The 288,358-nt window shown below is 39.4% G+C and overlaps 3 protein-coding genes and 4 pseudogenes across 3 annotated transcripts; 3 read left to right on the top strand and 4 right to left on the bottom strand.

The window, feature by feature from the left end:
* Positions 1-31,021: 31,021 nt before the first annotated feature.
* LOC132651068 (single-stranded DNA-binding protein, mitochondrial-like) lies at positions 31,022-31,453 on the bottom strand (annotated as a pseudogene).
* Positions 31,454-33,509: 2,056 nt separating this feature from the next.
* On the top strand, positions 33,510-34,268 carry LOC132651043 (zinc finger protein 180-like; the record flags this gene model as incomplete). The annotated part of the gene is made up of 1 exon (XM_060376355.1): positions 33,510-34,268. A coding segment is annotated over one exon (759 nt), but the record flags the coding sequence as incomplete, so codon positions are not given.
* A 33,060-nt stretch (positions 34,269-67,328) lies between these two features.
* LOC132651056 (zinc finger protein OZF-like) lies at positions 67,329-70,353 on the bottom strand (the record flags this gene model as incomplete). Its single annotated transcript, XM_060376366.1, has 3 exons — positions 67,329-68,607; positions 69,961-70,021; positions 70,233-70,353. Coding segments are annotated over 3 exons (1,461 nt in total), but the record flags the coding sequence as incomplete, so codon positions are not given.
* A 220-nt stretch (positions 70,354-70,573) lies between these two features.
* LOC132651058 (single-stranded DNA-binding protein, mitochondrial-like) lies at positions 70,574-71,006 on the top strand (annotated as a pseudogene).
* An 18,821-nt stretch (positions 71,007-89,827) lies between these two features.
* On the bottom strand, positions 89,828-220,591 carry LOC132651042 (zinc finger protein OZF-like; the record flags this gene model as incomplete). The annotated part of the gene is given in 7 exon segments (XM_060376354.1): positions 89,828-89,837; positions 96,898-97,028; positions 97,030-97,793; positions 164,850-164,858; positions 188,859-189,044; positions 189,204-189,636; positions 220,436-220,591. Coding segments are annotated over 7 exon segments (1,689 nt in total), but the record flags the coding sequence as incomplete, so codon positions are not given.
* On the top strand, positions 174,461-175,299 carry LOC132651057 (zinc finger protein 436-like; annotated as a pseudogene).
* Positions 220,592-232,775: 12,184 nt separating the features above from the next.
* On the bottom strand, positions 232,776-236,041 carry LOC132651065 (zinc finger protein 431-like; annotated as a pseudogene).
* Positions 236,042-288,358: the final 52,317 nt, after the last annotated feature.

Below are 288,358 nucleotides of genomic sequence, written 5' to 3'. Positions count from 1 at the left end.
TATGAGGCATATTCGTGACCACAGATAGCCTTTACTCCAGATGATAACGTGATTCCTGGTATACAACATAAATATAGGTATGCGGGTTTATAATTTCCATGAACCCAAAATATAATGGGGCTACCATGAAATGTCTAAATTAAAAATAAATATTAAGGTCTTTAAATACAAACTATATTGTTGTAATTCCTCATACCTTGTCAAGTAATGACAAAATATATTGTCATTTTAAATTAATTTTGTTTGTTAGAATGACAGACAGAGAAAGTTATTGTTCTGAATTCACTGTAAAATAGAGATGGCTGAAAATGTGTAGCCAGGTCAGTCCTAATTGAAAAGACATATTCTTGTAACTTTTAGACCTTTTTCACCCTTTGTCATTCTGAGCTCACTATGAATGCATGTAATGGATACATAGATAAGAAATGTTTAGTTTTAACATATATAACCTGTTGTATTTAGAATTCATCTGTTTTTGTAATTAAATGCCCTTTTACTATGAGGTAATTTATTTGTCTCTGAAGTATAATACGATAACCAGACAATAAATGAGGGTTGAAGCCTGGTGGTAGAAAACCACCGTGTAGAAGCCTGTTAGGGTGGAGCCTGATAGAATTTGATTCATCCTTGAGAATCATATATGTAAATAAGTCCATCTGCCTGTATCTTGTACGTGTTTTACATGAGGGTATGTCACTTGTATGTAAGGAGCCCCATTTATATCATCTATGTGATGTGTTTAGGAATATGAACATGTCTATATGTCTGATTGTTTGTCTATGTGTGTGCACAGGTAGATACCTGGGAACCAGCACCCTGAACTTGCTGCAGTTTCTACAGAGGAGATGCTAGTTAAAAGCAACATCATTATTGTATGTAAACTTGTGAAAATTTGTCAAAATTGAACTTTAAGGTTTTAATTTTATTCACCATTTCCATTAAGCACTTATGTATGGATGCTGTTTTGTTAATTTCCTCTTTCCTTTTCTTATCAATTCACAAATACGTGAGTAGATTTGGGATCTAACTTGGAGGTCTCTGCAGAAGCCTGCTCCTTCAGAGGAACTAATCTCAGATCAGGTTTGCCTAGAAGATGCTTTACAATTTTTGTCAGAGTAAAAAAAATATATGTAGTCAGCTTTAGTTTTCCTCATTAGCAAAAGTGTAGCTGGTCCCTAATCCTAGAAAATAAATCTTGGCCTTCTCACCCTTCCCCACTTCTTTTTCCTTTCAGTCATCCTTCCTGGTAAGTTGCATGGTGACCCAAGTGATAAAGCACACAGGGAATCTTCATCCTGTCCCAGATCCTAACCTGAAACATGCCAAAGCAGATAGAGAGAGGGAGAGAAAGAGATTAACATGTGAACTTTAACAATGTATTATACTTAAAATAGTAGAAACACAAAAAATAGTATTAAATTTGAATTGAGAAAGATCAAATAACTTACAAAAGTGCAAGCCTATTAAAATAATACCAAACTGAAATAAACTTTAGCATCAGAAGAAAATAAAAAGATATACTTTTACTCCTGAGACTTCATAACTGTTAGCCAAGATGTTCTAGTCAGCAAAGGTATGAATCAAAATTGATGGAGGAATAATCTTTTGTGAGTTTATATGTACAAAGACAGCTGTACAGACAAAATTAGCAAAGCAATAGGATAACTAAAGGAGCTTAATGGGATATAAACTGGAAAGTAAGAAGTCAAACTATTGCTAATCACAGATGACGTGATGGTATACATAAGTGACCCCCCAAATTCTACCAGAAAATTCCTACAGCTAATGAACACCTTCAGCAAAGTGGTTGATACAAAATTAAATTAAAAAACAAATCAGTAGTCTTCCTGTATACAAAAAAATAACAGGCCAAGAAAGGAATTATGGAAACAGTGTCCTTCATAAAAGACACAAATAAAATAAAATATCTTGCTGTAACTCTAGCCAAGCAAGTGAAAGAAATGTTTGACAAGAATTTTAAGTCTATGAAGAAAAAAATGGAAGTGGGAACATTTCCCATGCTCATGGATCAATCCTTAGGATTAACATAGTAAAACTGACCATCTTACCAAAAGCAATCTACAGATTCAATGAAATTGCTATCAAAATCCCAACACAATTCTTTATAGACCTTGAAAGAGCACTTCTCAACTCCATGTGGAAAAATTAAAAATTCACATTAGCTAAAATAATCCTATACAATAAAAGAAATTCTGGAGGTATCAACATCCCTCATTCCAAACTGTACTACAGAGCATTAGTAATAAAAACTGCATGATACTGGCATAAAAACAGAGAGGTTGATCAATTGAATTAAACTGAAGACCCCCAAAATAAACCCACACACCTACAGACACTTGATATTTGACAAAGAAAACAAAGCTATACAGTGGTGGTAGTGGTGGGGGAACTTCAACAAATGGTGTGGAGCTAACTGGTTGTCTGCATGTGGAAGAATGCAAATATTTATGTTGAATAAAACTCAAATGTAAGCAGATAAAAAACTTCAACAAACAACGAGATACACTAAATCTAGCAGAAGAGAAAGTAGAAATATTCTTGAACACATCAGTGCAAGAGACAAGCTTCTGAAGAGAACACTAACATCTCAGGCTCTAAAATAAGCAATTAATAAATGGGTGCTCATGCAATGGAAAAGCTGCATGTCAAAGGACACTGTCAAGAAGACAAAATGGCATCAGATAGAATTGGAAAAGATATTCACCAACTCTACTTCTGACAAAGAGCTAATAACCAAAATATATAAAGAACTCAAGAAATTAAACACCATCAAACCAAATAATCCAATTAAAAATTGGGTACAGAACAAAACACAAAATATTCATCAGGGATCTCTAATGGCTGAGAAGCAGTGATATTCCATCTTACACCTGTCAGAACCTACGATCAGGAACTCAAGAGACAGTGCATGCTGGCAAAGATGTGAAAGAAGGGAAACACTCCTGTTGCTGGTGGGGATGCACACTTGTACAACTACTGTGGAAATCAGTCTGGTGGTTTCTCAGCAAACTTAAATAGTCTTACCACAAGACCCAACAATCCCATTCCAAAAGACTCTTGTTCAACTATGTCTATAACAGCTTTACTTATAAAGCTGTTATTATATATCTGGAAACAACCTAAATGTCCCTCAAAAACAGAATGAATACATAAAATGTGGTACTTTTACACTCAGGTATTAAAACTACTCAGGTATTAAAAACAAAACACCAGACAAGATTGGACATGTTCAGGGTGGTATGCGGAAGGCTCCTGGATGTCTATGGGTGACCCTAGCTGAGACTCTTAGCATGAGGGATATGCAGTCTGAAGTGGCTACCTCTATAGCCAGCTATGAATTCCAGTGGAGGGATAGGGACAACAACATACACACAGATGATAGAGATTATAGAAATGGGCATGTATGTATGCCAGAAATACCTTAGGTCAAAAAGTAATGCTGCTCAAAAAAATGATGGAAATGGGACATATCAAAAACACACAGAAGGATCTGGAGAGATGGCTTAGGGGTTAAGAGCACTGGCTGCTCTTCCAAAGGTTCTGTGTTCATTTCCCAGCAACCATGTGGTGGCTCATAACCATGTAAAATGAGATCTATTACCCTCTTCTAGCTTGCAGGCATACATGCAGGCAGAAGAACATTGTATAAATAATAAAAATTCTTATAAAAAAACACAGAGGCCAGATATATAAGCTCTTGTTGGTCAAATAACAAAACAATTTAAACATCAAAATAATTTGAATATCTATGTCCTCCCAAAATTCCTATGTTGAAGTCCTAAGACCCAAAGTAACAGAACTGCATGAGATCTTTGGGAGGTATTCAGGTCTTGGAGGTGAAGTATTTATAAATAGGTTCATAACCTTATTGAAGAGATCCTATAACATATTGTGGCCCTTTAGGCCACTGAGATTAAAGTGAGAACAGGACTGTAGACAAGCATGTCCCCATCTAGACCTCATATTTTAACTTTAGACTTCCCGGAGGTTCCAACTGTGAAAAGTAGGGCTTTTTTTTTTTTTTTTTTTTTTTATAAATCATTTGTCAGAGCAGCCCCAGAAGAGTAAAACAAACAATAACAGTACAGTCCACTACAGAAGACACATAAATCATGAATCCATATTGATGTAAGTGAATGGCAAATGCATTAACATTCTGATAAATACCAAGACACCGAGTTCCAAGGTACTCATGGGGTGCAGGGTATTAACTCTCTAATAGAAAAGCCTGGCAGACACTGAAAATGAAAGTGTGTACCACCTAACAAGACATAGGGTGCACCACTGTTGTAATACCCTTGCCCAAGTATACATATCAATCCATGAGAGCACAGAGAGCTAAGAGACAGTCTACAAAAATAACTAACCTGGGATATTAGCCATATAGTACAGGATAAGCATGGTAGAACTGACAGACCCAAATCAACTAAGTGACTCAGAACGATCAAGAGAGAATACTTGAATTGACTAAGAAGGGGAAATAAAATAGACATCACAAACATGGGAAGTGGAGGGAGAGAGGAAATGGATGGGAGAGTGGAGTGAAGAGAGGAAAAGCAGGAGGGATCAGCTGTGGGGAATGTATAGCGGTGAAAGGGCTAGGAGAAAGGGGAAATTGGTGTTGGAGCATTTCTGAGACAAGACAAAGAACTAGAATTTTGAAGGGAACTGGGAAGATATGGGGGTGACCCTGGCTGAGACTCCTAGCAGCAGGGATATTGAGACTGAAGTGGACACATCCTGTAGCTAGTGAAGGGAAGGGGACACCAATCAACTCACAAAACCCTCGACCCAAATTTGTATGCCTACAAGATATGCAGGGATAAAAGATGGAACAGAGATGGAGGAAATGGCCAACCAATGACTGGCACAACTTGAGACCCAACCCATGAAGATACCCAACTTCTGACACTATCAGTAATACTCTGCTATGCTTGTAGTGAAGAAACTAACATAACGGTCATCTGAGAGGCTTCATCCAGCAGCTAATGGAAACAGTTGCAGAGACTTACACCCAAACATACATTAGGCAGAACTTGGGGAGTCTTGTGGAAGAGTTAGAGGAAGGATTGAGAGAGCTGGAGGGGTAGGACACCACAATAAGACCTACATAGCCAGCTAATCTGGGACCATGGGGCCTCATAGAGACTGAACTTTATGTAGGACAAGGTTCTTGATTGTATAAAACTGACAGTAAACCATTCAGAGTGGCAGGGCATAAGATCAGCAACTTGCTCTCAAAATGTCCAAAGTAAAACAGTAATTAACTGTGTACCATACTTGGTACTTTTTCAAGTTTTTATTGTTTCAAAATTGTTATGGGGAAACTCGGAATGGTCTTTAACTTCAGCGCTTGGGAGGCAGAGGAAGGCAGATCTCTGTATGTTCAAGGCCAGCCTCGTCTACATAGGGAATTCCAGGACATCCAGGGCTCTGCAGAGAGAATTTGTCTAAATAAATAAGTAAATACATACATAAATAAATAAAATTGTTGTAGGGGGAAGAACAATGTTACTAAAAACTTAACAGCATTAAAAACAAAATTGATTCTCCACACTGGCAGTGTGATAAGACTATGTCTGTAAGAGACAGACAATTGAAATGACATGTCATTATGGAGCAAGAAGATTCTCAAAATACAGCCCAATGTCTTCTTTTTTTAGTGTGTGTTTGTGTGTGTGTTTGTGTTCATGATGCGGGTAAAGCATGCATACACATACACATAGGAAGTTCAGAACACAACTGTATGCAATCACTTCTTGCCTTCTACCTTCTCATGCATTCAGGGATGGAACTTAGGTCTCCAGGCTTGCCCAGCAAGAGCCTTTATCTGCTGATCCATCTCACCGGCCTGCAAGCTATTCCCTTAAGTGACCTCAATTAGGCAGTGGTGAGAAAAAATGTGAACGATCCCTTCTCTTAAACAAATTCTTAGGGGTGAAAAAATAATAAAAAGTGATGAGAAGAACATTAGTACCCTAGTACTACCAATGACTAACAATCATCCAAACACAACCTAAGCACCTCCTGAGACAAAGAGCTGTAGGGCTGGTAGATAAAATTCCTTGCAAGCGTAGAACTGGAATTACCCTGAAATAAAAGAGCTTTCCCAGCTCTACAGTAAACTTGTAATTACATCCTGGTTATCTATACTTAGCAACACAAAGAGATACCAATAGGAAAATAAGCCTGCTTAAACCCTGTATACTCCTGGTTGTGCAAGTCCATCAAAGTATAAACAGCAATGTATCTGCCAAACTGTTCCTTATGAAGAATTCTCTGACGAATAAAGGGAACAATAAAATCACGTGAAAGCTAAGTGAGAGAGAGCACCTGCAGTGGCTGTCTTTAAGAGACATTTCATTCTGGAATGCCTGCACATAGGTCCTGAAAAAATATTCCTAGAAATGTGCATGGATCCTGTGGCCTTTCCAAGTACATTTGTTCGACCAGGATGCTCAAGCTCCCCCACCTTACCCGCCTGAGGGCAAGCAGGAGGCAGCACTGGACTCTCTTCAATTCCTTTCCGGGAGGACTGGCCCCAGCATCACTCTTCCTCAGGATGCAAGGCAAAAGTGTACCCCTAGAACTCCACACACTATGCTCCTGCCCTCCCAACCCCGGAGGCCAGAGGGCGCGGTCCCGGGCACCAGCAGCCTCCACAGAAGCTCTTGGCAGAACCTGGGCAGGCTCTCCCGACCCGCCCATCCCGCCAGTCCCTGGCTGCAACATTGCAGGCTCTCCCCAAGACCGCTGTCCAGCGGGTCCCTCACACATGCCCACAGCCATCCAGGCTCGGCAGCTCTGCGATGGCCAGAGTTGCCAACACCCGTGGATCCGCCGCTCCTCCACCTCGGGAGGCAACCCTCTCTCCTCCCCGCCTCCCAGCCGCGATGCCAGGTCCAGCACCACCTACCCACTGGATTGGCTGCTGGGGCAGAGGCGGAGCCCAGAGGCACAGGCGGGGGAGGAGTCCGCAGGCGGAGGCGGAGCTCGGGGGTGGAGGCGGAGCCTGGGTGGGCAGAGGCGGAGCCCAGGGACGGAGGTGGAACGTGGGGAGGGGCGGGGGCAGAGCCCTGGGTGGAGGGAGGAGCCCAGGGCGGGGAGTGGACCCCGAGGCATAGGCGGAGCCCGGGGAAGAGACGGGGGAGGAGCCCGGGGGAGCAGAGGTGGAGCCTGGGCTGGAGGCGGAGCCCGGGGCGGAGGTAGAGCCCAGGCGGAGCCCGACACACACCCTTACCCGGCTTCTCTTGGTCTCAGCCTACCACACTGAAGCTGTGACACGACCGCCGCCACCGCGCCCAGGAAGTGGGTTCCCGTCGCCGCCCTCGACGCTGCTGCCCACCAGTCCCGGGACGAGCTCAGCGTCTGTAGCCATAGCAATGGCGCTTAAGTCACGCTTGACAATGGAGGCACGCACTGCCCCTGCGCCACGCCTCGCGCAAGCCCCTCCACCACCCCACCCAAGTAGGTTCTGCCTTCTGGGTTGGGTGCTGTGAGGCCTGAAATTTCTGAAATCTTGTTATTAATTTTACAGGACAAAAGGATCTTTGAGATAAGTGTACATCAAAGCATTTCTCTCAAACCTCTTGTCTTAGCTACTTTTCTATCACTGTGCTAAGATATCATGACCACGGCTGATTATAGAAAAAACAGTTGTTTGGGTACCTAGAGTTTCAGAAGGTAAGTCCATGACCATGATGGTAAAGGACCATAGTGGCAGACAGGAATGGCAGGCAGAGAACCAGACAGAACAGTGGCTGAGAGCTTACATCCTGATCTACAAGTATGAGGCAAAGAGCTGAGAATGGTGTGGGATTTAAAAAAAAAACCCAAAGCCCACCCACAGGAACACACCTCTTCAACAAGATCACACTTCCTAATTTTTCTAAAACAGTTCCACCAACTGGGGACCAGATTTTCAAATATATGAGATTGTAGGGGTCATTTTCATTTAAACAACTACACTCCTCAATAGCTCCCTATGTAGCCAAGAATTCAGATAAAAAATTTGAATATCCCAAAGCATCTCGGGCACTCAGATTCTTGTGAGGTTTTGCTGTTGTTGCTGCTGTTTTGTTTCTGAGACAGTTTCATATAGTCCAGGTTGACCTTCATTCCTGACCTTCCTGATGCTCCATTTACGGGCATGTGTCAACACACTTGATTTATGATCTTGTTTGTTTTGTTCTGCTGTTCAAGACAGAGTTTCCCTGTGTAGCTTTGGCTCTGTAGACCAGGATGGCCTTGAACTCACATCTGATGTGTTTGACCTCTTCTTTTTTTTTGGGGGGGGGGCTAGGGGGAGGTATTTTTATCTTTTGCGTAGATGAGAGATAAGAGTACTTTACTTGCATATATATAAGCTTACTACATGAGTGCGTTATATTCCAGGAGGTCATATGGCATCAAATTCCCTAAAACAGGAGCTACAGAAGATGGTCAGCCACCATGGACATGCTAGAAACGCTGTAAAAAAGCAGGGAATGATTTGTTTTGTTTTAAGATTTATTTTTATTACATATACAATGTTCCATCTGTACATATACCTGAATGCCAAAAGAGGGCACCAGATTTCATTATAGATGTTTGTGAGCCACCATGTGGTTGCTGGGAATTGAACTCATGACCTATGGAAGAGCAGCTGAGTCATCTCTCCAGCCCAACAGGAGGTAATACTCATCACTGAGTCATCTCTTCAGCCCCTCTGGCTTCCTCTTTAATCTTTATTATTGTTGTTATTATTATTATAATTCCTTTCTCCTTCCCTAGTATATTCCAAACAAATTCACCTTCTTTCATTTCACCTACTGAACTAAAAGGTTCTCAACTCTCAGCCTTTGAATACGTATGTTCTCTATATCTTCTGGCGTGTTACGTCCCTCTTGCTTTTCTTGAGGTTTCATAGTGGAATTTATAGTGATGTATACATTTCTATGCATGGTCTATGGGTTTGTTTATGGTGGATTACCCCAGAAGACTGTAAGCTTATAGAGATAGAATAGTGTTTGCATGAATCATTTTTGTGTGTACAGGAATTAGCACAGTATTGGGTACCTAATTCACAAACAGTAACTATCTGGGGAAGGGCAAATAACCTTTTAAAGAGTAAATGCCTTTAACAAAGTCTTCATAATCTGACAGTAATACAGCATTCCCACCTAGAAGATGGGAGCATGTAGCATTTTATTTGTTAATGCCAGCCATTGTACCAACTGTAATAAACTTCTCCTGAAGTATTTTTTATCTTTGTTCTGTTTTTGCTGTTAGTAGGACAGTCTCTATGTCTGTTGCCTTCTCTGTGTTCTCTTTCATTTCTCCCATAACAAGTTACTTTCTGTAAGCTTTAACATCTGGCTTTATCATATGCAAAGACAATCTGTATCTATCTGTTTTGTACAGAAGCTAGGAATATATCTCAGAGGTAGAACATTTCCTTCACCAATATAAGGTAAAGAAAGAGGAGAAAGAGGAGGAGGAAGAAAAGGAACAAGAGAAGCAAAGCATTGCTTTTCATTATGCAGATGCTCTGCTTTAAATACAGGGGTTAACAGTCTTCCTGTTTCTGCCTTCCAGGTAAGATAGAAATTACAGGTACAGCAACAGTGTTACTTATTTGGTGTTAGTTTTATCCTGGTCCTTCTCCTGACATTTGCTGTATACATGTTTTATACATAGTTGGTTTTATGTACATGTTCATTTTCTGAGAAGAATCTATATTTTCATTAGGTTTTATGAGAGGTCAGATCCTCAGAAAATGTTCTGGGCTTTGCATCTTGCCATATTTATCCCTAGGAGACCATATCCGCAAAGCTGATTGTGTCCTCTCTGTACATCATTAGATGTTATGACTTCAGGATGAATCTTGAACCTTGTTTTCAAGAGCATGCTGTAAACAAGCCCTAAGATTAACAGACATTTTATTCCTCATGAAAAAAAGATTTCATCATAAAATGACCTGTTTGAAAAGATCATCTGAGATCATTGTACAATGCACTCAGTTACTTTCATTTTATTCACCAACATTATTAGTACTATTTATTGTTTTTCATTACTTTTCTAGAGACCCAAGTATGATGACCCTGGTGTAATGGACTGTGGACACACTATTAACTAAGAAAATAAAACAACACATTCAAAACAAGCAAAACCTACAATATTGATAAAAATTAGGTTTAGATTTAGGGCCCCAAAATAATTCAGTTGAAATTTAAGGATGACATTGAAACACCATTATTCAGCCAGCTTTTCCATCATATATGTAAATATGATGAAAGGATGTACACATAAACACAACTTAAGGATTCTTGGACACACAAAAGTGGAAATTCATTAAGCAGGATTTTTTTTCCTTTTTGTTTTCTTTCCAGGAAGATTTTGAACATGTTCCTTCCCGCTCCCTCCATTCCCCTACTCTCTCCTCCCCTTCACTTTCCTCCCATTCCTTTCCTTCATTGCTCAGTGTGAATTTACAAACATTGCAAGTGAATGAATGCAATTCTGCAAAAGCATTGCCAAAAGGACCCCTCCAGCCTCACTTTTAGACCTTGAACTAATACATTCTAGCTATTTTTTCTTGCACTAGTGATTAAGTAAATTAACTTATTTTCTGGGGGGAGGGGTAGATACCCAGACATGGTGAATTCCTCATCTATCCATCTCCCCACCCTCTACTGCACCCTCCACTTAAGTCCTTTTGCTCTTTGAAGAGCACATTGACAGAAGTTCCCTGAGGAGTTTAAGTTAGCATGTGTGACTCCATTTTGAAATAAGGCACCATCTTGACCAGGAGCTGAACTCAGGTACCAGGAAATATCATAGAATGTGCACCTGACAGAATACAAAGTTAGCTCTCCAAGCAACGGCCTCCAGGAAATATGACAGAATAAATGTTTAGTAAAAAATTGAGACAATCTCCTGGGGAATTGTGATCATGTAAACGGTCACCTCTCCCTTATGGCTTCTACCCAATTCTGTAACATCAAGGCATGAACCTTCCTGCTTTCTCTCATGGAAACATGTATCCTCCTGCTTGCTGTTATGGAAACCCACCTGCTTAGAGTCTTTCCCTTCAAAAACCCTGCTCACTCATGGCTCAAGGTCCTAGTTCTCTACTGCTGTGTCAGTGAGACTTGGGCCCCAAGTTCAGTCACTCTTGTAAAAAAGCTCTCTTGCTCTTGCATCAATTAATCTCCTGGTGGTCTCTGAGGGTTTTGTGTTCCTGGTATTACATCCCCACCTAAGGAAACCACAATCATACATGTGCTTTCTAAGATTTTCTAACAAAATTCTTGTAGTTGCCAGTCTGAGACCTCACCTAAAAAAGAATTGGCTGGGTTGGAGAGATAGCTCAGAGGTTAAAAAGCAATGACTGCTTTTCCAAAGGTCTTGAGTTCAATTCCCAGCAACCACATGGTGGCTCATGACCATCTATAATGAAATCTGGTGCCCTCTTCTGGCCTGCTATTACACATGCAGGCAGCACACTGTATAAAAAAATATATATAAAAATAAAAAGGAAAAGAATTGGCTTAGTTCTGAGGTGACAATTTCATAAGTGCAGTCAGGCTAATAAACCTTGTGCCAAGGTGTGCAGGTGGGCATTCTTGGCACAGACCCAGGAGCTCAATGAAACCAAGCCTTCTCCTTTTGGGTTTGGTCCATTTCCTTGTGGAAGCCACCTGTGGTTCAATACAAGAAGCTTGAGGAATTGGGGGGTAGCTCAGTTGTTAAGAGGTGGAGAAGAAGGATCATAAATTCAAGGTCATCTTATAGCTGTTTAATTTCAGGCCAGGCTGGGCTACAGGGAACCCTGACCAAATAATAACAATAGTAATAACCACAATACATTTTGGCTGTGAGCATATTTGGCAAATCATTATTCCAAGCCAGAGCTAACCTCAGGTCACCAACTTTCCTCAGAGAGGAAGCAAGGAGGCAAAGAGGTCCAGCCCAGCAAGATTTTCTGCACACAGACCCCTCTGCAACTGAGCCTTCCCAGCCAACCATGTAGAAATGTGTGCTTCTACTAGTGACCAGAGGTGCCCCTACTTGTAGTGCTGGAAACATGGGGCAGGCAAAGTCACCAAGAAACACAGCTGTTTGGTCACTGGTCTACTGAGACCATCAAAAACAAGCAAAACCACAAAAGAACAACACAAGAAAAGAATGTACCAGGTACAATGTGCACAAAGAGAATGGAAGAAGAAAATACCAAGACTCAGAACAGTGGCCTGTCACTCTACTGGCCATCTATCCTGTTCCATTAGTGGTGGTCTACCACCAAATCAGGCTCCACCCAAGTACACCAGAGTTTGGATTGGTGACCGCATTCAGACAGACCATAGAATAGAGCAGCAACATATCTTTTGATCTCTACCAGATCAGAGGCCAAAGCAGCAGCCAATCTCTACCAAACCAGAGACCATAGCAGCAGCCAAGCTCTGCCAGACCAGAGGCCAGAGAACATTTGCAAAGGTGCCAAGATTGGGGCTCCGTATACCTTATCCGTCCCATGGTGTCTCCTTGCCACTGTCACTGGAGCCTGTGGAGCATGGCTCAAGCCTCCTGAAATGGGAAAGAATCAAGTAAAGGGGGATAGAAGGATTCTGTTACATATCCTCAGTCAGTCCCAATTAAAAAAAAAGGCAGCTGGCAGCAACAGACAATACAGTCAAACAAAAAGACACAAACAGCCACAACCCACTGCTTGTGCAACAGAAAACACAGGGCCAGACAACAAATCCCACTACTCATGCAGCAGAAAAACTGAAAGTAGGACATCAGTGAATCAGTGCTGCAGGAGCTACCTGTCTTGTCCTTATCCAAAGATTCAGAGATCACAGAAAACTGGGTTCCCTCCCACCCTTTACAGATAGGGGCACATTCATCATCTCTCCTGGTGACCTTGGGGTAGAGTCAGTAGTCTGGTGACCTTTGGGTGACTTTTTTTAGGCCTAGTTCCTGGTGACCTTTAGGGGTGTCAGGTCTGGTTCTCTCAGTTCTAAAAAATCCATTTGGACTTTGTGGGGATTGTAAATTGTATGTCATGTGTCAGAGAGCACTCCAATATTAAACTGTGATATAGAAGAGTAGAACTGATGATATAAAAGATTTCCTATTGCTGAGAAACTAGTGGCACCAATTAGAATTTAGCTGAGGGAAGCCTGCCTGTAAAACACTCCACAGATAAGTAGTATGCTAACCAGGCCTGTTAGAGATTAGGATCTGGGGATACATGTTTGCTCACCAGGATTATCTAGGAATGTGGCAGGATGAGGTTTTTTAATTTGAAGTTTTCCAATGTGTATTTATTTATTCATGAATGAGAATGAAAACAGACCAGATTGGTGGGTGTACAGTTTGGGTCAGGTAGCTTGATCCAGTGAATATTGAATTTTGATTTAAGGGACTGTCCTATGCCCATATGTACAATCCTCATTAACACAGTTCTGTCAGTTCAACTTTGAGACACAGGCTATTGGTTAAAGCTGTGTCTGTCAGATTACAGGTCTCATCAGCTAATATGGTACACAGGGACAACCTTAAACAGTATCTTATTAATGGCTTTCCCTGTACAAGAGAATGGCCTGTGTTTTTCAAAGTCAGTATACCTATGTGTATTTTTCAACTAAGAGATTAAGAGCACTGGCTGGACTTTCAGAGGTCACAAATTCAAATCCCAACAACCACATGGTGGCTCACAACCATCTATAATGGGATCTGGTGCTCTCTTCTGGTGTGCAAGTGTACATGCATGCAGAACACTGTATACATACTAAATAAAGAAATCTTTAAAAAGTCAGTTGTTGGTATGATTAAATTTTATTTTGTTGATGCATCACTGCTCTAGTCTCTTATTAGTTAATATTCTCTGATAATCCCTAGTCATTAAGAATTTCATTCCTTTTTCTTTAGTGCTTTGATATTTATGTTTAAAGTAATGTCTCCTGTAGATCTACCTTTCACATGTTATGTAACTGAGACTGTCTTTGAACATGGAATGCTGCCCCTACTGCCCACTGCCTAGAACATAGTCCTGCAGTTTTTTTAGGTGGGCCCTGACTTGTGAGTGTGAAGTAAAAGAGACCAGTGAATGAGTGTCCACTGAACACCCTGAATTTTTGGAGGTGAGCAATTACAAATAAAGAGGGAACTGTGTAAGAATTGAGTTCACTGACCTACTTTGAAGAGTGTGTAGTCACAACACAGAAAGGGTGGGGGAGGAGGGAAGATGGCAATGAGTCAGGTAATCAATTTTAGATGGTCAATAAAAGTGAAAACTGTACATTTGGGGGAGTAATACACAAAGGGAATCAAGAATATAGATTAGTTGCTGAATTTGTTTCTGGAAAGCAAATTTCTATAGTTGCACGAGTTCAAACAACACAGAAGTTCTGGATAAACTGCTGTGGTAGTGACTAACATTCATGTTTCCTCCCTCCCCATCTGAAAATGCACAACCTGAGAGAAAAGTTGTGAGTAATACTTGGTGTGCTCTAATACATATTAGAATTCCCTGAAGAATATTGGACTATAAAGTCATTTTCAACCTTTAAAAATAATTTTTGAGATTTTAATGAAATCATTTCAACCTCCTCATTCCTCTTTACTCTTACGTCTCAAATGCTGGGATGAATTCTTAAGGTGGCTACTTAACAATCAAAGCAGACGTGGTTGTCAAGTTCTCTCAGCATCCCTCAGTCCTTACCTGTTACAAGGTATGAGTGTCAAACACAGATCTCTAGCCCAGGAGTTGAGCCGCCCTCCTCCCAGCTGTCCTTCCTCCTGTATTCCAACCATTTTGGTTACCTGGTCTTTTTCATTTATCATTTACCCTCCTGGCCTTTTGTTCTGGCTCTCCACTTTCCTCTCTCCTCTCATCTCACATGGTCATGTCAACTCTAGACTGTCCCAGATGTTCCTGTGTCTGAGTATGTTCTCTCATCTATCTATAATAAACTTTCTACTCCAACATACTTAGGAACTGCCACATCCTTTTTGTTTTATTTATCATTTTCATTTAGCTCCCATTAACTACTCCTTGTTTTCAAATTCATGGCCATTTGTTTCTTTAATGGTTGTTACTGTTTGGCTTTGACTGAAGTTTGGCTGAAGGACTTCCCAACTATGAGGTAGAGATGACTGCACTGGACACTGATTTTGTAATGGGATGTGCAACATAAATGACCTGTATCTTGGAAGATGAACAGGTGCCCTGGGAGAATGGAAGATTGTATTTTAAAACATTTCCAAGATGAGAGTGTTGCAGGATATTTGATCCCAGTGTGATCCCTCAGACTGTGAACTATAAAAGCCTGTGCTTTGTTTGGTGTGGTTGAGCCCTAACACAAACCTTAATTCCAAGAACTTTCTGTTTATCATAAACAGGTGATTATGGTGTAGTTCTGTCAGCCCTAGAATATACCTTTAATTCAAAAGCTCTCTGTGCACAGGATTTAATAATGTTAACCCTAGGTCAAGAAGCAAAGCAAGAAACCAGCTGACATGGATTAAAGAGTAAGAGGAACTTTCAGCTGAAATGTATTTATGACAGAGTGTAAAAGTAGAAGGGGTTTTAGCTTGGTAGCTTTTGGGCTTTTTGAGATTTGAGCTTGAAAGCCTTTGGCCTTGGGTGTTTTTGTTTGTTTTTTGTTTGTTTTGGCCTCTCCCCCCTGAACTGTCATCTGAACTGGTGAGCTTTTGGGGCTTTTCCCTCTTAGCGGTGAGGTGAGTAGGATGGTCAGCTGGGTGCTTTCTCTGCCTTTCTGAACTAGCAAGTTTTCACCCAAGTATATGGCTCCTGGGTTTGTTTTGGTAAAATTGAACAATTGACATTTTTCATTCTTAATTTATAACAACACTAGGGTTCTGTGTGCCCATAGGGGTTGGGGCAAAGCTAGAATGCCTCTGATATCTGCATTATTTAATCTTTGATCCACTGGTAGAAGAGTTATTACTCTCCTGAGACTCAGCTGTATTGTCCAAGCTAATGAGGGAGTCTGCATGGGCCTAGCAGTCAGGAACAACAGTGGGAGGTAGCTTATGAGTTTGTTCTGGGATTGTCCTCTGATGTAGCTGTAGGGAACTGTGAATGAGACCAGAGCCCATGCCATGGTGAGTGAGGAGTCATTGTTCCCAGGCCAGGCAGAGCAGGTCTTTTGAGCTATGACAGCCTGATCTGCTTTGACCAAGATGGGCTGTGGTTCAAATTCTGTTTCTGTTGTTCTCCATGTGGTGACTTCAGCAGAGATCCTTGTCCTCTGACCCTTCTTGAGTGTTGACTGTCCAAGGAGGAGGGGACCCTGTGGATAGGCAGTAGAATGTTGTGGTGCTTATAGTATCACTATCTAGTGTGCACACCCAGGCATTGCTTTTGCTGTGCATTAGATAGATAGATTGGAAAACTGAAAATCTCAATGCCTCATGTTATATTCCACACATGGTTTTGTGTAACAAATTTTACAAATAGTTTTGAAACTGGTAAAAAAAAAAAGTGGTGGTGGTCATCATTAAGCAATAATTGCTTACTTTTTAAAAAAATATTTTTTACCTTTCAACTACCACCGGGCACAGTGGTGTGATTCAAGGAAATTCAATTCCTGGGTTCAAATGGATTTTCTGAGATGCAAAATTTTGTCAGTGTCAGGTGTGCCTGGATTTAGGTAAGTGGGAAGGGAAGATTCCACATCTTGTGACATAATCCAAGCAGCAAGAAACAGATATTAAATTATTCTCCAACATTGTTTTGTGTGTGAGTGTTGGTGAGGGCAGGGCTATGCTTGAACCCACAAGGGAACATGAGGGACTGCAAGCCATAACCCATCTTTATTATCGTCTCCATTTTCCAAGAGACTTCCAGAGAAAAAGGACTCTCTGGAAAGGAGATTAGTAGTAGAAGGAGGGTCATAAATATAGCAGTTTAGGTGTCACTTTGAGTTTGTCTTGTAGGAGTTGTGAAATCTGTGTTTATTTAATTTGTATTAAATTAAAAAAAATCAAAGGTATCTCTGATCCAGTGCACATTTTTTCATGTTAGAGTTTCTTTAGGCCTTTTCATGTAAACTTGGCTATATTTTAGGCTTATGCTTTTGGCTTTTTCTCTTATCCCCTCATTCTTTCACAAATACTGTGCATTCTTGACTGTTGAAGTTTGTGCTAAGTATAGAAGTCACATCATGCCAGAAGATTATGAGATTAGTGGCAATAGAATTGTCACTTATTTTTCTGTTTTCCTCTGTTTCTTACCAGGTGGCTTTTCTGATATGAGATAGAGATTTCGTGTTGTCCTTTAACAAGCATATAACAACAATTTGCACTTATGTCTGTAGAAGGCAGAGGAGACAACATGAAGGTGGGTGATACCACTTGGCCAGTTTACTCCTTTTCTTTGGGCATAATCTTTTGGTGATTTGTCCTTTTTCTTTAGAAGTTCCATGTTTCCAGTGGACTCTATATTCTTTATTTGGATGTTTTTATTCTCCTGAAAAAATTACATCAAAACCCTGCCCCATACCTAATTCTGGGGTGAGGATAGTTCCTTTTCAGGCAGTTATATCTTTTATAGGACAAAATGGTTTTTGGAAATAAAAAAAGTATAATCTCTCCATATAAGTTTAAAAAAATCTTTGAAAGTTTACAAATATACCTTCAACTGTATTTATTTCTAGATAACAAAGGACATTTACTTTGATTTTCAGCCTGTCTTTTACAAGTAGCTTTTAAGTGGAATCAACGTAAATCCTATGTGCCTGCCTCTGCCTCCCAGGTGGTATGTAAAAGGCATGTACCTCCCAAATGCTGGGATTAAGGCTATGAACCACCAACACCCTGTCATTGTAACACCTGAATTTAGAAAACAACTAAGTAATAGATAACTGCTTGTCTCTGCTGGGATTAAAGGCACTGTCTATCACCACACTGCTCAAAAATTTTATATTCACTCCAAATTATTCCAACTCAAACAAGTTTATACCTTTGAATTTACTTAAAACTTTTAAACGTCTTAACTGTTTTTAATATGAAACAAAAAAAGTATCCTTTTTATTTAAAAAGAAAACACTAGTCTTTATAAGTTTGTGTGGACTCAATGACCAAGCTGCCTGAGAAACAGTTACCACTGCTTATTCAGGAGGTCTCTACTATTCAAATTTAATCATTATCAATTTTGATAGGATCCACCATTCTTTTCCTGTGGAAACATTCAGTTTAACCAGTGAAGACACAGTTCAACAGTTTCTCACTATCTACTCCTTTTAGTTATGTTTACTTCTTTTTGTTCTACAGTATTTATGTGTGCTGTTAAGTTGCTACTAAGAGATCTTTCTGATTTTTTTCTGAATGTAAGTGCTATGAATTGTCTTCTGGTCAACACTTCGATTGTGGACTATGAGTTTTGATATGTTATGTATTCATTTCAAAAACTTATTGCAAGTTTCTTATATATTTTGAGACTTCCACTGTTCAAGTATATCAATTTTGGAGAATAGTATATGAGTTGATGAGAAGAGGGAATAATCTTTTCTGCTTGTGTGGATGTTCTGTAAACATCATTTGGGTATATTTATTTTTTTGATGTTAGTTAACTGGAGCATTTCTCTGTTCATTTTGGTGAGAGTCATATATTGAAGCCTTCCCCTATCAGTTTATGAGGGGCAGGATGTGATGCAAGCAACAGAAGGGTTTCTTTTATAAGTTGGGTACTCTTGTGTTTGGGGCATAGATGTTAAGTATTGATATGTTATATTGCTGGATGTTTTATTTTAATATATCATGTCTTTTGCCATATTTTTGTTTAGTTGTTTTTGAAGTCTGTTTGTTAGATATTAAAATTGCTATATGAGCTTGATACTCTAGTCTATTTATTTGGAATATCTTTTCCAACACTTTACCATGAGATAATATCTATCTTGATGTGAAGCTGTGTTTGATGTGTTTAGAAGAAGGTTGGATTCTGTTTTTTCATCCATTTTGTGAGCCCGTGTCTTTTTATTGGTGAATTTGGGTCAATGGTGTTAAGAGATATCAACAAACAGTGATGGTAAATCCTGGTATTTTGGTGGTGGTAGTGGTGGTTGTTTTAGCACCCTGTGTTGGGCTATATTTATACATACATATTGTTTAAATTTGACTTTATCATGAAACATCTTATTTTCTCCATTTGCTGATTGAAAGTTTCTGGGCATGGTTAGTAATTTGTCTTCACTTCTGTACTATTTTAAGAGTCAGAAGCACACTGTCTAAGCCCTTCAACTTCCAGCATCTTTACTGAGAACACAAAATTAATTTCAAAGATCTGCCTTTATTTAATTGTTGGTTGTTTTTTGGTTTTGTTTGTTTGTTTTTTGTTTTTTGTTTTGTTCTGTTTTGTAGTTTGATTGTTTGGTTAGTGTGGTCTGTTTTATTTTTTATTTTTTCTGTTGCAGCTTTTCATATTCTTTCCTTGTGCTATATGTTTAAAGTTTTGATTATTCTGGTAAGAGGACTTTCTTTTCTTGTCTCTTTGGTGTTTTGTATGCTCTTTGTGCCTTGATAGGCATTTTCTTTTTTTTTTTTCTTTTTAGTTACATTTTGTTAACTCTGTGTCCCCGTTGTATCCCGCTCCCTCATTCCCTCCCCAACCCCACACTCCCTCCCTGGTCTCCTTCCTGCCCCTTTCCAAGTCCACTGATAGGGAAGGACCTCCTCCCCTTTCATTTGACCCTGTTTTATCAATTTTTTTGTATGTTTTTGCTGAAAATATCTTCTGGACCTTTGATCTTATCCTTCTTCTGCTAATCAGATCATTAGCATGTTTTGTCTTTTCATAATATCCCAGAGTTCCTGGATGTTTTGTGATAGAGAACTTTTAGATTTAACATTTTCTTTGACACATGTATCTATTTCGTCTTTTTTCTGTTGTTTTATTTTATTTTCAGACAGCTTTGCTTTTTATAGCCTTTGCTGTCACTTTGTAGACCAGGCTGGCCTTGAACTCCCAACAGTCCATTGGTTTCTGCCTCCCTGAGTTCTGGTATTAAAGGAGTGTATACACACACCTGTCTTCCATTTCTTCTATTTGTTTTCAGTGCATATATATTTCTCTTGATCTCTGTTTTGAGTGTGAACCTTGCCTCTGTAGTTCCTTGTTATAGTCTTTAAATTTTTCATTCCCAGGATTCCCTAACTTTCTTTTTTTGTTGTTGTTTGTTTGGTTATTTTTTTAAATAATTTTCTTTTGGTTTTTTGAGGCTGGAATTCTCTGTGTAGCATTGGCTCTCTTGGACTTTGTTTTTAGACCAGGCCCGCCTCAATGTCACAGAGATCTATCTGCCTCTGCCTACACAAGTTCTGGGATCAATGGTGTGCACCACCATGGCCAGCTTGTTTGTGCCTTCTTTATTACTTCTATTTCCATATTTCCAGAACGTGTTTCATTCTGTCATTCTCCATTCGGGAGAGGCCTGGAGATCAGATTCTAGAACGAGAATGGTGGTTCCATTTCTCTCAAGGGCAGCTAGACCACTTTAGGGCAACACCCATGTTCACTAGGCTGGAGTGAGGAAACAATTTTCTATTGACTGTTACAATGAAATCACCAGTGGTAGTGGAAATTCTGGTGTTCCAGAGCCTATGATAATAGCAAAGTCTTACTATTCTCAGTTAGGCTGCTGTGCCTTGCTCTGAAGACTTTCACCTCAGATGTGCAGGTGAAAGTCCATGCTTGGTTGACTTGGTTGACTGGTGAGATCCAGATCCAGTGAGGCCTAGGCCCAGTGGGTCACTGAGCAGGCCCAGAGAGGGATGAATGATGAATCTCAGGGACAATGATGGAAGTCTGCTTGTATCAGGTAGCATACAACCAGCCAGCATGCATGCACCCACAACTTGTTTATTTGAAGTCAGGGACTTATATACCTTGTGCAGAGGGAAGGATTTTGAGGATAAATGTCTGATTTGCTGGGGTCTAGGGTTCAAGGATACTTGACTTACATATAGTGCTACCATGCCTCATTTTCCATGCAGTAGAATAGTTCTATCACAAGAAGGAGAACACAGTACTCAATTATCCTATATGTGGGGAAAAGAAATCTCTGAGTATAGTTGAAAGTCACTGCTGAAGACAAAGATCCTTAGCAGGGTAATCCATTTCTAGGAATTCCCAGATGCTTGTTCAAGCAGTTGTCTTCACAGGAAAGGGTTTGCCTAATAATCTACCCTGAGGGCTATGTGAGGCTCTTTATATGACCCAGGGTCATATAGATCAGGAGGCAGATTTTTAGGCCCTTCACTGAGAAAACAGAGTTCACCATCACAGACTGAATGGAAATAAGTGGCTATCCAGAGATGTCAGACTTCACCCTAATCCTGCAAAGCCTCATATCCCTCAAATGTTTGTTGTTTCATGGCTTTATTTAAGGAAATTATTGGTTTCCTCCAATTTTTTGATTATGTTTTGCCTGGATTTCTATATGGAATTTATTCATACCACATACCACAGCACATATTGAATATACACACATAGCTGAGAGAACAAGAAAAAGATATTAAAACAAACTACATGAACATGATATTGATTGTTAAAGCAATTAGTGCAAAAAAGATGTTTAAGCATATAAAACAAACACAGTTTCTTTAAAATTCTGCTTTCTTCCACTTGCCTTGAGAAGTGTCCATTTTCTTACACTGATGCAGACATATATCCAGTCATAGAAAATAATATGGATTCCAAGTGATTCTAACAGATATCTTTTGCTTTATCATAAGAATATGAGATAATTTTAGTAGGCAAAATCATTTATCTAATATTGAAATATTTGTATGCTTTAATGGAAGCTCTTCAATTGGAATAGCCCTCCACCTCCAATACATATTTTATTGTTGCCAAAGGAAATAACCAGATTGCACAAGTTGAGTAATGTCCAGCGATTTCTTTTATTTTGATTTTGAATATAATCCTATTGTATTTGCTTATAGGACTATGTTATATTTATAGGCCTATCTTTGTGTTTGCTTTTGGCAAGGATGCTAGGTATATTGTGTGATTTAATCAGTTATAATCTAACTATATTGTTTCTCTTGAAAATCATATACCTTTACATATTTTTGCCTTCTGAAAATTTATTATATTAGCTATAATTCCTTAGTTTTTGTTGATTTGGAGACTTGATTTAGAGAAACAGTTTTACTTTTCTCTTCTTGATCTTAAAGGCTTGCCTCTTCTCATTTCTTGGTATATCTGTGTTTTCAAGTTGTTGTAATCATCAATGTCTTGGTTTTTGCTTCTTAAGTGACTGATAAAATTAACACACTGTTTTGGGGTTTTTAAAACTTTCTCCTATATTGTTGTCTCTTTGTCCTTATTAACTTCAGTTGTCAACATTTCAAAGCCTGCAGTTATCTGAGGGAGCCTCAATAAATGGCATGGCCTCATCAGAGAAGTTGTTTGCTATATCTGTGAGAGATTGTGTTGATAGATGATTGATGTAGGAAGGCTCTTTCACTGAGAGATACAATATCCCTAAGCAAGTGGGCCTGAGCCACATTAGACAACTACCTGAGCATGAGACAGAGATGAAACAATAGATCAACACAGGAAACATTTGCCCATTGCTTTTACCTTAGTTTTCTTCAAGCTTGACTTTCTATGCTAAACTCCCAAAATGGTGGACTGTGATCTGACAGTCCCAAACTAAACAAGTAAACCCATTCATGACCTGAGACACTTTTGGTTAGGGGATTTAGTTACAACAACAAAGAAGCAAATTAGAAAGAAAAGTTATATGCAAAGAGTGATTTTACTGCTGGACAGAATCTTGGAATGTTCTCTTTTTAAGGACTGTGGAAAACATCAGGATTTAAGATGGCAAAAGCATTACAATGCTGTACACAGAGCTTCATCAGCTGTTCTGGTAGGACCTAGAAGATCAGAGTATTGAGAGTAATGCAGACAGAGGAAGTCCAGGTCATAAGATTTCGGTGGACAATAGACTCTATGGAAAATTAAGCTAGAGGTCATTTGTGTGATATTTTAGCTGCAAATCATACTTATTCTGCCCATGCCTTGAAATTGAGTAAGGCAGAATTAAAAAATAATGGATGGAATTTCTTAGATGGAATACTGAATCTGTTGAATGGTTATTTTTAGAGAGACATTCAGGACCACAGTGAAAGAAAGAGACAAGTGGAGCAGAAATAAATGTAAAGTCTTTGGTTTGTAGAGAAAAACAGTACTAGGTAGTTTCAGATGGCAGTCACATGATGAAATAGAGGCAGAATTTTTCAAGGAGATTATCGCTATCAAAGAAGAGGTCCTAGCTCTGCATTTGAAACCTAAAATGATATTCATAGAGTAAATGCCTTCCTGCTAATTCTTCTGTTAATGGAAGGAGGGCTCAAAGCGATTCCTAGTGCCAGGAATGAACTTCACATAAAGCCTGCTCCAAATGGTCCTAGTGTGGCACAGTCCATCCCAATTTTGAATCCAAATTGACAGGCTCACCCATGTTGTGCTTTTTCTGGAAACAAGAAAGATGTAAAATTTAACGTAATAGATTATTTGTGGTTTCTATTCAGCACTGTGCCATTCTGTGTTTGGCAGAGTCAGATCACCAGTGAACATGCTATAAAGGTTCATTGCATGAAGCAGAGAGGGTGAAGCCTGAGTTGCATCTTGACAGTACAAGATGTTGAGATACCTAAGTTATGAGACACCTGTCATAGAGTACTGCCTATAGAGAGTGGAAGTAACCAATCTGAGAGATGTATGAGATGTTGCATAGATAGGACACTCTAAGCCTTTTGAAACAGCAACAGGATTTGCTGTTTTCCTTGCTGGTCTTCTTTCCTTGGTGTAGTCTTCCCTCGCTATGTATACATTCCTCTCTACTGGGATGGGAAACATAGATTCTACATAGATTCTGTGTATCTATGTTAGAATGATGTAACTTGCTTCTGATGTGGCAGTCAAGCGATTTTCTTATGTCAGAAGAGACTTTGGGCATTTAGACAGTGTATGAGTTATTGCCAAATTTTAGCATCACTGAGGTTAGACTACATTTTCATCGTGGGATGGCCATAAGCCAATAGTGAATTTGGTCAGAAATTATTTGATTGAATCAAAAAGCTCCCAGAGAATATGATGTTTGTGGTTTTGACATTGAATGAAAAAGTTTCTGTATCCCAGACTGTCCTGAAAGTCAGTATGTACACCAGGCAGGTTTTGCAATTACAGGTCTAACTCCAGTTGAGTGTTGCGATAAAATTTAGGCCAACATGCTTGGCATCAACATCGTCATTAGCTGCTGAGTCTGGAATGTAGGGTTTTGGTTTTTTATTTAGTTTAGTTTTGTTTTGTCTATGTAAGCATAGGTTTTTGTGGCGATCTTCATCCACATCTTACATTTGAAATTTGGCTGAGAGTATTTAATTTTTAGGGGATATGTATTCATGACATTAACACTGTCTGAGCTTTCTGAGTCATTGAATTGCAGGGGTGTTGAGTTTGTTTGTTTTTTTAATTTATTCATTCATTTTATTCACATTTAATTATTTTTTATTTAAATTTGTTATTCTCTGACATGAACTCGGCTCTTTAATCACTCCTCTTGGGGGGTGCAGTCTTGCAAGGCCACAGAGAATGATGATGCAGCCATCCTTGATGAGACTTGATAAGCTAGGGTCAGATAGAAGGGGAGGAGTTACTTCCTTATCAGATTAGGGAAAGGGCATAGGAGAAAAGAAAGAGGGTGGGTGGGACTGGGAATAGATGAGAGAGGGGGCTACAGTGGGTATACAATGTGAATAAATTGTAATAAATAACATTTAAAAATAATTTAACATCTCAATTGTAGCCTCCTCCCTTGTCTCTTCCTCATCTCATCCTCCATTCCTCTTCCCCCTTGTCCCATTTTACCAGATAGGGGGAGCCCTCCTCTCCTACCAGCTGACCCAAAGTTATCAAATCTCACTAGCACTGTCTATACCCTCTTCCTTTGTGGTGTACCAATGCCTCCTCCACCATGGGGAAGTGATAAAAGAGCAGGCAACAGAGTCCAGGTCAGAGCCAGCCCCTGCTTCCCTTACTATGGATCCCACATGGAGTCTGAGCTGCCTATCAGCTACATCTGAGCAGGGGTATGGGTCCTCTTCCTGAACTCATGAACGGTCTTTGGTGCGTGCCTCAGTCTCTGCATGTCTCCACAGTTCCAGATTTGTTGGCCTTGTTTGTCTTCATATAAAGTTCCTATCAGCTCTGAGTCTTTCTATCCCCCCACTCTTTCCTATGACTCCTTGTGCTCTGCCCAAAGTTTGGTTGTGAGTCTTATCATCTGCTTTGATCCCCTACTGGGTTAGGACTTTCAGAGCACATGTATGTTAGGCTCTCATCATGATCTCTCTCTTCAGTCACGTCTGGTATCAATTCTATTTGCACTTGTGAATGAGAAATGAGCATCCTCAGTAGGGTCCTCCTTTTTAGTTAGCTTCTTTAGGTCCATGGATTATAGTATGTTTGTCCTGTATTATGGCTATTATCCACTTATAAATGAGTATATGCCGTGCATATCTTTCTGGTTCTGGGATACCTCACTCAGAATAATCTTTTCTAGTTCCATCCATTTTCCTGAAAATTTCATGATTTCCCTGCTTTAAATATGTGAGTAGCATTCCACTGTGTAAATGTACCACAATTTCTGTAACTGTTGTTCCATTGAGAGACATGTAGGTGGTTTTCAGATCCTGGCTATTATGAATATAGATGCTGTGAACATAATTGAGCAAATGTATTTATTGAATGGTGGAGCATCTTGTGTAAATATGCCCAGGAATAATATATCTGACACTTGAAGTAGCACAATTTCCAATTGCCTGAGAAAGCATCATAATGATTTCTAATATGGTCATATAAGTTTGCTCTCTCACCAGCAATGGAGGAGTGTTTCCCTTTCTCCACATCCACATTAGCATGTGCTGTTTCTTTTTGTTTTGATCTTAGCCATTCTGATGGAATATCAAAGTCATTTTGATTTGCATTTCCATGATGACTATTGATATTTAGCATTTAGTTAAATGTTTTGCCACCATTACCTCTGTGGAGAATACTCTGTTTAGTTCTGTACCTCAGTTTTAAAGTGGATTATTTGGTTTGTTGGAGTTTAATTTCTTGAGCTCTTTATATATTTTGTCTATTAGCCTTCTCTGCTGTATGTAGGGTTGGTGAATATCTTTTCTCAGGCTGTTATGATTTGTTCTATTGACAGAGTTCTTTGATTCATAGAAAGTTTTAGTTTCATGAGATTCTATTTATTAGTTGTTGATCTTAGAACCAGTGCTCTTGGTGTTCTTTTCAGGAAGTTATATTCTATGCCAATGTGATCAAGGCATTTTCCCACTTTTTTTTTCAACTTTAAGAGAGATTTATTTTTTTTTCAATGCAGTTTATTCAGGAACATTGAACAATCCTCGGACCCCGGGGAAAGCCAGCCCACAGCTTAAATAGCCTCTGGGTAGCCAACCCAGGCGTGCCACGGGGGCAATGCAGATAGGTCCACATACATGGAAGCAAGCCAGATCCTCGGCCTTAGCCAAATGTGGAGTTGTTCATGACAGAGAGCACTCACCATCGGGAAGGTGGAAGGCGGAAACCAGCTCCATCTTTAAGGCATAGCATTCCGCAGCTCTCTACAGTTCCCCCTTTTTGTTTTAGACGCATCAGGCAAGAGTAGAGGTCTGATCTCTGATATTAGAAATAAATTGGGACTTTGTACAGATGTTCATTTAGGTGTCATCCACCCAAAGAGCATCAGACCCGTCCGATACCTTTTTCTCAGAGGTGGGACCTGGAGCATCAACCCGCATGCAATCAGACATGCTCTCATCTGAAGTAATGGGCGGGCATGGGAGTGTTAGCAGGCCTTCTGGTGTTGGTCTCCTTGGTTTGCCTGTGGTATATATGCAAGATTAGAGTCTCACAACAGTGTGATGCAGCCATGATCACTCAGGCCTTACAGCCATTGAAGCAGGACATTCTCCCCAAGCATGGTTGGATACCATAAAAAGCTAAAATGATACGCTCAGGATGCTAGGCTAGGCACTGCACTCAGGGTCAGCCGCTTTGGACCCAGAGAAGAGCATTTTCCCACTTTTTCTTCTTACTGATTTAGTGTGACTGGTTTTATGTTGGAAGTCTTTGATCAACTTGGACTTTAGTTTAGTGCAGGATGATAAATATGGATTTATTTTCATTTTTCCACATGTAAACTTCCAGTTAGACCAGCACCATTTGTTGAAGATGTTGCCAATTTTCCATTGCATGGTTTTGGCTTCTTTGTGAAAAATCATGTGTCCATAGGTTTGTGGGTTTATCTATGAGCCTTCGCTTCAAATCCATTGATTCACCAGTCTGTTTTTGTAATAGTACCATGCTGTGTTTATTACTGTTGCTTTATAGTATAGTTTGAGATAAGGGATGGAGAAACTTCCTGAAGATTTGTTATTTTACAGGATTGTTTTAGCAATTCTGTTTTTTTTTTTCCACATGAAGCTGAGAATTATTCTTTCAAGGTCTGTAAGGAATTGTGTTGATGTTTTGATGGGGATATCATTGAATCTGTAGATTGTTTTTGGTAATATGACAATTTTTACTATGTTGATCCTACTGATACATGAGCCTGAGAGATCTTTCTATCTTTTGTTATCTTCTTCAATTTCTTTTTTCAGAGGCTTTAAGGTTTTTTTTTTTTTTTTTTTTTTTTTTTTTTATTTCATATAGGTTTTTAACTTGCTTGGTTAGGGTAATACCAAGATACTTTGTGGGTTTTTTTTTTCTGGCTATTGTTTGGGGGTATTGTTTTCCTAATTCTTTCTCAGGCAGTTTGTCTTTTGCATACAGGAGTGCTACTGATTTTTTGTTAACTTTGTATCTAGCCACTTTGCTGAAGTGTTTTTCAATTGTAGGCATTCCCTGGTAGAACTTTTGGGGACACTTATATATACTGTCATTTCATCTGTGACTAATGATACTTTGACTTCTTCCTTTTCAATTTGTACTCCCTTAAACTCCTTTGCTGTCTTATTGCTCTAGATAGGACTTCAGATACTGTATTGAAGAGATTTGGAGAGAGTGGGTAGCCTTTCCATGTCCCTGAGTTCAGTGGAATTGATTTAACTTTCTTTTCATTTAGTTTGATGTTAGCTATAGGATTGTCACGTATTGCCTTCACTGTTTTTAGGTATGTGCCTTCTACCCTTGGACTCTTTGAGACTTTAAATAAGAATAAGTGTTGGATATTGTCAAATGCTTTTGCAGCATCTAAGGAAATGATCATGTGGTTATTTTTTTTTCAATTTATTTATATGATGGATTACATTGATGGATTCCATGTATTTAACTGCTGCATGCGTATGATGGAGCCTACTTGGTCATGGTGGATGATATCTTTAATACGTTCTTGGATTTGGTTTGTGAGTATTTTATTGAGTATTTTTACATCATTGTCCATAAGAGTGACTGGTCTGAAGTTCTCTTTCTTTTTTGGGGTCTTTGAGGATTTATCAAGGTGACTGAAGTCTTACAAAAGGAGTTTGGTCATGTTGCTTCCATTTATAGTTTATCAAATAGTTTGAAGAATATCGGTACTCTCTCTTCTTTGAAACTCTGGTAGAATTCTGCTCTGAAATCATTTGGCCCTTGGTTGGGAGTCTTTTGATGTATGCTTCTATTCACTGATGGGATGTAAGATTATTAAATTTCTTTACCTGATATTGATTCTACTTTGGTAAGTGGAAACAATACAAAAATTGTATATTTCATTTTTATTTTCAAATTTTGTGGCATATAGGCTTTTGACATAACAGCTAATGGTTCTTTGGATTTTCTTAGTGTCTGTTATATCTTTTTATCAGATATGGTTGATTTGGATAGTGTCTCTCTGCCATTTTCTTAGTTTGGCTAAGAATTTGTCTGTTTTTTTTATTTTCTCAAAGAACTAGCTCCTCGTTTTATTGATTATTTGAATTGTTCTCTTTGTTCCTAATTTATTGATTTCAGCCTTGAGTTTGGTTATCTAGTGGTCTACACCTGTTGGGTGTGTCTGATTCTTTTTTCCTAGAGTATTCAGGTGTGCCATTAAGTTGCTTGTATGGGAAGTCTCCAATAGCTTATGAAGGCACTTAGTGCTATTAAATCTCTTCTTAAGACTGCTTTCATTGCATCTCATAAGTTTGGGTATGATGTGCCTTCATTTTCATTGAACTATAGGAAGTTCTTTATTTCTTTCCTGACCCAATTTCATTGAGTAGGGAGTTGTTCAGTTTCCACATATGTGTAGGCTTTTTGCTATTTCTGTTATTGTCAAGATTCACCTTTAGTCCATCATGGTCTGATAGGATGCAAGATATTACTTCAATCTTGTATCTGTTGAGGCCTGGTTTGTGACCTACTGTATGGTAAGTTTTAGAGAAGGGTCCATGAAGTGCTGAAAAGAAGATATATTCTTTTCTGATTAGGTGAACATTTCTCTAGATATCTGGTAGGTCCATTTAATTCATGACATTCATTAGTGTTATTATATCTCATTTTAGGTTCTGTTTCACTGCTCTGTCCTTTGATGATAGTGAGTTCTTGTGGTCTCTCACTATTAATGTGTACAGATTGAAATGTTCTTTAAACTTTATTAATGTTTCTTTTACAAAAATGGGTGCCCTTGAATTTGGGGCATAGTTGCCCAGAATTGAGACACCATCTTTGTACAATTTTCCTTTTATGTGTTTGAAGTATCCTTCCTCATCCCTTTCAATTAATTTTGGTTGAATGTTTGTTTTATTAGATATTAGAATTGCTATTCCTGCTTGTTTCTTGTGTCCATTTGCTTGAAAACCACATTCCAGGAACTTTTTCCAGAGATTAGCTCAGTGGTCTGAGGTTGGAACCAATTTTTCCCTCACCTTTGGGTTTCCCGTCACCTGGGAAACACAGTCAGTGGTGTTTTGTGGCCTACTGTTCCAACTATTGGTCACTGTGCAGTCTCTGCTATCATGCTGAACAGACACAGTGTGCAATCAGCTCTGCCATCTGGGATCTGTTTTTTTTTAATTTTTATTGAATATGTGTATTTTGCTTGTATTCATGACTAGGCACCTCTGTGTCCCTGCTCCTCATAGTCAGAAGATCGCCTCAGACCTCATGAACCTATAACAATGGATAGTAGTGGGTTCCATGTAAACACTGAAAAGTGAGCCCAATTATTTGCAAGAGCAACAAGAGCTTCTCATTGCTGAGCCATCTCTCCTGCCTTATGTTGCTTATTTATGATCATCATTTACATTGCTAATATTTTTCTCTTTCTATTTTTACCTGTTTAAACATGCATTCCCTTTTACTAAGATCTTATTAATGTTGCACTTTAAGCTGTGGCACTGCTGGTTTCTGGAAGATTCATAAAGAATTGGATTGAATGTATAATTCCTTATAGGAGCTTCAGTAAAGATCTCTGAGGTTTTTCTAACTATTATATTTGTTTGATTGACATTTAGGGGAGGCTCTGTCTTACAATATAGGTCTGGATGTCCTGAAACTCTTTGCATAGATCATGCTGGCATCAAACTCAATGAGATTCACCTGCCTCTGCCTCCTGAGTGATGGAATGAGAGGCATAACTGAATACACCCAGCTAGTCCATCATTTTTTGTATTTAATAAATGTTCATAAATTTCTCTGATATGTACTCAGTACTGTTCATCTGTTCATTTCTCTCTGTGTCTCTGTCTCTATCTTTCTCTTTCTATTTCACTCTCTTCTCTCTGTCTTTGTCCACATTAATTGGCATGTCAATTTCAAGGCTATATCTTATTGAAAAAGTTCAGATATGACACAGTTATTCAGTTTTCTTCTAAGAATGACTTATTGATAACATTATCACTTCCATTTTAATATAAAAGCTTTAGTCTTTATTTTTCAACAATAGACTATACATGATTTGGAAAGGAGAATATACAAAACAATTATCAAAAATAATCATGAGTTCTATGCTTTTACTTTTGTCTGGTCACTCACAAAGATGATCTTATCAGCTATGATTGTTGTTGATTGCCACCTAACATTATTTTTATCCATGTATTCACCATAGTCCACATTCCTGTCTACAAATATACAAGCACCCCTTTTCACATACTGATATCATATCCCTGAGGCCTGGTCAAAACACAATATTCAATGCCACATTGTCTTTGGACTGATGCCAGTGTCCCCTGATCACAACATCTCATTTGCTGCTAGACAAAATATCGTGGCTATGTTTTTTTTTTTTCCTTCCACCTCTTTCATCACTGGGTTCTGACCAACTCACCCAAGTAACTGAACCCAATTCATAGGTTGCTCAAGGATCCAACTGCTGGCTACTTGAGATTCATGTTTCACAAACTGATAAAACTTCTATAACATAGGTCTTCAAAGCATGGCTTTGTTTTTTCTTACAATCTAATATTTAGGCTTTTCCTTCTCCCCTCCTTCACCTGATGCACAACACCTAACTGTCTTTCATTAGTACTTCTGTGTCAGAAAATAAATGAAAGAAGTACCAGAAATATGTGAATATATTTCCAATGAGGTATAAATTTATATTGTTGCTACTGTTTCTGTTGTACACATGTATCACATATTTTAGAATTCAGTGACCTTCAATGATGTGCATGTGAAATTCAGCCAAGAAGAGTGGGCTTTGCTGGAACCTTCCCAGAAGCAACTCTACAAAGATGTGATGCTAGAGACCTGTAAAAACCTCACTGCTATAGGTAAGACTGCAAATTTTCTTTCCCTTTTAAAATAAGAAGACAACTCTTACTTTATTATTGATCCTCTTCTATAATTCCAATTGAGAATGAGGTAGAATGAGGTGAATAAATCAGACATGGTTCTAAGAGTCAAAAAGGATAGTGATTTAAGTTTTTCCTTAATAATAATATGATATTTCCAATAATATATATTTTCTGGTACTATATTTTAGGCTACAATATGGAAGATCATAATATTGAAGAACATTTTCAAAGTTCTACAAGTAATAAAAGGTAAATTTATGTGCACAATGAAACAGATATGAATCTTAAGAAATTTTAATGTGTCCTGGTACAGATATGAATCTTAAGAAATTTTAATGTATCCTGGAAGTTTGTTTTTTTGGTTTGTTGTTTGTTTGTTGGCTTCTTTTTATTTTCTGTTTTTTAAAAGTTTTTTTTAGCTGTGGCTTAACTTAGAATTGCTTGTTAGACCAGCCTGACCTCAAAATCACACAGATCTGCCTGATTCTGCCACCACAAGTGCTGGGATTAAGGGCATGTACCAGCATACCTGGCTGTGTCCTGGAAGTTTTAAAGAAAAGCAACAGTGTATAAACAGCACTGCTTTAAGTGTACTGATGATCATTAAAATCTCACATTTTCTTGTACTTCAATGTCAGGTATCTGATTTGTGTTTGCAAGGTACTCCCCTAAGATAGAAGAAAACAAAATAATGTTGTAACAGAAAATACCATTTGAATATTATGAACATTATGGACTACTGAGTTGAACTGGCAATTTGTTTAGTCTCATTCTATCTACTCAGATATTGTAAAAGGCATATACATTGAATAGGTGATCAGTATGTGTCCAAAACCTTTTAATAAGCATATATGTCATAGTACAACCAGTGTTGTTCATATTCATACAGTAATATTGTAAAGTTTACTGAAAGGAGCAGCTTATGAGAATCAAGAATATTGTTGTGGAGAAACCTTAATCCCTATATGACATGTCTATGATGAACAAAAAATAAACTCTGTTAATTCAATGTGGGAAACTTTTATTATTATTATTGTAAATTAAACTGGTATATCATATGTCACAATGTTTGTAAGACACATGAGCATAGGGATATTGAAAGAAGCAGTGTCCCTGTCTTTCTCCAAGAAAAACTGATTTTGTAGTACTCCCCACTTTGAGTAGATTTGCTGAATGTGATAAATGGATACTGTTAATTGGTTTTGTAACTTCACTGAGAATTCATCAGCAAACTCATACTGCTGAAAAAAAAACTATGAATACTAGGAATTTTGATCTTCTTCTGCATGTCCTGCTCACTTTTTAAATGAAGTGTAATTCATACAGTACAAAAATTTGTGAATGGGATTCTTGTGGTAAAGTTCTGAATTCTTACAAAACTCTTCATATATACAAAACAAAAACCTCGTATACAAAAATGATGGTATAAAAGTGAACCACGTAACAAATATTTTTACCATCACAGGGATCTTCAAAAATACCCATAATGAAGAGAAAAACCATGAATGTGAATAAAGTGATAAAACTTTAAAATTTGATTCTCCTTTACCATTAGACCAAAATATGACATTAATTCATATAGATAAATATCTTTATTAGTGTAATGCAATGACTGTTGTAAATCTTTCACATGTGCTAATTATCTTTGCAGGCATGAAAGCAGTCATACTGAAGAGAAACCTTCTAAATGCACTCTATGTGGTAAAGTCTTCCCCTATGCCACTGATCTCATACGGCATAAAAGAACACACACTGGAGAGAAACCTCATAAATGTAACCTATGTGGTAAAGCCTTTGCACAAAACAGTCATCTCATAACCCATAAAAGAACACACACTGGAGAGAAACCTTATGAATGTAACCAGTGTGGTATAGCCTTTGCAAATAACAGTACTCTCTTAAGCCATAAAAGAACACACACTGGAGAGAAACCTTATGAATGTAACCAGTGTGGTAAAGCCTTTGCACAAAACAGTCATCTCATAAGACATAAAAGAACACACACTGGAGAGAAAAAATATGAATGTAACCAGTGTGGTAAAGCCTTTGCAGAAAACAGTCATCTGGTAAGCCATAAAAGAACACACACTGGAGAGAAACCTTATGAATGTAATCAGTGTGGTAAAGCCTTTGCACAAAACAGTCATCTCATAAGACATAAAAAAACACACACTGGAGAGAAACCTTATGAATGTAACCAGTGTGGTAAATCCTTTGCACAAAACAGTACTCTATTAAGCCACAAAAGAACACATACTGGAGAGAAACCTTATGAATGTAACCAGTGTGGTAAAGCCTTTGCACAAAACGGTGCTCTCATAAACCATAAAAGAACACACACTGGAGAGAAACCTTATGAATGTAACCAGTGTGGTAAATCCTTTGCACAAAACAGTACTCTCTTAAGCCATAAAAGAACACATACTGGAGAAAAACCTTATGAATGTAACCAGTGAGGTAAAGCCTTTGCAGAAAATAGTAAACTCATACAGCATAAAAGAACACATACTGGAAAGAAACCTTATACGTGTACTCAACATAATAAAACCCTTGCACAACAAAGTAGTCTCCAAAAACATGAAAAAACACACAGTGGAGAGAAGCCTGGTGAGGGTAATTAGTGTGATAAAACCTTTGCATGTAACAGTTATCTCCTAAGACAACAACACATTTTGGAGGGAAACCATATGAATATAATTATGTGGCACAGCCTTTGCATATAACATCTCTTAATAAATAAAAGAACACATACTGGAAAGAAGCTGTCTGACTGCATCCAATGTGAATAAACTTTTGCACTTTAGAATCATCTTCAAACTCTTGAAAGAAATCCTAATGGACAGAAAGCCTATGAGTGCTTTTAACATGGTGAAATCATTCTATATTTGTACAATCTTCATCATCATGAAAGGATTCATACTTGAGAGAACTTATGAATGTGTTCAAATGGTGAGGCCTTGCACAAATCTAGAGTCGTCATCATCATCATAAAAGTATCCTTACTGGAGAGGAATTCTGTGACTATAAGCAAGGTGGAAAGCCCTTTGTGTACTTTGGTCCACTGAGATGCAACAGAACTGTAAAACTAGCTCAATGGAAATGACCTCCCTTTTCTGAAGGGGAAAAGGAATAGAGGCAATAGGAATGGAGGGTAGTAATGGGGGAGTAAAAGGGGGGAGACTTAGATTGGAATGTAAAGTAAATAAACTCATTTTTTAAAATAATACAATGAATAGTGAATATCAATTACACGCAACAGTATTATATAATAAGGTGTTTATGGAAGACTTATTGATAATCCTGATTCTCAACATTTAATGTTTTCAATTGCCTCACTTTACACAAGAATCTTTTAGTTCAGTGGATGAATATGTAGGAAATGAACTAACACCAGCCAGGAAGTTCTCTGAGAGTATCACAACAGTGGCAGTCTGAAGAAGTTTCTTTATGTACACATACCTATTGTTCCAGGGGTACTATTAAAAAACATCACAACCCACACTGAATTTTGAGATATGAGGGAGGAGGCTTTCTTTTCCATGTATGACTCTGCTTCTGGCCTAGATGGGTAACCATGTCAAGGGTGCGTTTTCTCTGCCTGACTTCATCTGGAGAGTATCTTTAGACATGGACACCACCAATCAATTTTGATAGATGGCCTTTGACACAGATCCCTGATAACTCTCCCCTCCCTTCAAATATAGGATAATTTGGTTCTGTGTTCTTATTATTATTCATATACTAGGAATGTGCTGTTTAATGCAAATTGAGCATCCTTGAATTGCCTAGTATTAAACAATTATCTACACCTATACTTCGAGCATCGCAGGCACTCCCCAAGGGATATAAGCCTCTGTTTTCTGTTTTCTATAATTAAAGTTGAACTTACTTTCTGAGGTGGTTGCCAGATAACAGATAAAGTAAGATAACCACCTTACTTTCTGAGGTGGTTGCCAAGTATAACAGATAAAGCTCTGTTATCCTTGCAGGCTTTCCAAGCTTTATACTACTCATCTTCTACCACTCATGCCTTCCTGGGCTGGTGGAAAACAGCCCTCCAGGCAGCAAGACAATCACATTCTCTGAAATGCCTGTGATAAAATATTTCAGACTTCAGAGCATTTCAAATTTCACATGTTTCTGGATATGAGATGGTAAATAAAACAGTGTATTGGGGTGGGACTCTTTAAAATGAGTTATACCTAGTGTTTATGTCACAGTAAGTTTTCAGGCAAGCTTCATTGTATGAAATCTTCTGAGGTGAGTACAGTGGCCTATGGAAAAGAAATAAGAGTGGAAATTTCCCTGTTTTTAATAGCTGAGAAGTGTTCCACTAAGGTATGGTTGGATTGCAGAGGGCAACTCCCCTTTTGAATGGACTAGGGATGGGGGTTGGGGAAAAGAAAAACAGAATCTTTGTCTTTGCCACCTTTCTTCCTTGTGGGCTCACTTGATAATCATAACCCAATGGAGAACATGATGCTCTTTCTGAAGTTTATGTTACCATAGAAGTAGGATTCAAACCTGGAACTAACGGCAGAGGTTCCTATTCAACATATCAAATCAAAGCTACCTGCCATTTTCTCCCAGCAATCCTTCTGGTCTTCCATGTTATCTGATCCTCCAGGCTGGTATAACCCATGCAATATCCTGAATTCTCCTTCTCAGGCCCTCACCAATATAAAGACACCCATATATAGGCAAACTATTTTGGCTACCTGGTCCTGTCAAGAGTCATGCAGGAGCAACAGCAAAACAGCAGTAGAACTCATTGAATGTGGTTCCCCTGTTAGCATAGTCACAATGAGTTTCTCTTGGAGAAGAATAATCCCAAGAACTGCTTGTCCTGAATACTTTGGGCTCTTATGTAGCATAGCTCTGCTTGTTGCCCTTATGATGCCCATATAACTCATAACATGAGTTGTATGAAAAATCTAAGAAGTCTTTTAGCTTGTCACTGGGCAATATCACTGGCATTTAAAATTAACAATGCTTGATCTCTTTTCACATGTTTACTGGAGCAGATTAATGAATGAACCACTGCCCTTGAAAGGAGCCATAGATGTAGATTGTTAGCAATGAGCATTATACTTAGAAAGAATTTGGTAAAAGAGATTGTTTAACAAGGTCAGGAAGATGTTTTTGCTGATGGCTCTGGTGTAAAAATCTTAGAGAACAATTTAAAGTTAATAAAAGTACACTATTAATAGTAAAGCCAGGGATGTTTTAAGGTTGATGAGCTGAAACAATAGCCAAGGTAGCATTGGCTGTCTGGGCACCCGCAAACTGGGTCTAAAACTGAGACAACAGTTGATTCCCCTATATTTGTTTTTCTCCTCAGCTTCTTGATGTGATTTAATAAAAACGATTAATGAGTAGATGCACACCCCTTCAAGATTTAAAGTACAGGTGCCAGTACCATGCCATTTTTATTACTGTTGCTCTATAGTACTACTTGAGATCTCGGATGAAGATACCTCCAGAAAATATTTATTGTGCAGGCATTTTTTTTTAAATCAATGCTGGTTTTTTTGTTTTTCCATATGAAACTGAAAATTGTTCTTTCAAGGTCTGTAATGAGTTGTGCTGCTATTTTGATTGGAATTGCATTGAGTCTTTAGATTTCTTTTGGTAGAGTGGCCATTTTTACTATGTTAATCCTCCAATCCTGGAGTATGGAAGATCTTCTGATATCTCCCTGAAGTTCTTTTTTTTTCATACAAGTCATTCACTTGCTTGATTAGAGTCACACCAAGGTTCTTTATGTTATTTGTGGCTTTTGTAAAGGGGATTTGTTTCCCTATTTTTTTTCTGAGCCCATTTGTCTTCTGTATACAGGAGGGCTTCAGATTTTTTAAATTTAATTTTGAGTCCAGCCATTTTGTTGAAGGTGTTTATTAGTTGTAGGAGTTATCTGGTTGAATTTTTAAGGTCATTCATGTGTACTATCATATCATCTGCAACACAAGCTGGACTGGATGTGGAGAAAGGGGAACCCTTCTCCATTGCTGGTGGGAAAGTAAACTTGTACAACCACTTTAGAAATCAATCTGGTGCTTTCTCAGAAAGTTGTGAATGGTGCTACTAGAATATTCAGTTAAACCAACCCTGGGCATATATTCAGAAGAGTATCAACCATACAACAAAGACATTTGCTCAACTCTACTCATAACAGCTTTATTGACAACACCCAGAATCTGCAAACAACTTAGATGTCCCCAAACCAAGAAATGGACACAGAAATTGTGGCACATTTATACAATGCAATACTATTCAGCAATTAAAAGCAAGGAAAATAGCAGGAAAATGGATGCAACTAGAAAAGATCACTCTGAGTGAGGTATCCAGAAATAGAAAGACACTCATGGTATATACTCACTTATATGTGGATATTAGCCATATAATTTAAGGTTTAAAAATACTAAAATCTATACTCCTAAAGGATCTAAACAACAGGAAAAAACCTTAAGGAAGATGCTTAATCCTCATTCAGAAGGGCAAATAGGATAGACATTGGTAATGGGGGAAGATAGGGAGCAGGGCAGGAAACTACCACAGAGGGCCTCTGAAAGAACCAACATAGCAGGGTATTGAAGCAGATGGTTAGACTCATAGCTAAATTTTGTGCAGAAAGCATGGATTAATATGGAAGATTCAGAAGCTAAAAAGACCTGGATGTGAGAGGCCCTCCACAAGGAGGCCAATTGAGCCAAAAAATATATACCCAGGGAGTCCTGTTCCAACCAAGGACCATGCATGAAGAACACCTAGAACCCCTTCTCAGATGTAGCTCATAAGTATCTCAGTTTCCTTGTGAGTTCCATATTAAGGGTAACAGGGGCTGTCTCTGACATGAATTCAGTGGAAGGCTCCTTGATCACCTACTCCTGGAAGATGCAGCCTTGCCAGGCTGCAGAGGAAGAGGGTGCAGTCATTCTTGGTAAAACTTGATAAGATAGACTAGGATAAGATAGTAGGGAAGTAGGACTTCCCCTATCAGTGGACTAGGAGAGAGGCACAGGGGTAGAAGAGGGAGGTAGGTTGTAACTGGTGGAAGATAAAGGAAGGGCTTACAGCCAGAAAACAAAGTGAATAAATTGTAATAATCAATAAAAAGAAAAAAAATGAGTTTTTTTTTTTTCCTGAAATGGCTGGACTCAGGCAACTGTCCCTTAAAAACAACTACAAAGAATAGCACTTCATCTCTTCACATTTTCCTTTTTCCTGTAATACTGTATATAATAAATACCCTTGATAAAATTCAGTGGTTTGTTATATATTCCTAGTAATATAATATTGTAAAATATTTTACAAATCAAATTTTGATGTGTTAAGTGTGTAAAAATAGTTTATGAAAAAGTGGCTTCAATTTTCAAAAGAGCAAAGAATGATTGTTCAAAACTCAGGAGGGTGAAAATGGAAGGAAAATTGATGAAAGAATAAATAATATATAAATAAATTAATATTTCTTACACAGTAACTATAACATTTTGGTTATTGAGATTTAAAAAATATACACAGAATATTTCTCAAGTGAACAATGTAATATATTAATAGCTCTTATGCACACACCCTGAAGTATTACTTTATATTATTCCTCTTATCACTGAAATGTGTTATTTGACAAGTCACTCTGATGTTCAGGTTCTAATACTGACTATTCAATTCTTATTTCACAGCACTGACTGCTTTTGGCCCAGTTAGGACTGAAGTCAGACAACATTTCATTTCTGTGTCTAGTTCAGGTCATAACTTTTGATGATACATTTTGAGTTCATCCATAATTTCAAAGTAAAATGATTGCCTTTCTTGAAATGTTAAATGTTCTCTCTCACTCTTGCATACACACACACACACACACACACACACGCATGATACATGTAATAGCTGTTATTGGCAACCCAAGACTTGAAATTGAAAGAGCCAAAAGAGGGATATATGAGAGATTTTGTAGGGAGAACAGAGAAATGAGAAATAATATGATTATATTAAAAATCTCAAAAAACAAAAGTACATGTTTTCCATGAATAAAAAAAAATTGAATAATATTATATTTTGCACTCGTGATTCAGGATAATCATGTCCATTCTATCTTAGCACACAGTAAGCTTTGCTTCAGTAAACATGAGTGTAGATGTGTGCTGGAGCAGCCCAAGTCATCTGTTTCATATGGATAATGGTGGAACTCCTCATTCAGTGTGTACAGTAATACTCTCTTTTAAATTGACTCAAGAATTTTAGTATTTGTTTGTGTGAACTATATAAAATAAAGTTCCCCTAAACTTCTTTTTTGGCCCACCTTCTTCTACGGTCTCCTTTCATCCTTTTACACAGAGATGCTGTCCAACCTGGATGATAAAGAGTGTTCAGTAGATGCAGCAGAAGAATGGACTTGTTGTCTAGTCCATTCTGTTAGTTCCTGTCTTTCTATTGGAGAATTGAACATCCAAGTTGAGAGATTTCAATGAGCAATGTTTATTATTTCCCTTTATTTTGTAGTTATGGTGGGGGTTTTTGCCTTCTGATTTGATGATTGGGATGATTCATTCTTTGTGTTGTCTTGGGTGTGGTTAACACTTTAGATTGGAGTATTTCATCGATTGGCTTCTGTAGTGAAGTTTTACAGAGATACTGCTCATATTTGGTTTTATTATGCAATATATCTTTATTCCTCATTTATTATTGAAAGTTTACTGGATATAGGAATAAGGGTCCCTCAAAGATTATATATAATCTGACTCAGCCATTCTAGGTTTAGAATCTCTCTTGAGAGATCAGGAGTTATTCTAAAGAGCCTGAATTGATATGCAACTTAGGATTTTCAACTTGTAGCTTTTCATATCCCTTCTTTGTTTAATATACTCTTCTTTACATTTAATGTTTTGATTTTATGTGCTGAGCACAATTTCTTTTCGGTACACTTTAATTGTTGCTCTATATATATTTTGTACTTTTATAGGCTACCCCTTCTTCATTAGGTTAAGGATACATTCTTCTATTATTTTGCTGAAAATATTTTCTAGGATTTTGATGTGATGTTTTTCTTCTTTTTCTATTTCTATTATTCATAAATTACTTTTTTTTACATTTTAGATTTTCTGGATCTTTTGTGCATGGCTCTTTAACATTTCTTTTGACAAAATTTTTGTCTTCTTCTTCTTCTTCTTCTTCTTCTTCTTCTTCTTCTTCTTCTTCTTCCTCCAACTCTTCCTTCTTCTTTTTCTTTCTTTTCATCCTCCTCCTTTATTTCTTTTAAAAATAGTCACTTTATTTATATATTCACCTAGATTAAAGTTTTTCCTTTCTCTAATCTCCTCCTGCTTTCCTTCTTTCTCCAATTCTTCCTTCTTTTTTTTCTCTTCATCCTCCTCCTTCTCCTTTTTTTCTTTTAAAAATAGTCACTTTACTTATATATTCATCCGGATTAAAGTTTTCCCTTCCTCTAATCCTGGCAACTCTTTCCCATCTCCCCTTCTATCCTGTCTAAATTTACCTTCATATTAAACAAGGAGGTCCATAATGTAGAATAAGAAAATAAAATAACAAAAAGAAAAAAGCAAACACATCTGAGTAGGAAAAAAGAAAGTAAAAGAGCCCAAGTTGGGAAATGATGCAGACTTGTTCATATATGAATCTCATAAAATATTAAACTTGAAACAATGGTATACACACAGAGGACATGTAGCTTTAAAAATAGAAAAAAAATCTTCAGCAAATTAAAATGAGAACTATGATAAAAAAATTTTTAAATGCATGCCAGAATTCTAGGACATGAGAATCCAAACTTGCCAGTGAGGGAAATTTTTGGCCATCTATCTTTTGGAATGTACTCTTAAAAATAAAATTAAGAGTAGTCCCTTGGATAAAATGAGTGTCCCTTGGAGAAAAGTACATTTTCATTTGGAAGCACTTATCAATTAGAGATAGGGCTAGGGACAGAACACTAAAGGCCTTGTGCATGCTGCCTCAGTCTCTCACAGTTTATCTATTCTTCAGTCCTCTTAATTTGTAGTGCTTTGTTCTTTGATATCCTCTATCTTTTCTAGCTCTTACCCTCTTCTGGCTGAATTACTGAAGAGCCTGAAGAGCATATTCTGAGGTCTCTCACTGACTGTCTATTTTCTCTATGGGCCTCTGAATTTGTCTCCAGCAGATGCAGGATGACACTTTTTTGATGATGGCTGAACAAGATACTGGTCTATGAGTATAGCAGAATGATGGCAAGGGTCATTTTAATACTTTTAGTAGAACATAGTATTTGCTTTTTCCCTAGAACCATGGGCTATGTAATTTCTTTTTCTTGATCAATAAACCAGTGTCAGGTGTGGATTCTATCATGTGAAGTGGGCCTTAAGTCAAACTATAGATTGGTTATCTACTCCTACAACTGTTGCACTAATATTGTCATACAGGTAGGACATGTTATAGTTCACAAGTTTGGTAGCTGGGTTAGCATTTATATTTCTTCTCTTGTAGTTGCAGAGTACTTCCCATACAAAAGTTGCTAGAATGCAGACGTGATGGTTCTATGTAGTCACAAGCTCTATTTATCTATGTTCCATGTAAGTGTAAGTGTTGTCTCCAGCAAGAGGGCACTGCATTCAATTTGTGGAGAGCAGCCTATAGTCTTGGCAAAAGCCTGTATTGTTTTGGCATTACAATCACACCACTTTGGCCAATACCTCAGTTAAATATAACCCATTACCAGTACTGGATGCTTACTTTAGTTACCAGAGATTTCCAGTTGGGACTTTCTTCTTGTGTGGCGATTTCATATTTATTGTCTTCTTATATGTATATATTTTAGAAAGTTTCTATTGCATTAGGTTTCCACTGTACCAAACAAATGAAAAAACAAATTTTCCTGTCTTTCCTCATGTTACCTTTTATTCCCCTCTTCCTTGCCCAATCCCCTTCAATTCTATCTTTTTAGCCCACCTTCCATTTGTACCAAGTATTTTATTTCCTTTTCCTGTGGAGAAATCTCTACCTCCCCTAACCTCCAGTTCTTAATCTGTATGTATCCCCTGTGGTATTATGTTCAGTTGCTTGCATATCATACATCTTGCAACTAATATATATGTAAAAGCAAATACATACCCTATTTGTCTTTTGGGGTCTAGGTTCTCTTACTCTCAGTTACCTGCAAATGTGCATTTACCTTCATGTTTCATGATTTGATTTTTTAAATATCTGAGTAATATTTGATTATGTAAATGCACTAGCACTATAACAAAAATAGAAATACACACTGGAAAGCTAGAAATACACACTGGAAAAACAGATAAAATCTTCATAAATGGTACTGACCAAACTAGATGTATATATGTAGAAACATAGAAATAGGAGCTTATTTTCACATAAAATCACCTCCAAATGGATTAAAACCTCACCAAAGTTCATATACAGTTAAAGCCATGAAATCAGCACAGCTATTTGACAAAGATCCAGCATAGCTGAGCTGCATGTTACAATATGCAGCTCATGCTATCTTTCAGGCTTGGTCTTGATCTCTGCTTGCTACATGCTTAAAGGGCTTTCAGTACTTGTACAGCCTGGGGCCTTTGGAGCAATGGGAAATTTTTTAATGAATCATTTATGTCTTCACTCTGTGGTACTGCTTCTAAGCTTCCCCAGAAAAATTCTGAGCAGACTGCCCCTCTCACTTTTAGAGGAAATATCAATTATCTGGCCTACATGAATGTCTTCCTCGTGGAAGTTGTAACTCACATAAAAATGGCAGAAAACTCCTTATGAGACTTCAGCTCCAAGATAGTCTTGCAAAACCTACCCCTGTGCTTCCTCAAGAAGAAAATAATCAGAACAACATACTCTTAAAAAGGCAAACAAAGTTTCTAGAGCTTGGAGAGTTGATAGTATTTGAGATTAAATACCTTGTACTTCTGTATCCTCTGATGATTACTTGGCATATAAGATTAGGAGCTACATATGGTATGCCCCTCAATGACTTTACAGAACTGTCAATGAATGGCTGGAGACATCTTCACCTACACTAGGGTCTATAATGATGGACAAAGAATGTTTTGTAAAAATTATTTTAAAAGTGAGGTATTAGGACCTCATTTTCCTAGAAATATCAGCTTGCACAGTATCACTATGATGTTGTATGACCAAAATAATTAAAGAATACTTAATTTAGCACATAAATAAATTCTAAAAGATATGAGGTATAGACATTACATTATCCCAGGAACTGAATAATGATTGTTGCTGCTTTGGCCTAAATTATTTCTCTTGAGGCTGTCCATTAAAATTTGATAATATATTTCTTGGGACAAAGCAATATGCCCACGCTGGTTTAAAGATTTTCTATCTATTGCCATTGAATCTGAGAATGCTTCCAACCTGAGAATGGGCTTTCAGGCCGTGGCAAATATGCCTCCAGATTCTCAAAAATGTCAGATTAGGGGTTGATGAGGAAAAATGATAGTAAAAGATACGGTTTATCAATGATAACTAAATTTATGACCAAGAGACAGTTAAAACACCTGTCTGGGGACAAAAAGGGATATAATCTATATTTTATCATAATGTGAATCTATCTTTATTACTAAGTTCTGTCTAAATAAAGAAGTACTCTGACTGCTAGTCAATCAAGACTCTCAGTTTCTTTAGACAACCATGTCTGACTCATATCTGCCCTGCCTTATCCTTCCCTCTTCTCTGGATACTATCAACTGCTGGGGCTGGTCCCCAGTCTTTTGCCACACTCTTTTCTTTCACACTAGCGTGAATACTCACAACTGAAGATCTAGAGCTATATGCTTCAGAGTAGATAAGATATGTGATATCTGTTTTCTGGATTTGAGTTACCTAAATCAATATCGTCATTTATATTTCTATCTACTTATGTGCATACCATTTCACTTATCTATATCAGTTGAAAGATATTTAGGTGTTCCCATTTTGTACCTATTGTGAACAGAATAGCAATTAGTATGGTTGAGAAAATATTTTTGAAGGAGTATGTTGAGTCCATTGTGCATATGTCAAGGAAAGTTATAAGTGGTTCATATGGTAGATTGATTTTCATCATTTTGAGATTTCTGCACACTGATTTCCACTGTGGATGTACAATTTTGCAAGCTCCCTTTGCCAGAGATCAAGGTTTTGCCTGTCCAACAGAAGATGTCAACTGTCAACTTAATTCCTGTTTCCTCCAGAAAAATAAAATACTAAGGGAAAAGTATATAGTACCTGTATTATTTATCACAATTACTGTTATGTAATTAAAATTTGAATACTTATATGTCCACGAATTAAAAAGTAACAGGTATACCTTACTAAAATGTTTTTTTCAGAAGTGGTTTCTATTCTGAAATAGGGTGTATCTATATAACATTGCTTAAATGAAGGTCTCTTTTAGTTATGGTTAGATATACATTTTATATAAACTTACTAAAAGTAGGGGTAAATAATTTTATTTGAAGACACTAAGGTATTTTATTATAGTGTGGTTATTGGACTTAATGATGGGTGAGTCATGGTGCTTGAGAAAGATCCCCAAAACTATAGCTGTGCTGACAGATTAGCACAAAGCCATGCAGGTCATGGCCAACACCAGAAGATCCTCAAAGGACAGGAAGGTCACTGCCATGGGCAGGGACTGGTTTCTCTCAAGGTTTGGGTACTCTTAAATTCAGCAAGGGATACATTCCTGCTGATCTGTGGGGAGAAAGTAAATCAACATCTCAACTCCTACAAGTCACTCCATGTTCATTCCATGAAGAAAGATTTCCAATGATATTGTATGCATCCTATCACATTCTCTTTTACTATAGTGCCAAGAAGGACACTAAACATACAATATTTGTCATTTGAAGTATTGGTTGCCTAAGTTCTTTTTTCTAGCTAGATCTATGATTAAAGATGATGAGTATTTTTTGTGTTTCTCAGCCAATTGTGTTGTATTTTTTATTCCTTCTGTCACCCATGTTCATCATTAATTTTTACAATTTATTTACTTTCTATCCAAATTGTAGCCCCCTCCGTCATCTCTAGGTCCCACCCACTCTCCCTCCCTTGACCCTATCCCTCTTCTCTAGTCCTCTGATAGGCAAAGTCCACCTCCCCCTACTGTCTAACTGAAGCCTATCAGGTCCTATTAGGTCTCCGTGTATCCTATTCCTGTGAGGGCTGGCTAAGTTGTCCCACCAGGGAGAAGTGATCAAAAAGCAGGCAATTAAGTTCATGGTAGAGACTCCCTCTTCTCCCCTTGCTAGGGAACCCATATGTTAATTGAGCTGTCTATGAGCTACCTCTGAGCAGGGTATCTAGGTCCTCTCATGGTCTTTGGTTGATGCATCAGTCCCTGCAGCCCCCCCTGGACCCAGATTTTTTTGGCTTTGTTGGTCTCCTTGTATGGCTTTTCCCCCCTTTGGGTTCTTCTAGTTCCCACTTCTTGCTCTATCCAAAGTTTGTGTGTAGCTCTCTGCATCTATTTTGATTGCCTGCTGAGTGGAGTCAATTAGAATACATTTGTGAAGGCTCCCATCCTGTTATTTCTCTTCTATGGGTTCTGGTGTCTATCCTGTTTCCTTTTCTGAATGAAAATTAAGCATCTTCCCTGGGGTCTTCCTTATAGTTTACCATTTTAAGGTCTGTAGATTTTAGTATGTTTATTCCATATTATATGGATAATATCCACTTATGAGTAAGTATATACCATACCTGTATTTCTGCTTCTGGGATACCTCACTCCACATGCTCTGTTTTAGTTCCATCCATTTGCCTGCAAATTTCATGATTTTCTTGTTTTTAATACCTGAGTAGTATTTCATTGTGTAAATGTACCACAATTTCTGTATCCATTGCTCCATTTTGAAGGACATCTAGGTTGCTTCCAGATTCTGGCTATTATGAATAAAGCTGCTACAAACATGGTTAAGCAAATGTCTTTGTTGCATGGTTGAACATCTTTCTGATAATGTCCTCAGGAGCTATCTAGCTGAGTCTTGGGGTAGCACTGTTCCCAGTTTTCTGAGAAAGCACTAGATCAATTTCCAATGTGGTTGTACAAGTTTACAATCCCACCAACAATTGAGGAGGGTTCCCCTTTCTTGACATCCTCTCGAACATGTGTTGTCACATAAGCATTTGATCTTAGCCATTCTGATGGGTGTAAGGGGACATCTCAGGGTCATTTTGATTTGCATTGCCCTGATGACTAAGGATACTTAACATTTCTTTAAGTGTTTCTCTGTCATTCAATATTCCTCTATTGAGAATTCTCTGTTTAGCTCTATACCCATTGTTTGATTGGATCACTTATTCCAACTCAGAGCTGAAATCAACGAATTAGAAACAAAGAAAACAATTCAAAGAATCAATGTGACCAAGAGCTGGTTCTTTGAGAAAATCAACAAGATAGACAAACCTTTAGTGAAACTAACTAAAAGGCTAATAGAAACTATCCAAATCAGCAAAATCAGAAATGAAAATGGGGGCATAACAACAGTCACTGAGGAAATCCAAACAACCATTAGGTCATCCTACAAAAGCCTATATGCCACAAAATTTGAAAATCTAAATGAAATGGACAATTTTCTTGATAGATTTCATCTACCAAAATTAAATCAAGATTAGGCAGAAAGATTGAATAGTCCTATATCCCCCAAGGAAATAGAAGCAGTCACATAAGTCTCTCTTCCAAAAAAATGCCCAGGACCATATGATTCCAGCACAGAATTCTACCAGACCTTCAAAGAAGTGCTAACTCCAATTCAACCTAAATTATTCCACAAAATAGAAACAGAAGGAACATTACCAAATTCATTCTAGGTAGCCACAGTCACCTTGAAACCTAAAGTACACAAAGACCCAACCAAAAAGGAGAAATTCAAACCTATCTCTCTTATGAGAATTGATGGAAAAATACTAAATAAAATACTGGCAAACCGAATCCAAGAACATATAAAAGATATCATCCACCATTACCAAGTAGGCTTCATATCAGGCATCCAGAGGTGGTTCAATATATGGAAATCCATCATTTAAACAAACTGAAGGAGAAAAATGACATGATCATCTCCCTAGGCATTTGACAAAACCCAACACCCATTCATGTTTAAAGTCTTGGAGAGATCAGGTATACAAGGCACATACCTAAACTTAGTGAAGACAATATATAGCAAGCCTATAGCAAACATCAAACTAAACAGAAAAAAAAAAACTTACATCAATCCCTCTGAAATTAGGGACAAGGGAAGGCTGCCCACTCTTTCCATATCTCTTCAACATAGTACTGGAAGTCTTCGCTAGACCAATAAGAGAACTAAAGGAGATCAAGGGGATACAAATTGGAATGGAAGAAATCAAAGTATCACTATTTGCAGAAGATATGAGAGTCTACATGAATGACACCAAAAATTCATCCAGAGAACACCTTCAGCTGATAAACACCTTCAGCAAAGTGGCTGGTTAAAAAAATCACAAAAAAATCATAAGCCCTCATGTATACCAAAGAAAAAAAGGGCCGATAAAGAAATTCGGGAAACAACACCCTTCACAGTAGCCACTAATAATATAAAATACCTTGGTGTTACTCTAACCAAGCAAGTGAAAGATCTTTTCAAATAAAAGTCTCTGTAGTAAGAAATTGAAGAAAATATTAGAAGATGGAAAAATCTCCCCTGCTCATGGATCAATAATATTAAAATTGTTAAAATGGCCATCCTGTGAAAAGCAATCTACATATTCAATGTAATTCCCATGAAAATACCAACACAATTCTTTACAGAAATTGAAAGAAAATTCTCAACTTTATTTGGAAAAACAAAAAAAGCAGAACTGTCAAAATGATCCTGTGCAACAACAGATCATCTGGAGGAATCTCCATTCCTGATCTCAACCTGTACTACAGAGCAATAGTAATAAAACCCAAATGGTACTTTTATAGAAACAGAATGGTGGATCAATGGAATCGAACAGAAGATCCAGTGATAAACCCACAAACTTATGCATATTTAATTTTTGACAAAGAAGCCAAAACCATACAGTGGAAAAAAGACAGAATCTTCAACAAATGCTGATGGTCTAATTGGATGTTTACATGTAAAAAAATGCAAATAGATCCATATTTCTCACCCTGCACAAATCTAAAGTGCACGTGGATCAAAGAGCTCAACAGAAAATCAGTCACAATAAATCAGTTAGAAGAAAAAGTGGGGAAGAGCCTAGAATTCATTGGTACAGGAGTCAACTTCCTGAACAGAACACCAACAGCACAGGCTCTAAGAGCAACAATCAATAAATGGGATCTCATGAAAATGAAAAGCTTCTGTGAAGCAAAGGACACTGTCATCAGAATAAAATGACAGCCTACCGACTGGGAAAGGATCTTCACTAACCTTATGTCTGACAGAGAGCTGATATCCAGAATATATAAAGAACTAAAGAAGTTAAAAAGCTACAAATCAAGTAATCCAATTAAAAATGGGGTACAGAGCTAAACAGAGAATTCTCCATAGAGAAACATAGAATGCCAGAGAAACACTTAGAGAAATTCTCAGTGTCCTTAGTCATCAGAGAAATGCAAACCAAAATGACCCTAAGATTTCCTTTACACCCATCAGAATAGCTAGGATTAAAAAAAATCAAGTCAAAGTACAAGCTGGAGTGGATGTGGGGAAAGGGGAACCCTCCTCCATTGCTGGTGGGAATGTAGACTTGAAAAACATTTTGGAAATCGATTTGGTGCTTTCTCACACAACTAGGAATAGCACTTCCTGAAGATCCAGCTATAGCACTCCCAGGCATATATCCAAAATATACTCAAGTACACAACAAGGACATTTGTTCAACCATGTTCATAGCAGCTTTATTCACAATACCCAGAACCTGCAAACATCCGAGATGTCCCTAAATTAAAGAATGGATACAGAAATTGTTGTATATTTACACTATGGAATACTACTCAGCAATTAAAAACAAGGAAATCATGGAATTTTCAGGCAAATGGTGGGACATAGAAAAAATCATATTGAGTGAGGTATCCCACAAACAGAAAGACACACATGAAACATACTCATTTATAAGTGGATACTAGACCTATGAGATAGGATAAACCTACAAAAATCAGAACACCTAAAAAAGGTGAGCTAGAAGGAGGACCCTATGTAAGATGATCAATCCTCACTCAGAAAGGCAGACGGGATGGACTTTGGAAGAAGGATAAAAACAGGAAACAGGACAGGAGCCTGTTTCGAAAGAGGGTCTCTGAAAGAGTCTAACCATCATTGTATAAAAGTAGATAATGAGACTCATAAACAAAATTTGGGCAGACTGCAGGGAATCTTAGGAAAGAAGGGGGAGATAACAAGACCTGGAGAAGACAGAAGCTCCACAATGATAGCAGCAGAACAAACTGGGCATAGGGTCTTCTCTGAGACTGATACTCCAACTAAGCCCTATTCATGGATATAACATAGAACTCTTGCTAAGATGTAGCCCATGGAAGCTCAGTATCCAAGTGGATATCATAGTAAGGGGAACATGGACATCTCTGACATGAACTCACTGGCTCGCTCTTTGACTGCCTCCCCTTGATAGGGGAGCAGCCTTGCCAGGCCACAGAGGAGGACAATGAAGTCGGTTTGGATGAGATCAGATAAGCTAGGGTCAGATGAAAGGGGAAGAGGACCTCCCCTATCTCTGGACTTGGAGAGGCACATAGGAGAAGATGAGGAAGAGTAGGTAGGATTGGGAGAGGAGGAAGGAGGGGGCTACAGCTGGGAATCAAAGTGAATAAGCTCTAATTAGTATAAAAAATAAAAATTTAATTTAAAAAACTGAACAGCAAAAAGCTTAAAGAACAAAAGTTGCACTTAGCACCTTTGGAACTGAATACAGCTGGCAGCCTTCAAGAAAGATAGTGGTAAAACCATGGCTCCACCTTCTTTATCCATGAACCAACATGGTAGCTAGCCGTGTGTTGCTGTATGCTGTGGCCGGCAATGTAAAACAGCCATTAGGTGTCATTGATGGCATTACTACAGCCTACAGTATAGCACTGTGGAGCATTTACAGTTCCCCATAACTAAAATTTCTAAAATTGTAATCAAATACGTTTTAGAACCAACTGCATAAAAGAACAGTACTTTAACTATTCTGGCCATACCAAACCTGTCAGCCAAAAAGAAACAGCATTAATCCATGCACTCAGGAGCTGGTAGTAGGTATATAATGGTTAACAATTACCTGAATACAACCCCATATAATCCTATGGTAACATGGAGCTACAGTCTTATTCTCCCATTAAAGAGCATAAGCAGACATTTTGCATTGGAGAATCTCCAGCCTTTTAAGTGAAAACCAACATATTTTACAGTTCTTTCTCAAATCATATTTGCAGGTTTACAAAACCAAATCAAATACAGTTCATATGTCCTCTGGCTTTCTATATATACTCTGACCTTCCATAAAATTCTATATAACTTCAGGTTACTTTGGACAAGCTTTTCTTTTCTTTCTTTTCTTTTTTCTTTTCTTTCTTTTTTTCTTTTCTTTTCTTTATTGTCCTAATCTCTTGCCTTCTCTCTTGCTTTTCAGACAACATAAAAACCTTCATCAAAATCCTTCTCAACATTTCTTTACTAAGCCATGTTTTTTTTTTTTTTTTTTTTTTTACCATCTTGAGATGATATACTGTAGAAACTGCACTTTTCTTAATTGCCTCAAACAATATGGCTTGGTTTCATTTGGTAAAATGAATAAAATAAATACCAAGATCTTTTGACCTCTCCAAAGGGTTGAGAAACTGTTCCATGTTCTTTGTTAGATAGCCCAAGGTCATCATTTTAAATGCCTGATAAACTTTAAAATGTGCCATAGTCTTAAAAATTTAAACATTCTCCAAAACTTGTTTTTGCTATATGAAAATAAATTACCCTTTTTAGGAGTAAAATCACAAAGCATAACCATAATTTTGAAAGTCAGAATCAAAATTTAAAACTAAATTTTACCAATGCAAACAATCCAATCTCTAAATTCAATACCAATTTAGAATGAGTCTTGTTTTCTTAGTCTAAAAGGAAACGGGATAAACAAAATTCATTTTGACTAAGAGGTTCTGTAACCACTCTTTTCCTTTGTTCTACCCCACGTGGCAATTTCAAAATGGTGAAGTCACATCACAATGCATGACAAGCCACATGGTTGCTATTTAAAAACATCTGTGATTCTACAGATCTAATAAACACATATGCACACATTTATGTTCTAAACAAGAGTTTGAATTTAATCTTTAGACATATTCATAACTGTTAAGCTATAAACAAGACATACAGAGCATATTAACCATTTAAGATCAGTCAAAAATATGAAGTGGTGATATATACATTTAAACTGAGAAAACTTCTCTTACTCCATCCAGCTGTAATTGTCCTATCAGTCTGGGCAAGCTCTCACAGCCCACCCTGCTCTTGGGAGTCCTCTATCTGTCCCGCCCTGAGGCATGCCCCCACCAAAGACCAAAGGCTTCCCAGCTTATAGTGCTAGGAGCATGGGGCAAGCAAAGTCACCATAGTGCACAGCTGTTTGGTCACCTGCCTACTGAGACCATCATAAACAAACAAACCCATAAAAGAACACAAGAAAATAATGTACCAATACAATGTGTACAAAAAAAAGGGAGAAGAAGGAAAACCTGAAGGTGTAGTGGTCCATCTCTCAATGGCCCTCTTTCCTGTTCCATTAGGGGGTGGCCTTCCCCCAAATTGCACTCCATACAATTATACTAGCCTGAAATGGCAGCCTGTTATTATACCAGACCAGTTGATCTGAAATCTCAGTTCCCTCAGCCCACTCCTGCCATGGGGCATTGCTGCTGCTGCCCTCGCCATGATGAAAATGCACTCAGCAACCATAGCTTCTAGCTGGGCAGGAGCAGTCCTGACAATTTCATCCCCAGACCCACCCTTGCATTCTCTCCCTCTGGCTGCCAGAGCACCTGATTCTGCCACAGCTGATTCTGCCACAGCAGGACGTGGGGAAGGTGAACAGCATGAGGGTGGAGGGGCTGAAAGGAACAAGGAGGGATTATAGCTATTCTGTCCCATAGCATCCGTCACAGTCCCATACTCCAATACAAACAAACATTCATAAACACAAGGAACAAAATAGACAGATAAATGTATGCATACTTGCTGCTACACTACTGAAAACAAAACCAGAACCAAGTGTTTGGCTTTTGTTCATGGTTGGAAAGGCAAAAGAGGAAACAGGTTCTTCCTCTGGGAAAGGCACATCTGTCCCAAAGAAGTTTCTAAACACAAGGAATAAAATAGGACAGGTGCAGACTGAGTGGCCGTGTAGCCAGATCATAAAGTAAGCATAGATCCATGGAACTTCAGATCACTGCTCTGGTTTCCCTGCCACAAAAGCTCCAGAGCAGTGGGTGATTCTGAATCACCTCCCAACCTCAGAACTCTACCCAAGTGCCCACCAAAAAAAAAAAAGAAAGAAAAGAAAATAAAAACAACAAAAACAAACAAACAAACAAAAAAAACCAATGAAGCCAGGGGTAATCCCCTGACTTTGGCAGCTGTGATTACCCAGAAGTCTTCCTCTGATCACATCCTGCTGCCATCACAAATATGAACACCTGAGGATTTTTCAGAATAGAGGACAGAAAGTAATCACACACATGCACACTTACCAGCCACAATAAGACCATCTAGGTCAGGGTCCTGGAGTCTTGGGGATCCCGATGAGCCCCCCAAATGTTATTCTCAGTTCGTGTGACCCCAAAAGGCCACCAGGAATTGACTCCACTGAAAACATATGAGGGTTTATTTAATACAAGCTCAAGTCCAGGTCACAAACAACCTCCTTGGTGAAGAGGAGGAGTACGGCAGGGTGGTCTAGGGCAACAAGGTTTTTAAAGGGAAAAGCCATAAGCAGTGAGTTACATGCCTTGGAGTTATATGACTGTTTAAGGGAAATTTACTTTTGAAATGATTGGTTTACTTTACATGCTAAGACACTAAATGGTTCTGGCCTGAACATCTGGTCCGGTAACCTAGCAACTATATCTCTACTGGGCAAGAAAAGAATGTGGTAGGGCTAGTTCACCCCTGAAGGTGGCTGAACATGTATACACCTGTCTGGTCTTTCTTCAGGCTTATGCTTTAAACTTTAAACCAAAGCCCCTCCCCAAAAATTAAAAACTAAAGCTTAAATTTTGATTCTTTGGTCTCTCACTATGTACTAATTCCTTTGTCTCAGAAATGTAAAAACTATGAAGCCCACTGGAATTTTCTTCACCCATGTGATGTAAATATGTATATTGATGTGTTTGCATGAACTAGGTCAGTCTGTTTTTTTTGGTATATTTTACATGATTGTATGTCAGTTATCTGGCTATTATGAGTTCCTTTTTCATCGTCCATGGAATATGTGCAAATATGTACAGGTTTATATATCTGATCATTTGTCTATGTGTATGTATGGGAGAACAGGCCATAACAGCTGGTCATGGAAGATGTTTTCCTAAAGGGCAACCTGAACTTGCTACAGTTTCTGCAGAGGACATGCTAGCTGAAATCAGCATCATCATCATATGTAAGCTTGTAGGACTTTGTTAGTAAAATTTCTTGTTTCACTGACTTTTTTCAGTGAGTGTGTGTGCCTGTGACCTCTATCTTTTCTATCCATTTATCTTTAGATCATGGAGGGTTAATGGGACCCTAAAACTCTACCATACCTCTGAGCCTGCCTCAGAGACAGGAAAGATGACTGCCACTGAGCCTATAGTGGCCTGAAGAGTATCTCAGAGTAAACAAGCCTGGAAATCTTTGTCAGTCTAATTAAGACCACCAGTTTTTGTGCAATAAAAACATTAGGGAAAGAGTGACTTTGTTGTCAGAGTGACCAGAAAGCCTTAAGTGGCTCAATTGGTAAAGCACCAGGCTCCAAGTAAGGAGGCTGGGATAAAACTGCTTTTGACTTCATTAAGATGCCCAAATCAAGTTTAGGTATACAGAAAGAGACAAATATCAGTCCCTGACCCTGAATTCACCTGCTTCAGTCTTTCCAAGCTGGGTATTCACTTCTGGATATTAACAATTATCAATTATTTTCAGGCTAAAATTTCATCGTGAAATTTCTTTCTTCTCTTTTCTTTCTCCAGGCCTTCCCACACACTGCCCCATGCTCACCTTCAAATTCATGGCTTCTTTCTTCATTGTTACTTCATATGTTATATATACATGTATTTCGAAATATAAACTGTTTTTTACAATGCTTTCTGTATGTATGTTTTGGGCGCAGAACAACATATTTCTTTTTATAAGAAAACTAAATTACTAAGTGGTTGAAGTTAAGTTATAGTTAAATATAGGAATGAAAGTAACCAATAATAACCAATTAAAAAAACTAAGGAAACACCAAAATCAACAAAATAATGGGAATTTATAAACACCTTTTAGTAAAGCCTCAGTAGTTAGAGACCCAATACTAAAACAAACTGTCAAAAATAGACAAAATTTTCAACTAGAATTTTTTTTTTTAGATTTTATAATTGTCTTATTTACTTTGGGCCAGACAGATATTTCACCTACACTGGCTCAATAACCTTACCATCCATCTCCTAGTCTGCACCCAATGCCATCCACCTTAATCCTCCTCATCTGGTCTAGCTTCCAGACATAATTACAGGGTACTTGCTTGTATTTTTTATCTGGGCCTTTTCACACCATTATTTGAGTCCTTCCTCCAGGCCTATGTGACTCCTCTGTGCTAACCTATCATGGCTTCCTTCTTCCTCTTTTCAGTACCAATTAGAATTTTTGCTGCATTCAAAAAAGTTTAATACATCAATGATAGTGATGTTATTTATTATATTTATTATTTTATTTTTCAATTATAATGCAATTTCAAGCATAATATAGTTTCATCATAACCCCCTCATTCATTTTAAACACTCCATACACTCCTTATTGCTTTTTTGCAAAATCATGGTGTCTTTTTTCATTATTTACACACACACACACACACACACACACACACACACACACACAGTGTTTGATCATAGCAATAGAAACACTAAGAAAGAAAAAAATCTCAGGCTGGAAAATGCTTGCTCAAAAATTATCCCATGCTCAAGAATAACTGCCAGCACACACAATTACTGAATGAAACCTCACAGGCAGCTCTAAGGCCAGAAATTTATACACTGAACCTCTAGAATATATCCTTAGCCCCATTAAGCCATTTAAAATCTCCAGGCCCTGATACTACACTACAGAATCTCCACTTTCTTCCTCAAAAGACTAGCACATTTGTGTTTTGTCTGAGAGAAAAATCCTGCTTCCAGAAACACGTCTTCTCTCTTTTAATTCCATGTCAACTGCATCAATCCTGATCTAACCAACATTAAAACATGTACCAAGGAAAAGAGAGAATCATAGGTTCATATTGTAAGTCTTCATTCAATTAAACATTGAAATGTAAAAAATAAATGGGTAGACATCTACATGTATAAAATTTAACAAGATTTAATCAAGATGAAGTAAATTACTTAAACAGACATATAACAACAAAGAAGATAGAAATGATAATTTAAATCTTTCAATTAAAAGAATAAAAATGAAAGAAACCATGTCTAGGTCTAGAGATTCAGCATGAATTCTACAAGAGTCTCAACGAACTAACTGCAATACTCCTCAAAGTATTCCACAGAAGGGAAAAAAAAGAGATGCTTCTATATTTTGTTAAGACACCACTATTATCTTGGTAACAAAAACTCAACTTGTTATTTCATAATGCAACCTAATATTGTGATGACTTATTAATATCCCCAAAAGAATTTCTATATAGTTACACAGTTATCTGTATAAGAGACATAACTTACCTAATATATTATGACTGGAAGCCATGATTACAGACTATGTCAATATCTATGTCAAATATTACTGATTCCCATAATACTAAATTACATAGTATACTAAGCACTCAGATTTCATCTTTTATTTACCTATCATTGGCTGAATGAAGAGATCCATTGACTTGCTCACCAATCTTCTAGATGATACACTATTTCAAAGTGATCTCCAAGGCTCCTAACTGTAAATGAGTCCTAAGTTTATATCTTGTTGGTTTAAAACCCTCACATGACATTTATCACTAACACGTTGAAATATGGTCCAGGCTTATAAGCACCGCCTGTGTTCTAAAATGTAATATTAGTAGCACAGTTTTCATGTTACCTTCATCTTACCTTATTAATACTAAATAATCTATGAGAGCAATTACTTTTCAGTCACTGTTAATTCTAGGACAGGCTATTACTGTCCACAAAAGGAACTTCTTATTGCATTATGCCATAAATATAGATTGTATTTTAGGTTAAATGGCTGCTTTGGATATGATCCCTTCTCTCTATCTTATAGTGTTGGACATAGTCAATGAAATTTTTTAAAAAATTTGGTTACGGAACTTGCTATATATTTACAATTATATCTAACAGAATTTTCTCTCATATTAAGAAAACATTTGTTGAAGTATATTCAAATTTAATGTCTTTAATCAGTGCTTTCAGTTCCAAAATCATGTAAGATAATAACAGACATATATACATAAAAACGGTGACAGAACACTTTTCCATTTTAACTCATATGTTTAATTCTAAGATAAAAATGTTTTATTGTCTTGACCACAGTAAATTACTTCCAAATGATGTAAGATTGTGAAGCTTCTCTTGCTGATGAATGAGGCTTACCTGCCATGGTAGACTCTTACCCTTGTTTGTGTCTTCTTTTTTTTTTAAATTTTATTTTTTCTTATCAGTTACATTTTATTAACTCTATTTCCCAGCTGTATCCCATTCCCTCATTCCCTCCTAATCCCACCCTCCCTCCCTCATCTCCACCCTGCTCCTTTCCAAGTCCAATGATAGGGGGGACCTCCTCCCCATTCATCTGACCCTGTTTTATCAAATATCTTCAGGACTGGCTGCAAAGTCCTCCTCTGTGGCCTAACAGAACTGCTCCTCCCTTGGGGGGTGGGGAGGTCAAAGAGCCAGCCATTGAGTTTCTGTTAGAAATAGTCCTTGTTCCCCTTACTATGGGAAACCAATTGGTTACTGAGCTACCACGGGCTACATCCAAGCAGAGGTTCTAGGTTATATCCATATATGTGTCTTCTTTATATCCCATTTCACTTTTGCTCAACAGCATTTTCTGGAGGGCATGGGCCACTGCCTACACTACATTTCATATGGAATAGCTGGGCTCAGACTTGGTCATCCCATCATTTTCTTCTGGTTTAATCTGTATTGAAATGTTTGCTGGGTATGGTTTATGATTTCTACATAGCAAAGCAGGTGAGCAATCAAAGTTGTCAATCCAGAATTTATGGAAGAATCTCCTGGGTACTGGGGGATGTAGGTGCCTCAAGAAAATGCTTTAAGCCAGGGATGGTGCTTTTCTTTTAACATGAAAAGATTCCTCTGAAAAAGTTTATAAAATCATTCTTATTTGATAGACTCTAAATATAATGTGTTGCTTGGCCACTTTCCACACTTTCCTTCTGGTTGAAAATATTTTGCCATAAGGAAAACACATCAATTATTTATATCACTATAGACTACCTGTATAGTTGCCTGTGTATTTTGGTTCAAGTTCAGCAAATCAACACCAACTAGTACCCAAGTATCTATTAGCTGGGAATTTTTCCGAAAACAGACACACACATAGATTGATCTTTCTTCCTTCTTTCTTCCTCCTCCACCTCTTCCTTTATTTCTTGGCTCATGTATATATGCCTTCATGTCAGCAGAGGGAGCCTTATGCACAGAGCTTACCACTGAGCACAGAGCACCTTACCTACTAAGCCTTCAGCACACCAAGCATTATTTAGTGTCCAGCCTGCTCACACACCACTGGCCAGCAGAGGGCGCCAGAACACCCTAAACAAGGTCATGCCCAACCTGAACTCAGGCGGGGTGGACCAATCCCCCCCAGGATGCAGGCAGCAGGGTGGGAGTGCAGGATTGTGCATCTCTCTTTAGTCCTCCCCCCGTCTGTGGTTCTGCCCCACGCGCGAAGCGTTAGGGGACTCCAGGCAGACGGACTGACAGATGGTGGTGGACAGGGGAGGGATTGCTTTCAGTCAAATATCTGAGTCCCTCCATGTCTCCCTCATGAATCCTGTCCCTTGTGCTGCCTATAAAGCTCCTGCAGGCTAGTCCCTAAAACACGTGCTGGGGTCCCTCAGCTTTGCTCATGGGTGGCATGGCAAAAAGCCTGGAAGTAGGCTGGGGAAGCCTCTTCACGCTACTGCAGGCCTCAGTGGCACACAGCCAACACAGCCTTTCCCCTGGTCCCTGTGTCGGTAAATCTAAGGTCTTGCCAGACAAGCTTGCAATAGCCTTTAATCCAGGCACATGAGATGCAGACACAAGATGATCCCTGTGATTTCAATGTAGGCCTGGCTGACAAAGACAGTCCAGGACAGTCAGGCCTATACAGAGAAACCCAGTCTTAAAAATCAAATCAGAAAATAAGATTAAAACAGAAAATTTGAGCTGGGTTTGGTGGCACAGGCCTTTATTCCCAGCAGTCTAGCAGGCAGAAGCAGGCCAATCTCAGTGAGATTCAATATCAGCCTGGTCTACAAATTTAGTCCAAGTTAGCTAGGACTAACAGAGAAACTCTGTCTCAAAATACCAAATCATTCATTTATATAAATTCATCCATATAAATTTTAATATATATTTAAATACATCTTTAATATATTTATTAAATATAAAGTTATTGAATGTATTAATATGAGTTAATGTTTGATAAATATATAATGTAGTTAATATATTATATATTTAATATATATCAATACATATTTTGTTTTAATCATATATATAAAATCTGAGCCAGGCATGGTGGCATATGTCTGTAATGCCAGCTCTCTGGGAGGCACAACTATGCTGATCTGCATGAGTTCAATGTCACCCTGGTCTACAAATCAAGTCTAGGACATGCAAGGGAACAGAGTCTAATAAAACAGGGTCCTTCACACCCACATATCTAGAGTTATCTGAAATAACAGAGTGTGACTTAAACTATGTTATAAGAAAGTCTTGCCAGGCATGGTGGCACACATCCTTAGTCTCAGCACTTGAGAGGCTGAAGAAGGTGGGTCTCTGTGAGTTCAAGGTTAAACTGATTTACAGAGAGAGTCCTGGACAGGCAACAATGCACAGAGACACCATGTCTCAAAAAAAGCACATTAAGTTAAATGAAATGAAATTAAAAGAAAATATCAAATCCTGGCATATTGGCACATGCCTTTAATACCAGCACTCTGACTGGCAAAGGGGGTGGATCTATGTGAATTTAAGGCCTGCTTGGTCTAGAAAGCATGTCCAGATCAGTCAAAGCCATACAGAAAAAAACTGTGTCTCAAAAAACAGCTTCCTGAGATGTAAACAAAAACAGTTAATTTCTTTACTCATTTCTGAGGGCTCAGGTTGGAGCTGAGGACAGAGATCTACTTGAGTGGGAAAACGACCTCAGGCATGTTTCTTTCTTTCTTTGTTTCTTTGTGTGTTTTTATTTTTAAATTATTCACATGGCCCAGGGTCATGTCCACTTTGGATTTTCCCAGGTGTCCCTGCTCTGTCTATACTCTTCCTCAGATCTGAAATAACTTACTCCTCCCCCATACCTAGTACCCATCAGGTTCATTTCTTTTATATTTCTTTTTTATTCACTGAACACTTCTAGTCTCTCACTCAAGGGGGAAGAAACTTTTCATTTTCCTGTAGAGACATTGAACCCTCCTAAGCTGACTAGTCTGGAAACCCAGTCCCCAGCAAGCAGCCGGAAAGAAGAAATGTTAATATTTACAAGAAATTGTGAACATCATGATTTATTGTACATAAAAACATTTTCTGGTCCTGGAATTACCATGATTAGATGAATTTTTAATGCTGTGACAGTTCAGGCAGACTGTTGGGTGAACGTTTTGAAAGGCAAATGTTGTTATAAACAAAAATGAAAATTCCAACCATTCTATTTTACCAATAAAGATTCAGGAGCCAGATGCTGCAGAGAAAAGATTCTAGCTCAGAGATGCAGATAAAGCACCCAGCTGGCCTTCCTTCTCAGCTTCAGTCCAAATGGAGAAAAAAAAAAAATGTTCACTAGCTCAACTCATGCCCAGGAGAAAAAAAGCCAAAAATCTTGAGGCCAAAGGCTTCCTAGAAATCCCAGGGTGCTAAGGAGCTGAAGCTTAAGCTAAAGCTAAAGCAAAAGTCTGAGATAAGCCTTTCCACACTGTCTTAAATACCTCTCAACTCAAAGTCCCTCCTGCTCTTTAATGTCTGTAAGCATGTTTCTGGCTTCAATTCTTGACCTAGGGTTAACTTTAGTAAATCTTGTGTCCAGAAAGTTCTTGGATTAAAGGTGTCTGCTAGAGCTGGTTGAACCATACCATAATCACCTGTTTACAATAAACAAAAATTTCTTGGATTGTAGGTGTGTGATAGGGCTCAATCACACTGATCAATAAACAGTGTTTTACCATTCACAATTTTGGGGTTCATAATGGGATCAAATATCCTGCAACATTTCCCCTTTTGGCTAAATGAAAGACTTCTCCCTCTACCATCAATAAACTATCTACTATCAGGTATAAATGACATTCACAATGTCTAGTCTGTATGTAATTAGCAAACTTGAAAAAAGTATTCTACTCTCTATCTTGATGAATCAAAAGTTCTGTACCAATTTTAGTAGGTTTATCCTCTTTTATATGTCTATATGAGTGAGTATATGCAGTGTGCATCTTTCTGCTTCTGAGATAGCTCACTCGGGATGATCCTTTCCAGGTTCCACCATTTACCTGCAAATTTCATGATTTCCTTGTTTTTTTTTTTTTATTGCTGAGTAATATTCCATTGTGTAGATATACCACAATTTGTGCATCCATTCCTCCACTGAGGGGCATCTGGGCTGTTTCCAGCTTCTGGCTATTACAAATAAGGCTGCTACAAACATGGTTGAGTAAATGTCCTTATTGTGTACTTGAGCCCCTTTTGGGTATATGTCTAGGAGTGGTATAGGTGGATCTTGACGAAGTGCTATTCCTAGTTGTGTGAGAAGGTGCCAGATTGCTTTCTAGAGTGGTTGTACAAGTTAAACTCTGTACACCTAAAGAAACTAATCAAGAGGGAGGACTCTTGCTAAAATGCTCAATTCCTATCCAGAAAGGCAAAGAGGCTGGACATCAGAAGAAGGAGAAAAGAGGGATCAATTCAGGAGCCTGACACAGAGGACCTCTGAAAGGCTCTGCCCTGCAGAATATCAATGCAGATCCTGAGACTTATGGGCAACCTTTGGGCAGAGCGCAGGGAATCTTATCAAAGAAACAGGAAACAGTAAGATCTGGAGAGGACAGGAACCCCACAAGGAGAGCAACAGAACCAAAAAATCTGAGCACAGGGGTCTTTCCTGAGATTGTTACTCCAACCAAGGACTCTGCATGGTGATAACCTAAGACCTCTGCACATACGTAGTCCATGGCAGTTCAGTATCCAAGTGGGTTCCATTGTGATAGGAACAGGGACTGTCTCTGACATGAACTGATTGGCCTGCTCTTTAATTACCTCCCTCGGAGGGGGAATTAGCATTTTCAGGCCACAGAAGAGGACAAGGAAGCCACTCCTGATGAGACCTAATTGACTAAGATCAGAAGGAAGGAAAAGAAGTCCTCCCCTATCAGTGGACTTGGGGAAGGGCATGCATGCAGAGGGCTGAGGAAGGGAGGGATTGGGACAGGAGGAGGGAGGGAACCACGGGGGGGATACAAAGTGAGTAAAATGAAATTAATAAAAAATAAAATAAAAATAATGATAATTGAATAATTATAAATAAAATAAATAAATTGTAAATAAATAATTAATTCTAAATTTAAAAAAATAAATAATTATAATTAAAGAAAAATTGTGGTTTTTATTTGTTGAGGTATTTCTGCATTGGGATTTTTACATAATGAATTATTTCATAGGTAACATGGTTTTCAAACCACCTTTGATTTTTTCCCCCCAGAAGTGTTCATAGTGTTCAGAATGGGGCAACTCATAGCAGTCTTAGAAACATTTAAACAGTTTTACTATTTTTATGTGTTTTCGTGTTTTCCCACGTGTATGTCTGTGCATGACATGCATGCCTATTGTCTGCAGGGGCCAGAAATAGGCAATGGATCTTCTGAAATTGTTCTTACACAAAGTAGCGAGATACTATGCCCATGCTGGTAAGAGAATTCAAGACTGTGGAAGTCTTATCAGTGATTTGATTTGATTTTAGTTCTTAATTTTTTTTCACAATTTCTTGTTATATAGCCTGATTGAAACCCCCTTCCTCCAATCCCCCCAGTCCCACCATCCCTCCTTCTTCCTCCTCTCCCCTTTTCCTAGTGCACGTAAAGGGGGAGTGCTTCACCATTACCATCTCACATAGCCTGTTAAGTCCCATCAGGAGTGCATGGATCCTCTTCCTCCATGGCGGCATCCCAAGGGGTGAGTAATTAAAGAGCAGGCAATGGAGAATTTCTTTACCAAAAAAAAATATATATATATATATATATATATATATATCACCCCCAAAAAATTTACTTTAGAAATCATGAAAATAACATAATATCTTCCACAAGCCAAAAACAAACAAACAAACAAAAAACCAGACATTTTACTCTTTGGGCCATTATACTGAAAAAAAAATTTAAAAGCTTGAACATTATCACAGCTTTGAGTTTATTACTTTCATATTTATACCATTGAGAATTTATTTAGTCTTCCTACATGTGTATGAGTGTTTAATTAATGTTTTCTTGTGTGTCCCTGGTTGTATGCCCTTGCACCAACCACAGGCATGCACTGCTTTCGGGAAATTCTGAGCCTCTGACTGAGTGATCAAAATCCTTTACATGAACTGCCAGAGTTCTTAAATGAGGAGCCATCTCTCAAGACACATTATTTATTTATTAATGAAATTCCCTTTTTATTTTCCATATTATTGTCTGTTCACTCAAATGTGATCAACATGTTTGCTTATAATAATTTTATTAGTGAATCTGTTATTTAAGTGAAAGTATATTATTTTTTATTAAAAATATTTCGTTATGAATTTTTAATTTATTTTTATTATTACAATTTATTCACTTTGTATGCTATCTGTAGCCCCATCCCTCATCTCCCCCAAATCCCACCCTCCTTTCCTCATCTTCTCCTATACCCTTCCTCAAGACAACTGATAGGGAGATCCTCCCCTCCTTCCATCTGACCCTAGTCTATCAGGTCTCATCAGGACTGGCTGCCTTGTCTTGCTCTGTGGCCTGCTAGAACTTCACTCTCCTTCAGGGGGAGATAATCAAAGAGTTCATATCAGAGATGGCCCCTGCTCCCCTTACTAGGGTGTTGACTTGGAGGCTGAGCTGCCACGGGCTCCATCTGAGTATGGGGTTTAGGTATCTCCACGAATGGTCCTTGGGTGGAGTATCACTCCTTGAAAGAAACCCTGGGCCCAGAATTTTTGATCTGTCGCTCTCTTTGTGGAGCTCCTGTCCCCTCCAGGTCTTCCCAGCTCCCCCTTCTTTCATAAGATTCCCTGTGCTCTGCCCAAAGTTTGGCTGCGAGTCTCAGCATCTGCTTGGCTACCCTGTTAGACAGAGGCTCTCGGAGGCCCTCTCTGGTAGGTCCCTGTCCTTTCACTTCTTATCCCGCTCCCCCCCCCCACCCGTGTACATCACATTGGCTTTCTGGGTGAGGACTGAGCGGTTTCCCGAAGGTCCTCCTTCTTGTTCTGCAAATTTTCACATGTTCATTCTGCATGATATGACTCAAAGTTCCTTATAAGTGAGTCTCTACCAGGCCTGTCTTTCTGCTTCTGGGATACCTCGCTCGGGATGACATGGGAAGACTAAATAAAATCTCAGATATAGAAATATGAAAGTAATAAATTCAAGGCTGTTAAAGTTTTCAAGCTTTACTTTTCGGAAGGGCCACTCTCTTTCTCTAGTGGCCCAAAAAAAGTAAAATGTATGTTGTTTTGCTTGTGGAAGATATTATGTCATTTTAAAGATGTGTCTAAGGTAGATTATTGGGCTGTCTTTTCTTTTTTTTTAAATAAATTCTCAGTTCCATAGAATTTATTATTTATTTATTTATTATTGAATATTTTATTGATTTTTATTACAGAGTTAATAAAATGTAATTAATAAACAACAACAACAATAATAGTAGTAGTAGTAGTAGTAATAATAAAATAATAAAACACTTCTCAAAAAAATTCTCAGTTGCTTGCTCCTTGATTACTCACCCCCAGTGATGTAGCCTTGCCAGGCCCCAGACAAAGAGGTTCCATGTCCTCCTTATGGACGTTAAGAAGGTAGGGGAAGATGGCAATGGTGGAGAGAACTCCCCCTTTCAGTGGAACAGGGGAAGAAGATGGGGGAAAAGGGAGGGATGGTGCTACTGGAAGGGGAGTTGTGGAATGGGTCTCCATTAGGTAATGATTAAAAAATGAGCTCACAAGGAAGAAAGGTGGCAAAGACAAAGATTCTATTGTTCTTTGCTTTCTTTATATCATCTTTCTTTTCTTTGAGGGAGGGCGGGTACCCAGACTGGACTCAAATTTTTGCTGTCAAGTTTTGTTTTTCTAATTAATTTGTATTTTATTAATCATTTTTATTTTTTCACAATTTATTCATTGTATACCCCTTTTTAAAGGCCACTTCCTCAACTCCTACTGGTCCCACACTCCTTCCCTCTTTCCCCCAAATTCTTTCCCCTAATCCTCTCAAAGGGGGAGTTCCCCTCCTCTCCCATCCATCCACACATTATCAGAACACTACTCAGCTATTAAAATCAGGGAAATAAAATTTCTGCTCTTATTACTTCTGCATAGGCCACTGTGCTCACCTCAGAAGATTTCATACTATGAAGCTTGCCTGAAAGCTTACTGTGAAATAAACACTAGGTATAACTCATTTTGGAGAGTCCCACCCCCAAGACACTGTTTGATTTACCATCTCACATCAAGAAACATGTGAAATTTGAAATGCTATGAAGTGTGAAACATTTTTTTCACAAGCATTTCAGAGAACGTGGTTCTCTTGCTGCCTGGAGGCTGTTTCCCACCAGCCCAGGAAGGAAGGAGCCCCAGAAGATGAGGTATAAAACTTGGAAGCCACCTAAGCATAACAGTGATCAGAACACTCGGGGAACCACCTCAGAAAGTAAGTTCAACTTTAATTCTAGAAAACAGAGGGTATGTACCCCTTGGGGAGTAACTGGGATGCTCTAAGGATAGGTGTAGATAATTGTTTAAAACAGGGCACTTCAAGGATGCTTGATTTGCATTAAACAGCACATTCCTATCATGTGAAAAAGAACATGGAACCTGATTATCCTATATTTGAAGGGAGGGGAGTTATCAGAGATCTGTGTCAAAGACCATGTATGAATTTTGGTTGGTGGCATCTATGTCTAAAGGCACTCTCCAGATGAAGTCAGGTGGAGAAAACTCACCCTTGCCATGGTTATACAACTAGGCCAGCAGCAGGGTCATACATGAAAGAGAAAGCCTCCTCCATCACATCTCAAAATTCAGTCTGGGTTGTGATGGTTTTCAATAGAACCCCTGGAAAAATAGGTATGTATACACAAAGAAACTTCTACAGGCTGCTACTGTTGTGATACTCTCAGAGAACTTCCTGGCTGGTGTCAGTTCACCATTCCCTACATATTCATCCACTGGACTAAAAGTTTCTTGTGTAAACTGAGGCAATTGAAAACAGTAAAGGTTGAGAAACAGGATTATCAATAAGTCTTCCGTAAACACCTTATTATATAGTACTGTTGCATGTAATTGATATTCACCATTCATTGTATTCTTTTTAAAAATAAGTTTATTTACTTTAAATTCCAATTGTAATCCCCCTCCTTTCTCTGCCCCATGACTACTCTCCGTTCCTATTGCCCCCTATTACCTTTCCCCTTCAGAAAAGGGAGGTCATTTCCATTGAGCTAGTTTTACAGTTCTGTTGCATCTCAGTGGACCAAAGTACATAAAGGCCTTTCCACCTTGCTTATACTCACAGAATTCCTCTCCAGTAAGAATACTTTTATGATGATGATGACTCTATATTTGTGCAAGGCATCATCATTTTAACACGTTCATAAGTTTTTCCTCTATTATGAATCCTTTCATGATGATGAAGATTATACAAATGTGGAATGGTTTCACCATGTTAAAAGCGCTCACAGGCTTTCTGTCCATTAGGATTTCTTTCATGAGTGTGGAGATTATTCTGAAGTCCAAAAGTTTTTTCACATTGGTTACAGTCAGACATCTTTCCAGTATGTGTTATTTTATGTATTAAGAGATGTTATGTGCAAAGGCTTTGACACATAGTTATCTTCATATGTGTTGTTATCTTAGGAAATGATTGTTACATGCAAAGGCTTTATAACACTAATTATCCTCACAAGGCTTCTCTCCACTGTGTGTCTTTTCCTGTTTTCGGAGACTACTCTGCTGTGCAAAGGCTTTATCTCGTTGGGTATATTCATAAGGTTTCTTTCTAGTATGTGTTCTTTTATGGCTTATGAGATGACTGTTTTCTGCAAAGGCTTTACCACCCTCATTACATTCATAAGGTTTCTCTCCAGTGTGTGTTCTTTTATGGCTTATGAGATGACTGTTTTCTGCAAAGGCTTTGCCACACTCATTACATTCATAAGGTTTCTCTCCAGTGTGTGTTCTTTTATGGCTTAAGAGAGTACTGTTTTGTGCAAAGGCTTTGCCACACTCATTACATTCATAAGGTTTCTCTCCAGTGTGTGTTCTTTTATGGCTTAAGAGAGTACTGTTTTGTGCAAAGGCTTTGCTACACTCATTACATTCATAAGGTTTCTCTCCAGTGTGTGTTCTTTTATGGCTAATGAGATGACTGTTTTCTGCAAAGGCTTTGCCACACTCATTACATTCATAAGGTTTCTCTCCAGTGTGTGTTCTTTTATGGCTTAAGAGAGTACTTTTTTGTGCAAAGGCTTTGCCACACTCATTACATTCATAAGGTTTCTCTCCAGTGTGTGTTCTTTTATGGCTTATGAGATGACTGTTTTCTGCAAAGGCTTTGCCACACTCATTACATTCATAAGGTTTCTCTCCAGTGTGTGTTCTTTTATGCCGTATGAGCTGACTGTTTTCTGCAAAGGCTTTGCCACACTCATTACATTCATAAGGTTTCTCTCCAGTATGTTTTCTTTTATGGCTTATGAGATGACTGTTTTCTGCAAAGGCTTTGCCACACTCATTACATTCATAAGGTTTCTCTCCAGTGTGTGTTCTTTTATGGCTTAAGAGAGTACTGTTTTGTGCAAAGGCTTTGCCACACTCATTACATTCATATGGTTTCTCTCCAGTGTGTGTTCTTTTATGGCTAATGAGATGACTGTTTTCTGCAAAGGCTTTGCCACACTGGTTACATTCATAAGGTTTCTCTCCAGTGTGTGTTCTTTTATGGCTTATGAGATGACTGTTTTGTGCAAAGACTTTACCACACTGGTTACATTCATAAGGTTTCTCTCCAGTGTGTGTTCTTTTATGCCTTATGAGCTGACTGCTTTTTGCAAAGGCTTTACCACATTGATTACATTTGTAAGGCTTCTCTCCAGTGTGTGTTCTTTTATGCCATATGAGAACAGTGATATAGGGGAAGGCTTTCCCACATAGAATGCATTTAAAGGGTTTCTCTCCAGTATGACTACTTTCATGCCTGCAAAGAAAATTGGCACATGTGAAAGATTTACCACAGTCATTTCATTACACTAATAAATATATTTATCTATATGAATTAATTTCATAATTTGGTCTAATGGTGAAGAAGAATCAAATTTTAAAGTTTTATCACTTTATTTACATTCACGGTATTCCCCTTCATTATGGGTATATTTAAAGATCTTTGTGATGGTAAGAGCATTTGTTATGTAGATCACTTTTATAGCATCATTTTTCTATAAGAGGTTTTCTCCTATATATGAAGAGTATTGTAAGAATTCAGAGTTTTACCACAGCAATCCCATTCACAAATTTTTGTACTGTATGAATGATACTTCATTTACAAAGTGAGCCAAGACAAGCAGAAGTTCCAAATTCCTAGTATTCATAGGTATTTTCAGCAATATGAGTTTGCTGATGAATTCTCAGTGAAGTTGCAAAACCAATTAACAGTAACCATTTATCACATACAGAAAATTTACTCACAGTGGGGACTACTACCAAATCAGTTGTTCTTGGAAAAAGACAGTGACACTGCTTCTTTCAATATCCCTATGCTCATGTGTCTTAGAATCATTTTGACATATGATATACCAGTTTAATTTACAAAAATAATAAAGACTCCAACATTGAATTAACACAGTTTGTTTTCTGTTCATCATAGACATGTCATATAGGGATTAAGGTTTCTCCACAACAATATTCTTGATTCTCATAAGCTGCTCCTTTCACTAAACTTTACAATGTTACTGCACGAAAATGAGTAACACTTGTTCTACTATGAAATTTTTGCTTATTAGAAGGTTTTGAACACATACTGATCACCAATTCAGTGTGTATACCTCTTACAATATCTGAGTAGATAGAATGAGACTAAACAAATAGGCAGTTCAAGTCAGTAGCTGTAATGTCCATATGATTCAAATGGTATTTTTGTTACAATATTATTTTATTTTCTTCTATCTTAGGGGAGTGCCTTATAAACACAAATCAGATACCTGACATTGAAGTACATGGAATTATGAGATTTTAATGATCATCAGTACATGTAAAGCAGTGCTGTTTTTACACTGTTGCTTTTCTTTAAAACTTCCAGGATACAGCCATGTGTGCTGGTACATGCCTTCAATCCCAGCACTTGTGGAGGTAGAAGCAGGCAGATCTGTGTGATTTTGAGGTCAGGCTGGTCTAACAAGCAAGTCTAAGAAATTCACAGATACCCAGAAAAAAAATCTTTTTCAAAAACAGAAAATAAAAAGCAGCCAATAAACAAACAAACAAAAAACACCAAACTTCCAGGACACATTAAAATTTAAGATTTATATCTGTATCAACATGCACATAAAGTTACCTTTTATTACTTGTAGAACTTTGAAAATGTTCTTCAATATTATGGTCATCCCAATTGTAGCCTAAAATATAGTACGAGAAAATATATATTATTGGAAATATCATGTTATTATTAAGGTAAACTTAAATCACTATCTTCTGTGACCCTTAGAACCATGCCTGATTTATTCACCGCATTCCTCCTCATTCTCAATTGGAATTACAGAAGAGGATCAATAACAAAGTAAGATTTGTCTCTTTATTTTAAAAGTGAAAGAAAAATTGCAGTCTTACCTATAGCAGTGAGGTTTTCACAGGTCTCTAGCATCACATCTTTGTAGAGTTGCTTCTGGGAAGGTTCCAGCAAGGCCCACTCTTCTTGGCTGAATTTCACATACACATCATTGAAGGTTACCGAATTCTAAAATATGCCATACATTTGTACAAAAGAAAGAGTGGCAACAATATAAATTTATGCTTCATTGAAAATATAATCATATAATTCTAGTGCTTCTTCTATTTATTTTCTGACACTGAAGTGCTAGTGTTAGACAGTTGGGTGCTGTGCAAAAAGTGAAGGAGGAGAAAAGAAAAAGCCTAAAGGTTAGATTGTAAGGAAAATCAAAGGTGTGCTTTGGAAACCTGTGTTAAAGGATTTTCATTAGTTTATAAGGCATGAATATGTAATAGACATTAGTTGGGTTCTTGAGTGATCTATGAATCATCTTCAGTTACTTGGGCGAGTAGGTCAGGACCCTGTCATGAGACAGGGGGTAGGAAAAAACACATTCATGATATTTTATCTAACAACAAATGAGATGTGGCTATCAGGGTACGGTGAACAGATAGGTGACGTCAGTCAAAAGACAACATGGCACTGAATATCATGCTCTGACCAGTGATCAGAGATGTGGCATATCAGTATATGAAAATGGGGGCTCATATATTCGTGGAAGGGAAAGTGGACTATAGTGAATAGATGGATAAAAATAATGTGAGTGGCAAGCAACAATAATCATACCTGATAACATCATATTTCTGAGTGACCAGACAAAAGAAAAGGCATAGAAGCATGATTATTCTTTGATCATTGTTTTGTATATTCTCCCTTCTAAATCATGTACAGTCTATAGTTTAAAAAAAATAAATAATAAAACTTTTCTATTAAAAAAGAAGTGTTAATGTTATCACTAAGTCACTTTAGAAGAAAACTGAATAACGAGGTTTAACTGTGTCATATCTGAACATTTTGAATAGGATATAGCTTTGGAGTAGACATGCCAATTAATGTGGACAAAGACAAACAGAGAAGAGAGTGAAATAGAAAGAGAGAGACTGAGACACACAGAGAGAAATTAAGAGATGGACAGTACTAAGTACACATCAGAGAAATTTATGAACAGTTACTAACGACAAAAAATGATGGACAAGCTGGGTGTATTCTGTCATGCCTTAAATTCCATCACTCAGGAGGTAGAGGCAGGTGTATCTTATTGAATTGGATGCCAGCATGATCTATGCAAAGAGTTCCAGGACAGCCAGACCTATATAGTAAGTCAGAGACTCCCCTAAAAGTCAATCAAACAAACACAAAAGATTGAAAGAACTGAGAGGTCTTTCCAGAAGCTTCTACAAGGAATTATACATTCACTCCAGTTGTATTCATTTTCCAGAAATCTGCACTGCCCTAGCTTAAACTGCAACTTTAATAAGATCTTGCTAAAAGGGAATGCATGCTTAAACAGCTAAAAATAGAAAAATGAAAATATTAGCAATGTAAATGATGATCATAAGTAAGCAACATAAGGCAGGAGAGATGACTCAGCAGTGAGGAGCTCTTGCTGCTCTTGCAAATAATTGGGCTCAATTGTCAGTGTTTAACTGGGACCCACTACTACCAATTGCTATAAGTTCATGAGTTCTGAACACATCTTCGTACTACTGTGAGGATCAGGCACACAAGAGGTTCATATTCATGCATACAATCAGAATACTCATATTCAGTAAAAATTAAAAACAGATCCCAGATGGCAGGACTGATTGCACACTGTGTCTGATCAGTGGGGTAGCAGAGACTACACAGTGACAAATAGTTGGAACTGTTGGCCCCCAAACACCACTGCCCATGTTTACCAGGTGATAAGAAACACAATTATGAGAAAAAACATTTGGGTTCAACCTCAGAGCGCCCAGGAAATCCTGAAAATTTCCTGGGCTGTTGTGGCAGGAATAAGGATTTCAAGCAAATAGACCCAAGAAGCAAGCAGGAGTAACCATTCTAATATCTAATAAAACAGACTTTCAACAAAAATTAATTGAAAGAGATGAGAAAGGGGGTAATCCAAGATGGTGGTGCTGGGGTGACACTGTCTGAGGAGCAGGGCAGCAATGTTGGTACAGTGACTAAGAGGCTGAACTCTGGACCCTAAAACAACAGCAATTGTGTTTCCCAGGTGAGAGGAAACTCCACGTAGTGGGAATAAGTGGGGTCTATTCTCAGGTCATCCAGCAAGAACCCAGAAGAAACCCCAGGTCACACAGTCACTGGGTCATTAGACCAGAAGCACACTCTTGCATGTCCTGATCACCTTCCCAGGCTGAACTGTGCACCCCAGGGCACAAGAAACTGGAAGTCCCAGTCTTGAGAAAACCCCACAGGGAAGGAAGCAAGTAGGGCTGACCTCAGGTCAACCAGTCTATCCCTGAAAAAGGTCCTACAGATGTGCAGGCACAAAGCAGCCAGCCCTGAGTGGGGCTTCAACCGCCAACTCTACAACTAACTCTCCATCACAGACAGAACTGTGTGCCCCAGGACACTAGAGGCTCGGTTTCCCTTTTGGGAGAAAACCCCACAGGGAGGGAAACAGCAGGTCCAAGCTTAGAGTACTCAGCTGATCCCCCCACCACTAACATCACACATATGAGAATGTTCTCAGAAAAAGTTCTCAGGTTCCTGTCCAGTCACCAGCTTGGAGCCACCACTCGCAAGCAAGTGCCTACTCACTCCACACGCCCCCTCCCCAACAGTACAGACTGGGTCTTTCTGTTGAGAGAAAATCCAAAGGTGGAGGAAATATCTGGCCCTACCTCAGGACACCTAGCTCTAGAAAAGTTCCTGGTTATACACAGGCTCCAGACTCTAGCCTCCTGATCATGAGAGTGGTGCACACCTGCCACACTGATTACCACTTGGGTACTGGGGCACAGAGCTCCAAACTTAGACCTACAGAAGCCTGGGTTCCCTGAGATCAACCCCCAGATACTGCTCCAAGGGAAAACCAGTTATCCCTAACTAAACTGAACAAACCATGGGGCACCCAATTTACAGAAGCAGCCCACTAAATTTACAGCAAGAAACCCAGAAGCAGGGCAGCTGTCTCCAGGAATTCTCTGGGTGAGAGGACAGCCCCCTTTATTAACAAAGACCACAATTACCACTCAGGTCTGTATGCCTGAGGTGAGATGTGGCAATTCCTGAAAAACACCTGCCATTCAGTGACAGTACCCAGAAAGCTGAGGAGGCCTCCTTTGGGAAAAATCATATTCTTACCAAGGGGATTTGACACACTACAGGATTCCAGAAAGTACCAGAAACTAACACCCAACACCTAAGATAGCCCAGTGGGTAGAGGACAGCATAAAAGCTCAACCAACAAAAGACAGAGCAATATGGCAACCCTAGAACCCAGTTATCCAGGAGCAAGCAGCCCTGGATACCCCAGCATAAATTAAATTCAAGAAGATGACCTTCCATCTGTGCTTATGAACAGGAAAATAGAGGAAAAAATAAACTGCGTAAAGACCTAGATGAAGATAAATTCAAACAGATTATTGCCATCTGCAAAAAAATAGAAGAAGACAAAGTCAAACAGATTATGGCCATCCTTAAAGAAATACAGGAAGTTGCAGCCAAACAAATTGTGGCCTTTCTTTAGAGAGGAAATACTTAAATGACTGAAAGAAATTAAAGAAACAGAGGATTTTTCAAACAGCTGAAGGAATTGAAGGAAAATATAGTCAGACAGGTGAAGGAAATCAATAAAATGGTTCAAGATCTGATAATAGAATTGGAAAAATTAAAGAAAACACAAATTGAGGAAATTGTGGAGAGAAAGAACTTAGGGAAGAAAACAGGAACTACACAGGTAAGCATAGCCAATAGAATATGAGAGATGGAAGAAAGAATCTCAGGTGTAGAAGACACAATGGAAGAAATCAATGTATCCATCAAAGAAAATGTTAAATCTACAAAATTCCTGACCATCCAAGAAATCCAAGACAACATGAAAAGGCAAAACCTAAGAATAATAGGAAGAGAGGAAAAAGAGTTTCCTTCCTCCAAGGCCCAGAAAATATTTTCAGCAAAATCATAGAAGAAATTTTACCAATTTAAAAGAGAGGTCTATACGAATACAAGAGGCCTACAGAACACCCAATAAATTGGATCAGAAAGGAAAATTCTCCCACCATATAATAAACAGTAAGTATACAGAACAAAAAAAAAATAGTAAAAGCTGCAAGGGAAAAAGGCCAAGTAACATATAATGGCAAACCCATCAGAATCAACAGAAACTATGAAATCCAGAAGGGCCTGAACAGATGTCATGCAGACCCTAAAAGAACATAGATGTCCACCCAGGCTACTATACCCCCCAAAAGTCTCAGTCATCATAGATGGAGCAAACAAGATATTTAATGACAAAAACAAATTTAAACAATACCTACCCACAAATCCAGAGGTACAAAAGCTCCTAGAAGGAAACCTACAACCCAGGAAAGCTAACTACATTCAGGAAAACACAGGAAAGAAATAATGTCATTACAGCAAAAATAAAAGTAACCAAGCACACAAACACACTACCAAAAGCAACATCAAAATAAAAGGAATTAACAGCCACTGGTCATTAATTTCCCTCAACATCAATGGACTTATCTCTCCAATAAAGACACAGACTAACAGAATGGATACTTAAGACCCAACAATCTGTTGCATACAAGAAACACATCTAAGTCACAAAGATAGACATTACCTGAGAGTAAAAAGCTGGAAGGAGGGTCCAAGCAAATGGACCCACCCAAGAAACATGCTGGAGTAGCCATTCTAATATCTAATAAAATAGCTTTTCAACCAAAATTAATCAAAAGACATGAGGAAGATAATTCCATACTCATCAAAGGAAAATTCCACCAAGAAGAAATCAAAATTCTGAACATCTATGCCCCCAATACAAAGGTACCCACTTTTGTGAAAGAAACATTAATAAACCCTAAACTGTACACAAATCCCCATACATTACTACTGGGAGAATTCATCATCCCACTCTCAACAAAGGACAGCTAAACAACAGAAATTAAACAAAGAAACAATATCTCTAATAGAGGTCATGTATCAAATGGACCTAACAGATATCTAGAGAATCTTACACTCAAAGACAAAAGAATTTACCTTCTTCTCAGCACCTCATGGAACCTTCTCCAAAATAGACCATATCATTGGTCACAAAGTGAGTCTCAACAGATATAAGATTGAAATAATGCCTTGCAACATATCTAATTACCATGGACTAAAGCTGGACCTCAACAACAACAGAAATAGCAAAAAGCCTACACTCACATGGAAACTGAACAACTCACTATGAAATGACAGCTGGGTCAGGGAAGAAATAAAGAAAGAAATTAAAGTCTTCCTAGAATTCAATGGAAATGAAGACACAACAAAACCAAACTTATGGGAGACAATGAAAGCAGTGCTAAGAGGAAAGTTCATAGCACTAAGTGCCTTCAAGAATAAATTTGTAACATCACACACAATCAACTTAATAGCTCATCTAAAGGCCCTAGAAAAAAAGAAGCAGACACACCAAAAAAGAATAGACACCTGGAAATAATCAAACTCAGGACTGTAATCAATAAATTAGAAACAAATAAAAAATTTCAAAGAATCAATGAAACTAAGAGCTGGTTATTTGAGAAAATTAACAAGATAGACAAACCCTTAGCCAAACTAACTAAAAGGCAGAGAGAGATTATCCAAATTAAAAAAAATCAGAAATGAAAATGGGACAAAACAAAAGACATTAAGGAAATCCAAACAATCGTTAGGACTTACTTCAAAAGTCTATATGCCACAAAATTTGAAAATCTAAATGAAATGGACAATTTTCTTAATCAATTACACTTACCAAAGCTGAATCAAGAGCAGGTAAATCAATAAAATAGTCCTTTATCCACTAAGGAAATAGCATTCCTCAAGACTCCAATCCACAAAAAGCTCAGGACCAGATGGTTTCAGTGCAGAATTCTACCACACCTTCAAAGAAGAGGTAACTCCAGCTATCTTCAATTTATTCCACAAAATAGGAACAGAAGGAACACTACGAAACTCATTCATTGAAGCCACAGTCACCTTGTAACCTAAACCTCATAAAGACCCAACAAAGAAAGAGAATTTCAGGCCTATCTCCCTTATGAACATTGATGCAAAAATACTCAACAAAATACTTTGCAAACCCAATAAAAGAACACATCAAATATATCATCAACTATGACCATTTAGGCTTAATGCCAGGTAAGCAGGGGTGGTTCTCTATACAAAAATCCATCAATGTGATCCACAATATTAAAAAACTGAAAGAAATAAAAACACATGATAATCTCCCTAGATGCTGAAAAAGCATTTGAAAAAATCCAGCATCCATTCATGTTTGAACTATTGGAGAGATCAGGGATACAAGGCACATACCTAAACATAGTAAAAGTAATATACAGCAAGCCTGTAGCCAACATCAAGCTAAATGGAGAGAAACTTAAAACAATCCCACTGAATTCAGGGACAAGGCAAGGCTGCCCACTCTCTCCATATCTCTTCAACATAGTTCTTGAAGTCCTTGCTAGAACAAGAAGAAAATTAAAGGAGAGCAAAAGGATACAAATTGGAAAGGAAGAAGACAAAGTATCACTATTTGCAGATGATAGGATAATATACCTGAGTAACTCCAAAACTTCTACCAGGGAACTCCTACAGATGATAAGCACCATCAGCAAAGTGGCTGGATACAAAATTAACTAAAAAAAATCAATAGCCTTCCTGTATTTGAAAGATAATAGGGCTAAGAAAGAAATTAGGGAAACAACACCCTTCATAATAGCCACAAAGGACATAAAGTACCTTGGTGTGACCATATCCAAGCAAGTCAAAGACTTGTATGAAAAAAAAACAAACTTCAAGTCTCTGAAGAAAGAATTAGAAGAAGATATCAGAATATGGATCTATCTCCGATACTCATGGCTTGGCAGCGTTAACATAGTAAAAATGGACATCTTACCAAAAGCAATCTACAGATTCAATGCAATTTCCATCAAAATACCAACAGAATACTTTACAAACCTCGATAGAAGATTTCTCAACTTCATATGGGATGCAATGAAAGCAGTCCAAAGAGGAGTTTGAATAGCAACAAAGGCCATCATAAGCTATTGGAGACATCCCATACAAGCAACTTAATGGTATACCTGAAAGAACTAGAAAAAAAGAAGCAGACACACCCATCAAGACTAGACCCCTAGGAAAAACCAAACTCAGGGCTGATATCAATAAATGAGAAAAAAAGATAATAATTCAAGGAATCAACGAAACCAAGAGCTAGTTCTTTGAGAAAATAAAAAACATAGACAAATTCTTAGCCAAACTAAGTAAATGGCAGAAAGACACTATCCAAATCAACAAAGTCTGAAAGAAAAAGATATAACAGACACTGAGGAAATCCAAAGAACCATTAACTTTTATGTCAAAAGCCTATATGCCCCAAAATTTGAAAATCTAAATGAAATATACAATTCTCTTTAGATTCCACTTACCACAGTTGAATCAACATCAGGTAAAGATATTAAATAATCTTATAGTGCCTAAGGCAATAGAGGCAGCCACCAAAATACTCCCAACCAAAAATAGCCAAGGGCCAGATGATTTCAGAGCAGAATTCTACAAGACCTTCAAAGAAGAGCAAATACTGATATTCTCCAAATTATTTCACAAAATAGAAATGGAAGCAACATGACCAAATTCCTTTTGTGAGACCACAGTCACAATGATAAATCCTCAAATATCCCCAAAAAGAAAGAGAACTTCAGACCAATCTCTTTTATGAACAATGATGTAAAAATACTCAATAAAATACTTGCAAACAAATTCCAAGAACATATTAAAGATATCATCCACCATGACCAAGTAGGCTTCATCACAGGCATGCAGGGGTGGTTAAGTATATGGAATCCACCAATGTAATCCACCATAAAAACAAATTGAAAAAAAAGGACCATTTTCTTAGATGCTGAAAAAGCATTTGACAATATACAACAGTTATTCTTGTTTAAAGTCTTGGAGAGACCAGGGACAAAGGCACATATCTAAAAATAGTGAAGATAGTATACAGAATACATACAGAATATACAAAATATATACATAATAGTATATAGCTAATGCCAAACTAAATGAAAAGAATGTTGAGTCAATTCCACTGGACTTGGGGACAAGACAAGGCTACACACTCTCTCCAAATCTCTTCAATACAGTACTCGAAGTCCTATCTAGGGCAATAAGACAACTAAAGGAGATTAAGGGGATACAAATTGATAAGGAAGAAGTCAAACTACCTTGATTCACAGATGATATGACAGTAAACAAAAATGATCCCCAAAATTCTACTGTAGGGAACTCCTACAGTTGAAAAACACTTCAGCAAAGTGGCTGGATATAAAGTTAACTAAAAAAGAAAAAGAAAACTCAAAAAAATACACTCCTGTATGCAAAAGACAAATGGACTGAAAAAAATTAGGAAAATAACACACTTCACAATAGCCAGTAAAACAAAAAACAAAAAACAAAAAACAAAACATAATGTATTTTGGTGTTATCTTCAACAAGCCAGTAAAAAACCTATATGAACAACAACAACAACAACAAAAAAAACCCAAAAACTTCAAGCCTCTGAAGAAAGAAATTGAAAAAGATACCAGAAATTGAAAAAGCTTCTATGAAGCAAAGAACTCTGTCAACAGAACAAAACAACAGCCTACAGTCTGAGAAAAGATCTTCACCAACCGTACATACAACAGAGAGGGAGAATAAACATAGAAATATCTCTCATGCTCATGGATCAGTAGGATCAACATAGTAAAAATTGCCATCGTAACAAAAACAATCTACAGATTCAATGATAATCCCATCAAAATATCAACACAATTCATTAAAGAACTTGAAAGAACAATCCTCAGCTTCATATGGAAAAATAAAAAAGCCAGAATAGCTAAAACAATCCTGTACAATAGGAGATCTTCAGTAGGTATCACCATTCTTTATCTCAAGCTCTATTATAAATCAATAGTAATAAAAATTGCATAGTACTGTAATAAAAACAATCAGTGGATCAATGGAATTGAAATGAAGACCCATAAATAAACTCACACACCAATGGCCACTTGATTTTTGACAAAGAAGCCAAAACCATGCAATGGAAAAAGGACAGCATCTTCAACAAACAGTGCTGGTCTAACCTGAAGTTTACATGTGGAAAAATGAAAATAGATCCATATTTATCACCCTGCACTAAACTGCAGTCCAAGTTTTTCAAAGACCTCAACATAAAACCAGATACACTAAATCTGTTAGAAAAAAAAAGTGGGAAAGATTCTCGATCTCATTGGCATAGAAGGTAACTTCCTCAACAGAACACCAAGAAAACTTGCTCTAAGATCAAGAATTAATGAATAGGATCTCATGAAACAAAAAGCTTCTATGAAGCAAAGAACTCTGTCAACAGAACAAAACAACAGCCTACAGTCTGAGAAAAGATCTTCACCAACCGTACATACAACAGAGAGGGCTAATAAACAAAATATATAAAGAGCTCAAGAAATTAAACTCCAACAATCCAAATAATCCACTTTATAACTGGGGTACAGAACTAAACAGATAATTCTCCACAGAGGAATATCAAATGATGGAAAAACACTTAAATAAATGCTCAATATCTGTAGTCATCATGGAAATGCAAATCAAAATGATTCTGACTTTCCATCTTAAACCCATCATGGCTAAGATCAAAACTTGAAGTGACAGCACGTGCTAGTGAGAATGTGGAGAAAGAGGAACACTTCTCTATTGCTGGTGGGAGTGCAAACTTATACAACAACTTTAGAAATCAATCTGATGCTTTCTCATACAATTGGAAATAGTGTTACTTCAAGACCCAGCTCTACCATTCCTGGGCATATATCAAAAAGATGCTCCACCATTCAACAAAGATATTTTTTCGACTATGTTCATAACCTCTATATTCATTATATCCAGAATACATGTCTCTCAATAAAACAATGGTTACAGAAATTGTGGTACATTTACACAATGGAATGCTACTCAGGTATTTTTTTTTAAAGGAAACCATGAAATTTTCAGGCAAGTGGATGGAACTAGAAATGATCATGGTAAGTGACGTAACCCAGAAGAAGAAAGACATGCATGGTATATACTCATTTATAAGTAGATAATAGCCATAATACAGGATAAACATACGACAATCCAGACCTAAAGAATCTAAATAAAAAAAGGACCCTATGGATGATGCTCATTTCTCATTTAAAAGGGCAAATAGAATCGACACCAGAAGTGACTGAGGAGCGAGAACAGGATGAGAGCCTAACATACATGTCCTCTGAAAGATTCTACCCAGCAGGGGATTGAAGCAGATGCTCACACTCACAGCCAAACTTTGGGCAGAGCACAGGGAGTCATAGGAAAGAGCGGGGGGGATAGAAAGACCCAAAGATGACAGGAGGTCCATAGAAGACCAACAAGGCAAATGAATCTGGGCCCAGGGGATCTGCAGAGACTGATGCACCAACCAAAGACCATTCATGAAGAGGACCCAGACTCCTGCTCAGATGTAGCTTATAGGCAGCTCAGTCTCCATGTGGGATCATTTGTCTCTCACATGGACTCTGTTGCCTGCTCTTTGATCACTTCCCTATGGTGGAGGGTCATTGCATGCCACAAAGGAAGGGGATACAGGCAGTCCTAGTGAGAATTGATAGGAGGGCTCCTACCATCGGAGAAATAGGAAATGAGATAAGGGGGGAAGAGGAAAGAAGGGTGAGACCAGGAAGAGACAAGGAAGGAGTTGCAACTGGGATGTTAAGTGGATAAATTATTTTTAAATGCTATTTATTTATTTATTATAATTTATTCACTTTGTATCCCTTCTGTAGCTCCCTACCTCATATCCTCCCTGTCCCATCCACCCTCCTTCTCCCCTCCCCATGCCCTTTCCTTAGTCTTCTGATAGGGGAGAAACTCTTCCCCTTCTGTCTGATACTAGCTTATCACATCTCATCAAGGATGGCTGCATCACCTTTCTCTTTGGCCTCACAAGGCTGCACCCTCGGGGAGGAGGTGATCATTAAGCCAAGTACATGTCAGAATAAATTATTAAGAAACAATTTTAAATTAAAAATGAATTAAATGTGAATAAATAAATAAATAAATAAATAAAGTTAAAAAACAGAACAAGTAGGAAAGATGTCATACACCTGACCCTACATTCCAGGATCAGCGGCCAATGATGATGATGTTCATGCCAGGCATGTTGGACTAAATTTAAGCCCAACACTCGACTGAAGTTAGACTTGTAAGTTCAAAACCTGCCTGGTCTACATACCAACTTTCAGGACAGCCACAGCTACATAGAAACTTTTTCTTCAATGTCAAAAACAGAAACATTATCTTCTCTGGGAGCTTGTTTGATTCAATCAAATAAGTTATGACCAAATTCACTATGGGCTTATTGTCATCCCATGATGAAAATGTAGTCTAACTTCAATGATCCTAAAATTCTGCAATAGCTCATATACTGTTCAAATGTGCAAAGTCTCTGTGACACAGAAGAAAATCTCTTCAGTGACACATCTTGTAACATCAGAAACAAGTTACATCATTCCAACATAGATGCACAGAATACCCATTTTCATTCCAGTATGGAGGGATGTGTATATAGTGAGGGGAGACTGGACCAAGGAAAGAAGATCAGTAAGGAAAACATCAAATCCTGTTGCTGATTCAAAAGGCTTAGATGGTCCTATCCCTGCAAAATCTCTTACATCTCCAAGTTTGGTTACTTCCACTCCCAAAAGGCAGCATTCTATGGGAGGTGTCTCATAACTTAGATATCTCAACATCTTGTAGTGTCAAGATGCAACTGAGGATTCACCCTCACAACTTCATGCAATGAACTTTTACAGTATCTTTACTGGGGATCTGACTATGTCAAACACAGATGGCTGGCACAGTGCTGAACTGAAGCTACAAAGAAAGAATATATTACCTTAAATTTTGCATCTTTCTTGTTTCTAGAACCAGCACAACGTGGGTGAGCCTGTCAAGTTGGATACTAAGTTGGGATGGGCAAATAGGGATAGACCATGCCACACTTGGACCACTTTTGGAGCAGGTTTTATAAGAAGTTTCTTCCTGGCACTGGGAAGCACTTTGTCTACTTCCTCCATTAACAGAAGAATTAGCAGTTGGGAGTATTACTGTATGGACACCATCTTAGGCTTCAAATCCAGAGCTAGGACCTTTTCTTTGATGTTGATAATCTTGAAAATTACTGTCTCTGTTACAGCACGTGACTGCCATTTGAAACTACCTAGTGATACTTTTCTCAACAAACCAAAACTTTACATTTATTTCTGCTCCACTTGTCTCTTTCTTTCACTGTGGTCCTGAATGTCTCACTAAAAATCACCATTCAACGGATTTAGTATTCCAAGTAAGAAATCTAACCCATTATTTTTGTATTCTGCCTTACTCAATTTCTCAAGGCATGCACAGAGTAAGTATGATTTGCAGCTAAAATATCACACAAGTGACTTCTAGCTTAATTTTCCATGGAGTCTATTGTTCACTGAGATCCTATGATATGGACTTCCTCTGTCTGCATAATTCTCAACACTCTGATTTTCTAGGTCCTACCAGAATAGCTGATGAAGCTCTGTATACAGCTTCCTAATGCTTTTGACATCTTAAATCATGATGTTTTCCATAAAAAGAGAACATTCCAAGGTTCAGTCCAGCAGTGAAGTCAGTCTTTGCATATATTTTTTTTTGTTCTAATTTGTCACTTTGTTGCTGGGACTAAATCCCCTAAACAAAAGCATGTCAGCTCATGAATTAGTTTTGTACTGTCAGATCATAGTCCATCATTTTGGGAGCTTAGCATAGGCAAAGCCTATAAAAAGCAAACCTGTCTGAAAAGAAAATAAAACAATAGTAAAAAACAAAACAAAACAAAACAAAAAAACAAACAAACAGAAAGAAAGATGAAATAGCTACGTGTGTCAAAGAAAATGTTAAATCTAAAAGTTTCCTACCACAAAACATCCAGGAACTTTGGGACATTATGAAAAGATAAAACATGCTAATGATCAGATTAGCAGAAGAAGGATGAGATCAAAGGTCCACACGATATTTTCAACAAAATCATACAAGAAAAAATTTCTTAACCTAAATGTCTATCAAGGCAAAAGAAGCTTACAAAACACCAAAGAGACTGGACCAGAAAAGATATTCCTCTTACCACAGAAAAATCAAAACTCTATACACACAACACAAGGAAAAAATAGGAAAAGCTTCAACAGAAAATAAAATAAAATAAAACAGACCACACTAACCAACCAATCAAATAGACAAACAAAAAACAACCAAGAAATGAATAAAGGCAGATCTTTAAAATTAATCTTGTATTCTCAGTAAAGATACTAGAAGTTGAAGGGCTTAGACAGTGTGCTTCTGACTCTTAATAAATTACAGAAGCCAACACAAATTATTAAGCATGCCGAGAGACTTTCAACAGCAAATGGAGAAAATAAGATGCTTCATGATAAGGTCAAATTTAAACATGTATCTATAAATGTAGCCCAACACAGGGTGCTAAATCAACTAACACCACTACCAAAATACCAGGATTTACAATCACTGTTTGTTGATATCTCTTAATACCTTTAACCAAAATTCACCAATAAGAAGACACAGGCTCACAAAATGGATAATAAAACAGAATTCATCCTTCTTCTAAATACAACCAAAACAGCTTCACATCAATCATAGACAGTATCTGAAGGTAAAGGGTTGGAAAAAGATATTCCAAATTAATGGACTGAAGTATCAAGCTGGTATAACAATTTTAATATCTAACAAAACAGACTTCAAACAAAAACTAATCAAAAGATGGCAAAGTACAATACATATTCAAAGATATCCAGCAAGATAACATTTCAATACTTAACATCTATGCCCCAAACATACGAGCACCCAATTTATAAAAGAAAAACTTCAGCAGCTTGCATCACATCCTGGCCCTGATAAACGGATAGGGGAAGACTTCAGTACACCACTCACACAAAAGACAAGTCCTCCAGCCCAAACTGAACAGAGAAATATTCCAGCTAACTAACATCAAAAACTAAATATACCCAAATAATGTTTACAGAACATTCCACCCAAACAAAAAGATTATTCCCTCTTCTCAGAAACTCATATACTGTTCTCCAAAATTGATGAAATACTTGAACAGTGGAAGTATCAAAAGATATAAGAAACTAGAAATAACCTCCTGCATCCTATCAGACCACTATGGTTTAAAGCAGCACATCATCGATAATAAAAACAGTAGAAAGCTTACAAACTCATGGGAATTGAACAACTCTCTACTGAATAAAAAAATGGATCAAGACTGATATAAAGAAATTAAAGACTTTCTAGAAGTCAATGAAATGAATACACAACATATCAAAACTCACAGTACAATGGAAGTGTTGACCAAAAGACAGGCCATAGCACTATTTTTTACATTCTGAAAAAAAAAATCAGAGATCTCTTACTAGCAACTTAACACCGCACATAAATACTCTAGAACAAAGAAAGTAAGCATAACCAAAAGGAGTAGACACTGAAAAACTATTGAACGGTGTCTTCACTGGTAAAACTGAATGTTTCCACAGGAAAAAAAAAAAAGGTAGATCCTATCAAAATTGATAATGATTAGATTTGAATAGTAGAGATCTCCTGACTAAGCAGAGGTAACTGTTCATCAGACAGTGTGGTCATTCAGTCCAAACTAACTTAATAAAGACTAAAGTTTTTTTTTTCTTAAATAAAAAAGGATACTTTTGTTGTTTCATATTAAAAACAGGTAAGAGGTTTAAAATGTTTTAAGTAAATTGAAAGGTATAAACTTGTTTGAGTTGGAATAATTTGGAGTGAATATAACATATTTGAGCAGCGTGGTGATAGACCATGCATTTAATCCCAGCAGAGACAAGCAGTTATCTATTAATTGGTAGTTTTCTAAATTCAGGAGTTACAATGACAGGGTGTTGGTGGTTTACAGCCTTAATCCCAGCATTTGGGAGGCACATGCCTTTTACATATGGCCTGGGAGGCAGAGGCAGGTACATAGGATTTACAGTGATTTTATTTAAAAGCTGCTTGTAAAAGGCAGGCTGAAAATCAAAGTGAATGCCCGTTGTTATCTAGAAATAAATACACTTTAAGGTATATTTGCAAACTTTCAAAGATTTTTTTAACTTTAATTGAGATATTATACTTTTTCTATTTCCAAAATAACATTTTGCCATATAAAAGATATAACATCCCTAAAAAGGCACAACCCTCACCCCAGAATTAGGGATGGGGCAGGGTTTTGATTTAATCTTTTCAGGAGAATAAAATCATCCAACTAAAGAATATGGAGAACATTGGACACATGAAATTTCTGAAGAAAATGACAGATCACCCAAAGAATATGTCAAAAGAGAAGGAGTAAACTGGCCAACTGGTATCACTCACCTTCATGTTATCTCTTCTGCCTTCTACAGACATAACTGCAAATTGTCTTTATGTGATTGCTAAAGGACAATCCAAAATCTCTATCTCATATCAGAAAAGCCACCTGGTAAGAAACAGAGGAAAACAGAAAAATAAAGGATGAGTCTATTGTCATGAATCTCATAATTTTCTGGCATGATGTGACTTCTGTTCTTACCACAAACTTCAATAATCAAGAATGTGTACAGTGTTTGTGAAAGAATGAGGGGGTGGGAGAAAAAACCAAAAACATAAGCCTAAAATATATTCAAGTTTACATGAAAAGATGTAAGGAAAATCTAACATGAAAAATGTGCACTGGACCAGAGATACCTTTGATTTTCTAATTAATACAAATTAAATAAACACAGATTTCCCAACTGTTATAAGACAAACACAAAGTGATACCTAAACTCTTATATTTCTGACCCTCCAGCTACTAATAACCTCCTTTACAGAGAGTCCTTTTGCTCTGGAAGTCTTTTGGATAATGAAGGTGATCATAAAGATGGGCTATGGCTTGCAGTCCCTCATGTCCCCTTGTGGGTTCAGGCACAGCCCAGCCCTTTTGGACACTCACACACACAAAAAAAATGTTGGAGAATAATTTAGTATCTGTTTCCTGCTGCATGAATTAGGTCACAAGTGGAATCTGCCCTATCCATTTATTTAAAACCAGGCACACCTGACAAAATTCTGCATCTCAGAAATTCCTTTTGTACCCTCGAATTGAATTTCCCTAAATTACACCATTGTGACTAGTGGTAGTTGAAAGATAAAAAACAACAACAACAACAACAAAACGTAATCAAGTATTGCTGAAAGATGACCACCACCACCTCTTTTCTTCCAGTTTCAAATGATTTGTAAAATTTGTTACACAAAACTGTATGTGGAATACAACGTTCATCATTTCTAGAAATGAGACCTTCAGTTTTCCAATTTGTCCACTGCAATACCAATGCCTGTGTGTGCACACTAGGTAGTCAAATTATAAGCACCACAACTTTCTACTGCTCAGGTCACAAAATCCTTACTTCTCTGGTCAATAAACACTCAGGAAGGGTTGAAGGCCAAGGGTCTCTGCCGAGATCACCACATGGAGACCAACAGAACCACAGCCTGAACCACAGTCTGAACCACAGTCCATCTCTTTCAAAGCAGATCAGGCTGTGAGAGCTCAGCAGCCTTGTCTTCCTGGCCTGGGGACAATGGCCCCACACTCAGCATGACATGGTCTGGTCTCACTCACTGCTCTTTAGAGCTTCATCAGAGGAAAATCCCAGAACAAACCCATAAACTACCTCCCACTATTGCTCCTGACTGCTAGGCCTGCCCAGAGTCACTCATTAGCTTGAACAATACAGCTAAGTCTCAGGATACTAGTAGCTCCTCTACCAGTGGATCAAAGATCAAATGATGCTGATAGCAGAGGCATTCTATCTTTGCCCTAAACCCTATGGGCACACAGAATCCTAGCATTATTATAAAAGAATGAAAATCACAATTATTAGATTTTAAAACTTGCTAGCACAGAGAGGCAGAGAAAGCCCATCGGACCCTGCTACTCACCTCAGCTCCAAGAGGAAAAAGCCCCAAAAGCTCATGAGTTCAGATGACAGCTCAGGGGAGATAGGCCAAGGGAACCTAAGGCCAAAGGCTTTCTAGCTCAAAGCTCAAAAAGCCCAAAAGCTACCAAGCTAAAACTCCTTCCACTTTTACACTCTGTCTTAAATACATTTCAGCTGAAAGTTCGACTTACTCTTTAATCCTTGTCAGCTGGTTTTTGCTTTGCCTCTTGACCTAGGGTTAACATTATTTCATCCTGTGCACCGAGAGCTTTTGAATTAAAGGTATGTTCCGGGAATGACAGAATCATACCATAATCACCTGTTTAGAATAAACAGACAGTCCGTGGAATTAAGGTTTGTGTTAGGGTTCAACCATACCAAACAAAGCACAGGTTTTTACAGTTCACAATCTAAGGGATCATACTGGGATCAAATATCTTGCAACACCCTCATCTTGGAAATGTTTTAAAATTCAATCTTCCACTCTCCCAGGGCATCTGTTCATTTTCCAAGATACAGGTAATTTATGTTACACACTCAGTGTCCAGTGCATTCATCTCTACCTCATAGTTGGGAAGTCCTTCATCCAAACTTCAGTCAAAGCCAAACAGTAACTGAAGAGCTTAAGATAGCCTGAATATAACTCCATTTTGAAATAAAGATCTTGACTGGGAACTGAATTCAGGCACCAGGAAATATCACAGAATGTACACCTGGTAGAAAACAAAGTTAACTCTCCTAGCAACAGCCTCCAGGAAATATAACAGAATAAATGCTTCATAGAAAATAGAGACAAACTCCCTGGCAATAATCAATGGGAATCGGTTGAGAATTGGGTGGGAAAATTCTCCCCAATGTTTCATATATGGTTTAGAAAAATAGCCATTGTGATTATATGCCTTAGCCATTGTGATTGTGTGCCTCAGAAAAGGTCACCCTTCCCTGCTAAACTTCACCCAATTCTGTAACACCAAGGCTTGTGCCCCCCTGCTTGCTGCCATGGAAACCCCTGGCTCACAGACTTTCCCTTTAAAAATTCTGTTCACTCAGAGCTCGGGGTCCCACTTCTCTACTGCTGCGCTAGTGAGACTTGGGTCCCAAGTTCGATCACTCTCGTAATAAAGCTCTCTTGCAATTGCATCGAGTCATCTCCTGGTGATCTCTGAGGGTCCCGTGAACCTGGCATAACAATAAGAAGCAAATATAAATGAAATCACCACACAAGAAGAAAGTCCCAACATGACATCTCTTGTCACTAAATTAAGCATCCAGTACTGGTAATGGTTTATATTTAACTGAGGTATTGGCCAAAGTAGTGTGATTGTATTGCCAAAACAAGACAGGCTTTTGCCAAGACTATAGGCTGCTCTCCATAAGTTGACTGCAATGCTGTATTGCTGGAGACAACAGTTACACTTACCTTGAACATAGATAAATAGAGCTTGTGCCTACATAGAACCTTCACACTTACATTCTAGCAACTTTTATATGGGAATTGCTCTGCAACTACAAGAGATGAAATATAAACACTAACCCAGCTACCAAATTTTTGAACTATAACAATGCTCTACCTGTAAGATATATTAGTGCAAGAGTTGTAGGAGTAAATAACCAATCTATAGTTTGACTTAAGGCCCACTTCACATAATGGAATCCACATCTGTCACTGGTTTATTGATCAAGAAAAAGAAATTACACAGCCCATGGTTCTGGGGGAAAAACAAATACTACATTCTACTAAAAGTAATGAAATGACCATTGACATTCTGCTATACTCATAGACCAGTATCTTGTTCAGCCATCATCAAAAAAAAAAAGTCATCCTGCATCTGATGGAGACAAATGCAGAGACCCATAGAGAAAATAGACAGTCAGTGAGAGACCTCAGAATATGCCCTTCAGGCTCTTAAGTAATTCATCTAGAAGAGTGTAAGAGCCAGAAAGGATAGAGGATATCAAAGAACAAAGCACTATAAATTAAGAGGACTGAAGAATAGATAAACTATGAGAGACTGAGGCAGCATGTACAAGGCCTTTAGTGTTCTGTCCCTAGCCCTATCTCTAATTGATAAGTGCTTGCAAATGAAAATGTAGTTTTCTCCAAGGGACACTCATTTTATCCCAGGCACTACTCTTAATTGTATTTTTACGAGTACATTGAAAAAGGTAGATGGCCAAAAACTTCCCTCACTGGCAAGTTTGGATTCTCATGTCCTAGAATTCTGGCATGCATTTAAAAGTTTTTTTTATCATAGTTCTTATTTTAATTTGCTGAATATTTTTTTCTATTTTTAAAGCTACAGGTTCTCTGTGTGTATACTATTGTTTCAAGTTTAATATTTTATGAAAGTCCTGCATGTATGATCAAGTCTTCATCATTTCCCAACTTGGGCTCTTTTTCTTTTTCTTTTCCTACTCAGATGTGTTTGCTTTTGTCTTTTTGCTCTTTTATTTTCTTATTATACATTATAGCCCTCCTTTTTTAATATGATGGTGAATTTAGACAGGATAGAAGGGGAGATATGAAAGATGCCACGATTAAAGGAAGGGAAAACTTTAATCTGGATGAATATGTAAGTAAAGTGACTATTTTTAAAAGAAAAAAGGAGAAGGAGGAGGATGAAGAGAAATAAAAAAAGAGGAGGAGTTGGAGAAACAAAAGAGAAGCAGGAGGAGGAGAAGGATTAGAAGATGATGATGATGATGAAGAAGAAAAAGAAGACTAACAACAACAATTGTGTCAAAAGAAACATTAAATAGCCATGCACAAAAGATCCAGAAAATCTGAAAATTTCAAAAAAGTAATTTATGAATAATAGAAATAGAAAAAGAAGAAAAAAACTCACATCAAAATCCTAGAAAATATTTTCAGCAAAAAAAAAAAAATAGAAGAATGTATCCTTAACCTAATGAAGAAGGGGTAGCCTGTAAAAGTACAAAAAGTATATAGAACAACAATTAAAGTGTACCAAAAAGAAATTGTGCTCAGCACACAAAATCAAAACATTAAATGTAAAGAAAAGTATATTAAACAAAGAAGGGATATTAAAAGTTATAAGTTGAAAATACTAAGTTGCATATCAATTCAGGCTCTTTAGAATAACTCCTGATCTCTCAAGAGAGATTCTAAACCTAGAATGGCTGAGAAAGATTACATATAATCTTTAAGGGACCCTTATTCCTACATCCAGTAAACTTTCAATAATAAATGATGAATAAAGATATATTGCATAATAAAACCAAATATGAGCAGTATCTCTGTAAAACTTCACTACAGAAGCCAATCAATCGAACACTCCAATCTAAAGTGTTAACCACACCCAAGACAACACAAAGAATGAATAATCCCAAGCATCAAATCAGGAGGCAAAACCCCACACCATTACTACAAAATAAAGGGAAATAATAAACATTGCTCATTGAAATCTTTCAACTTGCATGTTCAATTCTCCAATAGAAAGACAGGAACTAACAGAATGGACTAGACAACAATGTCCATTCTTCTGCTGCACCTACTGAACACTCTTTATCATCCAGGTTGGACAGCATCTCTGTGTAAAAGGATGAAAGGAGACAGTAGAAGAAAGTGGACCAAAAAAGAAGTTTAGTGGAACTTTATTTTATAATGTTTACACAAACAAATACTAAAATTCTTGAGTCAATTTAAAAGAGAGTATATACTGTACACACTGAATGAGGAGTTCCACCATTATCCATATGAAACAGATGACTTGGACTGATCCCGCACACATCTACACTCATGTTTACTGAAGCAAAGCTTACCATGTGCTAAGATAGAATGGACTTGATTGTCCTGAATCACATGAGTGCAAAATATAATATTATTCAAATTTTATTCATGGAAAACATGTACTTTTGTTTTTTGAGATTTTTAATATAATAACATTATTTCTCATTTCTCTGTCCTACCTACAAAATCTCTCATATCTCCCTCTTTTGTCTCTTTCAATTTCAAGTCTTGGGTTGCCAATAACTGCTATTACATGTATCATGCGTGTGCGTGTGTGTGTGTGTGTGTGTGTGTGTGTGTGTATGTATGTGTATGAGAGAGGGAGAGAGAACATTTAACATTTCAAGAAAGGCAATTATTTTACTTTGAAATTGTGGATGAACTCAAAATGTATCATCAAAAGTTATGACCTGAGTTAGACACAGAAATCAAACATTGTCTGACTTCAGTCCTAATTTGGCTAAAAGCAGTCAGTACTCTGAAATAAGAATTGAATAGTCAGTATTAGAGCCTGAACATCACGGTGTAGTGGCATGACATGTCAAAGAACACATTTCAGTGACAAGAGGAATAATATAAAGAAATACTTTGGGGTGCTTGCATAAGAGCTATTAATAATAGCTTACATTGTTTACTTGAGAAATATTCTGTGTATATTTTTTAAATCTCAATAATCAAAATGTTATAATTACTGTGTAAGAGATATTAATTTATTTATATATTATTTATTCTTCCATCAATTTCCTTCCATTTTCACTCTCCTGAGTTTTCAGTAATCATTCTTTGCTCTTTTGAAAATTCAAGCCACTTTTTCATAAACTATTTTTACACACTTAACATATCAAAATTTGATTTGTAAAATATTTTATAATATTATAGTACTAGGAATATATAACAAACCATTGAATTTTATCAAGGGTATTTATTATATATAGTATTACAGGAAAAAGGAAATTGTGAAGCGATGAAGTACTATTCTTTCTAGTTGTTTTTAAGAGACAGTTGCCTGAGTCCAACCATTTCAGGAAAAAAAAAAACACCCTCATTTTTTTTTCTTTTTTATTGATTATTACAATTTATTCACTTTGTTTTCTGGCTGTAAGCCCCTTCCTCATCTTCAACCAGTTACAACCTACCTCCCTCTTCTACCCCTATGCTCTCTCTCCTACTCCACTAATAGGGGAAGTCCTACTTCCCTACTATCTTATGCTAGCCTATCTTATCAAGTCTGACAAAGAATGACTGCACCTTCTTCCTCCTCGGCCTGGCAAGGCTGCACCTTCCAGGAGTAGGTGATCAAGGAGCCTTCCACTGAATTCATGTCAGAGACAGACCCTGTTACCCTTAATAGGGAACTCACATGGAAACTGAGATACTTATGAGCTACATCTGAGCAGGGGTTCTAGGTGTTCTTCATGCATGGTCCTTGGTTGGAAAAGGACCCCCTGGGCCCATATTTTTTGGCTCAATTGGCCTCCTTGTGGAGGGCCTCTGACATCCAGGTCTTTTTACCTTCTGAATCTTCCATATTAATTCATGCTTTCTGCCCAAAATTTGGCTATGAGTCTAATCATCTGCTTCAATACCCTCCTATGTAGATTCTTTCAGAGGCCCTCTGTGGTAGTTTCCTGCCCTGTTCCCTATCTTCCCCCATTACCGATGTCTATCCCATTTGCCCTTCTGAATGAGGATTAAGCATCTTCCTTAGGGTTCTTCCTGTTGTTTAGATCTTTTATGACTCTAGATTTTAGTATTTTTAAACCCTATATTATATGACTAATATCCACATATAAGTTAGTATATACCATGACTGCCTTTCTGCTTCTGGATACCTCACTCAGAGTGATCATTTCTAGTTGCATCCACTTGCCTTCTGATTTCCTTGTTTTTAATTGCTGAATAGTATTGCATTGTATAAATGTGCCACAATTTCTGTGTCCATTCCTCGGTTTGGGGACATCTAAATTGTTTCCAGATTCTGGATACTGTCAATAAATATGTTATGAGCATAGTTGAGCAAATGTCCTTGTTGTATGGTTGACAGTCTTCTGAATATATGCCCAGGGTTGGTATAACTGAATATTCTAGTAGCACTATTCATAATTTTCTGACAAAACACCAGATTGATTTCCAAAGTGGTTGTAGAAGTTTATATTCCCACCAGCAATGGAAGAGGGTTCACTTTTCTCCACATCCAGTCCAGCTTGTGTTGCAAATGATGTGATAGTATCCATGAATATCAACCAGGAAACTCCTACAGCTGATAAACAACTTCATCAAAATGACTGGATACGAAATTAAATTAAAAAAAAGTGAAGCCCTCCTGTATACAGAAGACAAATGGGCTCGGAAGGAAGTTAGAGAAACAAAACCCCTTCACAAAAGCCACAAATAACATAAAGTATCTTGGTGTGACTCTAATCAAGCAAGTGAATGACTTGTATGAAAAAAAGAAGAACTTCAAGGAAGATATCAGAAGATCTCCCATACTCCAGAATTGGTATGCTTAACATAGTAAAAATGGCCACTCTACCAAAAGAAATCTAAAGAGTCAATGCAATTCCAATCAAAATACAAGCACAACTCATTACAGACCTTGAAAGAACAATTCTCAGTTTCATACAGAAAAACAAAAAACCCAGAATTAATTTAAAAAAAAATGCCTGTACAATAAAAGCTTTTCTGGAGGTATCTTCATGTGAGATCTCAAGTAGTACTATAACACAACAGTAATAAAAAATGGCATGGTACTGGCAACTGTACTTTAAATCTTAAAGGGGTGTGCATCTACTCATTAATCATTTTTATTAAATCATATCAAGAAGCCGAGGGGAAAAACAAATATAGGGGAATCAACTGCTGTCTCAGTTTTAGACCCAGTTTGAGGGTGCTCAGACAGCCAATGCTGCCTTGGGCTATTTTTTCTGTTCATCAACCTTAAAGCATCCCTGCTTTTCTATTAAGAGTGTACTTTTCTTAACTTTAAATTGTTCTCCAAGATTTTTTACATTAGCAAAAACATCTTCCCTGAATTTGTTAAACAATCTATTTTTCCAAATTCTTTCTAAGTATAATGGCTATTGCTAACAATCTACATCTATGGCTCCTTTCAAGGGCAGTGGTTAATTCATTAAACTGCTCCAGTAAACATGTGAAAAGAGATCAAGCATTGTTAATTTTAAATGCCAGTGATATTGCCCAGTGATGAGATAGAAGCTTTCTTAGAGTTTTCATAAAACTCATGTTATAAGGAATATGGGCATCATAAGGGCAACAAGCAGAGATATGCTACATAAGAACACAAAGTCCTCTGAAAAATCAGTTCTTGGGATTATGCTTCTCCAAGACAAACTCATCATGATTATGCTAACAGGGGAGCCACATTCCATGAGTTCTACAGCTGTTCTGCTGCTGCTCCTGCATGGCGCTTGACAGAACGAGGTAGCCAAAATAGTTTGCCTATATGTGGATGAGGGGGGGTAAGGTTATCTCAGGCCCTGGGAAGGAGAATTCAGGGTATTGCATGAGCTGTACTAGCCTGGAGGACCAGATAACATGGAAGGACTGAAGGATTTCTGAGAGAAAATGGCAGGTAGGTTTGATTTGATATGTTAACTAGGAAACTCTGCCATTAGTTTCAGGTTTGAATCCTACTTCTATGGTAACATAAACTTCAGAGAGAGAATTATGGTCTCCATTGCATAATGATCTTCAACTGAGCTCACAGGGAAGAAAGGTGACAAAGACAAAGATTCTGTTTTTCTTTTCTTTCTATATATCTCCTTTCTTTTCTTTGAGGGAGGGCAGTTAACCAAACTAGACTCAAATTTTTGCTGTTTTGCTTTGTTTTTCTTACTATATTTTATTTTATTAATTGTTTTTATTTTTCACAATTTATTCACAATTTATTCATTATATATGCTGATTGAAGGTCACTCCCTCAACTCCTACTGCTCCCTCCCTCCACCTTCCCCCATCCCCTTCTCGTAGACTACTCAAAAGGAGAGTTCTTCTCCCCTGCCATTCACCCTTACATTATCAGAACAGTACTCAGCTATTAAAAATAGAAAAATAAAATTTCTGCTTGTACTTATTTTCCATGGGCCATTGTACTCACCTTAGAAGATTTCATACCATGAAGCTTGCCTGCAAACTTACCTTGAACTAAACACTAAGTATAACTCATTTTAATGAGTCCCATCCCAAGATACTGTTTGATTGACCATCTCAAATCCAGAAACATGTGAAAATTGAAATGCTACGCAGTCTGAAATATTTTATCATAGGCATTTCAGAGAATGTGATTCTCTTGCTGCCTGGAGCGCAGTTTCCCACCAGCCCAGGAAGGCATGAGGGGCAGAAGATGAGTAGTATAAAGCTTGGAAAGCTCACGAGCATAACAGTGGTTAGCCACTCTGGGAGCCACCTCAGAAAGTAAGTTCAACTTTAATTCCAGAAAACAGAACACAGTGGCTTATATCCCTTGGGGAGTACCTGGGATGCTCCAAGCATAGGTATAGATAATTGTTTAATACTAGGAAATTCAAGAATGCTAGATTTGCATTAAACAGCACATTCCTATTATATGAATAAGAAGAACAAGAACACAGAACCAAATTATCCTATATTTGAAGGGAGGGGAGAGTTATCAGGGATCTGTGTCAAAGGCTATCTATCAAATTTGATTGGTGGTTTCCATGTCTAAAGATACTCTCCAGATGAAGTCAGGCAGAGAAAACGCACCATTGACATGGTTACCCATCTAGGCCAGAAGCAGAGTCATACATGGAAAAGAAAGCCTCCTCCCTCATATCTCAAAACTCAGTGTGGGTTGTGATTTTTTTTCAATAGTACCCCTGGAACAATAGATATGTGTACACAAAGAAACTTCTACAGGCTACCACTGTTGTGATACTCTCAGAGAACTTCCTGGCTGGTGAAAGTTCATTTCCTACATATTCATCCACTGAACTAAAAGTTTCTTGTGTAAAGTGTGGCAATTGAAAACACTAAATGTTGAGAATCAGGATTATCAATAAGTCTTCCATAAACACCTTATTATATAATACTGTTGCATGTAATTGATATTCATCATTCATTTTATTCTTTTTAAAAATAAGTTTATTTACTTCACATTCCAATCAGAGTGTCCCTCCCTTCTCTCCCCCAGCACTACCCTCCATTCCTATTGCCCCTATTCCCTTTCTCCTTCAGAAAAGAGAGGTCATTTCCATTGAGCTAGTTTTTCAGTTCTGTTGGATCTCAGTGGACCAAAGAACACAAAGGACTTTCCACATTGCTTATAGTCAGAGAATTCCTCTCCAGTAAGGATACTTTTATGAGATGATGACTCTAGATTTGTGCAAGGCCTCACCATTTTAACACATTCATAAGTTCTCTTCAGTATGAATCATTTCATGATGATGAAAATTATAGAAATATGGAATGGTTTCACCATGTTAAAAGCAGTCATAGGCTTTTTGTCCATTAGGATTTCTTTCATGAGTGTGAAGATGACTATGAAGTGCAAAAGTTTATTCACATTGGTTGCAGTCATACAGCTTCTTTCCAGTATGTGTTCTTTTATGTATTAAAAGATATTATATGCAAATGCTTTCCCACATAGTTATATTCATATGGTTTCCCTCCAGAATGTGTTGTTGTCTTAGGAGATGACTGTTACATGTAAAGGCTTTATCACACTAATTACCATCACCAGGCTTCTCTCCACTGTGTGTTTTTTCACGTTTTTGGAGACCACTCTGCTGTGCAAAGGCTTTGCCACATTCGGTATCTTCATAAGGTTTTTTTCTTGTATGTGTTCTTTTATGGCCTATGAGATGACTTTTTTTGTGCAAAGGCTTTACTGCCCTGGTTACATTCATAAGGTTTCTCTCCAGTGTGTGTTCTTTTATGCCGTATGAGAGTACTGTTTTCTGCAAAGGCTTTACCACATTGGTTACATTCATAAGGTTTCTCTCCAGTGTGTGTTCTTCTATGGCTTACGAGATGACTGTTTAATGCAAAGGCTTTACCACACTTGTCACATTCATAAGGTTTCTCTCCAGTGTGTGTTCTTTTATGGTTTAAGAGAGTACTGTTTTCTGCAAAGGCTTTGCCACACTGGTTACATTCATAGGGTTTCTCTCCAGTGTGTGTTCTTTTATGGCTTACGAGAGTACTTTTTTCTGCAAAGGCTTTACCACACTCACTACATTCATAAGGTTTCTCTCCAGTGTGTGTTCTTTTATGGCTTAAGAGAGTACTGTTTTCTGCAAAGGCTTTACCACACTCATTACATTCATAAGGTTTCTCTCCAGTGTGTGTTCTTTTATGCCGTATGAGAGTACTGTTTTCTGCAAAGGCTTTACCACATTGGTTACATTCATAAGGTTTCTGTCCAGTGTGTGTTCTTTTATGTCTTGTGAGATGACTGTTTTGTGCAAAGGCTTTACCACACTGGTTACATTCATAAGGTTTCTCTCCAGTATGTGTTCTTGTATGGCTTTTGAGGTGACTGTTTTGTGCAAAGGGTTTACCACATTGATTACATTTGTAAGGCTTCTCAACAGCGTGTGTTCTTTTATGCCGTACAAGATCAGTGGAATAGGGGAAGGCTTTACCACATAGAGTGCATTTAGAAAGTTTCTCTCCAGTATGACTGCTTTCATGCCTGCAAAGATAATTAGCACATGTGAAAGATTTACCACAGTCATTGCATTACACTGATAAATATATTTATCTATATGAATTAATTTCATAATTTGATCTCTTGGTAAAGAAGAATCAAATTTTAAAGTTTTATCACTTTATTTATATTCATGTTTTTTTCCCTTCATTATGGGTATTTTTGAAGATCCCTGTGATCGTAAGAGCATTTGTTACATGGTTCACTTTTATAACATCATTTTTATAAGAGTTTTTTTGTATATGTGAAGATTATTTTAAGAATTCAGAGCTTTACCTCAGCAATCCCATTCACATTTTTTTGTACTGTATGAATGATACTTCCTTTGCAAAGTGAGCCAGGACAAGCAGAAGAAGTTCCAATTTTCTAGTATTCATAGGTATTTTCAGCTGTATGTGTTTGCTGATCAATTCTCAGTGAAGTTGCAAAACCAATTAACTGTAACCATTTATAGCATTCAGAAAATCTACTCAAAGTGGGGACTACTACAAAATTAATTGTTCTTGGAGAAAGGCAGGTACACTGCTTCTTTCAATACCCCTATATTCATGTGTCTTGGAAACATTGTGACCTATGATATGACAATTTAAATTACAAGAATAATAAAAGATTCTCACATTGAATTAACACTGTTTTTGTTCATCATAGACATGTCATATAGTGATTCAATTTTCTCTACAACAATATTCTTGACTTTCATAAGCTGCTCCTTTCACTAAACTTTACGTTACTGCATGAACATGAGTAACACTGGTTATACTATAAAATATTTCTATATTAGAAGGTTTTGTACACATACTAATCGCATATTCAATGTGTATACCTCTTACAATATGTGAGTAGATAGAATGAGACTAAACAGATTGGCAGTTCAAATTAGTAGCTGTTATGTCCATATGATTCAAATGGTATTTTCTGTTACAATATTATTTTATTTTCTTCCATCTTAGGGGAGTGCCTTGCAAACACAAATTAGATACCTGAGATTGAAGTACATGGAATTGTGAGATTTTAATGATCATCATTACACTTAAAGCAGTGCTGTTTTTACACTGTTGCTTTTCTTTAAAACTTCCAGGACACAACCAGGTGTGCTGGTCCATGCCTTTAATCTCAGCACTTGTGGAGGCAGAAGCAGACAGATCTGTGTGATTTTGAGGTCAGGCTGGTCTAACAAGCAAGTCTATGTGAAGCCACAGCTACACAAAAAAAAACTATTTAAGAAACAGAAAATAAAATGCTGCCAACAAACAAACAAAAAACAAACTTCCAGGACAAATTAAAATTTCATAAGATTCATATCTGTATCAGCATGCAAATAAATTTACCTTTTATTACTTGTAGAACTTTGAAAATATTCTTCAATATTGTGGTCTTCCCAATTGTAGCCTAAAATATAGTAACAGGAAATATATATTGTTGGAAATATCATATTATTATAAAGGCAAAAGTTAAATCACTATCTTCTGTGACCCTTAGAAACATGCCTGATTTATTTACCTCATTCCTCCTCATTCTCAATTGAAATTACAGAAGAGAATCAATAACAAGTAAGAGTTGTCTCCTTATTTTAAAAGAAAATTTGCAGTCTTACCTATAGCAGTAAGGTTTTTACAGGTCTCTAGCATCACATCTTTGTAGAGTTGCTTCTGCGAAGGTTCAAGCAAAGCCCACTCTTCTTGGCTGAATTTCACATGCACATCATCGAAGGTCACTGAATTCTAAAATATGCCATACATTTGTACAAAAGAAAGAGTGGCAACAATATAAATTTATACTTCATTGGCAATATAATCTTATAATTCTAGTGCATTTTCCATTTATTTTCTGACACTGAAGAGCTAGTTTTAGACCTTTGGGTGTTGTGCATCAGGTCAAGGAGGGGACAAGAAAAAATCCTAAAGGTTAGATTGTAAGGGAAACAACAGTCGTGCTTTGAAAACCAGTGTTAAAGGAGTTTCAATAGTTTGTAAGACATGAATATAAAGTAGCCATTAGTTGGGTTCTTGAGTGATCTATGAATCGTCTTCAGTTACTTGGGTGAGTAGGTCAGGACCCTGTCATGAGACAGGTGGGAGGAAAAAACACAGTCATGATATTTTATCTAGCAACAAATGAGATGTGGATATCAGGGTGATGTCAGTCAAAAGACAACATGACACTGAATATCATGTTTTGACCGGAGATCAGAGATGTGGCATATCAGTATATGAAAATGGGGGCTTATATATTTGTGGAAGGGAAAGTGGACTACAGCGAATAGATGGATAAAATAATGTGAGTGGCAAGCAACAATAATCCTAGCTGATAACATCATATTTCTGAGTGACCAGACAAAAGAAAAGGCATAGAACACATGATTATTCTTTGATTATTGTTTTGTATATTCTCCCTTCTAAATCATGTATAGTGTATAGTTTAAAAATAAAGATTAAAACTTTTCTATTAAAAAAGAAGTGTTACTGTTATCACTAAGTCATTTTAGAAGAAAAGTGAATAATGAAGTTTAACTGTGTCATATCTGAACTTATTGAAGAAGATATACCTTTGGAATAGTCATGGTAATTAATGTGGACAAAGTCAGAGAGAAGAGAGTGAAATAGAAAGAGACAGAGACACACAGAGAGAAATTAAGAGATGAGCAGTATTAAGTACACAACAGAGAAATTTATGAACAGTTACTAACAACAAAAAATGATGGACTAGCTGGGTGTATTCTGTCATGCCTTTAATACCATCACTCAGCAGGCAGAGGTACGTGTATCTTATTGAATTGGATGCCAGCATGATCTATGCAAAGAGTTTCAGTACAGCCAGACCTATATAGTAAGACAGAGCCTCCCCTAAAAGTCAATGAAACAAACACAAAAGATTGAAAGAACTGAGAGGTCTTTACTGAAATTTCTACAAGGAATTATACATTCACTCCAGTTGTGTATTCATTTTTCAGAAATCTGCACTGCCCTAGCTTAATCTGTAACTTTAATAAGATCTTACTAAAAGGGAATGCATGTTTAAACAGCTAAAAATAGAAAGATGAAAATATTAGCAATATAAATGATGATCTTAAATAAGCAGCATAACGCAAGAGAGATGGTTCAGTAGTGTGGAGCTCTTGCTGCTTTTGCAAATAATTGGGCTCAATTGTCAGTGTTTTACTGGGACCCACTACTATCAGTTGCTATACGTTCATGAGTTCTGAACACATCTTTGGACTACTGTGAGATCAGGCACACAAGAGGTTCATATTCATGCATACAATCAAAATACTCATATTCAGGAAAAATTAAAAACAGATCCCAGATAACAGAGCTGATCGCACACTGTGTCTGCTCAGCGGGGTAGCAGAGACTACACAGTGACAAATAGTTGGAACTGTTGGCCTCCAAACACCATTAACTGTGTTTACCAGGTGATAAGAAACCCAATGATGAGAAAAAAAATTGGGTTCAACTGCAGAGTACCCAGCTAATCCCTGTAAAATGTCCTGGGCTGTTTTGGCAGGAGTAACATTTTCAAGCAAATAGACCCAAGAATCGTGTCTTGATCATTTTCCAAGGCTGAACTGTGCACCTCAGGGCACCAGAGACTGGAAGTCCCACTCTCAAAAAACCCCACAGGGAAGAATGCAACTGGGACTGACCAAATGTCACCCAGTCTATCCCTAGAAAAGATCCTGCAGACCTGCAGGCACATAGCAGCCAGCCCTGAGTGGGGCTCCAGCCACCAGACCCACACACCCTCACACACCCACACACCTCATCACAGACAGAATTGTGGAAACCCACAGTTCTGGGTTTCCCTGTTGGGAGAAAACTCCACATGGAGGGAAACAGCAGCTCCTAGCTTAGAGCACTCAGCTGACCCTCCACCACTACCACCACCACATATGGGAATGTTCTCGGGAAAAGTTCTCAGGTTCCTGTCCAGTCACCAGCGTGGAGCCACCTCTCGCAAGCAAGTGCCTACTCACTCCACACACACCCTCCCAACAGTACAGACTGGGTCTTTCTGTTGAGAGAAAACCCAAAGGTGGGGGAAATATCTGGCCCTACCTCAGGACACCTAGCTCTAGAAAAGTTTCTGGTTATCCACAGGCTCCAGACTCAAGCCTCCTGATTCACACATGAGAGTGGTGCACACCTTCCACTGATTACCACTTGGGTACTGGGGCACGGAGCTCCAAACTTAGACCTACAGAAGCCTGGGTTCCCTGAGATCAACTCCCAGATACTGCTCCAAGGGAAAACCAGTTATCCCTAACTAAACTGAACAAACCACGGGGCACCCAGTTTACAGCTGCAGCTCACTAAATTTACAGCAAGAAATCGAGCTGCAAGGCAGCTGTCTCCCAGACTTCTCTGGGTTAGAGGAGAGCTCCGTTTACTAACAAAGGCAACAATTACCACTCAGGTCTGTACATCTGAGGTGAGCTGTGGCAGTTATTGAAAAACACCTGCCATTCAGTGACCATACCCAAAAAGCTGAGGAGGCCTCCTTTGGGAAAAATCTACTTCCTACCAAGGGGATTTGACCCACGAGAGGATTCCAGAAAGTAACAGAAACTAACACCTAACACCTAAGATAGCCCAATGGGTAGAGGCCAGCATAAAAGCTCAACCAACAAAAGACAGAGCAATATGGCATCTCCAGAACCCAGTTATCCAGGAGCAAGCAGCCCTGGATACCCCAGTGCAAATGAAATTCAAGAAGATGACCTTATATCCGTGCTTATGAACAGGATAATAGAGGAAACAAATAAACTTTGTAAAGGCCTAGATGAAGATAAAGTCAGACAGAATATTGCCATCTGCAAAGAAATAGAAGAAGATAAAGACAAACAGATTGTGGCCATCCTTAAAGAAATACAGGAAGTTGCAGCCAAATAATTTTTGGCCTTTAGAGAGGAAATACTTAAATCACTGAAAGAAATTAAAGAAACAGAGGATTGTTCAAACAAACAGCTAAAGGGATTGAAGGAAAATAGTCAGAGAGGTGAAGGAAATCAATAAAATAGCTCAAGATCTGATGATAGAATTGGAAAAATTAAAGAAAACACAAATGGAGGAGATTTTAGAGAGAAAGAACTTAGGGAAGAAAACAGGAACTACAGAGCTAAGCATAATGAATAAACTATGAGAGATGCAAGAAAGAATGTCAGGTGTGGAAGACACAATGAAAGAAATCTATGTATCCATCAAAGAAAAGGTTAAATCTAAAAAATTCATAACACAGACTATCCAAGAAATCCAAGACAGCATGAAAAGGCAAAACCTAAGAATAATAGGAAGAGAGGAAAAAGAGATTCCCTCCTCCAAGGCCCAGAAAATATTTCCAGCATAATCATAGGAGAAAATTTCACCAACTTAAAAGAATACAAGAGGGCTACAGAACACCCAATAAATTAGATCAGAAAAAAAATTTCTCCCACCATATAAAAAACAGTAAGTATACAGAACAAAGAAAAAATACTAAAAGCTGCAAGGGAAAAAGTCCAAGTAAGATATAATGGCAAACCCATCAGAATCACACCTGACTTCTCAACAGAGACTATGAAAGCCAGAAGGGCCTGAGCAGATATCATGCAGGCCCTAAGAGAACACAGATGACCTCCCAGGCTATTATACCCAGCAAAAGTCTCACTCATCATAGATAGAACAAACAAGATATTTAATGACAAAAACAAATTTAAACAATACCTACCCACAAATCCAGAGGTACAGAAGCTCCTAGAGGGGAAACTACAACCCAGGAAAGCTAACTACATTCAGGAAAACACAGGGAATAAATAATGTCACTACAGCAAAACTAAAAGTAACCAAGCACACAAACACACTACCACAAGCAACATCAAAATAAAAGGATCTAACAGCCACTGGTCATTAATTTCCCTCAACATCCATGGACTTATCTCTCCAATAAAGACAAATACTAACAGAATGGATATGTAAACAAGACCCAACAATCTGTTGCATACAAGAAACATATCTAAGTCACAAAGATAGACATTGCCTGAGAGTAAAGATCTGGAAGGAGGGTCCAAGAAAATGGACCCAAGAAACATGCAGGAGTAGCCATTCTAATATGTAATAAAATAGACTTTAAGTATATGGAATCCATCAATGTAATCCGCCATATAAACAAATTGAAAAAAAAAAAACAACAATAGAGGATCATTTTCTTAGATGGTGAAAAAACATTTGACAATATCCAACAGTTGTCCTTGTTTAAAGTCTTGGAGAGACTGGGGACAAAGGTACATATCTAAAAATAGTAAAGACAGTGTAAAGAAACCCCATAGCTAACATCAAACTAAATGAAAAGAAAGTTAAATCAATTCCACTGAACTCAGGGACAAGGCAAGGCTAAACACTCTCTCCAAATCTCTTCAATATAGTACTCAAAGTCCTATCTAGGGTAATAAGAAAACTAAAGAAGATCAAGGGGACACAAATTGATTAGGAAGAAATCAAATATCACTATTTACAGATGATATGACAGTATACAAAAATGACCCCAAAAATTCTACTCTAGGAAACTCCTACAGTTGAAAAACACTTCAACAAAGTGGCTGGATATAAAGTTAACTCAAAAAAATCAGTAGCACTCCTGTATACAAAAGACAAATGGACTGAGAAAGAATTAGGAAAATAACACCCTTCACAATAGCGAGGAAAAAAAAACATAATGTATCTTGATGTTATCCTCAACAAGCTAGTGAAAAACCTATATGAAAAAAACAACTTCAAGTCTCTGAAGAAAGAAATTGAAAAAGATACCAGAAGATAGAAATATTTCTCATGCTCATGGATCAGTAGCATCAACATAGGAAAAATTGCCATTTTACCAAAAACAATCTACAGATTGAAAGATATTCCCATCAAAATATCAACACAATTCCTTAAGGAACTTGAAAAAAAACAATTCTCAGCTTCATATGGAAAAATAAAAAAGCCAGAATAACGAAAACAATCCTGTACAATAGCAGATCTTCAGTAGGTATCACCATTCTTCATCTCAAGCTCTATTATAAATCAATAGTAATAAAAACTGCACGGTACTGGAATAAAAACAATCAGGGGATCAATGGAATTGAAGTGAAGACCCATAAATAAAACCACACACCTATGGCCACTTGATTTTTGACAAAGAAGCCAAAACCATGCAATGGAAAAAGGACAGAATCTTCAACAAATGGTGCTGGTCTAACTGGAAGTTTACATGTGGAAAAATGAAAATAGATCCATATTTATCACCCTGCACTAAACTGCAGTCCAAGTTGTTCAAAGACCTCAACATAAAGCCAGATACACTAAATCTGTTAGAAAAAAAAATTGGGAAAGATCCTCAATCTCATTGGCATAGAAGGTAACTTCCTCAATAGAACACCAAGAACACTGGCTCTAAGATCAATAATTAATGAATAGGATCTCATGAAACGAAAAGCTTCTATGAAGCAAAGAACTTTGTCAAAAGAACAAAATGACAGCCTACAGCCTGAGAAAAGATCTTCACCAACCCTACAAACAACAGAGAGGGATAATAAACAAAATATATAAAGAGATCAATAAATTAAAATCCAGCAAACCATATAATCCACTTTAAAACTGGGGTACAGAACTAAACAGAGAATTCTCCACAGAGGAATATCAAATGGTAGAAAAACACTTAAATAAATGCTCAATATCCATAGTCATCATGGAAATGCAAATCAAAATGACTCTGATATTCCATCTGAAAACCATTATGCCTAAGATCAAACCCTGAAGTGACAGCACGTGCTAGTGAGAATGTGAAGAAAGGAACACTCCTCCATTGCTGATGGGATTGCAAACTTATACAACCACTTTAGGTATTAATCTGATGCTTTCTCAGACAATTGGAAATAGTGTTACTTCAAGACCCAGATATACCATTCCTGGGCATATATCAAAAAGATGCTCCACCATTCAACAAAGATATTTGCTCAACTATGTTCATAGCATCTATATTCATAATAGCCATAACAGGGAAACAAACTACATGTCTCTCAATCGAACAACAGTTACAAAAATTGTGGTACATTTATACAATGGAATGCGACTTGGGTATTTTAAAAACAAAAGGCCATGAATCATCTGAAGGAATGGGCGGGCATGGGAGCGTTAGCAGGCCTTCTGGTGTTGGTCTCCTTGGTTTGCCTGTGGTATATATGCAAGATTAGAGTCTCACAACAGTGTGATGCAGCCATGATCATTCAGGCCTTTACAGCCATTGAAGCAGGACATTCGCCCCAAGCATGGTTGGATACCATAAAAAGCTAAAATGTTACGCTCAGGATGCGAGGCTAAGCACTGCACTCAGGGTCAGCCACTTTGGACCCAGAGAAGAGCATGTCTTATTGCATGCGGGTTGATACCCCAGGTCCTGCCTCTGAGAAAAAGGTATCGGACGGGTCTGATGCTCTTTGGGTGGATGACACCTAAATGAACATCAGTACAAAGTCCCAATTTATTTCTAATATCAGAGGTCAGACCTCTACTCTTGCCTGATGCATCTAAAACAAAAAGGGGGAACTGTAGAGAGCTGCGGAATGCTGTGCCTTAAAGATGGAGCTGGTTTCCGCCTTCCACCTTCCAGATGGTGAGTGCTCTCTGTCACGAACAATTCCACATTTGGCTAAGGCTGAGGATCTGGCTTGCTTCCATGTATGTGGACCTATCTGCATTGCCCACGTGGCACGCCTGGGTTGGCTACCCAGAGGCTATTTAAGCTGTGGGCTGGCTTTCCCCAGGGTCAGATGATTGTTCAAGGTTCCTGAATAAACTGCATTGAAAAAAAAAGAAAAAAACAAAACAAAAAAAAAAAAAGGAAACTGTGAAATTTTCAGGCAAGTAGATGGAACTAGAAATGATCATCCTAAGTGAGTTATTCCAAAACCAGAAAGACATGCATGGTATATACTCATTTGTAAATGGATAATGGCCATGATATAGTATAAACATACTACAATCTACAGACCTAAAGGAGCTAAATAAAAAGGAGGACCCTACGGAGGATAGTCAATTCTTATTCAAAAGGGCAAATAGAATCGACACCAGAAGTGACTGAGGAGAGGGAACAGGATGAGAGCTTAACATACATATCCTCTGAAAGACTCTGCCCAGCAGCGGTTCAAAGCAGATGCTAAGATTCACAGCCAAACTTTGGGTAGAGCACAGGGAATCATAGGAAAGAGTAGGGGGATAGAAAGTAGAAAGACCCAGAACTGGCAGGACCTCCATAAGAAAACCAACATGGACAACAAATCAGGGCCCATGGGGACTTGCAGAGATTGATGCACCCACCAAAGACCATTCATGAAGAGGAACCAGACCCCTGCTCAGATGTAGCTGATAGGCATCTCAGTCTCAGGTGGGATCCATATTAAGAAGAGTAGGGGTTGGCTCTGACATAGACTGTGTTGCCTGCTCTTTGATCACTTTTCCCTGGTAGAGGGGGCATTGCCACACCACAAAGGAAGAAAATACAGGTATTCCTAGTGAGCCTTGATAGTCTGGGTTCAGATGGTAGGAGAGGAGGGCTCCCCCTATCTGAGAATTGGAAATGGGATAAGGGTGAAAGAGGAACAGAGGGGTAAAACCAGGAAGAGACAAGGGAGGGGGCTAAAATTGGGATGTTAAATGGATAAATTGTTTTTAAATTTTATTAATTTATTTATCACAATTTATTCACTTTGTATACCCACTGTAGCCCTCTCCATCGTCTCATCCTAGTCCCACCCACTCTCCTTCTCCCCCTATGCCCTTCCCATAGTCTGCTGATAGTTGTCCCTGTCTGTCTGACCCTAGCTTTTCAGGTCTCATCAAGGATGGCTGCACCATATTCCTCTGTGGCCTCACAAGGCTACACCCCCCAGGAGGAGGTGTTCAAAGAGCTGAGTTCATGTCAGAGAATGAATTATAGAAAAACAAATTTACATTAAAGCAAATTAAGTGTGAGTAAAATAAATAAATAAAGTCTAAAAAAACAAATACAGCAGGTAGAAAGAATGTCATATACCTGCAATTCAATAACTCAGAAAGCTTAGACACTGTTAGTGTCATGAATACATGCCATCCTAAAAAATTAAATATACTGTCTTCCAAATTTCAAATGCAGGATATGGATGAAGATCAGCACAACAACCTATGCTTACATGTACAAACAAAACAAAACAAAATTAAAAAAAAAAAACCAAAATGCTACATTCCAGACTCAGCAGATAATGTTGATATTCATGTTGACACCAGGCATGTTGAACTATATTTAAGCACAACACTAGACTGGAATTAGATCTGTAAGTTCAAAACCTTTTTGGCCTACATAACAACTTTCAGGACAGCCAAGGCTACAAAGAAACTTTTTCTTCAGTGTCAAAGATAGAAATATGATCTTCTCTGGGAGCTTTTTTGATTCAATCAAATAAGTTCTGACCAAATTCACTATAGGATTATTGTCATCCCATGATGAAAATGTAGGCTAACTTCAATGATCCTAAAATTCTGCAATAGCTCATACACTGTTCAAATTTTCACAGTCTCTTCTGACACACAAGAGAATTTTTTGGGTGCCACATCTTGTAACATCAGAAGCAAGTTACATCATTCCAACATAGATGCACAGAATACCCCTTTCCCATTCTTGTAGAGAGGAATGTGTACATATTTAGGGAAGAGTAGACCAAGGAAAGAAGATCAGCAAGGAAAACAACAAAGCCCGAGGCTGTTTGAAAAGGCTTAGATGGTCCTATCCCTGAAACATCTCATACATTACCAAGATTGCTTACTTCCACTCCCTATAGGTAGCACTTTCTGGTAGGTATCTCATAACTTAGGCACCTCAACATCTTGTACTGTCAAGACACAACTCAGGCTTTACCCTCACTGCTTCATGCAATGAAAAGTTACAGTATCTTCCCTGGGAAACTGACTCTGCCAAACACAGATGGCTGTCACAGTGTTGAACTGAAGAATCTATTCTCTTAAATTTTGCACTTTTCTTGTTTCCAGAATGTGCATAACATGAGTGAGACTGTCAAGTTGGATTTTAAGTTGGGATGGACAAAATGGGATGGATCGTGCCACGCTTGGAACACATTTGGAGCAGTTTTTATATGAAGTTCTTTCCTGGTATTAGGAATCACTTAGCCTACTTCTTTGATTAATGGAACAAATATCAGGAGGGAGTGTTAATTTAAGGACACCATCTTAGGCTTCAAATCCAGACCTAGGACCTTCTCTTTGATGATGATCTCCTTAAAAATTCCTGTCTCTGTTTCAGACTGCCATCTGAAACTACCTAGTGATGCTTTTTTCTACAAACCAAAGACTACATTTATTTCTGCTCCACTTGACTCTTTCTTTCACTGTGGTCTTGACCGTCTCATTAATAATAACCATTCAACAGATTCAATGTTCTTCCTAAGAAATCCAGCCCATGCTGGGGGTGCATGTGTGCTGGTAGGTTGTATGCCACCTGATACCATCAGCCTTCCATCATGTCCTCTGAGATTCATCATTTATCCCCATCTGGGTTTGCTCACTGGCCCATAGGCCTAGGCCTCACTGGGTCTGTGTCTCACTAAGCCTATGTCTTGGTTGCAAGCCAACCAGGCATGGACATTTACTTGAACCTCTGAGGTTAAAGTCCTTAGAGCAAGGCACAGCAGCTTATCCAAGAATGATAACACTTTGGTATTGCCATAGGCTCTGGAATACCAAACTTTCCACTACCACTGGTGATTTCATTCTAAAGAAATCCCTACCTGTAAGAGTCAATAGAAAATTCTTTCCACACCCCCATCTAGTGAACATGGGTGTTTCCCTAAACTGTTCTAGCTGCCCCTGAGAGAAATGGAGCCACTGTTCTCCATCTGGAAGCTGAGCTCCAGGCCTCTGCTGAATGGAGAATGACAGAATGAAACACATTCTCAAAATATGGAAATATGAACAATAAAGAAAGTAAAAACAAGCTGGCCATGGTGGTGCACACCTGTGAGCCCAGCACTTGGGTAGGTAGAGGCAGAGTGACTTTGAGGTTAGCCTGGTCTACAAAGCAAGGCAAGGACAGCATATGCTACACAGAGAATCCCAGGCTCAAAAAACCAAAAGAAAATTATTTTTTAAATGCAGAAATTTAGGGAATCCTGGAAATGAAAAATTTAAAGACTACAGCAAGGAAATACAGAGGCAAGGTTCACAGAAAAAAAACATAAATCAAGGAGATAAATTTATGCACTGAATACAAAATAGGAGAAATGGAAGACAGGTGTGTTTACACACTCCTTTAATACCAGAACTCAGGGAGGCAAAAACAGTTGGACTATTGTGAGTTTGAGGCTAGCCTGGTCTACAAAGTGATCCCAGGACAGCAAAGCCTATAAAAAGCAATCCTGTCTGAAAATAAACAATAAAAAAAAAACAGAAAAAAAGCTGAACTAGATACATGTGTCAAAGAAAATGTTAAATCCAAAAGTTCCCTATCATAAAACATCCAGGAACTCTGAGACATTATGAAAAGACAAAACATGTTGATAATCAGATTAGCAGAAGATGAGATCAAGGGTCCAGAAGATATTTTTAACAAAATCATACAAGAAAAATTTCTTCACCTAAAGAAGAAGATGTCTATCAAGGCACAAAAAGCATACAAAAATACCGAAGACATTGGACCAGCAAAGAAAGTCATCTTACCAGAGAATAATAAAAATGCTAAATATACAGTACAATGAAAGAATATTAAAAGTTGTAACAAAAAAAAATCAAACAGACCACACTAACCAATCAGACAAACCAAAACAAACAAAAACCAACCAAGAAATAAATAAAGGCAGATCTATTGGAATTAATCCTGTATTCTCAGTAAAGATGCTAGAGGTTGAAGGACATAGACAGTGCGCTTCTGACTCTAAAAAACTACAGGAGCCAAGAAAAATTACTAACTATGCCCAGAACCTTTCAATCAGCAAATGGAGAAAATAAGATGTTGCATGTTAAGGTCAAATTTAAACAATATGTATCTATAAATACAGCCCCACACAAGGTGCTAAAACCACCACCACTTCCACCACCAAAATACCAAGATTAACAATCACTGTTCATTGATATATCTTAATACCATTGACCCAAATTCACCAATAGAAAGACACAGGCTCACAAAGTGGATGATAAAACAGAATCCACCCTTCTTCTAAACACATCAAACACAGATTCACATCAAGATAGGTATTATCTCAAGGTAAATTGTTGGAAAAGATATTCCAAATAAATGGACTAGAGTATCATGCTTGTATAGCAATTTTAATATCTAACAAAACATATTTCAAAAAAAAAACTAATCAAAAGATGGCAAAAAACATGACATTCAAAAATATCCAGCAATATAACATTTCAATAGTTAACATTTATGCCCCCAACTTAAGAGCACCCAAGTTATAAAAGAAACACTTCTGCAGCTTGCATCACATCCTAGCTCTCATAAACTGATAGGGAAAGACTTCAATATATCTCTCTCACCAATGTACAGATCCCCCTGACCAAACTGAACAGAGAAATGCTCCAGCTAACTAACATCAAAAAACTAAATATACCCAAATGATGTTTAAATAACATCCACCCAAACAAAAAAGATTGTTCCCTCTTCTCAGCAACTCCAAATTGTTCTCCAAAATTAATGATATACTTGAACAGTAGAATTCTCAAAATATATAAGTAACTTTCAATAACCTCATGCACCCTATCAGACCACTAAGGTCTAAAGCAGCACATCACCAGTAACAAAAACAATAGAAAGCATACAAACTCATAGAAATCGAACAACTCTCTACTGAATAAAATATGGATCAAAACTGAAGTAAAGAAAGAAATTAAAGAATTTCTAGAAGTCAATGAAATGAATACACAGCATATCAAAACTCATAGTACACAATAGACGTGTTGACCAGAAGACAGTTCATAGCACTAACTACATTCAGAAAATTATTCAGAAAGATCTCTTAGTAGCAACTTAACAGCATACCTAAATACTCTAGAACAAAAAGAAGTAAATATAACTAAAAGTAGTAGACAGTTAGAAACTACTGAACTGTGTCTTCACTGGTAAAACCAAATGTTTCCACAGGAAAAGAAAGGTGGATCCTATCAAAATTGATAATGATTAGATTCAAATTGCAGAGATCTCCTGACTAAGCAGAGGTAACTGTTCATCAGACAGTGTGGTCATTCAGTCCAAACTAACTTAATAAAGACTAACGTTTTCTTCTTAAATATAAAAAGTTACTTTTGTTGTTTTATATTAAAAACAGTTAAGAGGTTTAAAATGTTTGAAGTAAATTCAAAGGTATAAACTTGTTTGATTTGGAATAATTTGGAGTGAATATAACATATTTGAGCAGCATGGTGATAGACCATGCATTTAATCCCAGCAGAGACAAGTAGTTCTCTATTAATTAGTAGTTTTCTAAATTCAGGAGTTACAATGACAGGGTGTTGGTGGTTCACAGCCTTAATCCCAGCATTTGGGAGCCACATGCCTTTTACATATGGCCTGGGAGGCAGAGGCAGGCACATAGGAATTACAGTGATTTTATTTAAAAGCTGCTTTTAAAAGGCAGGCTGAAAATCAAATTGAATGCCTTTTATTATCTAGAAATAAATACACATGAAGGTATATTTGTAAACTTTCAAAGATTTTTTTAAACTTAATTGATATATTATTTTTCTATTTCCAAAAACCATTTTGCTCTATAAAAGATATAATATGCCTAAAAGGTACAACCCTCACCCCTGAATTAGGGATGGGGCAGGGTTTTGATTTAATCTTTTCAGGAGAATAAAATCATCCAACTAAAGAATATGCAGACCACTGGACACATGAAATTTCTGAAGAAAATGACAGATCACCAAAAGAAAATGTCAAAATAGAAGGAATAAACTGGCCAAATGGTATCACTCACCTTCATGTTGTCTCTTCTGCTTTCTACAGACATAAGTGCAAATTGCCTTTATGTGATTGCTAAAGAACAATCCAAAATCTCTATCTCATATCAGAAAAGCCACCTGGTAAGAAACAGAGGAAAACAGAAAAATAAGGGATGATTCTATTGTCATGAATCTCATAATCTTCTAGCATGATGTGACTTCTGTACTTACCACAAATTTCAATAATTAAGAATGTGTACAGTGTTTGTGAAAGAATGAGGGGGTGAGAGAAAAAGCCAAAAACATAAGCCTAAAATATAGCCAAGTTTACATGAAAAGACCTAAGGAAACTTTAACATGAAAAATGTGCACTGGACCAGAGATACCTTTGATTGTTTATTTAATACAAATAAAATAAACACAGATTTCACAAATCACACAAGACAAACTCAAAGTAACACCTAAACTGTTATGTTTCTGACTCTCCATCTACTACTAACCTCCTTTCCAGGGAGCCCTTTTTCTCTGGAAGTGGAAAATGGAGGTGATCATAAAGATAAGCTATGGCTTGCAGTCCCTCATGTCCCCTTGTGGGTTTAGGCACATCCCAGCCTTTGCCAACACTGACACACAAAACAATGTTGGAGAATAATTTAATATGTTTCCTAATGCATGGATTATGTCACAAGATGTGAAATCTGCCCTATCTACTTACCTAAAACCAGGCACACCTGACAAAATTCTTCATCTCAGAAATTCCTTTTGTACCCTGGAATTAAATTTCCCTAAATCATGCCATTAAGACTGGTGGAAGTTCAAAGGTTTAAAAAACATAATGAAGTATTGCTGAAAGATGACCACTACCACCTCTTTTCTTCTAGTTTCAAAATGATTTGTAAAATTTGTTACACAAAGCAGTATGTGGAATACAACATTCACCATTTCTAGAAATGAGACCTTCAGTTTTCCTATCTGTCCACTGCAAAACCAATACCTGTGTGTGCACACTAGATAGTGATATTATAAGCACCACAACTTTCTACTGCCCAGGCCACAAAATCCTCACTTCTCTGGACAATCAATTCTCAGGAAGGGTCAGAGGCCACAGGTCTCTGACAAGATCGCCACATGGAGACAAACAGAACCACAGCCTGAACCACAGTCTGAACCACAGTCCATCTTGGCCAAAGCAGATCAGGCTGTGATAGCTCAGCAGCCTGCTATTCATGGCCTGGGGACAATGGCCCCACACTCAGCATGACATGGCCTCTGGTCTCACTCACAGCTCTTTAGAGCTACATCAGAGGAAAATCCCAGAACAAACCCATAAACTACCTCCCACTATTGCTCCTGACTGCTAGGCCTGCCTAGAGTACATCATTAGCTTGAAAAACAGAGCTAAGTCTCAGGACAGTAGTAGCTCCTCTACCAGTGGATCAAAGATCAAATGATGCAGATAGCAGAGGCATTCTAGCTTTGCACTAACCCTATGAGCACACAGAACCCTAGTGTTGTTATAAAAGAATGAAAATCCCAATTATTCGATTTTAAAACCTTCGAACAAGAGTGGCAGAGAAAGCACCCATCTGACCCTGCTACTCACCTCTACTCCAATAGGAAACATCCCCAAAACTCACCAGTTCAGATGACAGCTCAGGGGAGATAGGCCAAAAGAACTCAAGGCCAAAGCCTTCTAGCTCAAAGTTCAAAAAGCCCAAAATTTACCAAGCTAAAACTCCTTCCACTTTTACACTCTGTCTTAAATACATTTCAGCTGAAAGTTCCTCTTACTCTTTAATCCATGTCAGCTGGTTTCTTGCTTTGCTTCTTGACCTAGGGTTAACATTATTAAATCCTGTGCACAGGGAGCTTTTGAATAAAAGGTATGTTCTAGGGCTGATGGAACACCACCAGAATCACCTGTTTACAATAAACAGAAAGTTCTTGGAATTAAGGTTTGTGTTAGGGCTCAACCACACTAAACAAAGATCAGGTTTTTACTGTTCACAATCTAAGGGATCTCACTGGGATCAAATATCCTGCAACACCCTCATCTTGGAAATGTTTTAAAATACAGTTTTCCACTTTCCCATGGCACCAGCTCATCTTCCAAGATACAGGTCATTTATGCTGCACATTGCATTACAGAATCAGTGTCCAGTGCAGTCATCTCTACCTCATAGTTGTGAAGTCCTTCAGCGAAACTTCAGTCAAAGCCAAACAGTAACAACCATTAAAGAAACAAATGGCCATGACTTTGAAAGCTAGGAATACTTAATAGGGGCTCAATGAAAATGAAAAATAAAACAAAAAGGACGTGGCTGTTCCTTCATATGTTGGAATTGAAAGTTTATTACAGATAGAAGGGAGAACAGAGTCAGATACAGGAACATCTGTGACAGTCTAGATATGACATGACCTTGAGCCATGTGAGAAGAGAGTAGAGAGAAAAGTGGAGGGCCAGAACAAAAGGCCAGGAGGGTAAATGATAAATGAAAAATACCAGGTAACCAAAATGGTTGGAATACATAAGGAAAGACAGCTGGGAGGAGGGCAGCTCAACTCCTGGGCTAGAGATCTGGGTATGACACCCATACCTTGTAACAGGTAAGGACTGAGAGATGCTGGGAGAACCTGACAGTCACATCTTCTTTGATTGTTAAGTAGCCACCTTAACCATTCATCCCAGCATTTGAGACGTAAGAGTAGAGAGGAAAAAGAAGGTTGAAATGATTTCATTATAATCTCAAAAAGAATTTTAAAAGTTGAAGATGAGATTCCCTGCATTCTGCCCAAAGTTTGGCCATAAGTCTCAACATCTGCTTTGATAGTCTGCAGGGCAGAGCCTTTCAGAGGCCCTCTTTGGGAGGCTCCTAACTTGTTTCCTGTTTTCTTCTTCTTCTGGTGTCCATCCTCTTTGCCTTTCAGAGTGGGGATTGAGCATTTTAACCAGAGTCCTCCCTCTTGATTAGTTTCTTCAGGTGTACAGATTTTAGTAGCTTCATCCTGTATTATATGTCTATTTTTGTGAGTATATACCGTGTGTGTTTTTCTTCTTCTGGGATAGCTCACTCAGGATGATCCTTTCCAGATTCCACGATTTTACCTGCAAATTTCATGATTTCTTTATTTTTAATTGCTGAGTAGTATTCCATTGTGTAGATGTACCACAACTTCTGTATCCATTCTTATGAAAGAAGAGCTGTAGAGGACAGGAGGTGCACAAGGAGACCAACAGAACCAAAAAAAAAATTGAGCACAGGGGTCTTTCCTGAGACTCATACGCCAACCAAGTACCATGCATGGAGATAACCTAGAACCCCTGCACAAATGTAGTACATGGCAGTTTATTGTCCAAGTGGGTTCCATAGTAATGGGAACAGGGACTGCTTCTGACATGAACTGATTGGCCTGCTCTTTGATCACCTCCCCCAGAGGGGGGAGCAGCCTTACCAAGCCACAGAGGAAGACAATGCTTCCACTCCTGATGAGACCTAACAGACTGGGATCAGAAGGAAGAAAAAGAAACACTCCCCTACCAGTAGACTTGGGAGGGAAGTGTGTGGAGAAGGTGGAGAAAAGGAGGGATTGGGAGGGGAGGAGAAAGGGAACTAGAGGGGGGATACAAAGTAAATAAAGTATAATTTTAAAAAGTTGAAAATGGCATTATGGTCCAATATTCTTCAGGGACTTCAGGTATGTATTAGTGCACATTAACTATTACTCACACCTTTTCTCCCAGGTTGTTCATTTTCAAGCAGGGGGTTAAAACATTCCTGTTAGGCACTACCACACCAGTTTCTCCAGATCTTCTGTGTTGTTTTAACTAGTTCAACTACAGACATTTGTTTTCCAGAAACAAGCTGAGCTCCTAATCCATATTCTTTATTTCATTGTGTATGAATTCCCCAAATGTCCAGTTTTCACTTTTACTGACTGTCCAAAATTGATTACCTGACTCATGCTCATCTTCCCTTTTCTACCTCCCTTTTTGTGTTGTAACTACACCAGCTTCAAAGTAGGTCAGTGAACTCAATTCTTACACAGGTCCCTCTTTATTTGTAATCACTCACCTCCAAAAAAACAAACAAACAAAAAACAGGGAGGTCAGTGGAAACTCATTCACAGGTCTCTTTTACTTCACATTCACCAGTCAGGGCACACCTGAAAAGAGTTTCAGGATTATGTTCTAAGCACTGAGCAGTAGAGGTAGCATTCAGTGTTCAAATAAAGTATAAACTGCATAACATGTAAAAGGAGACATTGCTTTAAACAGAAACAAATATCAAAGCACTAGAGAAAAAAGAATGAAATTCTTAATGAATGAAAATTATCAGAGAATATTAACTAATAAGAGACTAGAACAATGATGCATCTACAAAATAAAATTTAATAATACCAACAACAGACTTTTTTAAATATTTATTTATTTAGTATGTATACAGTGTTCTACAAGCATGTACACTTGCATGCCAGAAGAGAGCATCAGATCCCATTAAAGATGGTTGTGAGCTACTATGTGGTTGCTGGGAATAGAACTCATGACCTCTGGAAGAGCTGCCAGTGCTCTTAACCTCTTCATTGAAAAAAAAAAAAACACATAAGCATCCTGACTTTGAAAAACACAGGCCATTCTCTTGTAGAGGGAAAGCCATTAATAAGATACTGTTTGATATTGTCCCTGTGTACAATATTAGCTGCTGAGACCTGTAACCTGACAGACACAGCTTTAGCCAATAGCCTGTGACAGAACTGTGTCAATGAGGATTGTACATATGGGCATAGGACAGTCCCTTAATTTGAAATTCAGTATTCACTGAATCAACTTATCTGACCCAAATTGTACACCCACCAATCTGGTCTATTTTCATTGGCATTCATGAATTAATAAACACATGTTAGGAAATTACAAATTAAAAAAAAAACCTCACCCTGCCTCATTTCTAGATAATCTTGGTGAGCAAACATGTATATCTGGGGATCCTAATCTCTAACAGGCCTGGTTAGCATACTACTTATCTGTGGAATGTTTTACAGATAGTCTTCCCTCAGCTAAATTCTAACTCGGACCACTAGTTTCTCAGCAATAGTAAATCCTTTACATCATCAGTTCTACTCTTCTATATCACAGCTTAATATTGGAGTGCTCTCTAACACAGGACATACCATTTACAACCCCTGACAAAATCAAATGGATCTTTTAGAACTGGGAGAACCTACCTGACACCCCCCAAAGGTCACCAGGAACTATGCCTAAAAAGGTCACCTAAAGGTCACCAGATTAGTGACTCTACCATAAGGAAATCAGGAATTGGGCCATGGGTCACCAATTCCAAAAACAAGGTTGTATGATTACCTACTCAATGAACAGCCTGAGGATAACCATAAGGATGGGAAAGTATCTTATCTTAAAGTGGGCATTTGTGCTGAGCAGCCTACCAACCTTGTAGTAGAACATTCAGTGACACAGAAAATACCTAACATTCCTGAGACCTAGAGATAGCTTGCTCAATATTGGTTATTTTAGCTAGCCAATCATTTTGTAAAAAGCTTGCCCATGCTGAATGTCACCCAATTCTGTAACTGATAAACTGGAACATCCTGGTCCTTCCTAAAAACCCAATCAAAACCCTGCCATGCAGCTGCTCAGGGCTCTCCTCTCTGATCCACTGTGTTGGTGATGATGGAGAGACCCAGTTAAAGTTCATATAAAACTCTTTGCTCTTGCATTTGTAATCCAGCTCCTTATGATCTTTGGGGACCCTAAGGTCTAGGCATAACATTTGGGGTCTCATATAGGATCCCCAAGTCTCCCAAGCACCCCTGGCACATGGGGCTGAAAAACAGCCAGTAAGTGAGCACTCTGTCTGGGTCTTTCTCTGTGTTTCTCTAGTTTCCTTTTTAGGGATTTGGGGCAAAATTTGTAATTTGTGTGGTTAGAAATGTTAGAGCTGATGCTTTGGACAACTGTGGGCCAGAGGGGGCCTGCAAGATTTTCCAGAACCCCCCTCAAAGGGGTAAATCTGTAAAGGGTTGAGTACTGAGTTTTCTGTGTTCTCTGGATTTCAGAGAGGATGAATGTGCCCCTATTTGTAAAGGGTGGTAGAGTACCCAGTTTTCTGTGATTTCTGGATCTTTGGACAAGGACAATTCAGGTAGCTCCTGCATCAGAGGTTCGCTGATATCCTACTTTCATTTTTTTCCACTGCAGTTGTGGTAGGATCTGCTGTCTGGCTCTCTGTATTTTTCTGCTGCACAAGCAATGGGATCTAGCTCTTTGTGTCTTGTTTAACTGTTTTGTCTGTCCCTGCCAGGTTTTTTATTTGTTTGTTTGTTTTTTGTCTTTGGGACTGACTGAGGACATCGAACAGAATCCTTCTATCCCTCTAGACTTGATTCTTTCCCATTTCAGGGAAGCTTGATCCATGCTCCACAGGCTCCACAGTGAGAGTGGCAAGGTGGTGCCAAGGTATGGATACAGTATGTGGAGCCCCAGGTTTGGCACCTCTGCCAATGTTCTCTGGTCTCTGGTCTGGCAGAGCTTAGCCACTACTCTGACCTTGGGTCTGGCAGATCTTGGTCACTGCTCTGGACTCTGATCTGGCAGAGATTTGCTGCTGCTGTGGTCTCTGGAGTGGAAGAGTTTGGCTGGTGCTTTGGCCTCTGGTCTGGTAGAGATCAACAGATATGTTACTACTCCATTCTCTGGTCTGGTTGAATGCAGGTCACCATTCCAAACTCGGGTGTAGTTGGGTGGAGCCTGATTTGGGGATAGGTCACCACTAATGGAACAAGATAGAGGGCCCATAGAGAGACAGGCCACTGTTCTGAGTTTTGGTATTTTTTTCTTCCATTCTCTTTGAGCGCATTATACCCAGTACATTTTTTCCTTTGTTGTTCTTTTGTGATTTTGTTTGCTTGTGATGGTCTCAGTGGGCTGGTGATCAAACAGCTGTGCTCCATTGTGACTTTGCCTTCCCCATACTCCCAACACTACAAGCTGGGGCACCTCTGGTCATCAGTGGGAACATATATTTCCACATATTTGGCTAGGAAGGCTCGGTTGGAGAGGGGTCTGTGTGCAGAAAATCTTGCTGGGCTTGACCTTGTTGCCTCCTTGCTATCTCTATGAGGAAGGTCGGTGACCTGAGGTTAGCTCTGGCTTGGAACAATGACTGCCAAATAATGCTCTTAGCTGAAATATATTGTAGTTATTACTATTATTATTATTTGGTTAGGGTCCACTGTAGCCCAGTCTGGCCTTAAACTAAACAGCTATAAGATGACCTTGAATTTCTGATCTTTCTGCTCCACCTCTTATCAACTTAGCTACACTCCCAATCCCACAAACTTCTTTTATTTTAAGCCATAGGTGGCTTCAACAAGGAAGTGAACTGAACTCAAATAGGGAAGGCTTGGCTCCACTGAGCTCCTGGGTTTGAGCCTGTGTACTGGCACTGTACACAGAATACCCACCTGAGCACCTTGATATGTCACTTATTAGCCTGGCTGTACTTAAGAGATTGTCACCTGAGAATGAAGCCAATTCTTTTTTAGTCAAGGTCTCATACTGGTAACTAAAAGAATTTTATTAGAAAATCTTTGAAAGCACATGTATGATTGTGGTTTAAATGGGTGGGGAACCTCTGTCAATGTGCTCCCCAAAGTGCTAAAGGACATAAGCATGGGGAACGGGGAGGGGTAGATGAGGAATTCACCATGTCTGGGTATCTACCCCTACCCCCCAGAAAATGAGTTGCTTTACTTAATCACCAATGCAAGAAAAAAAAATAGCTAGAATGCATTTGAGGTTCAAGGTTTAGAAGTGAGGCTGCAGGGGTCCTTTTTGGCAATGCTTTTGAAGAACTGCATCCATTGAAGTGCAATGTTTATAAATCACACTGAGCAAGGAAGGCAAGGAAGGGAAGGGGAGGGGAGGAGAATAAAAAGGAGGACAGGAAAGAAACATGTTCAAACTTTTCCTGTCAAGAAAACAAAAAGGAAAAAAATCTTAATGAAGTCCGACTTTTTGTATGTGTGCCCAAGAATTTTATTATTATTATTTATTTAATTTTTTGTGTTAAATATTTTTAATTTATTAAACTTTTATTAATTACACTTTATTCACTTTGTATCCCCCCATAAACCCCTCCTTCCTCCCCTCCTAATTCCACCTACCTTTCCCTTTCTTCACACATGCTCCTCCCCAAGTCCACTGATAGGGGAGGTCCCCCTCTCCTTCCTTCTGATCTTTGTTAGGTCTCATCAGGAGTGGCTGCATTGTCTTCCTCTGTGGCCTGAGATCAAACAGCAGGCCAATCAGTTTATTTTAGAGGCAGTCCCTCTTCCCATTACTATGTAACCGACTTGGACACTAACTGTCATGGGCTACATCTGTGCAGGGGTTCTAGGTGATCTCCATGCATGGTACTTGGTTGGAGTATGAGTCTCTGGAAAGTCCCTGGTGTTCAAATTTTCTCATTCTGTTGCTCTCCTTGGGGAGTTTCTGTCCTCTCCAGATCATACTATTTCCCACTTCTTTCATAAGATTCCATGTACTCTGCCCAACAGTTGGCCATAAGTCTCAGCATCTGCTTTGATAGTCTGCAGGGCAGAGCCTTTTAGAGGGCCTCTGTGGAAGGTTCCTAACTTGTTTCCTGTTTTCTTCTTCTGGTGTCCATCCTCTTTGCCTTACAGGACAGAGATTGAGCATTTTAGTCACGATCCTCCCTCTTGATTAGTTTCTTTAGATGTACAGATTTTAGTAGGTTTATCCTATATTATATGTCTATATGAGTGAGTATATACCGTGTGCCAAGAATTTTTAAGTTGTGTTTATGTGTACATTTCCTTTCATCGTATTTACATATATACTCTAAACGTTTGCTGAATAATGGTGTTTCAATGTCTTTCCCACATTTCAACTGAATTATTTTTGGGCACTACATCTAAACATAATTCTTATCAATATTTGGAGGTTTTACTTGTTTTGAATGCGTGGTTTTATTTTCTTAGTTAACAGTGTGTACACAGTCCCTTACACCAGGGCCATCATATTTGGGTCTCTAACAAAGTAATGAAAAACAGTAAATAGTACTAATAATGTTAATGACTAAAATGAAAATAACTGAGTGCATTGTACAATGATCTCAGATGCTCTTTTCAGACAGGACATTTTATGACGATTTTTTTTTTTTCATGAGGCACAAAATGCCTGCTAAGCTTAAGGCTTGTTTACAACATTCTCTTGAAAACAAGGTTCAAGATGCATCCTGAAGTCATAACATCAAATGATGTACAGAGAGGGCATAATCACCTTTGCAGATATGGCCTCCTAGGGATAACTATGGCAGGATTCAAAGCTCAGGACACTTTCTGAGGATATGACTTCTCATAAAACCTAATGAAAATATAGATTCTTCCCAGAAAATAAACATGTACATAAAACCAACTACATATAAAGCAGGTACAGAGTAAATGTCAGGAGAGGGACCAGGTTAAAAACTAACACCAAATAAGTATCACTTTTGCTGTATCTGGAATTTCTACCTTATTTGGAATGCAGAGACAAGAAGACTGTTAACCCCTGTATTTAAGGCAGTGCATCTGCATAAAGAAAGCAATGCTTTGCTTCCCCTGTTTCTTTTTTTTTCTCCTCCCCTTCCTCCTCCTTCCTTATCTCTTATATGTGAAGCAAATATTCTACCTCTGAGCTGTATTCCTAGCTTCTGTACAAAACAGGAAAATACAGATACTCTTTGGATATAATAAAGCCAGTTTCTAAACCTCACTAAAGCTTAAAGGAAGTAACTTTTTATGGGATAAATAAAAGAGAACACAGAGAAGGCAATGAAGGCAACAGGCATAGAGGAGGCTCTCCTAGTAATGGCAGTAACAGAACAAGATAAAAAGACTTCAGGAGAAGTTTATTACAGATAGCACAATGGCTGGCATTACCAAATAAAATGCTACATGCTCCCATCCTCTAGGTGAGAATTCTGTATTACTCTCAGATTATGAAGACTTTGTTAAAGGTATTTACTATTTAAAAGGTTATTTGTCCTTCCGCAGATAGTTACTGTTTGTGAATTAGGTACACAATACTATGCTAAGTCCTGAACACACAAAAATGAATCATGCAAACATCATTTTTTTCTCTATAAGCTTACAGTCTTGTGGGGTAATCTACCAAAAACAAACCTATAGAAATGCGTAGAAATGCGGACATCACTACAAATTACACTATGAAACCTAAAGAAAAGCAAGAGGTACTTAACACCCCAGAAGGGATAAAAATATACATATTCAAATGCCTAGAGGTGAGAGCATTTTAATTCAGTAGGGGAAATGAAAGAAGGTGAATGTGTTTGCCATATACAAGGCAAGAAGAAAATAATAATAATAATAATAATAATAATAATAATAATAATAATAAAAGAGGAAGCCATATGGGCTGAAAAGATGGCTTAGTGATGAAAAACACTTTCTGTGGGGCTGGAGAGATCGCTCAGAGGTTAAGAACACTGGCTGTTCTTCCAGAGGTCATGAGTTCAATTGCCAACAACCACATGGTGTCCCATAACCATCTATAACGAAATCTGGTGCCCTCTTCTGGTGTGTAGGTATATATGCAAACAAAATATTGTATTCGTAACAAATAAGAAATCTTAAAAAATAAAATATTCTCTCTCTCTCTCTCTCTCTCTCTCTCTCTCTCTCTCTTTCCAGACTTCCTAGCATATCCATGGTGGTTGACAATTTTCTGTAGCTCCTGTTTCAGGGAATTTGATGCTATATGACCTCCTGAAATATAAGGCACTCATGTGGCACATTTATATACATTCAAGTAAAATATTCTTATCATTCATCTACGCAAAAGATAAAAATACCTCAGAAGAAGGAGAAGAAGAAGAAGAAGAAGAAGAAGAAGAAGAAGAAGAAGAAGTCAGAGGGTGTGGTGGACACACCGGATCTCTGTGAGTTCGAGGCCATCCTGGTCTACAGAGCCAAAGCTACACAGGGAAACCTTGTCTTGAAAAGCAAAACAAAACAAACAAACAAATAAGATCATAAATCAAGTGTGGTGAAACATGCCTGTAAATGGAGCATCAGGAAGGTCAGGAATGAAGGTCAACCTGGACTATTTGAAACTGTCTCAAAAACCAAACAGCAGCAACAACAACAAAACTGCACAAGAATCTGAGTGCCTGGGATGCTTTGGGACATTGAAATTTTTTTTATCTTAATTCTTGGCTACATAGGAAGCTATTGAGGAGTGTAGCTGTTTGAATGAAAATGACCTTTATAGTCTCATATGTTTGAAAATCTGGTCCTCCGTTGGTGGAACTGTTTTAGAAAAATTAGGAAGTGTGATTTTGTTGAAGAGGTATGTCACTGCTTTGAGGTTTTAAAATCCCACACCATTCTCAGCTCTTTGCCTCATACTTGTAGATCAGGATGTAAGCTCTCAGCCATTGTTCTCTCGGGTGCTCTGCCTGCCATTCCTCTCTGTCACCATGGTCCCTTCCATGATGGTCATGGACTTACCCTCTGAAACTCTAGGTTCCCAACCACATGTTTCTTCTATAAGCAGCCTTGGTCATGATATCTTAGCACAATGATAGAAAAGTAACTAAGACAAGGGGTTTGAAAACAGGAAAGAAATGCTTGGAGGTACACTTATCTCAATGATCCTTTTGTCCTGTAAAATTAATAGTAAAATTCAGGCCTCACAGCACCCTGATCTCGAAGGCAGAACCTACTCGGTTAGGGCGGGGGAGGGGCTTGCGCGAGGCGCAGCGCAGGCGCATGCGCGCCTCCATTGTCAAGGATGATGCAAGCGCCATTGCTATGGCTACAGACGCTGAGCTCATCCCGAGCCTGGTGGGCGACAGCGTCGAGGGCAGCGATGGGAACCCTCTTCCCGGGCGCGGTGGTGGCGGTTGTGGCACAGCTTCATTGTGGTAGGCTGAGACCAGGAGAAGCCAGGTAAGGGTGTGGGGCGGGTGCCGCCTGGGCTCCACCTCCGCCCCCGGGCTCCGCCTTCCTCCTCTCCCGGGCTCCGCCTCCGCTCCCCGGCTGGGCTCCTCCCCCGCCTCTGCCTCTGGGCTCCGCCTCCGCCCCCAGCAGCCATCCAGTGGGCTAGGTGGTGCTGGGGCAGGCATAGTGGCTGGGAGTTGGGGAGGGGAGAGCGTTGGCTCCCAAGGTGGAGGAGCGGCAGGTCCACAGGTGTTGGCCATCGCGGAGCGGTTGTCCCTGGCTGGCTGTGGGCGTGTGTGAGGGACCCGCAGGATGGCAGTCGCGGGGTGAGGCTAGGGCTGTGCAGTTGGAAGCTGGCGGGCTGGGCATGTCGGAGAGCCTGCCCAGGTTCTGCCAAGAGCTTCTGTGGAGGCTGCTGGTACCTGGGACCGCGCCCTCGGGCCACAGGAGTTGGGAGGGCGGGAGCACACTGTGTGGAGTTCCTAGGGCTACACTTGTGCCCTGCATCCTGAGGAAGAGTGATACTGGGGCCAGTCGTCCCAGAAAGGAAATGTAGGGAGTCCAGTGTTGCCTCCTGCCTGGCCTGGGGCGGTGGGGTTGGGGAGCCTGGATATCCCAGTGGAATGAACACTTGCTGCTTGGAAAGGCCACAGGATCCTTGCACCTTGAAACATTTCTAGGACTATTGTTTCAGGACTTATGTGCCGGCATTACAGAATGAAGTGACTCTTCTTAAGTAAAGACAGCCAGCCTACCACTGCAGGTGCTCTCTCTCACTTAGCTTTCAAGGGATTTGATTGTTCTCTTTATTCCATCAGAGAATTCATCTTAAGGCACAGTTTGGTATATACATTGCTGTTTATACTTTGATGGACTTGCACAACCAGGAGTATACAGGATTCATGCGGGCTTATTTTCCTATTTGTATTTCTTTAGGTTGCTATGTATAGATAATCAGCATGTAAGAACAAGGTTACTGTAGAGCTGGGAAAGCTCTTTTATTTCAAGTGTATTCCAGTTTTACACTTGCAAGGAATTTTCGCTACCAGCCCAGCTGCCCCTTGTCTCAGGAGGTGCTTAGGTTGTGTTTCCGTGATTTTTTTTTTAATTTTATTTTATTTTTCTTATCAGTTACATTTTATTAACTCTGTATCCCAGCGGTGTCCCGCTTCCTCTTTCCCTCCCAGTCCCTCCCTCCCTCCCTCATCTCCACCGTGCCCCTTTCCAAGTCCACTGATGGGGGGACCTCCTCCCCATTCATCTGATCCTGTTTTATCAGGTATCTTCAGGACTGGCTGCAAAGCCCTCCTCTGTGGCCTAATAGGACTGCTCCTCCCTTGGGGGGTGGGGATGCCAAAGAGCCAGTCATTGAGTTCCTGTTAGAAATAATCCTTGTTCCCCTCACTTTGGGAAACCAATTAGTTACTGAGCTACCACAGGCTACATCTGAGCTGAAGTTCTAGGTTATATCCATACATGGTCCTTGGTTGAATGTCAGTCTCAGAAAAGACCCTGTGCCCAGATATATTTGATCCTTGTGGAGCTCCTATCCTTCCCCATCAGACTAACTCCCCTTCTGTCTTATGATTCCCTGTACTCTGCCAAGGGTTTGGTCATGAGTCTTTGCTTTGAAAACACTGCTAGTTAGAGTCTTTCAGATGCACTCAGTAGACTACTGTCATACGTCCAATGCACATCCCATCTGTCTTTCTAAACGAGGATTGATCATCTTACCCCATGTCTGCTCAATTGATTATCTTTTTTAGGTGTATAGATTTCATTATGTTTATCATATCTTATAAGTCTATATAAGTGAGTATATCCCATGTTTGTCTTTCTCCTTCTGGGATATTTCACTCAGAATGATCTTTTCTAGATCCCACCATTTGCCTGCAAATTTCATGATTTCCTCCTTTTTGATTGCTGAGTAGTATTCCATTGTGTAAAAATGCCACAATTTCTGTATCCATTCCTCTGTTGATGGACATCTGGGTTGTTTCCAGGTTCTGGCTATTACAAATAAAGCTGCTATAAACATGGTTGAGCAAGTATCCCTTTTGTGTACTTAAGCAAACTTTGGGTATATACCTTGCAGTGGTATAGCTGGGTCTTGAGGAAGCACTATTCCTAATTGTCTTAGAAAGCACCAGACAGATTTCCAGAGTGGTTGTACCAGTTTACATTCCCACCAGCAGTGGAGGAGGGTTCCCCTTTCTCCACAACCTCTCCAGCATGTGTTGTCGCTTGAGTTTTTCATCTTGGCCATTCTGATGGGTGTAAGGTGATATCTCAGGGTTGTTTTGATTTACATTTCCCTGATGACTAATGAGGTTGAGCATGTCTTTAAGTGTTTCTCTGCCATTCGATATTCCTCTGTCGAGAATTCTCTGTTTAGCTCTGCTCCCCATTTTTTAATTGGATTACTTGATTTGCTGCTTTTCAGCTTCTTTAGTTCTTTGTATATACTGGATATTAGTCCTCTATCAGATAAAGGGTTAGTGAAGATTCTTTCCCAATCTGTAGGCAGTTGTTTTGTTTTGATGACGGTGTCCTTTGCTTTACAGAAACTTTTCAGTTTCATGAGGTCCCATTTATTGATTGTTGCTCTTAGAGCCTGTGCTGTTGGTGTTCTGTTCAGGAAGTTGTCTCCTGTGCCAATGAGTTCTAGGCTGTTCCCCACTTTTTTTTCCAATTGATTTAGGGTATCTGGTTTTATGTTGAGGTCCTTGATCCACTTTGACTTTAGTTTTGTGCAGGGTGATAAATATGGATCTATTTTCATTTTTCTGCATGTAGACATCCAGTTGGTCCAGCACCATTTGTTGAAGATGCTGTCTTTTTTCCATTGAATGGAATTGGCTTCTTTGTCGAATATCGAGTATTCATAGGTGTGTGGATTTATTTCTGGGTCTTCTATGCGGTTCCATTGATCCTCCTTTCTGTTTCTATGCCAGTACCATGCAGTTTTTATTACTGTTGCCCTGTAGTACAGCTTGAGATCAGGAATGGAGATATCTCCAGATGATCTGTTGTTGTACAGGATCGTTTTGGAGATTCTGGGTTTTTTGTTTCTCCATATGAAGCTGAGAATCTTTTTTTCAAGGTCTGTAAAGAATTGAGTTGGTATCTTGATGGGAATTGCATTGAATCTGTAGATTGCTTTTGGCAGTATGGCCATTTTCACAATGTTAATCCTACCAATCCATGAGCACGGGAGATCTTTCCATCTTCTGATATCTTCTTCAATTTCTTTCTTCAGAGACTTGAAGTTTTTCTCAAACAGGTCTTTCACTTGCTTGGTTAGGGTCACACCAAGGTACTTTATGTTATTAGTGGCTATTGTGAAGGGTGTTGTTTCCCTAATTTCTTTCTCAGCCTTTTTGTCTTTGGTATATAGGAGGGCTTCTGATTTTTTTGAGTTGATTTTGTATCCTGCCACTTTGCTGAAGGTGTTTATCAGCTGAAGGAGTTCTCTGGTTGAATTTTTGGGGTCGCTCATGTATACTATCATATCATCTGCAAATAGTGACACTTTGACCTCTTCCTTTCCGATTTGTATCCCCTTGATCTCCTTTAGTTGTCTTATTGCTCTGGCTAGGACTTCAAGTACTATGTTGAAGAGATATGGGGACAATGGACAGCCTTGTCTTGTCCCTGATTTCAGTGGGATTGATTTAAGTTTCTCTCCATTGAGTTTGATGTTAGCTATAGGCTTGCTATATATTGCCTTTACTATGTTTAGGTATGTGCCTTGTATCCCTGATCTCTCCAAGACTTTAAACATGAATGGGTGTTGGACTTTGTCAAATGCTTTTTCGGCGTCTAAGGAGATGATCATGTGGTTTTTCTCCTTCAGTTTGTTTATGTAGTGGATTACATTGATGGATTTCCCTATGTTGAACCACCCTTGCATGCCTGGGATGAAGCCTACTTGGTCATGGTGGATGATATCTTTGATGTGTTCTTGGATTCGGTTTGCAAGTATTTTATTGAGTATTTTTGCGTCAATGTTCATAAGAGAGATAGGCCTAAAGTTCTCTTTTTTTGTTGGGTCTTTGTGTGGTTTAGGTATTAAGGTGACTGTGGCTTCATAGAATGAGTTTGGTGGTGTTCCTTCTGTTTCTATTTTGTGGAATAGCTTGAGGAGAATTGGAGTTAGCACTTCTTTGAAGGTCTTGTAGAATTCTGCGCTGAAGCCATCTGGTCCAGGGCTTTTTTTGGCAGGGAGACTGTTAATGACTGCTTCGATTTCCTTGGGAGATATAGGGCTATTCAGTCTTTCTACCTGATCTTGACTTAGTTTTGGTAGAATCTTTCAAGAAAATTATCCATTTCATTTAGATTCTCAAATTTTGTGGCATATAGGCTTTTGTAGTATGACCTAATAATTGTTTGGATTTCCTCAATGTCTGTGGTTATGTCCCCATTTTCGTTTCTGATTTTGCTGATCTGGATAGTTTCTCTCTGCTTTTTAGTTAGTTTGGCTAAGGGTTTGTCTATCTTGTTGATTTTCTCAAAGAACCAGCTTTTTGTTTCATTGATTCTTTGGATAGTTTTATTTGTTTCTAGTTGATTGATTTCAGCCCTTAGTTTGATTATTTCCAGCCGTCTGCTCCTCTTGGGTGTATCTGCTTCTTTTTTTTTCTAGGGTTTTCAGTTGGGCCATTAAGTTGTTTGTATGTGATGTTACGAATTTCTTCTTGCAGGCACTTAGTGCTATAAATTTTCCTCTGAGCACTGTTTTCAGTGTGTCCCATAAATTTGGGTATGTTGTGCCTTCCTTTTCATTGAATTCTAGGAAGTCTTTAATTTCTTTCTTTATTTCTTCCTTAACCCAGCTGTCATTGAGTAGTAAGTTTTTTAGTTTCCATGTGCGTGTTGGCTTTTTGTTGTTTCTGTTGTTGTTAAGGTCGAGCTTTAGTCCATGGTGGTCAGATAGTATACAAGGGATTATTTCAATCCTTTTGTATCTGTTGAGGCTTGCTTTGTGGCCCACTATATGGTCTATTTTGGAAAAGGTTCCATGCGGTGCTGAAAAGAAGGTGTACTCTTTTGAGTTTGGGTGAAATGATCTGTAGACGTCTATTAGGTCCATTTGATTTAGGGATTCTGTGAGTGCTTTTATTTCTCTATTTGGTGTCTGTCTAGTTGATCTGTCCCTTGGTGAGAGTGGAGTGTTGAAGTCTCCCACTATTAAGGTATTAGGATCAATGTATGATTTAAGCTTTAATAATGTTTCATTTACGAATGTCGGTGCTCTTGTATTTGGGGCATAGATATTCAAGATTGTGATGTCCTCTTGGTGGATTTTTCCTTTGATGAGAATATAGTGGCCCTCCTTATCTTTTTTGATTAACTTGGGTTGAAAGTCTATTTTATTAGATATTAGGATGGCTACTCCAGCTTGTTTTCTGGAACCGTTTGCTTGAAAAACAGTTTTCCAGCCCTTTACTCTGAGGTAGTGTTTGTCTTTGTTGCATAGGTGTGTTTCTTGGATGCAACAGAATGTTGGATCCTGTTTCCTTAACCATTCTGTTAGCCTGTGTCTTTTTATTGGTGAGTTGAGTCCATTGATATTGATAGATAATAGTGACCAATGCATGTTAGTTCCTTTTGTAATGGAGTCGATGATCTAACCCTGATTCATTGCTTGTTTTCTTTTCATTTTTGTTGGGACATTATCTGTATGCCCTGTTTTCTTGGGTGAATTTGTTTTCATTGGATTGGAGTTTTCCTTCTAGTATCTTCTGTAGGGATGGTTTGCTGTGTAGATATTGTATAAATTTAGTTTTGTCATGGAATATTTTGTTTTCTCCATCTATGTTGATTGAAAGCTTTGCAGGGTATAGTAGTCTGGGTTGACATTTGTGATCTCTTAGAGTCTCCATGATACTTGCCCAGGCCCTTCTGGCTTTCATAGTTTCTGATGAGAAGTCCGGCGTGATTCTGATAGGTCTACCTTCATATGTTACTTGGCCTTTTTCCCTTGCTGCTTTTAATATCTTTTCTTTGTTCTGTAGATTTAGTGTTTTGACTATGATGTGACGTGATGTGTTTCTTTTCTGGTCTACTCTATTTGGAGTTCTGTAGGCCTCTTGTATATTTATGGACATCTCTTTCTTTAAGTTGGGAAAATTTTCTTCTATGATTTTCTTGAAAATATTTTCTGGACCTTGGAGTCTGGAGTCTTCTTTTTCATGAATTCCTATTATTCTTAGATTTTGTCTTTTCATAGCATCCTTGATTTCTTGGATATTTTGTGATTGGAACTTTTCTGATTTTACTTTTTCTTTGAGAGAAGTATCCATTTCTGCAAGTGTGTCTTCAGCTCCAGAGATTCTCTCTTCCATCTCTTGTAGTCTGTTGGTGATGCTTACTTTTGTGGTTCCTGATCTTTTCTCCAAGTTCTCCAGCTCAAGGGTTTTCTCATTTTGTGTTTTCTTTATTGATTCTAATTCTGTTTTCATGCCTTGCACCATTTCTTTCATGTGTTTGAATTTGGATTCCTGTCTCTCTACGATGGCCTCTATTTCTTTTTTCATTTCCTTCTTATATGCCACTAATTTTTCCTCTACTTATGTATCTATTTGTTTGGCTATGTTTGCCTGTGTTTCTTTAAGGATATTGTCTATTTCTTCTTTCTTTGCCTCCAATTGACTGGCCATCTCTTTGAAAGACTTGTTCATTTCCTCCTTATGAGCCTCAAATAATTGGGCAAGCATGGCTTTAAAATCATTTTCCTGTGCTTCTGCTGAATTGGTGTATCCATCGATTTTGGGGTTTGCTGGTGAAGTCATGATGTCCTGATTTATGTTGGAAGTGTTCTTTCGCCTACCTCTGGCCATTGGCTTATCTGAAACCTTCCCTGTTTGTTTTTGGATTCTGCAGATCAGACTGGTGCTGTCTCTCTCTGGTATCTGGAGAGTTCTTCAGGAAGCTGAGCACTCTCAGCGTGTGCTGAGGACTAGCTGTACCTGTGGGAGGAAAGTACGCAGGCGCAAACGGGGCAAATGCAAGCGTGTGTGTGCGCGCGCACGCGTGTGTGTGTCTGTGTGTGTAAGTGTGCGTGGATGAGTTTCTCGAGGGACAGAGTAATAGGCTCCTTCTTAAGAAATAATAGCATGAGAGGTGCAGCTGGCGGGAGTTTCCCCCTCCCTTCAGTGCCTTGTTCCTAGAGAAGATCATAAATCTTGGGCAGGACATATGGGAGGAGGGTTAACAAAGATGTAGTTAGATTTTGATATAGAGAAGGACTTTGGCAGGCATCTGATTTAGCTCCTGACTTTCCTCTTCATTGGTTAGCAATAATAAAACTATATTTGAGGTTTCTTTTCCTTTGTTTGCTCTGATCAAAAAGTTTCTAGGCCAAGATTATTTGTGGGTCCTGCTTTATGTTTAATTGCATTTTGAGTTAAAATGTAAACTTTGTATTCTTGGTAAAAGTCTGAATGTTCTGGAAAATATGCCAATTTTAAGGTGCCTTTTGTGAAATCATTATAAAAATACTAGCTTGATTTCAGTAAAGTTGCAGCAGAGTCAAAACCATCAAGGTGTCTCTGTCAATTCTTCGCCGAAACCGTGTCTTCCTTTCTAAAGCCTTGTTCTCCCGCGGAAGACGGGAGCCCGACTGGGCCGGTCCGTGGCAGGGAACCAAGAGGGAACTTGACACCTTCTGTGGCCTGCCCCTGAAGGAGAAATTCAGAAATAATTCCAGGAGTCTTTCTTCAGGATAAGTCTACTCTTTGCCCAAATGCTTAGACTTGCAGGGTCCTAACCATATTTAGATTGTTGAAATCATACACCGGGAGAATGGAGCTCAAAGGAACTAAAGGCAGATGGCACACGCAGAGTGCAAGATCTGTTCTAGCCACGTTCCTCCTTGAGCATCAGCCAGAGCTGAATGAATGACCTTGTTAAAGTAGGCAAAGACTGCTCCTGGCTTATGCCTCTTCTCCTTGCCTGATCATCAGAAGCCGTGCCTTAGACTCTCCCCTCAAACTCCTTGTGGGCCAACACAGGTGCGTACTGTGAGCTAAGCAGTGGAATTTGGGTAGAACACAAGGCCAACTGTTTCTGGAAAGGCTGCTTTAGGGTGGGATATGGGAAAATTCGCAAGAGGAAGGAAGGGTTTCACAGTTTGGAAGCAGAAGAGCGTTCCACGGTTTGGCCTGTAATTGGAGGCCTCGAGGGAGTGGGTGGGGCTTCAGGTCGGTATTTAAGGGTGAGCAGCGGACTCCTTTACGCATTTGCCATAGTCTGCACTTTCCTGGGTGTTGTTCTGAGTACACACTGGAGAGGAAGAACTCCTGTCAAAGTGTCTTCAGCAGGATGGAAGATCAGGCAGATGTGGGTGGCTGCAGCACGGCAAAGACATCGCGGCGTCAAAAGACTGTTTCGCAGGCCAAGCAGAAGGAGGTCTTGCTCTCAGTTTTCGCCAAGACACCTTACCTGAGCTTCAGGACCAGGCAGGAACTGGCCAGGGAATTCGGAGTTCCAGAGTCCTCCATCCGCGTGTGGTTTCAAAACCGCAGAAATAGAACTGGCATGTTGAGGAAGACCTCAAAGCAGACCACCGCAGGCTCCAGCCATGAAGCCTCCCAACAGCCTCCTGAAAAGCTTGTCGCCAGGGTACAACAAGCAAGAGGCCCGCCCTCAGAACGGAGAAAGCCTTGAACGCGGCTTAGTCCAGCGCAGATCAGCATGCTAGTGCAAGCTTTTGAGATCTCTCCATCCCCAGACTATGCCACGAGGGTGCAACTGGCACTGAGCACAGGTTTGCCTGAGGACACCGTCCACATATGGTTCCAGAACAGAAAGGCCAGGCAGAAAGGCCGCGCTGGAGGCAGCACAGCTAAAGGTGAGGACCTGCCTGCCTCTCCTGGCCCGGAAAGGGCTCCTGGAGCATCATGTTGCATTGAGCAGGAGGCTTCCCGGAACAGCTTGTTGACATCGGGTTCTGCAGGAGGCCAGTGTGCAGAAGCGTTGATGTCAAGACCCGAACTCACCTTCTTCACAGAGGCCTACCCAGAATCCAGCAACTCCTGCCCTGTCCAGCTCTTCCTGGAGCAACTGGTGAGAACAGTGGAAGAGGAACCTGGACCAGCCACTCTGGACCCAAATGTACCATGGGAGCAGATCGAACCAACACTCGAGGCTCCTCTCACAGAAGAAGAATATCAGGCTCTGTTGGACGATATTTGACCACATTGAGAACGCCCAGAATTGGGACTGTAAAACCCGGTTGCCTGGACCCTAACCTGACCATTGTCTCAGAGACTCCAGCCAGAAATAAGCTTGGAAAGATGCTCAGACTTGCACCTAAGAAAGGTGCAGAGCTCTAGCGATCCTGAGTAAGTGTTGGGGAAAAGATGGAAGGCCCTGGAGGTGCGAGGAACCTCACAAGAAGACCAACAGAAACAGCTGCCCCAGCCCCCAGGGGGCTTGCAGAGACTGAACCATCAAATAAGGAGCATGCTTGGTCTGGACCTAGGGACCCTACATACACATAGCAGGTGGGAGGTGAATCCTTGTACTTAATGTGGGTTGCCCTATGAGGGAGGTGTTGTGGAGTGGCCCAGCGGCGGTGGAGAGTTGTTTCTAACCTGGACTTTGTTGTTTCTAACCTGGACGGTTTTGAAGGACAGTTCTATAATGTTAGCTTCAGTTATTATCAAGATAAATATGTAATTTGTCTGCTGTTGTACTCTGCGTCATTAAATTATTTTTAGGCATTACTATGACCTGTTATTCTTTTCATTTGGAAGTTAATGTAAAGAGGAGATATGATTATCTTTCAAGCTGAAAAGAGGTGTGATCATGACTCTTGGTTTTTAACTTGACTGCATATGGAATTAAGCAAAACACCCAAATTAAGGACACAATTGTAAAGTACTCTTGCTTGTGTGAAATAGTCTTCTCTACTTCTCTTCTGGATCTATAAAGCTGAAAAATATAACTTTAATCCATATCTTCATACTGCAAAACCAACCACTCATCTTTGCCTCATCTTCTACTGGAAACCTATACAAGGACATGGAAGAAGGAATGCTTTACTCTTTGCCTGTTCTTTTTCACTTTGGTAGCAAGTCTATTTCTTCATTGACTATAGAACCTTCTTCTTGAGGAGTTCTGTGTATATGAAGGTGAGTTGAGCCAACCAGCCTCATGGACTAAGCCACTGATAGATTCCTCGATTTTCCATTTTTAGGCATCCACTGTTGAATTAATTGACTCACAGATTGTAAATCATTTTCCTAAATCCTTTCCTATAAAGAGAGAGTTAGAGGGAACATAAACTATGCATATAATTATCTTTCACATAGAACTACCAAATTTTCTGCTTTTAATAATGTTATGTAATTCATTCAGAAATCACTTAAACAACAGTACTTTTCATATGAGGAGTTATAGAAAAATATTCATCATCATGCAAAGGCAAAATGCTACATACATTTTTGAGTATATTGATGGCATAGGAATTAAAATTTTTGATGCATTTATATTCTGAAGTATCATAATTGAATTACAAGTATTTTAATTTTTTGCAGCATTTATATATAGTTTATTTTTACCTCAAATTAGTCCCTTCTTCGTCTTAATTCACTCAACACACGTTATAGTGTGTTCATTTTTTATTTTCTTAGGTTACAGAGATTCTATTTTATATGGGGATGACACCATGAAAATTAACTGTTCTATGCATGACACTGCTAATACCAAAATAGCATTCAAATAATGAGTAGACCTATCCGAATCACACTAGAATTCTCAGCAGAGACTATGAAAGCCAGAAGGGCTTGGATGGATATCATGCAGACACTAAGAGACCACCGATGCCAACCCAGACTACTATACCCAGTATATATGCAGCCATCCAGCCCTACAGAAGATACTAGAAGGAAAACCCCAACCCAATAATGTGAAATACACTCCAGAAAACACATTGAGGCCCACACCATGAGGGGAAGTCCATGCCTGACACTGCCTGGATGACCATGAACCAGAGTCAAGATAACCTAGAGACACACAATATCTGTAAACATGACAGACAAAAAATGACAATGAAAGATACTATGCTATAATCATTGATGAGTGCCTAGCCCAGTTGTCATCAGAGAGACATCACGAGGCATCTCATGGGAACAGATGCAGAGACCCTTATCCAAACACAATGATGTATCCAGGGGAACCCCACAAATGAGGGAATATGTATTGTAGGAACCAGAGATATTAAGGACACAACAAGCACATGGCCCACTGAGTCAACTGAGTTCATAGGGGATCAGAGACTGAAGGACAAAAACATAAACATTCTATGAGTCTTGTGAGCTAGGTTGTTGGCATACACCTTATGATTATTATCCTGATTTCGCTGAGGGACTTCCAACAGTGAGAATGGGGGTGTGTCTGACTCTTTTTCCTGCTTTAGCTACACTTTCTCTCCTCATTTATTGCTTTGACCAACTCTGATGTGAGGGATTTTTCCTAGTCTTATTATAACTTGCCATGCCATCACATTTTTTTTTCATTGAAAATAAAATGAATGGAAAAAAAATACAACCGGATGAAGGAGAGGTGAGCTGGGCAGAGTAGAGGTGGATAGATTGTGGCTGGGAGGAGTGGAGGAAGAGGAAACTGCAGTTCAGATGTAGTGCATGAAACAACAAAAATAAAATGCTAAAACAAAATAAACTGTCAGCAGCTCAGGCTATTGGTGAGCACATACATTCCTAGCACTCAGGAAGTTAAAGGTAGGTGGATCTCTGTGCGTTCAAGCACAGGTTGTTCTATAAAGAGAGCCTGGGACAGCCAAAATTATTCAGAAAAAAATCCTGTTTTCAAAGAAACAAAAAACTGTCAGCATTTTGTGTTTCATCTTTAGGAAATTTGTTATATGTCCCACTTTTTTATTTTTATTTTTTAATATTAGATACAGTTTATTAATTTTGTATCCCAGCTGTATCTCAGTCCCTCATTCCCTCCCTATCCTACCCTCCTTCCCTCATCTCTTCCCTACCCCTTTCTAAGTCCACTGATAGGGGAGGGCCTCCTCCTATTCCAACTGACCCTAGCTTATCAGGTATCATCAGGAGTAGCTGAAATATCCTCCTCTGTGGCCTAGCAGTCTGATTCTCTCTTGGGAGGGGGGAGGTCAAAGAGTGAGCCACTGAATTCATGTCTAAAATAGTCCCTGTTCCACTTAGTATGGTACCCACTTGGACACAGAGCTCACATGGACTACATTTGAGCAGGGGTGGTAGGTTATATGCATACAAGGTCCTTGGTTGGAGAAACAGTCTCATAAAAGACCCCTGTGCTGATATATTTGGTCCTTGTATAGTTCCTGTCCTCTCCAGGTCACACTAACTCTCCCTTCTTTCATATGATTCCCTGTGCTCTGCCCAAGGTTTGGATATGAGTCTCAGCATCTGCTTTGATACACTGCTAGGTAGAGTCTTTCATTGGTCCTCTGGAGCAGGCTTCTGTCCTGTTTCTTGTTTTTGCCTATATCCATCCCATTGGTGTTTCTAAGTGAGGATTGATCATCTTAACCTAGGTCCTCTTTCTTATTTATCTTCTTTAGGTGTACAGATTTTAGTTTGTTTATCCTATCTTATAGGTCTAGCATCCACTTGAAAGTGAGTGTATACCGTGTATGTCTTTCTGCTTCTGGGACACCTCACTGAGGATTATCTTTCTGGATTGTTTTTTTTTTTTTGTTCATGTTTACATTTTATGACTTCTTTGAATGGTCTAGAATTGAACCTGTCTGTTGTATAGCTTGTAAAGAGGTTTCCCATTTTATAAGCTGCTCCACCACCTAAAGAATGGATTGCAAAAGCATTTTAGTTTCATGTTGTAAGACCTGGAGTCTCACTGCTCAAGAGCTCAGGATTGTGCCCTTCCCAGGAACAATTATAGACCACAACTTGAGGCAAAAGCAAGAGTTTTATCTCAATTTCTATAGGGTCCCTCCTCCAAAGACAGGAGACAGCCCTAAATATGCAAAGTACAGGGTTTTATACCTGAAATTGAAACCACTTTTGCTCTATACATTGATTGTTCAGCAAGAATAGCATGAAGATAGTTTACACCTAGTTTTAGGTAGTATACAGCTGGTTGTAGATAGTTTACAGGTGGTTGTAGATAGTTTACAGGTGGTTGTAGATAGTTGTTCTCAGAACAGTTGACCCTTTCCTTCAAGAGTTATCTACACCTGACTTCAATTCAAATAATCACTGTTGTTTTTCTCATTCCCAGGTGGTCTCTCACACCCCCCCCCCCTTTTGCCTCAATTTTAACCCTAAAATTGTGGATCAACCTCATGGAGAGGTTGATACTCTTTCTGGAGCATCAGGACCTGAACTTCACTTATACTTTCCCTGACAAAGGGGAGTTCTGGTCTGAGAGTTTATTGTCCCTGATGAGTTTCAGTTTTAGTGGGTTGCTGTAGGCTTGGACTTTCCAGGTGTTGCAGGTTGATGAAGAGCAGGCTTAACGTGTGACACATGGACCCAAGCTGTGATGCTCTCTACTTTGGCAGTTGGGGTGGTGAGCAGGATGTAATAAGGACCCTTCAACTGAGGTTCCAGATTCTGGCTGCCATGTCACTGCACATATACCAGATCTCCCACCTGGAACTGATGGGGCACCTCCAAGGACCTGGGCGCATATGCACTGTCAACCTTGCTCCATATTTCTTTCTGCATAAGCTGCAGTCCTTTTAGCCTGGACAAGTCAGAGTTACCACTACTTATGTCAAGAGGGTCCCCAAGAAGAGTCAAGGGAGGAGAGCAGGAACCCCATATAGTAATTCAAAGGGAGTTAAGCCTAGTAGGGAGTGAGTATTTCTGACTCTAAAGAGGGCCAAGGGAAGAAGCACCACCCAGTCACCCCCAGTCTCCATTGTCAATTTTGTGAGAGTCTCTTTTAGAGTTCTATTTATTCTCTCTACTTGTCCTGAGATTTGGGGTCTATAAGCATGATGTAACTTCCAATCAAGTCCCAGAAATCTGGCCACCTCCTGGTTTACCTGAGCAAGGAAGGCTGGCCCATTGTCTGACCCAATTAGCTTTGGAATACCTTACTGAGGAAAAATGTCTTCCAGAATCTTTTGGTCACGACCATTGTGGTTTCTTTCTTTGTGGGAAAATCTTCCACCCATCCTGAAAAAGTGTCCACAAAAACCAGGAGATATTTATTGTCATACCTGTCTGGTTTAATTTCAGTGAAATCCACCTCCCAATGCATTCTGGGTCTACTTCCTCTTAGCCGCTTTCCTGGGCTCTGGAAATTCTTACCTATGTTTACTCTCTGGCAAGGTTCACATGTCCTAGTCACTCTCTCAGTTAGGGTGGTGAGGTTTAGTATTCGGTACGGGTATTGGAGGGCAACTTCAGCCAATTTCTTTGCCCCCAAGTAAGTCCACTTACGCATCTGAGTTATCAATCTCTCAGCATCTTCCTGGGGTAGAATGATCTTACCTTTAGAGTCAATCCATGCCCCCACATTGGTGTTAAATATTCCATTTTTGCCATATTAACTTTAAGTCAGTTTCTGAGCAGTTTAGTCATTCTTCTCTGGGCAGATCAGCTGTTAATACCACTGGGGCAGAGTTTCCTCTAGCAGCTACTTTAGCCTCCTGATCGGCCATGTTATTCCCCTTTGGTGCCCTGGAAGTCTCGACCTTCTGCTGTCCTAGGAATTGAATAATGCTTACCTTGTTGGGCAGCAACAGTGCATTGAGCAAAGTCAGAATCTTGTTTTTATTTTTTATCTCTATTTATTTTTTATCTCTTTACCAGCTGATGTTAGCAGGCCTCTCTGATGATAGATGGCCCCGTGCACATGGGCTGTTTATGAGGCGTACTGACTATCAGTGTAGGTGTTTATCTTTTTACCCTTTTCCAGAGTTAAATCCTGGGTTAAAGCAATCAATTCAGCCTGCCGAACAGAAGTGCCCTCTGGCAATGCCTGGGCCCATATTACCTTATGTCCATCTACCACCACTGCCTCTGCCTTTCTCTTCCATTCTCAAAAAAACTGCTCCTATCCATATAGTATGTCACCTCAGCTTTATGAAGAGGGTGATCTTTCAAGTCCTTGCACCATCCCTGTTCCTTTGCTAGAACGTGCAAACAATCATGCTCCAGGGGCTGGATTTCTAGATCCGTAAATAAGGTGGCAGGGTTTAGCTCCATAGCCAGTTCAAAGGTGACTCTATCATTATTCAAGTGCAAAGCCTGGTAAGGTGTCATGTAAGTGTTCCTGAGCCAGCAATCAGGTGGCTGCCTTATGACACTCTCAGGGGCATGAGGAGCATAGATAGTGAGGTCCTGTCATAGAGTCAGTTTGTCTGCATCTTTTACTAGTGCCACTACTACTGCTATTATTCGAAGGCAGGTTGGCCATCTTGCCACTACTGAATCAAGCGTTTTGGATAGATAGGCTACTGGTCTCTTCCAGGGTCCAATTTTCTGTGTTAGCAACTCCTTGGCCATTCCCTGTTTCTCAGCCACATAAAGATGGAAGGGTTTGGTTACATCAGGGAGTCCCAATGCTAGGGCTGACATTAAGGCTTGTTTGATATTATCGAATGTGGCTTGTTCATCCTTTCCCCAGATGAAAGTCTTTGCCCTTTGTAAGGGCATACAGATGGGCTGCCATCTTGGCAAATCCTGCAATCCACAGCTGGCAAAACCCTGCTGTACCTAAAATTTCCCTCAGTTGTTTAGTAGTCCGTGGAGGGGGAATATGAAATACAGTCTCTTTTCTAGCCTCTGATAGCCATTTCTTTTCCTCTCTTAATATATATCCCTGATAACTGACCTGTTTCCTGCAGAGCTGGGCCTTTATTGCTGATGCTCTATATCCAAGGTCACCCAGCTCTTGTAACAGCTAGTTGGTGGCTTTAAGGCAGGTTTCTTTACAATTTGCAGCTAATAGAATGTCATCCACATATTGGGGAAAAGTTACCTGGGGATTGGTGGCCCGGAAGTGTGCCAGGTCCCAGTGTAGGGCTTCATCAAATGTAGTAGAAGAATTTTTAAACCTTGAGGAAGTTGAGTCCATGTAAGCTCACCTGAGTCCCCTGAGTCTGGGTTTTTCCATTCAAAAGCAAAAATGTCTTGCCTGGTAGGGCTGAGTTGGAGACAAAAAAATAAAATGTGTCCTTAAGGTCCAGGACCATATACCAAACCCTGTCAGGGGGAGGGGAACTCAACAGGTTATATGTGTTGGGTGCAGTAGGGTGTAAGTCCATGACCTGTTTGTTAACTTCCCTCAAGTCCTGTAGGGGTCAATAGTCATTGCATCCAGGCTTCTGAATTGGCAGCAATAGAGTATTCCAGGCAGAATAGCACCTTCTGAGAACCCCTAGATCAAGGAACCTCTGTTTGTGAGGGTGGATCCTCACGGGTTATCTTAGACATTGGATATTATTACACCGTGATTGGGGTAGCCTGAGGCTTCAGCTCTATCAGAACTGGAGCTGTTTCTCTGCTTTTCCTAGGCCATCTGTTTCAGCTCATGCCCGGGGAATCTCTGTAGCCACCAGTCAATGTCTTTTTCTGGACTTACCACCTTTTCAGAAAGGCGGCATTCATCTTCCAGTTGAATTGTCAGTACATGAATGGGATCTCCTTTATTGTCTGTCAAATGTGGGCCATCTGGTCTAAAATGGATATGGGCTCCTATCTTAGTTAGAATATCTCGCCCTAACAGCGGGTATGGGCATTCAGGGAGAACTAAGAATGAGTGGTATACCCGGTCCACTCCAAGGTCCACCATTCTTCGGGTAGTCCATGAGTATTGTTTACATCCAGTGGCTCCTTGGACCGATGATTTCTTCTTTTTTAGCTTCAAAATCTTGTAACAGAACAGAATGCTGGAAGCCAGTGTCCACCAAGAAGTGGACTGGCTTCCCGTCCATCTTAAGGGTTACCCTGGGCTCTGGGTGAGGGGTCAAACTCTGTCCCCCCCTAATCACTGTCATCATCCAGGGTTAGGACCTGGGTCTCCAGGGCTTGGGCATTCGGTTTTTCTGGCTTTTTCGTCCTTTTAGGACAATCCTTGATCCAATGTCCTTTCTCCTTGCAATATGCACACTGATCCTTAGACAGAGGGCCTCCTGGAGTCTGGAGGGTCTTAATCTTGACAGCAAGGATCTTGTCAAGGTGAAGGGTGCCCTCGTGTGGCCATTCAACCTGAAAAGTAGGCCACTCTGAGGAACAGAAAGTTTGCCATTTTCCCCTTTTAACTTCAACTGAAATGTTATGTGCCCTATATCTCACCTCTGAGAAATGATCAAGGGTGAGGGATAAGGGTGTAGTCACAGTTTGTCCCATAATAAAGTCGTCTGTCAAGAAAGTCAAAGAGGAAACACAGATAGAGACAAAGAGAACAAGACAGACAATTAGACAAGGACGCCCTTGCGGGTGGTACCACAGAACTCTGATTGAAAGGCTGCCTGGCGGCAGCCATCTCTAACAGGAAATAGATGGGAGGAGGAGCGTCCCAATCCTAGCCTCCCAAACCGGAGCGTCCTCCAGTTCCCAGTCAAGTGATAGTCTGATACGTCTGTCTATCACAATGAATGATCAGATGACTAAAAAAAGGTCTAGATAGGCGCCTAAACAGAAACAGATTGGTAAGACAGAAACAAGCAAAGCAAAACAGAAATTAGACTAACCTGTTTTGAGCTCAACCTCCGAACTCAGTCTGATGAGGGTTGGGGAAGGGGCACGCCCTTTCCCGGTCAAACGCACCAAAAATGTAAGGCCTGGGGTCTCACAGCTCAGGAGTTCAAGATTGCGCCCTTCCCAGAAATCCCCACAGACCACGACTCCATGCAAAAGCAAGAGTTGTTTGTTTGTTTGTTTGTTTGTTTTTTGTTTTTCCAATCGTGATACGGTCACCCCTCCAAAGACAGGAGACGACCCCAAGCATGCAAAGCACAGGATTTTTATACTTAAAAATCTGGCCACTTTTGCTCTATACATTGATTGGTCATCAAGAATAGCATGAAGATAGTTTACAGCTATCTGTTTGCAGTTTTTGGCCGTTTGTGAGTTTTCTCAAAACAATTCACCCTGCCGTTATTTTTTAAAACCTATCTCGGAGCAGTTCATCCTGCCTTTTGAGAGCTACGTGGCTCTGGCTTTAATTCAAAGATGGGAATAGTCACAGCTGTTTTTTATTTTACAGTTGTTTGCATTCTCAGGTGGTCTCTCAGATGGAGATGAAGAGAGAGAGAGAAGGAGACAGCAGGACATGATAGCGGAAGAGAGAGAAGGGGGCACCCCAACAGAGAAGGGGGGGAGCGCAAGAAGGCAATAGCAAGAGGGCGAGAGGTCAAGAGAGAGACAAAGTGGGCAGGCAGATCCTTTTAAGGAGCAAAGTAACTACACCTGCCCTCCCTGGCAGTCAACACGTAATGACATCACAGGTTGCTAGGAAAGCCAGAAACAGGAGCCTAAATACTAAGAGTTGGCATAGGCCTTTAATCCCAGTACTCTGCCAGGCAGAAGCAGGCCAGTCTCTGTGAGTTCAAGGTCAGGCTGGTCTACAGATCTAGTCCAAGATAGCCAAGGCTAAAAGGAGAAACCCTCTCTCAAAATACCAAAATATTCATATGTATAATTAATATATTCTCACTAAATATAGTAATATAAACCAATATATTTAATAAATATGTTATATATTAATATATACATTTTGTTTTAATCATATGTATATGTTTCAATTTATGTTTTAATCATATAGATATTTTATTGAAATAAAAAATCTGAGCCAGGCTTTGTGGCACATATCTCTAATCCTGTCTCTCTAGGAGACACAAGCATGCTGCTGTGTAAGTTCAGTGTCACCCTGGTCTACAAAGCAAGTCCAGGACATGCACGGCTAGAGAGAAACATTGTCTAAAAAAACAGGCTAGATGTGTGGCTAGATATATCTGAAATCACATAGTGTGACAAGGCTATAAGAAAGTCTTACGAGGCATGGTGACACACATCCATAGTCCCAGCACTTGAGAGGCAGATGAAGGTAGGTCTCTGTGAGTTCAAGGTCAGCCTGATTTACAAAGAGAATCCTGGATTGGCAATGATGCACTGAGATACCATGTCGCAAAAATAAAACATTAAATTAAATTAAAAAAATCAAAGCCTGGATTGTTGGCAAATGCCTCTAATACTAGCACTATGACTGGCAGAAGGAAATGGATCTGTGTTAGTTTAAGGCCTGCCTGGTCTAGAAAGTATGACAGATCAGTCAAGGCTATACAGAAAATCTCTTTCTCAAAAAACAATATCCTGGGATGTAAACAAAAAAACCTTCTAGTATCTGAAGGTTGTTTCTTTTTTTTAACTTTTAAAAAATTTATGTTTTTGTAAATTACAGTTTATTCACATTGTATCCATGCTGTGGCTCCATCCTTCATCCCCTCCTTTATTCAACCTCCTAACTTCCTCCTATTTCTGTCCTAAAGTCCACTGATATGGGAGGTCCTCCTCCACTTTCATCTGACCCTAGCCTATGAGATCTCATCAGAACTGGCTGCATTGTCCTCTACTGTGGCCTGCCCCCCCCATCAAGGGGAGGTGACCAAAGAGCCAGACACTGAGTTCATATCAAAGACAGTTCCTGTTCCCATTACTAGGAAACTCACTTGGAGACTGAGCTGCCATGGAATATATCTGGGCAGGAGTTGAAGAGGTTCAAGGTTATCTCCATGCATGGTCTTTGGTTGGAGTATCAGTCCCAATGCTCTCCTTGTGGAACTCCTGCCCCCTCAAAAGTCTTCCTTAGTCATCAGGGAAATACAAATCAAAATGAACCCAGGATATCACATTACACCTATCCGAACAGAAAAGATCGAAAACTCAAGTGACAACACATGCTGGAGAGGATGTGTGAAAAGGGGAACACTCCTCCATGTCTGGTCGTGATGTAAACTTGTACAACCACTTTGCAAATTAATGTGGTAATTTCTCAGAAAATTAGGAATAGTGCTACCTCCAGATCCAGCTATACCACTCCTAGGTATATATCCAAAATTTGATCAAGTGTACAACAAGGACATTTGCTGGACCATGTTTGTAGCTGCTTTATTTGTAATAGCCAGAAGCTGGAAACAACCCAGGTCCCACTCCATTGAGGAATGGGTATAGGAATTGTGGTACTTTTACACATGGGAATACTACTAAGCATTTAAAAATAAGGAAATCATGAAACTGGCAGGCAAATGGTGGGATCTAGAAAAGATCATCCTGAGTGATGTATCCCAAAAGCAGAAAGACACACAGGGTATATACTCACTCATAAGTGGGTATTAGACATATAATACAGGATAAACATACTAAAATCTGTACTCCCTAAGAATCTACTAAAAAAATTTTTTTAATCTGTTTTTCATCATAGCCTTGGAGGAAGTAAATTATTTACCATGTTCACTTATAACGTAATGGAGGAAGTCACCAATTGTGGTTGTGTTCTATATTTTGAAACATTGGAGTAGGTATTGAAGTTTGATGTATGTGTATCAAATCCAATCACAGAAGTTTATTAGGTAAATCTGTTATTCTTTCTGTGGCTGCTGTTGATCTAATGCATTTCCACTTGCTGATAGGTATTTTTCTGCTGAAAAGTATAGAATGGGATTCCCATCATCTATGTGATCCATTGCTTATTTATACCATGTGGTATGTGATCATGCTTTTCAATGAAGGGCCTCTGAGAAAGCATGGTGCTTTTGTTTTTCATTTTCACAAATTCCTTTAAGATGTTTGTTTTCAAGCCTGATTTGGATGTCAGTAATTAGGCAAAGCTGCATTTGAAGTCTTGATTCTCATGTCAGCTTTCTGAGTACACGTCCAAGGGTGGAGGATGTTCCCCCAATGTGTTCTATTTTTACCAACGTTAATGTTAAAATGCTTAATAGTTTATATGTATGTATGTATATATGCATAAATATATATGAATATATATATACACACATATATATGTTATTTGAAGTTCCATTCTTCTTATGTTCCCATTAGTTACTACATGACACATAATGTTGAAGTACTGCCTTCTGAGAGAATTATCTAGAGGTGCTGAATAATGTAACAGCAATGATATTTATTTCAAAAGAGCATGTTGTGTGTGTATGTGTAATCTGACTATGGGTTCTTAGGCCATGACAAATGTATGAAGACTTGGTGACAACTTGGTGGGGTTTATTTTAGTCATTGTTATATGTTCAAAGTCATGTTGCCAGTTTTGCTTACCACAGACATTCCCCACTGAGTTCATTGATACTCAAATAAACTTAATTGAAATATTACATCAGTAAAATATTGTCTTCTATCCAGATTATAAACCTATTGTCCTATAAGGATGGAAGAACATGAAATAATAATAATAATAATAATAATAATAATAATAATAAAAATGCTATGTACAAATTAAAATGATATAATGCTGTCATTTTTTTGAAATGTGTTAGTTCATTCTTAGGAGTAAAGACTTATTCATAAAACTGTCTCAGTTCTACAAGTGAATGTCAGAGAGTTGTCTCAGTGGGAATAGTTGGTTGTTTCTAAGCCTGATGATTTGAGCTCAATTTCTGGGTAGCCAATATTACTCCTATAGAATTTTTCTAATATTTCTATACTTGGGCCTTTGTATGTACAAATTCACACACCAGCACATACATAAATCATTTTTAAACCTAAATAAGGGCCAGTTCTTTCACTGGTCAAAAGACTCTTTGGATTTCATGTTGAAAACTCATATATGGGATGTAAACAGATAGTAAACAGCAATAAGTTGTCCTCTCATGGCACATACATACTCAAACATTTTTCAATGGATGAAATTAAAGCAAAGGAGAAAACCCACTTACTGACAACATCAGAAATGATTTTGCAATTGTAAATAAATGTAGAATTTGAAGACTTATTACTGTTCATTAAAAGAAAAAAAAGTTACCTGTGTACATCTTATTTTATCCATTCATTCCTTGATTCAAGAATAAGTCATTAAAAATATCTTAGCTTTGCTCAGAGATGCATCCCTGTCATCGTAAACCTGGGAGTCCATGGAAACCTAATCTTTCTGAGATTATGGTCAGCTTGGTCCACACAATTAGCTCTCTTTTGTGTTTGTTCGTTCATTTATTTGTTTGTTTTTTAGACAAAATTTCCTTGTGTAGTCTTGGCTGTCCTAGATCTACTTTGTAGACCTGGCTGGCCTCAAATTCAAGTCTCTTCTTCCCTGAGTGCTGGGATTACAGGTGTGTGCCATCATGCCCAGCTCCAAAACTGAGTTCTAAAACAGGCATGGCTATGTAGAAATATCATGTATTTAAATGATCCCCCAAAATGTACTTTGTATCTCAAATTATAGTTTTTTCCCCCTCAGGGATAGTGTCCACAGAGCTGCATCCTGGTACTGTTCCTGGTCCTGGTCCTGGTCCTGGTCCTCAGAGCCTAGCTCTTGGCCCAGCTGTGGCCCCCAAATTCTGCTGTCAAGCACTGGCCATGCTGGGCTTTTTTTTCTGGGGCTCAATCTATCCCAGTAGACCCCCTGCACACCAACTACACACCTGGCAGCATCTTCTATAAATGGATGCACATGCCCAACTCGCAGAAAACTCTCGACAAAAACAGGCTCCATACCCCTTGGCTAAGCCACCCACTGTGGGCCGATGGGGAGGCCCCATCTCTGAATACATCACTTAAGTTGAGTAAGCAACACCTTTTTAATAATAATAGTATGAAACCAACAACAATAACACAAGAGTGAAAAACAGCAATTTAAAAATATATAAAATTAAGGGAATCTTTTCTCTAAGGGGAGCAGGCGCAGGGTGCAGCTCAGCCGGCAATTGTACCAACTATATGTCTACCTCGGGCAACGAGGACAGGGGATTGGGTGCCCCCAAGTGCACTACAGTGGAGAAAACAGTAGCTCATCAGCCAAGTCCACAAGGCCCTGTGCATCCTCTGATACTAAAGCCAGAGGTTTCACTGGACCAGCTTCTGGCAAGACTGGGGATCCTGCAGCCATGGGATCCAAGAGCTCAGCATCCTCTTGGGGCTTAGCATCTGCCCCCAAAGCCAGGCTCCGTTTCTCCTATGCCACCAAGGTGTCTTGCATGGGCAGCTCTGCAGTTGAGGTCCCAAGTAGCCCTGGATCTGAGCAAAAAAAGGGGTGAGCCATCATCTGGGATAAGGGAGCAGCCTGAAGGCATGCAGAATGGGGTGAGCTAACCCAAGATGGCCTCTCCATGCCAGAGAAGGCACAGTCCCCTCTCCTACCCGCAGGACAGTCGATTTGACAGTCTTCCTCCTCTCCTTCCTTGGCCAGAGCTTCAGGACACTTCCCCTGTGGGACACGGGGTTGGAATCAGCTGCTACCTCACTAGGCGCCTCCCTCGGGTCCTCATCCTCCTCCTAATTCTCCTCCTCCTTCTCAGGCTTCAGCTTATCTAGGGCTTATCCATTACCCGGAGGATCTCCCCAGATTGGCAGTCCAACTCTGCAGTGGGCACATGGATCCTGGCATAGTCCAGCAGCCGTCTCACGATGGCAAGGTCCGGGGGCCCCAGAGAAATCCTGGGAGAATTTCTGCAGCCACTGGGACAAGAACGAGAAGATGGCACTGTGGGTGAGAGCAGGGGAAAGGGACACTGTGTCGGGAGCCTGGCTTCTCTTTGGAACTGCGGGGGGGCATTGGTATCCCCCAGGGCCTTTCCTTTTTTGTCTCTCCCTCTGCTGCTCAAAACCTAGGAGCCCAGTGGGAAACCTCTGTCCTCTACCAGCAGGTTAGGTCGTGAGGACAGTCCCTAGGTAGATAACCCCAAAGGTGAGGCTCCTGGCCAAAATTGGCCCTCCACCCTGGCCTTAAACGCCCCTTCCTGCTCACCTCCCCCTCCACCCCAAGCCTACTCATGTCTTTGTCTGCTTTTCCGCCTGAAGGATCTATACCTGTGATAGTCCACGGGGGTGTTACCCCTACTGCCCCGTGTCCCCAAGCCACTCAGACATCTAGAAGGAACTATTAGAATCTTCCCAGGGATGGGTGTGGGGGTGCTAGGGGCTCCATCCATAACAAACACCGCAAATGGGGTCCAGAATCCTTTACACAAACCGGGAAAGGTCGCTCAGGGCATGAGAAAGGGTGGTGTGTGAGATTCCCTGGGGAAGGTGAATGGTACCTGTTAGAGCCCCACCCTGCCACAATCACCCATGTTTGGCCATGTCACTTTAAGGGGTCTGGCCTGGGACTCAGGCTGCTGGGACTCACACGTCCGGTTCTGTGAGGGCACAGGGCACTGGCCCTGGGAAACAGCAGGAGAAGATCTGAGAGCTGGCTAGATCCCCGGTGGAACCACTCTCCTGCCTTTTCAGCATCAGGTCCAGAACCAACCAGATGGTGGCAATCTTTGGATAAAGGGCCAGAAGGTGGGCAAATAGGGAATCATCTGCTTCACATAGTCCATGCGATCATTGCTGAGCATGAGGATGCCATGCAGTAAGGCTCACTACCTTTCGCTATGAGGAAGGACCAGGGCAGGAGGGATGCTTTAAGTGTGCAAACCCCGAGGGGCACCAATGACCACTTTCCCTACACCTAAGCGGGAAACAGGCATGAAAAGCGTTCCTCAGTGTCCCAACAGGAACACTCTTCCAGGCTGCGATCGCGGTGGATGGGGGGTGGGGTGGACCAGAAAGCTTCCCTGCTGCAGGACAGCCCTGGTTACCTTGGTCTCCCAGTGGGGAACAGGCCAGAAATGTGTCATGGAGCGCACCACATGTCTCCAGCAGCGGCACAGGCGACCACCGCTGTCTTCTCTGAGACCTGAGCCCGTGGAGGTCTGGAAGCAGAACAGACTCATCTCTCCAGCTCCTCTGGACCAGCTGGTCTGTCCAGGCTGCTGTTGCTGCTGCTGGCCTCCCGTTACCTGGCAACCAGGGTTCCAAGTTCCATCCGGAACCGGGCTGAGGAAGCATGGTCACTTCCTGGAGTCACCCTGCCAGAGCCTCCCGTTCATGGGTTCTCCCTGGAGGCCATCAGCCCTGCAGGCTCTGCTGATTAAACAAACCATCAACAGTTCCAGAGAGATATGATGGAGAAGTTGCCTCCCGTCACCACTAGAGGGCATAGAGTCACATGAGAGGGTGCAAGGATGAAAAAAACAGCAGCAGCAGAGAGGGATGGCTACCATCCTTCTTTAATCTTTTATTATTATTATTATTATCATCATCATCATCATCATCATCATCATCATCATCATCATTCCATTCTTCTTCCCTAGTATACTGAAAACAAATTCACCTTCTTTCATTTCACCTACTGAACTAAAATGTTCTCATCTCTCAGCCTTTGAATATGTATATTCTTTATCTTTTCTGGGGTGTTAGGTACCTCTTGCTTTCCTTTAGGTTTCATAGTGGAATTCATAGTGATGTATACATTTCTATGCATGGTCTATGGGTTTGTTTATGGTGGATTACCCCACAAGATTGTAAGCTTATAGAGAAAGTGGTGTTTACATCAATCATTTTTGTGTGTTCAGGACTTAGCAGAATATTGGGTACCTAATTCACAATAACTATCTGTGGAAGGACAAACAACCTTTTAAAAAGTAAATTCCTTTAACAAAGTCTTCATAATCTGATAGTAAAACAGAATTCTCACCTAAAGGATGGGAGCATGTAGCATTTTATTTGTTAATGACAGCCATTATGCCATCTGTAAAAAACTTTTCCTGGAGTCTTTTTGTCTTGTTCTGTTACTGCTGTTACTAGGACAGCCTACTCTATGCCTGTTGCCTTCTCTGTGTTCTCTTTAATTTATCCCATAACAAGTTACTTCCTTTAAGCTTTAGTGAGATTGAGCATCTGGCTTCATTATATCTAAAGATTATCTGTTTCTGCCTGTTTTGTACAGAAGGCAGGAATACAACTCAGAGGTAGAACATTTGCTTCACATATAGGAGGTAAGGAAGGAGGAGGAAGGGGAGGAGAAAAAAAAGAACAGGAGAATCGAAACATTGCTTTTCTTTATGCAGATGTACTTCCTTCAATACAGGAGTTAACAGTCTTCTTGTCTCTGCATTCCAAATAAGGTAGAAATTCCAGATACAGCAACAGTGATACTTATTTGGTGTTACTTTTTAACCTGGTCCTTCTCCTGACATTTACCTGCTTTATATGTATTTGGTTTTATGTATATGTTCATTTTCTGGGATGAATCAAGTTTTTCATTAGGTTTTATGAGAAGTCATATTCTCAGAAAGTGTCCTGAGCTTTGAATCCTACCATACTTATCCCTAGGAGCCCATATCTGCAAAGGTGATTATGTCCTCTCTGTACATCATTTGATGTTATGACTTCAGGATTCATCTTGAACCTTGTTTTCAAGAGAATGTTGTAAACAAGCCTTAAGCTTAGCAGGCATTTTGTGCCTCATGAAAAAAAATTTCATCATAAAATGTCCTGTCTGAAAAGAGCATCTGAGATCATTGTACAATGCACTCAGTTATTTTCATTTTAGTCATTAACATTATTAGTACTATTTAATGTTTTTCATTACTTTGTTAGAGACACAAATATGAGACCCTGGTGTAAGGGACTGTGTACACACTGTTAACTAAGAAAATAAAACCACACATTCAAAACAAGTAAAACCTCCAAATATTGATAAGAATTAGGTTTAGATTTAGTGCCCAAAAATAATTCAGTTGAAATGTGGGAATGACATTGAAACACCATTATTCAGCAAACGTTTAGAGTATATATGTAAATATGATGAAAGGAATGTACACATAAACACAACTTAAAAATTCTTGGCACATGGTATATACTCACTCATATAGACATATAATATAGGATAAACCTACTAAAATCTGTACATCTAAAGAAACTAATCAAGAGGGAGGATCCTGACTAAAACGCTCAATCCCTATCCTGTAAGGCAAAGAGGATGGACATCAGAAGAAGAAGAAAACAGGAAACAAGTTCGGAACCTGCCACAGAGGCTCTCTAAAAGGCTCTGCCCTGCAGACTATCAAAGCAGATGCTGAGACTTATGGCCAAGTGTTGGGCAGAGTACCTGGAATCTTATGAAAGAAGTGGGAAATAGTAAGATCTGGAGAGGACAGAAACTCCACAAGGAGAGCAACAGAATGAGAAAATTTGAACACCAGGGTCTTTCCAGAGACTCATACTCCAACCAAGTACCATGCATGGAGATAACCTAGAACCCCTGCATAGATGTAGCCCATGACAGTTAGTGTCCAAGTCGGTTACATAGTAATGGGAAGAGGGACTGCCTGTAACATAAACTGATTGGCCTGCTCTTTGATCTCAGGCCACAGAGGAAGACAATGCAGCCACTCCTCATGAGACCTAACAGACTAAGATCAGAAGGAAGGAAAGGGAGACCTCCCCTATCAGTGGACTTGGGGAGGATCATTCATGAAGAAAGGGAAAAGTAGGTGGGGTTAGGAGGGGAGAAAGGAGGGGCTTATGGGGGGGATACAAAGTGAATAAAGTGTAATTAATAAAAGTTTAAAAAATTAAAAAAATATTTAACACAAATAATTAAATAAATAATGATAAAAAAATTCTTGGGCACACATACAAAAAGTGGGACTTCATTAAGATTTTTTTTTCTTTTCGTTTTCTTGACAGGAAAAGTTTGAACATGTTTCTCCCCTGTCCTCCTTTTTATTCTCCTCCCTCCCCTTCCCTTCCCTGCCTTCCTTGCTCAGTGTGAATTTACAAACATTGCACTTGAATGGATGCAGTTCTTCAAAAGCATTGCCAAAAGGACCCCTGCAGCCTCACTTCTAAACCTTGAACCTCAAATGCATTCTAGCTATTTTTTTTTTCTTGCATTGGTGATTAATTAAAGCAACTCATTTTCTGGGGGGTAGGGGTAGATACCCAGACATGGTGAATTCCTCATCTACTCCTCCCCATTCCCCATGCTTATGACTTTTAGCACTTTGGGGAGCACATTGACAGAGGTTTCCCACCCATTCAAACCACAATCATACATGTGCTTTCTAAGATTTTCTAATAAAATTCTTTTAGTTGCCAGTATGAGACCTTAACTAAAAAAGAATTGTTTTCATTCTCAGGTGACAATCTCATAAGTACAGCCATGATAATAAGTGACATATCAAGATGCTCAGGTGGGTATTCTGTGTACAGTGCCAGTACACAGGCTCAGACCCAGGAACTCAGTGGAGCCAAGCCTTCCCTATTTGAGTTTGGTTCACTTCCTTGTTGAAGCCACATATGGCTAAAAAAAAAGAAGTTTGTGGGATTGGGAGTGTACCTCACTTGATACGAGGTGGAGCAGAAGGATCAGAAATTCAAGGTCATCTTATAGCTGGTTAGTTTAAGGCCGGGCTGGGCTACAGGGGACCCTAACCAAATAATAATAATAGTAATAACTACAATACCTTTCAACTAAGAGCATTATTTGGTGGTCATTGTTCCAAGCTAGAGCTAACCTCAGGTCACCGAACTTCCTCATAGAGATAGCAAGGAGGCAACAAGGTCAAGCCCAGAAAGACTATCTGCACACAGACCCCTCTCCAACCGAGCCTTCCTTGCCAAATATGTGGAAATATGTGTTTCCACTGATGACCAGAGGTGCCCCAGCTTGTAGTGTTGGGAGCATGGGGAAGGCAAAGTCACAATGGAGCACAGCTGTTTGATCACCAGCCCACTGAGACCATCACAAGCAAACAAAATCACAAAAGTACAACAAAGGAAAAAAAATGTACTGGGTATAATGCGCTCGAAGAGAATGGAAGAAAAAATACCAAAAACTCAGAACAGTGGCCTGTCTTTCTATGGGCCCTCTATCCTATTCCATTAGTGGTGACCTACCCCCAAATCAGGCTCCATCCAACTACACCCGAGTTTGGAATGATGACCTGCATTCAGCCAGACCAGAGAATGGAGCAGCAACATATTTGTTGATCTCTGTCTACCAAACCAGAGCCCAAAGCACCAGCCAAACTCTGCCAGACCAGAGACCACAGCAGCAGCAAATTTCTGCCAGATCAGAGGCCAGAGCAGGGGACACACTCTGCCAGACCCGAGGCCAGAGTAGTGGATAAGATCTGCCAGACCAGAAACCAGAGAACATTGGCAGAGGTGCCAATCCTGGGCTCCACATACTGTATCAATCCCTTGCCACATTCTTGCCACTCTCACTGGAGACTGTGAAGCATGGCTCAAGCCTCCTGAAATGGGAAAAAAAATCAGGTCTAGGGGGATAGAAGGATTTTGTCGCATGTCCTCAGTCAGTCCCAGAGACAAAAAATGACAGCGAGAGTCAAAACAGTTAAACAAGACACAGACTAGATCCCATTGCTTGTGCAGCAGAAAAATACACAGAGCCAGACAGCAGATCCCACCACTCCTGCAGTGGAAAAGGAAAGTAGGATATCAGTGAATCTCTGCTGCAGGAGCTACCTGCATTATCCTTGTCCAAAGATCCAGAGATCAAAGAAAACTCGGTGCTCAACTCCCTTTACAGATGTGCCCTTTTGGGGGGGGGGTCTGGAAAGTCTTCCAGAACCCCTGTGGCCCACAGCTGTCCAGAGCATCAGCTCTAACCTTTCTGATGACACATATTACACATTTTGCCTTGAGTCCCAAAAAAACAAACTAGAGAAACACCAAGAAAGACACAGACAGACACAGACAGAGTGCTCATTTACTGGCTGTTGTTCAGCTCCATGTGCCTGGGGTGCTTGGGAGACTTGGGGATCCAATATAAGAACCCATATGTTATGGCCAGATCTTAGGGTGACCAAAGATCATCAGGAGCCAGACCACATATGCAAGAGCAAAGAGTTTTATTTGGGCTTATGCTGGGTCTCTCCATTTTCACAAACACAGTGGATCAGAGAGAGCCCTGAGCAGGTGCATGGCAGGGTTTTGATTGGGGTTTTAGGAAGGACCAGGAAGTTCTGGTTTAATAGTTACATGATTGGGTGACATTCAGCAAGGGCAAGCTTTTTACAAAGTGATTGGCTAGCTAACATAACTAACATTGAGGGAGCTATCTCTAGGCCTCAGGAATGTTGGGTATTTTCTTTGTCACTGAAGGTTCTACTTCAAAGTTGGTAGACTGCTCAGCACAAATGCCCCACTTTGAGATAAGATACCTTCCCATTCTTGTGGTTATCCTCAGGCTGTTCCTTGGGTAAGGAATCTTACGACCTTGTATTTGGAATTGGTGACCCATGGTCCAATTCCTGGTGGCTTTATAATAGAGTCACTATTCTGGTGAAATTTAAGTGCCCTTTTTTAGGCCTAGTTCCTGGTGACCTTTGAAGATGTCTCTCCATTCTAAAAGATCCATTTGGATTTTGTGGGGGTTATAAATTATATGTCCTGTGTCAGAGAGCACTCAAATATTAAGCTGTGATATAGAAGAGTAGAACTGATGACTTAAGTGATTTACTATCGCTGAGAAACTAGTGGTACCAGTTAGAATTTAGCTGAGGGAAGACTGCCTGTAAAACATTCCACAGATAAGCAGTATGCTAACGAGACCTGTTAGAGCTTAGGATCCCGGGATACACATGTTTGCTCACCAGGATTGTGTAGAAATGTGTCAGGGTTATGTCTTTTTAATTTGTAAATTCCCAATGTGTATTTATTAATTCATGAATGCAAATGAAAGCTGACCGATTGGTGGGTGTACAATTTGGGTCAGGTATCTTGTTCCAGTAAATATTGAATTTCAAATTAAGGGACTGTCCTATGCCCATATGTACAATCCTCATTGACACAGTTCTGTCAGTTCAAATTTGAGACACAGGCTATGGGCTTAAGCTGTGTCTGTCAGGTTACAGGTCTCAGCAGCTAATATTGTACACAAGGATAACATCAAACAGTATCTTATTAATGGCTTTCCCTCTACAAGAGAATGGCCTGTGTTTTTCAAAGTCAGTATGCTATGTGTTTTTTTTTTTTTTCAACTCTGAGTTTAAGAGCACTGGCTGCTCTTCCAGAGGTCAGGAGTTTAAGTCCCATCAACCACATGGTGGCTTACAACATCTATAATGAGATCTGGTGCTCTTTTCTGGCATGCAAGTGTAGATGCATGCAGAACACTGTATCAATAATAAATAAATATATGAATAAATAAATAAAAAGTCAGTTGTTGGTATTATTAAATTTTATTTTGTTAATGCATTACTGCTCTAGTCTCTTATTAGTTAATATTCTTTGATAATCCAGTCATTAAGAATTTCATTCCTTTTCCCCTAGTGCTTTGATATTTGTTTTTGTTAAAGCAATGTCTCCTGTAGATCAGCCTTTCACATGCTATGTAGTTTACACTTTATTGGAACACTGAATGCTGCCCCTACTGCCTAGTGCCTAGAACATAGTCCTGCAGCTCTTTTTAGGTGGGCCCTGACTAGTGAGTGTGAAGTAAAATAGAACAGTGAATTAATGTCCCCTGAAGACCCTAAATTTTTAGAGGTGGGCAATTACAAATAAAGAGGGACCTGTGTAAGAATTGAGTTCACTAACCTACTTTGAAGCTGGTGTAGTCACAACACAGAAAGGGAGGGGGAGAAGGGAAGATGGTAATGAGTCATGTAATCAATTTTAGATGGTCAATAAAAGTGAAAACTGTACATTTGGGGGGAGTCATACACAAAGGGAATCAAGAATATGGATTAGTTGCTGAGCTTGTTTCTGGGAAGCAAATTTCTATAGTTGCATGAGTTCAAACAAAACAGAAGTTCTGGATAAACTGCTGTGGTAGTGACTAACAGGTATCTTTCCCCTCCCCACATTTGAAAGTGCACAACCTGAGAAAAAAAGTTGTGAGTAATACTTGGTGTTCTCTAATACATATTCAAAGTCTCTGAAGAATATTGGACCATAAGGCCATTTTCAACTTTTAAAAATAATTTTAAGGTTATAATGAAATCATTTCAACCTTTTCATTCCTCTCTGCTCTTACATCTCAAATGCTGGGATGAATCGTTAAGGAGGCTACTTAACAATCAAAGCAGACCTGGCTGTCAGGTTCTCCCAGCATCCCTCAATCTTTTTCTGTTACAAGGTATAGGTGTCATACACAGATCTCTACCCCAGAAGTTGAGCTGCCCTCCTCCCAGCTCCCATTCCTTATGTATTCCAACCATTTTGGTTACCTGGTCTTTTTCATTTATCATTTACCTTCCCACCCTTTTCATCTGGCTCTCAACTTCCATCTCTCTTCTCCTCTCACATGGCTCAAGTTCATGTCAATCCTAGACTGTCCCAGATGTTCCTGTGTCTGACTATGTTCTCTCATATATCTATAATAAACTTTCTATTCCAACATTCCTAGGTACAGCCATATCCTTTTTGTTTTATTTCTCATTTTCATTGAGCTCCCATTACCTACTCCTTTCTTTCAAATTCATGGCCATTTGTTTCTTTAATGGTTGTTACTATTTGGCTTTGACTAAAGTTTGGCTGAAGGACTTCCCAAATATGAGGTAGAGATGACTGCGTTGGACACTGATCATGTAATGGAATGTGCAACATAAATGACCTGTATCTTGGAAGATGAGCAGGTGCCCTGGGAAAGTAGAAGATTGTATTTTAAAACATTTCCAAGATGAGGATGTTGCAGGATATTTGATCCCAGTGTGATCCCATAGATTGTGAACTGTAAAAACCTGTGCTTTGTTTGGTATGGTTGAGCCCTAACACAAACCTTAATTCCAAGAACTTTCTGTTTATTGTAAACAGGTGATTATGGTATGGTTCCGTCAGCCCTGGAACATACCTTTAATTCAAAATCTCTCTGTGCACAGGATTTAATAATGTTAACCCTAGATCAAGAGGCAAAGCAAGAAGCCAACTGACAGGGATTAAAGAGTAAGTGGAACTTTCAGCTGAAATGTATTTAAGAAAGAGTGTAAAAGTGGAAGGAGTTTTAACATAGTAGATTTTGGGCTTTTTGAGCTTTGAGCTAGAAATCCTTTGGCCTTGGGTTCCTTTGGCCTATCTCCCCTGATCTGTCATCTGAACTGGTGAGCTTTTGGGGCTTTTTACTCTTGGAGTTGAGGTGAGTAGGATGGTCAGATGGGTGCTTTCTCTTCCTCTCTTCACTGGAAGGTTTTAAAATAGAATAATTGGAATTTTCATTCTTTTATAACAACATTAGCATTCTGTGTGCCCATAGGGGTTAGGGCAAAGCTAGAATGCCTCTGCTATCTGCATCATTTGATCTTTGATCCACTGGTAGAGGAGTTACTACTGTCCTGAGACTCAGCTCTATTGTTCAAGCTAATGAGGGACTCTGGGCAGGCCTAGAAGTCAGGAGCAAGAGTGGGAGGTAGTTTATGGGTTTGTTCTGGGATTTTCTTCTGATGTAGCTCTAAAGAGCTGTGAGTGAGACCAGAGGCCATGTCATGCTGAGTGTGGGGCCATTGTCCCCAGGCCTGGAAGAGCAGGCTTCTGAGCTATCACAGCCTGATCTGCTTTGAATGAGATGGATGGTTGTTCAGACTATGGATCAGGCTGTGTTTCTGTTGGTCTCCATGTGGTAATCTCAGCAGAGACCCTTGGCCTCCAACCCTTCCTGAGAGTTGATTGCCCAGAGAAGTGAGGACTTTGCATCCTGGGCAGTAGAAAGTCATGGTGCTTATAATATCACTTATCTAGTGTGCACACACAGGTACTGGTTTTGCAGTGGACAGATTGGAAAACTGAAGGTCTCATTTCTAGAAATGATGAATGTTGTATTTCACATAGAGCTTTGCATAACAAATTTTACAACTCGTTTTGAAACTGGAAGAAAAAAGGGGGTGGTGGTCATCTTTCAGCAATACTTGATTATGTTTTTTTTTTAACCTTTCAACTACCACCAGTCACAATGGCATGATTTAGGGAAATTCAAATCCACGGTACAAAAGGAATTTCTGAGATGCAGAATTTTGTCAGGAGTGCCTGGTTTTAAATAAGTGGATAGGAAAGATACACATATTGTGACATAAATCATGCAGCAGGAAACAGAAACTAAATTATTCTCCATCATTTTTTTGTGTATGATTGTTGGCAAGGGCTGGGCTGTGCCTGAACCCACAAGGGGACATGAGGGATTGCAAGCCATAGCCCAGCTTATGATCACCTCCATTTTCTAAGAGACTTCCAGAGCAAAAGGACTCTCTGTAAAGGAGGTTAGTAGTAGCTGGAGGGTCAGAAATATAAAGATTTAGGTGTCACTTTGTGTTTGTCTTGTAGCAGTTGTGAAATCTGTGTTTATTTAATTTTTATTAATTAGAAAATCAAAGGTATCTCTGGTGCAGTGCACATTTTTCATGTTAGAGTTTCCTTAGGTCTTTTCATGTAAACTTGTCTCTATTTTAGGCTTATGTTTTTGACTTTTTTTCTCACCCCCTCATTCTTTCATAAACACTGTACACATTCTTGATTATTGAAGTTTGTGGTAAGTACAGAAGTCACATCATGCCAGAAGATTATGAGATTCATGACAATAGAATCATCCCTTATTTTTCTGTTTTCCTCTGTTTCTTACCAGGTGGCTTTTCTGATATGAGATAGAGATTTTAGATTGTTCTTTAGCAATCACATAAAGACAATTTGCACTATGTCTGTAGAAGGCAGAAGAGACAACATGAAGGTGAGTGATACCAGTTGGCCAGTTTACTCCTTCGCTTTTGACATTTTCTTTTGGTGATCTGTCATTTTCTTCAGAAGTTTCATGTGTCCAGTGGTCTCCATATTCTTTAGTTGGATGATTTTATTCTCCTGAAAAGATTAAATCAAAACCATACCCCATCCCTAATTTGGGGGTGAGGGTTGTACCTTTTTAGGCATGTTATATCTTTTATAGGGCAAATGATTTTTTGAAAATAGAAAAAGTATAGTATCTCAATTAAAGTTAAAAAAATACCTTTGAAAGTTTACAAATATACCTTAAAGTGTATTTATTTCTAGATAATAAAGGGCATTCACTTTAATTTTCAGCCTGCCTATTACAAGCAGCTTTTAAATAAAATCACTTTAAATCCTATGTGCCTGCCTCTGCCTCACAGGTGGTATGTAAAAGGCATGTGCCTCCCAAATGCTGGGATTAAGGCTATGAACCACCAACACCCTGTCATTGTAACTGCTGAATTTAGAAAGCAACTAATTAATAGATAACTGCTTGTCTCTGCTGGGATTAAATGCATGGTCTATCACCACGCTGCTCAAATATATTATGTTCATTCCAAATTATTCCAACTCAAACAAATTTATACCTTTGAATTTACTTAAAACATTTAAACCTCTTAACTGTTTTTAATATGAAACAACAAAAGTATCCTTTTTTATTTAAGAAGAAAACACTAGTCTTTAAAAGTTTGTTTAGACTTAATGACCAAGCTGTCTGATGAACAGTTACCTCTGCTTATTCAGGGGATCTCTACTATTCATATCTAATCATCAGTTTTGATAGGATCCACCATTCTTTTCATGTGGAAAGATTCAGTTTTACCAGTGAAGAGACAGTTCAACAGTTTCTCATTGTCTACTCCTTTTAGTTATGTTTACTTCTTTTTGTTGTACAGTATTTAGGAGTGCTGTTAAAGTTGCTAGCAAGAGATCTTGCTGATATTTTTTTTCTAAATGTAATTAGTGCTATGAACTGTCTTCTGGTCAACACTTCTATTGTGTACTATGAGTTTTGATATGTTATGTATTCATGTCATGGAATTATTGCAAGTTTCTTATATCTTTTGATACTGTTCAAGTATATCTTCAATTTTGGAGAATAGTATATGAGTTGGTGAGAAGATGGAATAATCTTTTGTGCTTGGGTGGATGTTCTGTAAACATCATTTGGGTATATTTAGTTTTTTGATGTTAGTTAGCTGGAGCATTTCTCTGTTTAGTTTGGTCAGAAGGACCTGTCCATTGGTGAGAGTGATAATACTGAAGTCTTACCCTATCGGTTTATGAGCTTGCGATGCAAGCTGCAGAAGTGTTTTTTTTTTTTTTTTTATAACTTGGGAGCTCTTAGGTTGGGGGCATAGATGTTAAGTATTGAAGTGTTATATTGCTGGATTTTTTTAATACATCATTTCCTTTACATCTTTTGATTAGTTTTTTTGAAAGCTGTTTTGTTAGATATTAAAATCGCTATACAAGCTTCATAGTCCATTTATTTAGAATATCTTTTTCCAACCCTTTACCTTGAGATAATGTCTATCTTGATGTAAAGCTGTGTTTGTTGTATTTAGAAGAAGGGTGGATTCTATTTTATCATCCATTTTGTGAGTCTGTGTTTTTTTATTGGTGAATTTGTGTCGATGATATTAAGAGATATCAATGAATAGAGATTGTTATTTTGGTGGTGGTGGTGGTTTTAGCACCTTGAGTGGGGCTGTATTTGTAGATACATATTATTTAAAATTGACCTTTTTATGGAACATTTTATTTTCCCCAGTTGGTGACTGAAAGTTTCTGGGCATAGTTAGTAATTTGTGTTGCCTTCGTAGTTTTTTAGAGTCAGAAGCACTCTGTCTAAGCCCTTCAACTTCTAGCATTTTTACTGAGAATACAGGATTAATTCCAATAGATCTGCCTTTTTTGTTTTTTGGTTGGTTTGTTTTTTGTTTGTTTTGGTTTGTCTGATTGGTTGGTTAGTTTGGTTTGTTTGCTTTTATTTGCAGCTTTTCATATTCTTTCTTTATTCTGCATGTTTTGTATTTTGATTATTCTGTGCTAAGAGGACTTTGTTTTCTGGTCCAGTCTCTGATATTTTGTATGCTTCTTGTGCCTTGATAGATATCTTCTTCTTTAGATTAAGAAATTTTTCTTGTTTGATTTTGTTGAAAATGTCTTCTGGACCTTTGATCTCATCCTTCTTCATTTAATCTGATTATCAGCATGCTTTATGTTGTCATAATTCTCAGAATTCCTGGATGTTTCCTGAAAGATTGTTTGTAGACCAGGCTGGTTTTGAACTTACAGCTCTAACTCCAGTCGAGTGTTGGGCTTAAATTTAGGCCAACATGCCTGGCATCAACATCACCATCATTGGCTGCTGAGCCTGGAATATATGGATTTAGGTATTTTATTTTGTTTTGTTTTGTTTTCTATATGTAAGCATAGGTTTTTGTGCTGATCTTCATCCACATCTTGCATTTGAAATTTGGCAGGGAGTATATTTAATTTCTTAGGATGGCATTTATTCATGACACTAACACTATCTGAGCTTTCTGAGTCACTGAATTGTAAGTGTGTGACACTCTTCTTACCTGTTGTATTTGTTTTTTTTTAATTTTATTTGTTTGTTTTATTCACATTTAATTTATTTTTAATTTAAAAATTTTTTATAATTTATTCTCTGACATGAACTCGAGTCTTTGATCACCTCCTCCTGTTTGGTGCAGCTTTGCAAGGCCAAAAGCAGAGGAAGATTATGCAGCCATCCTTGATGAGACCTGATAAGTTAGAAGGGGAGGAGTTCCTTCCCAATTAGGAGACTAGATAAAGGGCATAGGGGGAGAAGAAGGAGGGTGGGTGGGACTGGAAGGAGATGAGGGAGGGGGGTTATGGCAAGGATACAAACTGAACACATTGTAATAAAGAAATTAATTAAATTAAAAAATAATTTATCCACTTAACATCCCAATTGTAATCTTCTCCCTTGACTTTTCCTTGTCTCACCCTCCTTTTTTCTTCTCCCCTTACACATTTCCTATATCTCAGATACAGGGAGCCCTCCTCTCCTACCATCTGAACCCAGCCTATCAAGTCTCACTAGGACTTCCCGCATCCTCTTCCTCTGTGGCATAGCAATGCCCCCTCCACCATGGGGAAGTGAGCAAATAGCAGACAGCAGGGTCCATGTCAAAGCCAGCACATTCTCCCCTTAGTATGGATCCCACATGGAGACTGAGCTGCCTATCAGCTACATCTGAGTAGTGGTCTAGGTCCTCTTAATGAATGGTTTGTGGTGGGTGCATCAGTCTCTGCAGGTATGCATGGGCCCAGATTTTTTGGCCTTGCGGATCTTCTTATGGAGCTCCTGTCAGCTATGGGTCTTTCTATCCCCCAACACTTTCTTATGATCCCCTGTGCTCTGCCCAAAGTTTGGCTGCAAGTCTTAGCATCTGCTTCAATCCCCTGCTGGATAGTCTTTCAAAGGACATGTATGTTAAGCTCTCTTTAGTTCTCTCTCTTTAGTCACTTCTGGCATCGATTCTATTTGCCCTTTTGAATGATAATTGAGCATCCTCTATAGGGTCCTCTTTTTTATTTAGCTTCTTTAGGTCTGTGGATTGTACTATGTTTATTCTGTATTCTGGCTATTATCCACTTACAAATGTGTATATACCATGCATGTCTGTCTGCTTCTGGGTTACCTCACTTAGGATGATCATTTGTAGTTCTATCCACTTGCCTGAAAATTTCATGGTTTCCTATTTTTAAATACCTGAGTAGCATTGCATTGTGTAAATATAGCACAATTTCTGTAACCATTGTTCAGTTGAGAGACATGTAGGTTGTTTCCCGATTCTGGCTATTATGAGTATAAATGCTATGAGCATAGTTGGGCAAATATCTTTGTTAAATGGTGGAGCATCTTTTTGTTATATGCCCAGGAATGTTATAGCTGGGTCTTGAAGTAACACTATTTCCAATTGTCTGAGAAAGTATCAGATTGATTCCTAAAGTGGTTGTATAAGTTTGCACTCCCACCAGCAATGGAGGAGTGTTCCTCTTCACATTCTCACTAGCCACGTGCTGTCATTTCAGGTTTTGATCTTAGCCATGATGGGTTTAAGATGGAATGCCAGAGTAGTTTTGATTTGCATTTCCATGATGACTATTGATATTTAGCATTTATTTAAATGTTTTTCCACCATTTGATATTCCTCTGTGGAGAATTCTCTGTTTAGTTCTGTACCCCAGTTTGAAAGTGATTATTGTTGGAGTTTAATTCATAGAGCTCTTTATATATATTTTGTTTGTTATTTATAGAGCTCTTTATAGAGCTCTCTGTTGTTTGTAGGGTTGGAGAAGGTCTTTCTCAGGCTGTAGGCTGTTATTTTGTTCTATTCACAAAATTCTTTGCTTCATAGAATCTTTTCATTTCATGAAATCCTATTTATTAATTGTTGATTTTAGAGCCAGTGCTCTTGGTATTCTGTTTAGGGAGTTATTTTCTATGCCAATGAGATCAAGGCTCTTTCCCACTTTTTCTTCTAACAGATTTAGCATATCTGGTTTTATGTTAAAATTCTTTGATCAACTTGAACTTTAGTTTACTGCAGGGTGATAAATACAGATCTATTTTTATTTTTCCACATGTGGACTTCCAGTTAGACCAGCACCATTTGTTGAACATGCTGTCCTTTTTCCATTGCATGGTTTTGGATTCTTTGACAAAAATCAAATGTCCATAGGTGTGTGGTTTTTTTTATGGGCCTTCACTTTAATTCCATTTATCCACCAGTCTGTTTTTATTTCAGTACCATGCAGTTTTTATTACTATTGATTTAGAGTAGAGCTTGAGAGCAGGGGTGGGGATACCTCCTGAAGATCTGCTATTGTACAGGATTATTTTAGCTATTCTGGAATTTTTATTTTTCCATATAAAGCTGAGAATTGTTTTTCAAGGTCCAGGGGAAATTGTGTTGATATTTTGATGGGAATATCATTGAATCTGTAGATTGTTTTTTGGTAAGATGGCAATTTTTACTATGTTGATCCTACTGATCCATGAGCATGAGAGATATTTCTATCTTCTGGTATCTTTTTCAATTTCTTTCTTCAGAGTCTTGAAGTTGTTGTTTTGTTTTGTTTTTTTCATATAGGTTTTTCACTGGCTTATTGAGGATAACGCCAAGATACATCAGTTTTTTTTTCCTGCCTATTGTGAAGGGTGTTGTTTTCCTAATTCTTTCTCAGTCCATTTGTCTTTTGCATACAGGTGTGCAACTAATTTTTTTTTAGTTAACTTTATATCCAACCACTTTCAACTGTAGGAGCTCCCTACAGTAGAATTTTTGGGGTCACTTTTGTTACCTGTCATATCATCTGTGAAGAGCAATACTTTGACTTATTCCTTATCAAATTGTATCCCCTTGATCTCCTTTAGTTGTCTTATTGCCCTAGATAGGACATTGAGTACTGTATTGAAGAGATTTGGAGAGAGTGTGTGGCCTTGTCTTGTCCCCAAGTTCAGTGGAATTGATTTAACTTTCTTTCCATTTAGTTTGATGTTAGCTATTAGATTGCTGTACATTGTCTTTACTATTTTTAGATCTGTGCCTTTGTCCCCAGTCTCTCTAAGACTTTAAACAAGAATAACTGTTGGATATTATCAAATGCTTTTTTGGCTTATAAGAAAATGATCCTGTGCTTTTTTTTTTAATTTGTTTATATGATGGATTAAGATTCCATATATTGAATGATTCCTGCATGCCTGGGATGAAGCCTACTTGGTCATGTTGGATGATATTTTTGGTATGTTCTTGGATTTGGTTTGTGATTATTTTATTGAGTATTTTTGCATCATTGTTCATAAAAGAGATTAGTCTGAAGATCTCTTTCTATTTTGGGGTCTTTGAGGATTTATCAAGGTGACTGTTGTCTTACAAAAGGAGTTTGGTCATGTTGTGTCCATTTCTATTTTGTGGAATAATTTGAAGAATATCAGTTTTCACTCTTCATTGAAGGTCTTGTAGAATTCTGCTCTGAAATCATCTCGCACTTGGCTTTTTTTTGGTTGGAAGGATTTTGATGGCTGCTTCTATTTTTTTAGGCAATATAAGACTATTTAATATCTTTACCCAATTTTGATTCAACTTTGGTAAGTGGAATCTAACAAAAGAATTTTATATTTCATTTAGATTTTTCAAATTTTGTGGCATATAGGCTTTTGACATAAGAGCTAATAGTTCTTTGGATTTTCTCACTGTCTGTTATCTCTCTCTCTTCCTGTCAGACTTTGTTGATTTGGATAGTGTCTTTCTGCGATTTACTTAGTTTGGCTAAGAGTTCGTCTATGTATTTAATTTTCTCTTGGTTTCGTTGATTCTTTGAATTATTCTCTTTGTTTCTAATTTATTGATTTCAGCCCTGAGTTTGGTTATTCCTAGTGGTCTACTCCTGTTGAGAGTATTTGCTTCTTTTTCTCGGGCTTTCATGTGTTCCATTCAGTTGCTTGTATGGGATGCCTCCAATAGCTTATGAAGGCCTTTAGTGCTATTAAAACTCCTCTTAAGACTGCTTTCATTGCATCCCATGAGTTTGGGTATGATGTACCTTCATTTTCATTGAATTGTAGGAAGTTCTTTCTTTATTTCTTCCCTGACCTAGATTTCATTGTGTAGAGAGTTGTTCAGTTCCCACATGTGTGTAGGCTTTTGTTATTTCTGTTATTGTTGAGGTCCATCGTTAGCCCATCATGGTCTGATAGGATACAAGATATTATTTCAATCTTGTTGTATCTGTTGAGGCCTGGTTTGTGACCTACTGTATGTTCAGTTTTGGAGAAGGGTCCGTGAGGTGCTGAAAGAAGATAGATTCTTTTCTGTTTGGGTTAAAAAATTCTCTAGATATCACTTAGGTTCATTTGATTCATGACATCAATTTGTGTCATTATCTCTCAGTTTAAGTCCTTTTCCATTGCTCTGTCCATTGATGATAGTGACATGTTTACCTCTCCCACTATTAATGTATGGTGATTGATATGTTTTTTAAGTTTTATTAATGTTTCTCTTACAAATGTTGGTGTCCTTGTATTTGGTGCATTGTTGCTCAGAATACAGATGCCATCTTGGTGGAATTTTCCTTTGATGAGTATGAAGTATTCTTCCTCATATTTATTTATTTATTTATTTATTATTTAGGAGCAATAACTGGTATCAGGCAATATTTTCATAGTTTGAAACTATGTGTAACAGCATAGTTTTAAAAAATCTTTCAACATTTTATTGTGTTCTTTTTAAAATTTTATTAATAAGAGTTTATTCACTTTGAATCCCCCCTATACCTCCCTCCTTCCTCCCCTCCCGATCCCACCTTCCATCTTTCCCACCCCTGTCCCTTTCCCAGTCCACTGATAAGGGAGGTCCTCCTCCCCTTCACTCTGATCCTAGTCTATCAGGTCTCATTAGGAGTGGCTGCATTGTCTTCTTCTGTGGCCTGGCAAGGCTGATCCCCCCTCAATGCGAGGTAATCAAAGAGCAGGCCAATAAGTTCCTGTCAGAGACAGTCCCTGTTCCCATTACTATAAAACCCACTTGAATACTGAACTGCCATAGGCTACCTATTGTGCAGGGGTTTCAGGCCATCTCCATGAGTGGTCCTTGGCTGGCGTATCAGTTTCACAAAAGACCCCTGTGCCCAGAATTTTTGGAACTGTTGCTGTCCTTGTGGAGCTCCTGTCATCTCAAGGTTTACTATCTCCCAGTTCTTCCATAAGATTCCCTGCACTCTGCCCAAATTTTGGCTATGAGTCTCAGCATCTGTCTTGACAACCTACAGGGTAGAGCCTTTCAAAGGCCCTCTGTGGTAGGCTCCTCTCCTGTCCCTTTGTTCTCCCTCATCTGATGTCCATCCTCTTTGCCTTTCTGCATGGGGTTTGGGCATCTTAGCCAGCATACTCCTTCCTGATTAACTTCCTTAGGTGTACAGGTTTTAGTATTTTTATCCTATATTTTATATCCTATATGCACTTATGAGTGAGTATATACCCTGTGAGTCTTTCTGCTTCTGGGATACCTCACTCAGGATGACCTTTTCCACTTCCCACCATTTACCTGCAAATTTTATTTTTTTATTTTTTGCTGGGTAATATTCCATCGTATAGATATACCACAGTTTCTGTATCCATTCCTCAACTGAAGGGCATCTGTGTGGTTTCCAGCTTCTGGCTATTACAAATAAAGTTATTACAAACATAGTTGAGCAGATGTTCTTGTTGTATACTTGAGCACCTTTTGGATATATGCTTAGGAATGGTATAGCTGGATCTTGAGGAGGTGCTATTCCTAATTGTCTGAGAAAGTGTCAGGTTGATTTGTAAAGTGGTTGTATAAGTTTACATTCCCACCAGCAATGAAGGAGGGTTCCCCTTTCTCCAAATCCTATCCAGCATGAGTTGTCACTTGAGTTATTTGTCTCAGTCATTTTGATGGGTGTAAGGTGAAATCTCAGGGTGGTTTTGATTTGCATTTCCCTGATGACTAAGAATGTTGAACATTTCTTTAAGTGTTTCTCTGCCATTCTATATTCCTTTATTGAGAATTCTCTGTTTAGCTCTGTACCCCATTTTTTAATTTGGGTTACTTGATTTGTTGGTGTTTAACTTCTTGAAATCTTTATAAATACTGGATATTAACCTTCTGTCAGATATAGGGTTGGTGAAGATCCTTTCCCAATCTGCAGGCAGTGGTTTTGTTTTGACAACAGTTTCCTTTGACTTATAGAGGTTTTTCAGGTTCATGAGGTCCCATTTATTGCTTGTTGCTCTTAGAGCCTGTACCGTTGAAGTTCTGTTCAGGAAGTTGTCTCCTGTTCCAATGAGTTCAAGGCTCTTCCTCACTTTTTCTTCTAACAGAGTTATTATGTCTGGTTTTATACTGAGGTCTTTGATCCACCTGAACTTTAGTTTTGTGCATAGTGATAAATATGGATCTTTTTGCATTTTCCTACATGTAGACTTCCAGTTAGACCAGCACCATTTGTTGTAGATGCTATCTTATTTCCATCGTATGGTTTTGGCATCTTTGTCAAAAATCAGGAGTCCATAGTGTATGGGTGTATTTCTGGGACTTCTATCTGATTCCATTGATCCACTAGTTTGGTGTCTATGCCAGTACCATGCAGTTTTTATTACTGTTGCTCTATAGTACAGCTTGAGATCAGGGATGGAAATACCCCCAGAAGATCTTCTATTATGGAAGATTGTTTTAGCAATTCTGGGTTTCTTGTTATTCCATATGAAGTTGGGAATTTTTATTTCAAGGTCTGTAAAGAATAGTGTTGGTAATTTGATGGGAATTACATTAAATCTGTAGATTGTGTTTGGTAAGAGGACCATTTTTACTATGTTAATCCTGCTAAGCCATGAGCATGAGAGATCTTTCCATCTTCTGATATCTTCTATTTATTTCTTTAGAGACTTGAAATTTTTTCATATAAGTATTTGACTTGCTTGGTTAGGGTTACACCAATGTACTTTATGTCCTTTTTGACTATTGTGAGGGGTGTTGTTTACCTAATTTCTTTCTCAGCACTTTTGTCTTTTGTATATAGGAGGGCTACTTATTTTTTGAGTTGATTTTGTATCCAGCCACATTGCTGAAAGTGTTTGTCAGCTTTAGGGTTTCCCTGGTAGAATTTTGGGGGTCACTCATGTATACTATCATACCATCTGAAAATAGTGATAATTTGACTTCTTCCTTTCCCATTTGTATCCCCTTAATCTTCTTTAATTGTGTTACTGAGCTAGCAAAAACTTGAGAACTATGTTGAAGAGATATGGAGAGAGTGGGCAGCCTTGCCTTGTCCCTGAATTCAGTGGGATTGCTTTAAGTTTCTCTCCATTTATCTTGATGTTGGCTATAGGCTTGCTGCATATTGCCTTTACTATGTTTGGGTATGCGCCATGTATCCCTGATCTCTCCAATACTTTAAACATGAATGTATGCTGGATTTTTTCAAATGCTTTTTCAGCATCTAAGGAGATTATCATGTGTTTATTTTTCTTTCAATTTGTTAATATGGTGGATCATATTGATGGATTTCCATATACTGAACCACCCCTGCATACCTGGCATGAAGCCTACTTGGTTGTATTGGATGATATCTTTGATGTGTTCTTGTATTGGGTTTGCAAAGTATTTTGTTGAGTATTTTTGCATCAATGTTCATAAGGGAGATTGGCCTGAAATTGTTTTTATGCTGGGGTATCCAGTGCTGCTTGCTCCTTAATGACTAGGTTCTGGATATGCCATATTGTTCTGTCTTTTGTTGGTTGAGCTTTTACGCTGGCCTCTATCCATTGGGCTATCTTGGGTGTTGGGTCTTAGTTTCTGGTACTTCCTAGAATCCTATGGTGGGTCGAATCCCCTTGGCAGGAAGATGATTTTTCCCAAAGGAGGCCTCCTCATCTTTTTGGGTATGGTCACTGAATGGCAGGTGTTTTTTAATAATTGCCACAGCTCACCTCAGATGTACAGACCTGAGAAATAATTTTGGCCTTTGTTAGTAAAGGGGGCTATTCTCTCACCCAGAGAAGTTCTGGAGACAGCTGCCCTGCTGCTGGGTTTCTTGCTGTAAATTTAGTGAGCTGCTGCTGTAACCTGAATGCCCCGGGGTTTGGTCAGTTTAGTTAGGGATAACTGGTTGTCCCTTGGGGCAGTATCTGGGGGTTGATCTCAGGGAACCCAGGCTTCTGGAGGTCTGAGTTTGGAGCTCTCTTCCCCTGTACCCAAGTTGTAATCAGTGGCACATGAGCATTACTCTCATGTGTGCAGCAAGAGGCTAGAGTCTAGAGCCTGTGGATAATCAGAAACTTTTCTGGAGCGAGGTGTCCTGAGGTAGGGCCAGATATTTCCCCCATCTTTGGGTTTTCTCCCAACAGGGAGACCCAGTCTGTACTGTTGGGGGGGGCGTGTAGAGTGCATAGGCACTTGCTTTCGAATGGTGGCTCCAAGCTGGTGACTGGACAGGAACCTTGGAACTTTTTCCAAGAATATTCCCATATGTGGTGGTGGTAGTGGTGGTGGTAGTGGTGGTGGTGGGGTCAGCTGAGTGCTCTAAGCTGGGACCTGCTGTTTCCCTCCCTGTGGGGTTTTCTCCCAATAGGGAAACCCAGCCTCTAGTGCCCTGGGGCACACAGTTCTGTCTGTGATGGAGAGTCGTGTGTGTGGGGCTCATGGCTGGAGCCCCACCCAGTGCTGCCTGCCGTGCTCCCACATGTCTGCAGGACCTTTTTCAGGGATAGACTGGGTGACATTCGGTCAGTCCCACTTGTTTCCTTCCCTGTGGGGGTTTTATTGAGACTGGGACTCCCAGTCTCTGGTGCCCTGGGGAGCAAAGTTCAGCCTGGGAAGGTGATCAGGACATGATTCTTGGGTCGGTTTGCTTGAAAAACTTACTCCTGCCACAACAGCCCAGGAAATTTTCCAGGGATTAGTTGGGTGCTCTGAGGTTGAAACCAATTGTTTTTCTCATCATTGGGTTTCTTATCACCTGGTAAACTCAGTCAATGGTGATTGGAGGCCAACAGTTCCAACTATTTGTCACTGTGCAGTCTCTGTTACCCTGCTGATCAGTCACAGTGTGTGATCAGCCCTGCCATTTGGGATCTGTTTTTAAATTTTACTGAATATGAGTATTTTGATTGTATGCATGAATATGAACCTCTTGTGTGCCTGATCCTCACAGTAGTATGATGATGTGTTCAGAACTCATGAACTTATAGCAATTGATAGTAGTGGGTCCCAGTTAAACACTGACAATTGAGCCAAATTATTTGCAAGAGCAGCAAGAGCTCCTCATTGCTGAGCCATCTCTCCTGTCTTATGTTGCTTATTTATGATCATCATTTACATTGCTAATATTTTCATCTTTCTATTTTTAGCTGTTTAAACATGCATTCTCTTTTAGTAAGATCTTATAAAAGTTACAATTTAAGCTAGGGCAGTGCAGATTTCTGGAAAATTAATACACAACTGGAGTGAATGTATAATTCCTTCTAGAAGTTTCAGTAAAGACCTCTGAGTTCTTTCAATCTTTTGTGTTTGTTTGATTGACTTTTAGGGGAGGCTCTGTCTTACTATATAAGTCTGGCTGTCCTATAACTGTTTGCATAGATCATGCTGGCATCCAGTTCAATAAGATACACCTGCCTCTACCTCCTGAGTGATGGAATTAAAGGCATGACAGAATACACCCAGCTTGTCCATCATATTTTTTTTGTCATTAGTAACTGTTCATAAATTTCTCTGATGTGTTACTTAATACTGTTCATCTCTTAATTTCTCTCTCTGTGTCTCTCTGTCTTTCTCTTTCTATTTCACTCTCCTCTCTGTCTTTGTCCACATTAATTGCCATAACTATTTCAAAGCTATATCCTATTCAAAAAGTTCAGATTTGACAAGTTAAACTTTGTTATTCAGTTTTCTAAAATGACTTAGTGATAACATTAACACTTCTTTTTTAATAGAAAAGTTTTAATCTTTATTTTTAATCTATATACTACATTATTTAGTAAGGAGGATGTACAAAACAATGATCAAAGAATAATCATGTGTTCTATTCCTTTTCTTTTGTCTGGTCACTCAGAAATATGGTGCTATTGGCTATGATTGTTGTTGCTTGCCACTCACATTATTTTTATCCATGTATTCACTGTAGTCCACTTTCCCTTCCACAAATATATGAGCCCCCCTCTTCACATACTGATATGCCACATCCCTGAGCCCTGGTCAAAACATAATATTCAGTACCATGTTGTCTTTTGACTGATGTTACCCATCTGTTCAGTGTCCCCTGATCAACACATCTCATTTGTTGCTATATAAAATATCATGACTGTGTTTTGTCCTTCCACCTTTCTCATGACAGGGTCCTGACCTACTCACCCAAGTAACTGAAAATGATTCATAGATTGCTCAAGTACCCAACTAATGGCTACTTTATATTCATGTCTTACAAACTGATGAAACACAGGTTTTTGAAGCACGCCTTTGTTTTTTTGTTTGTTTGTTTGTTTTTGGTTTTTTTTGTCAATCTAACCTTTAGGCTTTTTCATCTCCCCTACTTCACATCACGCACAGCACCCAACTGTATAACATTCGCACTTCTGTGTCAGAAAATAAATGGAAGAAGCATTAGAATTATATGATTATATTGACAATGACATATAAATATATTGTTGCCACTGTTTCTGTTGTACAAATGTATGGCATATTTTAGAATTCAGTGACCTTCAATGATGTGCATGTGAAATTCAGCCAAGAAGAGTGGGCCTTGCTGGAACCTTCCCAGAAGCAACTCTACAAAGATGTGATGCTAGAGACCTGTGAAAACCTCACTGCTATAGGTAAGACTGCAATTTTTCTTTCACTTTTAAAATAAAGAGACAACTCTTACTTTGTTATTGATCCTCTTCTGTAATTCCAATTGAAAATGAGGAGGAATGTGGTAAATAAATCAGGCATGATTCTAAGGGTCACAGAAGATAATGATTTAAGTTTTGCCTTAATAATAACATGTTATTTCCAATAATATATATTTTCTCGTACTATATTTTAGGCTACAATTGGGATGACCATAATATTGAAGAACATTTTCAAAGTTCTACAAGTAATAAAAGGTAACTTTATGTGCACACTGATACAGATATGAATCTTAAATTTTAATGTGTCCTGGAAGTTTGGTGTTTTTTGTTTGTTTGTTTATTGGCTGCTTTTTATTTTCTGTTTTTGAAATAGATTTTTTCTGGGTATCTGTGAATTTCTTAGACTTGCTTGTTAGACCTGCCTGACCTCAAAATAACAAGCAAGATATGCCTGCTTCTGCCTCCACAAGTGCTGGGATTGAAGGCATGTACCAGCACACATGGCTGTGTCCTGGAAGTTTTAAAGAAAAGCAACAGTGTAAAAACAGCACTGCTTTACGTGTACTGATGATCATTAAAATCTCATAATTCCATGTACTTCAATGTCAGGTATCTGATTTGTGTTTACAAGGCACTCCCCTAAGGTAGAAGAAAATAAAATAATATTGTAACAAAAATACCATTTGAATCATATGGACATTACAGCTACTGACTTGAACTGCCAATCTGTTTAGTCTCATTCTATCTACTCAGATATTGTAAGAGGTATACACACTGAATTGGTGATCAGTATGTGTCCAAAACCTTCTAATAAGCAAAAATTTCATAGTAGAACCAGTGTTACTCATTTTCGTGCAGTAACTTTGTAAAGTTTAGTGAAAGAAGCAGCTTATGAGAATCAAGAATATTGTTGTGGAGAAACCTTAATCCCTATATGACATGTCTATGATGAACAAAAAACAAACTGTGTTAATTCAATGTGGGAATCTTTATTATTTTTGTAAATTAAACTGGTATATCATATGTCAAAATGATTCTAAGACACATGAGCATAGGGATATTGAAAGAAGCAGTGTCCCTGTCTTTCTCCAAGAACAATTGATTTGGTAGTAGTCCCCACTGTGAGTAAATTTTCTGTATGTGATAAATGGTTACTGTTAATTGGTTTTGCAACTTCACTGAGAATTTATCAGCAAACTCATATTGCTGAAAATACCTATGAATACAAGGATTTTGGAACTTCTTCTGCTTGTACTAGCTCACTTTGTAAATGAAGTGTCATTCATACAGTACAAAACTTTATTGAATGGGATTGCTGGGGTAAAACTCTGAATCCTTGCAATACACTTTATATATAGGAGAAAACTTCTTATAGAAAAATGATGCTATAAAAGTGAATCACATAACAAATGCTCTTATCATCACAGGGATTTTCAAAAATACCCATAATGAAGGGGAATATCATGAATATAAATAAAGTGATAAAAGTTAAAAATTTGATTCTTCTTTACCATTAGGCCAAATTATAAAATTAATTCATATAGAAAAACATATTTATTAGTGTAATGAAATGACTGTGGTAAATCTTTCACATGTGCTAATTATCTTTGCAGGCATGAAAGCAGTCATACTGGAGAGAAACCCTTTAAATGCACTCTATGTGGTAAAGCCTTCCCCTATACCACTGATCTCATAGGGCATAAAAGAACACACGCAGGAGAGAAGCCTTACAAATGTAATCAATGTGGTAAAGCCTTTGCAAAAAACAGTCACCTCATAAGCCATAGAAGAAAACATACTGGAGAGAAACCTTATGAATGTCACCAGTGTGGTAAAGCCTTTGCACGAAACAGTCATCTCATAAGGCATAAAAGAACACACACTGGAGAGAAATCTTATGAATGTGACGAGTGTGGTAAAGCCTTTGCAGAAAACAGTAATCTCTTAAGCCATAAAAGAATACATACTGGAGAGAAACCTTATGAATGTAACCAGTGTGGTAAAGCCTTTGCACAAAACAGTGCTCTCATAAGCCATAAAAGAACACACACTGGAGAGAAACCTTATGAATGTAACCAGTGTGGTAAAGCCTTTGCACATAACAGTGCTCTCATAAGCCATAAAAGAATACATACTGGAGAAAAACCTTATGAATGTAACCAGTGTGGTAAAGCCTTTGCACAAAACAGTCATCTCATAAGCCATAAAAGAACACACACTGGAGAGAAACCTTATGAATGTAACCAGTGTGGTAAAGCCTTTGCACAAAACAGTGCTCTCATAAGACATAAAAGAACACATACTGGAAAGAAACCTTATGAATGTACCCAATATGATAAAGCCTTTTAACAGCAGAGTAGTCTCCGAAAACAGGAAAAGACACACAGTGGAGAGAAGCTTGGTGAGGGTAATTAGTGTGATAAAGCCTTTGCATGTAACAATCATCTCCTAAGACAACAACACATTCTGGAGGGAAACCATATGAATATAACTATGTGGCAAAGCCTTTGTACATAACATCTCCTAATACATAAAATAACACATACTGGAAAGATGTCTGACTGTAACCAATGTGAAAAAACTTTTGGACTTCAGAATCATCTTCACACTCATGAAAGAAATCCTAGTGGATAGAAAGCCTGTGAGTGTTTTTAACATGGTGAAACCATTCCACATTTGTATAATCTTCATCATCTTGAAAGGATTCATAATGGAGGAAAAACATATGAATGTGTTAAAATGGTGAGGCCTTGCACAAATATAGAGTCATCGTCATCATAAAAGTATCCTTACTGGAGAGGGATTCTGTGAGTATAAGCAATGTGGAAAGGTCTTTGTGTTCTTTGGTCCACTGAGATCTAACAGAACTGGAAAACTAACTCAATTGAAATGACCTCCCTTTTCTGAAGGGGAAAGGGAATAGGGGCAATAGGAATGGAGGGTAGTACAGGGGGAAGAGAAGGGAGGGGGACTAAAATTGGAATGTAAAGTAAATAAACTTATTTTTATATACAATGAATGGTAAATATCAATTACATGCAAAATTATTATATAATAAAGTGTTTTGGAAAGGCTTACTGATAATACTGGTTCTCAACATTTACTGTTTTCAGTTACTTCACTTTACACAAGAAACTTTTAGTCTAGTCGATGAATATATAGGGAATGGTGAACTAACACCAGCCAGGAAGTTCTCTGAGAGTATCACAACAGTGGTAGCCTGTAGAAGTTTCTTTGTTTACACATACCTTTTGTTCCAAGGGGTTCTACTGAAAACCATCACAACCCAGACTGAATTTTGAGATGTGAGAGAGGAGGCTTTTTCTTCCATGTATGACCATGCTGTTGGCCTAGCTGTATAATCATGGCAAGGGTGAGTTTTTCCTGCCTGACTTAATCTGGAGAATGCCTTTAGACATAGATGCCACCAACCAAATTTGATAGATGGCCTTTGACACAGATCCCTAATAACTCTTCCCTCCCTTCAAATATAGGATAATTAAGTTCCATGTTCTTGTTCATATGATAGGAATGTACTGTTTACTGCAAATCAAGCATCCTTGAAGTGCTCAGTTTTAAACAATTATCTACACCTATCCTTACAGCATCCCAGTCACTCCCTAAGGGGTATATACCCTCGGTTTTCTGGAATTAAATTTGAACTTACTTCCTGAGGTGGTTCCCAGAGTGTTCTGATCACTGTTATTCTTGTGGGTATCTTCCAAGCTTTATACCTCATCTTCTGGCCCTCCTTCCTTCCTGGGCTTGTGGGAAACGGCCTCCAGGCAGCAAGAGAACCCCGTTCTCTGAAATGCTTGTGAAAAAAATGTTTCACACTTCATAGCATTTAAAATGCCACATGTTTCTGGATGTGAGATGGTAAATCAAACACTGTCTTGGGAGTGGGACCCTTTAAAATGAGTTATACTTAGTGTTTATTTCACAGTAAGCTTGCAGGCAAGCTTCATAGTATGAAATCTTCTGAGGTGAGCACAGTGGCCTATGCAGAAGTAATAAGAGCAGAAATTTTATTTCCCTGTTTTTAATAGCTGAGTAGTGTTCTGATAATATGTGGATGGATGGCAGAGGAGGGGAACTCCTCTTTTGAGTGGACTATGGAAAAGGGTTTGGGGGAAGAGGGAAGGAGGGTGGGACCAGTAGGAGTTGAGAGAGTGGCCTTATATAGGGGTATACAATGAATAAATTGTGAAAAAATAAAAATAATTAATAAAATAAAAATGAATTAGAAAAACAAAACTTGACAGCAAAAATTTGAGTCCAGTCTGGGTACCCGCCCTCCTTCAAAGCAAAGAAAGAAGATATAAAGAAAGGAAAGAAAATTAGAATCTTTGTCTTTGCCATCTTTCTTCCTGGTGAGCTCATTTTTTAATCATTACCTAATGGAGACCATCCTGCTCTCTCTGAAGTTTATATTTCCATAGATGTAGGATTCATACCTGGAACAAATGGCAGAGGTTCGTATTTAATGTATCAAAACAGACCTAGCTGCCAATTTTCTCCCAACAATCCTTCAGTTCTTCCATGTTATATGGTCCTCAAGGCTTGCATAGCCCACCGAATACCATGAATTCTCCTTCCCAGGGCCTGAGGTAACCTCATTCCTTCCTCCCCCATATATAGGCAAAGTATTTTGGCTACCTGGTCCTGTTGAGAGCCATTCAGGAGCAATAGCAAAACATCTGTAGCACTCATTGAATTTGGCTCCCCTGTTAGCATGGTCATGATGATGAGTTTGTCTTGGAAAAGCATAACCCGAAGAGCTGTTTATACTGAGGACTTTGTGCTGTTTTGGAACATAACTCTGTTTGATGCCATTATGATGTCCATATCCCTCATAACACGAGTTGTATGAAAACTCTAAGAATGCTCCTAGCCCCCTCACTGGGCAGTATCCCTGGCATTTAAAGTTTTAACAATGCTTGATCTCTTTTCTCTTGATCTCTTTTCCCAGATCAAGCTGGAGCAGATCAAGCTGGAGCAGATTAATGAATTAACCACTGCCCTTGAAAGAAACCATAGATGTAGGTTGTATCAATGACCATTATACTTAGAAAGAATTTTTTAAAAGATTGTTTAACAATGTTGGAGAAGATGTTTTTGCTAATGTCTGTGATGTACAAAATCTTGGAGAATAATTTAAGGTTAAGAAAAGTACACTCTTAATAGTAAAGCCAGGGATGTTAAGGTTGATAAGCAGAAACAATAGCCAAGGTAGCATTGGCTGACTGCATACTTTCAAGCTGGGCCTGAAACTGAGACCACATTTGATTCCACTATATTTATTTTGTCCTCAACTTCTTAATATGATTTAATAAAAATTACTAATTGTCCTGACCCGCAGAAGTTCATCGGGGTCCTAAGGAGGGGGGTGAAAAGAATGGTGAGACAGAGAGACCTGAAGGAGGCCAAGTCTTCTTGTCTGATCAAAGCCTCATTTATTAGAAATTTTTACCCAACTTATATAGGGAGAAGGCAGGAAAGGGGGAAGGCTTAATTACCGTTGCAGGAGACAGCAAGAGTGCTTCCATGGCTTGAATATTGCACCTGCAAGATACCGTAAGGATGTTTTCTTAAGATTTCTCATGGATGCTCTAAAACTGACAGACGGATGTCCTCACAAATCTATCACCCATGACTTAGGATCCTAAATAACTCTTTCACTAAATAGCTTTAGGTTGCCACTAAATGACCTTTGCTCATTATTTGGCTTAGGCTTCAGTAAATAGCTTTGGCTCCAGCAACTAATAAGTAAATGCACACCCCTTAAAGATTTAAAGTACTGGTGCCATTACCATGCCGTTTTTATTACTATTGCTCTAAAGTACAGCTTTGAGATCTGGGATGAAGATAACCTCTAGAAAATCTTTTCCTGTACAGGCTTGTTTTGTCAATTCTGCATTTATTGTTTTCCCATATGATATTGAGAATTGCCAAGTTTGCAGAGCCATCTCCCTCCGGGCTCCTTATAACATTTTCCCAATTATCTGTTAACTGATTAAACTTGCTGTTAACTTAATGGTGATGCCTAAATTGTAAACTAGACCACAAACGACTCACTTTTCACCAGACCAAGGATCCAATTCTTCATGCTTTATCACCTTGAGCTCTGGACCAAATGTCTAGGGATATAAATTAAGGACCTTAGATTCCAGACCGAATATCTTGGAAAATTATTTAAGGCCTTGAGGTGAAATATGCTGGATCAGACCAAGCCTCCAACAGAAACTCCCTTGCTAATCCAAAAATATTAAATATCAAAAATAGCTTACTCTTGGGGGAACTAGATGATCCTGAACTAGACAACTCCCTGAGCTCAGAAAATAAGGCTTTGATTTTTAATCTTTTATTCCTGAAGTGAGATTTATTGGTTTCCACCCAGAACCCAATACAGTGAAAATATTCAAATGCCTCTGCTATGGTCATGGCTAGGGCAAGTGATCCCTCCTGTGACTTCATGTAGGTTCCTAACCAGACTCTGGAAGTACCCAATAAAGCAGGTCCTGCTCTTCAGCCTCCTGCTCTATAGGTTGGGGTCAATATCCACACACTCACCATATTGCGACTTTGGAACTCGCCTGAAATATCCTCACAGCACACAGCAAGCAACCTCAAATGGACCAAAGGACACCAGCTTTTAAAAGCTGCTCACCTACAGAGCGTTTGTGCAATATGGCACCAGGAAGAATCCACCTCTTCCTCTGAAGGCATGACCTCACAGTCCTGATTGGCCAGTGAGTATTGAGTGACATGAGCACCTTCTTTATGGTTAGAGTTTACTGAAGGGACAAGGCTTTGTGATTCCTGGCTCATGCTTCCATTTTAGGACCAGACCTTTTCCAGATCTCAGAGATTTTTATTTCAGTATCATTTGTACCTGTCCTCCCCTAGTCTACCTTCTGTCTTCTAGCACTCAGTAGGCACATTCCCTCTTCCTACTGGAATCAAGGTGGATAGATGCACAGCACATTATTCAACCTCCAGGGGAGTGAGCAATCTGTCCCTAAGTGGATGGGTCCCAAGAAATATTACAAATTAAACAGCGATTTCAGAAAATGCAATGAGATTTTTGTTCTGTGATTTAACGCTACTGTCAAATATACTGCAGCTACTTTCCCCCTGAGGCAACCCAGGGGAAAAAAGCAGGAAACACATGATATTTTTGAGCACCACATTAGCAAGCACTTGTATCTCAAAGGGAAAGTGGGGAAAAAAAACAAAGCTATATTAGAAAAGGTTCTCTACATGAAAAAATCTGATAGAATGTATTTGTCTGTGTATGTAGAAAGTTAATTTATAAGAATTGCTCAAAGACTATGCAGAGTTTAAGAATCCAGTAGCTGTTCAGACTGTTTGGCTGGATAACTAAGCTTCATGATCATCAAAATACACCAGAATTCCAAAGAGGTATACTCTAATGGAAGTAAAAAAATGAACTTGCTAGCCAGAGCTAAGGCACATAGAACAAGAGAAAGATTAACCATCTTCAGTTTCCATTATATATTTAGGCTACCATGAGATATGTGGCTTAAGTTAAGGAGGGAGCTCATCACCTCAATAGGTCCAGATCAAAGAAAAGATAAATTAAATATCTTTAGTTTATCTTACTAAATATTTTTAATTTATCTTACTCCAAAAGATAAATTAAAAAGTTCCCTTATAATACCCAACTATTTGGGTTTTATTTACTTGAAATACCGTTATTTTATTTCATTTTTAAATAATTTTTTTTTTTTTTTGTTATTCTATACAGAGTTTCTCTGTGTAGCCTTAGCTGTACTGGACTGGCTTTTTTCGAGCAGGTTGGCCTTGAACTCACTGAGATCCACCTACCTCTGCCTCCCTGAGTGCGGGGATTACCTGTGTGAACCATCTCAGCACAGGGAATAATGACATTACCCCACTCTTCCAAAGTTGACCTCTATTATTATTCTACCGTTGTCTTCTATTATCAACTCTAAAGCCAGAACTACTTGGCTGAATCAGCTGAGTTCTGCTGCTTGCTGGGGCTGGAACTTGGGACCAATGTTCAATGAAATCTACATAAGCTTCCCTTATTCCAATATTTTTCTTCACTGATTAAGCTTGGATCTGCTGGAACTTGCTCCATATATGACTTTGGGCTCAGAAATCTATATTCTGCTCTCTCCTGAGTGCTGATGTTGAGGGTATATACCACCATGCATGGCTCTAAGCTTTACTTTTATATGATGGAAGCTTTGCCACCTGGAGTATTCCCCTGAGGTCACTACTCCCTTTATTCTACTTCAACTATTTTCCTAATCCAAACTTACAAAAATCCACATTCTTCCAAAGAAAAGCATGGAAAGGACTATTACAGCTATACCCCAGCTCCTGCTAGCAACTTCATTCATAGTTAGTTTCCATTGCTTTGAAGAGACACCATGACCATGGCATCTCTTATAAAATAAAACATTAATTTTGGCTCTTTTTTCTGAGGTTTACTGTTTTATTGTCATGGTGGAAAACCTGACAGAGTAAAGGCAGGTCTAGTTCTGGAGAAGCTACGAGGTTTACATCTTGATCTGAAGCAAAAAAGAGACTGTGAAAATGGACTTATTTGAGCACAGAAGACTTCAAAGTCTGCCTCCACAGTGACACACTGCTTCAAGTTAAAATTCCACAGATCCATAGTATTAGGTAAACAAGATGGTAGAAATTGGAGCTCTCTGGGAGGGAGAGAAAGAATAGATGCTGTGGGTATACTGGAGCAGAAAACATCAGGTAATGGAGGGAGAGAAAGGCTACAGGAAGACACAGCTGGAATCAGGAGAATTTTGCTGCTTAGAGTGGAAAAAAAAGTTTTGTGACAACTTCATGGAGTCTATGATTGCATCCCTAGTAAAAAGTCCTAGTAACAAAGGATACAGAGTCTGAACTGACCATCTTTTATTGTCAGACAGGGTTTTCAGTGCTGAATTGTGTTACAATCAATTGATGTCTTGGTTCATTGGCCCTGTAGATATCCCTAAACAAACCAAGCTGATGGTAGTAAAAAAGGTCTCTCTTTCTAAAAACTGAGAAAGGCCCCCATTGCTGATGGCCACTTCCACAGAGCTTTGTTGAATATAGAGAAGATGAGCATGTATAGGCTTGGAGGCTTCCACCCTATATTCCAGCCTCTTGGGGGAAAGAAAATTCTCTACACACAATGGGAAGAGAAACCTCACCACCAACTGAGCCAGAAAAGTTGTCCTGCGACGTGATGGTACAGAATATTTGGGAGTGCCAAGAGAATATCTGCTTTGAATTGAAGCTAAGGGGATGGGGAGGGGACCCATATATTATACTGCCTAGATTTTCAGGAATATCACAGAGACATAATTATCAAACATGGGGTGAAGGAGTCTGGCAATTGGAATTCTGCCTCCTAGCCTTGGCAGATGCAGATCTTAACTAAGTTCCATTTTTCAGAGACAGGCTTGGCAGTCTCTGCAAGCAGGGTGTTCAGAGCCTGAGAAGTAGATAGCAAGCTCCCTACAACCCTGATAACCAGACAGCAAACTTTGTGTAACCTTGAGTGAATTTCTTGGATGCCTTGCCAGGTCGTGCAGATGTGTGGCTACTGTGAAAAAAAATTGCTTGTACCCTTTGCTTTATAAGTGTTGTTTGCACATTCAGTAAACTAAGACTTTGTTCAAAAAGCCTGTTTTGGTCACCATTTGCCTCTCTGTCCTCCCATTTCTACTCCCTCTTTCAGGTAGACCCTGTTTGACTAACCCATCAAATGGGATGGGTCAATGGGGCTCTTCTAAGTCTGTGCCATGTCTTCTGTGCCTGTTATGAATATAACTGCAATGAGCATGAGAACTGTGACACTTCACAATACCAATTTCATGTGCATGGAAATATCTAATGAATCCACAGCAATTCTGTCCTTTTATGAGAACTTTATATAATGTAGTTGCTATGTGACCATGTTAATGTATGCTGTATCACTGAACTCAACAGTAAAGTCGCTTTGTATCATTTTGTACCTTATATCAAATAATCTTCAGTGGCATGTACTTGTGGTTCATGCCAAATTAATGATTATATAATGATATATTTTACCCTTTCAAACAAGTATAAACACCACCATTAAACATATTTTTTTTTTCAAAAGAAAAAGATTTAAAAAATTAACTTTCAATTTGAAGATTGAATTAAAAGCAATCCAAAGAAAATTCCTAATGATTTATTACAAGAAAACTGATTCCAAAACCATGTAGTATGTGAAAAACTCAGAATTCTCAATAGGATTATGAGGAAATTTTAGACACACACTTGTACAATGTGACTTCTGTACTTCCCTGAAACTACAATAATCAAAAGGTATACAATATTAATGAAAGAATAACTGGATGCAGACAAAACCACAAAACCATAATCCCCTAAATATATTCAAGTTTTCATCAAATGACTTAAGGAAACAGAATGGGAATTTGACCACTGTTACTTATGTATGTAGAAATTAAACAAACTCAGATTTCACAACTCACAAAAAAATAAATTCAGCATGACAGCCTAAACTGTTATATTATTGGCTTTCCAGCTACCATTACTTATTTCTCTTCCAAAAAGGAGAGGTCCCATGTTCTATACTTCTCTCTGTAAATGGAAGTGGTCAGAAAGGTGGGCTATTTCTCTGTGGCTCCTCAAGTCTCTTTGTGATTCCAAGAAACTCAGCCACAGCGATGTCCACACACAAAACAATGTTGAAGAATACTTTCATGTCAGCTTCCTGACATATAGGTGATAGCACAAGATGTGAAATCTGCTCTATCTATCTGCATAATGCATGCACACTTGAGAAACCTCTGCTGCTCAGCAATTTCTTTTGTACCTGGAATTGAATTTTCCTGAGTCACACAACTGTGGATGGTAGTAGTGGAAAGGTAAAGAGAATCTAATTAAATACTGCCAAAGGGTTGCTTCTGTCTCCTCTGTTCTACCAGTTTCTAAACAAAATGTAAAAATTATCACAGAAAGCTGTAGTTTGGAGGTAATTTTCAGGCTTTTATAAAACTTTCATTTTTTTTCAAACTGTCCTGTTACTGCATATCAAATGCAATGTCAGGGCATGCACATTTAACAAGGATATCATGAGCACCATCACCTCCTATTGCCAGGGTTGCAGCGCCCCCCCAACCTCTCAAAGGGATCCTCATTAACATCACCCTGTGTAGCAACAGAGCTGTAGTGTGGCTTGTTGTACACTATTCCAGTATCAGCAGATCAGACTGAAAGCTCAGCCAACCTGCTTTGGCTGGTATGGAGAGTGGACTAACTCTCAGCATGGTATGGCTTGAGATCTCCTTCACAGCTACCACAGCTGCATCAGAGAAAAATCCAGAAAAGAAGTCTCAGGCTGCCACTTAATGGTGTTCCTGGTTACTAGGATTTCCTACACTCCATCCTTAGCTAAACCACTGAGTTCTGCCTCAGGTCAAGTAACAGCTCCTCTCCTGGGTAAACATAGATCAAATGACTCAAAAGGCCCAGGCCTATCCACACCTGACCTTCCACTCCAAGGTTAGAAAGGGAGATAGTCTACTAAATTTGGACTTTGGAGAAATTCCTGCCATCTATGAGAGCACTTATTTCTCTTCCAGGGCATAAGGCCCATTGTGTGCATAGTTCATTACACACCAAATGTCCTTGAAATAATTTTCTTTTTTAAAATATAATTTATTTATTACAATTTATTCACTTTGTTTCCCAGCTGAGCCCCCACCCTCATCCCCACAATCCCACCTTCCCTCAATCCCTCATCTCCTCCCATGCCCCCTCCCCAGTCCACTGATAGGGGAGAATCTCCTACCCTTCAATCTGACAGTAGCCTATCAGGTCTCATCAGGACTGTCTTTCCTAGTCTTCCTCTGTGGCCTTGTAAGGCTGCCCCACCTCATTGGAAAGTGATCAAAGAGCCAGCCACTGAGTTCATGTTAAAGACAGCCCCTGTTCCCCTTACTATGAGGCCCATTTGGAGACTGAGCTGCCATGGGTTCCATCTGTACAGGGTTTCTAGGTTATCTCCATGCATGAATCTTGGTTGGAGAATCAGTTTCAGAAAAGTCCCCTGAGTGCAGAATTTTTGCTTCTGTTGTTCTCTTTGTAGAGCTCCAGGCCTTTCTAGGACTTTCAATCTCCCCTTCTTTCATCAGATTCCTTGCAATCTGCCCAAAGTGGCTATGAGCCTCAGCATCTGCGTTAATATCCTTCTGGGTAGAGTCTTTTAGAGGCCCTCTGTGATAGGCTCCTGTCTTGTTCCTTGTTTTCACCTTCTTTCATTGTCTATCCCATTTGCCTTTCTGAATGAGTATTGATCATCTTTCCCTGGGTTCTCTTCCTTGCCTAGCTTCTTTAGGTGTACAGATTTTAGTATGTTTATCCTATATTACATGTCTAATAACTTAAAAGTGAGTATATACCATGTGTATCTTTCTGCTTCTGGGATACCTCATAATTTCTTTGTTTTTAATTGCTGAGTAGTATTCCTTGTGTAAAAGTACCACTTTCACATCCAAAGCTCCCTCATTAATAATTCCTCCACTTTCCATAGGTCTTTATAAACACCTGATTTTTCCAGCCTTATAGTTTGACCCTCAGGTTTCTCTGACCACAACCTCTACAGCATATAGAGTCTCCATCTTGGGCTCCTAACTGAATGTTTTGCAGGCATCAGGGAAGCAGAATGCAATCTGTTTCAGAAAAGTTGGTCTTCATGTCTTCAAGTTGATTTTCTTTCTTTACAGTAGTCACAATCTCAAGCAGGGGTATGTGTCCTGACATGTGTCCTTGTGGGCTCCCATTGCTGCCTATTTAACATATGCAAGATAAACTCAGTCTTGTGGCTTTGGTCAAGTGATCAGGTATTTTTTAATCACTTGGTATTATAAGTTTCTGTCCTGATCATTTTTAGATACTTCCCTATTTTTGTGGTGATTTTGGCTTAGAAACTTCTTTAAGAACCAATTCTAAGTTTCTTAAGCTATCAATCTTCTCCTTCTTCTGGGTCATCGGGGCTGAGTTAAAGATGAACTGAAGATCAACCTTTCTTACCTTACTGCTATTAATGACATGTTTATGGAGCTGAATAGATGGCTCAGTCCCTTGGAACACTGGCTGCTCTTCCACATGGCCTAGATTTGATGCCAGGCATCCAAGACAGAGCTCACAATTGCCAGTAACTCTAATCACATGGAGGAGACACTATCTTCTGCCTCATCTCATACATTGCATGCACTTGGGATACACAGCAGTAAAATTTATGTACCTAAATTACATGAATTTTAATAAAAAGTAACATATACATTAAGAAAACCTCTTTTAAAATATGGAGTCAAATATGCATGTGTGTTTTCACCATTTTCATAGCTGGTGCCCTAGGTGGCCAGAGGAATTCATCAGATACCCTAGACCTGGAAAGATACATTATTCTCAGCCATCTGATGTGGGTGCTAGGAACCAAATTTGGGCATGCAAGAGGAGAACTACTAACATTCTATCTCCCAAACATGTCATTACAATACAGAGGATGAAGATGTTCCATTACTTTTTAGGTCTCCTATCACTTGAAGGTTATGCATCCCTGCTAGATGACTGCTGAAGGGCTCAATGGATTTCTTTCCCTCTGTGACTAGACTTTGGACAGTTTCCTATTTTCATTATTAACACAGGTCTCTTAATGTGAATAAATGTAACAAGAATATTTATCAAAACCAATGTTCAGGAAGATTATATCAGAAACATTTCCATGCTTTGAGATATATTCTTTCATTTTAGGATCTTTTTGAGAGAGGATATCTCTACATAGCCATGGCTGTCTGAAATTCACTATGTAGACCACACTGGTCTAAAACTCAGATTGGGTTGCCAATGTCTCTCAGGTGCTGGGATTACAGGCATGCACCAGTAAGCTAAACTGAGACATATTTTTTAATGACCTGTCTTTGAACTACAAAACGAATGAAAAAAAAATATCCACTCATTTTCCAAATCAAAACCAGGACATTAATTCAAAAAGGAACCATCATTGTTTCAATGAACAGAAATACATCTTGAAATCCAAGAGCAATAATTTAGTCTGTCAAATCCTTTCATATGTTTTCTTGTGTTATTTTTCTTAGCTTTGTGAGTTTCATCCTTTAAAATGTTTGCACTCTGTTAGCATGTAAGTACCTGTGTATGTGGCAGTGAGAGGACAGTGTATTGCTGACTACCATCTACATCTCCAATGTGGGTTCTGGAGATGAAACTCAGGCAATTATTTGGTTCAGGTGACCTCAATGGTCCTGACTTAGATTTACAAAGAATTTCTGTATATGCTGGTGTGAGAGTGTGCATATGTCACAGCTTAAATGTAGAAATAAGTGAAAAATTTGGAATAATATGAATCTCCCAGAGATTGATGTCATGTTATCAGGCTTAGCAGCAACCAACTTTACCCACTGAGACAATTCTTTGACACTCACTTGTAGTTCTCATATATGTTATGAACAAGTGTTTACTCTAAGGAATAAATCAATACATTCCAAAAAACTAGAACTCCAGATCATTTTCATTTACAAATAAAATTAATTCAAATCATTCTGATTTCCTCAATTATTACATGAAAATGTTTACAATGTGAAAAGACATTTTATTTATGTAATATCTCAATTAATCTTATTTGAGCATCATGAAGACAGTTCTGTAGGAAACATTTGTGGTGTCCAAACCTGGCAACTTGACCTCAGTCATCATAAAAAGATAGTAAGAGCTGGAGAGGACAGGGTTTCCACAAAGAGAGCAACAGAACAAGAAAATTTGAACACAGGGAACTTCCCAGAGACTCATACTCCAACCAAGGACTATTCATGGAGATAACCTAGAATTCCTGCACAGATGTAGCCCATGGCAGTTCAGTGTCCAAGTGGGTTACATAGTAATGGGAAGAGGGACTGCCTCTGACATAATCTGACTGGACTGCTCTTTGATCATCTCCCCCTGGGGGGAGCAGCCTTACCAGGCCACAGTAGAGGACAATGCAGCCACTTTTGATGTGAACTGATAGACTAAGATCAGAAAGGAGAGAAGAATCTCCCCTATCAGTGGACTTGGGGAGTGGCATGGATGCAGAAAGGGGAAGGAGGCTGGGATCGAGAGGGGAGGAGGGAGGGGCCTATGGGGGGATATAAAATGAATAATGTATAAAAAAAACCTTTACTCTTTTTATGTTTATAAGTCATGAAATTGCATACAGTATATACAAAAAAAGATAGACAAAGGAGACTGCAAAATGTTGTCTCCCAATTTCTACATATCTGTCATGACATAAAAACCCATAATTATGTTCTGCACACACATCAGAAGTGGTTTTTAAATAAATATTCTTGCTGTTACATTATCTAGAATCTTCATATATTTCCTATACAATGCAGTACTTTAGATAAATCACAAATGGATAATTAAGAGGAACATGCAGAATCATGGAACATCAAATTATATATTCATATCACAGCAAGCTATGTAGTGAGATATACAATTGATTGCTGATTATATCACTTCATTACATCTCTATGGTAGATGAAAATGCAAAACTTTCATTTACCATATTAAATACATTCATAGGGTGTCTCTTCAGTATGATTCATTCACAATAATAAAACCTATAGAAATGTACAAAGGTTTCATCATACTAAATATATTTATAAGGTTTTCTCTCAAGTATGATTTCTTTATGGTTTGAGGGTCAATGCACCATGCAAAGGCTTTAGTACACTGTTTATAGTCTTAGGGTTTCTCTCCAATATGAAAACTTTCATGCCTTCGGAGATCACAGCAACGTGAAAAGGCTTTATCACATGGATTACTTTATAGGCTTTCTCTCCAGTGTGTTCTTTTATGCTTTTGGAGACTATTGGGATGTGAAAAGGCTTTATCACATTGATTACATTTGTAGGGTTTTTCTCCAGTATGAATTATTTCATGCCTTTGGAGGTTACTGCAATGTGCAAATGCTTTTCCACATTGATTACATTCATAGGGTTTCTCTGCACTATGAATTCTTTTATGCCGCTGGAGATCAGAACATCGTGCAAAGGCTTTACCACATTGATTACATATGTAGGCTTTCTCTCCAGTATGAATTCTTTCATGCCTTCGAAGGTCACTGGAATGTGCAATGACTTTACCACATTGACTACATCCATAGGATTTCTTAGCAGCATGAATTCTTTCATGCCTCTTGAGATCACAGCAACGTGCAAAGGCTTTATCACATTGATTACATTCATAGGGCTGCTTTCCAGTATGTGTTCTTTTATGCCTTTGGAGACTACTGGGATGTGAAAAGGCTTTGCCACATTGATTACATTCATAGGGCTTCTCTCCAGTATGAATTCTTTCATGTCTCTGGAGATCACAGAAACGAGAAAATGCTTTATCGCACTGATTACATCCATAGGGTTTCTCTCCAGTATGTGTTCTTTTATGCTTTTGGAGACTACTGAGTTGTGAAAAGGCTTTACCACATCGATGACATTCATAGGGTTTCTCTCCACTATGAGTTCTTTTATGACTCTGGCAGTTACTGCGATCTGCAAAGGCTTTACCACATTGATTACATTCAAAGGGTTTCTCTCCAGTATGTGTCCTTTTATGAGTTTGGAAACTACTGTGTCTTGAAAAGGCTTTTTCACATTGATTACATTTGTAGAGTTTCTTTCCATTCTGAATTCTTTCCTGTCTTTGAAGAGATCTATGACATGCAAAGGCTTTACCACACTGATTACATCCGTAGGGCTTCTCTCCAGTATGAATTCTTTCATGCCTCTGGAGATCACAGCAACGTTTAAACGCTTTACCACACTGATTACATTCATAGGGGATCTCACTAGTATGTGGTTTTTCATGGCTGCAAAGATAATTGGTATATGTGTAAGCTTTTTCACATTCATTACAGTGATTCATTACAGTGAATTAAGTTTACAATTTGAGCTAAATGTAAAAAGGACTTACATCTTAATGTTTTATCACTTTGTTTACATTTATAATTTCCCCCTTGATTGTGGAAATTTTGCATTTTGAAGATACCTTTGAGGTAAGAAACATATTACATGGATTGCTTATAGCATCCTTTTTCTTTCTTTCCTCTTTTAAAGAGCATATTTTTATTAATTACAGTTTATTCACCTTGTATCCCAACTGTAGCTCCCTCCACCTGCCCCTAATAATCTCATCCCCCCTCCCTCTTCTCCACCCATGCTCCTCCGCCAGTCCACTGGTAGGGGGGTACTTTTTCTATAAGTGTTTTTTCACATATTTGAAAAGAACTAGAACTCATCTATACAATAGTGACTGCATTCATAAATTTTCCTATAGTGGGAGTCACACTACATTTGGAAAGTGAACTAGGGTAAACACAACAATTTCCACAGGGCTAGTAATCTCTAATGTGATTTCTGTGGCTATATTCCCAATTAGTTTCAAAAACTAATTAAGTACAGTAGTTTAATTTATTAATTGTCCCCTGCTTTCATTAGACTTTCTGTCATTAATAATGAATTGATACATGAATAATTATAAATTTAGTGTTGTCACTTTCATGGTTTCTGTTGTACATATGTATAGAATAGTTTAGAATGCAATAACCTATGATGGTGTGCATGTTAACTTCACTCAGGAAAAGTGGGCTTCGTTGGATCCATCCCAAAAGAATCTCTTCAAAGAAGTGATGCTGGAGACCTAAAGGAATCTCACTGCTATTGGGTAGATGGGGAATTTTCTTTAACTGTTTAAATAATAATCTGATTATTATTTATGATTATTATTTAATTATATTAGTGATTATTAATAAATTAAATGTAAACTTGCATCACATTCACAAAGTCTATTCCAAGTAAGGAATACTACATATCTTCTGGTAAGTATGATTTTTCTTTTCATATCCTTATGGTCAAATGATTTGAGTAACAAATGGAAGATCCTCATATTCACAGTTTGTATTTTGTCTTCAAAGACATGTGCTATGGGGATCATTTTTCCTCCACAACAATTTTCTTGACTTTTATACTTTCCATCTAACTAAACTTAGCAAGTTTACTTCAAGTATTTGAGTCACATCAGCTTTTCTATGGAATATTTGCTCTTGAGTAGGTTTTGTACATAAAATTATCACCTATTTAATGAGCTTGCTTTTTCCAATATCTGAATTGTATAAGACTTAAGAGATTAGAATTTCTACGGAGCATCTGTAATGTGGATATGAGTAATGATTTTTATAGAGGAATTTGATTTAGAGACTTGTTGCTCTGGCAAAAGATCACATCCGAAGACCCTCTATTTCTATGTGATCTGGCTGGAATATAACAATACATTAATCCAGTATACAGAGGCAAGAAGATCTGCCTTCAGTGCCAGCCTGGTATAGAGCAATGTCCAGTAAAGAAAAGCTTAGTTTCAGGCATGGTGATACATGTGTTTAATCTCAAACAATGGGTGTAAAAATAGTTGGGAGAAGGAAGCACACATGTTTGAAAGCAATATCTAAGTGAGTGGCAGAAAAGGGGACAAATTCAGAAAAATATTTGACAGAATAGGATACTTTCATCTCTCATGAAATAGAGAGGAAATGAAGGTCCTTAAGGGACACAGCATGGAGAGAGGAGGCAGTTTTTCTGGGACAGTAAAAGAAAGACAGGTTGGAGAGAACTAAGGTGAAGATCAAATGATCAGGAAAATAAGAGCCTGAAGATTAGAAAAGACTGCTGGAGTTAGTTTGAGGCCAAACAAAGCAATTCAGAGGATGGGAGAAAAGCCAGATTTAATAAGTTAGCTAGGAAAGGAGTTTGAGCCAGAACAGCTGAACTGAATCAGCCATCTATGCGCTCAGAAAGAAAGGGTGTGCATATTAAGCAGTAATTCACAGAGGCTGAAAATATTCTATGCTTAAGATAGATTGTATGGAACCTAGAAGCAGCCCTGCCCAGGTCTAGGGCAGCAGACAGGGGCAGTAGTCTTCAGATACAGCAATGACTACATGTGAATTAAAGTCCTTTTCACAGCAATATCTGTTAAGCAAGTGTTTCATCATCTTCTTTCTTAGAGAAATGCCTTGAAAACATAAATCAGACACCTGACTGTGAGGAAAATGGGTTTGGGAGAATTTAATATTCCTTAATATACTTAAACTAGTGCTTTTTCTCTATTGTTTTTATTTAAAACTTCTGGGACACATTAAAAAAATTTTTTCACAGGAATATTTACACCAGTTTCCACAAGAAAATTACCTTCCATGTCTTCTAAAATGCTGACAATGTGCTTCAGTATGGTCTTCCCAATTGTAGCCTAAAATATATACCAGAAAGTGTATGACATATTATTCAAAATTAGGCAAAATTTAAGTTACTATTTTCAGTGAATCTTAGAAACATGTGTGATTTATTCTTCCTCATTCCAATTGAAATTTCATAAGAGCATCAATAAGAAAAAACAAAAACAATAACAACAGATGTCCTCTTTTTCTTAATAGTGAAAGAAAATTCACTGTCTTACCTAGAGCTGTAAGGTGTTTGTAGGTCTCCAGCGTGACATCTTTGTAGAGACTCTTCTGGGAAGGATCTAGCAAAGCCCACTCTTCCGGAGTGAAATTAACATCCACTTCTTCATAGGTTATTGATTTCTAAAATATCCCATACGTGAGTATCACAGAAAGCATGGCAATGCATGCTGTATATGTATACTTAATAGACAATGTATTCCTATAATTCCAGTGCTTCTCTTACTTATCTCCTCACATAGACGTTGATGTAATGAATTGATGTAATTACCAAGTCATTTTAGAAGGAAACTAAATGATGAGGTTCACCTTGTCATCTCTGGACCCTTTGACTAAAATATAGCTTTTCAAAGGAAATGCCAATTAAAAGACATAAAGAGAGACAAGCAAAGAGATGAACAGTACAGATGGCACATCACAGAAATGCTATGCTCAATTACTAACTACAAAAAATATGGGCAAGCAGGATGTATTGGCTCATGCCTTTAACGCTAGCACTCAGGCGGAGGTCTGTGTATCTCATTAAGATAGATGCCGGCCTTCCTTTCAAACAAGTTTCATGACTTCCAGAGGTACATTTAAGATCTGAATCCACTGCAAAAATCATTCAAATAAGAAAGATACAAAGAACTCAATGGTTTATATATTCACTATAGTTTTATATCTAACTTCCAGAAACCTGAAGTGTCCCAAGTTAAACTGTAACATTAATGAGAACTTATTAAAAGGGAATGCGTGTTCAAACAGGTACAAATGGACAGATGAAATAAGCAACATAAGGCAGTTGAAGTGGCTCAGCAATGAAAAGCTCTTGTTGTTCCTGCAAATAATTGGGCTCAATTGCCAGTGTTTAAATGGAAGCTCACATCTATCCATTACTCCAAATTCAGGAGTTCTGAGACCATCTGCTGACTATTGGGAGGACCTGGTACAAAAGAGGTGCATATTCATACATACAGGCAAAATACTACCCATATTCGCCCGTTAAAACAAAACAAACACAAGAGGCAAGAAGAATGTCACACACCTACAATCCAATGACTCAGAAATACAGGCAGTGTTAATGTGATGAATACATGACAACCTGAGAAACAAAATATACACTCCGACAAATATCAAAATTCAAGTGTGGATGTGAAGACCAGCAAAATAGAATATGCTTGACATGTACTAGACCCTACGTACCAGGCCCATCAGCCTATATATCGAAACAAAATGTGCATATTGGACTACATTTGATCCCAGCCCTCTGCAGCCAGAGGGAGGTAGACCTCTAAGTGTGAAGCCTGGCTGAATTTCATACCTACATTCAGGACAGCCAACGCTACACAAAGAAACTTGGTCTCCAAAAACAACAAAATTAAACATGTAAAAACCTCAGGATACCAAAATAGCCTAGCACTGAATAGCAATTGCTTTGAGTCTTTCCTATATAATTTTGGGATAGAGTTGATAAAGGTGAAAGCATGAGAACATAACAAGGGGTCAGATGATCAATTTCAATCACAACACAGTAGACACAAACACCAGGAACTGGGTTGAGATCATAGACACTCAAATCCAATCCCCAATCTAGACAGGTTCCTCCTCCAAAAGCTTTCCTAAGTTCCCCCAAAGAAACACACAAAGAAGAAACAAATGTTCAGTGATATTCTCCTACTTGTTTCTGTGGAGCTTTTCCCACTCTCTGTTACAGAAGACCCAATTCTCATGGTTGCCCCTAGCACTACAAAGAACACCAGTGGCAGCTTCCCCTTTCTTGTGTCCTGTAGATTACACACTCCCAATCTCTGTTCTGCTTCTGTAATCTCACCCCCAACTCCTCTGCTCAACCATAGGCCATACTTGCATGGAGACCAAGGTGGAATACCAGAAATCTTCTTCACTATCTTTGTTACCACAAACCCAATTCCAGGATCTTCCCTACTGTTCCAACTGAACACATGTTGCACCTCTCCTCCCATACCATCCCAGCAAACATAACACTGTGAATACATGACAAGCAGGTCATTAAAATATCAACACTCAGCCAACACACTTTCTGGAACTTCAGAGTGCTAGCAGAACCTCAAGCACAAAACTCCCACCCAAAAAACCAGCACTTAGACCTATAATCACCCCAAATCCAGATCTCTAGACAGCAGCATAGGAATAGATTCAAGAACAGTCAGGCAATATGTCACCACCTTAGCTCAGCTATATTACCACAGCAGGACCTAAATCTATCTGAGAATTACAAAACATTCTACAGAAACACAAAAGAATATACCTTCTCGTCATTTCATGACACATCCTCTAAAATTGACTACATATTCACACACAATGTAAATCTTAATAGAAAATTAAAATAACATCTTATATCCTGTCAGATCACCATGGTTTAAAGCTGGATAAAAATAGCATCAGAAAGAATCATAAAAACATTACAAACTCATGGTAAGTGAATAATCTTCTACTGAATGAAAAATGGGTTAAAACAAATGAAAAAAATAAAGACTATAGAATCCAATAAAAATAAATACATACTGTATGCAAACTCATGGAATACAATGAGGAATGAAAGTGGTGCTAAGAGAAAACTTCATAGCACAAAGTGCCTACATAAAGATATTGGAGAGATCTCATACTATCAACTTAAAAACACACCTGAAAAGTCTAGAACAAAAATATGTAAGCACACAAAAAAGGAGTAGACATCAAGAAACTATCAAATTGAGGGCAGAAATCAATAAAATAGAAAGAGAAGATAAAGAACCAATGAAACAAAAAGTTGGTTCTTTGAGAAAAATCAACAAGACAGACAAACCCTTATCTAAATTAAATAAGTACTTATCTAATCTAAGTAAAAGACAGAGAGAAAATAACCAAAGTAATAGAATCAGAAATTGTGTTACAAATGTATGTTCCTTTAAAATCCCACTCATGTTATGTGAATGTGTTTTTCTTTTAACCCCAGGTGTGGAGCACGAGGCTGCTTCAGTTTGTCCACAGCTGTTAATTCTGATTGTCTCGTGCTCTAGCAGGCATGTGTTTTTGCCAACTGCACATAGTTTAATTCTGAGTCTTCTGTAGAGGGTACACATGCGAGAGCCATAAGAGGGCCTGGAGTATTTGAAGAAGAAAGAATGCTGCTCTTCATGATGCTTTTCACCCACACTGCTACTGTGTTTGTCATTGCTGGTTTGTTGGACTGCTGAATATCCTCATAATTAAGAGGTATTGCCCCAAAGAACTTGACCACAATAAACCATAGGAGGCAGCTTTATTAAAGAGACCTATATCTCTTTTCCCTCTAGCCTTCTTTCTCTTTTACCTAGTGTTGGGGTGTTTGAAGGAATAATGGTTGTAAGGGAAGTAGAGGCATAATAACCCAAATAAAATATATTATAAAAAATTGTGCCAAGCTGTTTGCTGTTTGAGTAGACTTCTGGAATCCAGATGGCTGAGACTGGTATTGCCCTAAAGAAGCCAACAACCCTAACCAGCATTAAGTAGCTGGAGAGGTCTGAGTTCCTTGTCTGTACAAACCAGTTTTCTCTCCTAACTAGGGGTAGTGGGTGGAAGGGGGATAGAGGTATTTAAGAATCCTAAATTTATTAGGTTTTTCAAAAAGCAAAGCCTATAATTTTGCTCTCAGCAATGTGAAATATATATCCTCGAGGAAACATATTTAGGTCATCTTTTCTCTTATCTTTCACTTGCTTGGATTGTGGCATTACAGAGGTTCATGCTCATTTCTTTCCAAAACAATACTTTTGCTTCGCAAAAAAAAAAAAGAGAGAAGAAAATAAACAAAAAGCTAAAATGGTACTCATGCCCTTTACCATTCAAAGAAATCCTTTCCAGTGCCTCACCCTTCAGGGCACTGTGCTTGTGCCCTTCCTTCAAAATACATATTCCTGCTTGGCTCCATCTGAAAATCCAGCACCCACTCGTGTTTCCCTGGACATCTCTTGTCATAAGGAAGAGTACTCAGACTCCAGAGATGAACTTCTGGAAGTATCTACATACCTGACTTCAAGATATATTACATACCCAAACTTATGGGACACAATAGTAGCAGTGCTAAGAGGAAAGTCCACAGCACTAAGTGCCTTCAAGAAGAAATTTAAAACATCTCATAAAAGCAACTTAACAGTTCACCTGAAATCCTGTAAAAGTAAAAGTAGACACTTCCAAGAGGAATAGAAGGCTAGAAATAATCAAAATCAGGGCTAAAATTAATAAATTAGAAACAAAACAATTGAAAGAATCAATTACATGAAGAGCTGTGTTTTTTTTTTTTTGAGAAAATCAACAATTATAGACAAACCCTTCACCAGGCTAAGTAAAAGAGAGAGTCACTACCCAAATCAACAAAATAGGAAATGAAAAGGGGGACATAACTGACTTTGAGGAAATCCAAACAATCAGTAGGTCTTACTTCAAAACCTATATGCCACAAAATTTGAAAATAGAAATAAAATGTACAATTTTCTTTATCAATTCCACTTACCAAGGCTGAATCAAGACCAGGTAAATAAATTAAGTAGTCCTATGTCACCTAAGCTGTCATCAAAAGTCTCTCACCCAAAAAATTCCCAGGAACAAATGGTTTCAGTACAGAATTCTACCAGACCTTCAAAGAAGAGCTAACTCTAATTCTCTTCAAACTATTCCACACAATAGAAACAGAGGGAACATTTACAAACTCATTCTATGAAGCCACAGTCACCTTGATAACTAAAACACACAAAGACCCCACAAAGAAAGAGAATTTCTGGCCACTATTAGGAACATTGATGCAAAAATACTCAACAAAATGCTTGCATACCAAATCCAAGAGCACATCAAAGATATCATCCACTATGACCAAGTAGGTTTCATCCCAGGAATGCAGAGGTGGTTCAAGATATAGGACTCTATCAATGTAATCCACCATATAAACAAACTGAAAGAAAAAAAAAAACAACACATGATACTCTCCTTAGATCCTGAAAAAGTATTTGAGGAAATTCAACATACATTTATGTTTAAGGTCCTGGAGTGATCAGGGATACAATGCACATATCTAAACATATAAAGTCAATGTACAGCAAGGCTATAGGCAACATTAAACTAAACACAGAGAAACCTAAATCAACCTCACTGAAATCAGGGACAAGACAAGGCTGCCCACTCTATCCATATCTCATCAACATACTTTTTGAAGTCCATGCTAGAGCAATATGACAATTAAAGGAGATCAAGGGGATTTGGTTTGGAAAGGAAGAAGTCAAAGCATCACTATTTGCAGATGTTATGATAGTGTAGATGAGTGACCACAAAAATTCTACAAGGGAAATCGTACAACTAATAAACACATTCAGCAAAGTGGCTGTATACAAAATAACTCAAATAAAAAATCAGTAGCTGTCTGTACACAAAAGACAAATGGGCTGAGAAAGAAATTAGGGAAACAACACCCTTCACAACAGCCACAAAGGACATAAAGTACCTTTGGTGTAACTCTAACTAAGCAAGTCAAAGACTTGTATGAAAAAAAAACTTAAAGTCTCTAAAGAAAGAAATAGATGAAGATATCAGAAGATGGAAAGATCTCCCATGTTTATGGCTTGACAGAATTAGCATAGTAAAAATGGCCATCTGACCAAAAGCAATCTACAGATTCAATGCAATTCCCAACACAAACCTTGAAAGAAACATTCTCAATTTCATATTGAATAACAAGAAACCCATAATCAGTAAAACAATCCCCTACAATAAAAGATATTCTATGGGTATCTCCATCCCTGATATCAAGCTGTATTATAGAGCAACAGTAATAAAAACTGCACAGTGGCATAGAAATAGAATTGTAGATCAATGGAATCAAATAGAAGACCCAGAAATAAACCCACACAATTATGGATACCTGATTTCTGACAAAAGAGCCAAAACCATACAATGGAAAAAAAAAAAAAAAGACAGCATCTTTAACCTATGGTGCTGATCTAACTGTATATCTACATGTAAAAAATGCAAATAAATCCATACTTATCACCTTACACAAAATTAAAGTCCAAGTAGATCAAAGACCTCAATATAAAACCAAACACACTAAATTTACCAGAAGAAAAAGTGGGGAAGAGCCTTGAACTCATTGGCACATGAAACAATTTCCTGAACAGAAAAACAGCACAGCCTCTAAGATCAACAATCAATAAATGGGACTTCATGAAACTGAAAAACTTCTGTAAAGCAAAGGCCAATATCATCAGAACAAAATACAGCTTATAGAATGGGAAAGTATCTTCACCAACCCTATACCTGATAGACAGCTAATATCCAGTATATATAAAGAACTCAAGAAGTTAAACAGCAACAAGCCAAGTAATCCAATTATAAAATGGGGTACAGAGACAAAGAGAAAATTCTCAATAGAGAATAAAACAAGAAATAAAATAAATATAAGATCAAAAAATCAAGTGACAACACATGCTGGAGAGGATGTGGAGAAAGAGGAACCCTCTTCTATTGCTGGTGGGAATATAAACTTCTACAACCACTTTGGAAATCAATCCAGCTCTTTCTCAGACAATTAGGAATATTGCTACCTCAAGATCCAGCTATTCCAATAATAGCATATATCCAAAATACCCTCAAGTACACAACAAGGACATTTGTTCAACCATGTTTTTAGCAGCTTTATTCGTAATATCCAGAATCTGAAAACAACCCAGATGTCCCTCAGTTGAGGAATGGATACAGAAATTGTGGTGCATTTACACAATGAGCTAGTACTCAGCAATTAAAAACAAGGAATCATGAAATTTGTAGGCAAATGGTAGAAACTAGAAAGATGATCCTGAGTGAGGAATCCTAGAAGCAGAAAGAAACAAATAGTATATACTCACTTAAAACTGTATATTAGTCATATAATATAGAATAATCATACTAAAATATGTACACCTAAAGAAGCTAAGCAGGAAGGAGGACCTTTGGTAACATGCTCAATCCTCATTCAGAAAAGCAAATGGGATGGACATTGGAAGAGGGTGAACACAAGGAACAAGATAGGAGCCTACCACAGAGGGCCTCTGAAAAACTCTACCCAGCATGGTATTAAAGCAGACACTGACAATCATAGCCAAACTTTGGGTAGAGGGCAGTGAATCTTATGAAAGAAGGGGGAGATAGAAAGACCTAGAGGGGAGCTCCAGAAGAAGAGCAACAGAACCAAAAAGTCGGGGCACAAGGGTCTTTTCTGAAATTAAAACTCCAACCAAGGTCCACGTATGGAGATAACCTAGAACTCCTCCACAGAGGGAGCTCAGTCTCCAAGTGGGATCACTAGTAAAGGGAACAGGGACTGTCTCTGTCATGAACTCAGTGGCTGACTCTTTGATCATCTCCCCCGGAGGGCGAAGCAGCTTTGCCAGTCCACAGAGGAAGACAATGCAGACAGTCCAAATGAGAACTGATAGGCTAGGGTCAGATGGAAGGAAAGGAGGACAGGCGACATCAGTGTACTGGGGAATAGGCATGGGAGGAGAAGAAGGAGGGAGGGCATATTGGGTGTGAATGAGGAAGGGGTTACCACTGGGATATAAAGTGAATAAATTGCAATAAATACAAAAAGAAGGAAAGATATATTATAGATAAATATTAATAAAATCTGGCATAGAAATAGGGTTATTGATCAATGGAATAAAATCAGAGACCCAGAAATAAACCCACATTCCTACACAATTGCTTTTTAACAAAGGAGCCAAACCCATACAATGGAAAATTATAGCAACTTAAACAAATGTTGCTATGTGAAATGGATGTCCACATGTAGAAAAATGCAAATAGATCCATATTTACTACCCTGCATAAAACTAAAGTCCAAGTGGGTCAAAGACCTCAACATAAACGCAGACACACTAAATCTCTTAGACAAAAAATTATGGAAGAGCCTTGAACTCATTGGCACAGGAAAGAACTGCCTGGAAAGGACACCAACAGCACAGGCTCTAAGAGCAACAATCAATAAATGGGACCTCATAAAACTGAAACGCTTCTGTAAAGCAAAGGACAGTGTCATCAGAACAAAATGACAGCCTACAGATTGGGAAAGGATCTTCACCAAACGTACACCTGACCGATGGATAACATCCAGAGTATATAAAGAACTCAAGAAGTTAAACACCCCAAAACCACATAATCAATTTTAACAATTGGGTACAGAGCTAAACAGAAAATAGTCAACAAAGGAATACTGAATGGCAGAGAAGCACTTAAAGAAATGCTCAACATCCTTAGTCATCAGGGAAATACAAATCAAAATTGACCTGAGTTTTTACCTTACACCCATCAGAATGGCTAAGTTCAAAAACTCTAGTGACAACACATGCTAGAGAGGTTGTTGAGAAAGGGGAACTCTACTCCATTGCTGGAGGGATGTCAACTTGTAAACCACTTTGAAAATCATTCTGGTGCTTTCCCAGAAAATTAGCAATAGTGCTACCTCAACATCCAGCTAGACCACTCCTGGGAATATATCTGAAAGGATGCTCAACCATACAACAAGGACATTTGCTCACCTATGATCATAGCCGCTTTATTCCAGAACCTGGAAAAAACCTAGTTGTCTGTCATCTGAGGAATGGATATGGAAACTGTGTTACATTTACACAATGGAATACTACTGAGCCATTAAAAACAAGGAAATCATAAAATTTGCAGGCAACTGGATGGCACTAGATAAGATGATCCTGAGTGAGGTAACCCAGAAGCAGAAAGCCTCACATGGTATATAATCATTTATAAGTGGATATTAGCCATATAATATAGTATAAACATACTAAAAGTCATAGTCCTAAAAAAGGTAAACAACAAGGAGAACCCTAGGGAAGAGGCTTAATCCTCATTCAGAAGGGCAAACAGGATAGACATCAGAAGTGGGAGAGGACAGTAGCCTTACTTACCTGTGCATACATTTCTTGCCTTCTATCCAAATATGTTATTACCCCAAGGATCAAATAGCCTCTTTTTTTCACTGTTCCAACCCTTAAACTCCACTATCTTGCACCTATGAGAAATACTGTTTTTCTTTACCAATGAGTGTATTCTTTTTAATTTTATTTTTATTTAATTCATTTATTCACCTTTTATCCCAGCTGTAGCCCCCTCCTCCATCCATTCCCAATCCCACTCTCCCTCCCTCTTCTCATATGCCCTTCCTCAAGTCCACTGATAGGGGAGATCCTCCTCTCCTTCTGTCTGAAACTAGGTATTGGGTCTTGTCAGGACTGGTTGCATTGTCTTCCTCTGTAGCCTGGCAAGGTGATCAAAGAGCCAGCCACCAAGTTCATGTCAGAGACAGTCCCTGCTCCCTTACTAGGGAATCTGCTTGGAGACTGAGTTGCCATCAGCTACATCTGAGCAGAGGTTCTAGGTTATCTCCATGTATGGTCCTTGGTTGGCCTACCAGTCTGAGAAAAGACCCCTGTGACCAGATGTTTTTGGTACTGTTGCTCTTCTTCTGGATCTCCTGTCCCCTCCAGGTCTTACTATCTCCCCCTTCCTTCATAAGATTCTCTGCACTCTGTCCAAAGTATGGTTATGAGTCTCAGCATCTGCTTTGATACCCTGCTGGGCAGAGACTTTCAGAGGCCCTCTGTGTCTCTCTTTCAGAGGCTCCTGTCCAGTTCGCTGTTTTCTCCTTCTTCCAATGTCGGTCTCCCATTTGCCTTTGTGAGTGAGGACTAATCATCTTACCCAGGGTGAAAATGTTACTTTTGCAGAAAGGTTCTATGCACAATACTGGATGAGAAAAGTAATATTCAGTCTTACCGAGATGTGAACTATGTAAGCTACAATAATGACCAGGCTGAAAGTTATGCCCACTGGTGAAATTGTGGCACAAATATTATGGAAGTATCCAACCACTTTTTAAATTGAATTTTATGTCCTTTCCATAAGATGGAACCCACGCCTGATACTGTCATTAAGGCCAAGAACCAGAGAGCAGATAAATCATGAGCCCTAGAAGAAAACCTACTAATATTAACCTATTAAATTGATATAGAGATAAAATGATTCCTAATGACACACAGTTGTATCAACTGTATCAACCCTCATCTGAGCAGCTTCTTCCCACAGTAGATAGTAATTAACAAGGAAATCTATGACTTGTCCAGGAAGAGTATCAGATACTTTGGAATTCTCAGCTCTCACTTTGGATGTCTATGTCACTAACTGAGGTGGCATCCTCAGAGGCCTGTTCCTGCACAGGTGTTAATTTCAAGTCAAAGGGCCCTTTATAACAACCCCTTGCAGTTTCGATTAGAAGCTGCTTTTTACATTTTCAGTCAGAGAAAAACATGTGTTTAGTTTTAGTTTTCCTCCTTAACAGTAGTATATATAGCCAGTCCCTAATCCTGGAGAAAAAAACCTGGGCTCCCTCCCTATTTCTTTTCCTTTCAACCATCCTTCCTGGTCACTTGCCTGGCAACCCAAGAGATAAAGAAAACAGGGATTCTGCATCTGTCCCAGATCCAACACTGCACACAGGAACCCTGCCATAGCAGAAAGAGAGAGAGAGAGATTGACATGTGGATTTTAATAATGTATTATAGCTAAACCATTAGAAACAGAAAATTTTAAAAAATGGTATTAAAATTTGCATTGAGAAAGATCAAGTTACTAGCAAATGTGGCAAGCCCAATAGAATAATACAAAACTGTTTGACATAAACTTTAACCTCAGAAGCAAATCAGAAATATACTCTAACTCCTGAAACATTGTAATTTTTAGCCCAGATGATACAGTCAGCAAAGGAATGTATTAAAACTGCAGGAGGAATAAGCTTTTCTAGTAAAAAAAAAATTAAAAGAGCTTATATGTAGAAAAATAGCACTACAGAGAAAATTAAGAGAAATGCATCAGTCTGAAGAGAATAAACACATGCAAGATTTCACAATATGTTAAAAAACATTGCCCTTACAATGTTTATTTATCAAATAGATGCAAGAAAACAGCATGAAATCAAGAAAATGAGAAGAATCAATACACATCTTTCAAAAATAACTACGTTACTGGGCTCAATTTCTCAATAAAAACAGTCTATCAGACTGAATAAGAAACAGAATTCATCTAGTTGCTGCCTCTAAAATCCTCCCATCAACACTAAATGTAGACACTTATTTGTGGTAATAGGTTCAATAGGATTCTGAGGAAATGGAGCCAGAAAACTACCATGTATTCAGATATTCCATTGCCTGAGAAAACATACTAAAAGCCAAATGTAGTCAATATATTTAAGGGAGGAACACTTCATACTCATTAAAGAAAAACTGAGCAAAAGATATTACAATAAGCTGGAGGGTGGTTGCAGTGCATGCCTTTACATAATCCCAGCACACATGGAGTCAGAGGGAGGTTGATTGCTGTGAGTTCAAGACAATCCTGGTCTAAAAAGCAAGTCCAGGAAAGGCAGGATTACACAGAGATAAGAGATATCCTATCATTAAAACAAAAGAAATTCCAATGCCAAATATATATATATATATATATATATATATATATATATATATGAAACAAGTGCACTCAATTTCATAAAAGAAACAAAATTAGATGTGAAACAACAGACAACAGATTTACCCCAAAAGGGTAATAATCAAAAATTCTTTCTGCCAATAAACTGGTTATCTGGAAATAAACTAATCTAAGGAACTGTGGAATTAAAAGACAACATAAGTCAAATGCAACTAACAAATACAAGTCAAACATTAAGTCACTAGAAAAGAAACCAGAAGATGGAAAGACTGCACACGCTTAGGGTTTTATAGGAATAACCTTGTGAAAATGTCCACTGTACCAAAAGCTATTTATATAGTCAATGCAATCTTGACACCAGTTTCAAACACAATGTAAATTTTTTCAGAAAAAAAATTGAATTTAGAAAGCAGTGTTAAAAACTACTAGAAATTTGACCTTCTACTAGAAATTAGACAGATTTTTTTCTACTAGAAAACTACTAGAAATTAGACAGATTTTTCCAATCTGTCTTCCCCATGCACACAAAAATTGAGCTCATTACCTGACTCAAATGATTAATTTTTAAAAGTCTGTGGTGGAACAGCCTTTAACTTAAGAATTTAGGAATTTTATCAAGGAGAAAAGCAAGGTCATTGTTCTGGGAAGCAACAGACTGGGATCAATATGAACTGATCCAACATAACTTCTCTCAGAAATATTTTCCCAAAAGGCTGAAGATGCAGCTGTTCTAGAACTAATATGCATCCCCAGGGAAAATGTACTCCAAACACAATTAAATGGTTAAGTTAGGAAAAAAAATCTCTTTAAGAGTAGCATGTATCCAGCTCTAGATCATGCTAAAAGAGAAGACAGCTTAGAACAGATTTTTATTTCCCTACATGTAGTCATCCTTATGTCTCTTCAATTTAAGGCCCAGGTATATATTAAACAATTTCAATATGGACTAGAGATTTCAAGTCTAGCCACTAAGGCAGATGGAAGATTTGCACAGCAAAGATATTCCTAGAACTATATATGTCCTCTGCTACTATAATACAGCTGGTTATTTTTCAGTGCCAGGGCCATAAGTGGAAGGTCTCTGAGGTTTCAAATGAACGGAAAAGTATAAGGTATAAAAGTTGGAGTGGGAAGGTCTTGTACATGCTGTCTTATCATAACTAAGCTTTTTAAGAAAACTAGCATCTTGTACATTACTTCCAGGGAAGAAATGGAAGGAAACAGGAGACATCTATGAATTAATCTCTCATAGAAAGGGATAAAATCATGAGGAGTCTATTAAAAACAATATTGCACAATGGGAACATATTTACCAAGGCCATATTGACCTTTGAACTAAGAAATTCTGCTCCATATTTAGGAAGAGTTGAGTTCTCAGAATCTGAAGCAAATCCTCCTCAAATGCCCTGCCCCACATCTAACCCAGATATATATCTGCCTTTAGGAAAGGAGGGCAATTTTATTATACCTGACAATCATGGAGAAATCACCCAAGGCCTAGTGCCTAGGTCATACTGACACTGCCAATCATATCTGAGGAGTGTGAGAAGCTGTTATGCCATTTTCTATACATAAGGACCTCAGGGAAAGCCCTGTTTGGTCAGGCCAGCCCTCAAACAATAGTGATTACCCTGTTCAAATTGGTGTCAGTAGATATCTTGCCCAAGTGGCAGAACTGATTTTTCTCAAGAAGAAAACTGCAATGTAAAGGCACACCAGGCTTTAATGTTGGCTGACATTCTGCAATACCCCTACTGAGAAGGTTGTTAGATGCCTCTTCTTGAACATGGAGATGGTCCAGTAGTTGCTATGAATCAGGGCTGTCCCCTTGATTATGGTTAAAGAAAAAAATTGTATACAAACCTCGGGAACAAACGTATTCCCTAGCATCCTAATCTCTAACAGGCTTGGCTGGCATGCTACTTATCTCAGGGATATTTTAAAACAAACTCTTACCTGATTTATATTTGTAGTGACTTCCTATCTCCTAAACCTTGGTAAATCCTTCACATCAAGAATTCTACTCCTTTATATCACAGCTTTATGATGAAGTGCTACTCAACAAATATGTTATTTCCAAACTACACAAAATTAACTCCAAATGAATTTTATACCTAAATGTTAAATGCCAAGATCAGAACTTGGAGAAGGCACTAGAGGCCTCTCTGAGTTTGCATCCTACCAAGGACATTTCTACGTTCAAGCCCCTGCTGCAAATACTTTGCGAACATGCATCCCCATAATAGGTAAGGAGGTGGCCTCCAGAGTCCAGTCTTCTCCAAGCAACTTTTAAGTTTTGCTCTTACATTTTCTTAGCAAAGTTTAAATAACTTCACGTTCCCAAGCTTGCAGCACTATCTCCCACCAGACCCCCAGAAATATTTTCCTAATTATCTGTTAACTGATTAAATTTACTGGTACCGGAAAAGAGGTGCCTAAATTGTAAAAATATATCACCTACAAAGCCCTCACTATGAACAGAAGTCTCATTTCTTTGGTCCCTTATCACATTGAACTCCGGACCAAACCTCTAGCGGGATAAATTCAGACCTTGGATTCCAGATCTAATGTTTTGGAAAATAGTTAAAGGCCTTGAGCCCGGTTGTCCTGGATCAGCACATCCTCCGACAAACTCCCTTGCTTAACTCACAATTTTAAATTTTGATTGGATGACCCCCACACTCACCAAGGGAGCCTAGCTTTGTGGATCTTACCTTTTAAAAATACAATAAAGCTCACCCCCTTGGGGACCTTTCAGATCCAGAACTGGCCGCCTCCTTGAGCTCATAAAATAAAGCTTTCCTTTTAAATTTCTGTTCCTGAAGTGAGATTTCTCGGCTTCCACCCCTAACCCAATATAGTGAAGATGTTCAGATGCCCTCAGTGCATTCAAGATTAGGACAAGGGATCACTCCCCTGGCTTCTTAGGGATGTAGGTTCCCACCCAGCCCCAGAAAGGACCCTACATGCAGGTCCTGGTTTAGACCCTGCTCCACCATGTTGTGGGCAGCGGACACACACTCACCATGTTGCGACTTTGGAACTCGCCTGAAATCCCCTCACAGCACACAGCAACCACGCTCAGACCACAGCACAAAAACTATTCAACTCTGCTCAGCAACACTGCAAACAAGGAGCATGGCGCCAGGAAGAACCTGTCTCTTCCGCTGACAAGAGGGATGTCCTCAGGGTCCTGATTGGCCAGTGAGTCTTGAGTGACATGAGCACCTCCCTTAGGGTTACAGTTTCCCGGAGCAAAAATGAAAAATGTACAGTGATTCCTGGCGCAGCTTCCCTTTCAGGAGCAGACTTTTTCCAGACCTGCAGATATTTGTATTTGATCATCATTTGTGCCTGTCCTCCCCTAGCCTGCCTTATGTCTTACAGCACTCAGTAGGCAATTTCCCTCTTCCTCCTGGAATCAAGGTGGATATATGCCACACAGTCCATTATTCAACGTGCCGCAGAGTGAACAGTCTGTCCTTCAGGTGGCAGGGTGACAAGAATATTAAGAATTAGAAAGAAGTTTTATAAAATGCAATGAGATTTTTGTTCTGTGATTTCACGCTAGAGTCAGGTAAACCGCAGCTACTTTCCTTTGGGAAGGTATGAGACAATCCAGGGGCAAAAAGCAGGGAACACGTGACACTTTGTAGTACTAGTGTCAGCTAGCACTTCTTCCTCAATGGGAAGGTCTGGAAAAAACAAATCTGTATTAGTAAAGGCTCTGTAGACGAACAGAACTGATAGAAAGAATTTCTCTGTGTATGTAGAAAACTATTTTATAAGAATGGCTCAAAGGCTGTGGAGAGTTGAATCCAGTAGCTCTTCAGAATGTTTGGCTGGATAACTAAGCTTCCTGATTATCAGAATATTCCAGAATTCCAAAGAAGTAGACCCTAATGTCAGTGAAAAAAAAGTTACTAGCCAGAGCTTAGGCATGCAGGACAAGAGACAGATTGACCATCTTCAATGTCCATTATATATGCAGGCTGCCACCAGATATGTGGGTTAGCCTAAAGAGGGAATTTATCACCTCAAATAGTCCAGATTAAAGAAAGGTTTACTTATGTCAAAAGATATAAATAAAATAAATCTCTCACAGTACCTAACTATTTGGGTTTTTACTTACTTGAACTACACTATTGTGCTTTCATGGTAAGTTTGGGGTTTTTATTTGTTTGTTTCTTTTCTTTTGTTTTTTGTTTTTTGTTTTGTTTTGTTTGTTTTTGTTTTTCTACAAAGGGTTTCTCTGTGTAGCCTTAGCTGTCGGGACTTGCTTTTGTAGACCAGGCTAGCCTTGAACTCACAGAGATCCACCTGCCTCTGCCTCCCTGAGTGCTGGAATTTCCTGAAATTTCCTGTGTGAGCCATCTTACATTGTGGAATATAATATAACCACATTCTTCTATTCTCCAATCTAAAGCAAGAACCACTTGGCTGAGGCTTCTGAGTTCTGCTGCTTGCTGGGGCTGAAACATGGAATCATTGTTCAATGAATTCTGAACAAACTTCCTTTTTTCAATGCTTTTCTTCAATGATTAAGGTTGGCTCTGCTGGTACTTGCTCTGTAGACTGACACTGAACTCAGAGATGAACATGTTTCTATCTCTTGAATACTAGTGTTGAAGGTGCATAGCACCATGCATGGCCTAAGTAGTACTTTCACAAAATGGAAGCTTGGCTGCATGGGGTCTTACACTGAGGTCACTATTCCCTTATTTCCATTTCTCTAGCTCTTTTCCTAGTCCACAGTTACCAAACTCACATTCCTCCAAGGAAAGCATGATAAGGTCTATTACAGCAATACTCCAGCTCCTGGTAACAACTTTAGTCTTAGTTACAGTTTCCATTGCTGTGAAGAGACACCAGGACCATGGCATCTCAACAAAAGAAAACATTTAATTTGGGATAGCCTATACTATACTTTCAGAGGTTTATGTCATGGTGTGGGACATGACAAAGGAAAGGCAGGCATAATTCTGGAGAAGGAGCTACAAGTGTTCCATCTTTTTTAATTAATTAATTTTTAAAAATAATTACAATTCATTCATTTTGTATCACAGCTGTAGCAAGTCATGATCAGCTTATGCTTTCAAACCACAGCAGCAGGATTAATTTGTTGTGTACATAGCAGAATGAATAGACAAAGCAATAAAGGAGAAAGAAGAGCAAAATAGTAATGACAGGAAAACCTTGGTTTTGACAAACAGAATTCTTGTTCTTTTTGTGTAGTGGCTGAACATCACATGGGAATTCATGACAAGTTCTGTCTCAGGCATATCTACATCTGTGAATTGAGAAGCATTGCTCTCAGCCAAGTGAAACAAAGAAAAAAATTGAGGGGCTGGAGTGATGGCTCAGAGGTTAAGAATACTTGCTGTTCTTACAAAGTTTCTGAGTTCAATTCCCAGCAACCACATGGTGGCTCATAACCATGTATGGTAAGATCTGGTGTACAGGCAGTATGTTGTATAAATAATAAATAACTACTTAAAAAAAGAAAAGAAAACAAACTCAGGTCATTTTTTGGTGTTGGCTTTCACTAGTTTTTATTTAGGAATTACAGCAGTTCCTGCACATTTCATTCCAGAAGAATACTCTTCTTTCCTTCTAAAAAAAAAAGTGTTTGAATTCAAATAGAAATAAATATGAAATACAATCCAGTACAGCTATTTTTATTATATAATATGTTAAAAATAAAGAAAAGTGTGTATAAAAATGTTAAATGTTTAAACACGTTATCGAAAGCAAAAGTGAAAATCTTTCCATCTATAGTGATTATTTAATCAGAAAAAAAGCGATCAGTCATTTTTCTGAGAAATCATATTTTTGTTCAACTGTAATTTATTGTCATTGTTTACATTCAACCATGTCAGTCTATTTCTTAAACTCATTTGTAGTTTTGCATGCAGTGTTATTTATTGGCAGAAATCTCTCATACCATCCAAGTTAAGCAACTTTCTGGATTTTTTTTATAATCTACTGTAACAGCACATTTGCTTCTCCTTTTTATAACAACTCTTGCTACAAAAATCGTGATATTTAATTTTTCTTATCCACATACCATCTAAAAGAACATTAGAAAAACCTTTTGAAGGTGATTGTGTGAACTAGACTCTGTGCTTTTAGCCCGTCATTTACTATTGGCATCTGAAGTGTAGACAAAATTGATGGATCTCTCCTATCCATCTGAAAAAAAAAAAACAAAAAACATGTGCACTAATAATTAAAATCAGAAGGGAGAAAAAGTGGGTTGATACTGCCTTTGCTGCTATTACATGGTGTCTCATGACTAATACAGCACTGACTGTGAGAGTCAGTTATAAGTGTATAATCCTTTAATGGTTGCTATTGTCTTCACTCTTTTATTATGATGTCCTCTTGAGGTACAAGATTATCCTGGGTAAACAAGCATAGGAGGAATTTTAATATGTAGGCAATGATGAGTGTAACTGCAATGAAAATTAGAACTGTGATACTTGTCAATACCAGTTACATGTGACTAGAAAATCTAATGAGAAGATTGCTTTAACCCATAGCAATTATGTCTTTTTTGTAAGAACTCTGCTCAGTGTGGTTGTTATGTGACCATATTGTATGAATATATTAGGTGTCACTGAACTTTGTCCAAAAGGCCACTTTCTATACCTTGAACATCATTTGACAAAAGTTTAAATGTCACACACTTACTATATTTTGCCAAATTAATGAATATAATAAAATTCACCCATTTCAAACACTTTAACTATGTTTTCAAAAGGAAAAGATAAAAGACTTTGAACTTTCAATTTGCAGCATGAATTGAAAACAATCCAAAGAGAATTCCTAACAATTTATTACAGAAAAGCTGATTCAAAAGCCATGTGCCATGTAAAAAACTCCGAATTCTCATTATGACTATGAAGACATTGTACACACACTGGTACAACATGACTTCTGTACTTCCTTGAAACTAAAATAATCAAAAGGTATACATTATAAGTGAAATAATAAGTAGATGAAGACAAAAATACAGAAAACATAATCCCCAAATTATATTCAAGTTTTCATTAAACGACCTAAGGAAACAGGAAGAATGTGAACCTGAACAATGTTACAATTGTATGTGCACAGAAATCAAACAAACACAAATTTCACAACTCACACAAAATAACTAATTTCTGACTCTCCAGCTACTACTTATTTCTCTTCCAGAGAGGTCCCATGTTCTATACATCTCTCTGTATAGGGAAGTGATCAGAAAGGTCTGTTATGGATCTGCAGCTACTCAAGCCTATTTGTAAGTTCAGCAAACCCAGCCACAGTGATGCCCACACAAAAATAATGTTGAACTATAATTTCATGTCAGCTTCCTGGACATATGGATAATGGCACAAGATGTGAAATCTGCTGTATCTACCCGTGTAACACATGCACACTTGAGAAACCTTTTCAGCTCAGAAATTTCTTTTGTACCTGGAGTTGAATTTTCCTGAATCACACCACTATGGCTGCTGGTAGTGGAATGGTAAAGAAATTCCAATTAAATGTTGCCTAACTGACACTGAAAATGATCAAGCTGTTCCTTTGCAAAGTGAACTAGATTAATAAAATACTGTGTGAACTTAATCCTGAGTGCAATGTTACTTGTTTAGATCTGTGACCTGACACACACAGCTATAGTGAATGGCCTGTGTCTCAAGCCTCAGAGCTGACTTAAATATGTCTGTGGACTGGACATATCTGCAAAGGACAGTTCCATGGTTGAATATTCAATATTAAATGGATCATGCTATGAGGGGAGTGTCAACATGAAACTATTGGAGGCCCAAAATGGAATGGCGAGTGATGTCAGTGACTCCTATGGATCCTCAAAAGATTCATGTATCCACTGCATACAGTGTTCATCTCCTAGGGACTCATAGCTCACTATTAAACTCTCAAAATAGATCTGAAACTAGGGTTGGGACGGCTTCCACCTTTTTTACAGAAGTTTCCTAAGGTGACCTTGCCACCACACACTTTTCCTTATAGTTGCACCAAACTTTGTTGGTGCTTGAGACCATAGGGTGGTCTCATTGGCTTTTCAGTCATTCAAAGACTTTTGCACTGGACAATAAAGTTAGACCTGCACCTTCAGTCTGATTTCCCAGGATTCTGGGTGGGATCTTTCACCACTCCCACACCTCCTTCACCTGAATCTTGATCCCCACAATGCTGTCCTCCCCAATTGTACACCCACCAATCTGGTCTGTCTTCATTCATCTGACATTAATTATTACTTTTTGGGAAATTACAAAAGCACTCACCCTGCCACAACAAGTTCATTTTCACAATAGTGAAATCAGCAGCTCTTTGAGTACCCTATTTTTCTTTGGGATCTACAAAAGTAACTAGTCCTTTTACTGTAGTCTAAAAGCAGATGCTGAGCATGACATGCAAGTCTTTTTCCTCTTACTGTAATTGAGAGTTGACTGTATGATTCAAGTGGGTAAATAAAACTGAGTGATGGTGCCACCCTTTAATTGAAGAAGTTATTTAAATTAATAAAAAGATGACAAGCTCATTTCCCTGGAGAGCAATAGAATGGTATCCTGGTGATAAAATTCAACATGGGAGCAACTCTTACTTCAGAGTAAGGCAGCTTTTGCCTCTGAGAAGGCAGGCTCAGAGAAAGAGATACAGCGGCTTCTATGCAGGACCAGAAGTTTATTTCAACCACCCTGGCTGCAGTCTATCTCAGGGCTATGACATCATCACAGGAAATTTTATTTCATAAGATTTATTTATATTTTATGTATGTATATATGGAAATTTTTTTACATGTATCTGTGTACAGTACAGGTAGAGGCCAGAAGCAGGCATCAGATTCATTGGGAATGAAGTTAAGGAGCTGTTTAGCTAAGAACTTCTTTCTGAATTGGAACCTATGTCTTTTGTGACACCACACAGTGATCTTCACTGCTATGGTATCTTTTTAGGCACTTTTCATTTCAAATTTATTTTTGTACATGTTAATTAAAATACATACATCATTTCCTCCTTTACATGGCCTTTCTCCATCCCTTCCCATATTCTTCATTTCAATTTTTCCTATTAAATATGTAAGTGTTTTATAAATATATATACAATACTTGCTGAGTTTTTCTGTTGGGTGTATTTATTGTTGTACATTAATTAAAATATATTACATCAATTTCCCCTTTCCATATCCTTTCTTCATCCCTTCCCAAATTCATCCATTCCAAATTTTCCTTATAAGTATGTGAGCAATTATGTTTAAATATATCAATTAAACCTGAATCCATTTCTGTTGGTTCTGTTTATATGGTTTCAGGCCTGAAGACTTTCCATTGGATATGTAATGAGGGAGTTAATCCCTGTCTGAGGCTGATTTCTCCACCTGCAGGAGAATTCCATTCATTAATGACTAACAGGAGTCTGATCCTGAAGTGACCTAAGCTGCCTTGAAAAAGAAACATTAGAATAGAAAAGAGAAAGCAGTAAATATCTCAACAAACAATTGCTAGTGCCATGGCTCTGAATATCTGCAGCTGCAGGAAAGACTATGGACTTTGGCCTGGGCTACTAACTGCCTCTCTTTATTCTGACGGTCTCCCACTATACCACCGATCATTCACTCCTTGGGTGACCTTGAAACCCTGAAATTCCTGCCTATTCTTTCTAAGTACCTTATGTCACCATACCTGGCTGAGGTGGCTTCAACTTTATTTAGTGACATAATAGAATGATGTAATGAGTAAGATTAGCAGTTACACTTAACTATATTACAAAACCACATATTTCTTTGAGCCTCAGTTTGACTCTCTGTAGAATGAAAATAGAACTCTGTCCTACTCTTAGATGAGTTATAATACACTCGATGATAAAGGAAAGCAATATTGTTCAGAAATGGACTTTAACCAGGAGTGCTGCGTTAGATGGGAGCTTTCTTCTGTTACTGGAGTTAGGAACATAGCCCATGTTCTAATTATCATATAGTCAGGTTCAGCCACTCATCCTCAATAAGCCAATTAAAAAAAACCTGATTTGCCAAGCTGTGACATGTCTCCTATAATGCAGGCACTCTGGAGGGAAAGTGGGTATATCTAGGATATAGTGAGTTCCGGGGTAACCAGAGATACATACTGGGATTATCTTTTTAAATAAAAAAAAAGAGAGAAAACAATGACAGAAGGAAATTATTAATAAAAACTGAAAACATATTAACATATTTATTCAGTAGTTTTGACCAGAGTTGAGGTTATAAGGAAACTATTACATCCTCTAGGTCCTAACAGTTTTAGATGGAAGGCAAAATACACACAACCAAGTATCTAACCAAGCCATATAATTATTTTTTTCTATCCTTAAATCTGTCTATCATTCTCAGCTCCTTTATCTCTCACAAAGTATTCAGACATTGAGTTAATGATTGTGTAGGAGAGAATTTCTCATGTGGAGGAATCAGCCTTTTCACAAAAAGAGATTCGAGGGGTAAATTAGAATTTCATGGAGCCCATGGTTTTACTAGATGTTCACCTTAGGGAGAGATATAAATGTCTTTAGAATATCCTCATTCCTATGAGACAGACAGGTCAAAGGGATGAAATAGTGGGGAATGAGGAGCTTTAAGATCCAATAAGATTTTTTTTTTTCATACAGGTCTTTCACTTATTTGTTTAGAGTACACCAAGTTACTTTTTGTTATTTGTGGTTATTGTAAAGGGTGTTGTTTCTTTCTCAGCCCTTTTGTATTTTGTATACAAGTGGACTACTGATGTTTTTGAGTAACTTTTTTATCCAGCCACTTTGCTGAAGGTGTTTGTCAGCTGAAGGAGATTTCTAACAGGCAAATCATGGAAACTAGAAAAGATCATCTTGAGTGAGGTAACCCAGAAGCACAAAGACACACGTGGTATATCCTCACTCAGATGTGGTTATTAGACATAGAGGATAAACATACTGAGATCTATACTGCTGCAGTAGCTGGACAACAGGGAAGACCCTAGGGAAGATGATCAATACTCATTCAGAAGGAAAAATGCGGTAGATATCCAAAGCAATAGAAGACAGGGAATAGGACAGGAGCTTACCACAGGTGGACTCTGAAAGAATCCACTGATTGAGGTATCAAAGCAGAGGCTGAGACCCATAGTCAAACTTTAGGCAGACTACATGAAATTTTATGAAAGAAGGGGGAGATAGAAAGACCTGGAGGGGAAAGGAGATGTAAAAAGGGACCAATAGAACCCCAAAATAGTGGGCCTTGGGGCCCTTGTAGAGACAGATACCTCAACCAAGGACAATGCATCGAGAAGACCTGAAAAGCCTGCTCAGATGTAGCCAATAGGTTCTCTCTCTCTCTCTCTCTCTCTCTCTCTCTCTCTCACACACACACACACACACACACACACATGCACGCCACACTTATTCTTGAAGGTTAAGTAAGACAGACTCCAGCAGGTAGGTTCCAAAAAGCTTCTTTTTATTTAAGCCTCTCTTCATTTAGCTTCTCTTACAGGCTATTTTTTTCTTTACACAATCACATACATACATATATACATACATACATACGTACATTCATGCCTGCATACATACATACATACATATATACACATTCACATACTGGGTAGATAGAGCAAACTCCAGAGAGCGAGTTTCAATCCATCTTACATATATACAACTTGGTGGATGGAATAAACTCCAAAGAGCCAGTATCAAACCACCTTACCTACATATACATACATCATGATGGATAGAACAAGCACAAAAGAGCAAGTTCCATCCCAACCTTACATACATACATATACATACATATTTGTGGATGAAACAAACTCCAAAATGTAAGGTTCAAACCACTCTATACAAATACACATCGGTGGATGGAAAAAGACCCAGAATGCTAGTTCATATCACACTTTCCTCTTTTTCCACAGCTTATCTATCCCAGCAAGATCTTTCAAGCAGTACTAAACACAGAATGTGGTTACACCCTATTTTCTTTAAGTGAATGATTACAAAGAATATACCTCCAAAAAAAAAAAAAAACACACCACATATTCCGTAATACCTTCACATGACCAACTGTTTTATGTATTATGGGTAAAAAACAAATATGAAAAACAAGTTATTGCCAAGACCCCATATACACTTGTAATTAATGAACTTGTGATCAATTAACAAGATGAGCAAGCAACATAACTTCTCAGCCACCTTTTTTTTTTTACTGGTAAGCTGAAATTTGTGGTAATTAAGAAACCATTATATTAAAAAGTAATCTTACAACATTCTTAAAAGGATTTCAAATCTAAACTTTTATACATATAAGACAATCAGCCGCCTCTACATTAAATCTTAAAGGGATGTATATCTGCTCATTAACTTGTATTAAGTCATATCAAGAAGCTGAGGGCAAAACAAGTATAAGGAAACCAATTGCTGTCTCAGTTACAGGCACAGCTGGAGAGTGTCCAGTCAGCTAGTGCTACCTTGGGTTTTTGTTTCTGCTCATGAAACTTAAAGAGTCCCCAGCTTTACTGTTAAGAGTGTACTTTTCTTAACTCCACATGGTTCTCTAAGATTTTTTTTACATCAGACTCATTAGCAAAAACATCTTACCTAACCTTGTTAAACAATCTGCAAGTTGATATGGAGAAGGGAGGTTAGCCCAGAAAATGGGTTGATATGGGCAGGAAAAATCAGGGTAGGGAGTGCAGTTTTCCAGCCAAGAGAACCATACTAAGCTTTGGAAGGACTGAAGGATTTCTGAAAAAAAAAAATTGGCAGCTAGGTCTGTTTTAATATTTTTAAATAGATACCTCTGCCATTTATCCCAGGCTTAAAACCTACATCTATGGAAATATAAACTTCAGAGAGCACCATGATCTGCACAAGATAATGATTGTCAAATGAGCCCACATGGAAGAAAGGTAACAAAGAATATTATACTTTTTTTCTTTCTTAATATCTTCTTTCTTTTTAATGAAGGTTAGTTACCCAGGCTGGACTAAAATTTCTGCTCTTAATTTCTTCTCTGTCAGCCACTGTGCTTGGCTCAGAAGATTCCATACCCTGAATCTTGCCAGCAACATTCCTGTGAAATAAACATTAGGTATAACTCCTTTTACAGAGCCCCACCCCCAAGGCACTGGTTGATTGGGTATCTCACATCCAGAAACATCTAAAATATAAAATGCTATGATACCTGAAACTTTTGATCTGAAGCATTCCAGAGATAAGGTGGTTCTCTTCCTGCCTTGGGGGCTTTTTCTCACCAACCCAGGAAAGCAGGAGCAGGAGAAGATTGGGTGTAAAGCTTGGAAGACCAGCAAGCATGACAGAGATTTGCCATTCTGGGAAGCCCCACAAAGAGCAAGTTAAACTTTAATTTATAAAACAATGCTATATACTCCTTGGGATACTTCAAGGATAGGTGTGCATAATTGTTTAAAATTAGGCACATCTAAGATGCTTGATTTGCATTAAACAGCACACTCCTATCATATGAACAAGAACACAGTACCTAATTATCCTATAGGTGAAGGGAGGGGAGAGTTAGCTAGGAGTTGTGTCCAAGGCTATCCATCAAATGTGGTTGGTGGCATCTATATCTAAAGACATTCCTTATGAAGTCAGGCAGAGTTCAGTAGGCTCTGGTGGGGAGAGGGACTCCTGCACCTTAATGTCCAGCTCAGAATGGCTATCCAGAATGGGAGGGCTGCAACCAGAAACAGCAGGGTACTTCCAACCAGAGAAGAGACATTCAGCCTTCAATTAGGGTGTAATTGAACAACTAAAAGTGGACATCTTTTGTTGGCAGAGCTCTTAGGCTTTTCATATTCAAACTCAGGGCCTCAAGAGCAACAAGTGTTCTGAACCAATCAATAAGCCTTTGGTCTAAAGTAAACAAGTTCATTTCCTACTATGCACATCAGTCAGGTCACAATCTCCTTTTACTTCACCTTCAGGGAGTCTGAAAATATCTTCTGGTCCCCAGAGACACCTGCACTCATGTGCACATACTCGCACACATACCCCTACAAACATACTTAATTAAAAATAAAATAAGCCTAAAAATAAATCTTTAAATATCAACATTCAGCCCTACAGAAGATACTACAAGGAAAACTGCAGCCCAAGGAGGAGAACTACACCCAGGAAAACACAGGAAATATATAACCCCACATTAGCAAAACCAAAGGAAAGGAAACACACGCAAAAAAAACACACACATAACCACCACCAACATCAAAATAACAGGAAGTAACAAAAACTGGAAATTAGTATCTCTCAACATCAATGGCAGCAACTCCCTTGTGAAAAGACACAGGTTAAAAGGATGGACATAAAAAAAAAATTCCTCTCTTTCTGCTTCATAAAAGAAACACACCTCAGCACTAAAAATAGATATTACTTTTATTAATGATATGTTCCTAGCACTGAATAGAGGGCTTAGCACCTATGAGCGATGGATTGCTCAGCAACATGGCCTACCCAGGAGATAGCTTACAACTGTCTGTAACTCCAATCATGGGAGAACAGACATTCTCTTCTGGCCTCCACTGATATCGTGCATGTACTTAGTATACACACTGTCAAAACTTATGCACCTAAATTACAATCAATTTTAACTTTTCAAGAAATGAGTACATATCTGGGAAGAACATGTGTTTTACATTAGGGAATCACATGTGCATGCGTCTTTTCACCATTTTCATTGTCTTGTCCTCTTTGAGGCCAGAAGAATACACCCGATACCCTTGGCTTAGAAACACAGGTAGTTCTGGCCATTTGATGAGAGTGCTAGGAATTAAACTGCGTTTACAAAGGGCTCCATAGTTTACAACTATATACCGTTTGTAGTTCCCACTATCTGCTTCAGACTTCAGGTTGAGGATGTGAGCTCCAAGCTTCCTAATTCAGCTACCATGTGTGACACTTGTGATGACCATTTCACAATGATCCCAAAGCCCTCTACAACCATAAAGCAAATTAAACATATTTGGAAGTGCCTTAAGAGATTGTGTTTTGTCACTGAAAAGGAAGTAATACACACCCATAAATTTTACAACTGGATTATTTATTTATTGCTGAGACTCATAGACAAAATTTGGGCAGAGTGCAGGGAATCTTATGAACATACCTATCCAAGGGGAAGGGACAGAACTGCGGACCTCTGGACCTGCAGCCTATACTCTTATCCTCTGAACAAATCCTATACTCATATCCTCTGCAACAAATCCTCTTAACCTCTGTGCCACCCCTGCCTTAGGATTTTCTCTTTGCTGTTGCTCTTCTTTTAGGGCACATTCTCCTGTGTCTCCGCGCCCTCTAGTGGTGACGGGAGGCAACTTCTTCACTGCTTCTCTCCAGGACTGTCCCAGGTTTTATTGGCAGCATTTCCTGGCGCCATGGCAGGAGCACCCTCTTCTCCGGCAGAGTACCGCTGCGAGAGAGAAGCCAGAGGCTCGGCTACTGCCGGGCCAAGGGGCACAGGGCCTCAGGCACCCCATGGGGGAAAGAGAAGGGGCTAGAGAATTGCATGGCTGTTTTTTTTTTTTTGTTGTTGTTGTTTGCTTGTTTGTTTTGTTTTTTGTTTTTAATTTTTATTTTCGGAAATGTGGCCATAGACCTTTGCCTTTAGCTCACGAAAAGGGATCTGACCCCAGGCAGTTAAGCAAACCTTCTGCCGTCCTCTCTCCATCACAGTGATGAAACTCCACCAGCAAAGCGACTCGGAGAGCAGAGGGTCTCTTTCCCCTATGTTTATGCCCTGTCCGGTGGTGTCCAGGGAACCATGAAGGAGCGGGGCAGACAGGGATGGTGGCCCTCAGGGAGAGCAGAGAGCCGGTGAGGGGGAGGCGTGGGCTGGGTAACTCCAGGAAGTGACCTCACTTCCTCAGATAGAACTTGGAACCCTGGTTACCAGGTAACCAGAGGCAAGCAGCAGCAGAGGCCTGGAGAGACCAAACCATCCGGAGGACATTGAGAGTTAAGCCCTTTCTCCTGCGTCCAGACCTCCAGAGGCTCAGGCCTCTGAGAAGACAGCCACGGTGGTCGCCTGGGCCGCTGCTGGACACCTCAGGAGCACTCCCTGACAAGCTCCTGGCCTGTTCCTTGCTGGAAGACCAAGGTGAATGGCGCCTGCCTGCTGCAGGGGAGCTTTCTGCCTGCCCCCCCTCCCCCAGACCATATGATCAACAGTAATACCGGCTTGGGTGAGTGTTTCCCTGAAGACACCCAGGAACACTCTTCATGTCCCCTTCCAGCTTCGGTGTATGGAAAGGGGTCCTTGATGCCTCTCGGGGTTTGCACACTTCAAGCCTCCCTTCAGGCCTGATCCTTCCTCAGAGTGAGAGGGAGCCCCTCCATGCCCTTCTCCCCCGCACTGCAAAAGGGAGAGAGAAGGCAGAAGGAAAGACCCCGCTCCAGGAAAATAAAGAATAGGGGAGGGGGGCGTTGAGGCAGAGGCCCGGCCTCTAAGAGCTCGGCCTCCGTGGTGAGGCTGTGCCTGGCAGCCCATTTCCCGAGCCGTGGGTCCGACCGGCCTGGGAGGAACGCGAAGGCCAAGCCCTCTGTGGGTGGGGCGGGGGAGGGGCAGGCGCAGAGCGCTCCTCCATTGTCAAGCGCCATCGCTATGGATACAGACGCTGAAGGGAAAACGCTGAGCTCACCTGGTCCTGGTGGGCGGTGGCGGTGAGGGCGGTGATGGGAATCTGCTTCCTGGGCGCGGTGGCGGCGGTTGTGGCTCAGCTAGCGGACTACTTCATCGTGGTACGCTGAGACCGGAAGAAGCCAGGTAAGGGTGTGGGCGCCCCCTGAGCTCCGCTTCTGCCCCTGGGCTCCCCCTCCGCCCCCTCGGGCTCTGCCTCTACCCCAGAACTCTGCCTCCTTCGCCCCGAGCTCGGGCTCCGCCTCCGCCTCAGGCTCCGCCTCCGCCCCAAGCTCCGCCTCCTACACCGGGCTCCGCCTCCCTCCTTTCCCGGGCTCCACCCCCCGACCCGGGATCCTCCTTCCATCCCAGGGCTCCATCCACGCCCCGTCCCGGGCTCTGCCTCTGCCGCAGGCTCCGCCCCCAGGTTCAGCCTCTGCCTCCCCAGGCGCCGCCTCCATCCCCCGGGCTCCGCCTCTGCCCTACCAGGCTCTGCTTCTGCCCACCGGGCTCCGCGTACACACCGGTCTCCTCTCTCCGCACCGGGCTCCTCTCCCCGCCCAGCTCCAGTTTCTGCCTCCATCTCCCGGGCTCCGCCTCCGCCCCCACTAGGCTCCGCCTCTGCTTCCTCGGGCTCCTCTCCCGTCCCCGCCCCGGGCTCCTCCTTCATCCCCGGGCTCCGCCTCTCTATGCCCCGGGCTATGTCTCCCACCGCCCTCGGGCTCCGCCTCCGTTCCCTGGGCTCCTCTGCCGCCGCCTCCTCTGAGCTCCGCCTCAGCCCCCAGCAGCCATCCAGTGGGCTAGGTGGTGCTAGGCCTAGCATCGCAGCTGGGAGGCGGGAAGGAGAGAGGGTTGGGTCCCGAGGTATAGGAGCGGCGGGTCCACAAGTATCAGCCATCCCAATGCAGCCAAGCTTGGCTGGCTGTGGGCTTGTGTGAGGCACCCGCTGGATGGCGGTCGCAGGGCAAGGTCTGGGCGGTGCAGCTGGGGGCTGGCGGGCTGGGCGGGTCGGGAGAGCCTGCCCGAGTTCTGCCAAGAGCTTCTGTGGAGGCTGCTGGTACCCGGGACCGTGCCCTCGGGCCGCTGGGGTTGGGAGGGCTGGAGCACAGTGTGTGGACTTCCTAGGATTACGCTTGTGCCCGGCATCCTGAGGAAGAGAGATGCTGGGGCCAGTCCTCCCGGAAAGAAAGTACAGAGTCGGGTGCTGCCTCCCGCCTGCCCTTGGGAGGGAGGGGTGGGGGAGTTTGGACATCCCAGTTGAACAAAAGCCAGGTACTTGGAAAGGCCACAGGATCCGTGCACATTTCTAGGAACATTGTTTCAGGATGTATGTGCCAGCATTCCAGAATAAAATGGCTCTTCTTAAGACAGCCATCCAACCACTGCAGGTGGTCTCTCTCACTTAGCTTTCAAGTGATTTGATTGTTCTCTTTATTCATCAGATACTTCTTCATAAGGAACAGTTTGGGAGATACACTGCTGTTTATACTTTGATGGACTTGCATAACCAAGAGTATACAGGGTTCACACAGACTTATTTTCTTATTTTTATATCTTTGTGTTGTTATATATAGATAAACGAGATGTAATAACAAGGTTACTGTAGAGCTGGGGAAACCTCATTCATTTCAGGTTAATTCTACCAGCCCTGCAGCCCCTTGTCTCCAGAGGTGCTTGGGCTGTGTTTTGCTGATTGTTAGTCATTTGTAGCACTAGGGTACTAATGTTCTTCTCATCACTTATTATTATTTATTCATCCCTAAGAATTTGTTTAAGAGAAGGGATCCTTCACATTTTTTCTCCCTACTACCTATTTGAGGTCACTTAAGAGAACTACCTGCAGGTTGGTGAGATGGCTCAGCAGAAAAACACTCTTGCTGGCAATCCTGGAGACCTGAGTTTGATCCCTGAATTCATGAAAAGGTGGAAGGCAAGAATTGTCTTCTGACCTTCCTATGTGTTCCCTAGTATGCATGTTTCACCTTCATCATGAACACACAAACATACACACACACGGACTAAAAAGAAGACATTGAGCTGTATTTAGAGAATCTTCATGCTGCTCCATAATACCACGTCATTTCACTTTTTAGTTTCTTACAGACATAGTCTTACCCAGACTGCCAGTGTAGAGAATCAGTTTTGTTTTTAATCTTGTTTAGTTTTCAGTTACATTGTTTTTTTTTCCCCTAAAATAACATTATTTAGGTTATTTTTTTTGACAGATTATCTCAACAAAGCCATGGCTATCCTAGGCTTCCCTAAGTAGATCAGATCAGGCTGGCCTTGAACCTACAGAGATCTGACTTCCTCTGCCTCCCAAGTACTGGTGTTAAAGAACATGCCCAGCTTCCCCCACAACAATTTTGAAACAATAACAAACTTGAAGATAGTTCCAAGTATGTACAGTTAATTGCTCTTTTACTTTGGACATTTTGAGAGGAAGCTGCTGACCTTATGCCCTGTCACTCGGAATGGTTTAGTGTTGATTTTATACAAACAGGAACTTTGTCTTACATAATGACAGTGCAGTTATCAAAATTGGTAATTCACACTGACACATTATTGCATTTAATTTGAGCTATGTTGACTATGTTATTACTCACATAATTGTTGAGGAAGTTGGTACATTTAAGTGTTGCATTGTTTCTTTATCTCTTTAATTTCTTTTAATATGGAACACTTCCCTCATCTTTTTCATGATCTTGTCACTTTTGATGACTACAGATCAGTTACATTTTTCTTCATTAAATTATTTGTTCATTTTACTCCGATTCACAACCTCACTCCTTCCTATCGTCCCAGTTCCACCCTACCAACCACTTTCCCTATAACCCCCACAACCCACCCACCCTGGGATATCAAGTTACATCAGTATTAAGTACCTCTTCTTTCACTGACGCAAGACAAGGCAGCCCTGCTAGGAAAATGTGATCCAGAGGGAGGCAACAGAGATAGGAGCCGAAATCAGAGACAGCCCCTGCTCTACTTGTTAGGGGACCTACTTCCAGACAAACAGCCCATCAGTTTCATATGTGGAGGGGTCCTAGGACTATTCCAGGCATGTACTTTTGTTGGTGGATCAGGCTCTATGAGGCCCCATGTTACCAAGTGAGCTGCCTATGTTGGTCTTCTTGTAGTGTCCTACCCCTCTAGATCCATTAATCCTTCCTCAAACTCTTCCACAAGAATCCCTGAGTTCTGCCTAATTGTTTGGCTGTGGGTCTCTGCATCTGCTTTCATTATCTGCCAGATGAAGCCTCTCAGATGGCAGTTATGTTAGTCTTCTGTCTACAAGCATACCAGAGTATTATAGTGCCAGAATTTGGGTCTCTCCCATGGGTTGGGTCTCAAGTTGTGCCAGTCTTTGGTTGGCCATTTCCTCAATCTCTCTTCTGTCTTTTATTCCTGCATATCTTGTAGTTGACAAATTTGTGTCAAGGGTTTTGCCAGTTGGTTGGTGTCTCCCTCCCTCCACTGGCTACAAGATGTGTCCACTTCAGTCTCAATATCCCTGCTGCTAGGCATCTCAGCCAGGCTCACACCCCCATATTTTCCTAGGTACCTCCAGAATTCCAGGTCTTCATTTTATTTCAGAGATGCTGCAACACCAATTTCCCTTCTCTCCTAGCCCTCTCACCCCATCCATACTTTTCCAACATATGATCCCCCATCGTGTTCCTCTTTTCACCCCCTCTCCCACCCACTTCCTCTCTCCCTCCACTTCCCATGTCTGTCCCCTTCTTAGGGGGATTCAAGTATCCTCTCTTCTACCCTCCATGTTATTTAGTTTATTTAGGATTATACCGTGGTTATCCTGTAAGATATGGCTAATATCCCAGGTTTGTTATTTTTGTTGACTCTCTCTAAGCTCTCTGTGTTCTCATGGATCAATGCATAAACTGGGACCAAGGTATCACAAAAGTGTAACACACTGTGTCCTGTCAGGTGGTACATACTTTCACTTTCATTACTTGTAATCAGTGTTTTCCAGGCTTTTCTACTACAGTGTTAATACCTGTACCCCCATGAGTACCTTAACACTCTGTGTCTTGGTCCTCATCAGAATGTTAATGCATTTGACATACACTTACATCAATATGGATTCATGATTTATGTGCCTTCTGCAGCTGACTAGACTGTTATTGTTTGTTTTAGACTGCTGGGGCTAAGTGACAAATGATTAATAACAAAGGCTTTAGTTTTCACAATTGTAAACTCTGGAAAGTCTAAAGTTAAATTATAAGGTGTACTTGGGGGCATGCTTGTCTACAGTCATGTTCTCACTTTAAACTCAGTGTTCTAAAGGGCCACATGATTTCATAGGATCTCTTCAATAAGGTTCTGAACCTATTTATAAGGGCTTCACCACCCATACCTGAGTACCTCCCAAATATCTCCTGCAGTTCTGTTACTTTGAGTTTCAAGACTTCTACATAGGAATTTTGGGAGGACATAGATATGCAGATCATTTTGATGTTCAAATTGTTTTGTCATTTGACCAATGAGAGCTTATATATCCAGCTTCTGTGTCTTTTTTTTCTTTCCATTTTTTATATTATTTTTTATTAATTACACTTTATTAACTTTGAATCCCTCTGTGCCCCCTCCTTCCTCCTCTCGCAATCCCATCCTCCCTCATTCTTCTCCACACATGCACCTCCCCAAGTCCACTGATAGGGGAGGTCCTCCTCTCCCTCCCTCTGATCATTGTCTATCAGGGCTCATCACGAATAGCTTCATTGTCTTCCTCTGTGGTCTGGTAAAGTTGCTTTCCCCTCAGGGGGAGGTGATCAAAGAGCAGGCCAATCAGCACATGTCAGAGACAGTCCCTGTTCCCATTACGATGGAACCCACTTGGACACTGAACTGCCATGGGCAACATCTGTGCTGGGTTCTAGTTTATCTCCATCAATGGTCCTTGGTTGGAGTATTAGTCTGAGAAAAGTCCCCTGTGCCCAGATTTTTTGGTTCTCTTGCTCTCCTTGTGGAGCAGCTGTCCTCTCCAGGTTTTATTATTTCCTACTTCTTTCATGAAGTGCTCTGCACTCAGCCCAAAATTTGGCTACAAGTCTCAGCATCTTCTCTGATACCCTGCAGGGTAGAGCCTTTCAGATTCCCTCTGTGGTAGGTTCCTGTCCTGTTCCCTGTTTTATCCCTCTTCTGATGTCCATCCTCTTTGCCTTTCTGAATGAGGATTCAGCATCTTAGCCAGAGTCCTCCTCCTTCGTAAGTTTCTCTGGTTGTACAGATTTTAGTATGTTTATCCTATATTATATATTTAATATCCACTTATGATTGAGTATATACCCTGTGTGTCTTTCTGCTTCTGGGATACCTCACTCAGGATAATCTTTTCCAGTCCCCACCATTTGCCTGCAATTGTCATGATTTCCTTATTTTTTTATTGCTGAATAATATTCCATTATGTAGATTTACCAAAAATTTTGTATCCATTTTTCAGTTGAGGGGCATCTGGGTTGTTTGCAACTTCTGACTATTACAAATAAAGCTGTTACAAACATGGTTGGACAAATAAATGTCTTTGTTGTATTCCTGAGCAACTTTTGGATATATGCTTAGGAGTGGTATAGCTGAATCTTGAGAAAGCACTATTCCTAATTGTCTGAGAAAGTGACAGATTGATTTCCATAGTGATTGTACAAGTTTACATTCCCACCAGGAGTGGAGCAGGGTTCCTCTTTCTCAACATCCTCTTCAGCATGTATTGTTATTTGAGCTTTAGATCTTAGCTATTCTGATGGCTGTAAGGTGAAATCTCGTGATTGTTTTCATTTGCATTTCCCTGATGACTAAGGGCATTGAGCATTTTTTTAAGTGTTTCTCTGTCATTCGTCTATTGAGAATTCTCTGTTTAGCTCTGTGTCCCTTTTTTATTGGATTACTTGATTTGTTGCTGTTTAACTTCTTGATATATTCTAGATATTAGCCTTTTTGTCAGATATAAGGTTAGTGAACTTTATATTCTTTCCCATTCTGTAGACAGTGTCCTTTGCTTTACAGAAGCTTTTCAGCTTCGTGGGGTCCCATTTATTGATTGTTGCTTAGAGCCTGTGTTGTTGGTGTTTTGTTACACCAGCCAAGACACAAGACCTGAGAAAGATATTTTCCTGGCAAGAAGAACATAAGAGTCCTTTCCAAAGCAATGATTTTCTTCAACATAGCAAGCACTGGGATTTAACTTAGGGCATATGGATATGTTCAAATATGGGTTCTCTATTCAGAACCATGCTAAATTAAGTCCTATTCTGAATGTGATCAAAATGTAAAATCTGAGCTCAAAAGGCACTCTTTGCTCAAAGCCAGGTGGAAATATGTGTAAAATTTTTAAAATGGACAGAAATTCCCCTGAGATTATGACCACAAGTTCTTAACTGAAAATGAAATGAGGCCATGAAACTAGATTGCTCAGGAGGCAATGCCATCTGGTAATCATGATGTCTGATCAATGAGGGGATAATTCAATGCTATATTTCTCACTTACACAAATGACAGAGAACACAAATTCAGAAAATTTCTAGCATCCCTGTGTACACTATACCTCAGGAAAAAAAAACATCTATAACTTGAAATATAGTTTACATTTTGAAATCATTTTGATACATGACATTTCTACATAACCATGGCTGTTTTAGAACTGTCTGTGGAGCTGGGCATGGTGGCACACACTTGTAATCCCAGCATTCAACCAGGAAGAGGCAGACAGATTTATGTGATTATGAGGATGGCTGGGTCTACAAAGTGAGTCCAGAACAGCCAAAGCAACACAAGAAAATTGTGTCTCAAAAACAAACAAACACAGAACACACTCTGTGTAACAGTCTGGCCTCAGTCTCAGAGAGATCACCCTGCCATTGAAACCTAGGTTTAGGATGACAGACATGCACTTATGAGCCAACCTATGATTTTTAAGTGGTCTATACTTGAATCAAGGAATTAAAGGATAAAATAAGATGTACAAAGGAACCATTTTCCTTTTAATGAACAGTAATAAGACTTCAAATTCTACAAATAATTTCAGTCATCTATTAGTGGCTGCATTCCTTTGTTAATTTCATCATTTTAACTGGATATCAGGCATATAATATAGAATAATCATCCTAAAATCTGCACAGCTAAAGAAGCAAATCAAGGAGGACCCTGGGTAAGATGCTCAATCTTCATTCAGAAAGGCAAAGGGGATGTATATCAGAAGATGTAGAAAACAGGGAACTGGACAGGAACCTACCACATAGGGCCTCTGAAAGACTCTATACAGCAGAATATCAAAACATATGCTGAGACTCATAACCAACCTTTGGGCAGAGTACAGGTAATCTAATGAAACAAAGGGGAAGATAGAAAGACCTGGAGGGGACAGGAGCTCCACAAGGAGAGAAATAGAATGAAAAAATCTGGGCACAGAGATTTTTGGAGACTCATAATCCAAATAAGGACCACAAATGGAGATAATGTAGTACCCGACAGATATAACCCATTGCAGCTTAGTGTCCAAGAGGGTACCCTAGTAATGGGAACAAGGACTGTCTCTGACATGAACTCAGTGCCTGGCTCTTTGATCACCTCTGCCTGCAGGGGGAACAGCCTTACCAGTCCACAGAGGAAGACAATGACAGTCCCCATGAAACCTGATAGACTAGGTTCAGATGGAAGGAGAGAAGTACCTCCTCTATCAGTGGACTGGGGGAGAAGCATAAGAGAAGAGGGAGATTTGGAGGGGAGAAGAAGGGGTCTATAGCATGGATACAAAGTGAATAAACTGTAATCAATAAAAATGAAATAAAAAAATTAAAAAATGCTGGAGTGTGTTTGTGTGCACATACATATGTTATGGTGTATACGTGCAAGTGAGAGTACAACTTATTGCTATTATGTACATCTTATATGTAAGTTCTTGACATGGAACACAAAGAATCTTTTGGCCAGTGACCATACTTGCATTTATTTAGTCTGAAAATATATTTACGTATCTGCTAGTGTGTGAATCTGCATATACAGCAAGACAACTATAGAAACATTAGAAAAATCTGTAGCAGTGATATGGACTACTCAGGGATTGATCTCAAATCATCAGGCTAAACTAAATTTACCCACTGAGACAATTCTCTGACATTCACTTGCAGTTTTGAGAAAGTCTTAAGAACAAGTCTTTACTCCTAAGAAATAACTAACATTCCAAAACAAAACAGGAGTGTATAATTTTCATTTGCAAGTAGCATTTATTATTCAAATAATTTCATTTTCTTCCATCCTCAGATGACAATATATTCATAATCAGAATAGAAGACAATATTGTACTGATGTAATTTTTCAAGTACGTTTTATGAGTCTCAATGAGCTTAGTGGGGAGTGCTTGTGGTATGCAAGAGACAACATAAACTTGAAAAATATATAACCATGACCAAAAGAGATCCCATAGAGTATCACACATTCTTCATATAGCTGTCATAGCCTAAGAATGAATAGTCCATTACACACACAAGATGCCCTTTTGAAATAAATCTTGTTGCTGTTACATTAACTATCACTTCTAGATAAATCTCTAAGAAGGCAAAACTTCAAGATGAAGTACCATATAGTAAATATGGGAAACATGCAGAAGCATGAAACTTCAAACAATATATACATACATATGTACACACATACTATTAAGCATCAATTAATTATTTATATTCAAGCAAGGCTTAAAAACCAACATCTTAAATGAACTTGTGAAAACATTTTAAAAAATTACAAGTTCTCATAGACACTTCCTTGAAAACTATGATCTCACACTGCCTGATATAAATAAGCAATGGACCACATAGAGGATGGGGATTCCATTCTATACATTGCAGCAGTAAAATTCCTATAACCAAGTGGAAATGCATTAGAACATGAACAGCCACCACAGAATGAATATCAGAACCTAATAAAACTTCTGTGAATGGATTTGCTATACACACAGCAAATTCAATACCTACTCCAATGTTTCAAAATTTAGACCACAACCACAATTGGTGATCTCCTCCATTACAATGAAGTGAACATGGTAAATAATTATTTTCTTGGAAATAAATACATTTATTATGTCCAAAGTAATAAACGCTTTTGCATAAATAAGATTGCTCTCTTCTATGAATTATTTTCTACTTCCTGACATCAAGATGATATACTAAGATTTAAGATATTTACAGTACTATATACATGGCTTTGCAGTTAAGACAAATTCATTCCCAGGACCTACATCAGCTTTTTTACAACTTTCTATAATTCCTGGTATGAGAAAAATTAGTGTGTCTAGTCTACATGGAAACTAGAATGGACAGGCACATGTATAGACAAAGACACATTATTTCTTAGGAATAAAGACTTGTTCTTAAGACTTTCTCAAACCTGCAAGTGAATGTCAGAGAATTGTCTCAGTGGGTAAATTTAGTTTAGCCTGATGATTTGAGATCAATCCCTGAGTAGTCCATATCACTGCTACAGATTTTTCTAATGTTTCTATAGTTGTACTGCTGTATATACAGATTCACACACTAGCAGATACGTAAATATATTTTCAGGCTAAATAAGGGCCAGTATGAGATTCTTTGTGTTCCATGTTAAGAACTTACATATGAGATGTTGTACATAATAGCAATAAGTTGTACTCTCACTAGCACGTATACACCATAACATATCACATAAGGGAAATTAAAACAAATTCTTGAATATATGTTTACTCATGAATGTTTTACTTATATAAGCATTCATTACTGAACTCAGGTGTTGCGGCAACTACAGGCTTATCTACAAATGTTTTCTTCATCATGAATTCTTTCATGTAACAGAAATCAAACACGTAGGTTTGAAGTCAGAGAAATGAATCCTTCTCAGTTGGTGGTATCATTTGGGAATGTTTAAGAAATGTATCCCTGCTGGAGAAAGTATGTTATTTGGGGTGGGCTTGATAGTTTTCAGCTGCATACCTTCTGTAGTTCCCACTCTCTGCTTCATGCTGTAGGTGGAGGTTGTGAGCTCCAAGCTTCCTACTTTAGCTGCCATGTATGACACTTGTTTTGCCCAATTTAAAGTGATCACATATCCTCTACCATATCATAAGGCAAAGTCAACACATTTGGAAGTTGCCTTAGACATTGTGTTTGGTCACAGAAAATGCACTAATACGCACACATAAATGTTACAACTGGATGATTTATTTCATGTAATTGAAGTGAATTGTGAAATAAAAACATATTATCTTATTGTTTCAATTCATATGCCTTTGGTCCATGAGATTTCAATTGGAAACAAAATAAGGATGGATGTCATAAATGCATGCATACACTGTTGACACTTGTTAGAATTTTTCTCGAAAATAATCTAGTGTAATTGAATGCAACCTGGTGGGTCAAAGATCTTAACAAAATTTTTATTCTAATAGATGTTCATCCGAATGAGTTCTTTTAGGTTCTCAAAGACTACTGCGATATGCAAAGGCTTTAAGATGTAGCCCACACAGTAAGGCTTTTACTCTTATATAATGGTAGCATGAAGCAGAAAACCTTACCATACTGACTACATTCAGGGGGTTTCTCTGCAGCATGTCTTTTTCTAATGATTTCAAAGAAAACCCTATGAAAAGGATGTACCACATTGCTTATTGAGAGGGTTTCACTGCAGTGTGTGTTCTTTTATGTATTTGGGGATAACTGTATTAAGAAAAGGCTTGATCACATGAAGGCATGTGAAAGGTTTCTCTCTACTATCTGACCATTTGTATACTTGAACATGACTTTGATATGTACTACATGTAAAAGCAAATTGTATGTGGGAACATGAAAAAGCAATTTGTCCTAAGTATTTCCTTTTAGTTACCAGCCTTCATTGATTTATAAGGTGAAAATAAGTTTAAGTTCATAGTCCCTAAGAAACCTGTAGACTTCCCAATAGCTGACCGACTTTAATTCCTAAACTTTTGTTGCCCAAAACATGACTGTTCCATACCATGATTTTTGGTCCCCTAACTAAAATGACTGACCCAAACCACAGATTGTCTATCCTAAAACATAATAACTTTTTCTAACCACAAAAGAACAAATGGATATGAATGTTTTGACTGTTAAACCTACATTTTGCATCAGGTGACTTCCTCAAAGACATAAACAAATCCCATATGCCTAAACCATGACTGATGGAAATAATTCAGTTGTAAAACGCTAAAGATGTTTATGATTTTCAAGCTCAGAACCTCTGTAACTTTCTGGCTCATTGGATGGGTAGGCATCACAGTTCAACATTATGTGTCCTTCATCAAACTGGATGACAATTTTTTTTATCTGTATTGACCTGTTTGAGTTGTATTGGATTCAGTGAACAGAAGAACACAAAAGCCTTACCATATTGATTATATTCTCAGATTTTTCTCTCCATTTTGAAACTTTTATGAGGATGTAGAATATAGATATGTGTAAAGGTCTCCCATTTTAACACATTCATAAATTTTCTCTCTGTATGAATTCTTTCATGATGACAAAGATTATACAAATGTGGAGTAGCTTCACCATGTAAATACACTCATAGTCTTTCGTTCCAGTATGAATCCTTTCATGATGTTGAAGATGATTGTGAACAGCACGTTTTCATTAGATGACATTTATGTGAAAAGGCTTTACCACATAGGTTACATTAATAAGGTTTCTCTCAAGTGTGAGCTCCTTTATGTATTAGGAGATGACTGTTACATACAAAGGCTTTCACACATTGATTACATCCATAAGAGTTCTCTCCAGTGTTAGTTCTTTTTTGTATTAGGAGACTACTGTTACACGCAATGGCTTCACCACCTTAGTTACATTCATAAGGTTTCTCTCTAGTATGCGTTCTTTATGTCATAGGAGATTACTATTACATCAAAATGCTTTATCACATTGATTTCATTCAAAAAGTTTCTATCCAGTGTGCTTCTTATATGTACATGGAGATTATTATGGCATGCAAACTTTTTCACACATTGGTCATATTCATAGGGTTTCACTTCAATAAGTATTCTTGTTCAAGATAAGTCTTACATGAAAAGACTTCATGACATTAGTTATATTCATAAGGATTTCTGCAACATGGATTTTTATGTCTTCGGAGAACACTGTTATCTATGAAGGTTTTACCACATTGGTTACATTCATAAGGTTTCTCTCCAGTGTGGGTTCTTTTATGTATTAGGAATTGACTGTTCTGTGAAAAGGTTTTACCACATTGGTTACATTCATGAGGTTTTTCTCCAGTGTGAGTTCTTTTATGTACTAGGAGATTACTGTTCTGTGCAAAGGCTTTACCACATTGGTTACATTCATAAGGTTTCTCTCCGGTGTGAATTCTTTTGTTTTTGGAGATCACTGTTCCATGCAAAGGCTTTCCCACATTGATTACATTCATAAGGTTTTTCTCCAGTGTGAGTTCGTTTATGTACTAAAAGCTTACTGTTATATGCAAAGTCTTTACCACACTGATTACATTCATAAGGTTTTTCTCCAGTGTGAGTTCCTTTATGTCTTAGGAGATCACTGTTAGATGCATAGGCTTTACCACATCGGTTACATTCATGACATTTTTCTCCAGTGTGTGTTCTTTTATGTACTAGGAGATTACTGTTCTGTGCAAAGGCTTTACCACATTGGTTACATTCATAAGGTTTCTTTCCAGTGTGAATTATTTTATGTACTCGTAGATTACTGTTAGATGCAAAGGCTTTACCACATTGGTTACATTCATAACGTTTCTCTCCAGTGTGAGTTCTTTTATGTCTTTGGAGACTACTGTTATCTGCAAAGGCTTTAGCACATTGGTTACATTCATAAGGTTTCTCTCCAGTGTGAGTTCTTTTATGTTTTTGGAGATCACTGTTCCATGAAAAGGATTTACCACATTGATTACATTCATAAGGTTTTTCTCCAGTGTGAGTTCCTTTATGTCTTAGGAGATCACTGTTAGATGCATAGGCTTTAAAACATCGGTTACATTCATGAGGTTTTTCTCCAGTGTGAGTTCTTTTATGTACTAGGAGATGACTGTTACGTACAAAGGCTTTACCACATTGGTTACATTCATAAGGTTTCTCTCCGGTGTGAATTCTTTTATGTACTCGTAGATTACTGTTAGATGCAAAGGCTTTACCACATTGGTTACATTCATAAGGTTTCTCTCCAGTGTGAGTTCTTTTATGTCTTTGGAGACTACTGTTATCAGCAAAGGCTTTACCACATTGGTTACATTCATAAGGTTTCTCTCCAGTGTGAGTTCTTTTATGTTTTTGGAGATCACTGTTCCATGCAAAGGCTTTCCCACATTGATTACATTCATAAGGTTTTTCTCCAGTGTGAGTTCGTTTATGTACTAAAAGTCTACTGTTATATGCAAAGGTTTTACCACATTGGATACATTCATAAGGTTTCTCTCCAGTGTGAGTTCTTTTATGTATTAGATGTCTGTTACGTACAAAGGCTTTACCACATTGATTACATTCATAAGGTTTTTCTCCAGTGTGAGTTCCTTTATGTCTTAGGAGATCACTGTTAGATGCATAGGCTTTACCACATCGGTTACATTCATGAGGTTTCTCTCCTATATGTATCCTTTTATGTCTTAGGATATGACTTTTATTTGCAAAGGCATTACTATATAGGCTACATTCATATTGCCCGCACCAGTATGCATACTTTTACATGTGTGGGGACTACTGTGATGTGCAAAGACTTCATATTGAGTATCTTCAGGGAGTTTATCTGCACATTGATTGTTTTCATACCTGCAAAGATAATTGGCACATATGACAGCTTTTCCACATTCATTACACTAATGTACGTTTTTGCCACATGACTTAATTTTGCAGTTTGAATTAAAAGTAAAGAATAATTACATTTTGAGTTTTCATCATTATTTTTACATTCACAGTGTTCTCCTCTACTGGTTGTTTTGCTGAGCCAGCAATCAGCTAAGTACTGATGAAATCATAGTGTTGTTAGTTCTATGGCTGATCACCTGTCATATATTTTGTAAACCTTTGCCCTTCCTTACTTATCTATTGGAAATAATAACGAGCTAACAAGTGATAGCAGGGCGCAAAATGCAGGACAGAACTTCTGAGTGAGAAAGTGTTGCTGGGAAGAAGAAAGCAAATGACACACCATTCACCAGCATGACAGTGAGGTTAACAGATGGACATGACCATGAACAAAGAAGTAGAGCTGGCCATGCATTCGGACACTGTGCTAGGTTTGTGTTAGGGAAAAAAAAGGTTCAGAATCTGCCCAGTAAATTGCCTAAGCTTTAAAATATTAAAAAGCCTCTGCATCATTATTTGTACTGCAGGAAGCTCTAAATAGCCCATATAAAGCATAATAGGTATCAATTTTTAAACATCTACTCAAAATGGGGACTACTATACCTTTTAGTTGTTCTGGTTGGTACATTGTTTCTTTCAATATACACATTAAAATGACTTGTACTCATTGTGATATATGATATAATTATTAAAAGAATAATAATAAATGACATGATTCCATGATGCATTCACACATTTGATTTTTGTTCATCACAGACATGTGCTATAGGGATTATGGTTTTTCCACAACAACATTCCTGACTCTAAAAAAATTGCCCTTCTCACAAAACTTAGCAACATTACTACAAGTATATGAGTAACCCCATTTTACTATGGATGAGTTGATTAGTATAATCTTTTGGATATACTTTCATCACCTATTTACTGTGAATACATTTAGCAATATCTGAGTTGTAGGATACTAAACAAATTGCAGTTTTACCTCAGCGCTAATGAGTAAACAATTTAATCATTGATCTTGTGTGAGTATTATTCCTTGCATTCTTTCTTAGAGGAGTGCCTTGCAAACACACATCAAATACCTAACGTGGACGTACATAGTTTAGTAACAAGTTAGTCATCATCAATAAATACACTTAAAACTGATCATTTACACTGTCCCTTCTCTTTCAAACTTCCAGAACATATTAAAATTTTTTTCAGAACCATATTCATATCAGCTTACAATGAAAATTACCTTGTATGTCTTCTAGAATTTTGACAGTGCTCTTCTATATTATGACTTTCCCAATTGTAGCCTAAAATACAGTAACAGAAAATGTATGCTTTATTATTGGAAATAATACAAAGTTTAAGTCGTGATCTATTTGTCAATCAAAGATCGATTCATCTAATTCTTCCTCATCCTCAAGAGAAATTACAGAAGCACATCAATAATGAATAGTGTTTCCCCATATTTTAAGAAGTAAAGAAAATTCATTGCCCTACCTATTGCAGCGAGGTTCCTGTAGGTCTCTAGCATCACATCTTTGTAGAGATTCCTTTGGGAAGGATCCAGCAAAGCCCACTCTTCTTGAGTGAAGTTCACATGCACATCATTGTAGGTCAATGCAGTCTAAAATATCCACACACATGTACAACAGAAAGTATGATACTTAGAATACTGGAAATGTATCCTTCTTTTACAATATTTTCAATGTATTCTGGTGGCTCTTCTACTTAGTTTCTGACACACAAGTTGTAATGTGATCACCAACTCTTTTTCAGAGTAAACTCAACAGTGAGGTTCACCTCTCTAATTTCTGCATCCTTTTAGTAGGATATAGGCTTACAAGAGAAATGTCAATTAACAGATAAAGAGAGAGAGAGAGTAAAGAGAAAAACAGTACAGAGCCCACATGAGAAAAATAGTATAAATGATTCCTGACTCTTATAAGAATGGGCAGGCTGGGTGTATTATCTGATGACTTTAATTCCAAAATCACTCAGGAAACAGAGGCTGGTGTATTTCACAGAGGTGGATGGTAGACGGCTCTTTGCAATAAATTCCAGGACACTCAGGGGTACATAATAAGATCCTGAACAATATGCAAAAATTAATCAAACAAACAAGATAAAAAACCTTAAAGATCTTTCTAAACTTTTTATAAAGAGTTACACATTCACTCCAGTTCTGCATACATGTCTAGAAACCTGAAGTACCTCATTTTAAACTGTAATATTAATATGATCTTCTTAAAAATGAAATGTATGTTTGAACAATTACAAAAGGAGAGATGAAAATATTAGCAATGTAAATGTTGATCATAAATAAGCAACATGGGGATGGAGGTATGGCTCAGTAGTTAAGAACACTGTCTGTTCTTCCAGAGGACATGGGTTAAATTCCCAGCACACATATGACACATATATTTGTGTCTGTAACACAAATATATTCAATAAAATACTCGTAAAACATATGCAAGAACACATCAAAGATATACATGATGAAAAAATTGGCTTAATCTCAGAAATACAGGGATAGTTCAGTATATGAAAATCCATCCGTAATCCACCATATAAACTGACTGAAAGACCAAGATCACATGATCATCTCATTAGATGAAAAAAAGGCTTTGACAAAATTCAACAACCCTTCATGTTAAAAGACTTGGAGAAATCAAGCATACAAGGATTCAGGCACACACTTAACATAATAAAGGTAGTAAAAAGCGAACTGAGGGCCAACATCAAATTATTTGGAGAGAAACTTAAAGAAATTCCACTCATATGAGGTACATATCTCCATATCTCTTCAATATACTCCTTAAGTCCTAGCCAAAACAATAAGACAACTGAAGGTTATAAAGGAGATACAAATTGGAAAGGAAGAATTCAAAGTATCACTATTCGTAGATGATTTCTTAGTATACCTAGGTGACCCAAGAAATCCTACCAGGGAATTCCTACAGTTGAAATACACTTTCCACAAAGTGGCTGGGAGCACAACTAAAATTTTCATTATTCCTTCTGTATACAAATAAAAAATGGGCTGAGAATAAAATTTGGAAAACAACACCCTGAACAGTAGCCACAAACAAGATGAAGTGAAAGACCTCTATGACTAGAATTTGAAGTCTTTAAAGAAAGAAACTGAAGAAAATATCAAAAGATGGAAAGATCTCCCAAACTCATTGATATATAGGATTAACATAGAAAAACAGCATTCTTTTTTAAATATTTTATTAATTACAGTTTATTCACTTTGCATCCGTCCTCCTTCTCCCCTCCCAAATGCTCCCTTTATTCCCTTTCTCTAAAGCAGCATTCTTAAAAATGGAGTCTATAGATTCAATCCATTTCCCAACAACATTCCAACACAGTTCTTTACAGACCTTGAAAGAGCAAATATTAAATTTAAGTGAAAAAATAAAATACCCTTGATAACAGTACAATCCTATAAAATTGGAATAATGACACAGAAATAAACCCACACCCCTATTGGAACTTTACTTTCAACAAAGAAGCCAAAATTATACAATGGAAAAAAGACAGCATCTTAAACAAATTGTGGTAGATGTCTGCACATAGAAAAATGAAAATAGACCCTTTGTATGACCCTGCAGAAACTGAAGTCCAAGGGAATCAAAGACCGTCACATAAACCCAGAGACTCTAAATCATATAGAAGACAAGGTGGAGAAAATTCTGGAACTAATTAACACAGGAGAACAACATCAGCACAGGCTCTGAGATCAACAATAAATGGCATCTCAAACTGAAAAGCTTCTGTAAGTCAAAGGACACTATCAATAGAACAAAACAGCAGTCAACAGATTGGGAAAGTATCTACACCAACCCTACATCAGACAGAAAAGTAATATCCAAAATATACAAAGAACTTAAGAAATTAAACACCAACAAATCAAAAAAACCAATTTAAAAATGGGGTTCAGAGCTAAACTGAGAAGTCATAAGAGAGAAAAGTGAAATGGCTGAGAAACACTTAAAGAAAAGATCAAAGTCCTTAACCATTAGACAAATGGAAATCAAAATGACTCTAAGATTCCATCGTACACCAATGAAGTTGCTAAGATAAAAAAAACTCAAGTGACAACACATTCTGGTGAGGATGTAGAGAAAAGGGAACTTTCCTCCAGGTCTGATGGGAGTGCAAACTTGTACTACTTCTCTGGTAATCAAACTGGTGCATTCTCAGAAAATTGGGCATATTTCCACCTCAATACCCATCTATACCACTCCAGGGAATATATCCCAAAGATGTTTCATTATAGAACAAGGACATTTGTTCTACTATGTTCATAGCTGTTTTATTCATAACATCCAGAAAGTGAAGAATGGATAAAGAACTACTAATACATTTACACAATGGAATACACCTCAGTTATTAAAAATAAATCATGGAAATTGCAGGCAAAAGGATCAAACTAGAAAAGATCATCCTGAGAGAGGTAACCCAGACACAGAAAGAAACACATTGCTTATAAGCAGATATTAGACCTATAGTACAGCATACGCATTCTACAATCCACACACCCAAAGAAGCTAAGTAAGAAGGGTCCATGGGAGGTTGGCAGAATATCACTCAGAATAAAAAAAAAGAGAACAGTCAGCAGAAGTAGATGAATAAAGGGAACTGTGCAGAAGTTAGAATGGGGAGGGAAACAAATGTGGGTAGCAGATGTGGGGAGAATTGTAGTAGGACGTGAGAGGCATGAGAACAAGAAGGGTAACTGAGGGGGCTTCTCCTTGGAGTCATTTGACAGGGAAGTTTCATGAGAGGACCTGGGTGTGACTGGGCGTGACTCTAGCTGAGAATCCTAATGGAGGGGCAGGAGAAGAGAGACATGGAAAATTAAGTATGAAGTGACCACCTCTTAGCCAGTCAGGACTAGTGGAGAGAGGGAACAACAACTGGACAACAAAACCCACTATCCAAAAATTACCCTGACTGCAATAAGTTTAGGGATAATGATGGAACAAAGATTGAGGGAATGTCCAACCAATAATTGGGCCAACCTGAGACCCACACTACACTAGAGAGCCAGCCAATGAAACTGTAAATGTTGCATTGCTGAGCTTGTAGAAAAGAGCCTAATTATGCCTGTTACCTCAGAGGCTCCACCCAATAGCCAATGGAGACAGATGCTGGAACTTGCAACTAAGCATGGGGAGGATCTCTGGGCGTCTTATGGAAGTACTGGGGGAAACATGGAAGAACCCGAAAGGGATAGAAAGCCACAAGAAGACCAACAGAGAAAAGTAACCCAGACCTGGGGGGGGGTTAAGAAAATGAGACATCAGCTAAGGAGCATGCATGTTCTAGACCTAGGCTTCTTGAACTTATCTGTACTAAGGGTGGTTGGGTCCATGTGGGTTGAGTGGTAAGTTGAGGGGACTGTTTCTAAAAGGAACTCTACTGCCCGCTTTTAGAAAATCTCCCCCTGTCAAGTGTGCCTTGAATGGCCTTAGTAGATGAGGATATGCTCAGTCCTGATGTGACTTGATGTGCTGCAATGGGGTGATACAGGAAGACTAAGGCTCTATTTTTGTGAGAGGGGAGGAAGAAGGGTGAGGGTGGACTGAGAGTAGAGGAAGGAAGGATCACTCTTTGGATGTAAAGTCAAAAAACAAACTAATCTCTCTAAAAAATTTAATACACTCAGAGAGAGAGACAATGGAATTGAAAGGTGATAACAGAGGGGGCTGTAGGTGGGACATGAAATAAACATAATAAATAAAAATGAAAAAGAATAATATTAATACATTCTCTGAAATATCCAGAGGGAAAACTGGCAACATGACCTTGCCCATCAAATTAGAATTCGTCCAAATAAACCTCCAAAACTGTCATCAAATCTTCATATATCTGTCATAGTCTAAGAACACAGCCATATTATACATCTATAACATGCTTTTTTGAAATTAATTTAATTATTGTGTCATTATATAGAATCTGTAGGAAATTCTCTTACAAGGCAGAACTTCAGCACGATGTGACATAAAGAAGTATGTAACTTCAAACAATACATATATACATACATACATACATTTTATTAAACATTTTAATGTTAATGTCCAGGAGCAAAGTCACTTTTAGCATACTTTTTTTTCTTCTAACCTGCTACTGTGCTGCTGTGATTGAATCCCCTAACCACCAACATCTCAGGTCATGAATGGGTTTACTTTTTTGGCCCATCATTTTGAAAACCTAGGATAGAAACTCAAATTTCAAGAAAACTAAGGAAAAAAATCAGGGCAAATATTGTTTCCTGTCTTGCTCTCATTTCTTCATTGTCTCAGGCTCAGCTAGCTTTTTTATGCAGCCCAGGGCCACTTAATTAGGGATACTGCCATCCTCAATTGAAGAACCTTCTATAGAAATCATCAGTCAATGCAATCTCTCGTTTACATAGAAACCAGCCATTTTCTCATTAGTTTACTTACTTTTTCACCTTATAGCCTGCTCAAAGCTCTGTACCTCCTCTCCTGCTGTTATCATCCCCACCATCATCCTTCACTCCTCCTCCCCTTCTTCTCAGGAAAGGGGAGACTCCCCATAACAAATCTCAGCACATCAAGTTGCATACAGACTAAGTGCATCTTCTTCCACTGAGGCCAGAGAAGGCTTCCAAGCTAGGGCAAAATGATTCATAAGCAGTCAACTGTGTCCATGTCACAGACAGCCCCCATTTCAGATTCTAGGTGACCAACATGAAGACAAAGCTGACCATCAACTAGACATGTGTAAGTGCCTAGGTCCATTCCATGCATGTTCTTTGAATGGTGGCAACCAGCAATTTTAGGCTGGCATGCTGTGAACTGAATTTATCATGTAAAAAACCCACAGTATTATGAAACGCAGGATTATGAAGATATATTACGGACACAAAAATATGACTTCTGTACTTACTGTTCAGCAAAAGTAATGACGATTGTATACAATATGTGTGAAGGAATATAGCAAAAATTCCAAAACATAAGCCCAACAATATACTCAAGTTTTCATCAAGACACCTAAGGAAACTCAACCAAGAAAAAAAGGTAGACCAATGTTTCCTATGATTATATACATATAGAAATTAAATAAACACAAACATCACAACTCCCACAAAAATAACTCAAAGTAACTCCTACACTGTTCAAATTATGCTCTAGGTACTACTGACCTTATTTTCAAACAGAGTCCCCATGACCTGTCTCTCTAAATGGAGGTCACCAAAATGACAGACTATGGCACTGTAGCCCTGCATGGCCCCCTAGTGACTGCAGGCAAATCCAGTCCCACTGATGCCCCTAAACAAAACAATGTTAAATAATAATTTTATAACTGTTTCCTGCCACATCTATTATGTCACAAGCTGTGAAATCTGCCCTAGTTAACTATATAACACAATGTGCATCTGTGACACCACTGCAGCTCAGAAACTCCTTTTAACCCTGGAATTGAGTTCCTTAAGTCCCAGAAATTTGACCTTCATTTTTTTCAAGTTGTCTTCCCACTTCGCACACATAAATAGGCAGCTCATTACATGACTCAAATGAGTAATTTTTAGAACTCAGCTCTGGTACAGGCTTTACCTTAAAATTTTGGGAATTTTAACCAAGAGGAAAGCAAAGTCATGCTGCTGGGAAGCAATAGACTGGGATCTAAGAGACCTGTACCAATAAAGCTTGCCTTAGAAATATTTTTCCAAAAGGCTGAAGATGCAGCTGTTCTAGAATTAATATCCACCCCCACAGTGAAAGTACACCATACATAATTAAATGGTTAACTAAAAAATAATCTCTTTAATAGTAGCACATATCTAGCTCTACTTAATGCTATAAGTGAAGTCATCCTAAAACTGATTTTGTATTCCATACACACAGTCTTTCTTAAGTCTCTTAATTTTAGGCTTCAGTTTATACATTAAACAATTTTAATATGGACCAGAGATTTCAAGTCTAGCCACTGAAACAAATGGGAGATTTACACAGCAAAGATATTCCTTGAATGATTTAAGTACTCCACTTCCATAATACAGCAGGTCATTATTCAGTGTCAAGGTAGAAGAGAGAGGACTCAGTGGTTTCAAATGTTAAGAAAAGTAGAAGGTAGAAAAAGTGCCAAAACCATACAATGAAAAAAAAAAAAGACATCTTAACAAATGGTGTTGGACTAACTGGATGTGTACATGTACAAAAATGCAAACAGACAAATACTTATCACCCTGCACAAAACTAAAATACATATGGATCAAAGACCTCAATATAAAAACGGACACACTAAACCTGTTAGAAGAAAAAGTGGGGAAGAGCCTAGAACACATTGGCACAGGAGACAACTTCCTGAACAGAACACCAACAGCACAGGCTCTAAAATCAACAATCAATAAATGGGACCTCATGAAACTGAAAGGCTTCTGTAAAACAAAGGACACTGTCATCAGAACAAAACAGTTTACAGACGATCTACAGGTTGGGAAAGGATCTTCACCAACTCTATATCTGACAGAGGGCTGATATCTAGAATATATAAAGAAATTAAGAAGCAACAAATCAAGTAATCCAATTTAAAAAATGGGATACAGAGCTAAATAGAATTCTCAATAAAGGAACATCAAATCACAAAGAAACACGTAAAGAAAGGCCCAACATCTTTAGTCTCATGGAAATGCAAACCAACACGACCCTGAGATTTCACCTTACACCCATAAGAATGGCTAACATCAAAAACTCAAGTGACAACACATGCTGGAGATTATGTGAAGCAGAACCCTCCTCCATTGCTGGTGGAAAAGTAAACTTGTGCAACCACCTTGGAAATCAGTCTGGTCCTTTCTCAGACACTTAGGAATAGTGCTAACTCAAGATCCAGCTATACCACTCCTAGGCATATATCCAAAAGTTACTCAAGTATACAACAAGGACATTTGCTCAACCATGTTCATAGAAGCTATATTTGTAATAGTCAGAAGCTGGAAACAACCCAGATGTCCCTCATCGGAGAAATGGATACAGAAATTATGGTACATTTACACAATGGAATACTACTCAGCAAAGAAAGCATGAAATCAGCAAGCAAAAGGTGGGATCTAGAAATGATCATCCTGAGTGAGGTATCCCAGAAGCAGAAAGAGGCACATGGTATATACTCACTTATAAGTGGATATTAGACATATAATATAGGATAATCATACTAAAATCTGTACACCTAAGGAAGCTGATCAAGAGGGAGGACCCTGGTACGATACTCAATCTTCATTGAGAAAGGCAAACAAGACAGACATCGGAAGAGGGAGAAAACAGAAAACAGGACAGGAGCCTATCACAGAGGGCTTCTGAAAGACTTTACTCAGCAGGATATCAAAAAAATATGCTGAGACTCATAGCCCACCTTTTTGCAGAGTGCAGGGAATTTGGGGGAGGAAGGGGGAGATAGAGGGACCTGGAAGGAAAAAAAGCCCCACAAGAGCAACAGAACCAAGAACTCTGGGCACAGGGGTCATTTCTGAGACTGATACTCCAAGGAAGGATCATGCATGGAGATAACTTGGAACTCCTGCATAGAAGTGCCCCATGGCAGTTCAGTGTCCAAGGGGGTTCCCTGGTAGAGGGAACAGGGACTGTCTCTGACATGAACTCAATGACTGGCTCTTTGATCACCTCCACCTGAGGGGGGAACAGCCTTGTCAGTCCACAGAGGAAGACAGAGAAGCTGGTCCTGATGAAACCTGATGGACTAGGATTAGATGGAAGTGGGAAGGACCTACCCTGTTATTGGAATGGGGGAGGGGCATGGGAGAGAAGGAGAAAGGGAATGTGGGATTAGGAGAGGAAACGGGAAGGGGATGCAGCTGGGATGGAAAGTGAATAAACTAATAAAATAAAAATTAATAAAAATAAAATTAAAAAAAATACAACAACAACAAAAAGCTAGGGTGGGAAGGTCTTGCACAAGCTACATCTTATCCTAACTAAGCTTCTTGAGAAGAATAGCATCTTGTACACTACTTCCTTGAAAGAAATGGAAGGAAACAGGAAACGTCTATGAATTGATCAGAAATTCTCATACAATGGGATAAAATCATGAGGAGTCTAAAAAAACAATACTGCATGAGGGAAACACAAGATCTCAATAACATTATTTACCAACACCACAGTGATTTTGGAACTGATGAGGGTATCTCCATGTGTTTGAAAGAGGTGGGTTCTCAAAATGAGAAGCAAGCACTCCTCAAATGTCCTTACCCTGCTGCTCACCCTATTTCTGGTTTTAGAAAAGGAACAGTGCTTTATTTTAAATAACTCAGAATCTTGGGGAAATCTCCCAAGGCCTAGGCCACAGGATATACTGGCTCTGCAAAGCATATTTGAGGAGTGTGAGAAGTTAGATTATTCTCCATCATGAGGACCTCAAGGAAGGTTTTGTTTGGTCAGGGCAGCCCTCAACACAACAGTGTTTTCTCTGTTCAACTGTTTTCATCAGATGTCTTGCCCGTGTGGCTGAACTATGCTTTTCTTAAGAAGAAAACTGCAACTTTATGGCACATCAGGCTTTAATGTTGGCTCTGATTCTATAATGGCCCACTAAGCAGCTTGTTAGATGTCTCTTTTTTGACATGGAGATGGGCCAATGGTTGGTATGAATCAGGGGCTTTCTCCTTGGTTATGGCTGGAGACAAATTTGTTGACTATCCTCTTGAGAAAATGGGTTTCCTAGCATCCCAATGTCTAACAGGCTGGGTTGGCATGCTACTTATCTGTTTTAAAACAGCCCTTAGCTATTCTACTTGGTGTGATGTCCTGTCACCTAAGCACTGAAAATTTCTGTACATCAACTGTTCTATGAATTTACATCACAGCTTTACACTGAAGTGCTACTCAATACATGTTACCTACAACTTCCACTAAACATGCATACACATAGTGTGTAAGAGGTGGCCTCCGGAGCCCAACCTTCCTCAAACAGCTCTTCCATTTTACTAGCAAGATAAATCTAACTTTAAAGTCCCAATGTTGCAGCGCCATTTTCCACTGAACACATTGAAACATTTTCCTAATTATCAGTTAACTGGTTAAACTTGCTGTTACTTTAACCAGGTGCCTTAAATTGTATAAGTAAGCCCTCACTTACTAACAGTCAGAGGACACACTTCTCTGTTGCCTTATCACCTTGAGCTCTGGAATAAATGTCAACTGATAAAAATTAGAGGCCTTAGGTTCCAGGCCGAATGTCTTAGAAAACATTTAAAAGTGTTGAGCCCAGGTGTACTGGATCAGCATAGCCTCCAACATAAACTCCCTTGCTTAACCCACATTTGATTGGATGACCCCGACTCTCTCCAAGGGGCCCTCACCTTGTGAATTTAAACCTTTAAATATACAATAAAGCATACCCTGGGGCACCATTCAGATCTGAACTGGCCACTTCCCTGAGCTCAGAAAATAAAGCATTCATTCTAACCTCCTGTTCCAGAAGTGAGTTCTCTCTGTTCGGGACCAAAAGTCAATATACTCAAGATATTCAGATGCCCGGCTATGTTCAGGGCTAGGAAAGGGGGCCTCTCTGGTGGCTGTTTCTGGTTGCCAGCTCCCACCCAGCCTCAGGAAGGACCCTAAACAGCTTCTACTGCTGTTCAGCCTCCTGCTCCACCAGGCTGGGGGCAGTGGACACACACCATGTTGCAACTTCGGAACTTGGCTGAAATCCCCTCACAGTACACAGCAGCAGCGCTTATACCAGAGCAGACCAACCATTCAACCCTGCTCAGCTAAAGAGCGAACTTGCAGCAAGGCGCCAGGAAGAACCCGCCTCTCCCTCTGACTGCAGGAATGAAAGCATCTGATTGGCCAATGAGTCTTAAGTGACATGAGCACCTCCCTTAGGATTACAGTGTACTGAAAGGACAAGGCTTAGTGATTCCTGGTCCAGGCTTCTCTTTTAGGACCAAACTTTCTTCAGATCTGCACATGTTTGCATTTCATCATCATTTGTGCCTGTTCTCCCATAGCCTACCCTGTGTCTTTCAGCACTCAGGATACAATTACCCTCTTCCTCCTCGAATCAGCTTGCATAGCTGCACAAACATTATTCAACCTGTAGCAGAGTGAACACTCTGTCCAACAGGTGGAAGAAGGCCAAGAATTTTAAGAATTAAAGAGAGATTTAAGAAAATGCAAAGAGTTTTTTGTTCTGTGACTTCAGGTAAACTGGAGCCACTTTTCTCCTGGAAGAGACCCAGGAGAAAAAAAAGCAGGGAAAACATGACACTTTGGAGTACTATCATCAGGTAAAACTTCTTCCTCAATAGGAAGATGAAGAACACAGAAACCTGCACTAGTGAAGGCTCTCTGCATGAAATGACCTGACAGAATAAATTTTTCTGTGTATGTATACAGCTAATACATATATATTTATGTATACACACACACACACACACACACACACACACGATTTGGTATCTTGAGACAGGGCCTCTTCTTTTAGCCCTGGTTGTCTTGAACTAGATCTGTAGACCAGGCTGACCTTGGACTCGCTGAGACTGGCCTGCTTCTTCCTGCCAGAAGGCTGGGATTCAAGCCCTGTGCCACTAAATCCATCTTAGATTTTCTGTTTTATTTTATTTTATTTTTTTTAAGACCGGGTTTCATCATGTAGGCCCGTTTGTGCTGGACTCTTTGTCAACGAGGCCAACACTGAACTCACAGAGCACAGCCTGTGTCTGCCTTTCAGGTGCCTGGATTAAAGGCTTGTGCAAGCATGGCTGGCAAGACCTTAGACTTTTAAGGATATGTTTAAAGGAGGGTTTCTTATCTAACTAATTTTTTTTAAGATTTTTGGGTAGGTGGATGAGGAGACCTCTGACTATTATTATCTGTATGTGTCTGTGTGTGCATTAAATCAGACATTGTTGCCATGCTCACAGACCTTCTTAGATCAGAGCTTTTACTCTTATGCCTAAGAAATTTTTATTTTATTTTATTTTATTTTATTTTATTTTATTTTATTTTATTAGAAAAACATCTCCCCAGGCAGTGAGTTCTGTGCTGAGCATCACTTGCACTGTGGGTCTGATCCTCTGAGGGCAAGGAATCATATGAAAGAAGAGAGAATTAGTATCATCTGGAGAGGACAGGAGCTCTACAAGGACCAAATATATCTGGGCACAGGGGTCTTTTATGAGACTGTATCTCCAATCAAGGACCATGCATGGATATAACCTAGAACCCCTGCTCGGATGGAACCCATGGTAGCTTAGTAGCCAAGTGTGTTCTATAGTAATGGGAACAGGGACTGTTTATGACATGAATTCAATGGCTGGCTCTTTGATCTACCCCCCACCTCCAGGGAGGAGCAGCCTTCCTAGAACACAAAGGTGGATATTGCAGTCAGTCCTGAAGATACCTGATAAGCTAAGGTGAGGTGGACCTCTCTTATCAGTGGCCTTGGGAAGGGGCATAGAGGAAATGAGGGAGAGAGGGTGGGATTGGAAGGGAGTGAGGGAGTGGGCTACAGCGGGAATAAAAAGTTAATAAACTGTAACTAATATTAAAAAAATAAAATAAATAAAATAAAAAACAGAGAACAGATCTCAATGTAGAATTCTCAACAGGAGAATCTCAGATGGCTGAGAAACACTGTTCAGGTTCAGCATCCTTAGCCTTTAAGGTAATGCAAATGGAAACTACTTTGAGCTTTAATTTTACACATGTTAGATGGTGAAGTTTAACAGGACAAGTGACAGCTCACTCACACTGACAAAGGTGTTGGGGAAGGGGGACACTCCTCCATTGCTGGTTGGAGGTCAAACAAATACAGCCAACATTGTATTTTCTCACACAACTGAGTTGTTGTCCCAGGAGGTTGTATGAGGATGCCCAAAAGCCCAGGCTGATGTTACGAGAGAGCATTGCTCTCTGAAAAACAACAGCAGGGCCACACTCTGGAGGAAAGCTTATACACAGTGCACTGAAAGTGGAGAGGTGGACGAAGTGCAGGTTAAAAGATTTCACCCCTATGTTCTAGTCTCTTTGGGGTAAGACAGTACTGTACAGGCTATCAAAAGAGAAACCCGGACATAAACCCAGAATAAAAACCACTCCACCTAAAATCTGTACTGCTTACAAGATGTAAAGGGAGCATGATTATACCAAACTTGCTTGAGTGGTGAGCTAATGTTTGGTTTACCTTGCAGCACAATCCATTAGATGGAACCCACTCCCTTGATGGCCAAGAATGTCTCCAAGACATAAACAGCAAGGACTGTGTTTGTATGTGTCTGCTCCAGGTCCACTGCAGAGATGTCATGGCTGTTAGTTCTATATTTTTGTGAGACTCCTAACATTAAGAACAGGTATAACTTTGACTCTCTCACCTGCTCTTGAGACTCTTTTTCCCCTATTTAGGGTTCCTTGTCCATCCTCACTGTGAGGTCTGTTGGCCTTATCTTTTTTGTATTTTGTTTGGCAGTCCTATCTTAGAGGCCTGTTCTTTTCTGAAATGGATACAGAGGAAGGAAGTAGATATGGGGAAAGAAGGGAGGTATGCTGGATGTGAGAGAAGTAGAGGGAGGGAAAACAGTGGTCAGAATATATTGTATGAGGGAAGAATCCTTTTCAATTAAAAAGCATTAATTTAATTTTCCTACCTAAAAATGCAAAGAAGAGAAGCAATCAAAGAGAAGTGAAATAGTGAAGACAAGGAAAAAAAATCATGATGTACAGTTATTATTCGGTGTGCAAAGAGGGGAAACATCACTCAGGAGTTTAACAAGCTTATTCTTTAGTCTTATCTAGATCTATGAAATCAGATGTTTTGCTCTCACCAATATGAAATATATATCACACAGGTAAAATGAGGTAATTTTCTGCTATTGTGTGGAATTACAGGGGTCCCTGCTCACTTAATTCCAAAACAGTACTCTTTCTTCTCTATAATAAAAACTAAAGTTTGGAGCTAGAGAGGTGGCTCAGCAGATAAGAACACCCTCTGTTCCTTCAGATGTCCTGAGTTCAATTCTCAGAAACCACATGGTGGCTCACAATCATCTATACTGAGATATGTTGCCCTCTTCTGGCATGCAGGTACAAATGCCGATAGAACATTAATTAAATATATAGTCTTTAAAAAACAAAATAATAATTTGAATAATATTCACAATAATGGAAATAAGCATGTAATGTTATACACTATTTATGCATTAACTATATAATACATTAAGTATATACAAACTGATATTTTAAAATGCTAAGTGTTTAAACATGTTTTCCCAGTAAAAATAAACATGTCATCATCTAAGGTGGGTTAGCTGATCAAAACAAAACTAAGTGTTACTTGTCTAAGACTATTACATTTTTATTCAACTGTAATTTGTCATTATTTCAATACAAACAAAACAAGTCAGTCTGTTTCTTAACTCATTTTCACTTCATGCAGCATGACTCATTGGCAGAAAACTCTTACGCCATCAAAATAAACCAACATTCTGCATTTTTATAGTATATTATATTGTAAAAGTACATTTGCTTTTTATTTCTATAACAACATTTGCTCTAAAAAGCCTGACATTTGATTTTCCTTCTCCACATACCAAATAAAAATATATTAAAACAATTCTTTGAAAGTGATTGCTTCTGCTAGGTTGTGTTGTTTCTGCCCTTCATTTTCTATTGTGAACTATAAGGTAGACAAGTTGACTAAAGTTCTCCTACCCAATGGACAAATGGGAATGTAGCAAGATTGGAATCAGAGAGAGAGAAGTTTGTTGATTTGACACTGCTTATGCTGTAATTATACACTGTTTCATGACCAATAAAGCAATGACTGTGAAAGTCTTTTATAAGTGTGTAATCCCTTTACCATTGCTATTGTTGTCATTCATTTATCATACTGTCCTTCTGAGTCACAAACCATGACCTCAACAAATAAGGAATTAGGTTACTTTAAAAGTTATCCACCACAAACATAAACACAATAAACATGAGAATTCAGATACATTTTATAACTAATCAAAAGTACATGAAACTTTACTGAGAAGACTGCTGGGATCAATAGCCATTTTGTCATTTTATGAGAGCTACGTGCAATGTAGGCACAAGTAAACATGGATACAATGAGAATGTGTGAAAAACATGGTTTATTGTAGGTTTTTTGTTTGGGTAATGAGGAGGTGTGGGTGTAGGTAACACCAACAAATGCATCAGATTACAAATAATAAATCCTTGCAGTTTTACATGAACTATAAGAACACAACCTGATGTTCCTTAATTTTAGTACGAATCTGTGGGAATTCCTAAATTCTGCTATCAAGAGATTATTTTGTATGCTAACACATGATCCCATACCACATTCAAATTTATTGTTCAATTGAGAACCATGTTTTATTTTCACTTTTTTTCTTCTTAAATTATACATGGGGGGATAGCTTTTGTGACCATAGCAGTGTATTTTGTGTCAGTAAACTCTATACTGAAGTCTTCTTTCTATGGCTGTGTAAATTATTTCATTACTTTCAATTTTATATACTAACTATAGTTTGCTAAACAAATGATTATGTAGGATATCATTTACACTTTTATACTAGAGTAAACAAAACCAATGGAATGATGTATTTTTAAAAAAGATGTTGGCTATTTTCTATTTCAATATGAATTCACCAGAATCCAAAGAAAATTTCTATGAATTTCTAAGAGGAAAGCTGATTCCAAAGCTATGTCCCATGAAAAACGACACAGAATTCCAAATAGAATAATGAAGTAAGAGTACACACATATGCAGCTGTGACCTCAGAACGTGTCTCAGAGCTACAACTATCAAGAATGTGTACAACAGTTGCGACCAAATTAGGAGACAAAGAGAAAAAGCCAAAATCATAAGCCTAAAAATATATTCAAGTTTTCCTCAAAAGGCCCAAGGAAACTCTGCCAGGAAAAATGTGACTTGTCCAAGGTTGCTTATGTTTATATGTGTATAGAAATTAAATAAGCACAGACTGCAAAACTCTTACAAAAGCAACTCAAGCTGACCCCTAAAGTATATTTCTGACAAACCAGCTACTGTAGATCGCTCTTCTAAAAGGAGAGACCACATGCTCAATGGTCTGGAGCTCACTGTGGAAAAAAAGTGATCAAAAAAGAGGGCTACGATTCTAAAGCCCCTCATGCCTTCTTGTGGTTTCAGGCAAATCCAGCACCACTAAAAGCAATACACAAACCAATGTGGTGAGTGTTTTCATGTTTGCTTACTCCCACATGGATTGTGCCATAAGATATGGAATCTGCCTTATCCACCTCCCCAATACTAGCACATCTTAAAAACCTCTGCATCTCAGAAATTCCTATTGTGTCCTGAAATTAAATTTTCCTGAATCACACCACTATGGCTGAAAGAAAGAAAAAGATAAAAAGATTCCAAACAAAAATTGATAGAGGATTCACATCACCCACTTTTTCCAGCTTCAAAACTATTTATAAAATTTGCCACACAAACCTGAATGTGGAATGCAAAGTTAAGAACTTCTAGAGAGCAGACCATCAGTTTTCCAATTTCTCTTCTTACCACACACCAAAAACAACGTGTGTGTGTGTGCACACTGGACAGTGATATTTTAACTATCACAGCTTTAAGCTGCCAGGGATGCAGAGGAATTCTCCCAGCCCCCACCCACTGCCCCCAAGGAATCTACACTCAAGGAAGAGTCAGAGACCAGGGACCAATCCCCAAGTCACCACATAGATCAACAGAATGACAGTTAACCCACAGTCTCAGCATCACAATATCAGACTCTGAGAGCTTAGCAGACCTTTTCCTCCTGGTTTTGGTACAGTGGCCCACACACTCACCATTGCATAGTTTGAAGTCCCCCTCACAGTTCTCTTCAGCTGCATCAGAAAAGAATCCTGGAAAGAAAATATGAGCTACCTCCCATTGGTGCTGCTGACTGATAGGTCTGCCTAGAGTCCCTCATTTCCTTTGACCACTCAGCTGGGCTTAAGGACACTAACAGCTACTCTACTGGGGGATGAGATCAAATAGCTCAGAGAGCTGAGACCTTCCCAACTGGGCCCACACCTTAGGCACACACAGAGCCCTACTCTAAGAAATTTGTATTTTAGTATGACTTTCCCATCTCCAAGACACAAGGAGATAGTTCCTCTTCTACTTCACAGGGTCCTTTGTGTGCACATTCCAACACACAATAATTGTTCAGTGTCACTATCTCTACATTATAGCTGAGAAATCCTGAAGCCAAACAAGTAAAAGTCAAACAGTAACAATTAAAACAAAAATTGATGAAGAATATGAAAGGAGTGGTAAATGGGAAATGAATGGAAAAAAAGAAATAAAAAGGAAAGGTCATAAATGATTCTAGGTATGGTGGGGTAGAAAGTTTATTATAGAGAAAAGGGACAGAATAGCCAGATGCAGGGACATCTGGGAGAGTCCAGAGGAAACATGACTGAGCATTATGAGGAAAAGTAGGAGGGGAGAAGGGAAAGCTAGACCAAGAGGCCTGGATAGTAAATGATAGATGAAAAAGCCCAGGTAACCAAAATGGTTGGATTACATAAGGAAGACCACCCAGGGGAAGGGGAACTCAGACCCTGGGCTAGAAGGCTGGGGATGCCAACCATTACCCTATCACAGGTAGAAACAGAGGGATTCTAGGAGAACTAGAAGCTGGGCCTCCTTTGATTTGTTAAATAGGTACCTCAGATATTTGTCCCAGCATTTGAGACTTAACAGTAGGGAAGAATGAGGGGGTTGAAATTATTTAACTATAATCTCAAAAATTGTAAAAAGTTAAAACACGCTTCATGCTCCAATAGTTTTTTGGGACTAGACATGCGTAGCAGAGCACACCAAGAATTATAAACTCCTTTTCTCTACGGGTGCACCATTGTTAAAATAATAACATTCCATTTATGCTTGGCCACACCAGATTATCCAGTTCTTCTTTGTTTGTTGAACCAGTGTAACTACAGATATTTGGTTTCTAGAAATAAGTTTAGTTGCTTTTCCAGAATCTTGATTGCCTTGGTCTGTGAACTCCAAGTATTGCCAGTTTGGACATTTCCTAATCATCTAAAATTGAATAACTGACACTTCTGTCCAAGCAGGAAAGCTCTCACCATCCTTCTTCTCCATTCCTTTCTGTGCTATGATGACACCAGCTTCAAATTTAGTCACTTAACTCAATTCATACACTGGTGCTTCTTTATTTGTAATTACCCACCCTATGAAAGCCAGAGATGTTTGAGGAACCTCATTCACTGGTCCCTTTTCCATTTCACTGAGCAGGTTAAGGTCCAGCCTGAAATGAGTTGCAAGACACTGGGCCACAAAGGCAGGATTAGGTGGTTCAAAGCAAGTCTTAACTATATAGCATGAAGGCTGAGTTTTGGAAGACATTGCTCTAAACAGAAACTAATGAAAAATCCATTTTTAATTAGGAATGAAATTCTTCTTAAAAGATATTTAATTTTATTTTCTGTGCATTAGTGTGTAGGTGTCAGATTGTTTGGAATTGGCATTACAGACAGTTGTGAGCTGTTACATGGGTGCTAGGAATTGAATCTGGGTCCTTTAGAAGAGGAGGCAGTGCTCTTAACCACTGAGCCATCTCTCCAGTCCCAGGAATGAAATCCTTAATGACTGATAAATGTTGGAGAAGAGAAAGAAATAAGAGATTAGAGCAGTGATGCATAAAGAAAATAAAACTTACTAATTAATACCAACAATTGACTTTCTTAGAAAGATAAATATAATTGAAAAACTACATAGGTATATTTACTGAGTTTGAACAAAAGCAGCCCCTTCTCTGGTAGAGCTAATAGCATTAATCAGATACTGATTTACCTTGATTCTACCTGCAGTGTTAGCTGCTGAGATTGGTAACCTGACATACAAAGCTACCGCAAACAGCTGAGTCTCAAATTTCTGAGCAGACATATCCCTATCTATGAAGACGGCACATAAATGCATAGGATAGACCTACTTGGAAATTCAATATTCACTTGTTCAACCTAACCTGCCCAAATTGAATACCCACCAATCTGGTCTGTTTTCACTCACATGCAAGAGTTAATGTGTGCTAGATATTGAAAAATCACTAACTCTATGGGGATCATATCCTTCTTCGTAGCCTGATCCCTGCAGCTGACTGCCTTAAAGTATAGTTTTTGATCTAGCTATTGCCTACCCTGTTTCACCCAGCAATTGTACATAAAGAATTGTTCTTACTGTTCTGAACAGAAGGCAGAAACCATGCTCCACATGCAAATCCTTTCACTGTAACGACAATGGATAGTATTACACTCCCAAACATGTTCCTGGCTTTTGAGAGGGAACTCCATTTTATTCTCAATACATGGAGAACTTAGTGAAAGCTCTCAAGGCCACAGCCCCAGTCTGTTACTGGCTATGATAAGAATGATAATGGGTTTGAGAAAGAACTATGCCATTTCCCTCATATAAAGGCCTCACGGAACGCCTTCATTGATCAGGTCAGCCAAGAACACAAACAAGTTTTGTTTTGTTTGTTTTTTCCCTTTTCAAAGAGTTATCAACCAGTATAGACTTGCCCCTGTGGAAAAATTATTCTTTTCTCAAAAAGAAAACTGGACCTTTAGGTAAATGAATTTTAATTCAGAACATGGCTGTTCTGGCAAGAGATCACATCCAAAGGTATAGGATCTAGTTGGAATTCAGACACACCTTTAATACCAGGAGAAAGAGATAAGCAGATCTTTGTGGTCAAGGCCAGTCAGGTATAGAGCAAGCTTCAGGTATGGAAAAGCTTAGGTCGGGGTGTGGTGGTACAAACCTTTAATCATAGCCCTAAGGAAACAGAGAGATGCAGATGTTTGAGTTCTAGCCATTTCTGCTCAGGCTGTTCAGCTGAGTCAGTGAGTTGAGAGGCAATGCAGTCAACTTGAGTTTGCAGAATTCAGAAAAAGTTTTACTGGGGGGCTTTTACAGACACAGGTTGAAGAGAGAAACTAGGCACAGGTTGAAGACAGACAGAGGCAGAGAATGAGAACCATCCAGAAGATTATAACATATTGCCAAAGTTAGTATGAGGCCAAGCAGAACAATTCAGTCATAAACTAAGAAAAGCCAAATTGATTCAGTCACCTTGGAGGGGGGGTCTGAGCCAGAACAGCTGAGTTGAACAGGCCAGCAAGATTCAGGAAAAACTAGAAAGGATGAGCTTATTCAGCAGGATGAAAACATTCTCGATTACATTGTATGGAGGCTAGAGGCTTGCAGGACTAGGCCTAGGTTAGCAGATGAAGGCACTAAGCGCCTGGAGGACAATTATTTCAGGGGTATAAAAGTTACTTTAACACCTTTATGTCACCACAGGCTGTAATGTTGGTAGTGACCCTGTAGGATCGCCTTGAGCAGCTTGGTAGAGGCCTGCTGTTTGATATGAGGATCGGCCTGGTAGCTGGTTGTAAATCAGAGTTTTCTCTCTCCTTTGCTAGGGTTGGGGCCAAATTTCTGGACAAGCTTGGTCAACATGTGTATGCTAGGATGCTAATCTCTAACAGGCCTGGTTAGCATACTATTTACCTGTGGGGTAATTTGGAGGCAGTCCTCCCCCTGGCTAAATTCTATTTAGTGACACCTATTATTTCCCAAGTATTGGCTATCCTTTACATCATCAATTCTACTCTTCCTCATCACAGCTTAATATTGGAGTGCTACCCAACACATGAGATGGCGTTTACAACCCCCACAAAACTACCTCCGAATGGATCTCACACTTAAAGATTAAATGCTAAGAGCAGAACTTGTAAAGGATGCAAGAAAAACTGGAACACCAAAGACAAATTAAGTACTCTGAGTTTGGCATCCCACCATGAGTATGATTCTGCTCACAAACCGCTGCTGCAAACGCTCTGCGCAAATGCGATCCCCTCAGTGAAGTGACTCAGATGCCACCGCTGGGTCCAGCGAGAGCCCAGAACCACAGGGTCCCTCCCCGGTGGCCGCAATTGACCAGCCAGTCCCAGAAGAGACCCCGCACACCAGCTCCCGCTGCTCAGCCGCCTTCTCCTCCCTTAACTCACCATGTTGCAACTTCGGAGCTTGCCTCAGTTTCTCTCACAGAACTCAAGCAGCGGTGGCAGAGGCGGCGCTCAGAGCACTTCACCCAGAACCACGTGAGCCTGCTCAGCAGCGGGAGCTGAACCCACAGCAAGGCATCCGGAAGGACAGGCCTCCTCTCTTGTCTGGCGGGTCCAACCGGAGGCCTTGATTGGCCGGAGAGTCTTGAGTGACAGGAGCCACTTCCTTAGGTTTAGGGAGTCTCCATTAGGGTTAGAGTGTGCGGAACAGACACAGCCCTTTAGTCCCTGACCCTGGCTTCCAGTCCAGGACTGCACCTTCTCCAGATCTGCAGAGGTTCGCATTCCATCAGCGCTAATGCCTGTCCTCCCATATCTGGCACATCTGCCTGCAAACCCAGCCTCGAGAACGCCCAGCCCTCCCACCCTGGCCTCTCAGCCACTTTCTGCTCCCCAACAAGATCTCGTGGCATGCTGGAGCTCTCCCACAGCACTCAGGGGGCAGTTCTCGTTCTTCCTCTGTGTCTTCTATTTGATTCTATTGATCTACCAGTCAACTTCTATGCCAGTTCCATGGAGTTTTTATTATTGTTGCTCTGTAGTACAGCTTGAGATCTGGGATGGAGATACCTCCAGACAATCTGTTGTTACACAGGATTGTTTTAGCAGTTCTGTTTTTTTTTTCCCATATGAACATGAGACTATTACTCAGCAATTAAAAACAAAGAAATCATTAAATTTGCAGGCAAATGGCAGGAAGTAGAAAATATCATCCTGAGTGAGGTAACCCAGAAGCAGAAAGACACATATGGTGTATACTCACTTATAATTGGATATTAGACATATAATATAGGAAAAACATAATAAAATCTATAGTCCTAATGTAGCTAAACAACAAGGACTCTAGGGAAGAGGCTGAAACCTCACTTAGAAGGGCAAAGAGGATAGACATCGGAAGTGGGAGAAGACAAAGAACAGGACAGAAGCCTTCCACAGGAGTCCTCTGAAAGACTCTACCCACAAGGGTTTTGACAGAAATACTGGGACTCATACCCAAACTTTGGGCAGAGTGCAGAAAACCCTATGGAAGATGAGGGAGATAGGAAGATCTGGAAGGGACAGGATCTCCACAAGAAGACTAACAGAGCCAAAAAACCTGGGTCTAGAAGTCTTTTCTGAGACTGATATTCCATCCAAGGAACATGAATTGAGATAACTTAGAACGTTCGCTCAGTTATAGCCCATAGAAGCTCAGTTTCCAAGTGGGTTCCCTAGTAAGGGAAACAGGGGCTGTCTCTGACAAGAATTCAGTGGCAGGCTATTTGATCATTTCCCCCTGAAAGGGGCAGCCTTACAGGGCACAAAGGAAGATGATGCAAACAGTCTTGATGAGACTTGATAGGCTAGGGTCAGATGGAAGGGAAAGAGGACCTCCCCTTTCAGTAGACTTGGGGTGGGGCATGGATGGAGAAGATGGAGGGAGGTTGGGATTGGGAGAGGATGAGGGATAGGGCTACAGCTGGAATACAAAGTGAATAAATTGTAATAAATAAAAAATAAATAAATAAAAAGGAAAAAGAAGAATGTTACAATATAGAAATTATAAATAAATCTATATTGGAAGAAAAAACATCCATTGTCTGATTTAATTTACTGCTATTAATTACACATATGTATGCATATAGAGTTCTAAATATGTCTTTTAATGTGACCTCTATATGCTTTCAGGGTGACTTTTTGGTGCTGGATAATGACTGATTGTTATGCTCTTTACTAGGAAGAATATTTCTCCCATTCTCATGTATTTCTTTGCCTAGGTTTGAGGAATATGATTCCTTCCTGGAGCACCTCAGTATGTCTATTAGCATTTTCCTTTTCAGTTAATGTTTATGCACATATACTGGTAAGTCTTATGAGTGTAGTTTCTGTCATTAAAAGCAGTCACAATCCCAGATCCTACTCTGATTCTCTGTCTTGAACAATATTTTCACAACCTTCTTTTGCATATTCTCTAGGCATTAAATGTGGGGATTCTTTTGTAGCAGATGTGTTATCCAAAATTTTTAATAGGTTTTGGTTTTCTCTCATGATTTTTTGGCAAAAACAAATCCAAACAAAATAAAAAAAAAACAAAACAAAAAGGCTTTTTTGGTCACTGGTGAACTATGCTTATCTATAGATATAATGAAAATATTAGGTAGATATTATGCTGGTTTATTAAAGTGATCATTGTATACTTTCCATTTAAACAACATGTTTATATTCATGCATAGACTTATTTGTATTATACTTATTTTTATGTAGATAACTCAGTATTATTGCTTAAGACTCTCACATATATTTACTGGAAGTTCTCCCACTTCCTTCCTTTATGTTAATCCACCTTCATATTTAGAGTACCTCCCCCACATTATCCCAATCAGATCAATTTCACCTTGCCACTGTATTGATTGTCTACCATGTTTCTTTGTTTCTACAGTTATTCCATTGTGAATACTCACAGCTGAAGATTTGAAAGTAGATGCCTCAGAGTAGAGAGAACAAGTGATCTTTGGCTTTTTTGTTTCTGGGTAACCAAAAACAATATGTTTTTCTAGGTCCATTGATTTATTTGTATGACATTTTCCTTATCCATTTAAAAGATATTTATAAGTTTTCATTTCATACTTATCCTGAATAGACTAGCGATGAAGGTGACTGAGCAAGTATATTTGGAGTGGGATGTTAATTCCTTTCTGCATATTGTCAAGGAATAAGAGAGCAGGGTCATGAGGCAGATTTATTTTTTTTTCCTTTAAGAGAAATCTCTACATTGCTTTCTGGACTGGTTCAACCTTTTTAAAGGTTGCCCCCTCTTGTTTTTCAGAGATCCAGTTATTTTTCTGTTCCATAGAAGAATCTCAAATAACACCAAATGTCATGTTATACTCTAAAAAAGAACAAGGGAAACAAGTATTTAGTTCATATCTTATATATAATAATTACTATCATGTAATTAAATTTTGAATATTTATATTGCCCATAAATTAATAATTAACAGCCAAAACTTCCTAAAATGTGTTTTCAGCAGTAGCATCTATTCTGACAAAGAATGTCTGTGATTGTGAGACAAAGTGAGGGGCTCTTATTTTTGATTAAATATACATTTCAAGAAAAATTACTCAAAAGTAGGTAAACAGTTTAACTTTATTATACTAATCTGTTTTATTAGAGAGACCGTGAATTCATGAAAATAATCAATTATTTAATATGTTGTCTTTTGTTTTTAAAACATCTCAAAGTGTTCTTACCCGGTCTTAAGAGAATAATGTAACACTTTGGAAAAAAGATGCACCCCAGAAGTCCTGCACTGGAGGTCAAGATGGAGAAGACCTCCACCTCCACCATATTCTAGAATTAATAACCTTTATACTGAGAAATTACTCCATACACTTAAGAGATTATTGAATAAAAATATCTTAAATGGTAGCATGCATTCATCTCTGACTACTACTTAAAGGGGAGTAGTCTAAAACAGATTTGTGCATTCCATAGGTCCTGTCAACCTTAAATCTCTTCTAGGGTCAGGAACCAGGTTTTTTCTTGAATAATTTCAATTGTAAAAAATGTTAGACTGCAAGTCTCACGCTTAAAGTACTGGGATACTTACAGAGCAAATCTGTCTTCTGGATCAAAATGTATACCCTGAAAGATAGACCTGAAGAGTTTATCGATGCCACAATGCTCACACATACAAAGAAAAGAGAACAAAAATGCAGAAAACATCAAGGAAAAGTTAACTGTAAGCACTGTGTTTGCAGTTCATAGATGAACAGATATGGTGAGCTACTCTTACTTCAGAGTAAGGCAGCTTTTGTCTCTGAGAAGGCAGGCTCAGAGGAGAGACACAGCTGCTTCTATGCAGGACCAGAAGGAGTTCATTTCAACTACCTCTAGCTGCAGTCTATCTCAGAGCTATGACATCATAACAGGAAATTTCATTTCATAAGTTTTACTTATATTTTATGTATGCATATATGGAAGTTTGTTTTTTCCATGTAACTGTGTGCAGTATAGGCAGAGGCCAGAAGCAGGCATCTGGTTCGTTGGGAATGAATTTAAGGAGCTGTTTTAGCTAGGAGCTCTATTTTGAATTGGAACCTATATCTTTTGTAACACGACCCAGTACTTTTCATTGCTATGTCATCTTTCTAGGCAATTTTCATTTAAAATTTATTTTTGTATATGTTAATTAAAGTACACTACATCATTTCCTCCTTTAAATGTCCTTCTTCCATCCTTTACCATATACTTCATTTCAATTTTTCCTATTAAGTATGTAAGTTTGTATAAATATATAAACAATACCTGCTGAGTCCATTTCTGTTGGTGTATTTATTGTTGTACATTAATTAAAATACATCAATTTCCCCTTTCCATGTCCTTTCTTTATCCCTTCCCAAATTCATCCATTCCAATTTTTCCTTATAAGTATGTGAGCAATTATGTCCAAATATATGAACTAAACATTAATCCATTTCTGTTGATATTGTGTATATGGTTTCAGGGCTGAAGACTTTCCATTGGATATGTAATGAGGGAGTTCATCCCTACCTGAGGCTAATGTCTCCACTTGCAGGAAAGTTGCATTCATTAATGACTAACAGGAATCTGACCCTGAAGTGACCTAAGCTGCCTTGAAAAAGAAACATTAGAAAAGCCAAAGTGGTAAATAGCTCAGCAAACAATTGCTAGTGCCATGGCTCTGAATTTCTGTAGCTGCAGGGAAGACTATGGACTTTGGCCTGGGCTACTAATTGCCTTTCTTTGTTCTGAAAATCTCTTACTACACCACTCATCATTTCACTTGAAACCTTGAAATTACTGCCTCCTCTTTCTAAGCACCAAGATTACAGGCCTGCATCACCATACCTGGCTGAGGTGGCTTCAACTTCATTTAGTGATGTAATAGAATGATGTGATGAGTAAGATGAGCAGTTACACTTAACCAGGAGGGCTGCATAGATGGGAGCCTTCTTCTGTTACTGGAGTTAGGAACACAGCTCATGTCCTAACTACCACAACCAGTCAGGCTCAGCCATGCATCCTCAATAAGCCAATTAAAGAAAAACTGAATTACCAAGCCGTGACATGTCTCCTATAATGCAGGCACTCTGGAGGGAAGGTGGGTATATCAAGGATATATACTGAGTTCCAGGACAGCCAGAGATACATAGTGGGACTATTCTTTAAAATAAAAAGAGAAAACAATGACAAAAAGTAAAATGAAAACTCAAAACATATTACCATATTTATTCCATAATTTTGACCAGTGATGAAGTTATAAGGTAACTAATTCATCCTTGAGGTCCTAACAATTTTAGATGGAAGGCAAGATACACAGCACTAAGTAACCTAACCAAGCCATATAATAAATTTTTCCCATCCTTAAATCCCTCTTTCATTCTCAGCTTCTTTTTCTCCCACAAGGTATTCAGACATTGTGTTACTGTTTTGAAAGACCAAAAGATAAGCAGCGATTGTTAACACTATGTAGAGTAGGCGTGGTATAGCAAGAGCTACCTCGCTGCATTCTTTCCCGCCTTCCGGTTCCGGGTGGGTACGTGACTTGGCTCACAATCTGCCTTCCCGCCTTCCCTGTTCTGGGTACGTGACTTAACTACGGCTTTGTTCAAACCACCCAATCAGACCCCTATAACTATGCTTCTCGCTTCTGTAACCACGCCTCCTGCTCCCGAGCCCTATAAAAACCCGTCACCCCAACCAAGAGGCGCGCAAGTCCTCCGATAGGCTTGGTCGCCCCGGGTACCCGTGTATCAAAATAAACCTCTTGCGGCTTGCATCCGAAGGCTGGTCTCGCTGTTCCTTGGGAAGCGGGGTCTCCCCGTCTAGATAGGCTCCTGGGAGTCTTTCATTTGGAGGTCCCACCGAGATCTGAGACCCCCGCCCAGGGACCATCGACCCAGCGTCGGGAGGTAAGACCTGCCGGCTTTTGTTCTGTGAGTCTTGTGTATCGTTGTGTTAAACGGTCTGTCTTTGTGTGAGTTCGTTTCCAGGGGGTTCGAGTCCCCCTGTGGTCTGGACTTGGCCAGGTCATCTGTATCAGACGGAAACTAGAAGGAGCCGACGGGCTCGTACTTCTATTCCGTGCCTCCTGGGAGACGTCTCAGGAGTGCCTGGTAGGGGAATCATTTGCTTCCCCGTCTGAAAGGTAACCCTTCTTGGGTTCCCTACTGTCTGGAAACACGAGCCGAGTGGGACTCTTTGGGGCGACGCCCCTGAGAGAAGGCTACGTGCTTCATCTGGGAGACAGAGGAACCGGACCTCCGACACGGTCTCCATCTGAATTTTTGTGTTCGCTTTGGCGCCGATCTCGTACTGCGCGGTTTGTGTTGTCTTCTGTCTGCCTGATTTTTGTTATAAGTGTAGTGAGTGTTGTTTGTCTGTCTACCTTTTGTTTTCTGTTCTGAAAGGCCTCACAAAATTTGTTTAAAATGTGTGCCTATGCGCCTTATTAGATCCATAAGTGCATATTGTATAGGCTGCCACATGGTCTAAAGTGTCTCAGTGTCTCGCCGCCATCTTGACTTCACCATGTGATTTTATAATGTAACCACCATCTTGGTATGGATAAAAAAAAAAAAGAAAAACCTTGGTCAAATAATTCTCATTTCCTTCTAGGTTAAAAGGATAGCTTATTTTAAATTGTTATTGGTTTTAAAAATTAAATTGCTTGCACTGGTAAATTCTGGTTTTAAAATCTGGTTTTAATTTTAAAGATTATGTTTATGCCTTGTGACTTCTACAAAAGGGGTACTTTGTTTTAATATTGCAAAAACGGGTTTTAAAAAATTGTTTAAAGTTTATCAGACATTTGGGTATGACTATGACTGAGAAAATTGCAGTTTTTGAAATGTATCTTATGGAGAGCTGTTTGTTTGATAAGCTGCTTTGTTTATAAAAAACATGTTTACACCCTGTTCTTTATCTTGAGACAAAGAAATGGGGAAGTTTCACCAAGTTCCTTAAAGCTTGTTCTAAGTTCCTTAGAGTTTGGTTGTTACCTTTATGTGATCAGATGCAGGAAATTTATTTAAAAAAAAATTTGGCAGTTTCAGAACTCCTCTTTATAGTAATGTAACTTGCTTTTGCTTTGCCTATAAAAAGCAAATCGTACGTAGACTCTGGGCTTCAGCAGGATCATGTCAGAATGGAAAGGATTTTAGTGAGAGTTTTTATGTTGTCTGAAAAGCAAGAAAGAGAGCAAAAAAGTAAGCATGTCTGGTTAAGCCAGAAAAGAAAAGCTAGAAATCTGAATGTATATAGCATGTTGCAGAAGGTTAGTGGATGTGTTATAAAAAGCCAGAGAGTTAATATGATTTAAAGAAAAACTGTATTTTAAAATGTTATACTTCATTTAAAAAGCTGGTGATTCCTCATTACAAAATGTTTTTTATGCTCTTTTAAGGAAAAAATTCTAGCTGATAGGTTTCGTATGGCTAAAATAATTACATTTAAAATTGTTCTGTTATGCAGTTGGTTCTAAAGCTTGTTCGATTACTGGGAACTTTTGTTTGTGGGGGATTATGGAAGCTCCGAAGTGTTTGCTGTATCATCAGCACCTAATGGCCATGTTTGGTATTGTCAGTCACAGCCTGTGCTAATGCTAGCACATGGCCAGCCGCCATGATGGTTCAGCAATAGAGAGCGCGTGAAGCTGTAGTTTGGCTGCCATGTTTGTTTAGGGATTCCAGCTCAGTTCGGTTACACGTGGCCAGCCGCCATGCTGGTCCGGAGATATGTTTAGTCATTAGTGCTAAATGCAAAGCTTTTTAATGTTCAATTTTAATGCAAGTGGTAGGAGCAGCAAGATTAGCTAGCCTCTCTATAAACTGTATCCGATTAAAGGGTTTGCTTTGATTTTAGTTCAGAAAGAACAGATTTAAAGTCATGCTAAATACTGCAGTTGAGCCTTACCTAGTCTTTTGTCTATTTGTCTTAAAATATATACTTCTAGGACATGCATCTCGAAAATATGCTAGAAGCAGAGATCATAGCATTCTGCTTTATAGGACACAGTTTAGAGCAGATGATAAAAACAGAATAACTCGGATATGCTGGCCCTCAAGCTTGTCAGAAATCTGAATTAGGCATTTTAACATGTGTAAGCTTATTGTGACAGGAAGTCCCACAATCCTGGCAGTAGGTCCCCCAAGGTCTCCGAGAAGATTTGGGCACAACGACAGATGACTGCTACTCTGGATTGTGGTATGCTAACCACTGGGCAATATTGCCTCAACTGGCCCACTGTTAGGGCCCAGCCAAAACTGTGGACACCTGGAGTCAATGTTTCACGTTGCTAAGGGCGAGGTGAGGCCATTCTCTCGTTTCTTTCTCCACAGAAACAGTCTCTCATCTTATGTGCCTGGCAGAACTGCGTCTGTTCAGGATGCTGAAACACAGGAGCCAGGGACACTGCCTAGGTAATGGGCTAACTATTCATCCCTGTCATTTTGATTGGCACATGGATTGGTATTTATTTAGCTTATAATTTATCCTTCTCAGGTCTCTGAACACCTTGACGGCTATGCTAAGCTTACGGTAGCTTTGCAGCTAGAGAAAAGACAATTAGATCGACTGTTAGCTCATTGACCAGCTCATTAGCTAGAACCACAGAGTACTAGATACCTTATTTAGAAAAAAGACAGGTTTGCCTTGCTCACAGGACTCATGTCTTAAAATAAATAAGTGGAGCTTATGTAGGGTCTGAGAATATAGGAGTTTAGGTTGTAAAAATCTAGAGTGTTATTATTTAGTTTAAAAAAATGTTTCAGGATTGATAAATTCAAAAGATTGGAGAGTCTAAGTAGTTTTTTTAAAATATAATTATAAGTTATTAAAAATGGGAAATATTTTAAATTTCTCCCCCCTCTTTGCTACTATTGTGCTTATGTTATAAAATTTTAAAAGTTCAGAGTGTTGGCATTGATCAATAGAGTTCTGATAAGTTGATGGAGCAATAAGTGCTTATTATTCAGTCACAAGGTTAAGATTTTAATTTCCTTTGTTGGCTTCTGAAGATAGACTAAAGGTGCTTCTCGTTATTTTAAAAACATCTGTTTAATGTGTGTATCTGACCCAAAAGTCATAGCTTTTAGTATGGTATTCTTAATATCTGCCATTTCTGGGGTAGATTTTGACACAGAAATATCCTAAACCTATTCCTTCTAGTTGCTTTGTTAAGGAAAGTCCAAGCATCCAGGGTTTATCACTAAAAGCCAGTAATGTATTTCTGCCTAACTTTCCAGTGTAAACATAAAAGTAAAAGTGAAAACTAAAAGTATATGCTGAGTGTATAAAAATAGCCAAGCTTCATTCGTGACTAATTACAAACAGCTATGCCCACAGAAGAAAAAAAAATGTTACTGTGGACACACTTAGGTTGTGTATAAAGGTTATAAAACAAACAGCTAACTGATACTCATTCAGTGGGATGCAGTTTTACCTGTTCCTCTCAATGTTTGATTTGCTCATATGTTACTTTTCTGAGTATTTAAAATTATGTATATTTCCTTTTGTGTACTAAAATTTCATATGAGTTTCAGGGATGTGACCTGGATCTGGCATAGCTCAAAAGGATCGCAGATGAGATTTTCCCTGATCTTTCCCATTTAATAGACAAATTTTAACTCCTGTCTCCAGTCTGAATTTGTCTCAGCAGATCTTCACCTGTTTAACTCTGTCCGGGAATAGCTGTGGACTGCAAGCTGAGATCTGGACTTCCTGGAAACTGACATGATTGCTCCCTGCCTCTTCGGGTGGATCAACGAACCAGATGCTTGGGACTTCCCCATTGCCCAGCCTTTGACTGGCATTTCAGCCTTCCTAGCCCCTGATGCCTACGGTCCAACTGTCAGCTCGAAGAAGCTCCAGAAGACGGATCTATGCCCAAATCCCCCCTAGCAGGCTGAAATGCTAAGTCAAAAGGGGCTCCCTGGCATTAGCTATTGTCTTGGACATCTGCTTAGCTGAAATGGACACTAATATTGCAGCAACTGGGCTAAAAACCTAGAGAGATCCTGTAATAGTTCTCCTTGGCTTACTACCCCTATATCCACCCTGAAGGAGCCCCAGATCCCATTGTAAAAAATAAATCTATAAGATACAAGGGGTCATATCTGGAAGACCCAAGATTGGGTCTTCAAATGATCATAGGAAAGGGGGAAATGAAAGACCAAAAGATAAGCAGCGATTGTTAACACTATGTAGAGTAGGCGTGGTATAGCAAGAGCTACCTCGCTGCATTCTTTCCCGCCTTCCGGTTCCGGGTGGGTACGTGACTTGGCTCACAATCTGCCTTCCCGCCTTCCCTGTTCTGGGTACGTGACTTAACTACGGCTTTGTTCAAACCACCCAATCAGACCCCTGTAACTATGCTTCTCGCTTCTGTAACCACGCCTCCTGCTCCCGAGCCCTATAAAAACCCGTCACCCCAACCAAGAGGCGCGCAAGTCCTCCGATAGGCTTGGTCGCCCCGGGTACCCGTGTATCAAAATAAACCTCTTGCGGCTTGCATCCGAAGGCTGGTCTCGCTGTTCCTTGGGAAGCGGGGTCTCCCCGTCTAGATAGGCTCCTGGGAGTCTTTCAGTTTATTTAGCAAAGAAGATATCATCTAAAGGAATCAGCCTTTTCACAGAAAGAGACTTAAGGGGAAATTAGAATTTCATGGAGTTCACAGTTTCACGAGATGTTCATCTAAGAAAGAGATATAAATGTGTCTTTAAAATATTCTTATTCCTACCAGGCAGGCAGGTTAAAGAGATGAAAGAGTTGGGACTGAGGAGCTTTAAGATCCAATAGGATAGTTTTTTTTTTCATACAGGTCTTTCACTTGCTTGGTTAGAGTAACACCAAGGTACTTTATGTTATTTGTGGCTATTGTAAAAGGTGTTGTTTCTTTCTCAGCCATTTTGTCTTTTTTATTAAAGGGGGCTGCTGATGTTTTTGAGTAACTTTTGTATGCAGCCACTTTGCTGAACGCGTTTATCAGCTGAAGGAGATTTCTGGCAAGCAAATTGTGGAAACTAGAATAGATCATCTTGAGTGAGGTAACTCAGAAGCACAAAGACACACATGGTAAATACTCACTCATAAGTGCTTATTAGACATAGAGGATAAACATACTGAGATCTATATGCCTGCAGAAGCTGGACAACAAAGAAGACCCTAGGGAAGATGCTCATCCTCATTCAGAATGGCAAATGTGATAGATATCCAATTTGAGAGAAGACAGGAAATAGGTCTGGAGCCTACCACAGATGGACTCTAAAAGAATCCATCTTAAAAGATGGAGGTATCAAAGTAGAGGCTAAGACTCATAGCCAAACTATGGAAAGAATACATGGAATTTTATGAAAGAAGGGGAAGATAGAAAGACCTGTATGGGAAAGGAGACCAACAGTCCCCCAAAATACTGGTCCCTGGGGCCCCTGCAGAGACTGATACCCCAACCAAAGAACATGCTGTAAGACCTGGGGTCTCACAGCTCAGGAGTTCAAGATCACGCCCTTCCCAGAAACTCCCACAGACCATGACTTGTTACAAAAGCAAGAGGTTTATTAACCATTGCGAAATGGGGTCACCCCTACTGGCCAGCAAAGAGTGGCACCGGGAAACAAAAGCCTTAGGTTTTTAAAAGAAAAATTGCCTCCCCCTTTTTTTCCTCCCCCTCCTCTTCTGCCTTCTCCATCTCCTTTTCCCCCTCCTCCCCCACCTCTGCCTCCTCCTCCTGCCCCTCCTCTGCCTCCTCCACTTGCTTCTTCCCCTCCTCCTCCTCTTTCTCTTCCTAATTTTCCTCCTCCCCCTCCTCCTTCTTCTTCCCCTCCTTTCTTGACACAGGTTCTCTCTGAGTAGCCTTGGCTGTACTGGACTCTGTAGATTAGGCTGGTCTTGAACTCACAGTGTGCAAAGAAGGCGAGTGGGAGGAGAAGAAACAGGAACCCTGCTGGGGAGCAGGAGACTACAGAGAGAATTTGAGCACTCAGGCACTCCTGACTGAGAGGGACGCTGAAGCAGGAGGCAATGCCAGCCCTTTGAAATGGATTGGGAGGACCTGTGATCCATCTTTGCTGGGTGGCCCTGCTAGGGCTGGCCCACAGGTCATGTGGGTCACTGTGGCTGAGACATCTGAAAAGACAGTGAACAGCTGGAGCATTTCAAGTCTGCTCACAGTTCACGGGAACCAACCGACGTGGTATGCATCTATTTATGAATTACTGGTCTCAGGCCAGCAAGGGCTACAAAGTGAGTTCTTGGGGCAGCCTGGGCTACAAAAAGAGGTCTAGGTTAGCCTAGGCTATAGAGTGAGACCCTGTGTCAAAAAAGGAGCAGGGTCTTCGTGTCTGGAGGGATTTGGTCCTGTTGGGTACCCATATTGAAGCCCATAGGACATAGAAGAAAGATGGAAGCTCCAGTTTGCTCAACAAGAGAACGCATAGAGAGATATCAAGACTGAACCCAGTTGGATTTTTTAGATGCTAAGTAATTAGTGAATTAAGAATAAAACAAAGGTTAGAAATATGTTGTACATTGCTGTTATATTCTATGGGTGTAATTAAATGTAAAGATATAATCCTCATAAGATTGATATGTCCCTTTTAAATAAATTGTTGGTATTATTGTTTTGTTTTGTTTTTAAGATGGGGTTTCTCTGTGTTCCCTTGCTGTCCTAAACTCATTCTGTAGGCCAGACTAGCCTCGAACTCACAGAGATCCTCCTGCCTCAGCCTCCCCAGGTAATGGGATCATAAGCATGTGCCACTGCAACTGGGCATAAATATATATATTTTTTTACTTCAAAGAACAATGCGCACATTTTAAAAAACTTCAAAATAACATTCGAAATATTTCCTTAGACCACTTTAAAATCAAAATAGCACCTACAATATTCAATACATTAAAATAATGCTCATTGTAAAGTCCCAACACGGCAGGATACAGACCAAAAGTCTGACAGCCCGTTTTTACCATTCACAGCTACTAATTCCATTTTCCTCCCTAAACAATTGCTGTGTCCTGATAATTTTTTCATGTAAACGCAATAGTTCACTCTGGATACCCCATATAAACACATATTTCATGTATGTAAAGTATAAACAGACATGTATATATATCCACACATGGCTATCTATCTATCTATCTATCTATCTATCTATCTATCTCCCCACAAGAGAATATTTTTTCCCAACTAAATAGGATCTGTTACTTAGTACCATTCTCGGCCTTATTCTGTTTCTTGAACAGCAAATCTGAGCGTTCTCTCTGCACGTATGCCTGCATGCCAGCAGAGAGCGACACATCTCACTACAGAGGTCTTGAGCCGCTGTGTGGGTGTAGAACTTGAACTCAGGACCTCTGGGAGAGCAGCTGGCTCTCTTATCCTCTGAGCCCTCTCTCCAGCCCCTCTAAGAGTGGAAGTTTGGTAAGACGGAAAGAAAATAAAGAAGGATGCCCTTCGTCAATCTGGTGCAAACATACACAAGCACAAGCATACAAGAGTTCAAACACAAGCAAGCTCACTTCTTCCAGGCTCGACTCCCGTCTGGCCTCCCACATGTACAATCGAAAGTTTCAGGAAACCATTCCGATTCCACCTGATTCCATCTGCCTGCCTTCCCCACTGGGCTCTGATTTTGATGTGACTCGGCCCACAGTGGGCGGGGCCTCCCATCCACATTAATTAAGAAACCGCCCACAGAGGTCACTGCTCATTGGCTCACTCAGCCTGCTGTTCTACAGACCCTGGACCACTGCCAGGCAATGGCTCCGCCCACAGTGGGAGTGACCCCCCATCAATCATTAATTAAGAAGATGCGGGGGGGAGCCCTTATAACACCCAGGACCACCAGCCCAGGCATGGCACCGCCCACAGTGAGCAGGAACTACACATAAACTACCATAGCTCCACCCACAGTGGGCGGGGCCTCCTCATCCATCACTAACTAAGAAGGCTCCCCCTAGGGCCCTGCTCACTGGCTTGCTTGGCCTGCATTCTTATAAACCCTGGACCACCAGCCCGGAGATGGCTCCACCCTCAGTGGACTGGGTCTTCCCACCAGCTCGGCGACTCTGGTCCTCTTCTCCCCTACTGTCTAGTGACCCAGGACTTGACAGAAATCAGATTTTCTATTCCTCCAAGATTTTTAGCCGTGGTATCTTTTTATTTTGGGTGGAGAGATCTGAGGGAGCAACCTGGCCGGCTTTAATTAACACTCCAATAGACTCCAACAAAAGAGCCTCAGTTAAAGAGGAAACAAGGCCTGTGGTCAGTGTGACCCAGAACCTCCCCCATCTCCATCCCCATCCCCCCCCACGTGCAAGCTGGATCTGTCCACTGCTGGGAATACTGATGGAATTAACCACCTACCCCAGTTTCCTAAAGAGCCTTTGGCTCTTCTGGCAGAGAGTTGGCCTTAGATAGAGCCCCGGATTGTGTCAAAGAGGTTTCTGGATCTTTTTAGAACTCGCTTTTAAACTGGAGGGGCTTGTGGACCCCACAGAAGGTTCTGAAACGCAAGCAAATAGCGTCCCGGTTTTTTTTTGTTTGTTTGTTTATTTGTTTCATTTAAATATTTTTCTTCAGAATCTCACAAACAAACAAACAAATAAACAAAACCACATTCCTCATTTGGGAGCCAGAGACCTGCTCCGAAAAGCAGGAACCTCCAGCCTGGCAGAGCCTTGTTTGCAGGGAAAAAACTCCACTGTCCATTCTTTTGGAAGCCTTGGGGAACCCCCTGCTCCCCACTTTGGCTTTTTGAGACAGGGTCTTTCTGTGTAGCCCTGGCCATCCTGGTCTCACTCTGTAGAGCAGGCTGGCCTCAAACTCACATACACATGCCTGCCTCTGCCTCCCCAAAGGGCTCTATCACTGGCATATATATCACCACTCCCAGCCAACTGGGCAATTTCTTAAGCAAGAAAACTTTGTTCCCTCTTCCCTGACATAGATCCTTGCACCCTTGTGGTAACTAACTCATGTCACACTGTTTCCAGGGGCGTCAGATACCCTCTCCTGGCTTTCCACACACCAATAAAATAAGAATGTGTCTTTAAAAGAACATAATGGAGAGGAGTTTCACTTACCCATAATTTGCCATAGCTACTAATACTCATACTACTACTACTAATAGTAATAATAAAACATTGAAGTGGTTTTGAGGTGGAAACCACAGACCTTCCTGAGTTCTGCACCTATTAACAAATGGTGGAACATTTCCAGCCCATCTTCTGCTGCCCTCTCCTGGCCCCCACTTCTATATTTCATTTTTATAGTGTCCTTGTCTCCCCCGAGTCTTCATAGATCTGTGTCACAGTTAAATCCCCATCTGGCCTGTCTCCGTATATATAAATAGTAAGGCCCTAAAAAACACTCAGCCAGTTGACATTCTTGGCAACCAACAAAATGATGGACTCTCCTCCTTGGTGACCGAGAACATGCCTTTTGTACTCCAAAGATACCTTAGTCTGTCTGCCTTATTTGTTCCTCATCCCTGGGCTGTGACCCTTTCTAAGATGGAATTAATTTCATGGCCACTGCTGGCCTATGAAACATGGGTAAATTAAATGATTGGCAAATACAGTAACATTCATGGGAGACCATTTTCCTACTTGAGATTACTAGAGAATTTCATTTCTGAAAACAGGTTGTAGATTAATTAAGTTCAGATCTGATAGCTTAAAAAATGAAGAAGAAGCTTGGTAGAGGTTATCCGGCTTGTCCTGGGTCACCCAGCACCCGCTGGCAGAGCTGAGAGTCTGGTGAGAATATTACGTTATCTGAGGACAATAGTTCAGGCAGCTCCCAGTCACACTGAGCTCTCTGCCTCTGCCTCCTCCTCTGGGAGGCTTCAGGTTGCTGCCAGAAAACAAAGGTGAGAACCACATTCAGAAGCTCATCTTTCAAAATCCTGTCTAGAGAAGTCAGGATTCACCATCTCGCTACCTACGCATATGTCTGGGCTGTGTTCCCTGAGTAATCCTGAGTAACTTCTTTCAGGTAAATGGGAATGAATGAGTTCACATGTCTAAGCAGTTAGAAGAAGGCCTGGGGAATATAAGATGGTCACTAAATGTGTATGACTATTTTCCTTACTGTTAAGAATTTTATAGCTTTCAAATTTGCTCAGCGATGTCCAAAGAGACAACTGAGAGTCGGAAACATCCTACAGAGTTTGGACCCATCACATTTTCCACCCTGAGGAATTACGATTGTGTGATCCAGAGAACATCTGAGTTCACAGTAGGGAGAAAAGTTAAACGGTGATTTTGATAACCTGTAAAGTGCTGAAGGCGAGGAAGCTGGTTGACCAGTTGTCTGACTGTAACTCACACGCTGTGGCCGGAAACGAAGATGGAAAATGTTCATTCACAGAATGCTTCCATCTCTATATGTTTCTATTTCAGTTTTGAGAGACTTTATATCATTATCTCTGACTTAGATCTTGAACACAGCTCTTACTTTTTTATATTCTCCTCTGTTACGATGGGCCAGGTTGTGGTTCCCTAACAAATAAGCCACAAATCTTGGCAGCTAGCACAGTGAGGGCACAGTTCACCAAAGACAGTAGAGAATGGTCCATATGGTTCCTTCATAATGTCACAATGTTATCAAACTTGGGGTGGGGGTTGCAACCTGTGCCCTAAGTCAGGTTCAGCTACCTGTCCCCAACAAGCCAATTCAAGGAACTCAGTAGAAAGAAGGAAGGAAAAGGGTGATTTGCTCAATGTGGCCACACTGAGAAGAGTGACAAAGAAACACAAAGGCTCCCCCAAGTCTGTTCTGAAGGGAGACTACAGTCTAAATGGAGGCCAGGGTTAATGACATCTAAACAGTCTCAGTCAAGGTGTTGTCCCTGATGCCCTCTTCTGGGTTCCTCAGGCCCTAGGCACACATATGGCACACAGGTAAACATACAAACACATACAATAGAAGTTAAACTTAAAAAAAAGAGGACAGCTTTTGATACATCTGGGATGCCAGCAGTCTGTCGTGCCAAGAACCTTATGGCCAGCATAGTTGCCTGGGATCTTTAGTTCTTCCCGGTGCTCTGGAGAGCCACTTCATTTTAAATTCCAGATAAGTCACAACTACCATGAAATGGTTAAACCCATCTTAAGTTTGAGATGGCTGTGGAGGAAGGAGGCAAACAGAGGAAGTGTGGATGCTATATGCAGAAATCCACCATAAAGACAATTGGGCTGGAGAGACAGCTCAGAGTTCAGGAGCACTGCCTGCTTTTCCAGAACACTTGGCCATTCTTACCCAATGTTCTACAGGACCTGAGTTCAGTTTCCAGTGCCCACATTGGGCAAACCAGCTCCAGGATACCCCACACTCTCTTCTGGCTTCCGAGGGCACAAACACACACACATACACACACACACACAATTTTAAAAAGATGAGAGGTGACACTTTCACCCACTATTTACCAAGGAAACACACTCCATGAAATGGCAATCAACTTCAAAACAAAACAAAATCCCTTAACTTAATGCCAGCATACAAGCGACACAGCAAACTTAACCATTTGGCAAAAAATATACCATGATAGGTGATGTGAAGCCCTCGGCCCATTGGCAGATGGAAACAGGCCCTTGAGAAACTACAATAAATATACAATCATGAAACAGAATTCAAATTCACTCTGTGTGTGTCTGTGTATCTGTCTGTGTGTGTGATAGAATTGCCAGAAAAAAAGAAAACCAAAACAAAACAATTTTAAAAAAAGACAACAACAGAAACTAAAGAACATTTGATTTGCATGTGTAAGGACATGGATTATTTGGCCAGGAGGGTAGCTGCTGGTAGGATGAAATTACTCAGGCAAAAGGAGAAGGAATTCAAGGCACAGAAATGTGAAAAGGACAGGAAACCCTCATGGAAAATTACTGTGTGCTGGTGTGTGTGTGTGTGTGTGTGTGTGTGTGTGTGTGTCAGGCTTTGGAGCAGGGCAGAGCTATCTCTGCCTATTGTTTCCTCACGTATCTTTCGTATCTCTCGACAGGAGCCAATTGACATTCAGATTACCTGAGGAGGAGCAATCTGTCCAACCATTGATCTTCTTAAAATAGCAGGCATTTCAAACACTTCCTGAATGCCATAGTTTGATTTGAAATGATTGAGCGAGGTGAAAAAAAATCAAGTTGCTTGTACAAAATATGACTCTCTACTGGTTATACAGATTCTTCAGTGAGAGGACTCATTTCAGTTAATAATTGCATGGGACCATGGAGAAGGCTTGGAGGTGGATGGAGGTGGGGGACTTTTGTGGCCAGAGCCTTGTTTGTGACAAATAGAGACTGAAAAGCTGAGCACTGTTCCTGGAAGCTCTTCAGGTCCCAAACCCTGGACAAACAACATCCCTCAGTCTTGACCCTGTCCAGCCCTCCATCCAGGGCTCTCCTGGCTGTCATATCCCCCCACCACCACTTTTTTTTACCCTGAATTCCCCAGCCCAGGGGCTGGGTCTGCCTTTCCCTGTATAATCCAACCATTTTGGTTAGCTCCTCTTGTTTTTATTATACCTTTGGGTCTCCTGGCTGTTTTGCCTTGCTCCCCCTCTGTCCCATCCTTTCATCCCTCCCCCAAACACACATGGTTCAGGGTTATGGCCACTCCGTAGACTCTCCCGGATGGTCCAAGGCTATGCCCTCTCTCTGGATCTATGACAAACCCCTGCCATTCTTTGGCACAGCCATGTTCCTTTTCTTCTTTTCTTTCTTTATCTTCAGAATCCATGTGATATAAGGAGGGAAATGACTCCCCTAAGCTACCCTCTGACCTTTAAGTGCCATGCTACACCCTGTGACACACAGGCTCCAAAACTGGTGCACACACACACACACACACACACACACACACAAATAAAAAATCCAAAATAAATAAAAGATCAGGCATAAGCTGACATAGGGCAGGGCAGACATGAGCTTGCTTCCTTCCTTGGTCTCTAAACGTCACTGCCTATTTAAATTTAAAGACAGGCATTAGCCTGGCTCTCTGGGCCACACTGAGGTCCCACTTGCCATCTCGACAATTCTGCTGCATGTCCGTTAGAGGCCTGTGAAGAGTCTCCGAACCAAAAGGGCCTCAACAAAGACAAAGAATAACTTATGTATTCAGTGCTGATAAGTCAGATCAAATTTACACTTGTGGTCAGGGCCATGCTCAGGGAATAGAGCAAATAGAATTCGCGTCTGTGATATTGAGTTGTAAAAACTACAAAACAGGGAGGAGGAAAAAAAAAACAAAAACAGAAAAACAAACCCACAGTGTTGAAAGTTTTGAAAGGTGCAGCCACCATTGCAGAAGGGTCCTGGGGCCCTGGCAAACCTTGACTAGGCAGACGAGTGTACCAAGTGGCAAAGCAGCTGGATAAACATAGCTTATGGCCTCCAAGAGTTCCCAGGCCCTCCAGCACATTTTGGATACGAGCAACCCTGAGTTGGGAAAGCCAGCGGCACAGTCAGTTAAGACAGATGGGCCTGGATGGGTCTTCTGCAGCAAGCAGAAGCTGGTGAAATTATGCCAAGAAGGGAGACAGGGACTGACCAGGACCCTACGGTGAAGGTTGGGGCCACTGCAGGAGGTGACAAAGCGTCCCTGTGTCTGGCATTCTTGCACCGATACTGGACTGGACATACAGGGTGGGGAAAGTTACTGGAAGAAATGAGGTACCCCTGGACAGCCTCGCCACCTGCTCCCCAGACAGGGCCCTGCTGGTGCCTCCTCCTCCGACAAACTGAATTCAATACACCCACTGGAAAACTCCCCAGAGCTGGTGTGTGACAGCCAAGCTTTGGGTCCATTTGCAAAAAAGTGGCCTGCTTTCTGGGATAAGTAGGGGCTGTGTGGAAAGAAATAGCCCTTTGTTGGAAGAACCTGTGAAAATATCCCTCACACCCCCGGGAAGCCTGTAACTTTCCCCTGCGGATCACCCTGGACCCGAGGACAAGCCTGAAGGGCCAGAAGGTGCTGTCATCCACACACACACAAATTCAGAAGGCGGCCTGTTCACTTTGCTGTCCCCAGGGAGTGAATTTGCCTGAATGTGCCATAATGGCTCTACAGTCTGCAGGCTCTCTTTTGGAGACTGGCTGGGGGGTTGGAGGCAGGGATGGGGGTGTGGGGTGGGTGTGGCCTGCTACTAGCCAGAATGACAGCAGAGTCAAACCCCAGCGAACCCCATGTGGCATCTGAGAGTCAGTGTGCAGGGCGCCCTGGTGCCTTCACTCTTAAGTGATGACTGGGATGCGAACTCATAGTCACTTGTCCCAGTGTGTTGCCAGTTGCTGTCAAAGGGCCAAACATGGTGCTGTGGTGGCACATGCCTGTAAATTCCAGCGCCCAAGGAGGTGGAGGCAGGAGAATCTCTGTGAGTTCGAGGCTAGCCTGCTCAACAGAGCGAGTCCAGGACAGCCATGGCTACATGAAGAGACCCTGTCTCAAAGAACAAAATGAAACTAAAAGACAAAGTTAAACCCCTCCATCTAAAATATCGCAGTGTGGGCCAGAAAAGAGCCCATGCTCTTTTCATCTTACCATTCATCTTACCTGGACTGAAAGGACACTTACCTGCTGCCTTTCCAGAGCAAATGTTGGTTGGACTCACTGTAAGAACTGTGGGAACTGCCACCTGCCTGAGGACCTGTCTTCTCTTGAAGATTTCAGGGGAAAAAAATCTTCATTCTAAAGCAAGATGCCCCCTGAAAGTTTATGCTTTTAGAGAGAAGAGAGTTCATAATCTTTTCTTTTTAAAGCTAACAGCCCTTCCATCCTACCCCAACCCCCACCCCCACTTTAATGTCCTTCCAGTTAAAGGCTGATCTTTTATTTGTACAGAATTCACTCCCTGTCACTGATCAGAATCTTGGCCTGTTTCTTTGTGGCATGCATATGAGAACTGCAGGGGCAGTTGGTTTTAGCCCCATTGGGACGCCCAAGGTTAGTCTCTGCCTGTCTGTAATCCAAAAGGTTAATTTCTTCACCTTGAATGCAGGAAGTCCTCTTAGGTACAGCCTAAGAGTATATGAGTCTGGAGTATATGGGTCTGACTTGTATCACAGCTGTGGGATGAAGGTGTCTGTCAGGGAACATCCTGTGAAACAGTTCCTGAACCACAGAGGCCTAAGACTGACAAGCTCTCAGTTCTGTGGGCATTTAAGGAAGAGGAAAGACAAACATGAAAACAAACAAAAATCCCAAACCCATGTATTTCCAATAGGAGAGGCAGTGACACTGATTTGGGAAGATAAGAATGGGCATGAAGGACAGATTTGAGGCAGAAAGATGTTTCATCCCAAGGATGCCTATGAGTGATCATCCTAAGGCCCTAACCAGAAAATACTATTGGAGTTGATCTCCAGTGAAGGACATGCTCACAGTAGTGAAGCCAGGGACAGCAATGGGAACATGCTACTCCAGAACAGGAGGGATAGGGCTCAGGTGTGCCCCTGGCTGTTGTGAGAAAGAGACCCATAACAGGGCAGCCCCGGGGAGAGGGCCTTCTGGATCCTGAGCATCTTGGTCTAAAGGTCTCGGTGTAAACAACCCCCCAACATTCACTCATTCACTCATTCATTCTCTCTCTGTCATCCCACTTAACATTTGGTCGCACAAGATGCTACTACCTCTGCCTCCCAGAAGAGGCTGGTGGGCTCTTATAAGTGGATGCCAGTGTGAAATTTCCAGATGCTTCTCTGGTTATTATAAACAGTCTATCTATGTGACAGGCCTGTCTCTATAATAAAGGGCAGATAGCAGATGCTGGGGTCATCCCTTCATTTGGTGGCAAGCTATGACCAAGTGTGTCTTCATGTCTTCATGATAACCTGAAAGCTCAGGCCAGGGCCTCGGATTAGTCAGTCATGCTCAGACTCAACACTGAGCACAACCTCAAAAGCAAACCTCCAAGAGCAAAGTCAAATCGGTGAAACTCCCTTCCTTCCAAAACAGATGAGCTTTAAAATAAAACAAAACAAAACAAAATAACAAAAAACCAATATGCTATGTCTACCAACTTCTGATACAGTTTTAAAAAATCAAAAAAATAACTATAAATAATAAAATTTTAATGAACTAAATTTTTAATAAATAAATTTACTTTATCACCTAAATGATTTAAAAGGTCAAAACAAGGATCTCTTTTTTGGAGATGCATTAAACATGCTATTCATGGATTTCAATGTCTTCCGGGTCATAACCCCCATCCCCCTCCCTATCCTAGGAAAAGGAATCCCCAACACCCTCTAATCCAGTTTCTCAAATAATCATAATTTACCCAAGGTGGTGAGGAGCTTTGGATGTCTCCAGAAGCTGCCCTCCCTGCCCACACCCCCTCTTTTTTAAAATTTAATTCTCTGCCTTTAATCCTACACATCTGGGGCAACATCCTTGGGTGTCAAAAAGACCTTGGTAATGAGGCTGAGGTGACTGGACTGGCCCCAGAGGAGGCTCTGGGTGGTGGAAGCCAAGAGAGCAGAATGCTAGACATTCCATCTGGAACTCATGGAGTGTTCTGAGAAGGCCTCAATTTAGATCCCTGCCTTCCGAAGAATTCTGAGTGACTTTGTAAAATCCTCCACTGCCAAAAGCTCTAGCCTCTCCATCAGGACCAGAGGTTTTCTTCTAGCAGGTGTGTGTGTGGGTGACTCGAATGACAGAAAGTAAATAATAATAATAATAATAATAATAATAATAATAATAATAATAGACAGTTTGTGGTCAACCAAGAGTCAAATTAGCAGAAAGAAGTTCAGATGGCTTCCTTCCTTTCCCAGTCTTGTAGCAGCATTTCTGGACATTTGCATCTGAAAGCGCTTTTCTTTCACCCTCCCCCAATCAAAGCAGACTTCACCCCTCCCCCCAAAAAAAGGTCACTTCTGAAAATTTGTGCTAGTGAATCTCTCCCTTGGAAAATATTAAGTCAGGCTGTAAGGAGCCGAAAAGAACCTGTCTGGGAGCACTCAGCAGGGAGCTTTGGTGGCTAGAGGTCACAGACTCTGAAAAGGTCACCAGAAGTAAGGCAGCCTCAAGCAGAGTAACTTTGAAGCTGCAGGAACAGGGGCAGGGGGGAGGAAAATGTAGACTCCAATGAGATGACTTCTATTCCTGCAGTTAATATTTGACTGGCCTGTCAGGTGAGTTGATATGAGTGTGCCACAGAACCCACATAATCCTATTGGAAGTGTGCTTTTCCAGGCCAAGGGGATCCCATTTGCAAAACACTAACTTAGGGGGGAAAGGAGACAAGGAACCTTTAAACTTGGAATGAGCCCCCTTCTAGAGGCTGAAGAGAAAAGAAGGCCAGTGCAAGGAAAAATAGTTGATTCTTTTTTGGAGGGTTGGTCAGTGGTGTTCCTCCGTTCCCCCCCCCCCCAAATATTACAGGGCTATAGGTTGCTCTCCAGAACCTGATGGCATGACCCTATTGGCTGAGATACTACACATTGGAGTTCTAGAACATGGAGCAAACAAGGATAGTACCTACCTGGGAGGCACCCCCACCCCACCCTAGAAACATAAGACAGGAAAAACTTCTCTGTGATTTGTCTTGGCTCAGAAGAACAGACGGCAGGGAGCAGGCAAGTCTTCCGAATCAGAGAAGCTGAAACACAGGTGTGCGTTCAGACACGTATGTGTTTGCACATGTATGCATTCAACAAGACAGTGCCAACTGTCAAACCACCAAGATGCTACCAAGAGGACATGTGATCTCTGGAATTTAACTTAGGGCAACACTACCTGGTTGGTGTGGGGGTGTGTGAGGGGTCATCCCTCACCAGGGCTGGGCTGAGCAACACACACCAATTAGGTTGAGCAAATTCCCAAGACGCCATTTGATGGAGCAATGAGGGAGACTATGTCACTGAAATGGCTGGGGGCTCCAAAGAAAACCTCACTTGGCTGACTGCACCTCAGCTGCTGTGTCTGTTTAGAAATCATCTAAGATGGAAAGCAGAAAAGCCAAACTTCCACTCTTTTCCCCAGCAGTGAGATTTTCTGAATTCTCTATTTCTTATCAAACAAAGAAATCTTGTGTAGAGCATGCACAGACACACCCTATCCACTCAACCCCCCTCAATATCGGCTGCACATGACAACAACTTCACATCTGGTTCAGGACCCCTGAGAAAAAGAAGTTTCTGCAGGATTATAGTAATCAGAACAGAAGAGGACAGGATAGTGTCATAGTGATTATAACATTTAAGGAGACCACAGACAAATGCACACCCTCACGGTCTTATAAATAGCAAAAGTGCCCGGGTCAAGCCTGCACAGGTAGATGATGGGAGACAGTGAGGGCAAGCAAAGGAAGACCCTCTCCCCATCTCCAGGGATGCTCTCCAAGCCCAGGCACACCCAGGGACCTTCACAGAGACGTTCATCCAAGCTCTTTCTGGATGAGAGGAGTCCCGGAGGACTTTTGAGTTCCCTGCAGTCACTCAAGTTGTATTTAAGCCCCTTGGTTTCCTATTCTTGTATCTGAGGAATGACTTACATAAACCAACACAGAGAACACTAGAATATGACAATGGAAATCATATTTCTTTCCCATAAGCCAAGTTTGGGAAACTGCCATGATAGAGAAAGACTGTTGAAACAGAACCTCTTTTTGCCTTCTTTGGGAGATCTGACTGAAGCCTGGACCTCTGTGAGTTCAAGGCCAACGTGGTTTACAGAGCGAATCCAGGTTAGCCTTCCTCAGAAAACAAAAACAAACAAACAAAAACCAACCAATCAAAACAAATCAAGACAAACAGAAATGGCTGCTATGGGAAGCTGAAATTGTATAAATTTTACTATATAAAATTTAGAAAACAAATCCAGCTTCTATCTATTTTGTTGTGGCCTTAACTCAACCCTCACACACACATATCTTCTTTTCTCCCTGTTCTGCAGTGGCTCCTACTGAGGGGAATACCTGCTGAGATCCTAGTGAGTACTATATCCCCTCTATTTCTTCTGCAACAATTTCACAGTTGATTCACACAAGAACAGGCTGGAAAGGGCAGGGATTGAACCTGTTTCTTTTTGGGTAGGATTCACTATGGAGCAGTTCTGTTAGAGGCCAGAGAAACGATTCAGCCATGAGACAAGCAGCCTTGGATTCATCCCTGGCTTTGGTTTCAATTCTGATCTGACAGGCCATCAAAGGGTTCCATTATTTTCCTTCCCTTGTCCTCCCCTACTGAATCATGTCCCTGCCCTTCGATGGTGAGCTCACTAGAATGAGGTCATGACCTCTCTGTCGTCTTCGCACCAGCAATGAGAAACCATAACCACAGTACTGGGAATTGCATTATCCAGTGTTTCTTTGGAACATGTAAAGGGAGCACTGTGATTTTGTCACTGTTTCAAGATGTTCATACATGAGCATAAGCCTTGTGTCAACTTTATATGCGCTCTCATCGGGTGATTAAAGGTTTGTTTTTTAGTAACTTAAGTATGGTGTCCTGCATTATTGGCATACTCTGAGAACAAGCCAATCCATAAATATATAAAATATATCTATATTAATATAAAAAAGCAATCCATAAATATATTAAAAACAATCCATAAATATATAAAATTATATATAAATACATTTATATAAATATATAAACATATTTATATAAAAACAATCATAAGTATATTAAAAAACAATCCATAAATATATAAAATATATAATATATAAATCTATATGTTATATAATATAATATATAATGCATATCTATATAAATATATTTATATACTTATGTAAAATATATTAAAAATAAATATTATAAACTCAATTTTTTTAAATCACCTTGCTTCTGCTCACTGAACGCTGTTATATTAATCCATCATGACTCCTGAATCATTGGAGGGTGATTCTTTCCTGTTTCCTTGTAGTGCTTATGTTTTATTTGGGGGTGTTTAGGCTTCAGCCTCCTTATAGGGGGGAAGAGGGAGAGAATACCACTTTACTTCTCTGGGCTGTTGGAGGTTAAGGATCTCTTGTGAGTCTCCACATCAATCCTCATCAACTTCAGACTGAGCCACCTTCTACCCCAGGATAGGCTCAGAAGCCTACGCCATGCCTCTCTCGGTGCTGCATGAGGCAGGCCTGTTATCAGCTGGCAAAAAGCCATGTCCTGAGAGACCATTAACAGGTGTGGATGAGCTATGTGGAAACTGAAATCTCACACTCAGAATTAAGATAGAAACATATTTACACAATATCTCTAGGACTTCCCTTCTGTCTCCTCACTGTGGTCTCCAACTGTCGGGGACCCATTTGAATCCAATCAGTCCTGTTACACAGAATAAAAGGAGGAGGGTCTCTCCCAGGTTCTACTGATGAAATAGCCAAAAGAGACCGAGACACTGGGCACATATAGAAGAAGGACCAGCTTCCAGTGGCAACTCACCCCAAACCACCACTATCCCAAAAGGACTTAAATCAGTGTGTCTTTTAAGGATTGGGGAGACATCTCAGTTAGGTCTTTGTGCTGTAGAGCTGGCTCTTGTTTATTTTTTACTGGCTGAATGAACTGTTAAATCAGGCCACTGGGAAAAACTTTTGTTTCCATTCAAGCGAGTCCTTGCATAACCAGAAGTTCACTGAGTGACTTCGTATCCATCTTGCAAAAATCAGACTGGTATGCAGGGCTCATATCCTTCCCACATAGTCAATTCCTGCACCTTCCCCAAACAAATGTCCATTTCTATGGGAAATGGTCTCATTAAGGTCCTCTGCCGCTGCCAGAATATGCATTGTTCCCTTTTGGGGACATGGTGGTGAGAGGTGAAATCGTTTTTTTTTTTTTTTTTTCAGATTACAGGCCTCGACTTCCCCTCCAAAGTTCAATATAATCTCATTCTGTCTAAGCAGGGACTGTGTTAGCAGAGCAGTCCTTGGGAAGGACTTCTGGAAGATTTGTACTTTGGGAGCCAAGGTGACCCTGGCCTGGCTGTGGATAGGCCTGTCTTTTAAGTAGTTTGCCAGCACACTGACTCCCTTCAAGTCTTTGTATCTGCTCCAAACAGAATGTGTTTTAAGTTTTAAGCCTTAAAAAGAAACCCATGAGTTGTTTTTTAAAATATTTATTTATTTATACGTATGAACACTCTGTCTGAATATATGCCTGTATGACACAAGAGAGCAGCAGATCCCATTCTATATGGTTGTAGGTCACCATGTGGTGTGCTGGGAATTGAACTCAGGACCATCTGGAAGGGCTGCCAGTGCTCTTCACCACTGATCCATCTCTCCAGCTCCCACCCATAAGTTTAAATCAGAGAAGGCCATTCGTGTTTTTGGCCCTTAAGCTCTAGATTCTCATGTCTCCCCAACAAAGCACCCTCGCTTTGATGAAAAAGAAAAGTGTCCGACTTTTTCTGTGCATAATTTTTACCTGCAGGGAAAGCCTCCCGCACACACAAGTATACTACCTCTCTCATTGGTCCTTGCGGGTGCACGGTTTTTCACAGATACAAGTTAAAACTTAGGTTATCTGAGCCCAGCATGAAGCCATAAAACAAAAACCTTATTTCTTGAAATTTCTCTGATAGGAGACTTCCTCCTCCCCTTTCATATGACCCTAGCCTATCAGGTCTCATCAGGACTGGCTCCATTGTCTTCCTCTGTGGCTTGGTCAGGCTGCTCACCCCTCAGGAGGAGGTGATCAAAGAGCCAGCCACTGAGTTCATGTCAGAGACTGTCCTTGTTCCCCTTACTAGGGTTCCAACATGAATACTGAGCTGCCATGGGCTACATCTGAGCAGGAGGTCTAAGTTATCTCCATGCATGGTCCTTGGTTGGAGAATCCGTCTCAGAAAAGATGAAGTGGGGCATGGATGGAAATGAGGGAGAGAGGGTGAGATTGGGAGAGACTGAGGAAGGGGGCTATAGCTGAGATACAGAGTGAATAAACTTTGATTATTATAAAAAATAAAAATTTAAAAATTCATAATATTCAGAAATGAAATGTATAAGGAATTCACAGTCACAACCAAAATTCTGTTAGCAGCTTTTATACTTTTTGCCAAGAGTGCATTTTGCATTTATTACAAAACACAATCCATATTGTTCTCTAAGAGGATTGTGTAACTCCTGTGAGAGTCATTTATAAAATCTAATAACCTCCTCTGTAGTACTTCTAAATCACTATAAACCTGACAATCCACCAAAGATAAATATAATTTAACATAACTTAAGAATCTTGCAATCATTTTGTCAGCATTGTTTGATTGTACTGAATATGTTTTCTAGACATGCTAATCATCTAGGAATGGGCTTCTTGGAGTATGTGATTCAAACATTTTATATTTACATTATATATGTGTATATTACTGCTAAAGCATTTAAACACCATGGTAATTTCATACAGAAGTCACCTAAAGTTGTATTTTGTTCTTTAATTATAAAATATATAAATAATTAAAAAATTCTCTTGTTAATATTCTAGGATCCCTTCCATTTGTGGGACAGATGGGTAACTCCACTGCATTTGACTAATGGGCTATGGAAGCCTGATCCACCAGGAGGAAGAAGCAGAACTGCCTCCTGAGTGCTGTGGGGGAGCTTAGGCATGCCCTGAGATCTTGAGTTGGGGAGCCTAGGGTCCCCTCCCACAGAGGAGAGCAGCAAGTGGCTGAGCAGCCAAGGTGGGAAGGCTGGGCGGTCCCAAGGCTGGGTGTGCAGACAGGCATAGGTTATCAGAAGACAGGCATTAGTGCTGCTGAAATGCGAATCTCCACAGATCTGGAGAAGGCGTGGTCCTGGACTGGAAACAAGGGTCAGGGACTAAGGGGCTGTGTCCCTTCCGCACAGTCTAACCCTAAGGGAGACACCCTAACCCTAAGGGAGGGACTCCTGTCATTCAAGACTCTCCAGCCAATCAGGGCCCCGACAGGGCCCGCCTGTCAAGAGAGTGGGCCTGTCCTTCCGGGTGCCTAGCTGCACGTTCAGCTCCTGCTGTTTAGCATGCTCGCGTGGTTCCGGGTGAAGAGCTCTGAGTGCTGCCACCGCTGCTTGGGTGCTGCGAGGGAAACTGAGGCAAGCTCCGAAGTCGCAACATGGTGAGTGCGGGGAGGAAAAGGCGGCTGAGCGGTGGGAGCTGGTGTGCGGGGTCTCTTCCGGGACTGGCTAGTCAGCGGCGGCCACTGGGGAGGAACCTTGTGGTCCTGGGCTCTCGCTGGAACCAGTGGTGGCATCTGAGTCACTTCACTGAGGGGATCGCATCCGCACAGAGCGTTTGCAGCAGGGGTTCTTGTGCAGAATCATCCTCGTGGCTGAACACCAAACTCGGAATGCGCCAGTTTGTCTTCAGTGTTCCAGCGTCTCTCGTGTCTTCTACATGTTCTGCTCTTAGCATTTAAGCTTTAGGTGTGAGATCCATTCTGGGGTAGTTTTGTGGGAGTTGTAAACGGCATCTCCTGTGTTGGGTAGCACTCCAATATTAAGCTGTTATGAGGAAGGGTAGAAGAATTGATGATGTAAAGGATTTCCAATGCTTGGGAAATAGTGACACTAAGTAGAATTTAGCTGGGGGAGGATTGCCTCTAAATCACCCCACAGGTAAACAGTATGCTAACCAGGCCTGTTAGAGATTAGCATGCTAGCATACACACGTTGAATGGCTTGTCCAGAAATTTGGCTCCAAACCTAGCAAAGGAGAGAGACAACTGTGATTTACAACCAGCTACCAGGCCGATCCTCTTATCAAAGGACAGGCCTCTACAAAGCTTTTCATGGGGGTCTTACAGAGTCACAACCCACATTACAGCCTGTGGTGACATAAAGGTATTAAAGTAAGTTTTATTCCTCTGATGTAATTGTCCTCCAGGAGCCTAGTGCCTTCATCTGCTAACCTGGGCCTAGTGCTGCAAGCTTCTAGCCTCCATACAATCCAATCTAGGTCTAGAATGTTTTCATCCTCTGAGACTTGGTGCTGAATGAGCTCACCCTTTCTAGTTCTTTCTGAACTTTTGCTGGCCTGTTCAACTCAGCTGTTCTGGCTCAGACTCCCCTCCAAGGTAACAGAATCAATCTGGCTTTTCATAGTTTATGACTGAATTCCTCCGCTTGACCTCATACTAACTTTGGCAATATGTTATAATCTTTTGGATGCTTCTAATTCTGTGGCTCTGTCTGTCTTCACCTGTGTCTAGTTTCTCTCTTCAGCTTGTGTCTGTAAAAGGCTCCTAGTAAAACTTTTTCTGAATTCTGAAAACTCAAGTTGACTGCATTGCCTCTCAACTCACTGACTTAGCTGAACAGCCTGAGCAGAAATGGCTAGAACTCAATCATCTGCATGCCTGTTTCCTGAGGGCTAGGATTAAAGTTTTGTACCACCACACCCAGACCTAAGCTTTTCTTTTCCTGAAGCTTGCTCTGTACCTGGCTGATTTTTACCACAAAGATCTGTTTATCTTTTTCTCCTGGGATTAAAGGTGTGTCTGTATTCCAACCAGATCATATAGACCTAGAAAGTCTTAGGATATGATCTCTTGGCAGAACAGCCATGTTCTGAATTAAAATTCATTTACCTAAATGTCCAGTTTTCTTTTTGAGAAAAGAATAGTTTTTCCACAAGGGCAAGTCTATACTGGTTGACAACTTTTTGAAAAGAAAAAATAAAACAAAACTTGTGTTCATGGCTGACCTGTGTAATGAAGGCATTCCATGAAGCCTTCATATATGGGGAATGGCATAGTTCTTTCTCAAACCCATTAACATTCTTGGCGTAGCCAATAACAGACTGGGGCCTAGGCCTTGAGAGCTTTCACTGAGTTCTCCATGTATTGAGAATAAAATGGAGTTTCTTCTCAAAAGTGAGGATCATATTTGGGAGTGTAATACTGTCCATTGTAGTTACAGTGAAGGTATTTGCATTTGGAGCATGGTATCTGCCATCTGTTCATAACAGGAAGAACAATTTATTATGTACAATTGCTGGGTGAAACAGGGTAGGCAATAGCTAGATCAGAGAAAAAAGTTTAAAGCAATCAGCTTCAGGGGTCACCCTATGAAAAAGGACATTATTCCCACATGGTTGGTGATTTTTAATTTCTACCACGTATTAACTATTGCATGTGAGTGAAACCAGGTTGGCGAGTGTTCAATTTGGGTAGGTTAGAGGAAGCCAGTGAGTATTGAATTCCCAAGTAGGTCTATCCTATGAATTTATTCATAGTCTTCCTAGACAGGGTTATGGCTGCCCAGAAATTTAAGACTCAGCTCTTGGCGGTAGCTTTGTATTTCAGGTTACCAATCTCAGCAGCTAACACTGCAGGTAGAATCAAGGTCAAACAGTATCTGATTAATGCCATTAGCTCTACCAGAGAAGGATGTGCTTTTGTTCAAAGTCAGGATACATACATATTTTTTCAATTATATTTATCTTTCTAAAAAAGTCAATTGTTGGTATTACTTACTAAGTTATATTTTCTTTATGCATCACTGCTCTAATCTCTTACTTGTTTCTCTTCTCCAACATTTCCCAGTCATTAAGAATTTCATTCCTAGGACTGGAGAGATGGCTCAGTGGTTAAGAGCACTGTCTCCTCTTCTAAAGGACCCAGATTCAATTCCCAGCACCCACGTGGCAGCTCACAACTGTCTGTAATGCCAATTCCAAGGAATATGACACCTTCAGAGTAATGCACAGAAAATAAAATTAAATACATTTTTTTCAAAAAAGAATTTCATTCCTATTTCAAAAGGGATTTTTCATTAGTTTCTGTTTAGAGCAGTGTCTCCCCAAACTCAGCCTTTCTTCATGTTATATAGTTAAGACTTGCTTTGAACACCTAATCCTGCTTCTGGGGCCCAGTGTCTTGC

Source organism: Meriones unguiculatus, assembly GCF_030254825.1.
Source record: "Meriones unguiculatus strain TT.TT164.6M chromosome 13 unlocalized genomic scaffold, Bangor_MerUng_6.1 Chr13_unordered_Scaffold_39, whole genome shotgun sequence".
Lineage (NCBI taxonomy): Eukaryota > Metazoa > Chordata > Mammalia > Rodentia > Muridae > Meriones > Meriones unguiculatus.
The sequence above is the reverse complement of the archived record's forward strand: the minus strand, read 5'-3'. Positions and strand labels throughout refer to the sequence as shown.